The sequence below is a fragment of the Sceloporus occidentalis genome, unplaced genomic scaffold (genome assembly GCF_023333645.1).
Source record: "Sceloporus occidentalis isolate IW3139 unplaced genomic scaffold, rSceOcc1.0.p SCAF_4, whole genome shotgun sequence".
In the NCBI taxonomy this organism is placed as follows: domain Eukaryota; kingdom Metazoa; phylum Chordata; class Lepidosauria; order Squamata; family Phrynosomatidae; genus Sceloporus; species Sceloporus occidentalis.
Window position 1 is genome coordinate 33,918,524 of NW_028316984.1, and position 248,705 is coordinate 34,167,228.

Consider the following 248,705-nt stretch of genomic DNA (forward strand, 5'->3'; position numbering starts at 1 on the left):
AAGTTGAAAATTCACTGTCTGATGGCTGGGATTATAGCTTTTACCTTTGGGGCCTTGGTACTGCTTTAAAATTGAAGAGATTTTGGCTTTTTATATACTCTTTAAGTTGGGTGCTGCTCTCTGTATTTTACTGTAAAGATTAATAGTTATTAGCAGGCTAAGTACTGTCTTTCTTCCAGTACAAAAGAGCGGCTCAATGCAGGTCCTGGGAGGCAAATGCAGTGTACATATGAGAAAGATCTGAGGGTGTATTTCAACCAGCAGCTATTTTAATAGAAGAGTAACAGCTAACTAGCGTTGGACCCATTCCAGTAACATTTACTCAATCTCTCATCACAAAGAGGCTGATACTTTGGAGACCAGGTATCAGAAACACAGAGACTAACTTTAAAAATAAGTGAATTGATATTTACATGAAAACGTTGTGGGGGTTATACAGAGTTCACTGTGACTCTGAGCAGATGGGTTTGGCCCCTGGCAGCCTGCTCCTGGTTCTGACCCAGGTTAGTCAGGGGACTCTTGTGGCAACAGGTGGATGTTTATATGCTTGCCTGCCACTGCACCATGGACCCTCTGCCACCATGCGCCAATTACCTGCTGCTGCAGTTGCATCTTGCCTGAACACTCCCATGTGGACTGTAAGAACAGAAACGGGGTGCCTGGCTACACCCATGTGGACAGGTGCTTTTTTCCAATGTCAAAGGCTTCCCTTTAGGGAAGATGCAACAGTGATGGAAGGTAAGGGGCACATGGGGCTGTCGAGTCTGCTGGGTGTCATCACAGAGTTTCCAGGAAACTCCATGGGAAACAGCCAGTCTTTTGGGACCAGATTAAGGCCTTTTTGGGCTGGAATCAGGCTGAGACCGCTGGACTGGCATACAGACTGGCTGATCCTGGCCTGCGGCTAATGGTTTGCATCATCTAGACAGGACAACACACAGCTGGGGGGGGGGGGAGCATGGACCTTTGGGCCGATGCGTACAGGTCCTGCTTCTCATATATTTATATTATTTTATAAAGGAAGAAGTAGACTGGGAGATTATTATTATTATTTTATGGTGTTATCCCATACAGTTCTTTTCGAAGTAAGTCCAATTGAATTCAGTAGAATTTACATCTAGGTGTTTACTTGCTATTTTACTCATTAAATAAATAAATATGTGTGTGTAGGGTTTAATCAAATTCTATAAACATATTGTTTTATTCTATGTGTGTTTAATATATTTGCCATTGGGTGTATTTCTCAACAACTGTTTTCAGTCAAGGCATGTGATGAATGCAATATTTCTGGATTTATTTTTCATTGTTAGTGAATAAAATTCTGTCTGGTTTTCTCTCAATCCATGTGACTTTTAAATTTAGTGTCTCAGATGAATGGGCCTACCTCATCCGTGTCATCCAAATGAAGGCAGCATTCATTTATTGCAAATATTTATATAATGTTCAGTGACAAAATTTAGCTGGGAAATTTATAAATAAAATATTAAAAGAGTAAAACATAAATGCTGTAGGGGTGATACAAATGCACAGTAAATACAAATAACTGCTTTGAGTCCCACTTTTGGGGGGGAAAGTGGGGTACAAATAAATATAATAACAGCAAAAACACAAAATGAAAACAAAATCTAAAACAGAGTGAAACTTACAGCTTAGAATCCATCAGCATGACGAATCTAAAGAGTGCTTAAAAAGAAGACTGAAAATAAAAAGGTCATTGCTTGATGCTGAAAATAATCATATCATAGATCCCAGGTGATGAACCTATGATTGGGTGTCCTTCAATGTCTGGGGACCAACACTGAAAAGCCCCCCCCCTCTAGTAGCCACCCTGTTCAGGTGACAGAGGTACATGGAGAAAGGCACAAGAAAATGATTTTAGCCTTTGGCAAGGTATATGTCAGAGAAGACAATATAAATAAATCAGTGCTGTTCCTCCCCCGGGATATAGTTGTCCTTTATGGTACTCTAAGAGCTCTATGGAAGCTGTAGTTCCCTACTTCCAGTCATGTGTTTGTTGGAAGTACTTTTAACATATAAACATATCTTAAACTAGAAAGGAGGCAATAAGGAAATATGGCCTGTAGCCAGGTTTGAAAGTTGCAGACAAGGTGAGTAGATTTGAAAAGCACTGGGTGCATGACTCTTATTGGAAAATTAACATCTAGTCATGTGCATCCTTTACTGTAGTTGTAGTTGTAGTTGTTCTTGTGTGCCTTCAAGTTATTCTGACTTATCAGAACAATTTGGTGTGTGTGTGTGTGTTTGATGGTTCGTTTTTTTGGCAGAATTTGCTCAGCAAGACCAGGGAATAAATCCCACCAAATTCAATAGGATGTACTTCTGAATAAAAAAATGGATAGGATCAGGCTACATATGTAAAACTGTTTAAAAAAACGATCACCTGTTGTGTTCATACGGTTTCTCCAGTGGTCATGGTGACTGGAAGGTTCTGGGAATCATAGTAAAAAGGTAACTTTCTCATGATCTTAGAAAACTTCTAAAAAGATAGCTATACAGAGATGTAATACACAGATTGGTGTAAATTTGCTTCCAACAGGCAAAGCAATCAGTTTGAAAATACGTTGGTACATGATCATCGAGACATAAAATGGTAGGTGTGTCTTCCTAATGGATTGTCTTGCCTTCAAGGAAGGAATTGATGCATTCTTGTCCCCCATGTATGTCCATTTGAACACCTGCATACAAACCTCAAGACCCCATTCAGTGCATAACCTGCCATTTTAGATGCTGCTAAGGCTCACTGTGAACCATTGTAAACCCATCAATCATATCTTTATCCCAAAGAAGAAATACTCCTTTGGCTTAAAAAAATGGTGGAGGGATAATCATTGCAAAACAGAACAAACAAAATGCAAATGACAGAATAGAGACACCAGTATTGTTTTATCTTAATGTGTGCGGAGATGGAGTGAATGGGAGAGTGATGCTTAGTAGTGGAACTGGGGCACATCTCTTCTTATATCCCATAGCATCAGAAGATGGGAGTGCACTGGGTGACACCCCAGAGGGGAGCTGCTTATATCTGTGAAAGTTTGGAATGTATGATATTATCCTTTAGTAGTCACACAGAAATGCTAACCACTTATGGTTAGTTCCTACTAAGGTTTGTTCTGCTTTCTTCAGCCAAATGGGCAACTTCTGGTGCTACTCAAGCATTCCTCTTCTGCGTTAAGCTGCAAACAGAGTTACAATTGAATTATAGTATTACCATTTTCCTACATAATGCACTTTTCTTGTATGTGGCTCCTATTATGATGTGCATGGTGCTTGGTGTGACATAGCTATGTGGGCAGCAGCAAAGGAACAATTCACCTGAGCAGCATTTAAACAAACACACATACACTTTAAAAAAAACTGATTAAAAAGCGTTGTTTGAATCTTGCTAATGTTGTTATGTAAGCACCATTCTCCAGTTACTTTCAATAAATTTAAATGCTTTGGAAAAATAAGAAAACAGGTCAGGGTCTGTTTGGAATGTTGTGGATAAACAGGTTGCCAAAATCGCAACTGAAAAGACAGCAGGGAGCAGTATGTTTGTTGTGTTGTTGTTTAAATTAGTGCTTATAAAACTGTGACATTTATGTGCTATTGCATGAATATTCCAATTTTTAAAATAGCTTCAAAGCATTTTAGTGTTAATTAAAAGATTGATTTTTTTAAAAAAAAGGAATCCAATATTAGTGATAAAATTATGCCTCCTAAAAAAGTACTAGTAAATGAATAAAACATTGTATTTCAATTCTTTCTGGACCTTTGGAAAAGGTGAAAGCATGACTATAAACTCTATCCAGCTGTAGAGACTTTTTTTACAGGCTAATGATGAGATTATTTTTATGTGGATGCACCATAAGTGTTAACAAAAGTTTGCTTATTGTACAGTAACAAAAACTCAGTACTGCTGCTGTATATGTAGTTGTACCACCAATAAATAAATAAATAAATAAGTTGATTTGTCTACAATTTAAAGCATAAGGAAAGACAGGAAACCACAGGGAAAGCTGAAATCATATAAAGGAAGAAGATTACTAGACTGCAGTGAAGGGAAGGAGAGGTGTTTGAGATAGAAATAATGGTTATATGGAGCTGACTTTGTATGCTACCTGTTTCTATAGCACTCTTGCTGATAGAAAACACACCTTTTTTAATGGTGGGAAGATGCAGAGGTATAAGTGGTGAATGTCTCTGAGGGATTTCAGAACCTTGATTAGATTAACCTTTATCTTAGCCAACTAGACTTCACACCTTTCCTGTAGTTCAGTATAGGAGTAGAAGTCCATTTTTGCCTCCAGTGATAGTTTTGTGGCTCCTCAGTCTACATGGTAAGACCGCAATTTTCACATTTCCTTAATACATGCCTTGGGTTGTTTCCTAGCATATGTCATTGGTACCCACACAGGTAGATAAGGCAAACCACAGTGAATAGAGCAAAGAAATGGCATCGAAGTGGTGTTGATTTAATTTTAAAAGTTACACCCTTGTGTTTCTTCACATCGTGGTGGTTTGGAAATCAGAAACCAGCCTCAGCTTTGCTTCCTCTCTCGTTCCACCATCCAGCTTATGCACAGATTTGCCCAATTTCTTCCATGGCTTGCTGTTAACCATAGTGAATGTCAGGCCTTTTAGGCTTTAAAGGGAGGTTCCCCCATCCAGCCCTATATGAAAGAAAAGTTTTTAGAGCCTGTTTTTTCTTTAGTAAAATCTTCTGTTGAGTATATTTGTGAACTGCTGACTTTAAATATTATTGTAAATGTACACTCTTATACAATATTGTTATGGGTGGCACTGAATCCTTTTGAAATCTTATTTTTCTTACACTCCTATTTCCTTCTCTTTTAGTGACTCTGTTTCCCGCCCTTCCTTCCATTCTGCTTTTATCTCTCACCCCTCTTCCCCATTTTAATTATACAGTAAGGTAAGAGAGGTGCAGAGAATAGAGGCTAAGTAGATACCTAATAGTTTAAACTGCAGATTTCATAGACTGAATTTAAAGTTGCTGACTGCAGTAAGCAAAACAGGCAGTCTGCCACTTCTTAATTGGAAGAGCAGAGATAGAAAGGCTGCAATAATTCAGTTGTTCAGAAAATTGTCTGCGTATACTTAGAAGCTATGAATTCAATTTTTATTGTTAAATGTGTACCCTTGAATCCGTGACTGATTTTTGTAGCTGTCCACTTGTTTCTGTCCTGGTAGAGGATCAGTGCCCTCAGACTGAAATACATAATCCCCTATTACCTTTTAACAAAAAAGACATTCGAAGAGTGAATGCAGTGTCCATTTTGGCCTGGCAGGAAAGAAAAGACAGACGTAGCTGAACATCAGACTTAGGCGAAGAAGGTATAAGATGAAATCCCATGCTGACAGGTAACAGGCATGCTAGACTCCCACCTGTACCACCCACAATTGTATTATGGTCTTTGTGGTTCATTTGGGATAAAAAAAAAATCTCTGTGATAGGATGGCAACTTTAAAAAGGCCAAAAGAGCCATTTTCAAGGATCCAATAACAAATGGTGCCTCTAGAGTCAACTGTAAGAACCTCCATACTTTTTTCTATAAATCCCATACCATGCCCAACCTAATACCTAATTAACCATTACAATAATGACAGCCCAAGTCTTTAAATGGTTTCAATTAATACTTTCCCCAGTTTCTAACACTGACTATAATATTCAAACTGAATCTTTCAAATTTTCTATGTGGACTGATAGCTTACATTTCAGTTTTAAACCACTTTAAGATGATACATAAATCCAGTAAGAAAATAATTCTTGGTTTAGTGTTTTGATTCAGATGTTAGAGCTAACAACAGTGTGGCAAACGTTTGCAAGGTGAGGGTAGTTTACACAGCGATCACAAGGATGGAGTGAGTTCATTCCTGAGTTGGGTCAGTCAGTATGTGTTTGTTGTGCAACATGTTAAAATCCTTTTTGGCGCATGTGAGGGTGGAAGTTCAGCAGCAGGGAGGTCATATATGTAATCCTAGACCGTTGGGGGAAGGGTGGAATAAGAAAATTGAGAAAGGAAGCAATATGAATGATTTTTTTCTGTCCTGTATGCCGAGTTATGTGGGTTTGTCTCATGGTGCGATACCAAATTGTCCACACCCATTGCCACATTTTAATAGATTAATTACATATTTATGTCTTAGCTTAAATTGTGTCACGATACAGCCTTTTCCTCTGTGCTCTTGATTTTTATGTATTGTAGCAATGCTGTTTTGATTAGTTGTTGTTAACTGAAAAGAGAACATGAATTACAGTGCTTCTTTTGCGTTTTGTACTTAGTTCAATCTAGATAAATTAGCTTAAATGCAGCAATAATTATGGAAACTAAAGATACAAATATTACAAAACTACATTGCAGTCTCATTACAAAAATTAGGAAATGAATAAATGGTTTTTAAAATTATTTTTCTATTTTTTCAAATGTTTAACTTTTACTTCTTATGAGTGATAAAAACTTGCTTTTCTTTTTCCTCCACACAGTTGTGTTTTATTATGATTATTTTACATAAATTTCAATCTACATATAAATGTATGCTAAGTGTATACAGTTATTCATGAATACCATTATTTATTTGCATGTAAATTTTTTTCTAGAATCACTGGGAAAGGCTTATTGGGTTTGAAAGCTTAGATACTTTTACATCAAGAAAGATAAATTCAGGAGAATGCACTTGCCTACCTAATTTTATCTCTTATATATTCAGACATTATTCATTTTGTCCTTTTCTAACTAGCATAAAAAGCACAGTGTAGTTTCAAAATAACAACAGAGGCTGAAATATTGAAGATACAGGGTTTCATCCTGAAGTACAATGAAAGAACATTGTAAAATATCTTTGTAGGCTTTGGCATTGTTTTTATAATTTAAAATGAAAGATTACATTTATGGAGTAGAAGATAAATTTTGCAGCAGTGTGAGTGGTTATACTTTCCACCTCATGTTTTATTCTGAATATCCAAAGAACTGTGAAATAAGCAGTTTGAGCAATAACATGGGGCAGGGGGAACTTTGGTGTTTAAAATAAAAAGAAGCACACAAAGCCCTTTTCTCATGATAACAAGTACCTGTCTGGATTCTGATAATAGAAATACTGATGAGGGAAGGACAATACATATTTGTTGTAGATGAGGCTGTAAAGATACACTGCAAATTTAATAGTGCAATCCTATTATTGCAGCAACAATGGAATATTACTTTACTAAATCTGTTTGGTATACTGTTTTTAAGGTTTTTTAATCTGTACAAATTTTTGATGTACAGTCCGTCCTCGCCTTACGCGGGGATCCGTTCCGGATCCCTCCGCGTAAGGCGAATTCCGCCTATGCTCAAGCCCCATTGGAAACAATGGGGCTCGTGCGCGGCAGCGCGGGTGTGCGCGGGGCACAATGGGCGTGCACGACCATTCAATTGAATGGGACGCGCCGCCCCTTTTGCCCCACGCGCGCGCCGCGGCTTGAGCGCGTATGCTCAAGGCCGCGTATGGCGCGCCCGCGTATGGCTTGGGCGCACTGTATTGTATTGTGTAGTAATATGTTATAGCTATGATATGTGAACTGCTTTGATCTGGAGGAAAAGTGGTATACAAATAAAAGTTTATTATTATTATTATTATTATTATTATTAAATCTGGATTTCTAGAATCTAGATTTCAAGGAAGTATAGCAGGATTTTGGATGTTCAGATGTAGATAGCCTGACATTTGGAAAAACTATGGGTTTTGGCTTTGTAGTCTGTGTACTCCATTGCATTCATAGCACTGAATCAGTGAAGTTCCAAACCTATGCTTACAACAAAAAAGCAGTATGCAACGGGATCTTGTATTGTAGCACCTTTGAGGCTAACTAAACAAAAGACATAGCATAAGCTTTCATAGACTTGGACTACTTCCTGCCCTGAGGCATCTGAGGAAGTAAAACAAGTCTATGAAAAGTTATGCTTTTGCTCAGTGAGTTTCAAAGGTGCTACAACATCTGTTTGCATACTGATATACCAGACTAATAGGGCTATGCCTCTGAACACAATGTTTTCAGCAGCATTTTCCTCCCTTCTTCCCCATGAAGAGATGTTCTGACCAATTGGCAGAGAAGTGACACTTGGGGCTGCATGAAGGAAGCCTCTGCTTGCAGAGATAAACAAAGTGAAAAGTGCAGTTCCTGGCATTCCTGACAGTTGGCTTTGCTGCCTAAGGCTGATGGGAATTGTCATTTGACAACACCTGGATGGCTGAATTTCCTCTCTGTTCCTCGGCTGGGAGGATTTCAGTTGGATCCACTGGTGAAGGGGCCCTTAAGTTGATGATGAAATACGACTAAATTCAACTTTTGTAAAAAGTTGAGATTGTTGGGAATCATGTATGTTCTGAATGTTTATTCACACGTTACATATGTCCAGGCCAAGTCTAATCACAACATGTAATGATAATACTGTATAAATTAATGTATAAGTCTAGAAATTTTAGTTAAAAAATTGACCCAAAAATCTGGGTTGACTTACCTATGGGTCAATGTATGTACTGTACTTCAGCTCTGGTTTTTATATATATATAAAAAAGAAACATCCCCTTCTCTGGGTCGAGTGGCAAAAGGAAATAACTTTGTCCATCCTGGGAGAACCCAAAAGAAGTACTGACCCTCTCTACTCTCTCCGATGTGGCACTGCTTCTGGCCTTTCCTTCTGACAGGGAAATGGTAGTGGTAGTTTCTTCCTTATCCATTCATCCTTTTGGGTGAACATGGACATTTATGCCAGCCAGAATTTTGCAAATTCTTTCACATTGTTTTCCTTTGCTTCATCCTTTAGATCCTTTCTTACATGCACCTAAGTTTTACCCTTGAGTTACTCATGGGTCATACCAAAATCCATACTTTGGCCTCAAAAACTGCCCTCAATTTATACATTAGATTGATTTATAGTCAAATATATATATGGTACGTTTTGATGGAGAAAGACTCTCCTTTTTAAATCTATATTTCTTGTATTAAGATAATTCATAATATACGTTTGGGTTCCTTTCTCTAAACTGTGATTTTTGACATGTCATATATTGGGATGCTTCAGCTAGACTGAGTACTTTCTCCCGTTCCCCCATTATGCTGAGTCTTTCCTGTTTCTTAATCAACTGTTTTGTCTTTTAAAAAATTATCATGAGCATCTTCCCATAAATTCCAGTTTCAGTGCCTTGGGTACTTAATATTACACAAATGCTACTCGAGCATTAAATCTTGTTATAAATGAAGCAGAACTGGAATAGATACATAAGGTCATGCTAAGGCTAACTTTTCCCTGATGATAGTCTTAAATTAAAAATATCATACAATGTAATATATTACTACTACAAGAAAAAGAATAAAGTGATAGAATTTCTATTAAGATATTGGTTTTAATCCACTTTAGAAAAATGAACCACCATTTGCTAGCAGCAGTGTTTTTGCCTTTGTAGTTGAAAGCTTACTGCACCATAACTGCTGAAATAACTGAGCAAGTTATACCTCCCCCCCCCCCAGGAGCACCCCAGGCCAACACACTGCATTTGACATTTTCTCTTTACTAGAAGGAATTGAACCATGTAAGAAAACAAAACAGTACAAATGGATTTCATGCTAAGCTAGAATCCATATTATGCTGTCCCAGAGTGTTTGAAAATTACTTTTTTAAATTACTTTTTTTTAAAAAAATCTTATTTACTGGTATTTTATTTCCAACACATCACAAAAACATACATAGACCGGCAAGCAAATAAATTGCTTTTAAGAGAGTAAAATCTTCTATTGCTTTTTATGTGTTCAAACAAGCAACTCATTCACATGAACATGTAATGGGCTTTAAGAGTGACATGTTGCACTTGCTCATTGCATTACGGTGCCTGGCTGCTGCTTGGGGTGGGGAGTAATATTGCCAGTATTTATGCCACTATTACTTATAATGTATGGAGTTGCCGATGTCCCCGTTTTTTTAAAGCTTTAAACAGAGGACCATTATTCCTCAAAACCAGCACAGGACCCAGTCCTTTGCTTGCCGCATCATTTATTTATTATCTGAACAGTTCTCAAAAATCTCCTCCTCTGGGACGGATGGGAAATGGAATAGAACGGAATGAAGACTTCCGCCATCAGCGTCGGTGTTCGTGTGTGCGGTAAAATGCATCCCTCACTCGTTCCTCACTCGTTCCTCACTCGTTCCGTTCCCTTCCTGGCTCCTTTTGTACTGTTCCATTTGCCCTGTGCGATAAACCTGTGTCTTAACCACTGAGCCACCACATCCCACATAAGACAGGTAGTAGGGTCAAAGAAGAGTCAGGAAGACTCTGAAAGTAGCAGCCCCAGTCATCTGAATGAGAGGAGGTGCAATGATGGCTGTTCCGAAAATGGTATGTAGCCATTTTATTATTACTAGTGTGACCTCTGTGAGAACAGGGCTTGTGTAGAAGATGTAAACAATGAGTCCTGGAGGCTTCTAATTCTCCCCTTTTTTTGGCTAGAAAAACATCAGTTCTGGGGGTTGGGTGGATTTAAGGGCTGCAAAAGCAGTTTTGTTGGGGGAACATATACCTCTAGGGACACTGTGCCATTTTGGAGCCTACTTGCTTTCATGATTCTTCTAGAAGTGAATTAACTTTTAAAAAAACAGTCTAGTCATTGTAGTCTGGACTTCCTTATCTGTGTTTTTCCCCAGTTACCTCATGTGTGTATTCTAATTCTTCTCTAACACTGAGCATGACTCAGTCCAGTTTTTAGTAACATGAATAAAACCAACTTTCTAGTTAATAATTCAAATACAATAAAGGAATAGCTGCAACTGATATAAAATAGTATTTGGTTTCATAATTATGGTATTTTATCTGACACCATCGTGGCACCTGTTCTGGGCTAATTGCATTGTAATCTACTTCATTACCTGGAGTAATAAGAGGAGCAATTTTGTACACCTAATTTTCCTAGGGCTGAACAGGCATCTTGTGTGTTGTGAGGCTGTGCCTGCTGGCAGAGATTGGTCTGAAAGTACTCAGCATTGTGCAGGAACCTCTCAGCATCTTCCTGAGCTAAGCCCTGGGTAGCATTATTAAAACTCATTTATCTTAGGCTTTTGTTTGTTTGTTTTTAATTGGAGCATTAAGTAAGTGAAAGGGAGCCTTGCTTGTTACGATCACAATGTAGCATCCTCTGTAGAAACAAATAATAAGTACTTTCCTGAGGCAAAAATAAAACTCAGTATATAAGAACTTGTAATATAATTATGTGCATGAAAGAGAGAGAAAGACAGAGGAGGAAGGGAAACAGTCCAGACAGTGCATTTTGAATTCAGAGACACAATTTTGAATACCATCTTGTGATTCTGGGAAGGGTGCCCAGGGGCCATTAGATGCTGAAGACCTCCTCTTCCATATAAGCAGATGGATGCCCACTCATGGTGAAGGTTTCCCCAGAACAACAAAAGGGCTTTCTGGTCCTTTGGCTGATTTACTCCACCAGCTGTGTACAGGTATCTGTATCTGTATAAAGGGAAATCTGAGGACATTTTATGGTATCTGATGCTGTGTAAAATTGTAGGTCTTTTCATTCCCTTGACATCCTGTCTGCCACACAACCAGTAACTACTAGACTAGAGCATGGGAAGGCATGACTGTGTTGTTATATTCATTCTTAAAAGTAACTTCCTAAGATAAGCTACAAAGCATCCCTTCATTTTTGAGGAGGGGCAGGGGGATTAGGGAAAATTCATTGATACTACTTGAACTCTTCTTTAGCCTGTCCTATCAGAGTGTGTCATGGCATGTGTGTTTATGGTCTGTGTGTCTTCTGTTTGTTTTTTTATCAACAACATTTTTGAGGGGGGGATTTCCTTTAGAAAGTTTTCTTTAATCTACCATGTGGGCCTAAATTCAGTGTGGCACTGGTGCTACTGTACTCCCCACACCACATCCTCTAGCTCTTGGTGCCACTTGAAAAATAACTTGGGAGGATCTCCCAGGCCCACAGAACAAGCCTTTGATGTGCATGATGAGACTTGAGTGAAGAAAAGAGATTGCTTCTGTGGATTCTACTGACAGCAAAATAGTGGGACCTCCATATCCAAGGATTCTACATCCATGGGTTCAACTATTTATGGCTTGAAAATATCCAACCCCCCTTCCACCAAAAAAAGAATTCCAAAAAGCAAACCTTGATTCTGCCATTTTCTATAAGGGATCATTTTACTAAAATAATGTATAGAATAGCACTTGAGGGTCTGCGGATTTTGGAAACCATGGAGTCCTGGAACCATAACTGAGTAATTACCAAGAGCCCACTGTATTTCCATCAGTGCATGCCACTCATTGGAATTTGGCTATGGCCTTGTATTCCAGTAATTTGAAATATGTGCCAATAAAGCACTAGAAAAGGAAATGATTTACTTCTCAGGGAAGATGAATACCCTCTGGAATAGTTTGGAGAATTCTATAAGTTATGTGTTTTCTCTGGGAAAGAGATGCACACATTATTCTTCCACTTTTATGTTGCAAGACTTTCCCCAGGATTTACATTGGACATTTATCCAGGACAATATTTTACAGACCACAATATTTTTTACACTTCCCACTCCCAATAATTTTTTTTAATAACTGGCATAATGATGGGAATGCAGCTGAAAAATCTATGCAACTGTAGCTTTGTGAGAAATACCTGTAGTTTTCTCCTGAAAAGAAAATCACTAATATATTGAGATAAAATTGATCTGTAGCTTGTGAAGTAGCTGAATCTATATGGTAACATGTAGAAGGATGTATATAATGAGACATGGAAAGATTGCTTTAGGTTTTTTTAAAAAAAATAATAATGCCTTTTTGGTGTTATTTGGTTCATTCTGAAAGGAAAATATTTGTTTTTTAAAATGGGGCTTTATAAAATCCAGAGACAAGAAAATGCTGGCAGTAATGACAAAGCAGTACTGCAGAGAGAGAGAAAATATTCTGGGAAAATATGCTAGTTAGGTGATGGAATCTTAACCAGTGGTCCTGTGGGAAATCCTTTATAACCCCAGTAAGAAAACAATTTTTGATTGGGTGATATGGCTCTATATCACGGACAATAAACCTCTTTGAAAAGTTTATTCTAAGAGAGTGGAATTCAGTTAGAGACTGCTGTAGAGATATAAATTGATCCAGCCAAGGGAGGGATGTTGAATATCTTAGATTTTACGGGTGCATAGGCTGAAGGCAAATAGCAGTCAAGTATATTGGAATATAGTTGCTTTAGAAAAAAGAGGGAGAACACTAAGATATTGATAGTGAGTTGTTGTTGTTGTTCTCAATCACCGTACAACAAATTGGATTTTTAGGTTTCAGATTTGTTTATGAAACATGTGCATTTCATTTACGTGATATTCTTTTGCATTCTTCAGCGATTTTGTTACAGAATCATACGCTAGAATTCTGTTGCGAGTAACAGAAGAAAATCAGAGCATTGTCTGTCTGTCAAGCACTTTGTTCCTACTCTGCCATATTCTGAGCAGGATAAATGCCAAGCATTGACACCATGTTGTTCTTAATAGGAATGAGAAGGGTGAGTTGTGAGGCAGACAAGTCACGCTCTTCAATAAGATGAGTCCTAAGTATCTACACCCTTCAAACAGAAAGAGCAATAACAATAGCAGTATCAAGTACATTTCTATACCACTTATCAGTGAACTAGCACTCCCTAAGCAGTTTACAATGTATAAGCTAATTGCCCTCAACAAGTTGGGTAATAATTTTACTGACCTATGAAAGGATGAAAGGCTGAGTGGACCTTGGAGCCCTCCTCCTTTAGAATTGAACTTTCAACATTGTGGCTGCAGTATCAGATGCCTGTGAGAGAGTTAAGCCTCTTACATTTCCTCCTGCAAAGTAGGGAAGAGGAACAGAACATTTGCCCTGGGCTAATGAGATTGCAATTATTCATTCAGCCCCTTCTTTTATTCTCTGCCTAATGGGGAGAAGAGAAAAGTCTGTGAAGCTCATCTTCTTCTCTTCTTCACTTATCTGATGGTAGTAGTGCTCTTATGCTGCTCATTACTAGAAGAAAAAAATGTGTCTGGTCTGCATGTACTGTTGTTTCAAAAGACTGATAAAATTACTTTTTGGACAGCAGTGTCTAGAATTCCCAACCAAATTCTGGAGATTGTAGTCCAAAAATAACTTTAAAATGCTCTGGTAGTTGCTCTACAAGAAATGAATAATCTGCTAGGCTGAGAGAACAATGCAATAGATACAGTTTTCCCCCCTGTGGTGTATAATACATGACTATCACCTTACTCCATTGTTATTGTTGTGTGCCTTCAAGTCATTTCCAACTAATGGTGACCCTAAGACCACCCTATGATGGGGTTTCCTTGGCAAGATTTGTTCACAGGAGATTTGCCATTGCGTTCCCTTCAGCCTGCGAGCATATGCCTGACCTAGGGTTACCCAGTGGGTTTCATGGCTGAGCTGGGAAATGAACCTTGATCCCCAGAGTCACGGAGACAGTTGTTTTGCCCACAGATTTAAGTCTGCAGTTGAAAATTTAGATGTACATGTGGTGTAAGGGGCTGTGTTTTAATGTTTCCAAGAGCACTAGGTTTTACTGTGCAAAAGAGCATAGCTGATGGGTTGATCGAAGGTGTCAGAGACTGAAGACAGACAATCATCTTGTAGACTTTGAGTGTAGAAGAGGAACTCAGTCTTTGTATCTACTCATCACTCTGTCTAAGTAGTAGGTTGGTGCAGTCATTGACATGCCTGATCACCTCTAAGACATGGCAATGAGAATGATTCCCTGGATTGGAACAAAAATGTACAGTGACTGTAGTTGGATTTTTGTACTGATCATGCAGATGCTACTGATATGAATGAGAGATTTATGTTGTAGGTGAAGTCTTACCACTTCATATTCCCAAGTCCTATTTTTGTTCAGCTAATGTATACTATTGGTCTAATATTTAACTAGCTCCCTACCCCAGGAAGGATGAAAACCTACCCTTAGAAACAAAAGTAAAAACAGGAGCATTTGGAAACTAAAACAACATTCATTTCAGTATAATATACATAATGTACCAAAATTGAAAATATGACCCTGACAATATGCAATTTATAAATATGCAAAATATGCTCATAGTTAATGCTTTATGATGATCAGATACAGTAGGACCTCTGTATCCACAGGGATCCATTTCAAGGTTACTATGGATAAGTGAAACTGTGTTAATAGTAAATGCTATATTCTTGCAGAGGCTGACCATAGAGTCATGCTGGAGGGCTTGCAGATGCTTAGAGAGAACTTTTTTCACATGGACGTGAGTAAGTAAAACTGTGATTACCAATCCTGTGGATATGGGATGGGTAGATGTCCTACTATATGTGCAAGTAGTCAATGCCATGACTGTGGAATTGAACTGAATAATATCTACTGGTAATTAAAAATTGCCATTTGTTGGGTAATGTGGAGTGCATGTGTATGAATGCTAATATTACCATTATTTTCTTTATGTGTTTGGGCAGGACCACCGCTTTAATGATGAGATTGACAAATTGACAGGATACAAGACAAAGTCATTGCTTTGCATGCCCATAAGAAACAGTGATGGTGAGATTATTGGAGTTGCACAAGCAATAAATAAAACTCCTGGAGGTGCTCCTTTTACTGACGATGATGAAAAAGTAAGTTCTCCCCGTTTTACTTGGTTAGATAGTTTAAATTCTCTTAGAAATGTATGTAGGAATCAATCTTCATTCCTATGATGTAACAGCATGTTATTAAAGTATATTCTTTGTGATGTTAACATGACAAAATATCTGGTAGCATGTTTTCATGGTACCTAACTGTTGTGTTTATGCAAATTTTGGTTCCTTCACCCTTCAAATGTTGGTGATGATCTTGGATATTTTGAGATAAAACTCACAATATAGTATAACTATAACAGCAGTGAACTCTTCAGCTTTCCCTTTTTATTTTATAAGAGATGACATATTGATCATTTTATAGTCTTGTCTAGAACCTCTACAGTACTTCTGTTTTGCTGTATTTGCTTCTGCTGTTGACGTTTGCTATTGTTGCAACTGCAAACATCTACAGGTGCACCATCTTCACTCTTCTTCCAGTTGGTTGAGGAAATTTCCCAAATGGTCCTGGTGTCCTGTAGTAGTGGCTATCTGGGTTTCAACAGGAAGGCACTATTTTATTTATTTCCCCCTATAAATATAGCAGATACGATTGTCATATCCAGCATTGGATGAATATAGATGCTCCATTCCCCATGCCAGCTGCTGAGCTATGTGGAAGACAGCCTATTACTGATAAATAGAACTTTATATTTTCTGCAGATTTTCTGGCTTGTATTTTGCAATGAATATGTGATAAAGTTCTTGCTGTAGCATGAGATGCTGTTCCTTAGCCTTCTGTGACTATTGGGTGAGCAGTTTTCTTCAGTAATCTACTTCCTTGCCTTTATTGTTGCTGTTGTGTCTTCAAGTCATTTCTGACTTATGGCGACCCTAAGGTGGACCTGTCATGGGGTTTTCTTGGTAAGATTTATTCATGGAAGATTTGCCATTGCCTTCCTTTGAAGCTGAGAGAGTAAGGTCACCCAGTAGGATTTATGGTTGAGCTGGGAATCAAACCCTCTCCAGAGTCATAGTCCAACACTCAAACCACAATGTCATGTTGGTTCTGTGCCTTTAGTTATGTAGTATTGCTTCCTTGTCAGCAGAATGAATTAATGGAAATTGCTACCCCATAATGCTTGTTTGTATTTTAGGGAGATGGGGGGGGGGCTGTTAGCAGCTGTCTGGATTTTTAAATCTGTGTTGAAATTTATTATTTGTTTTGTACCAGAGGCAGAAATAACATAGAAATAATAGGAATAGTTTCCTGTATCAAAAAAGAGAGAAGTAAACACAACAACAACAAAAATTATTTTTTTCCACAAAAAATAAAAGCAGTTTGACAAATCTTTTTATCCAAAACTAACAATAAACACATGTGAACTGAAAAAAACCAGGTCAAGTAAATCTTACATAAGTAATTTTTATTTTATTTTATTTTTATGATGCCTTTCTCAAAGAAAGGGACCCAAGAGGAAAATTGGGAGGTGTCTAAACAAACCAGGATGGATGTCTAAAGAACTTTCAACTGATCTAAGATTTAAAAGGGACATGTACAAGAAATGGAAAAGGGGGGAAATCACCAAAGAATAATTCAAACAAATCGTGGACATGTGTAGGGGGAAAACAGAAAAGCTAAAACACGGCATGAGCTCAGACTTGCCAGAGAGGTTAAAAACAATAAAAAGGGCTCTTTTTGTTATGTCCATAGCAAAAGAAATAACGAGGAAATGGTAGGGCCCTTGTGTGGAAAAGATGGCTAAATGCTAACAGAGAAATGCTAACTACTCAACACCTTTGTCTCAGTCTTCTCTGAAAAGAAGAACAGTGCTCAACCTGGAAAAAATGGAGCAGAGGATTAACTTCATCCAAGGGTATGAAAAGAATTGGCCGAAGTAATCTCAGAACCACTGGCAATAATCTTTGAGAATTCCTGGAGAACAGAAGAAGTTGATCAATTGACCAATTGACATCAACAATGGCTATCCTCATCCTGGAGAGAAGTGACTAGCAAGGTGCCATAGAGTTCTTTCTTGAGTCCAGTGTTATTCAACATCTTAATCAGTGACTTGGATGATGGAATAGATGGCATGCTTATCAAATTTGTAGATGACACCAAATTAGAAAAAGTAGCTAATATCTCATAGGACAGGACCAGAATTAAAAATGAATTTAACAGATTACAAAGATGGGTTAAACTAACAAAATGAATTTCAACAGGAAAAAATGTAAGATATTACACCTAGGCAGTAGAGGCACAGTTATAGGATGGGTGACACCTGTCTTGACTACAGTACAGTGTGCCCTTGCTTTACGTGGGGATCCGTTCCAGACTCCCCCGCGTAAAGCAAACTCTGTGCAAGCTGGAGCCCCATTTAAATGAATAGGGTTTGTGCGCGCAGCGGCGCAGCTGCGTGCATGCGCCACAGGCATGTGCCCCATTACTCCCTATGGGACACGCCACCCCTTCCTCTCCATGCGGCTTTCAGCATATGCTGAAAGCCGCATAAAGTACGCCCGTGTATGACGCGGGCACACTGTTCATGTAAAAGGGATATAAGAATATTAGTAGACCATAAGCTGCACAGGCACCAGCAGGGTGATGCAGCAGCTTAAAAAGCCAGTATGATTCTAGGCTGCATCAAGTGGAGTGGAGTGTCTTGGACCTTGTCTACATGGGTGATTTATACTGAATTCCAATTGCTGCATCCTGTTTACATGATGCAGGGTCTGTGGGTACAAGTCTCTCTGAGGTCAGAACAAGTAAGGTCTAGACTCACCCCATCTCTTTAGTATTTTAAAGGGACACGGGCAAATGCCATAGTCTATTTCTGTCCAAACGCAGTTGTTTGGAGAGCAGTGATGTCATACCCTTAATGTGTCACCTGGTGTGGTCTGCACCCCCCCTAGTGATGACACTCGATTCTGCTTTGGTCAGGCCTCACCTGGAATACAGTTCTGGGTACCACAATTCAAGAAGGACGTAGACAAACTAGAGGAGAGTCTAGAGGAAGGTGACCAAAATGGTGAAGAGGCTGGAGACCATGCCTTATGCGGAGCAGCTTAGGGAGCTGTGTATGTTTAGCTTGGAGAAGAGAAGGTTAAGGGGTGACATGATAGCCATGTTTAAATACTTGAAGGAATGCCATACTGAAGATGGAGCAAGCTTGCTTTCTGTTGTTACTGAGAGTAGGACATGGAGTAATGGATTCGAATTAGAGGAAAAGAGATTCCACCTCAACATTCAGAAGAGCTTCCTGACATTAAGAGCTGTTAGATAGTGGAACACACTTCCTTGGAGAGTGATGGAGTCTCCTTCTTTGGAGGTTTTTAAGCAGAGGCTGGATAGCCAGATGTTGGGAGTGCCTTGATTCTGTATTCCTGCATGGCAGGGGGTTGGACTGGATGTCCTTGCAGTCTCTTCCAGCTCCAGGATTCTATAATTCTGTGTTTTCATAATGATCAGCTTAATTAACAAGCATTTGTAAGGTTTCTAAGCATTTCTAAGGTGTGGTGTCATCTATATTCCTGTTTATTGAAACTGAACACATTTCTTAATCTCACTGCTCAGTTTCCTGGTAGCAGGAGGCTTCATTGCAGTCTTGAAATGAAGTCATAAACCAGAAAACAAACCACCAGACTTTGTACATATTGTTCTTTTGTACATGTTTCTTTCACATCTTTTATCACAGCAATTAAAAGATGCTCCTCTTCTTTCAAAATGAAAAGAAAGCTACATAGCATGAATAAATGATGTGTGTGTTTAGGGATCAATGAGCTTTGTTATACTCTGGCTTTTCTTCACGAACGAAGATTCAGGAAGGACTCATCCCACTCTTTCTACAAGCATGTCGATGACTAAAAAGGCCAATCAGAGATAAACAAGTCCAGTTGGAGAAAGCACAGCAGAAAGTCTCCTTGGGTGATTTTTCGGATTGTGGTTCTTTCTGCGTTGTCGTTTCTCTTTGAGACTCGTTTGGCGTGAGCTTTCAAAAAAGGCTGCAGCATCATGGATAGTGCGTCTCCATGCCTCCCGATGCGAGGCCAGGGCGGACTATTGTTGGTGATCAATTTGGTCGAGCCTGAGATGTTGTTTCAGGGAGTCCTTTTCTTTGGGGCGCCCCTCTTACGCTGACCCATGGCGAGCTCACCGTAGAATGCTATTTTTGGGAGGCGATGGTCCTTCATTCTAGAAACGTTTCCTGCCCAGCACAGCTGCGTCCTCAATAGCATGGCCTCAATGCTAGTGATCCCTGCTTGCTCAAGGACAGCAACATTTGTCACATAGTCAGTCCAGTGTATATTTAGAATTGTGCGTAAACAGCACTGATGAAAGCGTTCAAGGAGTTGTAGATGTTGGCGATAGGTGACCCATGTTTCAGACCCATAAAGGAGAATAGACAGTACAATGGCTCTATGCACACTGATTTTTGTGCTTCGCCTCAGGTTAGTATTCAACAGAAAATGGATTATTATTTTCATTTAGGAGCATTCAGCACTGGTATGCATATACTTAGCTTTTATAAGACATTTTTAAATAATAAATTTAGTATTCAGGAAAGTGCAGTTATTGAGGCCAATACATACTACAACGCACAGCATTTGTCATCATTGGCTATCCTGCTGGGGCTTCTGGGAGTTGCAGTCCATCAGCCTGTAAAGGAATTCATGATTCCCAGCACTAAATCTGTTAGCAGTTTATATTTATTTATTCTTTAAAGTATTTCTTTACAGACCTATGCATTTTACAGGTCAAGATTTTTGTGCCAATTTCTGCATTTTGTGTGTAATTTAGGACTGCAGTCCTGTGCATACTTACTTGAGAGAAAGTTGCACTAGCTGAACTTGCTTTATAATAAATACACATACATTTTTTGTGGGTTTTTCGGGCTATGTGGCCATGTTCTAGAAGGGTTTATTCCTGACGTTCCGCCAGCATCTGTGGCTAGCATCTTCAGAGAATGCTGCCATGAAAGAGAGTTGGGTATATATATGCCGTGTGACCCTGGGTAGGGAGGAATGATCTCTATGTTAATCTGTGTATTGTTGTTGATGGCCAGGACTCAGGGTGGGAGGATATGTAAAGAGAATTGATTCTGCTTAATTAGTGATCATTGTCTGTTGGGAAACCCCTGACCCTGGGAGATTTCTCATTTGCATTTGCTGAGTCCTGATTTTGCTATTTTTCAGCCAAACTTTGTTCACTTTAAGGGTTTCTTCTTTCCTGTTGAAGTTGCCCAGGTGTTTGTGGATTTCAATGGTTTCCCTGTGCATGATGACCTGATAGTTGTTGGCATGGTCCAGTATTTCAATTTTTTCAAACAGCATTTTATGCCCAGGATGGTTTATAACATGTTCTGCTACTGCTGATTTTTTTCAGCTGACCCAGTCTGCATTGTCTCTTGTGTTGGAGTTCTTGTGCAGGTATCTGTCTGTGTGTGTAGGTTTTCTGTACACTCTGTGGCCCAAATGTTGGCCCATCCTCAGGGTGGGATGTTATACAAAGAGGATTAGTGTCTTCTAATTGGTGATCATTGTCTGCTGGGAAAGCCCCTGAACCTAGGTGGTTTCTCATTTATATTTGCTGAGTCCTGATTTTGCTATTTTTCAGGACTGATAGCCAAACTTTGTTCACTTTAAGGGCTTTCTTCTTTCTGGTTGAAATCCATAAACCTCTGGATAATTTCAACAGGAAAGAAGAAATTAAGTGTTCTCTGTCTCAGGACTTTTTCGCACTGTTCCTCTTGGTCCGTTCTGAGAACGGAACGGAAGGAGCAGGAATGAGTACGGAATGAGTGGGGGACGGATTTTACCACACACACCAGTCCCTCATTCGTTCCGTCCCCCCTCTCTTCTGTTCTCAATCCGTTCCAGAGGGGGTAATTTTTGAGAACTGTTCTGAAGACTGGTGCAATAAACTTCTCAGAAAGGAGCAGCTAGCTTGACACTGGACAGGGACAACCTGGGTCTCAAGGGAAGTTTCTGTTCTGTTGCTAATGGAGTTGAAATGTTGTTGCCTATCTTTTATTTTCCTTTGTCCTTGGTCCCACATTGCCAAGACGGGGAGTGAGCTTTGCCTGCTTTGAGGTCCCTGCAGAATAGCTTAACTACAACAAAAACAACACCTGATACAAAATGTAGGCCAGTGACTATCATCATCTTTCTTCTTCTGTATGTTTTTAAACATCTTTTGCCTGATGAAGAAACCAATGGAACCTTGAAAGCTTGCTTGATGTATTTTTGTACATTTTGATTTGCCAATAAAGGTATTGTGGATTTTGTATTTCATTGTATTTTGCTGAATGGCTAGTATGGCTATTCCTGAACATGACTCCTGCTCCACAATACCATAAAGATATTGTGAAAGTGCACTTTGCTTCCTTCAGTGGTAGAAGCTTGAGTGAAGCTACCATAATTAATAATAGTAATAATAATAGGATTTATTTATATACCGCCCAATCACTGGGAATCCAAGCGGTTTACAACAGAAGGGATAATAGACTGTTCCCTGCCCTCAGGCTTACACTGGATCCAGTATTGAGAATATATATCATGGTCTCATCTCAGGCTTTCCTTTATCTTATAGTGATAGATTTGACCCATATTTTTTACAATGGTGAAGGGCAAAACAGGATTGCTCTCTATATGCTGTGAATAGTGTCATACCTCAAGGAGCCCTTAGAAATAAATCTGCTTATTGCTGCTACTGTTCTAATAACCGCTCATGGGTCATCAAGGAACAGTCTCCAAGATCTGTTTCTCGCAATCCTTATTATGGACCCACTGAGCCTCTCCCTTGGGTGTATTCTACAATTTCAGTGCTGCCAATTCTATCTGCTGGTTTCAAATTGATTGTGTAATCATTGCAATTCCTTCTGTACCCACCCCAGCTGTGATTTCTCTTATCACTGCTGCATCAGTCTAATCTGTATAACCTGCAGACATGGTACCAACCATACAGAGTATTGCTGTGGTGCATTCACTGGCTGCTGTGCCAACAACTGTTGTTATTTACTACAAGCATTTTAAAGTGAGTGGTCCTCAACCTCCTTGGTAGTGCCCTTGGTTCATCAGTCCCAATGCAAGAGGATCTTGATTTCCAGTGTTCTTTGTAGCAGTACCAGCAGCCACGACATTGATCAGAAGGCGATTCTGGCAGTGGCTCAAGCCCTTCACCATCATTTCATATCTTTTCATCCTGATGTCTGCCTCGAAGACCAGATACAAACATCTCATCCTGGTGACTACAGGAGTTATTCAGACTTACATTTTAGGATGGTCAGATGCCTTCACCTTAATTACAATGAAAGCCCTTGTTAATGGCCCAGTTGCCAATTCCACTGCCCCAGTTGCCCTTCTGTTGCTGTTACCTCTGTTAAAATCTGTTAAAACATCTTTGAAAAAACTGGCTTCTGTTAAAATGCATTCTTGCCAATTGGATAATTTTATTATAGAGGTAGAGATCCATGAATATAAGCCAAGAATGCATGTAACCCCTCCCCACAAAAAAACCCCACAGTTCTATAAATATGTATACAGTCGGCCCTTCTTATACATGGATTTTTTTATACACGGATTTAAGCATACACGGTTTGAAAATGTTCCAAAAAAGTATAAATTTACCTTGATTTTCCATTTTTTATAAGGAACACCATTTTGCTATGTCATTATATGTAATGGGACTTGAGCATCCACAGATTTTGTTATACACGGGGGATCTTGGAACCAAACCCCAGCGTATAACAAGGGTCCACTGTATGCGCCTTCAAAGCACCTGTTGACTTATGCCAACTCCATGAATGTCATAGGGCTTTTCTTAGGCAAGGAATATTCAGAAGCGGTTTTGCCAGTTCTTCCTCTGAAATAGAGCCTACAGCACCTTTTGTGGTCTCCCATCCAAGTACTAACCAGGGCTGATCTTGCTTAGCTTCCAAGATCAGATGAGATCTGGCGTCCTTAGGATATTTAGGTTAATAGTTGCAAAGTATGATATGTTTATTTAATTATTATGGTTTCAGATGAACGCAGACATTTTGTACCATTTTTTAAAAAAATCTCATCACTTGTTCATTCTTCTTTGGGAGAGAACATAACAATCACCCCAGATTATCAATATTCTGTATAGATTAATGTTGACAACAGCCAGCACTGGTTCTTCCATCTGGCAGAATGAAATATTTGACTCAGTGTCCTGGACATGAGTGAGGAAGCAGGTGGTTGGTGTCTAGGAGCATTCAGGTAGTCAGTCCAGTTCAGGTCAGTCATGGATTATCTGATAGGATGAATGGAGAAGTGTAAGGGTGGTTGTCAGTCCACTGAGAAGGTTAGAAGTCCAAATACATAAGCCAGCAAGGAGTAAACAAAGTAGTCTAAAATGTAGCCTGTCCAAAGTCATAAAAACAGGAATGTGACAGTACTGCCAATCCACCAGATAAAGAGTTGTCAGCACTAAGGCTGAGAGAGAACTTCAGGGATATTTATGGGCAGCTCCTTAAAGCCACAGATATCCAAGGGCTCATTCCCACTTACTGTACATTTAAGTCGGAGTGCAATTCACATTTGCTCCGTGTTGGTAAATTGATTTGAAAAGGTCCCTTGTTTCCACTATGAAAGCAGGTCTTTTCATTACCCCCTGTAATCACTTCTTTTTTGGTGCGATTGTCATCTCCACTAGTTTGCATCACTTCAAAATGCATGTCAGTCATCTGTGCATCATCAGTGACATAAGCGGGTCCCTCCAAGACCCCTGCCATGCCTGGATCGCTCGATCCAAGGGTGGCAGGGGAGAGGGAGAAACCCGGGGGTCCCTCCCAGGCTGATCCAAGGGTGGCAGGGGAGAGTGAAACCCTCTCTCAGGCCCCTGCCACCCTTGGATCACCCAAAGTGTTGGTTTTTTTAATTGATCACATATTCAACTGATTCCTTTTGCAACTATTTGCCATAGCAAATAATTGCAAAATCAATCAATCAAATTTAATTTTTAAAAAAAGTACAAAGGCAGTTCTGAGAGGAAGGAAATGGTGGATCTGCTAAAAACTGAGAAGGGATAGTAAACACCTCCCTGCCATAGTCCCTCCTTTACACTCATGGAACTCACTTCAGAATCAATTCTTCTGAAAAGAACCACTTTGAAACTACTCTCTGGAAAATCTGGGGTTTTTGCCTTTCTCTTGTTTCATCATGACAGGATTCGATCACATTGCAACAAGAACCGGTTTCAAATGGGAACGAGGGTCATTTACACTGATCAGCAATTTGCTGTATTTCACAGTGGGAACAAGCCCTTAATTAGTGCCTAATCAGGTCAGCGTCTTGTTACTCACCAGGTGCTGGGATCACCGTTTTCCTCTCCATTACTCAACAAAGAATAGGGGTTTGTTGTCTTCAGCGACTACAGCCTCTGCCAATTTCTGCTGGGAAGCAGGGTCTTCCACTGCCCCAACCCCATCTCTTCAGACTCAGAGAGAGCTCCACTGTCAGGAGCTGCAGCGTTCTAGCAATCTGCCTCCTGCTTCTCATACAAGTTGTCCAGACAGCATAATCTGGGATGTCCCAGGGCAAAAAGGAGCGGCATTTTGCTGCTTCTTTTTATGTCATCAGATATATTTCTTGGTAATTTGTAAAAGGTCAGCAAGAAGTTCATATTGTTTTAATAAATTTAGGCTATTGAAATGATTTTTTTTTAAATTTTAGTCTTCCCCAACCTGAAGCTTTCCAGATGTTTTAAGCTGTAACACAGTGGCCATGGTGGCTAGGGATGGTGGAAATTGTAGTCCAACATGTGGGGAGGGCACTGGAGAAGGCTGTTTGAGAAGAAAACAAGAATATCTTTCTGGATTAAAGGGCTCCAGGCTCCAGTTTTAGCGCTTAAACAACATCCTCAGCTTTCTCTGTGTTTAAAACATTTTTGTTCCTTCTTTTAGCTCCCCTACCACTGCTCTTTTTCCATTTAGTGGACCTTGGGATTCTAGTTTTTTAAAATTGAAAACACAAATACTCTTCTCTTCTAAAATTAAAGGTCTGTGCAGGATGACTGTGCACCCATTGGAATGTACACAAGGTTTTGGTTACCTGAAGGCAACATTTAAGGACTTTAGACTTATAAGAGTGTGGTTTCCTGTATGCAGTCACTAGGAATTGTAAACTAAGCACACTTTTGAACAGGTCTTATGGAATTTTACTTGATCAAGGACAATGTTAAGAGCGATCATAGTTGAACTGCTAAATTGAGTAAAATGAACAAAACTGAATTGCTAAGGAATAAACAATAAAGCAGAGTTGCTTCTCTGCAGGAGTTCCCATGGGTACTAGCAAGCATAATTACTTAATGCTATTAGGTTGAGAACTAGCCCTCTCAAAAAGAAGGTATTGATTTCCCATTTTCAGCATATCACAGTAATTTGCAGTGCATTTACCATAATTCTTACAACTTACTAACCATGACAGTAAACAGCCCCACACTACAGTGTTAGAATCAGGATTCTTCAATTCATTAGTTTCTTATCATACCTTGGTCCTAGTAGTGCTCAGTGACTTGTACATTAAATCTTCAAGTATTAGTATTTTTTCTTAAATTGCTTCATCATTTTCAATTGCACTTAGTAACAGGGATGTATAGTAAGAAACTATGGCTATTGCTTTTTTTTGTTATTAAATTTATTTTAGAAGTACAAGCCAAGTAATATAAAGAGTTGCTAAACAAATGCAAATAATTCAATTAGCTGTCTTATAGTCAGTCTAGGTATTGATTTATTATTTAGTGGTTCTAGCCTGTAGATTACGAAAAAGTATTATTTGTTGTTGTTAACCATTCTTGAATTGATCTCGATCCATGGTGACCCTGTGGATGGAAAGTCTTCAAAATTCCCTGTCCTCCACTACCTTGCTCAGGCCGGTTACAGACTGGCACTTTAGTGTGTGACGAGCACGCACTAGGGTTACAAAAGGGCGGTGCTTCCGCACCGCCCTAACCCTAGTGCGTGCTCGTCACGCACTAAACGGTGGCGGCCCTTCCATATGGCTGCCGCCGTGAGGATGTCACAGCCGCCTCTAGACGGGGCGGCGCGGACGTGACGTCCTTGCTCCGCGCCAGGGCGCTTAGTGCGCCCTGAACACGGAGCAGGAAGGAGCTCCGTTTCGGAGCTCCTTCCTGGTTTAGTCCGCTGGGCGCAGCCTTCAGACGGCTGCGCCCAGCGGACTAAAAGAGAAAGGGGCCAAGTGGCCCCTTTCTCTTCTCCCCACCGCCGCGGGGTGTCCTTGGGGCTTGAAGCCCCAGGGACACCCCTTTTCAGGCTGCAGGGAAGCAGCGTTTTGCTGCTTCCCCGCAGCCTGAAAAGCGGCGGATCGGGGCCTCAGCGGCTGCCGTTCTACATGCTGAGGCCCCGATACACCGGGGAAAGGGGCGGGTGCAGACCGCCCCAAATGGGCGGTCTATAACCCGCCACAGTTCCTGCAGTCATACTTGTGACCTCCTTAATAGAGTCCATCCATCTAGCATGTGGCTGTCCTCTCTAACTACTTCCCTCTACCTTTCCTAGTATTATTGTTTTTTTCCAATGCCGCATCATGATGTGTCTGAAGTATGACAGTTTTGACATCTTGGCTTCCAGGGAGATCTCTGGCTTGAGCTGCTCTAGGACCCATTTGTTTGTCTTTTTGGCTGTCCATGGGATCCTTAGCTCTCTTCTCCAGCACCACATCTCAAATGAGTTTCTGTTCTTCCTACCTTCTTTCTTAACTGTCCAGTTGTCACATCCATACATGGTAATAGGGAATACAAGGCTTGTATGACCTAGTTTTCCTAATGAGTGCAATCTTAAAGTTTCTTGCTATGGAATACCACTTCCTGGAGCAAGGATAGGCAATTTCAGAAAAACCAAAGGCTCCTGTAGGCTCCTGTAGGCTCCTAAAAGTTTTAAAAATTAAATCAATAAACTAGAAGTGGATACGATTCCATATCAGATTTTGTTTTCAGTCTTTTGGGGAAGGAGTCGGGATTTGGATGGCTTTGCACATTTCTGTGTAAATTATTAAGACACTGCACAGAGGCCTATTAGGCCTCTCAGACTACTTTACGGTGGTACTAAGGTCTTATAAGGGAATTTGAGGAGGCAGATCTAGAGAATATGTGATCTCAGAAGTGGAAGTAAAAGTGATCATTAGCCAAATAGAAAAAGAACTGCAAGAAGATTGGTATCCTGGCTCTGGTGCTCACCCAGGTCAGTCCCTGGGTCGATGTGAGGATGGACAGGTGTTCACACACTGACTCTGGACTCAGGACTGATGTGACCTCCTTACCTTGTTGTACCATTGCTTTCACCATGTTTGATACAGAAACAGGGCACCTGGTATCTGGGTCTGGCAGGATCAAGTCCAATTGTGCCCTGGGGTTTTTAGTTTGTTTTGCCTGAACTAGAATCTGTGACACCAGAGGGATCCCCTTTTCGCCCGAGCAGGCAACCCCTTGAAGACTCTGGTTCCTCAACTTTTTGATATAATTCTACTGCAAGAAATGCAGCAGCATACCAAAGTTACAAATGTTTAGTATAGTTAGTATGTAGTGAGATCTTGAAACTAACTAAAGAAAGTGGTTGGTGGCATAACCTTTTGCCAAGAATTTACAAAATGCACTAGAATTCTTTTTTCCCTCTCAGAAAATGAAACACCTGATATATTTTTAGTCACAGTATGGGATATCATGAAGGCAGTAACTAGAGGGTTATGCATACAAGAATAGTCAGAGATAAATAGGATTAAAACTAAAAAAGACAAACAATTTCTCAAATAAACAAACTAACATTAGATCATGTTGTTATCTACAAACAATAAGCTGTTTTTGGAAGAGCTAAAAAAGGAAAAAAGCTGAGTTGGCTGCTTTGGATTTAGAAGAAATTCAGACTGCCCTGATTTTAACTAAAAGGATATATTTTAAATGAGAATACAAAACTCCCACTTACTTTCAAGACTGACTAAAAATATAATCTTGTTAGTTACATCTAACATAGGCAAGCTTTTGACACATTCAATGAAATATGCCAAGAATTTAGAGCCTTCTATAAAGAGTTAGTATCTACACAAATTCAACCCAGACAATGAAGAAATAGAAATTGTAAAAGAGTTCTCATATTTGGGATCAAACATTGATAACAATGGGGATTGCAGCCAGGAAATTAGAACAAGATTAAGAATGGGGAGAACAGCTATGAAAGGACTAGAAAAGTTCCTAAAATGCAAAGATATACAATTGAGCACAAAAGTTAGAATCATACAAGCCATTGCATTCTCTATTACCATATATGAATGTGAGAGATGGACAACTAAGCTACAAGATATAAGAAAATAAATTAATTCTAGATGTGGTGCTGGAGGATCCCATGGACAGCCAAAAAGACAAAGAAATGGGTCCTTGGATGCATGATCTGAAGGCATGACTAATTGGACAAAACAGTAATGCTAGTAAAGGTGGAGAGATGTAGAAAGAGAGGAAGGCTGCATGCTAGATGGATGAACTCTATTAGGAACGTCATGGGTATGAGTTTGCAGAAACTAAGCAGAACAGTGGAGGACAGAGAGTCTTGGAGATGTCTCATCCACAGGTTTACCATGGTTCAAGATTGACTCATGGGCAATTAACAACAACAACAAATAAAGAGTTATATAGTTCAGAACATTGCACAGATTTACCCCTGAATGAATTTCTTAACAATGTAAAAAATGAAGCCTATCTATAATTTCCACAACTCTGAACTGAATAAACCTATCACAGAAGAGGAAATAAAAAATATTATAGCTCATTTAAAATCAAGCAAATTGCCAGGCACAGATGGTTCACTGCAGAGTTTTATAAACATATTCCACAATATTAATCCCCAAATTATCCAAATTGTTCAACAATATTTTGCAAGAGGGCAAAATCCCAGAGTTAGAAAGACGGCTGAATCATAGCTATACCAAAACCACATTGTGACCTAAATCTGGTTTCTGTTTATCACCCAGTAACACTTTTAAAACAGGATCTAAAGATTCTCATGTGAGTATTTGCTAAATGTATCAATACCCTTGTTTAAAAATATGTATACCAATCACGTTTTATACTGAATAGGTAGTTGCCTAATGCAGTACACCAAGTGCTTAATATTATTCAGAATTCTGTTAGGCTGGGCAAGAGGTCCACTGTTCTGTTATTGGACTCATTAAAAGCATTTGACAGGATACAGTAGCCTTATTTTTTTGGTTTATATAGAAAAAAATGAATTTTGGAACTTCTTTTGTTAATTTTAGAAATGTTTACACCAGCTGAAAGGCCTAAGTGTTTGTCAGTTACATGAATTCCAAGGCATTTTGATTGGGAAAGGGCACCAGGCAGCAATGTCCCCTATCACCCCTGTTATTGGCCTTGTACTAAACAGATGAACTAAAAAGATTTTAGTTTTTTTACCCTATCACAGAATTTAAAATTAGTTATACAAAATTTTGTTTATTTTGTATAAATACTTCCCCCCTTGAGCAACTAGTTCTTCAAAGGAAGATGAATATGATTCTTTGTCATTTGCAGTTTTAGATAATTAGAGGTCCAAATTACTACAAGGTCCAGCTCAACTTCTCTACACACACAGAATCCTGGGATTTGTAATTTGTTGTGGCGCCTGAGCTTTCTGACAGAGAAGGTTAAATGTCTCCTAATACTACAACCTCAGAATTTCATAGCACTGAGCCATGGCAGTTAGTGGTGTCAAACTGAATTGTTTTTGCAGTATGGATGCAGCCATAGATTCCCCTTCAGTGTCAAGTATTTCTTGAGCACTATAGGTGGTCTCTCTATCCCTAATTTAGAAAAATATTTTTTTGGCTTTTCAGATTAAATAAACCATACAATTAATTTGAAATGATGGCTCAGTATTCTGGATGAATGTAGAAAGGGGGACACAATTCTTGAATCACAAAATGATTTTGATGGAAAAATACCCTACCTGCAGATTTTTAATCTTGGTAATGAACCAGTACATGAAAGAGACCATTTTATGCTGGCGAAAATGGCTGAGCTATTTTTTTTCCTCTGCCCTCATCTATTAGATGTCTCTTCCCATGGGATGTAACCAAACATATTAAGAAGGCTCTTTCCCTTGTTCCCGCCAAACGAACCTCAGAAGGTAGTAAGTAGTAGCTGGGTGGAATTGTTCCAACCATGAGAGGTAATTAAGACAATGGTTTCTAGTTTGAACATGCACAGAATACATTTCATTCCCATGCGATCATTGAGATAAACACTGTATCACTCCAAATGTCTGAGTTGGACGGGTGAGGGGGAGGTTGGAAGGTTTATCCTCAATAGCAATAGGGAGAAATAAAATAGATTAAGGCCCCGGTACACACCGCCAGGAAGCGGTGTCCTGGCAGTGATAGTAGGGCTCGGGAGCGTGCACCAACCACATGCTCCTGAGCCCTACTATGTGTGAGCGGCACCACTATTGCGTGGCCCCGCCCACATGTAGGCCGTGTTCATGACATGTAGGCATCTTAGCATCCACACATCTATTCCAGGAAGTGGCATCGTAAGGGCTGTGACACAGCTCTTGTGATGTCGCAAAAAGGAGCTGCTATAGGTGGCTCCTTTTTTGCTGCGCAGCGGTGCCTTGCCATTTGGTTGCGCAGCAAAAAGGGGCAGCATTTCCCCGTCTGTCTGTACTTCCGCTAAGATTAAGATTCATACTAAATAACATTTAACATAGCTCCCGCCTTACCATTTATGTCAGATCACACTTACATTTTCACGGACTGGTTAAAGAAGAATAGTACTTTGGGAGAATCTTTAAAAATGTGTAAAAAGTAGTCACAAAATACTGCATCAATTATAGGAACATAGCATTAATTTCCCATTCAAGCAAAATTATGCTCAAAATTTTACAACATATACTCCAACCATACTTGGAGAGAGAACTCCCAGAGGTCCAAGCAGGGTTCAGGAAAGGAAGAGGCACCAAGGACTACAATACAAACATATGCTGGCAAATGGAGTGCACCAAGGAATTCCAAAACAAAAGCAGCATGTGATTTATAGACTATAGCAAAGCCTTTGACTGCACAGATCATGAAAAGCTGTGGAATGCTCTTGAACTCATGGGAACTCATAAAAGTCCTGATAAGAATTCCGTACTTATACAATAGGCTACTGTTAGAACAGAATATGGAGAAACAGAATGGTTCCCAATTGGCAAAGTGATCAGGCAGGGCTGCATCCTTTCATCCTATCTGTCCACCTTGTGTGCAGAAAATAACATACAAAGAGCAGGCTTGGACACAGAAGGAGGAGTATAGATAGGAGGAAGGAATGTCAGCAGTCTAAGATATGTGGATGACACCAATGGAAAACATCACAGACTCACAACAACTACTAAGGAAGATCAAGCAAGAAAGTGTAAAGGTAGCTTTGTCTCTGAACAGAAAGAAAACAAAAATAATGGCAGTGGAGGAAACTGAAATAGTTAAAGAGTTCCCATACCTTGGATCAAACATTGATCCGAATGGAGACTGCAGTCAAGAAATCAGAAGAAGACTAGGAATGGGGAGAGTGGCTATGAAAGAACCAGAAAAGATCCTAAAGAGTAAAGATATACAATTGATCACTAAATTTACGTGGATCCCTCCGCGTAAGGCGAATTCCGCCTATGCTCGAGCCCCAATGGAAACAATGGGGCTCGGGCGCGGGTGCGCGGGGTGCGCAGCGGGTGCACGTGCCCATTCAATTGAATGGGACATGTCGCCCCTTCTGCCCCGCGCGCGCCCCGCGGCTTGAGCGCGTATGCTCAAGGCCGCGTATGGCGCGGGCGCACTGTAGAATCAAAGAAGCCATTGTATTCTCTATTACTATGTTTGGACAGTGAAGAAAGTGGATAGGAAGAAAATCAATTTATTTGAGATGTGATGCTAGAGAAAAGTGCTGAGGATAACATGGATGGCCAAAAAGACAAACAAATGGGTCCTACAATAAATAGAGCCTGAACTCTCCCTGGAAGCCAAGATGATTAAACTGAGAGTCTCATATTTTGGCCACATCATGAGAAGGCACAACTCACTGGAAAAGACTATCATGCTAGGTAGAGGGATGTAGAACGAAAGGAAGACTGCATGCTAGATGGATGAACTCTATTAGGAAGGTCATGGGTGTGAATTTACAGGACCAAAGCAGATCAGTGGATAAGAAGTATTGGAAATGTCTCATCTATTGGGTTGCCATGAATCAGGATAAACTCAAAGGAGGTTAACAAAAACAATAAACACAACATGTATGCATCGACTACTTACCTTGTTAATCTACAAGCTGTCATCATTGAAGCTTGTTCTGAGATGTTTACAATAAAGCATTAAAGTTTTAAAGAAATGCGTTCTTGGTAGATAACCTTGTTCTTCAGTTAGAGAACAGTTAGTCCAATGAGATAAGTACAGTAATTTGTTTTCCAAGTAAATAAAAACAAATAGGAAATCCCACTCTTGGGTATCACTGATGTTAATTACATGGGTGAATACAACATGCTCTAAATATTAAACGCCGTTTACAGGAGCTAATATCACTGTCAATAAGAGATAGGACAAACGTTAGTAGTCAGCAACATGCTCCTTGACTGAGATGACACATGTACATTACAGCTGGTTTTCACGTCTGGCAAGATTCTACCTACCTGGGTTATGTTGTTATGTGATGCAGTTTAATTAATATGTTTCAGCAGGGAAGCAACTAGTGAAGATGCCTTCTTCTCTGAAATTAATCCCAATGTATCTCTCCCAGGAACGGTTTAGAGACTGAATAATGTCTGCACAGCTTTCTAAAAGCATCACCAGATCATTTAATGGTTGGGCTCATTTTAGTGCCTGCTCTTGTCTTTTATTTTGAAACAATTTCAGAATAGACCTGGTAAAGATGCTATATGTGTGTCTTGTAGGCAGTGCTGCTTCAGCCTTTCTGGGTTGGCACTGTTAGACAGAATGAGGTGGCTACCATCAACCAGTTTTTTGGGGGTGTCATGAAAAGGCAACAAATTTATTAATTATTTAATTTTTGAAACATTGTTATATCAGGGTTTGTGGGCACTATGCATCTTGACTTGGAGAAGGGTACAGTTTGCTATTCTGTCTCATGCAATGTGTCTTGAAACTACCCTACTGTACCATATTCTAATGAAGCCTTTTGCTGCAGACTGACAATCTACCCTAAAGCAGGTTTGATGGGTGATAGATTAGGACTTTGAAGAGTATGCATTCATTTTGATAGGTTTATGACACCTTTCAGTGAAAAAAAACCCCATAACCATAAAACAGTTTAAAAGAGTGTGGGTGTGTTTGTAGAGTTTTAAATATATAAAATGGTTAAAACTAAAATGGCAGCATAAAAATATCCCTTTGTGGACCAGAAGTACACATAAAGCATATTAAAATACATTAAAATATATTTAAAATACATTTAAATTTTAAATAAAATACTTTTAAAATTTTAAATATAAAATACAACGCAACAATAAGTTTACTTTTCTGTACCATTCACATTCTGAAGACAAAGGTGCCTTTAATAGAACAAAAGAGGGTTTTCCATAGTTATGCTTATCCTAAACCATAGTTTAGGATAAGCAAGTTTGTAAATATTCAGAAATATTGCCTTGGCTGCTATTATAGAGTATAGAAGCTATGTGGTGAACAGCTGAACTGACTTGTAGTCATTAGCATGTTTTACACATGTTTTACTGTAAAGGAATTTTAAAGATCACAGTCATACTTGGATTGACCATTGGAATTTGGCACTATAGTACTAGTAGCACAATATTTGACCTAAATTTGCTTCAGCGTCTTGACAAGAACTTCAGCTACAGTTGCCTTTTGAACGTAATATCAGTGAAAAGAGTTTTGAGGAGGCAGGGAGAGTGAACTATTAGAAAATTATGAGTCTACTTGCCATTCATTTGAGTGAAACTGGACATGATGATGGTTTACTGAAAACAGTAATAGGCCTGTGTTATTTCCTCCTCTCTGCTAACATCTTGTAACACAAAATGTAAGGCATGATGTCACTCTGCTGTTTCTCTTGTTCCCCACAGGACAGCGAGAATAGGGCATAGTAGCACAATGATGCCATGTTTTGCTTTAGTAGGTGTCTGCAGAGAGACTGTTGAGAAAGAGGAGGAGGAGGAGAAGATGCAGGACTCCCCTCTTTAGTGACAGCCATGCATCACTTGTAACATCTAGCCTTAATCTGTATGAAATTCCCATCAAAATACAATTTGCAGTACTAACACAGTCATATTAATTGGATAATTCTTACTCTATTTGTCCTGGTTAAGAGCGCTCTCTGCTTCTTTGAATATGAAGAAAGGATGTGGGCAGCATCCTAGAAGGCTGCAATTAAGAAAGTGTTACAGTCAGACAGGTTTTTAGGCTCTAATTTCCCATTAACATTTGGATGCAACTTCATTTCCACACACAACTCAAACCTCTGCTTATTGACCAATGAACATAATTGGTCTGTTTTGCTGATTCTTTAAGTTTAGCAAAATTTTGTCATTGGTCATATTCACAATTGTAGGTCTCTCTAATTGCCTGCAGATGTGGCAAAGTGTTGTGTTACTAATGAATAAATAAAAAACACAAGAAGCAGTGTGTCAGCTTCACAATGACAATTAGTCAACTGGGGACAAAAAAGCTGGTTGTCCAGCGGCTTTGCCAATTCAGGAAGTCTGCTGTTGATTCAAAGGCTACTTTGTAGAACAATGAAAGCCAATTAAGTGAGCTCTGATATTTCTTTCTGTGCGGCCACTTTTTTGCTTTTTCTTTTTAAACCATCATTACAATTTTAACATTTGTTGGGACTGTCAGAATTAAAGTGTGTCTTGCTTATAATCACACAGGCTAGCCAACAGTTTTAACTGTATTATTGCAGTTTCTCTACTGTAAAATGTGTAAGCTGCAGAAAAAAGACCTTTTCCCTTGCTTAGCTTATTGATAAATTCAGAAGCACCACTAAAGTACATCTGGAAGCCAGTCTGTCTCGCCAGAGAAGTTTCTTAGTACATTAGCAGATCCCTGTATCAGTCTTATTGAAAATCTTATTCCCATATGTTCATTATCCTGGCAAACATGTTCACCCCAGTGGCTATGAAAGAATAAAAATCATTTTGAAATCTGTTGCTTAATCCAAGTTTTCACTGTTTGAAAGATAATTAAAAAGCTGATCCCTAACCTCTTACCCAATAATTATACCATTTATCTCATTTATAAACATGGGATTCAAGATGCCTCACAACACATTAAAACAAAGTACAACTAAAAACAATTATTATAATCAAACATTTTCAAAAACCAATAAACGTACATTAAAAAAACCCAGCACTAATACAAAACAGTTTAAAAGTTTTTAAGTGCCAGTTGGACCCTGAAAAAACCAGATCCGAGAAAGCTCTTTTCTGATTTTGTTTAGGATCTGTTTATGGTTGCTGGCTGCAGCTCTTTTTGCATTCAAAAGAAAAAAGTTCAGGAATATTTCCTAAATGCAGAATCTTTATCAATGCCCACTCTTGCCAATCACAACAGAAGGTGTAGGGAAAAGGAAAGCAATGAGTGAAGGAATTCAAAGGGAACATAGAATCATAGAACTGGAAGACACTATAAGGGCCAACAGTCCAGTTCCTCTATATGCTGTTGATCTGCAACTGTGTCTTCTTTATTTAGGGGGTGGATGGTTGTAGGGTACTCCAGAAATGATTGGAGCAGTGGTACTGGGACATAGGTGCATGCAACACTTTCCCTTGACATGTTTTCCAGATCTCACTCTGCTACTCAATCTGGTATTGGAGCTGCTTTTAGCTTTGCAGGACTAAAATGATTATTGCTGTGTCCTGTTCCCAGAGACGGTGCTGCTCTGTGGTTCTGGAAGGCTGCAAAGGAAGGTAATGTCATCCAATCTAAAACAGTGGAGAGTGCATAGAAAACATACTGATCCACATAAATTATCAAATTTCAGTCAGCTTGGGCTATATAGTGCTGCTCCCTTGGTATAGTTGATGCCAAACATAATTACAGTCAGCCCTTCTTATACACTGATTTTTATACACGGATTTAAGCATACACGGTTTGAAAATGTTCAAAGAAAGTATAAATTTCAAATATCAAACCTTGATTTTCCATTTTTATAAGAGACACCATTTTGTTATGTCATTATATTTAATGGGACTTGAGCATCCACGGATTTTGTTATCCATGGGGGAACTTGGAATCAAACCCCAGCGTATAACAAGGGTCCACTGTACCCAACTATAAGTTGATCTCATGTATAAGTCGAGGGCAATTTTTGGAGCCAAAGTTATGGATTTTGGTATGACCCATGAATAAGTCGAGGGCAAAACTTTTGAGGCTCCTTGACTTATAGACGAGTATATATGGTATTTATTTTAAAAAATCCTAATGTTTAAATATTTAAACCAGGGAGGATCTCACTTACCCTTTCCTTAAACTAATATTCTGTTTAGTCATTATATGCAGATTTGCTTTACTATCCCCAATTTATTAACATAATTATCTTCCAAGTTTAATAAACAGGTTCTCAGTCATGAATACTGAACTTTGAACTCCGTATTAGAGATTCAAACTGTGCTAAAAGCTGTGTTTAAATCTAAACACAGCTTTTTCTTGTCTTGGGTTTTTAAAAGGAGTTGCAGAATTAACAGTTTTTCTAACAAATTTTACCTGTCTTTTCTAAGTCCAGGGGAGCACTTCTAAAACTACAATTACATTTATCTCATCCAGTTTATACATGATGTTTTCAGAATTTTGTGATACTGAAGGGGGGGGGGGAGATCATTAAACATATTTAAACAGATTATCCCAGGACTGTTTAGCCCAGATTACTATGTGTTTTCCCAAATTAAAAAAATAAATCAATCTCAGTTTTACTTTCGAAAAAGTGCACCTGAGAAGGCCAATAACTTAGAAATATCGAGACTTATAAGTCATCACCATCTTGAGTAGAATGAGTCAGAGAGGAATTTGGATTTCATTTTAATTTTTCTGAGAGAACCAGTTGCTAGAGGCAATAATAAAAAAGATGCAGAATTTGTGTACATTGTTGATTTGTGCTCACTATGTACTTAGCCACAAAGGTGGCAAAGGGATAGAAGGGGAGTTACGGCTGATCAAAAACAGCTCTTGAGTATTTTCAAGTAACACTGGGTTTAAAAGATAGAAATGGGAGAATATAGCCATATTCAGGCATTAGGAATGTTCTTGAAAGATAAACCATATGGTAGTTCCATTGGGGGTTGTTGTTGTTGTTACTCTGTATGTGAAGAGAGTGACATTCTCTGCCAAGATAGAGACTCTTCATGAAATCAGACAAATTGATATCTCTAAGTTCCTAATAATATGGGTGACCTCCACACACACTTGAGACTTTCCTGTTCAGATGCTTAAAGTCTCTGCAAGGTAAGAGACTTTGTGCTTTTCTTTTACACCGTTTGTCCCTGCTACTTCTTTGCCTCTCTTGAGGTGGGGCTGATACTTTCTGCCTATATGAACACCCCCCTCAGACAATAAAATGCAAACATGCACACATTTAACTGCAGCAGTGTCATTTTTGTTCACCTGTATGTTTTTTCCATCTTTCCTGAGGAAGACACCAGTGAGCTTTAAAAGCTAGTGTAATGTTTGGTCTAATAAAAGTATTACCAATTTGTGTTTTCTTTTATGGTCAGCGTGGCTATCCCTTCACTCTTCAAGACCAGTCAGTCTCCATGTCAGGAGAAGGAAGAGGAGAGTGAGGAAGAAAAGGGCTGGGCTAGCAAATGTTCACACGTTTCCTTTTACCCACACTACTTCCATGGTAGTTCAGCATAATGATTTGGTCCAAGTTGTTGTATCAATTTATGGAATATGATTCAGCCAAAGTAAACAGCATAGTAATTATCTGCACAGCAGAAACCATAAACAACAATTTAAAAGGGCTGTCATTTTTAGATTGGTTAGGATAGGAATGGATTTCTAAACTAGGTTTGCATAGATTAAGTGAAGTGCTTGTACTAAATTATCTTAGTGTACAATAATGAAAAGCACATTATTGATGTATGTTTGTACAAACCTATCACATTTAAAAATAATTCTAGCTTGTCTTAGCAGCAAATGCCACCAATCACTTTCTCGTAAATGGCTCAGAGACTACTTAGTGTTTGAACTCATCCTGTCATTCTGAAACACATATTGATATGTTTCTGTAAAGGGACTGATTGACGTATGTATATGTGTAACTTTACAAAAAGTTGTTACTAACCTTGGAGTTCAAATTCCAAGGTCTGAAATGAATGCTTCTGTGACACAAAAGCAGTTAACGTAGCAGGGGCCATATTTTTCCTGACAACATTTACGGTATTTATACCCCACCCTTCAGCCCTAAAGCTGTCAGAGCAGCTTACAATTATTATTTTAATTTAATTATTTAATTATTTTTAAATTGAAGCTGATTATTGTTTTAGCAGTTTCACATGGTATAAATCTGGCCCCCTCTCTTGATGTTGTTGGGCTTCAACTCCCATCAGGCCTAGCCAGCATAGACAATGGGTGGGCAGGGATGCTAAGAGTTTTCCTTTAGCAAAATCAGGAGGGTCACAGGTTCCCTATTCCTGGAATAAATTAAACAAACACTTCATGGGCATAGGTAGGGAAATCGCCAAGTTTACAAACAAAAACAAACACACACCTGAAAATGGCTTTGATGTTGGACACAGCGAATTGCAGTGCTGAAACTCAAAGGCAAACTTGTGTGGACTGGATTTCAAGGGTACATTCCTCACATAAGGACTGTATAACTTTGGTTTCATATGAGGCAGTATTTGCTGTCATTTTTTCATTAAGTTGTAGCACATAGCATGCTATTGCAGACAGAAACTAAAGTGCTTTTTAACAGTATTCAGCGCTATTACTTTCACATAGAGAATAATTCAGGAACCTCCCCATGTAAATCCATGTAAGTCCAAGAACTCCATTCAACCCAGATGTCCACTTTTAACTTAGTGCATTTGGGATGCATCTGATCAGCTGGGTGGCTTCTGGGCATCTTGGGGATGTGTGCCATCAAAACGCCACACCCCCAAGCCGCCTGGAAGACAGCTTTTCTGGCCAGTCTGTTCAGGCCCTTAGTTTATGTACAAAGAAGAAAGGAAATGTTGCTTTTTCTTCTTGAATGTCCATTTGTATATCTTAGAAACATTCAGTTCTCTGGGTCCCCTCTCCCCATTTCTCTAATTCTGATGTGTAGTTTTAAACACAGTAGGGTAATTTTATGTGAAATACTCAGAGAACTGAATACTAAAGCAATGAAAAACTGGAAGCCCAATAAATGTCAGAAACAAATTTCTATCTATTGGTTAAGCATGTATGTCCTTTTGGAAAAATTAAAATGTTATTAAATGAAAGGCAAATTGCAGAAATTGTGCCCCTTTTTGTAGAAAAATAAAGTATTTAGTGTTTGCTTCTCTTGTCTCCAAGTCAGCTATGTTTTCAACTTGGTTTTTAGACTACAGAGATCTGTGCTTTTATTGGGTTATTATTGTTATCTGTTACACTGAGAATGGAAGTAGTGAATATCAGCTGCCAAGCCTAGTTGGCTGTAACAATCAGATTACACACTCCATGGCTCAGACGCAGGAGCATATCTCTGCTGGAGCTGCAGCAACTGAGTTAACATTACAGCCAGAGGGGAGAATGCCCCTCTGACCATCATCAGCACTGATTTGATCAGAGCTTTGTGCTGGTGTCTGGTTTTACTTCCAGTTTCTACAGCTACTGCAAAGCAACAGCAATTATTAAACAGGATCAGTGAGCCCAGAAGAACCCATTTCCATACACGTTTCTTTTCTCCCCACCCAGCCATCTCATGTTCTTTTCTCTTTGTTTTCTCCCTGCAAAAGCTGGGAGTGATATTAGCAACTTAGTTGGACCTTTTAGGCTTGTGCCTGCGTTACAGGCAACATAGAGTTGCATTCATTGCTCAGTGAGCTTTTGGGATATACAGTATTGCCTGGGGGATGGGGGTTGGGGGATGAGTAAAGCTGCTTCCCCATAAGTGAGATCGCTTAGTTACTCCCTGTCCTGACACATCAGCCATAATTCTGTAAAAATTCTGTCGTCAAGCTCAAGTCAGTACTAGAAGGAGTACTTCACATGGTAGTAACTTAGTAGACTAGTAAAAATGCAGATATATAGTTTAATATTGATGCCAATGCAGGTGTGTTTGGGAGGAGGGACAGAAAAGGGCATCTCAGATCAATACAGTGTATGACAATAATTCTATTCTTATTAAGAACTGTGAAACTTAATTATTTAGGTATTGAATCGCTGGTAAGTATTCCTTTCTTTTTTTTTTTAAAGGATCTTTAAAAATAGTCTTTTATTTATAAAAAGAGTAATGGTTAAAGGGAAGATACAGCATTTGAAATAGACATAATAATCTCCTGCTTATCCATGGTTCTTGAAAGCTGTCACACAAAAAGGTGCTAGAAAGACATTAATGCAGGACCACTGTAACCTCCTGTTAAGGTGGGTCACTGGTCAGACTTGGCTCAGTACTATGAATCCTACATTATATTGGTGGTTGGCAGCTCCCATATCTATAGAGTGGTAGTATCTTGTTAGCGTGAATCTTAAAGGAGATATCCAAAGTGCTAAACGTGAGCATAGCAGGCCGCCTATGAAGTTCAGGCTGAAACCCAGGGTGGATTTATCACTCTACTGATATGGAAGGCACTCAGTAAGATCGAGAAGGAAGATGGCCATAAGGGAAAGGTGCAATTGCCAGTCAATATATGTGGATTGATTTTTGAGTAGCCCAATGTTGCCTTTGTGGAATGGAGATCTGCTGGACCTTTGTTGCTGTTAACTGCTATCAAGTGGACTTTGACTTAGGTGACCTCATGAATGACAGACTTCCAAGTCATTCTGTCATCAACGGCCCTGCTCAGATCTTGCAGACTCAGGGCTGTGGCTTCCCTGATTGAGTCTATCCATATGGAATGCAGTACTCCTCTTTTCCTACTGCCTGTTTTTGCATGATGTGGGCAAAGTATGACAGCAGTGGTATCCCTAGGGTTGGTGTCACCTGGTATGGTCACTCACGGGGGGGGGGGGGGGAGAACCTATGGGGGGACTTCCGGTATGCAACTTCTAGTGTGCACAGGAGCGTGAGCGTGCGGCTGGAGATGCCGCTTGCATTCCCAGGGAGCATCTTCAGGGAGGGTGGGAGAAGCCCCATGTGCCCCGGGAAAGGGCTGAGCAGCAGCCTCAGGGCCCTGGTGTGCATGGGAGAAGCCCAGGGCATCTCCAGGGAGCAGGTCTGTGGCTGCAGGGAGCCTTATAAAGTAGGCTTGCAGCCGCAGGCATTCACCACAGGGGGTGTGGGGACTGGCTGGATGTCACTCCTTCTTCTGGGGTGTAGCCCCCGCTTCTAGGGTGCCAGATAGTGCCCCCCCATGACGCTACTGTATGGCAGGCTCAGTTTACATGCAGGGTAGCTGTGTTGACCATTTAGTAAATTCAAACACACACACACCAAACAGTGATACCTTTATTGGCCAACCAAAGTGGCTTCTTCATCAGGCAAGATGTTACATACCAAACGGGAGAAAAATTAGAGATGTTAGTAAGATGCATGCATTTTGTTGTTTCTGTCCTTAGTTAAGATGGTATGGGGAGAGTATCCTTAGCAGGCTATGGCAATTGGGCAAAGTCCAGGAAATATAAATTCATTTGCATATCAACAAGGACTCCTCTTTTGCAAGCCAGTCTGTCTCCATTCCTGATGCCTGTGGCATCACAGGCCTCTTTGTAGGCAGAGGACAATGGATTGCTCAAGAAGTCTCAAGAAGTCTCCATGTTTTTGCATCAGGAACATTTTGGTAGGTGTAGAGGTAAAACATCCTAATTTGGTCTCAGTTTAGTCATCTTGGCTTCTAGGGAGAGTTCAGGCTTGATTTGTTTTAGGACCCATTTATTTGTATTTTGAGCAGTCTGTGTTGTTCACAGAACTCTTCTCCAGCACCATATCAGAAATAAATTTATTTTCTTCCTGCCAGCTTTCTTCACTGTCCACCTTTCATAATCACAACCATGCACAGAAATAAGAAATCTGATGGTGATAGCAAGGGGGAAGAACTGAGATTTCAGCCCTACTGCATCATCCCTGAGATATAATGCAGATGTGTTGAATCCTGAATCTATATGAAAAACTAACTTTCTTTGGCCAAAGTGTTTCTCTTCCCTTTCCTCTAGAACATAACAGCATTGCAGTCTGTACCAGGAGTGCACAAGAACAACTTTATGAGCACTAATCGAAGATTTATAAACTCACATGATGACAATACAGAAAGCTGCATGCTCATATGGCTGAGAAGTTTCCATGAATTCACTAGGTGAAAGTATCCACATTTTAATTTATCAAGCTCTGTTTTATTGTTTTCAAGGTAATTTTAATTTCTGTGCTGGCAGTTAGTCATATGTGTTAGAACTTTGTGAATTCTGGAACTGTTATCATAATTTTCAAGTTACATAGATTTCTTGCAGGTTATTAACAGCTGAGAAGTCATTATTTCCATTAACCCAAACAATAAGCTAGTGATTTCTCTTTCTCTGTTCATGACTGAAAATCTTGCTACCTCTGTCTGCACAGAAATAGTCTGTCCACAGTGCCATCAAGTGGGGTAAGCTGTTACAGCATCAGTATTTTCAGTGCTTGAAACACCTGCAACATTTTACTTATTTTTTTCTTTAGTAAGTTGAGACTAATCAGTTCATGTTCTCAACCTGTACTCACAGTAAATTGGGGAGAGAATCATGAATGAATGAATGAATGAATGAATGAGTCTTTATTTATATACCGCCGTTCCTTTGATCACGGCGGTTTACAGAATAATAAAATACAAGTTACATTAGCAAAAGTCCCCCATATTAAACAGTACAATACATCAATTAAAATGCATCATTCAATCATTAAAACCAGTTAAAAAACAATCAGACAATTCAATCAATACAATACACACAATACACAGGAGAAAAATAGTGATTAGGACATGTGGGGGAAAGCTTGGCAGAAGAGGTAAGTCTTGAGATTTTTCTTAAAAGACTCGAGGGAGGGGGCCGAGCGGAGCTCGTCAGGGAGAGTTCCAAGTCTGCAGGGCCGAAACAGAAAAAGCCCTATGCGCAGACGCTGTATATTTCACCTTAGGAACTCTCAAAAGTTGTCTCCCACCCGACCTGAGAGTGCGGGGCGGATTATATGGGAAGAGGCGGTCCTCCAAGTACTCTGGGCCCAAGCCATTTAGGGCTTTATAGGTAACAACCAACACCTTGTATTGTGCCCGGAAGCGGATTGGCAGCCAATGCAGATCTTTCAATATAGGTGTTATGTGGCTGGCCCTGGAGCTGCCAGTGACTAGTCTTGCTGCCATATTCTGAACCAACTGTAGCTTCCGAGTTTGGTACAAGGGTTGCCCCATGTAGAGCGCATTACAGAAATCAAGTTGAGAGGTTACCAGTGCATGTACCACTGTTTCAAGGTCTCCCCGACCCAGGAAGGGTCGCAGCTGGCGTATCAGCCGAAGCTGATAACAGGCACTTCTAACTGTCGCATCCACCTGAGGAGTCAGGTGAAGCAACGAGTCCAGAAGCACCCCTAGACTGCGAACTGTGTCCTTCACGGGGAGCGTGACCCTGTTCAGGACGGGTGGACAAATTTCCTTCCCGGGACCAGGGGAGCCTATCACAAGTACTTCCGTTTTCTCTGGATTCAGGCTGAGTCTATTTTCCCTCATCCAGCCCATTACCGACTCCAGACAGGCATTAAGAGGAGAGATGCCATCCCTAGTTACTGCATCAGTTGGAGACACAGAGAAAACTATTTGGGTGTCATCAGCGTACTGATAACACCGCACCCCGTGTCTCCGGATGATCTCTCCCAGTGGCTTCATGTAAATGTTGAATAGCATAGGGGACAAAATCGCTCCCTGAGGGACCCCAGATGTAAGGGCCCTCTTATCGGAGTGACAGTCCCCCAGCTGCACCATCTGGAATCTGCCTGAGAGGTAGGAATGGAACTACTGCAGAGCAGTGCCCCTGATACCCAACTCCCCCAGGCGATCCAGAAGGATACCATGGTCGATGGTATTGAAGGCCGCAGAGATGTCCAAGAGCACTAACAGGGACACGCTGCCCCTGTCCATGCCCAGACGGAGATCATCGACTAAGGCGACCATGGCAGTCTCAACCCCATAGCCCGCCCGGAAGCCGGTTTGAAATGGGTCCAGATAATCCGTATCCTTCAAGACCCCCTGTAGCTGGGAGGCAACCGCTCTCTCGATCACCTTCCCTAGAAATGGCAGCAGCGAAACAGGCCGATAATTATTTCAAATTAGGGGGTCAAGGGAGGGCTTTTTTAATAAGGGTTTCACAATGGCCGTTTTTAAACTAGATGGCAATCGGTCCTCCCTGAGAGATGAATTGACAATTCGGCGCAACATCTCAGTTATCGCCGTTCCCCCTTGAACTGCCAGCCATGAAGGACAGGGACAGGGATCGAGAGAGCACGTCGTCTTCCTAACATACTGAGGATCCTGTCCACATCCTCGGTACTTACAGATTCAAAATGATCCAGTATATGATCCAGAATATGTTTCAGTGCTTGCAGAATGTTAACTGAATCTTGGATTTAATGCAGTTTCTTCAGTAGGGCAGAGTTTGGTGGTGCCAATTTTTCCTTACTGCTGGCTTTATGAAATGGCTTTATACTCAGTGAGAAAAGCCGACCTCAGGGAATCAGTACACATAGGTATATCAGGTTGTCCTTGGCTGTGGGGAATTTCACTCTCCTTCTCACACACTCCCCCAGTATGAGAACACTGCAACGTCAGCCTGTGAGTCACAGCTACTTCTCAAAAGGTTCAGAGGAATTGAGCTGTTTGGCTTAGACGTGCAGTGTGAGTGAGAAATGTTCTCCTGCAAAAGTCAGTCTGGTGAAGACTCCTCTGTGCCCCCTCCTCTCCCTGCACTCACAAGGGATAGAAGTACGTATGTTTTACTACTGATGTCAGGCTCCTAAACTGGTATAGCCAGGCCCCTGCCAAGGCCGAGTCCTTAGTCATGGTCCCCTGGCAGTCCCTGGAGCCTCCTAGCCCTTCCTCTTTCCATCTCACTAATCCTGCCTGGTCTCCTGCTTTAATCAGTGAACTAAAGAGCACCAGCAGCATTGCCCTGTCTCTGTGGGAGTTGCTCCCATTCAGATTCAGAAACTGTGGCAAATGAATAGTGGCAACAGTGGGGGAGAGGAAGAGGAGATTGGGACACACAACAAGGGGGGCAAGAAGGTGTCAGTTAGATTCTCTTGCCCAAGTCATCCCCCACTTATGGATCTATGATGGTCCTTCCTCTGTGTTAATTCCTGTCTTACTTTCAAGACTGTAAACAGCAACAACTGTCCCTATAGTAATAAATATAGAAATCATTTTTTAAGAATCTCTTTGGTCTACAAACCCTGCAAACATCCAAAAGGATTTTATAATCCTGATACTCTTTACTCTGACACTGAATGAATTCATTGCCTAGGTGACCTAACATGTTCAGTGAAATAAAAACCATTTGCTTCAGTCAGATACTAACTGTTTTGGCATTCACTTTTTTTTAAAAAAAATCAACCAGTCTATAGTAACATAACATGGATGCATTAGATTTACAGTAAATGGCATATAATTTCATTTTATTTTTTTGGAGGGGAGGGCAACTCATTTTGCTTCACAGTTGCATTTCTTTTTGTTTCCAGTTCTTGAAAGTTTTTTTTAAAACTGTTGACAGCATTTAGCAGTGACAGTTGGGACCCAGACTAAACAGGTTTGTCCAGAAGTAGAGCTAATACAGGATTAAATCAGGAGATTTCAGTTTTATTGGACCTTTTCTGTGCTAGCTATCATTTATTTGGAATATAAATAGCTCTTCTTGTTGGTTTTGGAAGAGGTTTTGTAGTATAGTGGCTAAGAGCTGTAGTCAAGATGTCCCTGATCTGGATTTGATCTCTGCCTGGTAATTTGTTAGTTGGTGACGTTATGCAATCTGACCACTTTTAACCTCAAACCCCTATATCTGCTGAATGGAGTGTGGGTAATAGCAGCACCACACAGAACCTACTGTCAGGGCCGGCTCTAGGTATTTTGCCACCCTAGGGGAGAAATATTTTGGCATCCCTGTCACCCCTCATAATTATTTTCACCCCTTGATTTCTGCTGTTTCATTTGTTAAAGCTAAACATGACATAAAACTTAGGTTCCATTCTCTCGTCACAGTATTGAGAATTAGTCAAAAAGCCAATTAGGTTTTTACAGGTTAAAGACTTTTTTTATTGCTGTGATATTTGGAATGGAGACTAATGCATACATACTCCTTTTGCAAGCTGGAAGCATTATTCATTCTAATGATGTGGAAAAATCTGGATCCCATCCCATGAATTTGTGGGGTAGTGGTGGTCCATCTATGACCCCTAAAAACTAAAAATCTTCACCCAAGGGGCAGAAAAGGATGTCACAAGAAAGAGAAGAAAACCAGTAGAGTCACCAGGTGAAAGTACCAGGGCTGCAGTTTGACACCACTTTAGCTGCCCTTGGCTCCCATGGTGACCAGCTGTCCTAACTGCAAAGGAGGACAAGGCACCACAATATGTAGGACTTTCAAGTAAAATGGAAGACATGACCAAGTAAAAGCTGAAACCCCTCATATAAATATAAATTCATGCTTTTTAGTGATGCTCAAAAAGGAGGACATTTTTGGAATTCCTCCTGGACAGAAAACTGAAATGTAAGATATACCCCAGAAAAAGAGGACATCTGGTCATCTTGCTGGTTCCATGCTATGGAGCCCTGGGATTTGTAGTTTGTTGTGGCTCCACTGACTGAGAAGGCGAATTCTCCTCCAAAAATCCAAATCCCAGGATTCCATAGCATGGAGCCAGGGCAGTTAAAGCGGTGTCAAATTGCATTATTTCTGCAGTGCAGATGCAGCCCATGAAAAAAGGATGGGAATGGCTCCAGGGTGAGAAAGAAAATACAGAGTGGGCAAGCCACACTCTCTCAGCCTCAGAGAAAGACCATGGCAAAGCTTCTCTGAACTCATATTGCCAAGAAACCCCCATGGTAGGTTCACCTCAGGGCAGGGCAGACCTCCTCCTCTTCCAGGAGATGTCTTCCATTCCAACCTTCTGTCCAGGAGGTATTCTAAAGCATCCTCCATTTTGAGCATGACTATGAAGCATGCATTTACATTTCTAGGAGTGTTTGGAGCTTTTCTTGAGTCCTGTCTCCTTTTTTCTTGAATGTCTTCCATTTTGTGGTGCCTTCCTTTGCGATGAAGACATCTGGGAAGAAGACCAAGCTTTTAAAGTGGATTGTTGGAGCCAGTGTTTTGAGTTGTGGACTAGTTGTTTGAGCATTGGACTATGACTCTGGGTTCAAATCTCAGCTTGGCCATGGAAATCCACTGGGTGGGGGCATCACACTCTCTCAGCCTCAGAGGAAGGCAATGGCAAGCCTTTCCTCAACAAGTCTCTCTCTTGGCAAGAAAGAGAGAGAGGGGGGTAGGAAGGAAGGCAGGAAGGAGGGAGGCAAGGAAGGGGGAAGGAAAGAAGATAAAGGGAAGAAAGGGGGAAGGTAGGAAAGAAGGAAGAATGAGAGAGGGAGAAAGGAAGGAGGGAGCGAGGAAAGAAAGAGGGAGGGATCCCACAACAAACTCCCAACTCCCAGAATTCCATAGTCTTGAGCCAGAAAGAGTTAAAGAGGTGCCAAACAAGGTTAATTCTCCAGTGTAGATGCAGCCCAGGAGTTGCAGAGCACAGCAAACTTCTTCCCCCCTTTCCTTTTGCAAACAGACCCTGATAAAAATGCCAGGGTTGGGGTCTGCCGGCCATGCGCACTCACCAGCAGCACCACAGCAAGTAGCTCTCTCTCCCTGCTACTCACTCACAGGCTTCTGGCTGCTCCTCTCGCTTCATCCTCCGAACTCCGGCCTCTCTCTCTCTCTCTCTCTCTCTCTCTCTCTCTCTCTCTCTCTCTCTGGCCTCCTGGGTCCCTTGCTGCCCCTCTGGAGCCCCCTACAGGTTGCGCCCCTAGGCAGTGGCCTACCTGGCCTATATGGATGGGCTGGCCCTGCCTACTGTATATACCTATGTATAACTCTAGAAATTTTAGTCAAAACATTGACCCAAAAAACTTGAGTTGATTTATCCACAGATTAATGTAAGTACTGTACTTTTAACTCTTATTTTAAAAAGGCAGCATCCCCTGGTGAAAGGTAAGTGTAATCTGTTCTAGAAACACTGATCCCACTCTATTATCTCATCCATCCAGCCTTTAGTGTGAGCACAGTTATGCCTGCTGGAATTTTGTAAGTTCTTTGGCATAATTTTCCTTTGCTTTATCCTTTAGACCCTTTGTTTCATGCCCCTAGATTTTACCCTGGATTTATCCGCAGGCCATATCAAAATCCATAATTTTGGCCCCCAAATCTACCCTCGACTTATACATGAGGTCGACTTGTAGTTGAGAATATGTGGTGACCTCACTGGCTGCATCCTCCTCCCACATTCCACCTTCCAGTTAAATGCAGAATCTGTGGCTGAGCTTGAAAAGGTTACTTTTTTGGATCAAAATTCCTGGAACCAGCATGGGCAGTAGGGGCTGTGATCCAAAAACCTAACTTTCCAGAGCTCTGCTCTGTGGCTTCAACATTGGCTGTTTGTTAGCTTCAATACTGACTCCCTGTTGAGCTTGCATCACAGTGGGCCTCCGTTTTTATATTTTGTAGGATGTGTAAGCTCATAACATTGCTCATCGTGCTGTTTTCACAGAATGTTCAACCAGCCGCTTGTTCTGTGATGATGTTTTTCTCTGTACATTTCACAGAATTACTCAAAAAAAGGCAAGGAAGACAAAAAGACATGTTTAAAACTGTTGTAAATACACTTTCATGCTTGGGTGGTGAAGAAGGAGCAAGGGAGAGAAATGGAAGCAAGACCCACTAATGCTCCACTGCTCCTAAACTCTGTTACTAATTTCATTTGGAAGATAAATGTAAAAAAGAACAGAACTAGGTGTTACTAGCAGCTCATGACTTTCATTAAAAGCAGTGTCCTAGTACCTTACCCTCCTTCTGTTCATTCACTATGTCAATAAAATGTGATTTGTGATGTGATAGCTTCCTTGCCTCTATGTAGTACATTCACTATGGAGGTGGTGAATCTGCTACAGATTTTAGTCTAAATCTTTAAGGAATTATCAAAGGTGCTGAATCATATCATCAGCACCTTGCAGACTAAAACCCAGAGCAGATTTACCATCCAACCAGCATTAGACAAGATTTTACATTGCTTCAGTGTGTAATGTAAATATCCACCAGAGATGTTACATTACACAACTTCTATACTAAATATCAGCATTACAGAACATATCTGGATCAAAGATCAGTGCACTTAGCTGATAATCCATTGTGCAACTTCAGTGCACAAAAATATCACTCCATATATGTAGTGCAACTTATCTGCATATGTCACTGAAAAGAGGCTAGATAAAGGAAGCCCCTAGATGCCTGTTTCTATTCAATTTTGGTGGCTGCTTGTTACCAGAAATTGAAGAGGAAGAATAGATTGCTGAACGATTATATTCTTGCATCTGTCATATTCAAAGGCTTATCAGATAACAGTAAAGGAATACTGATTAAACTCAGGAAAACTGGAAACAAACTATTTTTAAGAAACGTATCATTCATAGAAGAAAATGGAATGATTCATTGTTCTGCTGAGCTCTTATCTGGTCCTGTAGCTGTTTAAAAATGGGCCTAAAGAAGGCCTAAATACACTAAAAGAACCAGATCCTGTCTGCTCTTGGAAATTAAGCAAGGTCAGCCCTAGTTAGTACTTGAATGGGAGGCAGCAAATACCAGGTGCTGTAGGCTACATTTCAGTGGAAGGAACTGGAAAAAACACCTCTGAGTATTCCTTGACTAAGAACATCTGATGAAACTCAAAGGGATGGGAGACTTGCAGGCACATACAGGGGTGAAGATCCAGCATTTGGCACTCTGTATTGTCCAGTTCTACCTCAACTGTAATGTAACTTTTGCTATAAATTTTCCAGGTTATTCAAATGTCTTATTCTGGTGAGCTCAAATTGGTGCTTTGGAACGTGGAAGTGGTTTTGTTTGTTTTTTGTCCCTTAAAATAAAATGTGCCATTGAATATAGAGACATGTGTGACATGCTCTTTGTGTACAATCAGACATCAAACAGATGAACATTTTGTGCCATGGTTCTGTGGGTGGAATCTGTACTGCTGGAAACTAGATTGATACACAAAAAAAATCTACGTCATGAATCAGGTTTTTCCCTTCCATTTCCCACCCTGACATAAACAATGGGTCCATGTTGTACTGGTTTTCAGAGTTAGCTGTAGACGTAGACTTCAGTTGATTGGCTCGAACTCATGTTGCTTCAATGACTCGAAATGGACTAAACTTGGCAATAAATGATGCACTAACTTGACTCGACTTGCGACTTGTATATTTTTAGTGACTGACTTGCTGGTCTAACTCCATCCAGAAATGTTACAGAATGGAAAACAGTTTTTTCTTCTTTGAATAATGCTTCCATCTCACTGCTTTTCCTCTACTGCTCACATTGCAGAAATGATACTTTACATTTACCATACAGGAGTAACCCAGTTCATGTACACTCTCACCTCAAGCCCATTGCTTAACATGTTTGGTGTGTCACTCCAAAAAAACATGTTCTGTGCTATGGGGACAAGTCTTGCCTGCTGCTCCTAGGAAAAGCTTTAGATGGCTCATCCAATGTGCAGTGGGGAGACATTGCTGAGTAGATCTCAACCCTTGCCTCAGGCCTAGAGTGCAGAGCATATTTCTCAGAAGAAAAGAGGAAACATGTAAGGCAATGGTAAGGATCTTTCTAAACTTTTCAAAAGCTTTCGAAGGCTCCTCCGATGGGCAGTGGGGAAAAGCTACTGTGTAGACCTCAATTCCTGCCTCAAGACCATTGCCTAACCCCTCTGAGAAATGTGCCTCGTTCTCTGGGCTTGAGCAGTCGTTGAGGTCTACTCAGCAGCCTGTGTCCACTGCACATTGGAGGAGCCTTCTAATGCTTTTGAAAAGTTTAGAGGGATTGTTCCAACTCAAGCCAATTGCCTAATGGGTTCGCCATTTCTCTCCAAGAAACACACCGCAACCTTCTGGGGGCAAGTCTGGCCTGCTTCTACTGGGAAAAGCTTTAGAATGTTCCCTTGATGTACAACAAGGGCAGGTTGCTGAATAGACATCATTTTTCTGAAATGCACTCTTTATAAATTGTCTATGATAATTTAGGTTTTTTTACCTAGCTTTGTGCACATCTTCTTGATTTTCTAGTTATTGAAACTCCACCAACCCCCACACCATAATTGAACATCCGGAAGGGCGTGACCAACTGACATAAAATGCTCCTGTAAGCCACTAGGACTTCAACACTTCTGTCATTTTTTTTCTGTTAAAGTTGGCTCCGTGACTTGATTTGAAAGTATCTTGAGACTCGATTTGAGACTTAAAAGAAGAGACTTGATATCTGACATGAGACTTGGAGTAAAAGATTACCTGAATCGTGCCCCTGCATTTGATTTGAAGATATATTTGAGGATATATGAGAATGCCTTTCTCCTAGAACATTGACTTCTACAACTGCAGGCTTTACTTACAAGTCCAGTAAGGAATGATGGCTTGTGTTGAATAATTATAGATGATTTTTGAAGTAGTTTGCAAATTGCTTCCTTTGAAGTGCAGGTGGTGTAGATTCAGATTGATGAATCTGCTGAGCAGAGTCAAGCAGTACTAGCTTAATCTCAAAGAGAATTTATGGAGACTTCCCCTCCTGGAATGCAGAATAAAATATCTGCTGGGCTATCAAGGCATGTTCTAGGGTTCAAAGGGATTCTTGTAGCACCTTTGAGAGTAACTGAAAGAAAAAAGTCAGTAACATGAGCTTTCATAGACTTGAATCCATTTTCTCTAGTTTGTGTTCTTTCTCTCTAATCGATTGTAGTGCTGTGGAACTCTTGCTGATGCAGGCATAATACAATGAAAATTTAAAAATATATTATTATTATTATTATTATTATTATTATTATTATTATTATTATTATTTCTGATCTCAGTTATGATTACCTGAGGTCTTAAATGTGTTACACACTAAAAACATAGAACAAAAACTGGAGGTGACTCCCTGCAAGCTTACAGTCCAAATAAGCAGGCATAAGGAAATGGCAGGAGGGGATTCTATGATGCCTCATTACGATTCATTCTGTGATGTGGATGAGCATTGGAATGAGGACTATCTGAGTAAACAAAGCCCTAATGCTTATTCCACCAAGTTTTTTGTTCTGGGACTCAGGAGGTGTTATACCAGTATTGCTATGACACTTATGTATCCATGCCCTGGACTGTATGCCCTCTTTGTGGTACAATGTATACCAATACAGGGAGAGGTGGGATATATAAATAAATAAATTAAATCCTTCTGGGTCGCCTGAGGGAGTTGGGTATCGGGGGCTCTGCTTTGCAGTGGTTCCGTTCCTACCTCTCGGGCAGATTCCAGATGGTGGAGCTGGGGGACTGTCGCTCCGATAGGAAGGCCCTGACATCTGGGGTCCCTGAGGGAGCGATTTTGTCCCCTATGCTTTTTAACATTTACATGAAGCCGCTGGGAGAGATCATCCGGAGACATGGGGCATGGTGTTATCAGTACGCTGATGACACCCAAATAGTTTTCTCTATGTCTCCGTCTGATGCAGTAACTAAGGATGTCATCTCTCCTCTTAATGCTTGCTTGGAGTCGGTGATGGGCTGGATGAGGGAAAACAGACTCAGCCTGAATCCAGAGAAAACGGAAGTACTGGTGATTGGCTCTCCTGGTCTGGGTAAGGAAATTTTTCCACCTGTCCTAAATGGGGTCACGCTTCCTGTGAAGGACTCTGTTCGCAGTTTGGGGGTGCTTCTGGACTCATCGCTTCACCTTACTGCTCAGGTGGATGCGGTAGTCAGGAGCACCTGTTATCAGCTTCGGCTGATACGCCAACTGCGACCCTTCCTTGGCCGGGGGGACCTTGAAACCGTTATACATGCTGTGGTAACCTCTCGATTAGATTTCTGTAATGTGCTTTACATGGGGCAACCTTTGTACCAAACCCGGAAGCTTCAATTAGTGCAGAATATGGCTGCTCGGCTGGTTACTGGATGTTCCAGGGCCAACCATATAACACCAGTCCTAAAAGATCTCCATTGGCTGCCTATTCGCTTCCGGGCCGAATACAAGGTGTTGGTTATCACCTATAAAGCCCTAAATGGCTTGGGCCCAGGGTACTTGGAGGACCGCCTCTCCCCATACAATCCGCCCCACACTCTCAGGTCGGGTGAAAGACATCTTTTAAGAGTTCCAGACGCTCGATATGTATCAGCTCAGAGGGCTTTCTCTATTTCAGCCCCTCAGCTCTGGAACTCCCTCCCCAATGAGCTCCATACTTCTACCTCCCTCGATGCTTTCAAGAAGAACTTGAAGACTTTTTTGTTCCGCCAGGCTTTCCCCCCGTGAGCCTTGTGGTCATTCTTTTCCCCGTAGCAATGTTTTTGTGTATTCCATTCTACACAGCCACTTGTATAGGGTGTTGTTAGGTTTTTTTTTTTTTTGGTTTTTTTTTTTACTGTTCTTAATTATTAACTTTGTATTATTTCATGCTAATGTTTCAATTGTCTTACTCTTTGATGTACACTGCTGTGATCGCTGGGATAGCGGTATAGAAATAAAATTTTATTATATTATTATTATATTATTATTATTATTATATTAATGTCTCTTTAAAGTAAATCTGCTTTTGCTGCAGCTATATAGTATTTAATGGGCTGAGACTCCTGTGTTTCTCAGGACTGATTCCCAATGCTTGGCTGGAGTTTGTGAAGAAATACAGCTGACCCTCAGTATTCATGGAGGATTTTGGATCCCCCTGTGGATATCATAAACCGTGGATGCTCAAGTTCCGTTGTCCTCAATGGCGGCACGTGCATGTGGCCGCACCGCCATTAGGGACAATGGAACTTCAATAGCGGTGCATGCACATGGCTATGCTGCCACTAGGGACAGCTTCCGTTGTCCCCAATGGTGGTGGGACCACTTTAGGGACAGCGGGAGTTAATGGCAACACAGCTGCATGCACACACCACCATGGGACAATGAGGGCTGTCCTTAATGGCATTGTGGCCATGTGCATGCACCACCATTGGGGACAATACGGGTTTGCCATTCACAGATGAATCTGCAGATGGCAAGTCCACAGATATCGAGGGCCCACTATAAATCTTACCTTTGCTCCTTTGGAGTCATCTCAGCTTGTGAGTTTATTTTATCACATAAGGAGACTTACATGGTGTAAGAGGTTGATATAGAATCTTATTTATTGCAGTTGGGAGTCTGTTTATTCTAACTGAAGATATGGACTCATTTTGGCCTCCTCTTGTTTTGTAAGGTAATGTGGTAGAGAACCTGAGGAATTGGGAACAAATATTTCAGTTATATCTTATTGCAGCTGGACTAGAAAATGTTGCAAAGAGAGGGCAAGTATCTATCTTGTTACCTTATTTGGGGGAGAAGGTATTTCTTTATATATGCTTTCATTTTCCCCGAGAAAGATCCAAGAGATGTCCCAGAGGTTTTACAAAAGAAGTTATTTTTTACTCTGTAAGAACGTTGTTTTTGAAAGATTTTGCTTCTGGAACTATGTGCAGAGTCCAAGAGTTACCACTGAGGAATTTGTTCCTGAGCTCAAATTGAAAGCTTCTAATTGTGGATTTGGTATGGCAAACAATATAGAAACAGATAAAATTGTGTTCAGTATTAAGGAGGAAAGATGGAGGGGGAGAGACTTTTGAAGAATATGATGACAATACTCTTGAGAAGGCTGTTAAAATATGTTTGGTTGACAAGATAATGAGTTTAGCTGCTGATCATGGTGAATAGTGCAAATGCAAGAAAAAGTGATGGGCAGTATGCTAATATTATTATACAAGGTGTTCACTAATCTTTAAGTTAGATATGGGAGCTGAAGTAAATTTCTTGCTATTTAGTAAATATTGTAAGATACCAGGTGAAAAAGTGATGACTAAGAGTTCTTGTGGCTTCTGGTGGGGCAAGAATACAACCCTTGGGAACTATTGTGTTTGAATGTTGTACATCAAAAGGAATGGGTAAATTATGTTGGATTTAGTTTGTCAGATTGATTGCATACACATGGAGACACATAAACCACATGAGATTCCTGACGTACTGTGGAAGAAGCTGGGTGTAACAGGACTATTCCCATTTTCTTGTAGTCTTTGGGGCCTGTACAGACAGGCCAATATAAAGCTGCTTTGGGTCACTTTGGGGGTATGCTGTTTAATAATAATAATAATAAAGTTTATTTATATTTCCTACCTCTCCCAAGGATCGAGGCGGGATTACATCAGTAAAAATGATACAATAATACAAAATATGATCAATAAGACACTAATACTGAATTAACCGACATTCCTATTAGTTCTCTAAAATAACAATTCATCAACAGCCACACACATCTTAAGAAACCAGAAGCTGCACCAAAGCTGCACTCTAGTCCTTAGGACTGGAGTTTGGCTTTGGTGCAGCTTCTGGCCTCTTAGGACGCATGCAGCATTTAAACAGTATACCTCCCAAGTGACCCGAAGCAGCTTTATTTTGGCCTGTCTGTTCAGGCCCTTTGGTTACTTTTCAAAGTATTCTGAAGTATTAAGTTTACCTGATAAAGACTGCAAGAACTGCGATTGGTAGACTTAAATCTGTGTTTTCTTGCTGTGACATACCAAGAACAGTTGTGATGCCCTTTGCTGGTCAAGAATTTCAAATGTTTGCCCAAGAGGGGCCATTTGCTTTAGCAGTCTAGGGTATGCACAACCCAATGGGATGGTAGTACTAGCAATCCAATCTATAAAGCTGCTATAGGGGTGAAACGGGGCAAAACGGATAGGCAGCTGCGGTCCCCAGGGTGCCTCCTGCCACGGTCCCAAATGGATCCTGGAAAGGAGTGGAAAATATTGTTGAAATATAGAAATACACTCACTTGCAGAAATACTAATAGACAGGATGCTAAGAAGTAAATTTCCAGTAACAACTAATTTAACTACATCACACAAGATTCCTACTGATCCACATCAGGGGATTCAGAGAAATCAGAATAGGTAAAAATATTTCCATAATCAAACAGTCTTCAATTGTTACAGAAGGGAGATTTAGTATGGATAGAAACAAAGGATCATGAGGAAGGATGGCTCCCTGCTGTTGTTACAGCAAAATGTAAGCAAAGGTGTCAGACTCTAGAGACCAGGGTTTGAATTCCCTGTTGGCCCTGGATATCACTGGGTGATCTTGGACAGGTTGCACACTCTCAGTGTCAGAGGGAGGCAAGGGCAACCCCCCTCTGAACAAATCTTGTCAAGAAAACCCTGTGATAGAGTCACCATAAGTCAGAAACAACTTGCAGGCAGACAGCAACAACAATGTTTTTGATATTTCAGTGACTGTTAGAAAAATAGTAGCACATCTAAAAAGTGAATGGTTTGTGAGACATCTTATAGGTAAATACCATAGAAAGCAGATAGTCTTAGCTCAATGCTGACTATAAAACAAATTAATAGAGCTGTTTTTCCCATTTAGAAGAGTTTCTTTCAGAAAAGTTTACCACTTCTCCATGAAAGGCATTCATTTATTTCGGTTGTTGCTGCTGGAACTGACTGTACTGGAGATACTGAAAATGTCCCTTAGGCACCAATTAGCTTCTCAGACTAAAAATAAAACTTCACTTAGATTGGATTATGGCACATCTTTGTTGGTGAGACACTACTGACATGCTCATTGTTTCTTACCATGTCTTGCATCTAGTTGCAGTCTTTAATTATGCGGAATCATATATCTAGAAAAGCTCAGCACATAATAAGTGCACTTGTAAAATGTAGTATATGTGGGAAAATTGAGGCATACCAACATTGCTTAGTTCTGAAAGAGACAGAATTATTTCTGATTCCCAGTAGGTGGGGCTTCAAATGTACAGGTCCTAGTAGTACTAATCTTAATATGTCTGTGACTTGTCCACCCCTTTCACATTAATAATGTGTATTGGTATTAAGAAAATGATAGAAGCAGTGGGGAAAAATGGGAGTTACAAATTCAAGGTTCTTTGTTGTTGTTATGTGCCTTCAATCCGTTTCTTACTTATGGCAACCCTAAGGCAACTCTGTCAAGAGGTTTTCTTGGCAAGATTTGTTTAGAGGAGGTCTGCCATTGCCTTCCCCTGAGAACCTATGACTTGTCAAAGGTCACCCAAAGGGTTTTCATGGCCAACCTGACAACCAAACCGTGGTCTCCAGAGTCCTAGTCCAACATTTAAACCACTATGCTACATGGTTGCCTCCTTATCAAAGAGTCAGTGTAATTGTACCATAAAAGCCTCAGTTAGAATCTCCCAGCTGTTTATTCTTGACGTGAACAGAATTATAGAGTTTGTACTACAGTGCCAAAAACTCCCCTGCCCCAAGCCAGGCTGGCAGGGGAATTCTGGGAATCTAAAATGGGACTTCCTTTATAGCATTACTAACTGCATTAGTTTCAACCTACTAATCACTTGCCACTGCACAAACCAGGGTGTATGTCATGGAAAAAGATACATTAGCACAAGGCACTAGGAAAAAGCCTTTTCAAATTCAGAGTCCCCCCGTCCCAAAGCAACTGAAAAACAAATAGGTATTCTTACATCCTAATGAGCAAGGTTGATCAGCTCAGCCTCATGAGGGAAATGGTGTTTAGCAGTTGGCCCTTGATGTAGTCGAAATAGAATTTCCTAATGCCTGTCCATAAATACTATCAAACACATATGAGATAGTTTTTTGTGGGTTTTTCAGGCTCTGTGGCCATGTTCTATAAGAGTTTATTCCTGACGTTTCGCCAGCATTGGATAATTGGTGATCATTGTTTGCTGGGAAAGCCTCTGGCCCTAAGTGGTTTCTCATTTGCATTTGCTGAGTCCTGGTTTTGGTGTCCTTCGGGACTGGTAGCCAAACTTTATTTACTTTGAGGGTTTCTTCTTTCCTGTTGAAGTTGTCCAAGTGTTTGTGGATTTCAGTGGTTTCCTTGTGCATTCTGACCTGATAGTTGTTGGCATGGTCCGGAATTTCAGTGTTTTCAAACAGCATTTTGTGCCCAGGATGGTTTGTGGCATGTTCTGCTACTGCTGATTTTTCTGGCTGACCCAGTCTGCAGTGTCTCTCATGTTCCTTGATTCGTGTTTGGACACTGCGTTTGGTGGCCCCGATGTAGACTTGTCTGCAGCTGCATGGTCGGTTTATAAACTATTTGGAGATAGTGCTTCTTCACCACTTTGCCTATTCTGTCTAGGACTACTTTGATGTATGATAGGAATTCCTTCCCTTCGGGGTGGTTGCTTGTCTTCACTCCTCTGGGTTTTTCTGGGTCTGGCAGCCCTTCTGATGCCTGAGCTGGAATAACCATTTGCTTGTAGAGCCTGGCCCAGGTGCTTCAATTCTACCAGTGTTTTAATTGTGCTTCTTTTTTGTTGTGATGGTTTGGAATTACTGTGTGAGATATGAGATATTTTCAAGGGAAGGGTCATATTGGATGGGTGGATTAATATTTTCTCCACTGAAACCACTGAAATCTCTCCCAAGCCAAAACTGCAGTTAGGCTTGGAAAAGCCTACTGTTAGTTCTCAGGGAAGCCAGGGGCTGATTTTCAGAGGAGAGGGAAATATTTCACAACCCATGGAGAAGAAGGGGCCATGTAGCCTGCATCTTGTCTTCCGGGTGCCAGTTCCCCACCTCTGTTATTATAGTAAAGCTATATTCTTTCTTTCTCATGCTCACTATCTTTTTCTTTCAATTCTTCTTGCTCTCAGGATTGTTTATGGAACTGAAACAGATTAGTTAAAAAAGTTATGAACCCAGTCAAGATCTCCCAGGAAACAATTCTAAATTTAGTTGTCCCACATGAGATTTAGGTAAAGTTATTTTGTTCTATTTCCACTAATATAAGGGAAAGTGCTTATAAAGTACTTATAAAATTATATATATGTGTCATTACAGTCTCTGAAAACCTACCCTGTTATGGAAGGATGTTTAACTGATTTGCCAGCGGCGTTATGGGAATGAGGCATGGTAAATCACATGTGGCTAGACTGCCCAAACATAAAAACATTTTGAGATACTATACTTAACGTTATTGAAGACATTACATGAGAAAAATCATAAAAGGGGATGAATTACTTTTCTTTTCTTTTCCCCCCTGGATAATAATGCATTACTACTTAACAAATATTTAATTTGACATCTTTTGTTTTGTACGTGTAAACAAATCATCTAAAAATGGAAATATCCAGATGATTTGAACATTCAAACATAATTCTAGGGAGTTTTGGATTTGGCATTGTATGAAAAATTAACCATGAACATAAGCTATATCAAATCAGAAAGAACAAATTTGTTGAAAAATGGTTCTAATTTATTCATTATTTGAAGAGCAAGGTTGGACTTTGGACAATCCTGTTACATTGCCAGAAATGTTATACCTGCTGATGTCCTTTTGTTGGAACTTTTAATGATACTTCTAAAAGACTAGACTTTGTCAGAATCTTGAAAGTGCATTTATGATATTCCTGTGTTATTCATTTTCTTTATTTGTTCACAGCCTGTCATTCTTGATATTTTGTTTTAAGTTGTTTTCAATAAAAATGCTTAATAAAAATATACCTGAAACATTCAGTCTCTCTCACCACACATTCATAACTACAAACACCCACATAGAGTTGCTGAAGAAGTTACAACCTGAAAATATATTAAAAGAACCCAGGAAAGAGACATATTTTCAAACTCCAAATAAGTTAGCGGGAGTTAAATATATAGACTGGAAAATAGTCATTTCAAGGAGTTTTTAAAAATACTTATTTAATTACTGTTATTCAGTGTAACTGGGAATAAAGTGTATGTAACAAGAGGTGTTTGAATGAGGAGCACCACCCACCAATTTAGAATATGATTAATTAGTATTACCTATATTTTATGAGTTTGGTCAGTGAAAGTTACTTTTAGTAATACAGTGAGACAATAGCCTGTTATGAATATTTTTACTGAATAGCTATATTCTGTAGTATGCATATAATATGCATACACAGGAATTCCATGTTAATTATTTGTTGCTGAAGCATTCTTGTTTATTCTCAGGATAAGTCCTCTCTAATTGCAGCGTCGTGTGAAAATCTTAGCCACAATCACGTGACTGTCGCTGTAAAATGCCTTTTTAAACCCCTGATTTTCTCCGTGTGATAAAGTCCCTTGACTTATGTTCATGTAACAAATCATTCCTATCTTATCCTCTTTAATTTATGCTGTGAATACTCAAAACTTCTTCTAGAGGTTCTTCCAGTCTGTCAGAGCAGATTAGAGCAGAGAGTGCAGTGGCTGTAGTGAAGGAGAGATAGTCCAAAACAACTGGCAGATGTTCCAACAGTGGACAAATAGAATTATATTTCAGAATAATTAAATTTAAAGGAGGCATCCAAAGTGTAAAATCTATTCAGGAAAAAACAATAATAACTGGTGTCTTCCATGCTAGTGGGCTGATGAATCCAGGTTTTCGATTCCTTTAGCAGAGCTAGTTTGCTGAATTTCTTTTGGAGGTGTAGGATACAGATAACTCTTTTTAAGATCAGCCTGAAATCTCAAAAAGAGAGGTAATGGTTCAGGCTAAAAAGTCTCACTGCCTTACTTACACAGGAGTCAGTTGTCACCATTGCTCCCAGCATTTTTGTGGGCAGCTTTTCTGCTTTTCCACCATTACTTGCTGTGGTTGCTGTTTCAGTTGGGGTTACAGCCATCCTGGTAATAGAATCACTGTTTTCTTTCACCTCACACTTTACTTCTGTCTTGGCAATTCTGACTGATCATTGCCCTTGTGCTCCTAATAGCACTGCCAGAACAGTGGAATTTTTTTCCTCCACCATCCTGGACAAGAATGAAAAATGCCTTGGTCCACACCCAGGGCAGCTAAGTCATGCCCATGGGTTGCACATCCCTGGCTGAAGTTTTTATATGATCTCTGCAGGTTGCTGCTAAGAAGCATGAAGTGGCTGTTGGAGATTGAGTTTCTTGCCTTATATGGTCAATCATCATTAAAATACTGTAATAATCATCACCAAACTGATAGTAGTAACACTTTCAGCATTATGAAAGCAATAGCAAAACAACAATAATTTTGTATACTTTTGTTCAGTCATTCCTGAGGAGATTCAGACATGCATGAAGCTTGGTGTCCCAATTTTGCCTGATCGTTTTGGGAGAGCTCAGCCTTCCAGACTAATCTAGGGAGGGGACTGAGTCTTCCCCAACTCCCCCCATCAATATTCAATATAGCATTGTTCAGATGTTTCTTTAGGCAGAAATGGATGTTTGTGTCTTTGGGGGCAGGATCCAGAGCTGGGCATCTTGGCACAATCCCAGGACCCCAGTTTGTCCAAGCATCCCATTTCCAAAGACCCTTCACAGATACTTAGACTCCACATATATGATATGTACCCTCTGTTTTTCCAGCATATGGACCACCATCTGTACAGAGGTTTTTCATGTGTTGGTGTTGTAAGCTAGTACACTTTGTGCAAGATGTATGTTTGAATGCTTGGAGGCCTGGGAGGCCTGGGTCCGGAATTGCAACCCAACACTCCATCCCAGATTTGTTTACTGGAGTTTGGAAGTAACTTGTTATGGATAATAATGTTACAGGAAATAATGTGTTACAGATAATAGGGTTACAGGAACACATTGTTTTGGGGAGAAACAAGGTCGTAGTGAGATTATTCTCATAGGAACATTGAAAGCTGCCTTATGAGACCCTTGCACCATCTAATCCTGTGTTTTCTACTCTAACTGCAACTTTCCAGGATTGTTTCCTAGACCTGTCTGAAGATTCCTGGTGGTAAGAGGGTTCAAGCTCTGATTTCTATCTTCTTGCCACTACATTTTCTGCTACAGTCATTGGTGCTGTGAATGCTGCTGCTGGCCAAATGTCACTATTTCCCAATAGCTGCTTGTTTCTTTCATAGTCCTCCCTAAGTAGAAGCATAAAAATGCACCTTTTTGCTGTGTTTCCCTTAACTATCCCCATCAGAATTTGTAGAGAGTAAAAAGTGGCAAGTTTAGAAAGTGCCCCCATTTCTAAAACTGCCACTTTCCCCCTTCTAACATTCTTCATATTCCATCCCACTTTTGCATTAATGTGAACTAGTGACTGTGAGCTACTCTTTCAGGGAGTTCTGTGGCACAATAATTTTGCCATCATCCTGTACCATAAAGTGGCAGGTTCTGGAGTCACTACTCTTACTGCTTTGGGCCCTTCAGGTATTTGGGATTTAGGTGAAAATTTCACCACCAGCAGCAACACTTTGGCAACACCAGAAAGGCGCAGCCCCAGAGGGTTCCTTGGGCGTCAGTCAAGCCCCCAGCCCACGCCATCCCAAGAAATAGAATGAACAAAGAAACATAAATGGACGAATATACTGTACATAATGTAAATAAATGCAAAAGTATGAAAGATTGAATGGTTATGTGTTGTTTGTGTGAGAGTGGATGCATGTTTTTATTATTTAGGAGTGGGTGAAGGTGTGTGTTTCAGGTGGGGAGCAGGGTGTCTTTATTTATTTATTTATTTATTTATTTATTTATTTATTTATTTTTGTTTTAGCCCTGCCCATTAAACCCATGAAGTTTATGATATCAAGGATTACAGTTATATATATATATATATTGGGGGAGCAGGATGAAGTAAGATAGATCAGTGTCCCAACAGCTACGCGATAAACTCTTAGCTGAGCCTAGGTTTGAATGAGGAGCACAGACTTGCATAGTACTGTAGCTAAGGGACTATGAATCAGGAAATCCGATGAGACAAAATACATAAGAAATAGAGCCATATGCTCTTCTTGATCTGAGATCAATGAGATTCCAGTCCAATAGAAAATAGTTTAAGCCTGTGGATGGTTTTGTAATCAAAACAGTGGTGTCCCCTGGGAAGTATGTTGGTGAATATGACAAACTTCTGTTAAGCTTTGATTTGATCAGAGGCCTGGAGTAGAAGCAATGCCAGACACACGCTGCACAGATGCCAGAGCATAATGCGATTTGGTTGAGTGTTCACACCTAACCCTATTGCAATCGATTTTGGTCTGTGGATTCGTGATCTCAGCAAAGCAAATTGTATCAATTTTTAGGAAAACAGCAAATAATTGTGAAAGGGGAAGAATGCACAAGTTTGTGGAGGTTAAAAACATGGGATGGATTAATTACAGAAATCATTTGCTTATCAACAAAAATAAGTTGTTTTCTGTTTGCACTCCCTCCCCAAAAAAAGCTTTATGCTCCATGAATAAATTGGCTGTGCAGGCATATTTTTATTTTTATTTTGAAAGACATCTTTGAAAAACATCTTCAGAGGTGTTTTAAAAAATGATATAAAAATAGATTTTTCTAATTTTCTTTTTGCTTCCAATTGTTTTGGTTTGCCAGAAGTTTCTTATTTGAGAGCATGTCCCCAAATTTAAAGTTCTTTGATTATATTATCTCTATTGATAGTCATATGTGTAGAATATTCCATAGGATGAAACAAAGCCTTCCTTCCTTCCTTCCTTCCTGAATTAATGTGAAATAGCAAGTTTAGTGACTGTTCCAAGCCGACTAGAAAGCCACTCACAGCACATTCTTACTGTTGATTTGGTACACTCCAAGGTTGGAATGCCCCAATGCTTTCAATGCCATTAGGTTCCTAACAACAGGGAAAGAATGGTATTCATAAGCAATGGGAAAAATTTAGACCATATAAACCATTTCATCCACCTAACAATCTGTGCTGTCAACAACTGCAGTAAAAGCCAGTGGTTAAGTGCTATCTGGGAAATATTTAATATCATCTACCTGTAAGGCTCATATTTAAAGGCCACTATCCAGTGCTTTCATTCCATCCCTTCTATGAGAGGACATTCTCCCTCTCTCTTGGCCACGTGGTGTGCGCTAAAAACATTTAAAAACTTGCTCTGTACATCTGGGAAACCCTCAGGAGCAGGATTTCAGCACCAGCCATAACAGTAGGTGGGACAGGATCGTTCTAGAAATCATGATGTTGCAACTGGTGGTTGTCTTAGCCTCCCAAAAGGGGCCGTGGTGAGAACAGGATGGGGCTAAGAACGGATCTTACCGCACAGAGGAACACCACCACTGCTGCTGGACGTTCCCATCATGTTCTACATCCGTCCCAGAGGGGGGCAATTTTTGAGAGCACTTTTGAACAGTTCTCAAAAATCGCCCCCTCTGGGACAGATGTTGAACACGATGGGAACGTCAGTTGGCAGCAGCGGTGTTCCCCTGTGTGGTAAGATCCATTCTTAGCCCCATCCTGTTCTCATCATTCCCCCTTTTTGGAACACGACGGGCCTGTTCTAGGGCCCATGTGATAAAGTTCTTATATTTTGGCTTCTGGGTGTGTGAAGTTTTGTAATGGGACTAAAGTTTTTGAACAACTCTGAATGGCAGTAGGCCCTCCCTTTTCTTCAAAGAGCTCTTGGTTTTCCATGTCCACATGATTGTATAGCCCTCTGAAGTGACACCCACTGGATTTATGGCACAGTTTGACAGAAGAATATGCTCCAGTTATCAGTAAATTATTAATTTGCAGTAAATTATTAATTCTATATTTAGATATTCATGTATGTGCCCTCCTCTTTAAGTAATGCTGGTGAGCATTAATACAGTTGCTTTTCAGCTGTTTTATTCCACCCTGGATTTCATGTTGAATTATTTTAAATAAATAATTAAGGGGCAGAGCTACTCTTATCCAAATCTAATTAACAATGTCTGCATTGCACTCCTGTTTCCTTTGTCTTTTACAAAGTAATAAACTGGTTCCATTTGTTTGTACTTATGATTACATTTCTTTACTGTTACATGGCATTAATTTAAACCATTGCCGTTCTTTGATTAAAAACCGATCTTCTTGACATAGTAGTAATATCAGTTTGTTGTTCGTCATGAAAGCTTGCAAAGCTTACATAATAATAATAAAATGCAAAAAAATTATAAGGTGTGTGAATTTCTCTGTGTGTGTTTTATGTATACAATGCAGAATTAGTTACAACTACAGGCTTCCACAGGCTTAAAACATGGAGCTGCTTGAGGTGAAATGAAAATATACAGTCCTCTGACATTCTGTGTGCCCAAGATGCAGTTGTCAGGCTGATTTGAGGGTCTTGACTTTTAAAGATGAATGCACACGTCTTTTCCATTTTGTAGTCATTAGTGTATATGTTCAGAAATAACAGAAGCAAGGTATAAATAGCTTTGCTTTGTGAATGCATAGTGTCATCATAATCATCAACAACAGAGAACACACAATTACCTAGCACCATTGTTTTTTGACTAAAAGGAAACATATCAGCTGAACTCTTTTCTCTAAGATAAAAATGAAGTAGTTGATCCAAGTGAAATAATCCTTAGAGTAGACTCACTGAAATAAATGGATCTCCTCTACATTTAAATCTGTACGCCCTCTTTAGATTGTTTTAATGCGTTTCCTTTCTCCTTGTTGACACTGTGAAACAGTCTATATCTGCAACTATTTTTTTGGCATCAGCAGGTCAATCTAACTAAATTTTAAAATACTTTAGTGCATTGGGTTGTTTTTACAAGTGCTTCCAAAGAGTGCTTTCAGAGGAAGAGAGGAGGAAAATACTGCAGATAAAGTAAGACGTGTCCTGCTCCATCAGAGATTCATCTGCTCTAAGCAACAGCTTAGATGCGATGGCACAAAGCAAGCCAGCCTATAGGAGCAGGTCCAACACAGAATACATTTAGCATTGTAGCCAGTATGACAGGCAGAGCCTGGAAGCTTATCTCGAAACATTGGATTAGTTGTTTTATTTTATGTGACTTGATGGTTTGGCTTGTTATTTGAATTGTGCCACATTACTGGCATGTTACTGTTTCCTTTCTTTTAAAATTAAACGTTAGAAATACAAAAAATAGACAACAATCCCCCCACATGATTCCCCCAAAATAATGAGTTTTATGAGTTAATTGCTCATTGTTCATTATACTTTTTTTTAACAAAAAGGAACTCTATTATCAGTCATTTTGTTACTTTTTTAAAAAACACACACACACACTCAAACATAATGCATTGCAGGCAGTGTCATTACTTCTAGTTTATTATTTCCAAACTTGACCATGGATACAAGCTGGGACTTGAGGTTCCACTAAGTACAATCCTTCAGCTCCCCTAACTGAACTGATTGATTGACAAGGATTTATATCCAAGCCATGATATAAATCTCCACTTGCTCAAGAGTAAATTGTACTATTCCCTGTAATCTTCTGTAGACTCTAGCTTCTTGAGTTGAGGACTGAAAGAATAAGAAATAAAATGTGGGATGTTCCTCATGGCCTCGGTGCTCATTAAAGCAGTCTGAGGTCTGAGTTAGAGGGCTATGAACAGGGATTCATAGGGATTTGAGAGAGAAGCCCCCAGTTCAAGACAACCCAGGATTGATCAGATCTCTGCTCAGAGTCACTATACCTGGAGATCTTAAATTGCTGTTGATCCTGGGCCATAACAAAATAAAATAGCATGCACATAGCCTTCCTTTCATGACATCACCTCAAATTTGGATTTGAATCTAGATAGAATAGTACCACTTTTTACTTACGCATTTACTTCAGTGCTCATTTTATTACAATAACTGACCACTATAATAGATGAAGACAATTTTGAGGTGAAAAGGCTCAAGTGCTTGGCTATTGTGCAAGTTTTAATTTTTCAATTGAAATTCTTTCTTCTGATAAAATGTTGAAAGGTATGTAAGGTAGTATTGTTACTATTATTTGTCAGGACAGAATAAGAACAAACGTTGCTGAAAGACATTTTAGTTTGCACCTCCATTTGACCTTTGTAGTAACTAGGGTTAAATGGAGGGCATAGACTGATAAACTAAAATTTAACTTGTAAACATTCACTGTAAGCTGAAAGCCATCTTCTTCTACAGCAAAGAATGACACAAAGTAATGCAAATGTTTTATTTATCATGGGTATGCCAGCAAAATAATTTTGGAGTAGAGAAATGGGGTGATAATCTCTATGTGAAATAATGTCTGTCTCTTAAATTGTACATTTTGGCATCTTTCTGGATCCTATTACATTATATCCCACTCCTACAACTGTATAAATATGTTAAATAACTTGAGGCTTTACTATCCCTCTGTATTGTATCTGAAGAAGTGGAGTTAAATTCACAAAAACTCATGCTAAAGAACAAGAACAACAATATTCGAGAAATGGGTGTCTTCTGAAGATCTCAGAGCCTGGGCTGATTCAAACAGGGAGATATGATCACCCAATTAATTTTTTTAAAAAATCAGTTAGTCTTAAAGGTACTGCTAACTTTTTTTCCCTCCTCCCTTTCTCCTTTTTGTGTCAATGTTGAATTATTATCACTTTCTGTGAAATTGTGGCTGCGCTAGATAGATCTTTCACCTGATCGAGCATGGCTCTTCTTATGAAGAGCAGCAACATCTTATGTATGTCTGCTCAGAAATTATCACTAGCAGATACCAGTGAGGGTGGTGAATATGTCTGAGGTATTAGTGTAAACTATAAGTTTGAATAGCTCCTTTATAATATTCAAAGTGTTGAACCTGTTTTGGGGATGGGGTTACTCCACCACTGGAAGTAAGTCCCACAGAGTTCCCTATGGATTCCATCTGGCCAAATGGGTATAGATTTGCAGATGAACACATAGTCCTGAGACTATATATAGTCCATCTAAGATATGGAACTAGCTTTCAGGCTCAGAAAAACTCCTGATTCTCTATTGTTCTACTGCTCTCCTTCTCGGTGGTTTTAGATGCTACTCCTTTTTTGTAGAATACATTTTCCTTAGAATACAACTGAATTTCCTACTGAGAAATTGTTTTTGCTTGGTTTTGTTCATGTTAAAATCTACCATTTTTCTACAGAAATTCTACATGTTCCTAGGGGAACCATGACGAAAATAAGCCAAAATGCAATAGGATTCTTCCCTTTGATGTGGAGAATTCAAAGGCTGCTGAAGATATTAAAATCTTCTTTTTGAACTATTTCTGTTTTGTCTTCTAATTTAAGTTTATTTTATCCTTACTTTAGAGAACCAAAGATTGTAGCCTCAGGCTGGGTTTAAACTCCTGCTTGGAAATACAATATATCAGCAATCTTCATTGAAGTTCAAAAAAACTGAAATTGAAGTTGTGTAGGTTTTTTTTAAAGTTTCCTTTTTATAAACATATCTGCTGATATATATTGCTAGGTGGGCGCAGCAGTTTTTGAGTCTGGATTTAAGGAAACTGACATTGATACCAAGCTTCAACCATTGGGGTTTGGGTTTGTTTGTTTTTGCTAGTTCCAGGATAAGTTTCCATAACCAGAAAAAAAGTGTTCACCACCTAATTGCAGTATGCTGAAGAAATGCTAAAGTAAATCTTGAATTAGACAAATCTGAAACATCTGAAGTTCATGCGGAGATGTTAAAACTGTGTGTCAGTAGTGCCACTTCAGATACCTCGTAGAAACTCAAGTGATTGAATGCTCAGAGGTTAGATATAAGTAAGTAATTACCTTCTTAAGTTATTAACCTAGTTGGTTTTTCTAGTGAGGTGGTCCAACTCACTGGGTAGCCTGATTAATGCAGAAGTTATTATTATGCATTAATTAGTTAATTGATACTATAGAATTCATAATGGTGGGTAGTTCCGCTGGCAAAATTTATTCATTTCATTTCATTTCTGTGCTTCCTTTCTCCCAGAAAAGGACCCAAGGCAGTTCACAGATTTTAAAAAAGTGCTTTTTTAAACATTTTACATTAGTGCTTTTATTTACTTTTGGTGGGTTTTGTATTTTAAAAAACCCAACATTCTGGTGACAAAAAACATACTTTATGTGGAAAACTACAGTGTTTTCTACCCCAAAAGATTATTCTTCTTCACATAAGCAATATTTTGCTGCTAACAAATATTTTGCAGAATATTTATGCAGAAAAATATGAAAAGTTATTGAAAAATGAGTAAAAACTCTCAGTCTCACCCAGTGAGTAGAAAACTTTTGAAACTTTTAATTCTTGCAAGCAAGAATGAAATAAGCAAAGAATGCATATTAACATCCTACTCTGATGGCCTAAAGAGAATGAAAGTGGACATATTACAAAGTAATTTATGGCATCCATTTCATGTCAGTGTCTTAATTCACCCTCTTTTTTTAACAGTAAAAGCTGCTAGCAGATCAGTAAAATTAAATACCATCAGCAGAAGAGAAAGGGGGAAGCTCTAACTGTTCTTATCTTTCTTTTTTTCAGAGTGTCTTTATGAATCAAGCCTGCTGGGGCACACAAATGAAGGATGATAACAGTGGCCAGAATTCAATTTCTTCTGTTATGCCACCAAAGCTGACATTATGTAGACTGTAAATAGATAGATAGATAGATAGATAGATAGATAGATAGATAGATAGGGAAAGGAAGACTTAACTGCTACCAGGGTACCATCCATCCTTGAAACCTTTTGGAGGGTCGAATTGTAGCCCATGAAACAAGGCACAAATGCAGCTGCTTAATGGAAGCTGTCATGTTGGTTTTTGAATTCGCTATCATATCCTTGACCTCTGATTTTCTGTTCAGAGGGGAATGGTGGTGGTTTCAAAAATCCCTTCCTTCCTTCCTTCCTTCCTTCCTTCCTTCCTTCCTTCCTTCCTTCCTCCCTTTGAGCACAGATACAGACCATTGGAGTCAGCTCAGAAACATATATACTACTTCTGTAAGAACTAGGTGAAAGATTTTAATTGCAACAACTTTTAATGAGTTGATTTTTCTGTTTGCTCTAGGTAATGGAAATGTATCTTCCATTTTGTGGGATTGCTATTTCTAATGCTCAGCTGTTTGCTGCTTCCAGGAAGGAGTATGATAGAAGCAGGGTAAGTGAAAGTTGCAGCTTGGGACAGTGCAACTTATTTTTTTTTTTTTTACATAATATACCATCTCACACAACCACATGGTAAATGGCCAAGTGGTCATTTACAAATAAGTAACACTTCAACACTTCAAAATCTTGATTAGTGAACACACTTCATACGATATCACCTATCCATGTTTTTGTTTTCGTATTAGTGCCATCAGATACCTGGAGCAAATTAACAATGAACTTCTGTACATATCTACTCAGAAACCAGTTTCATGACACTCCACTGACTTTATTTTCAGATAAAGTCTGTACTCAGACTTAGCCAGGAATAAGGTCTAGTGAACACAGTTCAGCCAATTCTAACTAAAGATGCAAACAGTTGCATTACTGTATATTTTATATTCCCATTCTTCATATTTTTGTATCACATTCAAGAGCTGCTTGTAACTTGCAGTTCTCTTTCTACTTTAGCTTGCTGATATTTTTGCTCATTGCTTCCAGTAGTCATTCCTTTCCACTAATTTTATTATGCCAAGAGTTTTTGATTTAAATGGCAAGGCTTTACAGCATGTAACTTATGAGAACACATTGCACAGCCACTACAAAGTGCTTTCCTGTGTTCTGTGGGGCCTGACTAGTAGAAATAAATTTTCTGGCTTTCATTTATTGACATTTCAGCTGTTTTGATCTCCCCTCCATATGGGTGACATTTGCCAGCACAGTGGGAGATAGGGGAAATAAAGGAGCTGACACACATTTTTAGTGAGCAACAGGAGACTGTATCACAACTTCATAAATCCATGATTTGGCATGAGAGAGGACAAAACATTAGGAAAAAACTTGGGAGGACTCGGTGGGAAAACCTGTGAAGAGAAATGGCTTAGTTGAAGTTGCAGATAGGATTGTTCCATGGTGTCCATCTGAACTCTGTTTTAGCTGATGACATTCTTGAGGAGCCCAAATTTGTGAGATACAAGGAGTAAATGTGCGGGATCTCTATTTATAAAGTAGGAGCTTTAAATCCCCAAATCAATGATTGTACAAAACAAAGCATCAGTTGTAACAGAAAAAAACAAACAGCATATACTGTAAAGGAGTCACTGGAGCAAATAAACAGGCTCCAAACTTTGGTGAGCCACAGAGATGTATTTTCTTCATAAGGCTGGCCCAACATGCTTACCTCCCCCTACTCCCAATCCTTGAAGTAGATTTTGCTACAGTGTGGCCACACCAATCACATCTGAAGGAAGCAGATTGCCTACAAGGGGATAAGGCCTGAGTGGGCTGTGTGATACGCAAACAATTCTCCAATACCTAACCACTACTAAATATACATGTCGCTCAGTTTCTCCTAAACTCAGTTTCAAAGTTTCAAATTGTTCTATTTTTGCCTGATATTTATTCACTGATATTCTAAACTGTAATGCCACTGTGGTTTGCAGAGGCATATAACAGCAGATCACATTAATGTTTGGTCAACCTCCAAAGACTTAGTTGACTGCTACTGAGAATTAATTTGACACGTTATATTAAAACATATGGGATGTGTAAGAACTGAGAAGAAAAGAATTTGCATTGTGAAACACATAAATTAGATAGTGAAATCTGGAGGAGTGTAGCTGTGACCTTATGAAAATAAATTTGTTTTGCGTCTCTAGTTTTAGAGCAACTGCAAATGGTTTCCATCCTGCACTCAATAATACAGGTTTTACTGTATTACACCAGGTTTATGTAACTACAGGCTACAGTGCAACTGTAATTCTTTTCGGTGTCATTAGGGCAGCCTTCCTCAAGATGATAGCTTAAGACACTTTGTACTATAACTCCCATCAACCCCAGTCAGTATAATCAGTAGTCAAAGATGATGAGAGTTATAGATCAAATCAGCAGCAGGGTGCCATATTGGGAAAACCACACTGAGGATGAAGTGTCTGTGACTGAAAATTAACATGGAGCAGCCCCCGCCAGAATCAGTACCATTATGGTCCAAAACACACTGCAGAAATAATTCAGTTTGAGATTGCTTTAACTGATTTGGTCCAGTGCAAGGGGATCCTGGGAATTGTAGTTTATTGTGGTACCAGAGCTCTCTAACAGAGATGGCTAAATGTCTCACAAAACTAAAGTTCCCAGAGTTCCCTAGCATTGAGCCAGGGTAGTTAAAGCGATCCCAAACTGGATTATTTCTGCAGTATGTTTTGGACCTATGTTTCATAGCTGGGCATGATTCATCTAGGGCCAAATGAAAAGCGCAGAAATAACTCTCCCTTCAAGAATATTCCAAGTATTATTCTTTGGTGTTATAAGAGGTAGTTGTCCTTGGCTATTTATGCACCTAAATTTACATACAAGAAGGCTAACAAGTGTAACAGAATCAGTAACTGGTGTCTTTTATAACCTTTGTTGCAGAAGTCACACAGTAATGTATTTATTACCTTTTGCAATAGATGGTGATAGCTTTCAATTCCATGTATACAGGCCTTGCTGGAGGTGGTTAATGACCTCTTTGAAGAACAGACAGACTTAGAGAAAATTGTGAAGAAAATTATGCATCGAGCCCAGACTCTCCTAAAGTGTGAGCGCTGCTCAGTATTGCTTCTTGAAGACATTGAATCACCAGTAAGTAGTAGTTTTGGAAAAGATAGTATATTTACCAATGGCATGGTATCTTTTTTCCTTGAGGAAATATTTTGTGCTCTGTCATAGATACTACTCTGTGAATGCCCTTGAAAAGCCCAAAATTAAGTTAAGAAATGCATATGTTTATACATGGTGAATAAATTTTCAATGACTTTGCTTGGTCAAAAATTGTAATTGTGAGTCCTGTTCCAATCATTACCACCACTGCCTCTATTTCCTGAGGATTAGGCCAGGTATATGATATTGGGCATCAATTTGCCTAGGCCACTTTTGGACAGCAGTCAGTCCTGAATGAGAAAGGCAAGGCAAGACTGATGCTCAAAGATGTACGCAGAACACTTTCAGGCAATGATCAGGAGGGAGGTGTGAATGTGAAGAAGGAAATGATCATTTCTCCCTGTGTGGCAAAGTCATTTCGGGCACCTTTGCCATAGAACTGCCTTCCTCCCATTTGTATTTTTGTTAACATTTTGCATAACAAACATATTTAACCCTATGGAAAATTCTTGTTTACATCTGTGAGTGCTTCTTGAAGGCATTCTACCCTGTCCTAGTCTTAGTCTTAGTCTTCTGATTTCTTAACTGAAGTCTTTCTGATTAATGACTGAGCCAAGGTATGGACACAGTCTTGAAGTATTTCAAGATCTTCATTGTCTGCTTTAAAGTTATGCAAATCATCTGTGGTCATTATTTTATTTTTCTTAATGTTCAGTTGTAAAGCTGCTTTTGCACTTTCTTCTTTGATTTTCTTCAGTAATCATTCCAAATCTTTGCTTTTTTCTGCTGATAGTAAGGTGTCATCTGCATATCTTAGACTTAAATTGTTGATGTTCCTTCCTCACTTTCTTCCTCTGAGTCTAATCCTGCTTTATGTATGAAAAGTTTAGCATTCATTTTAAACAGATTAGATGATAAAATGAAGCCTGACCTTACTCATTTTTATAATATGATTCTAATAAAGTCTGTATAATCAGAAAGGACAGTAGTACAACAGAAGGGACAGTATGCATTGCTTGGATGTATGGTATAAAAGTAAGGACTCAGAAAGAGCAAGACAGCTCTTTGCTTTTATTTATAATTTTATATCACCAGAAGGAAAGAATGACCTAATGTCATAGATATGAAGACCCATTTCACACTGTTATTTTGATGTGATGATAAAGTCACTATAAGTTAACACTTTTTACCTTGCAGTAGCAGCAAGACTTTTCAAACTCCAGGAACCAATTGTAAATGATTGAAAATGAGTGTGTCATTCATGAGCTTGTATTGCACAGGGATCATCCATACCTGATGCCTAGTGAGGTGAATTCTCCAACAAGCCTCAAAACTGCACACCTCCACTTTTGGGGGGTTGTCACCTGCTGCCCTGTTCTCCAGTGGCTGCTTTAGATAACCAGGAAAGAGGCGTGTACTGAACTCTCTTTTTACAGATACTTTCCAGCCTAGGATTGGAATGTGCCTTTAAATCAGTTAATCTTTAGATGGAGCTCCTGCTTCCATCGGCTGCCCCATGAACTTCAGTGTAAGTGACAATGTCTCATGCACTGGGGGAGCTGTGAACAGAGCCATCTCTTCTGGAGGACTAGTTGCACACCTTCAGCAATTTAAAAAATACATTGTATTAAACTGACAGTTTTGTAGTGCTGACCATTGTTGTGCCTGTGGCAGAAATCTGTATGTTCAAAGTCATGCTCAGGCAAAGATAAGTCACACTTTTCTCTAATGCTGGCAGGCAACACTGGATGCCACCGTTTGTCTTTTCAGCTCCTTCTGGATCCTTTCCATATTTGCCTGTAGCAAATGTACAAAGGCAAGGCTTGACATTTGAGGACCTTGCTCTTCTTTTATCTGCTTAGCCTGCTCATTCTTACTGTTTCATCAGATACATGGTTTAAATTAATGGTTACAATTCAAAATGTTGACAGGCCAATCTTAGAGAAAGAAATGTCTGATACTGATAATGAAGACTTAAAGGGAGCTCTTATCATAGACTCTAATTGAGTATCAAGGATTTTTCTCAAATGAGGCTATGTTTGCACAATTGTCCTGCCTCTTTCACAAAACTTCATAGAAGGTACAGTTGATGTAATCTTCCCTTTGTAATCTTCCCCTTGTAAACCTCCTACATTTTCTGGATGCTTTCTCTTGTCTTATCTTTCTACCAAAAAAAAAAAAAAAAAAAAGATCATGGAGGAAAAAATGGAGTAGCTGTCCTTTTGAAAACCTCAGTCTAGAGGCAGGCATTCTTGATTTATCATCTATCAAGGATTTGTTGTAATTTGGGTGTTGTTCTTCTTCTTAATCAACAGAGTTACAATGATTAAATGTAAACATTTTTAAAATCATTGAGTAATTATGATGTTTGCTGTGATCGTTCATCAGTTACTTAGGCGGGTTCCACACCGCCAAAAAGTACGTGCTTGGCACATACTAGGGTTAGGAAGGGGCGTCCTTTCCTTAGCGTCCGCACATCTCGGCGCCATTATGACGCCGCAAGTGCGCCAATGGCACCGCAAACACTGGTGTCGGCAGACTGCCCTTTTGGGCGGTTTGTAAAGTGCCTTAGTTACATATGCATAAAGATTGTCTGACCCCTGTCCAAGCCTACTTTAACAGACAGCAGCTACATTGGGAGAAAGACGTCTGTTCAGCTGCCAATCAGGACAAAAAGAGGACGACTTTGCCAGCCTCTTCCTACTGTATTATGACGTTTGTCATAGTTTTACCTGATGTGAACCGCTTTGATCTTGAGGAAAAGCAGTATATAAATAAACAGTTTATTTGTTATTATTATTATTTATTAAATTGGCCTAAATCTATGTACTCTTTTTGACATGCAGTCTGAAGGCAACATGTAGGGTGCAGCTGCCCTGAAGAAATAATGCAGTTTGACACCACTTTAAGTGTGTAGCTTCATCTTATGGAATACTTGGATTTGTAATTTTACAAGGTCTTTGGCCTTCTCTGCCAGAGTGCTGGTGCCTTACAAAACTTCAAATCCTAAGATTCTATAGGATGGCAGTTAAAATGGTGTCAAATTGTATTATTTCTACAATGTAGATGCACCTGTAAACTGCTGAGTCTTATGTTGTCATTCTCTCTTGCCTGTCTGCCTTTTTGAAAAAGCTTTTGTTTGAAGATGAACCTTTGCTCCTAAAAGGTACCACCAACATTTTCTGCCATTTTTGTTTCAATCAATAGAGATGGTGCCACAGTATGGCCTAATGCTTTGAAGTTTGTTGGAAGGTTTACTTGTGTGACAACTAGCAGATGGATAGACATGTCATTATGTTGCAGCAAAAACAGTAAAATGTCTTGTAGCACCTTAAAGTCTAACAATTTTTATGGCATAAGCCAGCCTTCTCCAACCTTCACCCCTCCAGTCATTTTGTACTCTCATCATCCTGAATATGGCTGCAAGATTTACAGTGTGCTCTGCATGGCATTGGTTGGTTCATGTGACTCTTGTGGTCCCTTCCAACCTAGGATTCTGTTATTGTAGCTCAGGGCCTTGTTCTGAGTCTTCAGTTGCCATGGGTCATCTGCAGGTGGGAGAAAAGAGCGCAAAAGCTCCAGTTTTGCTGGGATCTGCTCCTGGCAAGTGGAAGGGGCTATGTGCAAATCTGTTTCAGCTGGGTTTTAGCCCAGAAGCCTCAACTATAATCCTGACTATTAACTAGCCTGGCAGATGGTGATGGAAGCTTTGGTCCAAAATTTCTAGAAGAGCTCAGGTTGGAGAAAGCTGAAATAAGCTTTTGTGCACCTGATGCAGGATGAATATATGTATTAGTGTGACAGAATGAGATTGTCTGTGCAAGAAAGCACTTTAAAAATGGTTGTTCTATTAGATTTGTGGTAGTGAACATAAAATTTCCATGTTATATACATTCTTGGCTTATTTAGCTGAGACAGAGCTTAGAGAGTTATTTCTGAAAAGTGATTAGTTACACTTAGTTCCATGACACCAATAGTAGTTATGGTTATAGTGTACTTCTCTGCTTTTCTGTTTCTCAAAAATAACAAAAGCAATTACTTTTAGATACTTAAAAACACATATCTGAATGCTACAAGTTTCTAGCCTTGGTACAAAACACACTTTTCACCGATCTATTTCATTCTGATCTCAACACCCACAACAGAGCATGAAGCAAAGCATGAGACAGAACTTTGAACCATGTAATATTTTTCCTCCACTGCTTCTGGAAACCACATTCCCCCTAAAAATCCCTAAACATTATGAGAACACCAAAAAAGAAGAAGTGAAGATATATTCATAATGTAATTTAGTTATGCCTCAATTACTGAGGGAAATAATTAATTACATGTTACAAATTATTTCTAAGTAGCTGTGCATCCTTTCTTGATTTTTCTCCTCCTCCCTTCTTTTTGCACTGTAATTGAAGCTTCCTTAGGTTATTATTCTTCTCTCATTGTGCTCAAAGAAAGGAGGAAGGAAGGAACAGTGCAAGAAAGGAGCAGAAAGGCAGTTTTTAAGACAAAACAGAAAATGCCTTATTATTTACTTCCTTGTTTTTTTGACTAGGCTATAGCCTATATTTTTTTGGTTATAGGTTTTTTGTTTATCCTTGCTGGATGTAATAGTAATTACAACAACTGCTCCCTCCCTCACCCACATAACCGTTTGCTAGACAGCCTGCACTCTTTTCTTTATATCAGTATATAATTTATGATTGATTGGTGCTGTCAATCAGCATGTCAGTCACTTCCCTCTGGTGTTAAGAAGCTTGGAGAGCACTAGCACCTACGGGTTGGAAGTGGCTGGAAGAATAGATATGGGCTATTGTTTTTTGGTACAAAACTAGGCAGCAAATCCCCTTACTTTCAGGAATGGGGAATCATGCAGCTACTCCCCTCCAAGATGTTGTTGGACTGTGGTTCCCATTAGCCCTAGCTAGGAGAGCCAATAGCAAGGAATGCTAGAGGACCAACTGTGCTGTCCAGCAATGGCTAGAGGATCATTTTGATTTCTTCATCTATTCCTTACATTGACAAGTGCTGGAATAATAAAATATAAATGTCATTTCCTCTCTCTATGTGTATATCTTTTTTAAAAAACCAACAACAAACAAACAAACCCACATACAACAGAAAAAGAACTGATCCTGTTTTTAAAGAAAGGATGTTAACTGATAAACTATTGTTCAGGTTCCTAATACCTCCCTGTAGTGTCCTCACTGCAGTTGGAATGACTGATGTCAGTTGATGTCATTTTGATTATAAAAGACAACATGTTGTTTCTTCTAGTCTGAGTGATGCCAGGAAATGATTGCAATGTTTGTCTGTGGCTAGTCTAATGCCTAATTATCTTCCTAATGCGTTAGAGGAAGCTGGCAGTGGGAAACTTATAATTTCTTGTAAAGGTTTGTGATTTCATGTGGTGTCGGTTTACATGCTTTCTTTCATTTCCTTCAGCATAAGAACTGGTAAAATCCTTGCGATGTAGTTCTTCAAAAGTTCTTCATTTTCTCTTTTGAGCAAAGGCTGGGAGCATTATATCTGTATTCGTAACACCATTACACTATAACATATGAGTCACATATAGATCACAGTTGTCTATTCCAGATTAACTCCTAAACCTTTCTAGTCTTGGAACCTATATTTAACCCAAGCATGCACCTTAAGAACCCTTTTAAAAAAAAAAAAAAAAAAAAAAACGTTTGCACCATTCTGTGTTGATAGTGCTGCTACTGAGTCCCAATTCTGAGCACTGCTACATAGCACTTAATCCTGGCTAGAGGTGCTACAGGAAAAACAGAAAAGCAGAAAAAAAATATCCTGTCCTCTTTCCTCCCTCATTTCTTTCTGCCTATTTTTCCACTTTCAAATATATTTTCTTGGACCACCAGGTGAAGATAACTATTTGACTAGTAGTAGCATTCCAAATTCTCCTGAGGAGGGCAATTGCAACCCTGCTGCTTTAAAACTTTGAAGAAGAGGTGGCAGGTATCCAAAATCCAAACTTCCCTTACATGCTTGAAACATCACTCAATACAGTCAAGGAAGATTGTAAAGAGATCGTTATATCCTTCTCTTTCTAACTTGCTGATCCTGTATAGTGTTAGAGCTTGTGAAGAAATTCTATGTTAATTATTCTGCAATTAGATTTTAAGATATCTGGAATGCTGACACATATGACATATCAGATTTTGTTGCTGCGTGTTTTGAAATCATTTCAGACCTTTGGTGACCTTCACATGACACTATCATGGGGGTTTATTGGCAAGATTTGATCAGAAAGGGTTTGTCATGGCCTTCTTCTGAGGCTGAGAGAGTATAACTTGCCCAAGGTCATCCAGTGGGTTTCATGGCTGAGCAGAGATTCAGACCCTGGTGTCCCAGAGTCCTAGTTCAAAATTCAAGCCACTACAGCATACAGGCTCTCATATCAAGCTTGCTGAAACTAGATGATGATGATGATGATAATGATGATGATGATGATGATGTAGTAATTTGGGTCAGATAAGTACGTGAATGGGAGGCTGATAAGGAAGCCTGTGTGTACTTTCTTGAAGTCCACGATGGAACGAAGGCAGAACATGAATATAACAAGCTATATACTGTATATACTCGGCTATAAATTGAGAAATTTATGCCCCAAAATTGACCCTAAAATTTTGGGTAGACTTATATAAGGGTCAATACATCAGTAGTGCTTAGAAAGGTCCTAAAGCCAGCAAGCCTGATGCTCCAGTTCCTTCCCCCTCCAGTCTGTTTTGCAAGCCTTTGCTTCCTATTGGAAAAACTTCCCATTTAAATCCATTTGCTTCTTTCTCTGGGCCATTTTGCAAGCCTTGGCTTCCCATGGAAAAACCTCTCCCTTTAAATCCACTTGATTCTTTCTCTGGTCCATTTGGCAAGCCTTGGCTTCCCATGGACAAACCTCTCCCTTTAAATCCACTTGCTTCTCTCTCTGGTCCGTTTTTCAAGCCTTTGCTTCCTATCAAAAAACTTCTCCATTTAAATCCACTTGTTTCTTTCTCTGGTCTGTTTTGCAAGCCTTGGCTTCACATGGAAAAACCTCTCCATTTAAATCCACTTGCTTGTCTCTGGTCTCTTTTGTAGGACCTGGCTTCCTATAAAAAAAACTCTCCATTTAAAACCATCTCTCCATTCCCTTTTGCAAGACCTTGCTTCCTATGGAAAAAACTCTTCATTTAAAACCACTTGCTTCTGTCTCCAGTCCATTTTGCAAGACCTTGCTTGAAACAACTCTCCATTTAAATCCACTTGCTTCCTTTCTCAGTCCGATGTTAAAACCTCTCCTCCAGCACCTGGGAATCGGTTGGGAGAGATCCAGACAAGGAGAAGGAGGGATGGAAGTGATATTTCCCCCTTTCCATCCTTCCTTATAGCCCACTAAGTTTTACCCTTGACTTATCCATGGATCATATCAACATCCAGGATTTTGACCCTGAAAACATCCCTTGACTTATACATGAGGATGACTTGTACATGAGTATATATGGTATATAGATAAGAATGTGGCTTTTAAAATATGTTGAGATGGGGAATATTTATTCTTTCATCAACCTGTTTCACCATTCAGATTTTTTATGAGAACCATTCATGTTGTTAAAGAATGCAAAGGGGAAAGTCATTAACTTTTGGATTGTACCTTCTAGATGGGCTTCTTGTCTTTATTGGTACATAGGACTGTGTCCATCTATGTTCACATTGTCATCTCTCATCAGCAGTAACTCTCCAGAGTTTTTTGGCCCTTCCTGAAAATCCCTGATATTCTTTGGTAATCTCATATCCAAGTACTAACTAGGTTCCACTCTACTTAGCTTCCAAAATCAGACAAAATTAGGTGTGTTCAGGGTTGTATGGTGGTATATTAACAATCATAACATGGTAAAGGCACTTTAAATTAATTTAGGAGTGTTCATTTAGGGTGGAAGGAGTGTACTCTATGTAGTAAGTGGAGGAAGCAGTTTTGTAGATATTGTTTATCACCAAACATGTATTTTCTATTACATGGAAACTCATTACATTTTTGAAAAATCTTGACAGGTGGTGAAATTTACCAAATCCTTTGAGCTGATGTCTCCAAAATGCAGCGCAGATACAGAGAACAGGTTAGATTTTGCATTTTATATTGCAACTCATTTTAATGTAGGATCAGTTATAGATGATCTAAATATATATTCAAAAATCTCATTTCAGACTGCTTTGTTGGTTTAAATCAGGGGTGGGGCAACCCTTGATCTGAACACAGTCCATTCTTATTTTTCAATCTGTCAGGTATCCCTAAACCACAACCCACCCTGAAATGTATTTAAAATGTAGCTGAAAATTGGCCAAAATGGACCAAAAGCATCCAAAAAATGTGGTGATTTGGAAGAATTGTCCCTACTGCACATTTGTCCACCACTGGTTTAATTACCTTTTCTGTTCCCCTGTTCATTGCTTAGTTTCTCATTGGTTGCCTCCAGTTAATAGATGTTCGTTTGAGCTTTTACAGGGTTTGTGCAGTTCTCATGTTGACTGGAGGATTCTGGGAGCTGTAATCTAAAAAAATAACTTTACCAAGCTCTGATCTTGTCGTCTTCTTTCATTTGTCCTACACTCAAATTCCACTATGTTCTACCAGCAAAAGTGCATTTCTATTCCCAAATAACCACATATTAGTTTTGTGACTTTTATTTATTTATTTAACATCCTACTCCCCCCGCCCCATACAACACAAAACAGTGTCTTACCCTGTGGAATGTAGTAGCACAATGGTGACATTATATTGTTGGATATTATTTGTGATGTAATTAATGAATATTTTTATATCCCTGCTATGACGGCTCCCAAAGGTCTCTTATCCAGGCTGGGGACAAGATCTATACTTACTTAGTTTCTGTCATCTATTTTTTTAATATTTGTTTGTTCTTTTTTTAATCAGTTCATTTTTAAAATTCTTGTGTGGGTTCCCCCCCCCCCTTTCCAAAATGTTATAATTTTCAAACTTCTGGGGCTGTGCCTTCCCTTGCTATGCTACTGTAGCATGGGAATGCTCATCCACTCAGACAGAGGGATAAAGCTGTCATGAAAAGTGCTGTCTCATCAGTTAAAAAAAATATAATACAGGTTCACAGAGGATGACTGGTTGACAACTTTTATATTTGATTTTTGCCTCTAGCATACACACATTGTATTTATTTGCACTGCGACTCAAAACAAACAAGTATTGTGTATGACACATAGGGAGGTGATATGGAGGATTTACAGAGGACTGAGTGATATGATTACACTGTTCTCAAGGGATTGTGTTATAATTTATAAGACTTAAATAACCCACACTCACATCTCAAAAATGTAGAATTAGTTGCTTCAGCAACTGAACACTTGGGTGACTTTCCTTAAGAAGTACAAATCTAGAAATAAGCCCAACAAAGTTGTGGTTCACAGGATGCAAGATTTACAAATTAATCCCTCTGCATGTTACAAAGAGGGTGGAAAAGGGTGTAGCTTGGGGAGGATGAGGTTTCCCCCAAGAAAAATTCTGCCCTCTCAGTGCACTTTTCCTTCAGTCTCCAAATTTCATTGTAGAAAATTTGACATTGAAAATTGTTCACACTTAGAACTCTAATGGGCCAGTGTGGTGTAGTGATTTGAGTGACTGGGGACGTTCGAATCCCCACTTGACCGTGGAAATGCACTGGGTGACCTTGGACAAGTAACACTCTCACAGCCTCAGAGGAAGGCAAAGGTAAATCCCCTCTGAACAAATCTCCTTAAGAAAGGTTGCTGTAACTCGGGAACAACTTCAAGGCACACAGCAACAACAGTAAGAACTTTGCTGAGTTCATGTTCACTTGGTAACTTTGCCTGCCCCGTTTCTTTGGATGCTTAGGCTGTATTTCTAAATGCTCAACTGAACTTTTGAATTAATGAAATGCTAGAAATTTGGGGACTGAAGGAAAATTTCATTTGGAGGGGGTAGAATTCTTATTTGGAGGTAAAGCCCATTTCTGTAGCTGCATCCCTTGGGAAGAACAAGCCACTGACTTTTCCTCTCTGTGAAACATGCACAAGATGATGGAATTCGCAGAGAACAGTGGTAGCAGAAAGAAGGTGCTTAATTCTTCCCCCACTCATCTATTTTCCCTGGGGCATTCATCTTCTCGTCTTCTCCATCCACTGTTCTGCTCTCCATATCTTCTTTTCCCTAACAGGGGTTCAGTTCCATATAATTCTAATACCGAGCCTTTGATTCTGAATCCCACTAATTGTATGTGGAGCACTTGGCTGTATTGGGTAGCCAATGAAATTGTTCAGCCTTGCTTGGAAGGTCTGGTGGTGATACAATCGGCATCCATGCTGCAACAACCATTACTTCTATGTTTCCCTAGTAGTATGAATTAGGTGTATGGAGCTATCAATCACCTATGTTGCTGTAAGGAGCAAAGTTAACAGCCTCTAGAAATGTCAATATGGCACCAGGGTGGGAAGCATGAAGCCTCCACAGGTTTTTGGACTTCATCTCTCAGAATCCATCTCCATTTCTTTGTGTGACTAGCATGGATTCCACCTCTGCTATACCATAACAGAACATGTCCGTGGTTGTCCTTGTCATTACTGTATCTGAAGGCAGGAGAAGAAAAGTCTATAGGGAAAGGTCTAAAACACATTTATGTGTCTTTATGTGTCATTTATACTCTTTTGGCACATTGAAAGGTTTTGATTTCACTGAAGAGAGGTTCAAGTATTGATGTCAAAGTAAATGTAGACCCCGAGGCATGAAAAACCATTAGCAAAATGGCTTTGAATCCAGTTTGGCTTTGTATCTATTAGTATCTATTGAATCTCTTTTGCCTTTATTTAAATTTAATACAATTTATTATTTTAAACTGGAAGCCAAATTCCACAAATAAAACAAGGCAAAGAATCAAAGCAAAAACAAAAAATCCCACCACAGAGGCACAGCAAACATCGGGGAGCCATTAGTGAGAGGAGTTATGGTAGCATTTGGAAATTATTCTTTAGTCTCTGTTTATTTATTTGTATTGATGTAAGATATGTCTGACATCTCCAAAATTGGAAAGAAAGCTTACTAATAATAGTATATAAAAACTATACAACTAATGTGACAATAGGATTAAAAATGACTACACCACAGATAACACATCACATCATGAATACCAAGCAAATAAAGCCATTTACCTAATGCTGAAAATTCTGAGAAATGCAAATTCACAATGTAGTTCAGACAGATTTAATCCAGTTTCAAAAAATCACCTTTTACCCTGAAGTTTTACTAAAAATCTGAATTTTCCTGTGTGTGGCAGGTGCTCCAAGGCAGCCTTAGTGTGGGGCTGGGGTGGGAGGATGTTTTGGATCCAGCAAGCCTGGTGTGTGTCACCGTATTTTTCTACTTCACTATATGTTCAGCCATGAGATCATTAGTGAGGGCCTCAGTGGTCCCCAAACTGTGACCCTTAAGAGATTTTGCATTTCAGCTCCCAGAAGCCTCAGCCATGTTGCCCAATAGTCTGAGATTCTGGGAATTGAAGTCCAAAATCCCTTAAAGAGCACAGTTTGGGGACCACTGGATCATGCTGCCTACTCCTTCTTCCTTCCCACTGCCTGAGTGTTACACTTGTTTTTTACTCTTTTTATTCTTCCCCCTACTTGTTTTTATTTCAGTGAATGGGGTGTGTACATTCCCTCTTCTCCACAAATCATTTGCTCACTTGTTTGTGTGGACATCTCACACACTCCCTAGTCTCAGTCCCTGCCATCATTCGCTTGCTTGCTCATGTGGAAATCTTCAATGTATTTATGCGGCTGATGGGGAAAGAATGTGTGAGAGCTCTGCACAAGCGAGCAAAAGAATAAGTGTGGAGGGGGAGAGAAGGGATGCACCTGCTAGGCTGCTCCACTGAATTAAAAACAAAGATGATACAACTTATTTCTGATCAGGTGGGGAGGGGATTGGTGTAGGAAGAAGCATAAAAAGGCTGAAAACAAAAGCAACACTTGGGTGCAAAGAGGATGAGGGAGAAGTTAGTCCAATTTAATCTCTCACCATTGATCTCATGGCTGGACATTTCCATAAATAAAATATATTTTCTAAGTATATTTATAAATATTTATAAATATAAAAGAATAAAAGTTTTTCTTTCTTTCCATGTCATGTGTATGTGTGCATGCATTTAAAATTCCTTCCCTCACTCACTGGAATGGCAAAAGGATAAAGGAAATTGGATGGAGAGGCATCCAGTCAGAGTGCAAGATGGGTTAAACTGACAATAATAGCTATTGGTTGATAGATTGATGCATGATGGAAAGGCAAAACACAGTCAAGCGAAGTGAGTTCACCAGAAGAAATGTGTGGCCAGTTGGGCCTGATGTCACCTCACTATGTTTGTTCTTGTGTGTTGTGTTAACGGGTCACTGTGGGGGTCATTGTGGACCAGGAAAATGTGCACTGATTTTTTCAGTCAGTGTAGACAACTTCCCTTGATTATTGGTTGAACTGGCTGAGACTTTTGTGAGATGAAATCCAAAACTTCTGAAGGACCAAAGATTGAGAACCATTGCATAAGAGTAAACAAGCAGGTGTACCAACCCTACAGAGAATATCTTTTCAATCTCATTCAGACTATGGACCCAGCACTTCTAGGTCTCAGCTCCCAGAAACCTCCAGCCAGGATGGACAGGCTGCTTTCTGAGTCACCACTTTCTTGATCTCACTGCTCAATCTCAAGGGGGTCCTTAGGATAACATTAACCTTAAGCCACTTAGAGCTGTGTCATTGCACTCTGAGTCTCAGAAACACTTGGGAAGCCAGCGAAGAACTGGCAGGATGGTCTGTATAATTAGCTCCAGACATCAGCTTAGCTGCTGCATTTTAAATTCAAACAGCTCTTCAAAGGAGTGTTCAAATACACCATATTGCCAAGTGTTATTTGAGGATTGGTAACTGTGGTCAGGCTGAAGAAGGACTGCAGTTGGTGTTCCATCCTCAGTTCCCATCAGTGCCAGTTGGGCATTCACTTCAGAGTGGAGCCCTTACTAAGTGAACCTCAGTGCTGGGATTGAATTTTGGGAGAAAGGCAAGATATAAATCCAATAAATAAATAAATTTACCTCTGCAAATTTGATGACTTTTTCCCCAGAGAGCAGCAGTAGGAAATAATATCACTGGAAGTGTTGCTAGGCTACTTTTAGAACTTCCACCTGAATGACTTCTTGTTTTGTCAACTTGAATTTATTTAGCTGCTCCTAATACTTGTCACACATAATCTAGTGCTGATTTAATCAGATTTTCATCTAATAATAATGCCTAGATCTTAATCGGGGCTGTGCAGTTTCCCCCTCCTGTACATGAAGCCTCCACAGTAAATCTTTAAACATTTAACTAGACCTTGAATTTCCACAATGCTGTATCTTTTTACATTTAGCCTTTATGTTGCTGTCAAAGCCCATACTCACAATTAATACACAATTTGCTACTTCCATTGAGAACAGCTTGAATAGTAATTTTTAGACGTCAGCTTCTTGCTGGCTTAGAAGAAGAGAGAGAGGTTTAAAATCATGTTCTGTGCAATCCTGTACATGTCTACTTAGATGTAAGCTCCATTGAGTTCAGTGGTATTTACTGCATAATAAGTTTGTATTGGATTGCAGTCTTATCTCAGTTTGTTTATAGGTGTTTTTTTTCTTTTTCTTTTAAACCAGAACTTCTGTGAATGAGTGTTTGGAGAATTATGTAGCTAACTTAAATCCATTCTGTTTTCTGTGGCTGGTGGATCCAGCTGTTTAGTTGCAGATCCCTTTCTCTTTTTCTGTGTGCTCTGTTCTGAAACTTATAGTATCTCATGAATGATTTGTTGCTGGTTATTACCTGGTTATTACCGGGATAAGTTCTCTTTAATCACAGTGTGTGTGAAAATATTCACTGCAATCTTGCAATTTTTATGGTATAATGACAATTTAAATCCCCACTTTCTCCCCGATTTTCCCCTGTGTGATAAAGTCCTGATAGGCAAGGTATTCTTTTCAAACCAATTAGACACCTTCTTTTGTTTTTTTTATTTTAAAAATTTGCTTCTGATGTACACCATTAAAATAACATTGCTGATTTTCCCTCACATTTACTGCACAGCTCATTTGCATTTCCTCCTCCTGAGCAGAGCATTCATCTTTATAGCCTTGGTCTCAGCCACAGACAGGCTAAGCTAAAATACTTGGCTTGGACCCAGGCATTGGACCAGACACTGGGGCAAATGGGGTTGGATCCATATACCATCTTAACTGGTTTAGGAATTTGGCTGTTTGTGATGTTTATTATAAGTAAAAAACCATGTTACTGTATTGTAAATTTACTGAAAGATCTTTGTTATGCATCTTCATTGTATCCCCACTTTCTGTAAAAACATGAATACTGGACACATGCCAATAAATAAAACTATGTATTATTCTGTGCCTAATGCTGTTGAGCTGCTTTGAATTTTTGTAGTAATCCTGATATAAGGCTATGCTTTCCAGATTTATGAAGATGGGCTTTCAAGCAACAGTGACTATACCCTTTTCTTCCTCTGCTCTGCCCTTCTGATAGTTTCAAAGACAGTTTGGAGAAACCATCTTCATCTTATTCAGACTGGCTAATAAATAATAGCATTGCTGAACTTGTAGCCTCCACGGGCCTCCCAGTGAACATCAGTGATGCATATCAAGATCCTCGCTTTGATGCAGAAGTAAGACCTATATCATTATAAATCCTGTATTCTTTTGAAGCCCAAACTCATAGAAGCTTGGATTAAGTTCATATAGCTTAAGTTGTGATTTTAGTCATGGTTATCCTGTTGGCTGAATGCTGATTTTATTCATGGGTAGGATGCATGGCAAAACATATGCAGGACAGAACTGTCTCCTGAATTAACTTTGCTCCATTTGGTTTAGTCATGACACAACAGTAATAAGATGCTTTCAACCAAACAATTGCCTGGTTGATACAGATAAAGGGGTCACGTTTCATTGCCACCTCACTGTTTCTTAGTGCTCATGATCTAACACTTAACATTATTCGATCACTACTGATGATGACAATATATGCCACAATTGCCAACATTCCCTTTAGTCCTAGCATTGTTATTCTGTTGGTCCCAGTACTGTAGATGTGCTGTGAATGACAGCACTGTAAACATGCTGAAAATCCCGAGTGGAAATCCTATTTTGAAAAAGCATGAGGAGTTATGACATGGGGGGAAATGAATTATTGCTTGAAATCTCCTATATACAATGCAAAGCCACTGATATATACCATATACAGAAATGTTCTAGGTTGTCAGTTGAGTTTTAATTCAGCCCAAGTGATTGCATAGTGACATTCATTCTGTCTGAGGACAACCGGCTAGCTGAAGATAGTCAGCATAGCACCACTTCAGTTCTCTCCTCCCCCCCCCCCCAAAAAAAAAAAAAAAGGAAATGGATGGGAGGCTCAAGAAGACTAGGAGGAGGCTCTGCTGCTTCTCAACATGTGCTACCTGAGGCACAGATGGTAGAGCCATCTCCAATACTTTCCTTCGTTTGTCTATCATATTTGTAGTTTCTTTCTCTTCCATAGAGCACAGGACAATATACAGGGGATTGTTCTAACTGCTACAGACTCTTTTACAGACTCTCAATTTTGTAGGAAATCATAAATGAACACTTGCCATTATAATTATTTTTTAAAGTCAAATTTGAAATAAACTCTCAGTATCAAATAGTGGAGAAACTGCAAGCATCATTTTTTTCCAGCTTTTCAAAATGTTCGTCTAATGCCTTAGAAATATTTCTTGCAAAAAGATCCGTAGAAGTAAAATACTCTATATTCTTACTGCATTTATAGCCATATTTTAAATATGCCATGTATTGATTAATATGTAATGCAGCTAATTAATTTTTGTTTCATGCTTACTTAAAATATACAGCAACAAAAATTGCTGGCCTGATTTATGAAGAGGAAAAAATGATGTAGTGACACAGAAGAGGCGATAATTAATTTTTAACCCAGTTGTCATAGACATTTAATCTCCAAAGTCAAACTTCAGGAAGAATGGCTTTTCGAGACAATGTAGTATTAATAAACAATTGCCATCATCTCTCATTAAAGTAAGACAGAGCTAAGAAATGTGCAGTAGCATGTGCTGTCACATTTTTCACTCTGCCTTTCTTCCTCCACATTCAAATTGTTGCTAAAGTTTTGATATTCTGGTTGTTTTTACTTGTTAATTTCTGGCATTTGTTGGTCTTATCTCCATCTCCTTAAGGCAACATACAACAATTGCAGCAACAACAACACCACAAAGTTTCCGTTCATAGGAAATTGTTGCTCCTTGAATGATTCAGGGACACTGGAGGCTAGCCAACGATTGCCTGATGTTTAGGAAGCGCGTCAGTCTTTCAGACACACACATTTCCTAAATGTTTGAGTGGCATTTTACCAGTGTTTACCCCATAGTAAGCACTGATCTGAAAATCTTCTATGTCATTCCTTACAAACAAGCACCCTGATTCTCCCATTTTGGAACAGAGGGCCTCCAAAGGGGAAGTTCCAAAACCCAGGTGACACAGCACAAAAGGACCCATCTTCTCAGACAGTGTATAGCTGCCATCTGGGTGGGGTGGAGGGCACAGTGAGAGTCCCTTCAAAAGATCCCAGTCCCTAGGCAGATGTATTTATGGGGAGAAAGCTTCTTCAAATATCAAAGGCCCCCTCTGTCTGTATTCACCACTACTTTGAATTTGGTCTGGAACCATATTGCATATTGCACTGCAGGAAGTTAACAAATCACTAACTGCTGTGGCAAAGCCATCCCTGCCCAAAAAAGGCTATAGCTGATGTGCCAGTTGATGTTGACCCTAAGGATTCAAAGATACAGAGCTGAACTAGGTCTCCAGTATGTTTATTCATTTATTTTTATTTTATTCATACCTGCCTTGCTCTCAGTATGTGGTCCAAGGTGACTTACGGCATAAGTTAAAATACATAAAATAATATATAATACAAAAGTTTAAAAAGTAATAAAGCTCTTCTTATTTCAATAAACCCTTATGCAACTAAAGACTAAACACAAGTCTTAGCATGCTGGTTAAAAAAAACAGAGAAGGAGCCAGTCATTCTATACAATGCATACTAATTTCTTCAAATATTTGGCAGCTGTTGGCAGCAATCCTGAGTTTCTGCACAGGCTGACTTCATTAGGACTACAAAAACACTGTACAAGGAACGGTGTCTGTAAAAATAATACAGTTTGCCTTCATATTGTGTTCCTTGATTTCAGAATTAATAGATTATTTCTAAGATATACAAAAACATCTATGTTTTTTAAAAAAAAAATTAGGGGAAAAAGCCTTTCCTATTTTCATGAAGTCTTATATGTCTTGAAATATTGCCACTTTTACCTATGTGACAGTTTCAGGCTGCTTTTAATATTTGAACTTGTATCCATCATCTACTTCTTTAAGACCCATGAGCATAACATTGCTATGCCTTATTATGCTCAGATTGACCTATAAATGTCTTACAGTGGATCTACACTGGCCAGAATACTCTGGGAGCATACCAGGGTATTCTGGCCCCTTAGCTGTCCTGAATTCCCCCCATTACCTGCACATTATGGAGCAACGTGAGATGGCTGTTCAGGCAGGACACCGCTGTGCCACCTGCCACCGCTGGCACAAGTCTCTCCTGCTGAGGCCAGAAACAAGGTGTGTAGCATCATTCATATGGCTAGGTGCCTCACTGTGACCTCAGTGGGAAGGACTCATCTATGGAAGTAGTGTTGGCAGTGGATAACACAGCAGGATGTTCAGTAAACAACCAACTGGATTTTCTGGGAAGATCCAGAACACAAGATAGGGGATTTTTATTCTGATTTAATGAAGGTTTGGCCTGGATTCATTGCGCAAGTGCCCTGACATTGTGAAGACAATCCTCAGTTGAATCAGCCCTTTGGTGCTGCATCGTAAAGACAGGGCAACACAAGGACAGGCGGAAACCAGGTCATTTGGCTAATGTAGCCATGCTTTTTAAAGTTCTTCCTTGAAAAGTAAGGGCTTCTTTATACTGTTGATATTTCTGGTTGCCAACTCATTGCAGTCCTTGATCTACAACACTGGCCTTCTATAGCCCAGCCTGTGTTATCTGGCCAGCTTCCTGAAAGTATTTAATTGTCCAGATAATCTAGGAAATCGTATTGTTGATTTGTTACATTTGTTTTGGTGTACAGTATTTTCAAGTAAGTTTGGGGTTGAACCTACTAAATATTATGTTGCTATGTAAAAGAACTGCTGAAAGTAACAGAGTGCTGTCTCCCTTCTTGTGGAAGACAAGTTAACCTGACACTTCAGAAACAAAATATTCAGAAACAAAATAGAGTGGATCCCTTCTGCTGCTAGGGATCAGATTTGGGGTGTCTCCAGAACATTCCAGGGGGAAGAAGGAAAAATCTGTTTCAGCATCAGTTTAAATTCTACAGGTGGATGGACAAGAATGGATAGAACCCAATAATTTTTACATGTTGGATGAATGCTAAGCTGTATGCTATATTGATCACTAAAGTTCTTGTTTTTATGTTTTAGGCTGATCAGATTTCTGGTTTTCATATAAGATCTGTTCTTTGTGTCCCTATATGGAATAGCAGTCACCAGATAATTGGTAAGATGTCACTCATTAAGAAATAAAAGTATTTTTGTTAATACAGAATTTCACTTTTTAAAAAACCCTCATATTACATTTATATTTTCTTACAAACTTAATAATAACATTAATAATACTATGCAACTGATCTGTGGTCCTCTTGTAGTTTTGAAAATTAAGGTTCAGTATAGTTCTTCCTAATATAAAATTACATAATTGATTAGAGGATCAACATTCGGCAGAAGTATTTATGAAAAGTAAGGTAATAGTGAGTTTATTGTCTGCTTATTATATGCATGATTTTAAAATTGTATTACTGATGGTGGTGGTAGTACTTGCAGTAAGGTACTAAAATTAATAAAAGTTCTGCAGGCAAAATTTTTTAAAAAGACAAGATGCTGCCTGAAGACTTCCAATCCATACTGCAGTGTGTGAGGGAAGAAGGGAAGAACAGAAAGGCAGATTAGGCTAGAAATCACTACATGAACATGCATTTTTTTATGTTGGTAATTAACAAATATCGTTCAAGGTATTACTGGTTTATATAAGAATGCTTGTATTTTTTTATCAGAAAGGGAGGAAAAATAGTCTTGGGGCTCCCTTAAGGCTAACCAGTTATTACAACATAAGATTTCATGGATTACATTTCTTCAGATTGATATGTTTTATTAATGATGGGATTTCTTGATTTTTAATGTGTGTGTGTGGGTATACATATCTATGTTGGATATATACATAAAACCAACCCTGTCTCCTGACTCTGTCTAAAGGTGTAGCTCAAGTGCTGAATAGGCTTGATGGGAAACCTTTCGATGATGCTGATCAGAGACTTTTTGAGGTAAAAAATGTTAACTTTGTATCAAGGACCTGTGCTTAATACAGCACACAATAAAAATAAAATACTGTATTATTAAAACTGCAATTGAAGTTGTTTACTCAAGAGTAAGTCTTTTTGAACTCAGGGCTTGCATCTGAGTAAGCATGGTTAATATTGCATGGCTCAGTTTCACTGGTTTTAGCATTTGTTTTGTTTTGAAATTCTGTGCACACTTACCTGACAATAAGCCCTGCCAAACACAATGGGGTTTATTTCTGAATAAATAGATCCAGATTTTTTGGACTACAACTTTCTCATTAGAATCAGTGAGGTTTTGCCTAGCTGTGTTGTAAGTAGAAAGACATGTAGATCCTGATTCTATTTTAAATTCATTGCTTTATGCTGTTCACCAGAAGCAACTGATGGTCTCCATGTCTCTGAGGCAATGAATCTGCTCTGGATTTTAGCAGATTGTTCAGACTTCTAAACCCATTTTGAGGATAGAGTTCAGCCCTTTCGATAAACCCATTAAAGTTCAGAGTAAATCCTGTAGTAGAGTCACTGCCTCACTGACAAGGAAGCCACCAGCTGCCACTGCTGTTTACTGAGAAATAAATGCCCATGATTTAACTGGAACTGACTTATCAGTAACTGAGCTTAAAATTGCAGTTTTACAAACTGTATTCATTATTGGCTGATTCTTGGAAGGTTTATGTGGCTTTTTGTTTATTATTAGTGGCAGCTGTTTGACAGCACCATGGTTATCGTATGCCTGGTTCATCGTCCATGGCACTGATCTCAAAGAGACAGTAGAAGTGGGATAACAAAATTTAAAAGGCAGTTCTGAGCTGTAGCTATAAAGCTGCTCTCTGTCTTCCAGACAAAGCACCTTTATCAGTTTAAAGAAGAAATCTAAATACTGTAAAATAAAAATGAAAGCATAAAACTGTTATAACTTATTAATTCCATCATTATTAATATATACTCTGCATCATGTCTTTTTCTCTCTATATTTTATCTTTTTCTCTTTATATTTTATAATCTTTATAAGACCTAGATCTAAATATCATATAAAAAATTAGCTCCAGGCAGTCATTCAGTTTTCACTCACAGATTAAGAACATTTTCTTTTGCCCTGCTCTTTTTGTTACTCTAGTCCTGACCTTTCTCCACAAAGTCTGACTAGGCTGGGGACAAAAAATCCTTTCTTGGGAATGAAATGCTCTGAAAGGGAAAAGGCCTTAACAACAGTCACCAGTAACATGGCTTGCTTCTGAGACCAGCAGGAGAGCTGAGACCTGGAATTAGGCTGGGGCAAGAAGCATGATCAAGCTTTCCTCCTTAAATTTGGTATCATCCATTACGGACACTCTGTGGTTTGCTGAGATACCAAAGTTTATTTTGTAATGCATTGTTTGTTTCATTATGCAGGCCCCAGAGATCCGAGTCCTGAGGATTTTGCCTCCCTGTTCTCTTTTCCTCAGATTCAGTGACCACAGAATTAGGAAAGGGCAATTTCTCTTTCTTCCTGCAACACTCTCCCTGTTCACCTTAAAAACTTCCACTGGAGGCTAAGGAACCCTCCAGAACAGATTTTCAGTGCTTGAAAAGGTTGAAGGCAGGGACTATGAAATAAAGTAACAACACTGTTGTGAGTGCTTCCACTGGAGTTAGCCCAGTGTTTGTCAAGCTTTCTTTCTTGACTTCACTATTCTCTAATACTCGGTTTACTTGTGCTACCCAGCATTAAGGCTTTTACAGAAAGTTTTTAAAAGCCACACAGGATTCTGTTGAATATCTTAATTGGATATCTGTCTTGGGTAGGGCTGCCATAATTGTCCACTTTTACCAGGGACAAAATGTAGGACAAATTCAAGACCAAACTGTAGGGCAACTGCAGGACAAAACTCAGCTCAAAATGTAGGACATTTAAGGTCCACCATTTTTCTTCAATGTCCTACATTTTGGGCTGAGTTTTGTCCTGCAGTTGTCCTACAGTTTGGTCTTGAATTTGTTCCACATTTTGTCCCTGGTAAAAGTGGACAATTATGGCAACCCTAGTCTTGGGTGTAACCTTGTTTGTTGTTGCTGTGTATCTTCAAGTTGTTTCTGATTTATGCCAATCTCAAGGTGAACCTATCACAGGGTTTTCTTGGCAAATTTTGTTCAGAGGGCATTTGTCATTACTTTCTTCTGAGGCTGAGAGAGTGTGATTTGCCAAAGTCATACAGTGGGGTTCCATGGCTGAGCAGGGATTAGAACCTGGTCTCCAGTTGTAGTCCTATGCTCAAACCTTATAGGAAGCAAAATATGTATCATTTAAACACAATGGCTTGGATCCACAAGTAGAACTCCTCTTGTAAGATGCTCCCTGTTGGTGGAAATGAGAAGGCAATTTTTGTCATCTGTGTATGAGTTCAACAAAGCCCGTATCCAAGTGCATGGGGACTCAAGAGATGGGATGCAAGAACTGCTGGGGGTTCCTGGGTCTGATTTATATTTTTAAAGATGGGTGAAGATGCAACAGGTCCAAGATATTTGTTGCCTGAAGTAAGCAAAAAACAATCCATCCAAATTTTTCTTTCTTTCCCCTATAATTCATCATTTATATTAGAAAGAAGGGGTTTGTTACAGATCATAGTACTTGTCTTTTCCCTTTTCTTCTTACTCTTCCTGTCCAAATTTTCTTTATCTATTTCCTTTTGATAAATTTCATGTCCCCAACTCCATCCTGTTGGGTGAGGCATACTTCTCCATTGCATGCTTTTGCTTTGAATAGTTAGAGGAAATAGCTGATAATTGTGTCATAGACAGAATTCCACAGCCGAGAGGCTATGGCTCTGTGTTATTGTCAGGATTTGGGTCTAGGCTACCTGAAGGATGCTAAGATCCTCAGGAGAAGCTCTTCTCTCAGTCCCATCCCCAACAGGGCATATCTGGTGAGGACCTGTGAGAGGGCTTTCTTGATTATTGCTCCTAGGCTCTGGAACTCCTTTCCAAGAGAGTCTAGTCTGGGACCTCCTACCTGTCCTTCCGTCACCAGGAAAAACATCTTTTTTTTTATTCTGACAGGCCTTCAAGAACTGTCAAAATTTAAAAGAACTTTTAAAAAGAATAATAGAAAGGACTTTTAATAGATAGTGTGCTGCCCTGCTTTTTAACATCTTTATTTACAGTACAACCCCTGTATCTATGGGACCAACGCTCACAATTTTACTGACTCATATCTGAAAAAATGTGTTCTCTCTAGATATTTTCTAGGTCCTTTAGCATGATTCTGTGGTATGCATCCAGTGGAAGTTGACCATAGAGTCACATTAGAGGACCTAGAAATGCCTAGAGAGGAATCTCTATGTCTTCTAGTGTGACTTCATGGTCAACATCCACTGGATTCATTTCAATAGGCTTTGCTAATACAGGTGGTTTTGCATTTCCATGGTAAGTCTGGGAACATATGCCCCATGAATACTGGGGTCATACTAAATTTTTAATTGATGTTTTAAATATTTTTTAATATTATGAACAGCTTAATTTAACTTTAATGATAATATTCTGCATGTTTCCATCTATATTGTATCTGTTTTAATTTTGTAAGCCACCTTGATTCCCCCTTCTGGGGGGAAAGGCAAGATATAAATAACGTGGATGATGATGATGGTTGTGGTGGTGATGATGATGATAATGATGAGGCTTAACATTTATGAACTGGTTCAGGTTTCCAGAGGACCGGGCTTTAAAAGAACGCATTAACAGGTAAACTATTTCTAGAGATGCCATGTTGCCTTATTAATTGTTTTGTTATATTTTAGGCTTTTGTTATATTTTGTGGCTTGGGCATCAACAATACTATAATGTATGACCAAGTGAAGAAATCCTGGGCAAAGCAATCTGTGGCTCTTGATGTGAGTATCACAGTATATTAACTATTATTTGCAAAAGAGCTCGGATGATGTAGCTAAGGAGACAATAAAGGTTCTCTGCTTTTTTCCTTCGCCCCAGAGAAGTAAAATGTTTGTATTTGCCTATCAGTTTGTTGCTGGATTTCCTGCCCTCTCCCCTTCCCTGACTGAAAAAGAGAAAGTTAGTTTTGATCTGTTTCTCATCCCTTTCTTTTCTTTTGATCTCAACAATCTTAGTGGTCAGTGTCACTGGTCCAATTCACACTGTAGAAATAATCCAGTTTGACACCACTTTAACTGCCCTGGCTCAGTGCTAGGGAATTCTGGGAATGGTAATTTATTTTGGCACCAGACTTTGGTACCACAACAAATGACAGTTCCCAGACTTCCATAGCATTGAGCCAGGGCAGTTAAACTGGTATCAAACTGAATTATTTCCATAGTATGGATCAGTTGTAATAAAAAGTTTCAAGATTCTAGTTGTATGCATGCTTCACCTCAGCTATACCATGGCTATTTTAAATGACAGCCAAAGTGTGTTTAAAACTCATGTTTGCATAAAATAAGGGATTTCTAAAAAAAAAATTGGGGGGAAAACCACACTACAAAACAAAAATTCCCCATGTTTGTAAAATATTATTATTTACATAAAGAATGCTCAGACAGTTATGTCAATGTATCACCCCAACCAAGGGCCATCTCAATTAGAATATCCCATTTTTAGAAGACAAGAGTGGGACAACCAGAAGTGCATTAAAATACTAAATACTTGAGAGGTTAATATGAACTACTTCATTGTAAACAGGAATTTGAAAGGAAAGAGACTTGAGTTTCATTTATTTCATTTCTGCCATAAAGTGGTACTCGTATATTTCATACGTGATAAAATCAATGAGTTTTAGTGGCTGGCTGGTTAGGGATCTTTGTTACTGTGATAGATTTTTCATACAGAAGGAAAGATCTGCTGCTCTATATGGTCTCATTAATCTGGATGGACATAGTATTATGATCCCTTGGGTTATTGTTTTAGGAGTATCAATATAAATTTAATTTATTTCTTAACAATATTTATATGTCACCCAAAGATAAAGTTCTCTGGGCAGCTTATAACAAAGTTATAAGAGACAAGGATAAGCACAGCAATATCAAGTAGGTAATCAAATCTACATAACTCCCAGTTTCAAGAAATAAATTAAATAGGTTTTAGATTTGAAAATTACCATTTGAAAAGGCTTGAGAAAATTTTTAAAATCTAGCATTAAAAAGACCACAAAGCAGGTGCTAAGTGAGGCTTTCTGGGGAAATCATTACTTAGAGCCTTATTGAATTATTCAACAAACTCAGCAGGCAAAGAAAAGACACCCCTTTTCTCCCTCCACATGACTTTTGTTCCCTTCAGGTTGTAAAAGCAAGGGAGAGCATTGTAAAAGCATCATTTTTGCCAAACGGATTATTTCAGCATGGCAAACGGGACACTTTCCCAGCACTTTTACAACTCTCTTCGACAACGTCCTATGGAGGGAGGAAAAAAAAGCACACATCTTTTTGTTTGCCTGCCAAGTTTGTTTAATAATGTGATAAGGCTCAGGTTCAGCGTACTCTTCATATTCACTGGGCGTTGATTCTTAGAGGTAAGCCATCATGGCTATCCCTGGCTAAAAATGGAAGCAAATAGGATGTCTAATTCTTTCAAATTACATGGAAACTTTTTAAAAAATAATAATGTGACTACATGAAAACATCCTTATTGTAGTTGTATCCTTACTCCAGTTGGAGAGGAAAGCTCATATTTTGGTGTGAGCTGAAGATGGAAAGTAGTTAACTGATTAACAGTCTTTGTATGTTTTTGTATTGTTTTAAAAATACAGCAGAACCTGTTTCACCAGAGTAATTATAAGATGAATGATGTTTGTATGCCATGGGGAAAGATGTTTTTGTTTGGTGATCTTTAACTCTTTGCATCGAAAGCTCAGTAGTTTACATTTGTCAAAAGTGAATACTTTAAAATTAAGTGATAAGAATGTGGTTTTACAAACTAGGCATTGGGTTTTCATGTGTTCTGTGTAAGGTTAGGGATCTGTTTCCCTTTTTGGAGTCCAGAGGAACTGTAAAACTGTCTTAATTTTTTGGGATGGGAAGGGTTAGATGTGTTATCTGTTGCAATAAAAACATATAATATATAACATATAATTTTGATGTCTAATGTCACTTTGATAATATTTTTGGTATGTTTGGTTTCTGAGGGATCATATTTGATGGAGAATACTTACAGGTAGTAAAAGATAGAAAAATAAATTTACTATCTGTAATACACCTGGAAACTATATTTAAGAAAAGCGAAGTGTCATTCTCTTTAAGGAATCACCTTAGAACAACAAAACTGTCTGCAACATTATATTATCAACTTCATACATTTCCTATAACATTACACCATCTAGAATGGGAGAATGTTCAGGTTGCCTTAGTGCTCAAAAGTCATCCTTTTAAATTGGAGAGGGGATATTAAAAAGTGTTTTTTAAAACATAAAGATGTATCAGAATAGTCACATGTTGAACTGATTAGAATTGGCTGGATTTAATTAGGATTAATTGTTTATTAAAGGTTATTAAAGTAATTAACAAATAAACTCTCGACTCATACTTGATTAATTATTATTAAATGTATATGTATAAGTGAAATTTAATGAAATATTGGCTTTGATATTCTTGACTAATCTGGCTATGATTTGACTGTCTTATTGACTATAGGGGATTAAGTTGCTTTTTCCACTGACTATGACACATTTAACAATTTCCCAATACAAAGTCCATCAGAGAAAATTCTGGGGGAGCACTAGGATCACAAAGGGGGGTTATATTTATGGGTGGCATTTTGCCCACCCTGACCTAAGAGGTAGGTGCTCCAAGTATAACTCATGATCTGTGATTAGCTACAATATTTCATGTGTAATATGTAATGCAGTTATTAATGAACCATTTTTAATAATTTCCTCAACAGTTCAAAGTAACTACTTTCAGCTTCTTATTTGTGACCATTTGTTCTGGAGCAGGTGCTGTCTTACCATGCAACATGTTCAAAGGCAGAAGTGGATAAATTCAAGGTAAAATAACAATGCTTTGTTTTATTCTGAAATTAATTATTAAAAGGAACTTTTGAATTCAGAAAAAATAATCAGCAGTTTGGGAAAATATTTATTGATTTGTGCCACTAAAAATCTGTTTCTTTAATAATTCTAACACTATCTATGCTAATGTGCAATCTATAAGAAAGTTCTTGAAGTCATCTTTCTGAATGATTTTTGTGATCACATGGCTTTTCTGATGAGTTCCCTATCCATGCTGACCCTGCAGTTACAACCCTTGAGCTCCTATTACTCACCTTGCCCTCTCACCATTAAAACCCTTCCAGGGTCTAGACTCCTGAACTCCAAAATGACAGTTAAAATGGACAAGCAGATGTATTGACAGCTGGATTCAGTGTGGCATCATGGACTGAATCTTCTTTATCAATTTTTCAATGAAAACAAAAATGTAGAAAATCAAACCAGTCAGGATTTATTATAAAACAAGTAAGTTAAATTTGTACTCCCAGAAATCTTTCCTCACTCTCAGCTCCCATCAAACTAAAACTGTATTCAGAACTCATCAGTCTTTTTAACTGCCCCTTTCTTTCTAACTATCTCTATTTCTACCTGGTTCTGTCTAACTGTTTAACAGACATCTCTCTATTTTATATTTCATATCCTTCCATCAACAGCTTTCCAAGGCTGTGATAGGCTAGCTCTTCCCACCCACTCACTTCACAATTTCTCATTTTCTTTATTTTTTGGAATCTATATTATACTTCCTCTAATTAAATGTTCCCTTGCTTTCAGTCATGTCTGGCTCTTGGCCCTTGCTTCCATCTTAATGATCATCACTTATTGATTATAAAATTGCCTATTAAGTCCCAAAATAATAGACACAAGTTCTTCATTGCAGATTCATAATCTAAAAGATATGTGGCTAAAGGAGAATGAAGGGAAAGGGGAAAGTTTGCACTGGTTAGGATAAGGTAAAAGAAAGAAAATTAATTAAAATATTGGAGTAGGAATGAATAAAAATATCAAATTGTAATTCAAAGAGGAAGTACAAGAGAGGAAACTAAATGTTTAGTTTTCCCCTTTGACAAGGTTGTCAAGTCATGTACGACTGTAGGGGGTGGTACCTATCCATTACTAAGCCAAAGAGCCAGTGTTGTCCGAGGACTGCTCTGGTGTTCATGTGACCAGCATGACTGCACTGAACACTATTACCTTCCCACTGAAGTGGTACCTATTTATCTACTTGCATTTGCATGCCTTTGAACTGCTAGGTTGGCAGAAGCTGTGACTAGTGATGGGAGCTCACTCATCATGCGGCACTTGGCATCTTAACCATCTACCTGTTTTTTTCAGTTTGTAGCTTTGTGCTGGCTAGCTTAGCTCACACCCTGAGCTCAGCTGCATCAGGCTGGGTTGAAGCTGGGTGAAAGAAGACATGTGGATGTTGCTTGCTATAGATTACAAGGAAGTACAAGAGAGAAAATATATTTTTTAGGAATTTCTTAAAATATATCAAAGGATGCTAGCCAAATTATATATTTGATATATGAAGTATATCAAAGGATGCTAGCCAAAATATATCTTAGATATATGAAGTATATCAAAGAAGGCCAGCCACGCCAGTATATCAAAGAAGATGGCAGGTAATCAGCTCACCTTTCTTTCTAGTCTTTCTCCAAAATTTAGGTTTTCTACAATGGTCCTGATTCAGAAACCTACCCAGACATTACTGGAAGGGGAATTCTTTCACTCCTTAATTATCTACAAACACAACAAGACTTGTGGAGGAGTGACCTAATATTCATTTTCTTTGGGTGCTTCCAGATAGAGAAAGCCTTTTATTAGTCATGCAACTAATTTACTTTAAATAGTAAATGTTCTTTAGCTGAAAGACACCTGAGTAGCCTATGTATGATCAATAAAAACTACACAGGCTTACAGTCTAAAAGTAATATGGGAAAAATACTTCTGGGGATTGTAATTCTCAGAATCCTTCAACACCCATTGCTTATAGCTGTGCAGGCTGGGGATTCTGGGAGCTGTAGTGAAAAAAAAAGGCAACATGTTCAAGCTCTTTTTTCCCCTGTTTATCATTTCTGAGAATGAAGCCCAAAGAACAAGATGAACTGTCTGTTCTGGGGGAGGCAGGGAGTAATGTCTTGCAGTGCTGTGGCTTGAGGGCTGTATTGTTCAGTTCACTGAAGGTATCCTTTTGAATGCTGGACAGGATGTACACACAACTTGCAAAACAGTGGTAGAGATGGGGGGGGAGGAGATAAAAGGAATAGTTTTCTGGTGAGTTGGTTTGTTTTACTTAATTTGTAGTGGTCTTTACAAGCATTCTGTCCAATGCAGGTTGGATTTCTGGCCTCATGACAATGATGACACATCAGGTTATTATAATTAGTATAGTTGCTTATGTTTGGCAGACGATTTGACCATGTAACTATCCTGACCCATACAAACTCAAATCAGCCCAGTTCCCCTCTGGTCCTTGAAACACATTTTGTAACATTCTGTGTGGCATGATGTCTTGTTCTAGAACTGGGTGTAGTTCAGAGCCTCCTCAAAAGTTCTTTCAATGCCAAACACTGACACGTTACTGCTATAGCCTAAGCTTTATTGGTGGTAAATGGTGCAGCAGATGATGTACAACAGAAAAGCATTCAAGACCTTTCACTGACGGAACCCATCGTCCCTTCATAGCCGGTGGTATAAATGGGCCCCAAAACAAGTTCTACCTAAACTGTCCTCTGCCTAGGTTGGAGTACACCCCCCCTCCAAGCTGAGGCCAATGGAGGATAGGCTCTCCAGAATTATATAGTTCAGAAACAAACAACAGAAACCAAATAGCACAGTGTGACCCATCTCTCCCCCCCCCTCAACTGAGAGAACTGTACAAACAGTTTGATCACATAGAAAAAAATCACTTCCCCAGTTTGTTCTCTGCCTTCATATCTTTTTCCAAACTTGAAGTGCACAGTGAATGAAGAAAATATCCAGCAAGGTCAGTAATACAATTGAACTCTTTCATGCCACTGGGCAGCTGTTAACATTTGACCATGATGTTAATAAACACTCCAAAAAGCCATCTGCTTGATGGCAGGGGCCAGCTCAATACACATGATAGGAAAGACTGCTTCTTTATCTCTCATTGATGTCCCAGGCATTTGGTACACGAAAGGACCTGTGAGAACCATTCTGGTTAAGGGCAGGAATGGCTGTGGTTGCCAGCAACCCTGTCTAGGAATATACTGGCCAGTCATTCCTTTAGGAAATCCTTCTAGAGTGATAATGGAGTCTTGCATCTTTAGCCACCATTATTCAGGGCCTAAGCAGATGGGCAGAATACCATGGGGAAAGCCCCTGCTATCCTGTTCTGGTTCAGACCTGGATTAGTTCCCAGGCCATCACAGCAACGGGGGGATATTTACATGTTTGTCCACCACAGTGTGCCCTTTACCTGCTGCCACCATCACAACTTCTCTGAAGGCCTTTATTGCAGCCTGTAAGAGCAGAAATGGGGTTCCTGTCTTATACCCACATGGCCAGGATCCCCAGCACATGCTGCAACAGGGCCCTTCAGAAAAGATGTCATGGTGGCAGTAGGTAAGGGATTGCTTGGGGCTGTCTGGACTAGCCGACCCTAGTCTGGAGCTGTTGGCCTGCATTTTCTATACAGGATTACACGAGGCCTGGAGGAACACAGGCCTTTTTTGGCTCATGCATATAGGCCCACAGTTGTCCCAGGAGAACAGTAGGACAAATCAGACATCATACAAAAACATGGCTACAGAGGCTTAGTTTTGATTTAACATGATGTCTGAACACACCAAATTCTGCAATTCACTATTATCAGCAGACCAAATTGTTAATTATAGTTTGGTGTGATATCTGAATGAACAAACAATAGTTGTGCATAATCCTGTGCCTACCAAACCAAGACACTGGATTGTCAAATCAACTTAACTGAAAACAGACAGGTTGCTTTAAACCATGGTTTCCCAGTAGTGTTTTGGATTCTAAGTTATGGCAGAAACCAGCATTTGGAGTAATAGTCAAGAAGGGCTCTAACCAGTAGCCAAAAAATTATAGGTATGCAGGACAGATTTGTAAGAGCTTTGGTGTATCAGTGATCAAAATTTACGACCAGAAGTAGACAAGTGAAAAGGCTTTTAAATTCTGGTGATAAGGAATCCAACAAGTGCCACCTTAAGTTTCAACTTTTCCCCTTTCCAAAGAGAATATGTATACAGTTCTCTGGTGCTGTGTAATTCACAATGAGCATTTTTTTAAAAAAAGGCTAACCTAATTGTTCAGCTGTGAATACTACGTACAAGATCAATATTTAATGGATGGTTTGCATTATTTATAACTTTGTGAGATACTCCTCTTTGTGGCACAAACAGCACTCAAGAGAACCCCATTATACAATAGAATGAATCATTTGTTTATGAATCTGTGGTTTAAACTGTAATATTAATCACATTTCTGTTCAGGTACTTTGCTGATCTTTGCTAGACAGTAATCCTAAACGGAGATATCATCGATAGAAATTACACAAATTAATCTTTCTTTCTTTCTTTCTTTCTTTCTTTCTTTCTTTCTTTCTTATTAAAGTCTAATTCATTTGACGGAAGTAATTAGCAGAAGCCATTAAACCATGAATGAGCAAATAGGACATTAGGAATCCATTAAACTATGGATATGAGGAATACATGCTCTCTTGTTGTGCATGTCGTTTGTCATACAAATATTGGGTTGGATCTAGTGATAGACTACTGAAAAAATTCTGCTAGTGCCCCTATTTCACAAGTGTTGCACAGAAGGTTGTGTGACACTGCGCGTTAGGAGACTTGGGATTTTGGACAACGTCTTGCAGAAATTTTAAAAACTTTTTATTTCTTTTCTTCTTGTCCTAAATTTGGATACACCAACACAAACCTGTCCTGCCTACCTACAATTTTATGGCTCCTGGTTTTGGCCTTTCTAGATACTTGCATAGTTCAGCTATCACCCCAAACCATAGTTTATGCTAATTATAGCTTAGAATTCAAACCACAGCTTTAATGCTGAAACCTACTAGGAAACCTTGGTTTAAAGTCATTTGTCTGTTTTCCTATAAGATGACTTGACAATCCAATGTCTTTCTTTGGTATGCTGAGGAACATCCACCACTACAGTTTATCCGCTTGACATCATATCAAACCATAGTTAACAATTTGGTCTGGTATCCATAGTGAATTGCAGAATTCGATGTGTTTAGGCATTACATTAAATCTCAGCTAAGCTTCCTTAATCATGTTTTTCCTGTGATGCCTGATTTGGTCCACTGTTGTTTTCCTGGGACACTGCACAACACTCTTCATGGGCAGAAGCACATCCTGTAGATTTTAATCCATTCTGTAGACTTCACACAAGAATCTTGTGGAAAGTCAGAATAAGAGATTTGCTTTTTTAAGCACACCCATTTTGTTTAAATTAAGTATTATTAATGTGACATAAATCAGGGATGGGGGACTTGTAATCCTTCAGATATTAGTGAACTTCTTAGTCCCATGATTCTCCCGACATCAAGGATGGTGATGGCTGCTTTAGTCCACCAATGTATGGAGAGCCACAGGCTGTGGTGGCAGGTGGCTTCCTTGTCATTGAGGTGGTGAATCTGCTCTCAGGTTTAATCTAAACTTTAAATGAGCCTGTTTGGGGGTAGGGAGCAGTATGTCTGATAGTTCCTTTAAAGTTCAGGCTACATTTGACATACTCTTAGTGACATATGCAGGCATAAATCTAACATATGCTGGTGTGTGTGTGAGGGGGTTGTCATTGTGGAGATTGCTATCCTTTTCCTCCCTCCTCAGTGACCAAAGCCTCTTCACCCCACTCACATGGAAGTCATCACAAGGTCCCCACCTGTGTTATGCAGTGATGGCTGGGGGCTCCCATATCAGCTGGAATCCATTCCAAGTTTGAGTCTGAACTGTAAGTGACCTATCTAGGTTGCTGAGCATTTTGGCCATGGCTCGGCACTCTTGGATCAGTGGCATCACTGTGTGAGTGCAGGGAGATGTGGCCCTCACTAGTTGACATGTCAGAGGAGTGGTGACCCCCAGTCAGGCCCTTCTGCTGCTGCAGCGGAGGAGCACATGTGCCTCTTGTGGTGAACAGGACATCCTTTTCCCATCCTTTCCCCATCCTTATAGTGTGATCGCGAAAATATTTTCATACGACAACATTGTGCTTATCCTATCAGTGTCCCATCATTAAATTCTTTCTAGGCTAGCACTAATATTTCATGGAAAACTTTGGACTTCTGAATGTCACCATTCACTGAACAAAAACACCTTCTTAGGAACTCATGTCATGCCCAGCCTGGAGGATGGCTTGGAGGACTCAGAGGATGAGCTAGAGCCCCTGGGACCTGAACCTGTAATGGAGGAGCCAGAGCCCCCTGGGGCTTGAACCTGTAACGGAGGAGCCAGAGGCTGGCCCTAGTTCTGCTGGAGCAGAGTCTATGGCCCCTCCAGAGATTCAGCAGTCAAGTTTGCCTGGTGCCGAGGCTGTGGACACGGAGGAGGATCTGGGCAGTGTGCCTACCTTCAATGAGCGTCGAGCAGAAAGAGAGGGCCTTCGAAGATCTCGGAGGCTTTATCAGAAGCGTCTTCGTAATCAGACACAGCTGAAGGCCGGCTCCTTGCCTTCTTAAGCACCTAGAGCATGTGTGGTTCTTTGCCAGTGGATATCTGACTCTTTTAGAGGAAAGACTCTGTCTCTGGCTCCTTTTGCTTCTTGTCTTGACTACCCGGAAACCTTGACCTTGGACTGCTTTATCGACCTGCCTATCTGTTGCCCTGAACCTCGGACCGTCTGACAATTCTCTTGGTAATCCCTTTTGGTAGAGCTACTGTGAATCTCCAGGACTGTGTAGCTTACACTGACTTTGCTGTGCTGGGAGGGGGTTTGTTTGTTTGGGAACTAGCTGCCTTATCAGCCCTTTGGCTGCTTTCCCGGACAACTCAGTCCTTCTTAGGAACATATCTATTATAATAGTATGCTATTGGGCAGAAGCAGCATCTTCTCATGGAACTGGCTTCGTGAGAAGTACTCTATTATTAGTATTTATTGAGTGCCTGAAGTTTTCAAAGTGCTGTAAAGTTATGAAAAAATGGGACAGTCCCTGTCTATAGTTTCACATTCTAGTAAACATTAAATAAAAGGAAAAATGAATGGTGAGGATAGAGGAAAACTAGTATTGGAGCAGCAGCTCCTTTTCTGGCTAATCAATACATCCAGAATGCTGTAACTTCTAAGATGGCTTTGCTTTCTTTCTGTATCAATCTATTACCAGTAATTGTTTTATTTTTATTGGTTTTTTAAAGTGCAAACTACCACTACTGACTTGCGGAACTGCTGTATATATATCAGAATTGGAATGAGGCCTGTGTGTGCTAGATGTATAGATCCCTAATTATGTGGGCCTAAAAGAAAAGGAAAACATTTCTTTAAATTGAAATATTTACAGATTTCCACAAAAGAGAAAAGTCATAGTAACTCACTCATTCATGATGCAGTGAAGGAATGCAGTAAGTGGAAAAATTAAAGATTTATCAGAGGTTGAGGAAAAGGAGGCTCCATAATAAATCTGAAGTAGAAACCTCATTAGTTTTAAAGTAGTCAGGAACTAAGAGACCACTGATTCTTCCAGGTAGAGCTAGGGCTGCCATAATTGTCCACTTTTACCAGGGACAAAATGTAGGACAAATTCAAGACCAAACTGTAGGGCAACTGCAGGACAAAACTCAGCTCAAAATGTAGGACATTTAAGGTCCACCATTTTTCTTCAATGTCCTACATTTTGGGCTGAGTTTTGTCCTGCAGTTGTCCTACAGTTTGGTCTTGAATTTGTTCCACATTTTGTCCCTGGTAAAAGTGGACAATTATGGCAACCCTAGGTAGAGCAAACATGGCTTGCATCCTAATTGTTTCCACTACAGTTCTTCTATTAAATGGGGGGGGGGGGGGATCAATCTTACCATGATCAAGGAAACTGCTACAATTTTTAGAAGATTTATTGAAAAATGTGGTGAGTTAGTAGCATATACCACAGTACAACAAAAATTATTTGTATTTCTGGTCTTCTTTGAAGATGTTTGAAAATCGCTTTTCACCTAAGATGTAAAACTGTCAGCTGTACTTTATCCCTAGTATTTGTGCTAAATATATTGGTCAGAAGAAAGAAAACAAGCAATTTACTCTTTCAGTATCAGCACTTTCCACTTTTATTAGCCAGTATGTTGGAATGTTAGACAGGAAGAATGAATGCTGCAAAACAACAACAGCAACAGGTTAGAGTTATTGATGTATAGATCCTTATGCTAAATGGAATACCGCAAATTGTCATGTAACTGCTATAAATGATAGCATAGGTATTTGTGATGGCACTCTCTTCACTATTTATGCATCTGTTGTGTTCAAAAGTGTAACAGTGAACAGTGACCAAATTATCAATGGGGAATTTAATTAGCTCAAGGTCACGAGAGGAGGCCTGTTACCACACCTCAGGGATCGCCCCTTCGATCTGTATACCAGGAACTAGAAATCCAGAAATGAGGCAGAGGCTCTAAGTACAATCAATGTCTCTTTTATTGGAAACAAGGATTCAAACATACAGGCACATACGCTCACACATTCATACAAGACTCAGGAAATAACGTAGTAAATGTGGGATAGATATGAGGCTTTCTAATGGAGATACTCACCTAACATAGAAGTTGGTGGGTCCAATTTGTGTGTGTGGGTTTGCAGGTCTGGTTTAGCAGACAAGTCAGAGAGAAAGACTGACTTTAAACTGACATAGCTGGGCTGCCAGCAGCAGCGAGAGGCTACCAGCAGCGAGAGGTACCAGCAGTGAATGGCTGGCCCCAGCGAGTGGCTAACTGGCCCCAGTGAATGGCTGGCCCCAGCGAGTGGCTGGCAGCAGCGAGTGGCTGGCCGCAGTGAATGGCTGGCCCCCTCCCTAAATTTAGGAGACCTTTTTAAGGGTTTAACAGGGTCTCTAGACAAAAAGTAATCAAAGGAAACTGTTTGAAGTGTATTTCACATCTTAACCAAATGTTTTGATCTAACCCAAATGTTTCTGCCAGAGTAGGGACGCAAATGGCTACACAAAATGCCATTCCTTTGATTCAAATGGTTCCCCCTCAATCACAAAGCGAGACACTTCCTTAAGACATTTGATAGCATCTTTCCTGATATCTCTTAGCAGCTCCTTGCATAATTTCATCAAAGCTGGGAAAGGAAATTCGTTTACATATCAAAAACTCATGGCTTCCCTTGTTTCAGTGGGAGATCACATGCTAGGGCCATTTGGCTACTCAGGTTAAGATGCACTTTTTGATATCAAGATGCAGGTCAGAGATTATCATTTTAGATATATTAAAAAGGTGTAGATCAATGCCTATCAAAAGCTTATTAGGTAACAGTGAAGGAATACCTATGAAACCCATTCATTGTTTTGCTCAGCTTTTGTCTTCTCTTCAGAGTAACTGGTCCTGTAGTTCCTTAGAAATTTCTAAACCTATATTATTAGTTTCAATAATAATCTTAAAACCAGATTGTTAGTCCTGAGGGTGCATCTACTCTGTAGAAATAATGCAGTTTGACACCACTTTAACTGGCTCCATCCTACAGAATCCTTGGATTTGGTCATTTTATGAGACGCCAGCACCCTTTGGCAGAGAAGGCTAAAGATCTTGTAAAACTAAAAATGCCAGGATTCCATAGGATGGATACAAATGCAGCTAGGAACTTCCATGCACAGCTAATCTCAGTGCAGGGAAGTCTGGGTATTGAAGAAATGGCACATGGCAGAACTATTTTTCTCATTCCATGTGTATATGGAAGAACTGCTTCCTGATAAAATGTCCACTTAAAGTGATGTCAAATGCATTATTTCTACAGTGTAGGTGCACTCTGAGTCCTTACTTACATGTTGACTCACAATTTCACAGTTGATTGAATGTATTTACTGTAGCTGGGACTAACCAACAGGATGCCTGCCTTAAGTACTAGAGCTACATATTGTAAATATTAGCAAGAAGTATAGCTTTATCATTGTTCTACTCCTCATACTCCTTTCTGGTGAACATCTAATGTAATGCTATGTCTGACTCACTGTGTATTTCATTGCTTCATCTCACTGGCAGGTGGTTAATGGAGGTTGGCAGACATAGAATGACTTGCTAGGAAGAGATATGGAGCTGTATGTCCCCTTTCTACCACATGGTACCTGTCCTTATTATCTGATGGAAAACTGTGGGAGATACAAGTGCTGCTAGGAACTTCCATGCTCAGCTAATCACAGTGCAGGGAAGTCTGGGTATGGAGGAGATGGCACATGGCAGAACCATTTTTCCTCTTGCCATGGATATGAGATAGAGCTGCTTCATGATAAAATGTCAACTTCATCAAATGATGAACTGTGGAATGTCAGTAAAACACAATCCAGTTTGTGTTTGGAAAGATAAGAATGAAGAAGGAGATTTTATAATTTTGTGTCAGAGAGAAATTATTTTCATTGTGGCAGAAAAAGATAATCCAAAACAACTTCTCAGGATTTATGCCTTTATTTAGAATTTCAAACACATCTATGTGATATATGTGGCGTAAAACACACATTTCAAAAACAGACTGAGACAGTGATACACTCTGCTTTGAGTGTTCACTAGACCCAAAGTGAGAAACATGTGGCCCTCTACATGTTGCTGGACTGACATGCCTATCACTACTAGCCAGAATAGCCAATGGTGAGGAGTGCTGGGAGTTTCAGTCCAACAAAATCTGTAGGGCTACACTTCCCCATGCTATATTAGGGAGAAAGACAGGAGAGAAATTTAAATAATTTAGTTAAAATATTAGAATATTTTCCTGAACTCTCCCTCTCATAATTGGCCAGAATTCACACTTTCACTGGGAAACTGTTTTTAATTCCTCACCCTACTGTCCATCCCTCTCCCTTTCACACCATTCTGAGGATTGGCATACACTGTACCCAGGAGAGAGCAGAGACCAGCTATATCAGTCACACAATCCAAATCTTCCCAAAGGTGTCTGTTGTCTGAAAAGAAAAGGAAACAGTATCAGGGAACCAAGCCCCTGTACATGTACTGGCAGGATTCTCACTTTGTCTAAAGGTTTGCATTTGTGTGCCTCTACCATCAGGGAAGAAAACTGCACATATGGTACCTGTTGATGTGCAATTCCTCACTCAGTTCAGAAGAGGTAAACAGAATCTTGTTTCCATTTCTTGTTGTGTCCCTTCAAATAATTTCTGACTTACGGTGATCTTAAAATGAACCTTGTTGCTGTTGTGTGCTTTCAAGTTGTTTGCAACTTATGGTGACTCTGGGGTGACTCTATCACAGGGTTTTCTTGGCAAGATTTGTTCAGAGGGGGTTTGCCTTTGCCTTCCTCTGTGGCTGAGAGAATGTGACTTGCCCAAGGCCACCCAGTGGGTTTCCATCACTGAGTGAGGATTCGTTCAGTGGGTTTGCCATTGCCTTTCTCTGGGACTGAGAGAGTGTGACTTGGCCAAAGTCATCCAGTGGCTTTTCATGGCAGAGTAGGGATTTAGAGATCCTAGCCCAATACTCTATACCATTCTGGCTCTTGTTTTCATACCATATGTGTATAAATCTTCGCTGGATCAAGTGAAAATTTATATTCTGGTTAAGATCAGTATGAACAAACGTGTCATCTTGCTGAATTAATCAAACTGTCTAAGTTTGTCAAAACTAACTGGCAAAGTATTATTAGTAGAAATACTGGTATACTTCAGTTACTGAAGTCACTGTGTTCCTTGGCATTACTTCTTTAACAGAAAATTTGATGCTAGAGGCAAAAATAATAAGGAAAGAGTAGGGATAGGTTCCTGTACCACAAAATAGAAAAACAATTTTAACATGTTTCAGCAAACATTTTATCCATAACAAACTATATGCACATGTGAAATGATACAGCCTTGCATAAATAAACAAAAGGATTTTGAAACTTTTGGAGACCACTTGAAGGCTTCTTCTAAAATGCATTCAGGAATGATTTCCTCACCTCAATCATCCTTCACATTTCTTATGATGTCCATTTTCATAACCTAATCATTTTATTTTTTATTTTGAATCCTGAATGGGGAAAAGGTAGGGTATAAATTAAAATTATTAACAGTAGCAGCAGCAACAACAACAACAACAGTATCCATCATGCAAAATGGTTTGCACCTTTTTAAAAATTAGGTTAAACATTCAAATGTATTCTCTCATATTGTTTAGATAAAAGTTACTTTTGCTAAGATAGCCATCCAGTTCTTAAATGATCCCTTAACCTTGAAGGGGAGAGAGGCAGGCTAGCTCCACCAGGCCTGCCTTGAAGAAGCAGAGTCCTCCCTCCGGTCCATCTGCCTTGGTCCGGGCCTCAGAGGGAGAGAAGAATGCTGGACCTAATCCCGTCCCCCCTCACCATTCCCTTCTCCTTGTGTGTCGTGTCTTTTAGATTGTAAGCCTGCGGGCAGGGAACAGTCTGGTTAAAAAATAATAAATGTAAGCCGCCCTGAGAGCCATTAGGGCTGAAGGGCGGGATATAAATACCTAAATAAATAAAAATATATAAATAAATAGAGTAGTTGGTTCTTTTTAAGCATGTTCAGTCAAATCCATGGATTGCTACAATCTCTGTAGTTATATTGCTTTGAAGAGAGAGACATTCTGGAACCTTTCAAGAATTGCACAGCTGAGATGAGGCTGTTTGGCCACTGGGTGCCATCCTTGCTCCACGTTAAGGCTCACAGTAGAGCAGAATAGCATCAGGTATATAAAATTCAGAAGAATGCAATATGAATGGAAAACTGAGATAACAATAATGTTTGCACATATACAGGTACTGGATTTTGGCAGGAAGCACTCTCCTCCTCTCTTTTCATATCTTTACTGAAACCAGCTAAACATCAAGAAAGGTAAACTAGATTTCCAGTATGGCATTCTCCCCCATCTCATCCCCTTCCCCACACCCACCCAAGTTAGTGAGCCACAGGACCTCTCATTTGGGTGGCCACAGGACATAGAATGAAGCTTCTATAAAGATCCAGGAGCCTTGTCTTCTTCATCAAACTACTCTCCACAATGCCAGTATAGATTTCCATAGCTGTATCACCACAGTGGGATATGTATATTTCTACCATTCTTCTTTCTACCTTATCTGGTTAAGGTCTGGTTAGCCCCCTCCCTGCTCTCTTTCCGCCAGCTAAGACCTTCTTATTTAGACAAGCTTTTGGTAGATTTTAAAATCATATGTAGGATAGTGCTGATAGTGATGTGTTGTGCATTTATCCTGTTAGTATTTAATTATATTGAAATATATTTTAAATTATTCTGGTTTTAATAATATTGCTATTTCATTGGGTTTTTTTAATTGTAATGTACATTTTAGCCAATTTCTATTTCAAATTAGTAAGCAGCCTTCCGTGGCAGAAAGGCAGGGTAAACATTGAATGACTAAAAATAAATGAAATAATGATGCAACATAGATGATGCTGATGACACAAGGGCCCACCACACACAGTTCCCAGGCTGACCAATGTGCAGCCAATTTTTCACAACTGTGAAAGACAGGACCATGCTTCCTTGACTACTCAGAATACAGTCCTACTGTATTAAATAGGATGTTATTCCACATAAGTTTGTATATGATCGCAGCTGGCATCAGGCTGAGAAGTCATGCTGCTCTGTCTGGCAGATAAATACACACTGCTGTGCTGAAAAGTGATAAAATTTTGTCTTCTGTTGCATGCAGCATTACCTCTGGCCTGTACTTTTGCCATTTCATAGTCAGGTCAGGTGAGCTCTGTGTGTGTGTTTTGCAGAAAGTAGATGGCATTAGGGGAAAATTAAGTCCACAATCACACTGCTTGAGGTGTGATTTAATGATGCAATTTACAACTCAGGCCCACAGGGTATGCTTAAAAACAAAATATGCCTCGCTAGAATTTGATGGAGGCGGAAAAAGAGTAAGAGAGAGATAAAACATATTTTGTAAGACAGCCTTTGTTGTTTTCCAGGGTTTGCTTGCAAATGTGTGGAGATGCTCTTAATATGATTTATATTCAATCTAACAAGGTTCAGCTGGAGTTGTCAATCAAGTCAAGGTCCTGAAATAGGATTTTCTCCCTTTGGAGGCACTACTCCTGTGGTATATTTGCATAAACTCCTCTGACTGTCATTGTTCTGCTAGCCTGGCCTGTCATGTGCACTTAAGAAAGAAAGCCAGAAAGAAAGCAAGAAAACTGCAGTGGCTACTAGGATGTCTTCATCTCACTGCCTCACCACACATCTTTCCAACAACCAAAAAGACACATTGAAATCTTTCAAACTGTTGCTTTTGCTTCTGATGTACTTTGTTTCAGATGATTATTCAAAATGTGCAAACACAGTATTTATTGCAAATAGTTTCTTTTTTAAAAAAAATCATACTTCTTCTTGTGACGAAGTTAACAGCAAAATTCCAACCTCTGGTGACCCTAAAGTCAACCTATCATTGGGTTTTCTTTGCAAGATTTGTTCAGATGAGGGTTTGCCTTCACCATCCTCTGAGGCTGAGAGAATGTGATTTGCGCAAGGTCACCCAGTGGGTTTCCATGTCCAAGCAGGAATTTAAGCCCTTGTATCTAGAGTTGTATGATGCATCCACACTGCAGAAATAATCCAGTTTGACACCACTTTAACTGCCATGGCTGAGTGCTGTGGAATCCTTGGATTTATAGTTTATTGTGGCACTAGAGCTCTCAAACAAACAAACAAGCTTCATTTATATACCGCTTCATACTGCCTAAGCAGTGTCTAAGAGATTTACAACTGTAAGCTGATTTGCCCCCAACAATCTGGGTACTCATTTTAGCGACCTCGGAAGGATGGAAGCCTGAGTCAAGCTTGAGCCCTTTTGCTGGTATTGAACTCACAACCTTATGGTTTTGAGTGAGTGGCTGCAGTACAGGCATTTAACCACTGCACCACCAGCGCTCCTAGACAGAGAAGGCTAAAATTGTCTCTCAGACAGAGAAGGCTAAATTTCTCACAAAACTACAAATCCCAGAATTCCATAACACTGAGGCATGGCAGTTAAAGTAGTGTCAAACTGGATTATTTCTGCAGTGCAGATGCAGCCATAGTCAAACATTCAAACCACTACACTCTGGCGCTAATATACTTTCCAATAGAAGTTAGAAGTTTAGTTCATCAGACACAAAATGATCTGGTTTGTTCTTGTGTCTTTAAAGCCAATTTGATTTGTGGAAGTTAGTTGGTGGTTTTTTGCCACACAGAGAAAGGAATTATCACCAACTAATGCCTGCAGATCATGCTGCTGCTGTAAAGGGCACAGAGGGTTAGGGTCTAATAAAAAAGTTAATAAACCTTACTAATCAGTTTCTTTTCCTTCCCTCCCAAGAAAGGCTCTGCAGCAAAGCAAGGGAGAATCTGAAGTAGAATTGCCTGCTTTCTTAGTAGAACAAATATTGGTCCTTTATACAGTTGTTAGTAATGATAACCTTGCTTGAAAAATGTTTGCAGATCTATCTGTTATTATAATTTGTGTGGGGTAGTGGGAAGAATTTGGGGAAGTTAGTTGTTTTTGCTCTCAGATGTTGTTCTCTGCTGATCTTTTGAGTCCCTCCTTCCTAAATGTAACACTTGTTTCAATCTGGATTTGTGTGTATAATCTGGTTCTGAACCATTAGTGTAGGATTTGAGCAGGTGTTCTCTTAAAGCTAGTTTTCCTCTTCATATACCTGAGGAAGGCTGCACTAATTTTGTGATAGCTTGAAGTAAGCAGCCTCTAGACAGCAATTAGATTAGAAGAAGGCTTGTAGCTGCCTGGAAATTCATACTGGTTAGCTACTAATATAGATTCCAAGAGATAAAATGCAATGTGTTCACAGCCCATTTTTTGCTTCTGATGATGGGTAGAGAGGCAAAAGGAAGTTTGGACTTCAATCGTTGTCTAATGAGCCTAAGCAATGTGTAGGCAGTTTAGTTATACTGACTCTTTTTTCTCATGAGGAGAACATTTTGAATTAGAACCTGCTGAAAGAAGCCTCAAGAGAATATCAGTGATAGATGCTATATTTATTTATCTATCATATTTGCATTTTTTTTCATTCCCTCAAGAAGGCTTACCTAAGGTTACGCTAGCTGCGAGGTTCCTTTTCTTCCCATTTTTAGGCTGGTTTTGAAAACTGACAGGCAGTTGAATATCTCATTCTTTTGTTTGTTTATTTTAATTAGCATTTACTGTTTTACTGTTTTTATTTTCTCCTCTTGGTCTTAAGATTGCTGTCTTGAGTGTTGTATATTTATATCCTTCATGTCTGTATTCTTCTCTGAGCAAAAACTGGAATATATGGCCTCCTCCAAGGCCCTTTGCAGTTGTGAAATTATGACATTAATGTAATCATAGGAACATAAGAAGCTGCCTTAAAATGAGTCAGATTGTTCTTCCATCTAGTCACAACACTCAGCTCTGATAAGAATCCTCTTGGGGCATCATGCCACCCTATCTCTTAAGGCTTGTCTACATGGTCCAAATAAAAAAAACACACACCCCAGCCTCACAGGAACCTGTCTTTACAACACAGGGCCAAGTCCCTGATTTCAGTTCAGATTCTCTTCATAACATAAGGCTAGTTCGACACTGAATCCACCCTATCACTTCTTTAAATTGGTTTCTAAACATTTACCTTCTGCTCTAGATTTCTCAGGAAAACATAGAGTACTCTGTAGCAATTCCAGGCACTGTCTAAATGTGCATTCCTATTGTGTTGTCTAGCGCCACAGCTGTTGGCACGAATGACTCTTTCTAGAGTCACAACAAGGTGCCCAGCATTGATCACATGGCTGGGTGCCTCATGCCCTCAGAGGGAGTGACTCATACCAGTGGTGCTACTGCTGCATGGCACAGTGAAGACCTATGTATAGACAGCCACCTGGTGTCACTATGATGTGTGCAGATAATGAGAGGAATCCAGGTCAGCTCTGGGGCCAGCCTAATCCAAAAGCAGCCCAAAGTATTCTGGCCAGTGTAGTCGAACCCCCTGTTACACCAGTGGCTGTACTTTGTATATGCTTCCATAAAGGGATATCCAGTACCTTATGCAAATGTGACATGACAGTCTAAAGACTGGTTGGTGTATAGGCAGAGATCCCTTCATCCCTTCTCATAACTTGGAATGGCCACAGTGATCACTGGAATGTTGTTGCTGCTTTTCCAGAAGAGCCCTCATTTGCACAAGTATGCTAGCTGAAGTTTGAGCTCTGCCAGCATTGAACAGGATTCCAGGCTCTGATGGTGGCAGTGGCTCTCCAGCATTTCGGGTCAGATTGTTTCTGAACCCTGTCTAGAGATCCCTGGTGTTTTCTGGTGGTCTTCCATCTGATTACTAGCCAGACCAAACTCTGCTCAGCCTCCAAAGCCAGCTAGGACTGCTTGCACTCAAAGTTGTTGTTGTTGTTTTTAACTAATCATGTTTTTAGCCTTTGTAAGCCACCTTGGGTCTCATGTTGGGAGAAATGTGGCAATAAAATAAAATAAAATATTAAATAACATAAATTACTGACCACTCTAGCATTCATTGGAAGATAATCTGGAAATACTGAGGCTTCCATGAGCAACCCAATCTTATCCATAATTATTCAACATAAACACCATTGATTTTTTTCAAATATATTTTTATTGGTTTCCAAAAACATTTAAAACAAATATACATATAAGCTTTTTGTTAAATATTCATTTTTTTCAAACAATATTAGACTTAAACGAAGTTTACAAAAATTTTAATCATCATATTACTTCCTTAAGTAATACCTCTGGCTCCTATTGTGTTCTTTTAAATCCAGCTTCTTAACAGTCATAATAAAGTTTTCTCTTACTGATCAATCCTCGTACAGCATAATATTTCCTTATAGAACAATTGATATCGTTACAATAATGTGGCCTGACCCTCCTCTCAATCAAAAAGTATTGTTGCAAAAGTCCCCTTAATTTTCTTCATATATTCTAGAAAAGGTTCCCAAGTCCGCAAGAAATCTTCAACTGTTTCTTATTATAATTGTCAACCTATCTATCACCATATAGTCATATATCTTGCCTAGCCATTCATCACATGACAAAATTTCAACATTCTTCCACTTTGAGGCATATAAGATTCTGGCAGCACAAACCATAAATTATCAGTTTACCATACTGCCTTTCAATTTGTTCATCCTTTAACATATTCAACAAGTAAAGCCTAGGATCTTGGATTAACTTTATTTTTAAAATCTCTGAAATTCTCGAGTTAATTAAAGACTAAAATTCATGTGTTTTCTTACTTCTCCACCAAAAATACCTTTGATTTTAGGGCAAATGAAAGGCAGTTTGCTTCAGACTGCAGCCTTTAACTTCAAGTTCAATTTTCACTTCAGGAATGGAAATCTCTTGAGCAAGTTTTGTAAACTGGTGCATTTCACAGGATATGTTTCCTTGGAGGAAAGCCACATGGAGGTTGCTTGAGATAGCTTCACAGGGTTTTTTGCTGAAAGTGTAAAGTGGAGGAAGGGAGGGGAAAAACAAAGAAATATGGCAACACTTTTTAGACTAGGATCCTTTGTGGATATACATCTACGTCTTCAGATGCAGTACAGAGTGATATTAAAAGCTCATGAATAAAGCATATTTATATAGTTGTAAGAGTGGGATTAAATGTAATAGGATCCAGAAAGATGCAAATCATGTCTCATGCCCTAAATTTTCAAAGGTCTGGGTGAGGTGATACAGGTCTTTCATATTTTTACAGTGGTTAGTTAGAGCTTATGTGTGAATGAAAGCAACAAAGCTGCTTCCCAAAAGTCAGTTTCCATGGGTTCAAAACTCTTTCTGAGAAGATAAATTTTGTTATATGTACAGTAGTGAGGACTCATGTATTAACAAATGCACCATGAAGCCATTGTCTTCACTCATACCTCTACTATTAAATTGGAATTTGTGAATATAATTCAGTTGCTCAGTTTCTCTTTCTAATCTTCCTTTGTAATTTCCTTGTTCAAGGACCACGACCTGTTAATCTTTTACTGTAGGACCAGAAAGGTTGAAATGTTCTGCAACTGATTTCTGAGTACTGTCATTTCTAATGTCAGATTTGTATCTATTAATCTTGCATAGAGACTTTTCTGTTTGTCCAGTGTAGAATGTGGAGGGGCATTGCTGGCATGCATTGCATTGGAGAAAGAGCAAGTATGTGATGTTGTGGGTGATGTTATTGGCTCCTGTAATACTGCTCCCAGATAGATGTGGGGACACAGCTGGCATCTGCATTTGTGGCAGGGTCTTGTCTCTATATTACGATCCATGTTATGTATCCTGTTGTGAGTAGTTGTTTAAGATTTGGAGATGGCCAATGGATACATAACATGGATAGCTAGCTCTTTGGAAAATGCTGAAAGTGCGCATCTCATTGCTTTTTGAACTGTGAGGGTGAATACATCACATTCAAAGAACTGGAGGAGATGAGAAAAGTAGTCTCATCTGAACCACTGCCCAGTAGTCAGGACTACCAATCAACCTGTTCCTCTCAGAGGTTGAGCACATGCAGTCCAGATGACAGTGTGCCACGAGCAAAGAACAAGTGAGAGAATATTGATGGAGCAATAGCCACATAACTTATGTTCTGTGATGGATCCTTCTCTCACTCTCCTCAGTCCCACACATGGATTGACAAGTAGAACTTGAGCCTTTGCTGTGGTTCAAAACAGGAATGTGTGGGTTACAAGCTGTTGTGCATGCCTAAAGAGGCTCTGTACATTGCAACTTATACCAACAAAATGTGTGACAGACTAAACAAGGACACAAGACCACCCTGTTTTCAAGGTCAGAGTCATAAAGTGACATTGTGTGTGTGTGTGTGTGTGTGTGTGTGTGTGTGTGTGTGTGTCAGGGCTAGTGATTTTGTTAAGGTTACAGCCTAGTAGCTGTTAAAGCAGAGGAGATCCAAATCTTGTCCTTAGGATCTCCCCATCTGAGGCCCAAGTTTACCTCTGAACCCATAGATTCCCCCTCCTTCTCTCTGTTTTCTCCCATAAAAGTAGAGTACAAGGCTCTTTCAGTCATGACCTATCCTAGAGTGAAAACTAGGAGTGGGAACCCTGTGGCCCACTAGCTCTTGTTGGAATACCAGCTCCCATCAACCCCAGCTAGCATTGCCCATGGTAATGCCTACTAGGAGGACCCTACAATAGAAGCTGTAATTTGTCAGCTGATTTGCCTAAACTATAAAAGGTACAAAGAAAAAAGGAAGTGTAAAGGAAGAAATATGTCAGAGCCTCTGTTTCTACTGCTGTTCCTATGGAGGGTAGCGGGTTAAAGAGTCAGACTTGTGCTTTGGAGGATGCCTGAATCCAGGGCTTAGCTTAAGACATTTCCCTTCTTAGAGCAAAGGACAAAGATGCCCCTCACAGCCCTCCTTTCACATATAGAAACTACTGTATTTGGACTGCCTGTTAAATCTTACTGCTATACTGGGATGGGATAGAGTGTCCTATATCGCAAAAGTGGAGAATCTGTGACCTTCCAAATATTGATAAACCCATCTTCCATCTTTCCTCACCATTGGCTTGGATAGCAGGGAATGATGGAAACTGGAATACTCAAGAACCTTCAGAGGGCCACATGTGAATAAGTGCTGAAAGCAGTTGGATGCATGTATGTGTGGAAAAACTCATGTTTTCCCACACATATATAAGCTCTGTTATTTAGCAGACTTGGAGATTCAGGAGGAATAAGCAGGAGGCTGCCCTCTAGCATCTGCTGCTTGAGATAGTTGCTTCAACTCTTGTGTGTGTGTGTAGAAGGGCATCCCTGTCTGAACCAGACAGGGAAGAGGAGTTTTGCTATACCCTCGGTTATTTAGTTCACATGGTGGCAGTGGTGAAATCTATAAGCTTAGTTTGTGCTGGAATAAGTCGGTGGCCAGATCCAAATGTTGGTGACCACGTTGGAGAAAGTGGCAGAGGTTCATCTGGTGTGAAACCAATGTACATACGTGTATGTATGGTTATGGAATCTGAACAGTGAAGAAAGCTGGTAGGAAGAAAATCAATGGATCTGAAAAGTGGTGCTGCAGGAAAGCTCTGTGGATACCATGGGCCTCTAAAAAGACAGATGGGTCCTAGAAAGCTCCTAGAGGGCTGAACTCTCACTAGAAGTGAAGATTACCAAACTGAGGATTTGTATTTTGGACATATCATGAGACAGTTACAACATGACTCTTGGGAATAGATGATAATGTTGGTAAAGTAAAACACAGTAGAAAAAAATGGGGATGGCACCACATGTGGATGGAGACAACACCACATGTGGGTTGATTTAATCAGTGAATCCATGGCCCTGAATTTGCAACATCTGAGCAGCAGGGCCATGGATTCGTGGATCCTGGAAGTCTCTTGTTTGTAGGATTACCATATATCAAAATTCACTTCATGGCTAATAATAATAATAATAATAATAATAATAATAATAATAATAATAATTGCAGCAGCTAACCAGGATGCTAGTATTTATCCAACACACTATTGGCAAAATGATGGCCTTTTTTACACAAAATAAGTTGTTTATTCCTTTTCCTGTCTGTCCTAACACTACAAACAGTAAGAAAACCCTAGCATTTCTATTTGTAATCTCGCTAGCAGTTTCTTGTAAAATATTATTAGATATAAGTACATGCGTGCCTAGTGTACGTGTGTGTGTGTGTGTGTGTGTGGTGGCCTCAAAGGCTCTATAACACTTCATCTGTGTGAGTGTGTGCACACATGCTCTCACAAATAGTAGCAGGAGCAGCCGAGGTCAGTAATGCCTCCTGCTGTATTTAAAATGCTTATGGCACATTTGAAGCTGCAGGAGAGCAATGTTAATTGATGTGGCCTGAATACATGTAATTTGCTTTTTCTGGCTCAGTTGTTATAGAGCTTGCTTGGGCTCTTGAGGTGGGTTTGAAACCCAAAGTGACACAGTAGGGGAAGAGGAGGTGGGGTGGGGTGAGCAAGGAAGCAGTGTTTCAGTACTGAGTTTCCATTATTAGAAGAAGCTTTCTGTCCTATCAAGGAATAAGCAGGGAATGTACTGCTTCCTGAAAAGACACTCCTCCTCCTCCTCTGTTTCCAGAATGTAGTTATTACAGAAATTGCTCAAACTAAGCAGAGCAGAAGCTAAGGTGTCTGGTGTCAAGAAGGCTACTTGTTGATTTTTTTTAAACAAGAAACATAGATTAATATAGTATATGCTTCCAGATAAAATAAAGATTTTTGTAAAAGTAAAGAGAAGAGTTTACTTTAACATGAACATGTTAGACGAACAACCTGTGCATTAAATCTGTGCAGAGTAAGGAAGGTGTGCATTTATTTTTCTTCACCTCTTTCTTGGCACACTGTGGGACAAAAACGTTAAGGCTGAAATAAATGTTTAAAATATGCTAGTGATTCCCAAACATTGATCCTTCAAATGTTTTGGATTTCTGCTGCCAGAATTCCTGACTGCTGGCCCAGCTTGGCGGAGCATCCAAAACACCTGGAGGACCAAAGTTTGGGAGCCACTGTGCTAGAAGATGGAATTCTCACTTTCCCTTTGATGTGGCATCTAAACATATCCCAGTGTAATAACACTAAAGATGAAATGAATTGTAACACTTACAACAGAGGTTGTATTTGGATGTACTCTGAATAACTTGTGAAATCAGTCCTTCAAACCAGGTTCTAATTCATTTTGTGCTTCATTCACTATTTTTTTTTAAAAAAGTATGACCATGAGGGTAACCTTATTAAACAGTTATTAACATTTTATATAGTCTTATTTTAAAGCACACAGTGCCTCTCTCCTCAGTTAGTGTCGTCTTCATTCACGTACACCATTGTTTTAAAAATAATGACCGAATAAACTTTACTACTACTAAAAATAATACTGAATAACATGTAGTATAGTAAGAAGCTCTAGTACACACATACATACCATGATGTCAGGGGAAGGGATCATGCAGTCTTCCACATCTTGTTGAGCTGCAATTCTCATCATTTCTAAGGCTGCTGGGTCTTGCAGTACAACAATGTCTGGAGGGCCATGTGATTCCCACTCCTACTGTACATCCTTGGCTACATCCAAATCCTACATAGGTGCAGTTTTTCTTCTCCTCACTTCACTGTTAGATTCCAGTCAATCTAACAGAGTAGATAATAATCAATAGTGTATACGTGGTGATGGTGTTTGAGTTTATTTTGTATTTTGTAAATTGAAGGCAGAGTGACAAGAAGAAAACACTTAACATGGGACAAGTAGGTGCATTGGGGCATCAAAGCACTGTAAGAAACAAACCATAAAAGGAAAAATGTTATACACAGATTGATGCTTGTATGGATGATCCCTTAGCAGGGAAACCAATAGCCTGATGAAGAAAAAAGACAAAAGCTTTCCTAAACTCACCAATAGACATATCTAAACATATCCTTGGATTATATTCTACTTTTCTGCCCAAATCCTATATTGTTTCCCCATTGTGTATATTAATAAACTGAATTTACATGAGCAATGTATTATTAATATACAACATACTACATTCCTTGTAACACACACCGTTTATGAAGAAGGAGTCATAGATTCAAACCTAGCCCTCTGCTGATCTGCAGTGAATGAAAGGATAATTTCTTAGCAGAAGTACAAGAAGACAAGAATGATCTGGAACAGAATAGAAGCCACATGCCAACCTTCTTTTACTCTGGTCCCCATTTGCTCATTTTACTTTTAAGTTGTCTTAGAAAGTTTCCTTTAGAGACTAACATCCTACTTGTGCCACTGCAGTTCTATCGTAAGGCAGTGCTGATTCAGCAGTGTGAAGGGCAGAGAGACACCATCAGTCAGCAGGACACAGTAACAGATGGAGTCCTTTAAAACTAAGTTTGCTCTGGGTGTTAAGATATCCCTTGGCTATGCCAATTAGATACACAGTCCCTTCAGAGAAGGAGGGAGAGATGTAAACATGTGTGTAGTTTGAATAAAATTTGCTGAGATATAGCAAGCCTGAGAAGGAAATAAGAATTATTTAGGTTCTATATACAATATTTCACAGTGGGTAAAATATCAATTAAGACTACAGGTATACCTCTGTTAACAAAACAATTGTGTTCTGTTACAGGCTGAGTCTTCCATATCTGGAATTCCAAAATCAAAATATTCCAAAATCGTCCACATGAGTGGCTGAGATAGTGGCAGCTTAGCTTTCTTTTGGTTCAGTGTACAAAAACTTTGTTCCATGCACAAACTATTAAAAACATTGTGTATAAAATTACCTCCAGGCTATAAGATGTATATGAAACATAAATAAATTTCATGCTTATACTTCGGTCCCATCTCCAAAATATCTCATTATGTATATGCAAATATTTCAAAATCTGAAAAACTCCACAACATTTCTGGTCCTAAGCATTCTAGATAAGGAAGACTCAGCTTGTACTCATTTAAAAGAGATAGGGTTCTACCCAACAAAAAAGAGCAGTTCAACATGTTTCAGTAAACATATTTTTCAAATCTAATAATGTGCCTATGTGAAATGAATCAACCAGGTCAAGAAAGTCTTGTGTAAGTAAACAGAAACATTTTAAACCTAGAAGCTGTTTAAAGGGTTCTTCCAAAATGCATCCAGGCATGACCCAGACTTTCAGATCTATACTTTTTAACATGTTGGGTGTGCTGGAGAGACAGATTATGCTTTGCTTGCTGCATGCAGACATACACATCTGCAGTAGAAATAGCTGGAATAGAATCACATCCTTTTCAACGCAATTAAGCTGAGTAAATGTTCAACCCAATTGTGACAGATACAGGTTTTTGCATTTTCAGTGTCAAAATGGCACGAAGGGAATGGGTTAGAATTGCTCCTTCCACACAGTCATCCCTGGAGCTTATTTTTGCAAACTAACCACATGGTCACTCACACCCATGCAAATCTTACACATACATGAAGTCACAGCTACTTTCAGTGGTACCTCTGAGATAGACAACAGGGTCTGGGGCATTATACCTGGAATGTGGGGCTTTCAAACAACCCCTCAGAGTTGGAAATGCTGTTTGAAATGGCAAAGGTGCCTGTGTGAGCTCCCTGGGCAGGGGGAAGGCTTTCAGTGGGCTGCAGCAATAATAAAGTGGTCAAGTTGTGTCTGACTGTAGATGGCGGTTCTCATCTTGGTTACTAAGCTGAAGAGCCACTGTTGTCTAAGACAGCTCTGTGATCATGTGGCCAGCATGACTGCACAGAATGCTGTTACCTTCCCACCCGAGTGGTACACATTTATCTACTTGCACTTTTACATGCTTTTGAATGGCTAGGTTGGCAGAAGCTGAGACTAGTGACAGGGGCTCACTCTGTCACACAGTGTTTGGGCCCTGAACTGCCAACCTGCCAATCTTGCAACTGGCAGTGTCTTAACCACTGAGCCATCACTGAAATGTGGAGTATTGTTGCAGTAATGCTACATTTTAAATTAAAGCATTTTCCAAGTTACCTGAATAGTAGAAAGTTAAACCAATACAGCACCACTGCCATGGAAGTTTGTGCCCAAAGAGAACCTTGTAGTAGTGAGAAGATTGCTTTTCACCATGAGGACTGGGAATTAGGATGTGAAATGGAACCCAGCAGATGTAGAGGAGGTCAGATTGGACACAATAGAATTGTCTTGGTGTTGTTATAGTAGACAATTATACTGTGTCAAATCTGACCTATTTTTTAATTTAATGATGGCCAAACTGGATATGAGGATATGAACTCCATTTCTTTTCTGTTTTCTTCTGATTTGCTCTTAAACCTTGACATAAGATTATTTAAGTAGGCCCTTCTTCTTTCTAGCTGGTTTCTCACAAACAGTAAGAAGAAGGGTGAGAGGAGGGGAATCAGCTTGTTCTAAAATTGGTCAGATTATAGACGTTCAAAGAAGAGTAGTTGGAGATTTGTGGAGTAAACTGTCTTTCCCTGAGGAGTGATCTGAGCCCCCTCATCTTTATCTGCTGCAGCCTTGGAGAAACATTGATTCAGAGTTCTTATGAGGAAGATATTTTCCCTTAACTCCAGTACCATTGTTTCCTAATCTGTGGGATTTCACTGTGAATAACAGTTTCTGGATTGAGTAAATGTCTTTTTTCCCTTCATGGGTCCCTGAAATGTATGGATACCCCCTCCATCCTTCTACCAGGAAGAATGACAGTCTTTTTGCTAGTTCATAATACAGCTTCTCTCTGAACACTTTATGATTAGCTGGGATTTTAAGCATACATTTTAATAACATATCTTAAGGTGTCTTTAAAAAATACTGCTGTAATTTCTGTCATTTTTTCTTTATAAGCTTAGCGTGCTTCACCTCAGATGTAGGAGATGTAGGAGAATGACACTAGATGTAGCATGCATAATAATATTTTTTCTTTTCTACATTATTCAAATTACTTTCAACCCTCATACATAATTCTGCCATTCTGCCATTTCTTTTATTACTGTTGTAAAGCAAATGGTTATTTTATACAAATGTTACCTTGTGGCTATTAATTCAGTGATTATTTTGGATTATGGCACTCCTGGTTAAATATAAGGTGGTAAAACCTCATAAATATAAAGGCAGACATGGGGAAATTGTCTTTTCACTTGTTTTGTTCATCAGTTGTTGATCAGGTTTTTAAGATATATTGTTATTTCTCCATTTCAGAAAATTCTGTAGTTTATTCAACCTGAAGCACCAAGAAAATACACTTCCAGTGTAATAATTTTATTGCCATATTTTGACCACATTTCACTCAGAGAAGCATTGGGCAATATAAGCAAGCACTAGTAGCTACTTGCACTTTGTGTTCAGCATTTACTTACCAAAATTTGTTTGGAATGTCTGAAAGGACATTTGCACAAGGTAGACTATATTTATACTTAGAGTGTGCACAATAAAGATGGTGGTATTCATGAGGGCAAAGAAGTAGTCTACCCAAGCACTACGTCTGTACTGCTTCCATTAGTCAAGCTGCAACATCATTTAAATTTGTAGGCAGCCTTCCTTTGATGGAGCATTGGGTGGTTGGAGTGCCTGTTGGATTGTGCCCTTAGGTTTCAGCACAGCAATAAAGCAAGTTTACTGCTTAGATTATCTACTCCCATTCTCTTCTTTGCCCAGATCTGCACCAGACATTTGTAATTGCCATACAGGGCTTTTATGCTGTCTAGACGATTTAGGCAATGCTCATTCCGAGAGAGAGACCAGAGAAGGAGCTGAGCTGAGCCCAACTTTTTATTGTCTTTGGGTTATTCTAGGCAGCAAGCATTCCACTTGTGACAGAGCTTGGCATAGATAACATCCATTTTGATGACTTCTCCCTCGACACGGATGCTATGATAGCTGCAGCCCTCCGGATGTTCATGGAGCTTGGAATGGTTCAGAAATTTAAAATTGACTATGAGGTAACCATCTGCTCTGTGAAGATAATCTGCTTCTTTTGTCTTGGCTGCAGTTGTGGTTCCTTTGTACACGTTAGTGTTCCTGATGCAGTTTGTACTTTTCCATTTCAGACACTGTGTAGGTGGCTTTTGACAGTGAGGAAGAATTACCGAATGGTACTCTATCACAACTGGAGGCATGCTTTCAATGTTTGCCAACTAATGTTTTCCATGTTAACTGTAAGTAACTGAATGGTGGAATGGTGGGTAGCTCCTCATTGTTTTCTGTCTCAAGATCTGTTTCCTCTTCTCCTTGCTTATGCAGTATATAATTATTGCCTGTGACACTGACACCCAAGAGAACAAAGGATTCTAACTGCAGCAGCACTTATTTGGCAACATTTGAGAGAATTTCAGCAGTAGGGAGGCTACTGATGCTTTAAAAAAACGGAACAATAGATGACAGTTGCATTGTGCAAACTTACTGTCACATGGTACACTACAAAATCCCTGCTCTGCTACATATGTACCTAATCATGTGCCTAATACACTAGTTACAGTCCAAAGACAGTTGGGTGTTTGAAGGTCCCGGTGAAAATAAATAGAACTTGAGTGCTTACAGAGTTTAAGATGGATGAGTTTAAATCAGTCTGAGGTCTTGTCCACACAGTTTCCCAAATGCCACATTAACTGCTAACCAAGAAATAGAGCTGGAGATTGGCAGTGGGATGGAAGGAAGGATAAAGAAATGTAACAGCTGAAGGATGTGGACAGACTCCTTGAAGAAGTGAGAGCCACCATGTATTAGATTGTCCTTTGCCTCTTTAGTTATTTAAAAGATTTACATCTTGTCTTTCTCCCACAATGGGAATTAGACTCTTTCTGGCTAATAATAGGTGGCACAATTCAACATTTGCTGTCCCTTTGCTGTCCGGGGTGGCCTTGCCCATATGAAAGGAAGCACCAGCATGGCATCTGCCAGCCATCTTCTTCCCAGCTCTTCTGTGCTCCCCTGTGCCTCACCTCTGCTGGGGCATCAGCCAATTAGATTGCATCTGACCTCCCCACTGATTGGCTGCTGCATCCCCCCCCCCCCCGGCCCAGTCTAAGTGCAGAACCTAGGCTTCACTCCAGTCGGGCTTGGGGTAATTTAGCTAGCTGCTCCACAGCCATCCAGTAATCCTTCCTTATATGTATACACATTGTTTGTCACAACTATGGAGTGGCTGGTATGGCAGCTGGATCCGGGACATCTTGTGATGCCTCCATGGCCCCTTCTGGGGAGTTCATGGGGTGGGCAGAAATGGTTATGCAGACATATTTCTAGTACACCCAAGGGGGCAAGGGGATAATGGGGCAGGGCATAAGCCTCAGTGGATCCCCTCCGGGCATCCATTTGATTTCAGTATGGGCCAGATGGTTCAGTGCCCAGATCCAGTCCCATGCATGTGTCAAACTATCAACAGCCATAAACAATAAACAGTTGTGGCCTTTTTTCCTCCCATTTCATTGTGGTTTTTTTTTCACACCACGGCATTCAATCCTGGACCCACAGAAGGAAAGTATTCTAAAAAGCAAACCTTGATTTTGCCATTTTATATAAGGGTGGCTATTTTACTATCTATTGTATTTAATGAGACTTGAACATCCACAGATTTTGGTATCCACAAGGGGTCCTAGAACCAAACCTAGAACCTCATCCAATCCCCCAAATTCACAATTGAAAGTGAAGACTTGGTGCATCAAGATGTCAAGACACACATGATCCAATGACATGTATACTTTTCATCCTTAGTTCCTTGTCTGATGAAAGGCAAATCAGGAGGTTGGGATTCAGCTTGTGCTGTTGGAGGATACTGTTGTTTGCCCATTTTTCTAATGGTGACCAACAGTGTATTTACACAGCTTATGCCAGGAGCGCATTTACAGGTCTGCTCTGACTAATGATACATACTTCAGCTGCATCCCATTTAGAGTTAAGCTGTCTTTGAAAAGTATCTGGAAACTTCAAGAATCTGTGGATAAAGATCCCAAATGCTGCAGCCAGCCTGTTGACAAGGGCTGGTTACACAGACCATAGGACTGTCATGACAACATCACTGGTCAGTTTTCAGGCATGCATTCGAAATGCTGATTGATTTGGAATTTGTAGGCCATAGAGTGAAGACCATTAAAAGTAATGTATATAGTGGAAATTCCCCTTGTAGGGAAACAGGTAGGCAGGCAAGACTGAATGGATGAAGAAGGGCTGCTAAAGTCAGGAGTTCAAGGATCTAATGAAGAATGGGGTAGGATGTCATTTTTAATACTTCTTTTGGGGCACTAAATTGTCATGTGCTGTGTGAAGTGTTTAACAGGTTTCTTAATGAAAAGAAGTTGATTTTGGGTCAGGCATCCAAATAAGTTCCCAGATATATAAAGAAAACAGAGTTATTATTTCCACATTATATAAATGCACATTCATTTTACACCTTCAATCCCCCTTACCCTGCTGTGGTTGCCTTTGAAAATGGAAACGTATAAGTAGTTTGCTAGCAGGGATGTTAAGGTCTAGATTCCCTGCAGGGATTTGGGATTGATGGGCCTTAAGAGTCCTTTCCAGCTGAAGTTTTTATGATGATGTGCTCTGATTGCAAAAGAGGCCAAATTTTTAAAATCTTAAACTGTTATCACCTGGGGTAATAGACTTCATGTGCCACTAAACCAGACAATATTTTTAGGGGGAAATGCATTGTATCAGAGATAAAAATTATAATAGTACATTGAAAGATAAAACTGAGCATGAGATAGCATTGATTATTTGCAAGATGAGAGCTTATTGAAGAAAACAGAAAACAGGGTTAACAATACAAATTAAAAACAATACAAAGGCATTAGTGAAAGTATAAATATAAGATTTAAAAACAGTCAAACAATTTACAAAGTTAAAATGTTAAACATTAAAAATATTAAAATGTATTAGAAGGCTATATACAAAGCTTAAAAACAGCTGCACATGGCATTAAAAGCCCAGCCGTAGTCAGTTTGTAAAAGCCTGGTGACACAAAAATGTTTTCACCTACTGACAGAAGTAGAACAAGGATGGGGCCATCCTGGCCTCTCTAGGGAGGAAGTTCCAAAGTCTGGGAGCAGCCACTGAGAAGGCCCTCTCTCTTGTTCCCACCAAATGAGCCTAAGAAGATGGTAAGACAGAGAAAAGGGCCTCCCTTGATGTTCTTGGAGCTCTACTGGGCTCATAAAGCTGCCTTGAATCCCATTTTGGAAGAAAGGCAGAGTATAAATCCAATGAATGAATGAATGGACATATAGTCCTTCAAATAGCCTGAACCCAAGCTGTATAGTGATTTATAGGTCAAAACCAGCACTTTGTATTGTGCCCCAAAACAGACCTGTAGCCTGTGGAGCTGTTGCAACAAGGGAGTTGTGTGCTCCCTGTATTTATGTAGTGTAGTTAAAGAATATGGGAGTGAAGAAAGGTGCAAGAGTTTTATTTAGGAATGGTGAATGTGGGTTGACAGGACTGAGGAGGCTTTCTAAACAAATGTTGACTCCAAAGATAGTTCCTCTAGTTTTCTGCCTGGTTCAGGATAAACTGACTATTTAAAACTATTTTTCATGTCTAGTACTTTGCATCTGTGATGTAGCAGTATGCTTCCACTGTTGGTTTCTTTAGAAATATTGCTAGTTTAATTTTTTTAATGTTACGAGTTGGTGCTAATGTAAACAGACATGTAGGTTTAAGAGTGGTAGCACAGGGAAATGTGCAATAATGGTCCTCCACTATTTTTGATTTGATAATGTTTTTGTTGTTTTTTCTTTCATAATGGTGATGGTAACACCACTTCTAAATCTGGATTCACATTACAAAGGACAAACCTCCTGAAAAGACTTCAAAATACTGTCTGTCTGTATGGTCTTTGTCCTACAAACTTCAGGCATGGCCAGCCCAAAATATGTTGCTCCTTAAAGTGAGGAAGAAGAAGCCAACTAGCTTAGCAGTTGACTAGAAATGGTTCAATAGCCTTCACCACATCTGAGGGTAGTTTCAGTAATGCAGGGTCAATAGTTTTTTGTGGGTTTTTCGGGCTATGTGGCCATGTTCTAGAAAACCCACAAAAAACTATGGATGCCGGCCATGAAAGCCTTCGACTTCACATGCTGCAGGGACGTAGCCAGGATTTTAGGAAGGGGGGGGGTCCAGACCAAGTGCCACCATTATATTGGGGCTTGGGTGCGTCGGTGCAGCAGCACGCCCCATTCATTTTTCTAACGGAAGGGGGGGTCCAGACCCTAAGAACCCCGCCCTTGGCTACATCCCTGCATGCAGGGTCACATTGCCTGAAACATATACCAAAGGTGCATGTACATTATAGAAATGGTGCTATTTGACACCACTTTAACTGCCATGGCTCCATCCTATAGAATCCTCTTTGGCTGATAAAAATTACAAATCCCAGAATTCCATAGGATGGGACCACAGCACTTAAAGTAGCTAGCTTAGTTATACATTTTTGAACAGTGACCCTAGATAATCTTTGATAACTAAGCTAAATTATTTGAATGCTAAAAGCATGATGTTTCACTTTTGGTTGCCACACAGAAATGAAAATCATTCAGTGGAACTTCTGATGACTGCTGCCAAACCTGTGCTGCACCTTTGCTTTGACAGTAGAAATTTTATTATAAAGTTTCCCCTAGATGGAGCTCAAAGGCCACTTTTGTTTCAGGGTGTTTTCTGGAAGAGCTTGGTGAGAGATGACAGCATGTTTCAGCCTCTAATGAAACATCGTCTTTTCTTCCAGATGAAATAACTACCAGGCAGCAAGATCAAAAAGAACTGCCATTGTTTAGGAAGCCTGCTTTTCACTTTTTAGGGGTTAAACATCAGTCTTTTGGTTGTGGATCTGTGTATATTTCTGCATGGCTACCTTTCAAAACATTGGTAATGTGGCTCACTTCCTGCACAGTGATTCCCTATTTATACTGCAATATTTCTACACTAACACTTGGAACAAATTCACATGACCTTACTTTTGCTACAACAAGGAAATCCCCTGGAGACAGGCAGAGATTTTGAGGGATACTGTTATTGTGAACAATTGTGCAAAATCCTGTTGCCCCTCCAGTTCCTGTCCTGTGCTTGAAACAGTCAGGTAATTACAAGTACAGACCTAAATGAGAATAGGCATGGAACTCTCTGGATGACTACAACACCAAAGGGGACTTTTACATGCTTCTTCAGAACCTGTGGCATCTAATCTTAGCCTTAGAAACAATCCTTCCATAATTCTCAGACAGCTGATAAAGTGAAGATGAGGGCATTTGTTTCAGCCTCCTGGCCATTTGTTCCCCAGATATTCCCTTCCATTGGAGGACACAACTTGATATGCCACACACACAGTGTGACCTACAGTTGCTGCTGCTACTCACAGACACAGTCAAGGATGTTGCCACTGTTGTAACATGCTAGTCCTGTTGGCTTCTGTACATGGAATGGGAGATGGCATCCCACCGTGACCTTTTATGTATTTATGTATCTATGCCTTCCACTGTCCATATTATTCATTTGATGGAGTTGGCTCTTGCCCAGGAAAGCTCATACAACCATAACAATATCATATGATTTTCTTTTATCTTTCTAGATATTCAAGGTTTATTGTATTAGAAGGTGAATTTAGGATATTATAATAATAATACTTTATTTTTTACTCCATCTCTCCATCAGGATTGATGCAGCCAACAATAAAATCCTTTTATACACAATAAACCCAATTGTTTCCTCCCTCCCCTAAAACATAAATTAAATACATTTCAACATTAAAATAATCCATTAAAATAATAGAGACAAGAGAATGGAGTTACAGGGTGTACAGTGCGATGGTTGGTTCGACAGGTGGCCAGGTTCGCTATTCAGAAAAGGCCTGTCGGAAGAGTTCGGTCTTGACAGCCTTTTTAAAGCTGCCCAGACTGGTAATATGATGGACCTACTCCAACAGGCCATTCCCTAATCTGCGAGCGGTTGAGGAAAAGGAAAAGATTAGCATTATGTTATATGTGAATTAAAGTTTAGTCTTATGTGTTGGTGCAGAAATATTGCAGTATAAACAGGAAACCATTGTGTGGGAGGCGAGGCACATGTGCCAGTGTTTTGAAAGGTAGTCATGCAGAAAACTACACAGTTATTAGTTCTAATAGCAACTTAATATTTTCTAGGTATTCAGAATAGATGATGGACCTCGAAGGGAGCAGCCCTTCAAATCTATTTCTGTGTATACAAGGACATTCATGGAGGCTGCTCACATTTGCACATATGGAGGCTTTGAGGGACAGAGTATGTAACACACCTCTGATGTGTTCATTATCCATAATTTGAAAACCTGGAAAGGGCTAGTAATCTGATTGCCTTTGAAATATCTCAAATGGAAAAATACCTTTAATTATATAGAAAACCTCCAGAATACAGGTTTCTTTCAATATATGTACATTTTAGAATATAATGCCAATTTAAATGGTCAGAGAATACATTTATATTTTACAGGTATCACATAATATTAAGTTGCTCCACAAGGATCACTTCTCCCTGTGAAATCTGTACTCATAAATGGCTATAGCATTAAATTGTTCCTAGGTGTGGTATTACTCAGATAATGATGTTGCCACTAAGTTCTAAAACTATAGATACTTATCTAAAGACACCTTGAAATATAGATAGGTATTTTGTTATTTTATCTATAGCTTTACATAACTTCTTATGGATTGTAATAATTTTACACATCTTTCTGGTAATGTGTCTTGGAAAGGGCAAAGGGGGAATAAGGATGTGATTATCTTTGATTTTATGGCTACACTATTATTGAGGCTATATTAGACAGCAGCAATTTTATGACTATTACAGTAAACATGACAATTCCTTTGGTTTCTATATCTTTCTTAGAATGTGGATATTTTACATTTATGAATCAAACTTGTGATGTTGGTGTGATTAGATTTAGAAAAACATAAGGTTCATACCGTAACAGATACTGGAGTAGGAAAGGAAGTAGGGCTCTTAAGTTTTTTAAAAAATATATTAAATTTTACAAACAAACAAAAATCAACAATCATTAGCATATTTGATCACAAACTCATTCATTTTAATTCAGTCATTAACTTCTACCCTAACAGTTTTGGATATTTTATCTATTATAAACATTATATCTCTTTTTACATTTACCATTAATTCTATCATTTGTGTAACAAAGAATTTTGCACATCATATCCAAATTTACAAAATGTGTAAAATGTATCTTCAGTCCAAGAACCTTCCTGCTGCCAATTCACCCTATATGTTATTTATGTAACCCATTACGTTGTCTCATTCATATTTAAAGTTGCCCAATCTCCCTTCATTCAGAAGATTAAGATTAAAATGGTTGCTACCCTTCCTGCTAAAGTTTATTGAAGAAACTGGACATACAAACTCGTCTTAATACTTACAGAAGGCTATGCATTAATGAAAAACTGATCTGAATGGGATATACAATGCAAATATTGGACTGTGTTGCTTAGAAGTGATCTTGGGCACCATCTGGTCCAATTCAGAGTAGAACTGTGCTATTTGACACCCAAATTTACAACCTTAGAGCATGGAAATTTACTTCCTCAAAATAATCAGTTACAGTTATTGGTTCAATACGCCCTTTAGTAGTTAGATTTCCTCTTCTTAAAGATAATTAAAATTGTCACTATTTGTTATTTTAAAAAGACCATCTGAATTCTTCAAGAAACTGGTCTGTGGAGAAACGTCATGCAAATGTCATGAAAACGTTGCAGAAATGTTGCGGAAGTGCCAGGGATGTGATCATTCGTGACACTTCTAAAGTGTAATTAAGGCTTCCTGCTATGTTCCCGTCATAGAATCGTTTACAGGGAAGCCAGGAGGAGCCATTATCTGAATAACGGGACATGAATGATTCCATGACAGGAACATAGCAGGAAGCCCCAATTACACTTTAGAAGCACCATAGATGATCACATCCCTGGCGCTTCCACAATGTTTCTGCAACGTTTCCAGTGGTGAAAGTGGGGAGCACCATGTGAGGAAGTAAATGTATATGGTTTGGAATTATGCAGTGGACATTATAAGCTAAGGTGGAATGCTTATCACATCAGGACTATCCCAAACACTGGGTGAGGACCAGTGGCAGCCCATTGATGGTACTATTTGCCTGGGGCATGAAGGGGTGGCACTCTGACTTTCCTTCCTTGTTTGCAGAGATTGAGAGGGATTGGCTGCTATGAAAGAACTGGTGGCAATGAGGCAAAATGGCTGGGGCAGGGAGGGGTGTGTGATTCTGTGGGCTAAAACAGCTATGAAAGTTTTGATCAAGCCTACAACCAGTCATGTGTGCTCCCAAGAAGCTCTGTGGAAGCACACCTACATATTACTCCATTTAAGGGGCTTCCCATATCAGATCTGCCTAAAATGTACAAGATCTACCATGATACAATATAATTACAAAGTTACACCAAAAGTCAAAAAGAGATTTATGCAGTTCAGGTTGTTCCTTTTAAGATAATAATTTGCTGTTTGTGATTTTAATTTTATGCCTATCTGCATTAAACAAATACATGGATGCATAGATACATAAATTGTTACCTAGCATGAGCTAAACATAATCACTAGCCATACATTTTTGGCACCCAAAGGAACCCTAGATTTTTTTAGATTCAGTAGCACATAATTTCCACACGCTCACTTTTAACCTAAATGGTATTCTTGGCTTTGAATGTTCTAGTGTGTGGGTCATACCATGAATGCAGCATGAAAGTTGTAAAATAACTCCACAGCCCTGCAGACCTTTTATATGTTTAATGATTTATACTGTTACCCCTCTATGGCTTGGCCTTTGAGAACTACAGACCCAGTGCTGCAACCTGCACATCCATCATTTTAACTCACGTGACTTCTTTCATTGATTATAATGAGGCTACTCTTGTGAGTAAGGAGTTTTGACTGTAGGATCAACCTCAAGATCAAACCCACATTTTTTAATCAATTGTGTTTTTTCAGATACTCCCTTCCTCTTGCTTTTTTCTCCTTTTATTTAACAACAAATACATATTATAAAAAAATCAAACTGAAATCTAGTGTGCTAATAAAAGCAGACCAAGTATGATGCAATTAATTTCCCCACATGAAAGGATGACCTCTATAACTCATTTTAGACTCTGGCTCTTGAGAGTTAAGGTCATTATTTTTGCAAAAATAAATTCTGCTCAAGTATCATCCTGTGCTATGCATTTTTCTTTACACACTGAAATTGTAAGTGCAAGGGAAGCAAATTCCTTTTTCTAGTGCCTTATTTACAAAACAGATGTCTTCCTTACTGTATTTACACACTGCTTGCTTACTTTTTACTATAGCCACACTGCAAGTGAAATTTTGTATTTGTCTTTGGTCTTTATCTGTCGTTGCAATATTAACTAATGAAATTGAAATTTATTCTTCGGGTACCATTGCTTCGACAGTGTATTTGTTTAGCTATGACAGATGTGAAAACTTGGTTGATACCCAGTTATTAAACTATGTACACACGGAATATTCCCTATCCAGAATTCTGAAATCCGAAGTACTCCAGAATCCAAAACCTTTCCAGCAAGTAGCATAGTTTGTACCTGTATTGAATTTGTGAGGCTGGAGAGAAACATGGCAGGAGAGAGAGATGAGGATCTGTGAAATGGCAGGAATCCACACCTCCAGCTACTTCACAGATCCACAGTCTCAAATCTCCAGCCACATTATGCCTCATTATAAATATGCAAATACAAGTATTCTAAAATGAAATTAAAAATCCAAAATATGTAACACGTTTGGTCCAAAGCATTTCAGATAAGGGATACTCAACCCGTAGAGTGGTCCCCCCCCAAACTCAGATACCATATCCCCTTTAATAAAAAAAATTACAAGCAGCTTTATATGCAGTAAGACTATATCTTATTCATCTCAGATTGTGGTTCTGTACCTTCAAGTAATTTCCACCATACGGTATCACAAGGTTTTCTTGGCAAGATTTGTTCAGAGGGGATTTTGCCTTGGCCTTCCTCTGAGGTTGTGAGAGGATGACTTGCCCAAGATTACACAGCAGGTTTCCATGGCCAAGTGAGGATTTGAACCCTGGTCTCCAGTTCAACTCTCAAACCATAACACCATGCTGGCTCTCTCAACTTAGATTTAATCAGTTTAATAAGCAATATTCTACATGCAGTTTTATGTTCTCTAAGGGCCTGAACAGACAGGCCAAAATAAAGCCGCTTTGGGTTACTTTGGAGTTATGCTGTTTAAATGATGCATGCATCCTAAGAGGCTGGAAGCTGCACCAAAGTCACGGTCCAGTCCTAAGGACTGGAGCACAGTTTTGGCACAGCTTCTGGCCTTTTAAGATGTGTGTGTCATTTAAACAGCATACCTCCAAAGTGAACTAAAGCAGTTTATTTTGGCCTGTCTCTTTGGACCCTAAGTATGTTCTGACTCACATGTGTGCTATCCTTGCACAGGCTGAGTATCTCTTTGTTTGGCATTCTAAAATGTATATGCAGATATGGAGATAATCCAAAATCTAAAGAAAGAAAGAAAGAAAGAAAGAAATCCCAAACACTTCTGATCCCAAGCATTTTGGATAAGGGAGACTCAACCTGTATTTAAAGTATTTCTCACAAGGCTACATAGAATATTTCTTGTTTAACTGAGAAATCATATCAGAGTCCTTGTTTAAGAATATGTAGATACTGTATGTTAGAAGCCTGATTTGCTAAATTGATTTCAAGGTACAGTTAGCCCTCAACTTTCATGGAGGGTTAGGGGTGCAAGATCCCTGTGAAAGTAGAAAAACTGCACATATTTTAAGCCCCCTCCCCAAACATGCATGTTACAGACTGCTGCTGCAAAAATCTCTGCCTCACTGCAATGCACGTCCGTTGCCTCTGCTGTTGATCTCAAGGCCTCCCCCCCCCCCTTTTCTAGGAAACTAGCACTGCTGCAGAAATCTCCTTCAGTGTTGTCCTCTTTCTCTCATGGAGAAAGAAGAGAAAGCTGGCAACACTAAAGGAGAGTTTTGCAGCAGCCACGGCATGATTAAGCTGGTGGCAGCACCAGTGGCAGGATTGTTGCATCCTCGATGCTCTTGTCCTCCTCTGCAGCTCCTTTCCTGTCAGCAACCCACTCCATCCCATGGTACACACAGTCACACACAGCTGGATAGGGGTGCTTTGATCAGTGTTCCTGTTTGGCAGGTGGTTAGATTCGATGGCCCCTGTGGTCTCTTCCAATGCTATGATTTTATGAAGTCCATGGAAGTAAAACCCAAAAAAACTGAAGGCAACTGTATTTGACTGGCAAGTGTAAATAAGACAGGGTAGGAAAAAAAATCCTGTCATTTTGTGAAGGGGTCACAAATGAAATAAAAATACCAGAGACCCAGGGTCAGCCCTGGGTCTGGTTGCCTGCATTTGTAAGAGGAGAAGGGCTCTTTTTGATCCTATTCGCTGCTATATCCACATGTTAATGTCCACCCCTCAGCAAGAAGATAGCAGTTACTGAATACTGCATATAGAGGATGTCAAATTCAGTTTCTGTCATCAAGTTCCTCCCTGTTACTACTTTGATTTTGACATCCTTAATGTGATATCTGTGTAATACATGACCATACCAGATGGAAAGTGTTCCATTGTTCAGGCACTGATGTGAGACCAAATGACTATTGCAAAACGTGGCCTATTGGCTTCCACAGCACTTCATTTTTTGAAATTGTGGTTTGGCACAATTGTGATGAGGGTCCTGATTTTAACTATGCTCCCCCGTTATGATCTAGTGTATTAGTTACATATGATCTAATACATTATTTCACATATGATCTAATATATTATTTACTAGAGTTATTGCACTTTTAATCAGAAGCTTTGATCAGTGCATCCAACTTAAGAGCTGCTGAATGTCTGCTGCTGTTTCTATTTATCATAAACTTACAATTTATCTAACAATTAACTGGATCACTGATGGCTGTGGTTATTGATGTCACTAATATTACTTGTTCTTGTTCTTTTTTCTTTTCTTTCCAGACTGCAGGATTACAGGAGATTCTGACAGAAATTGAAATTTTAGCTTTGATTGTGGGATGTTTATGCCATGACCTTGACCACAGAGGAACCAACAATGCATTTCAAGCCAAGTATGCTTTTTTTAATTCTTATTAATTTGTTTTCCTTGTATATGAAGTGATAGAAGTTACAGAGGAAACAATAATTTCAACATGCTGTACACAGTGAAGTATACTTAGGCTTGCTTGCTTTTAAGAGAGACCATCCATCTTAACAATCCTTGATTACCTCACCACCACCAAAAAAGCCCCATAAATTTAAATTCATTTTAAATCACATTTTATATCATGCTGTTGACTTGGCTTGCCCTGTATGAATAACTGTGTAGTATAAAATCAGGAAACAGAATCCGGATGTTCAGTTGGTTGGAGTTTCTCCTTCATCTACATATCTTCACATGCCAAAATGGAGAGTATTAAATATTCGCCATCTGTCATTCTTGGGCATGAATTGCAGCTGTGTGAATGTTCAGGCAGTATTAAGGATATATAACCAGTTGCGTTCAAAAGAGAAGCAGGTGTCACCACAAACAGGGTTCTCCTTGGCTAGTACAGACATATTCCTTACACAGGGCAGAATAATATGGGACTTATTTATGGTTTCACATAGCTTTCAGGTTTGTTTGGGTTTTTTTGCAGCTTTTTCTCCAGTTTATGGGTCAGAAGATTTGCTCCTTTTTCTCTACCTTCTGTTTTGCAAGGCAAGCAGTTGCCAGTCCTCATAGTTGGCTGGATTAGAATCAGTGTACCACAGCTCAGCTTGGTAGCAGGCAACTATCCCAACAAGGCAAAGTGTCCTTAGTAATTGGCCCTCAGGTTAGTAATTTCCTGGCTACCGTAGTATCATGGCCCCCAGGGAGCACCTGCAAGGGAAATCCTGCTTTTTCCCCTCCAGTTGGGGGACTGGGGGGGGGGGGAGGCAGTATCCATGTCTCACTCTCTCAGCAAGTGTTTCCACGATCTGCCTTCCATTCTGGGAATCAGCCAGCTCTTAGAAAAATGACTAGAGCAGACTAATTCTGCAACACTTCCCCCACATGGAAAGGAGCATGAGGAATCAATCCAGTTGAGAGCCCCCAGCCAAAGCTCTGCATAGCACTTGTCCAAGGTCCTGATGTTGTCAGGAAGCATGGTCATGGCTTCTGTTGTCACAGGACCTATCTAAGGCAGAGGACATTTCAAGGTTTGGAGCAGGGAATAGTATTGTATTTTGCATGGTATAGAAATCTGCAGGTTTGTGTCTATGAAATTGAATATTCTGTTCTATTCTGTGCCATTTTCTGCCATGTTATATTTTATGTTCCATTCGAACACTTACACTGCCTTTATGGCACTTTTGTGTCCACTCTTATGCAGCTCCTTGATCACATGCCATTGATTTTCTCCCTGTCTTGTGCTATGGCATTATCTTGTGCCCACATGCTTGTTAATGTGATACAAACAGCCATGCTTTATGGGAGAAATGCTATGGTGCAGTGGCAGATTTAAAACACACACACACACACAGAGAGAGAGAGAGAGAGAGAGAGAGAAGCTACAGATTTCAGTCTTGATGCATGAATTGTGGCAGTGGTGTATCTAGTGTATTTGACACATAGAGCAGAGAGAGTGGGGTACTCCTGGGCTCCTGGCTCCTAAGCCAAAATAACACCATTGGGTTCCTGTTGAGAAGTTGGAGAAAGAGAGGGGGGCAGAAGTGAGGATTGGAGGATCTGTCACTGGCACCTCTACATTTTCTGCTCTGTATCAAAGGTGGTGCTTTTCTGCTCTGTATCAAAGGTGGTGCTGTGCAAGGCTTGATCAAGCCCATGGGAAACCAAGAAAGACCTCTGCCTGCAAGAGGAACCACCACAGCACTCTGCAGGGAAGGGAGCAATAAGAGGCTCTCAAAATGGGTGTGGGGGCTGAGTGATGTCACAGCTGTGGGGAGAGCAAAAGGGAAAGAAGCTGCTCATGAAGGAGAGACTGATGAAGAGGAAAGAGCAGAGGATGAGGAGGGAAGTTTCTGGTGAGATGGAATGCCCAGCTTCAGGAATAAAAATTCAGGAAAGGAGGGGTGGATGCTTGACTCTGCCTTCTCTGTCTCCCAGGAAATGAGGCAGTGTTGCCTATCCCTTGTTGCCTTATCCTACTTCCATTTGCTTCATGGCAGTAACATTATGAATTTGCTGTGCCAGGAAGTGAGGCCAGATATAAATGGTCAAGGGCAAGCGCAGCACCTCCCCCTCCCCCACCTCCTTTCACAGACTCCCAAGAGATGAGGAAAGGGGAAACAGCCTTTGCATCCATCAGACAATGTACCCCTTTATTGCCAGCCTCCATGGCAGATAGCTTCCATTGCTTTATTCTTGGCACACCACTCAACTGTGTTATACACAGGAGTGATCAGTTATGTGGGAGTTTTCCAGTGTGAACAGATGTGAATGGACTTCCTGCACTGCGGTTCTTGAAGAGAATCCTGAGCAGCTAGTTTAGTGCCAGACAGAAAAGATGTACCAAAACCCACTAGGGTTCAGTGTAATGCTGGTTTTCTTAACTTGATAGTTATTCATCAGTGGGGGTATAGCATGATCCTCACACAGCCTTCTAATTCACTTGTGCATCAGAACAGAATTGCTGGTAAAAAAGATCAAAAATATATACTCAAATACAATAAAGCAGTGCATCCAATTCCTGCAAACAATTTCATCCATGCAAAAATCTAAAATTCTTGCCAAAGAAACTCTGGGTATTACTTTGTCACAGGGATGGGGGAATCTCAACTGTGCTTTATGACCCCCCCCCCCCCCCGCCTTGTACTCTAGGGTTACTGTTGAATTTTCCTTCAGTTATTAATTCCATCTAAATGGAGAACTGTTTCCATTATCATGTGAAGTCTAGAGCAGTAATTTTCAGCCTTTCATATCTTAAGTCCTTCACTTGTTCTGTCCTGCTATAGGAGGAACAAAAAAGTCACTTTTTCTGATGAAATTTATGTGTTTATAGCTATTCTGCTGTTATATTTATCATTTATGGTACATTTTAAGTGCATAAAATTACATTAGTATTGTTGGAAGTTAACACAAACAAGCAAAATAATAATTCCATTATTAAGGATAATTATACGAATACTGTTAATCATGAATTGGTGCAAGTATTAATACTGGTATTATTGGCTATATTATTGCTCTTCTCAACCTATATACCACAGGCTTTGAGACCCACTAACCTAGAGCTTCTACAGATTAGGCACATGAAAGCAATCCTTTCAGGAGTTGTTTAGAAAGAGGTAGTTTGGTGCTGGTACTAAAGCCTAACTTGAAGATACATCTTTTACCTAAATGGCTTTCCTTCTAATGCCAAGCGCATTGGGAAAAGAAGGAGCTGGAATTACTGAGTACCAACACTTGTAGTAGAGGGGATTAGAGGAAGATCCTAAATTTAGTATGGTCCCTGGTAGATGAAACATTAATAATGCTGTGAATTGCTATGTCAAATGCAGCTCTGCATTGCAACTGAGTTTATGTTGTCTACTCAGAAAGATGCCCTGTGCTTTTCAGTCAGTGGGACTTGCAACCACACCAGTATGCACACAGTTGTCGCTTTTAAGGACCACATAAGTTTGACATATACAGCAGCTATCTAATCTGTGTAGCCATCTTGGAATAAAATCCTCATGCCACCATTTTGCAAATGGCTGACACAAAAGAGATTACAGGAATTCTGACTGATTATAAGTTAATAAATGAAAATTCAAGGAACTGGGGTTTTTTATATATAAATTAAAAACTTGGTCAAATCTGTACTGTTTTTCTGTTCAGGTTGTCGTGGTGGTGGTGATGATTATGATAATGAAGATGATGGATGTATGGAGATAGATAGATAGATAGATAGATAGATAGATGAAATCAAACAGCTTGTGGCCTTGATACCATCTCTGCCCTTGTGTGAGAGAGATGAAAACACCGTTGTTTTTTCCTGTACTGGCATAGAAATCACAGAAGAGGCTGAACAGAAAGCACATTGTGACACAGCATGTTGATGTATTGGTAACAGATGTTATCACCTCCATGAAAGGAACTGTGATTTTTATTCTCACCAGCTGATTCCTAAAATTGAAGCTAACATTACCTTCTGCTTTCCCACTTTACTTTCCAAGTGTTAGAGGAAAACCTGATGAAAGATCAAGAGGCATGTGATTGAAAACAACATCACACCACAGCTCCCTGAAATTGCTGTGCTAAGACAACACTGCCATTTTCTCTGGGGAATGAGGTTTCCTAGTTGTTCTTTCCCTATCCCCCTCCCCTTCCTACTGCACCATGCTGGTAAAAGATTACTGCGTGGTGGCAGCTTTGTAACACAAGCTTCTAGGAAAGTTTACCTTATTCCAGCATAACCATTTTAAACCCACTCGCCACCACTACTACCAACAACAACAACAAAACCCTGTCCTTTCATTTTAGGCTGAATCCCAGAAGTGAAGTACTGGTGCACATTAATCTTTTGTGACAGTCTCATCCAATTATCCTCCACCTACCAACCATTCTTGTTTGTAATTAGATTTCAACTTTTAAGGATTCAACTTAGCATTTTAAATGATGTACAGGGTGTGTGTGTGTGTGTGTGTGTGTGTGTGTAAGTGTGGTAAATATTACATCAGAATTATTTTTAAACAATACATGTAAACATATAGCAGAAAGATGCAACCCTATTCGTACCTATCCAGGGATGTAGCCAGGATTTTAGGAATTGGGGGGGGGGGGGGGGTCCAGACTAAGTGCCACCATTATAATGGGGCTTGGGTGCGGCGGCGCAGCAGCACGCACCATTAATTTTTCTAATTGACATTGGCCTTTTGGCAGAAACGGGTTGTGATATTCACCTGCATCCCTTTAAAACTCTGGAGACAGTGTGAGGTGCAGCTCAGTGGGAGGAGAAAGGAGAGGCCTCAGGTTTAATTTTTTTAAAATAGAAATTTTAAAATTTTGATTTTATTTTAAAAAATAATTCTTTTTAAATTTTCTTTGAAAACATCACATCTAACTAAATTTTTGCTTTAACTACATGAAACTATGTACATGTAAACACATTTAGGTTGTGCATATGATATTGTAATTTAAAGGTCTAATTTTAATTTTGTTAGTTCTTTATGACACAATTATTGCCATTGCATTAAGTGATATACAGGAATTGCAACTTATGAGTAATATTAGTACAAAAAAATTTACTAAAGATTCTGTATAGTCTTCTATGGGAGGAGGTCAATGTAGCATGGCACCATGAGTTGCTGCACCAGGTGACACCAACCCTAGTGAGGTGGTTGCACACTTGGACAGCATTTCTCTGATAATCCAAAACATTTCAGGAGCATATACTAGAATTAGTGCTGACCCTTTGTCTCTATTGCATTTTTCTTTCTTTTTTCTTTTTTAAGGATTGGATCCGCTTTGGCTCAACTCTATGGGACCTCTGCTACATTGGAGCACCATCATTTTAACCATGCTGTCATGATTCTTCAGAGTGAGGTACAGAGCCAGAGGAATAGCCAATCTCTTCATTTGTAAATATAAGTATCTGAAAACGTTCCCATACAGAGGGTTCTTCATGGTAGCAGTTAAGAGACAAAGACCATAATCCTGCATCAGAGGTGTAGATACAATATTGTAGCTATGCTCCACCTCCTGCTCTGATTCCCAAAAGCCTCTTTAAAAGCCAGTTAGCTGTCATGAGTAATGGAATTTCACAGCACTGGTGAGTGGGATGCTGCAGGATGACATGAACACTTTGCTACTCACATCATCCTGCAGTGCTCTGCTCAGGTTTCAGAGGCATTTACAATCATGGCAATGGTAGTACTATTATAGATATGAATGGGGAACAGTTGCACAGTCGTAAGTCTAATTTATGACATTGTAGCTGACAAGATGCCTGACAGAGCTTGGAAAAGGTCCATTTTTAATGATACCAGCAGAGTCTGGCCATGTTGGCTGGTAGATTTTGTCAGTATGTCCAAAGCCTGACCACAAAAATGTGTGGAAAGGGGTCTTGTAGCACCTTTGAGACTAACTGAAATGAAGAAGCTGGTAGTATGAGCTTTCATGGACTTGAGCCTACTTCTTCAGATGCATGGAGGTAGAAGTAGACTCAAGTTTATGAGTCTCAAAGGTGCTACAAGTTCCCTTTCCTTACTGATTTTCTAGCCTAACATGGTTTTGTCTCTAAATTCTACCTCAGAAATGTAGTATGTCCAATGTCTAATCATGTCATTATGCAACTTTTCTGTCCTTTATGCCGTAACAAAATTTTCTGCAGTAAGGAAGACATTAAAAGAAACTGGGTGAAAACAAAGATAGGGCAGAAAGGAAGAATTATGTTATTTGAAAGTAAAATTTGGCAAATGAGGCAGGGTCATGGCATTATGAAAGCCTCATCTAAAATCACTCTGAAATAAAGCATTAAGGCACATCTGATTTGTTATATAGAAAAGCACCATGTTCACATGTAGGATAAGGATTCTGAGTTCTAGATTCCTTGGAGCGATATATTGTTGGGCTTTGTAATATGTCAAAAGCAAAACATCCTGGGATGTGGTTGAAGTGGTTCTGATTTTTTCTGTTTATACTATTAGTACTGCAATATTCTTGTATACATCTCCCTAGAATATAGGTTGGCATTTCCTTTGCCTTAATTAATGCAGTAATTGTAAACTCTATGATAAAATTATCCCACATCCATCTTGGTATTCATAGTAAATAAGACCATTAGGCCAGAAGATACAATTATCTTTATTTTATGTGGTAAACTGTTGACTGGTATTCTTTTGCTAACATCCTGCTTCCTCAGCACTAAACAACCTTTTAATGAGTATCCTGTAAAGGAAGGAAGGAAAGAAGGAAGGAAAAGGGAAAGAAACAAGAATATCTGTGAAAGAAAAGAATGAGAACAATCTATGTGAATGATTGTTCTGCTAAAACCAGCAAAGAAATACCAAGGATTATATTATCTTGTATAGATTCCAACTTTACTGTTTAATTCCTGCAATCTTCAGTCAGATTAAACCACACATTCCAGATGGCTTTACAATGACACAGTGGTAATAATTTGGTTTGTTTTAGGGTTAGGTTTAGGGTTAGTTTTTCCCCATTCTGCTCTCTGACCAAAAAGAGTAAATATCACAAAACTACAAATCCCAGGATTCCATAGCACTGAGCCATGGCAATTAAAGCAGCATCAAAAACCATTATTTCCACTGTGCAGATTAAATGCAGAGTTTCTTTCAGCTCTGTATCACTTTTCCAGAAGTAAAAGTAACTTCATCTTATGATGGCCCCAGCTTCTCCTTACTTTTAGTACTATAGTGGTACCAATTTAAACATAGTATTCTGCACGAATGTGCCTCATGAATGGGAATCAGGGGGCCTTGTTCATGAGTGTGCCCTTTTATGGGTAAGCATCTCAAAAGACTAGGCTGGGGTATATAGCCAGTAGTTGCTCCTCTATTTCGTTTTGTGCATGTTGGCTTCAAACAAATTCCATGAAAAGCACAAAGGAGGAAAGTTAATCCCTAAATAAATTGGTAAACCAATTCTTGGCATACATGCTGGGGAAATGTCATTGAAATTGAAACTTGTATCCATGTACATGTTTAGCTTTGGACCAGCAGCCTAAAAACAATCAAGTGAAGTATCTACCCAACAGACGTGACTCTGTTACGGAATAAGCCAAATCTCAAAACATCATTCCAAAGGCATTTGAGTAATGTTGTTCATCAGTTGCATGAGGCATATTTATGAGTGTAATATTTTTATTTTAGTGCCCATAATTTTAGTCTGAGAGAAAAATCCAGGAAAACATCTTAATTGCATTGGCTGATGGAAATGTTTTTGTCATGATTTCACTATGAATAAAACAAGGATTTGTTGTAATGATGACACACTTTGCAGAGTTATTGGGAAACCTTTCAAAAACCCTATATTGATTCCGAGCTATTTAGCTTTGCTATCTCTTTCATTATAGGGTCACAACATCTTTGCTAACTTGTCCTCCAAGGATTACAGTGACCTTATGCAGCTTCTGAAGAAGTCAATATTGGCAACAGACCTCACTCTCTATTTTGAGTAGGTATTGGCATTTTCTTGAATTTGACAAATGAAAATCTGAAAGAGCTCCAACCCCTGATGACCTTTTAAATACTAGTGAGGGCAGAGGGCACGTAATACTAGAAGTTAGCATTCAATTATCATTTGAGTTATTTACTCTAGCGCTTTTTGCATTGTTGGCTTTGTGGATGTTGTACGTACAGTATGTTTAGCTATTTTCTTTTCATTTAAAGAAAAGTACAGTTTGCTTAATTTGTCAATTTAAAAACTCTCTGCTAATGGAGGACTAGCATTTCAGCAGACTAGTTCATTTCTGTTTTTGATAACGGAAGGGAGGGGGAACATCTATGTGTGAAATGGCCATCACAGGCCACATATACCCTCTTCTTGTCCTGCCCTGATAACATCTCAACAATATTTTTCAACAGATAAAATTAAATGTGTTTAGACTTCCCATCACCATCATCAGTGTTCATGTATGTTTAACCATCACTGACGTATAAAAAGTAATCAAGTGGAGCAAAGCCATGGTCAAGATCTGAAGGGCACCTTTGGCCACATGCCCTTAGCAACCTGTCCTCTTTTGGGTCCCTGCTACTTCAGCGGGCCTTAGGCTACATTTGCACTGTAGAAATAATTCAGTTTGACACCAGTTTAACTGCCATGGCTCAATGTTATGGAATTCTAGGAAGGGAAGTTTGTTGTAACACCAGAACCCTCTAACAAAGGGGGCTAAATGCACACAAAACTACAAATCCGAGAATACCATAGCATTGAGCCATGACAGTTAAACTGGCATCAACTTGGATTATTTCTGCTGTGCAAACACAGCCTTGGTTATGGTGTCAGCAATGGGAAGTGGCAGAGGTTTGAATCAGCACTTGATAGTAGCAACGTAATCCTCCCAACAGTGCTGTGGAAAGATGCTACATCAGGAGCAAGTTAGTTGTTTGCAGTAGTGCTGGAGTCCCAGCAATTTTCTAAAGATTGTTCCATGCTCATTTGGTCAGGTTTTTCTTCACAGAGTGTGCTTCTTGCTTGAGCATACGCTATCTTCCTCACTGGCCTGTCAGCTGTAGTTGTTAAAGGCATAACAACACAACAGAGGGAAAAAGGGCAGCTGTCAACACTACCTGCCCACACTAGTTGGGTTGCCATAGAGAAAACTGGAGAGGGCTCTTGTACATTTAGTAGTTGTGTAGAAGAGGGAATTTCAGCAGGTGTTGCATGTTGTGTGATGAGCAACACCTGCTGAAATCCCTACCGGCAACCCTAACTGTAGTGTGTCTGCACTACAGAAATAATCCAGGTTGACTTCACTTTAACTGCCAAGGCTCAATGCTATAGAATTCATGAAACTGCAGTTTTGGGGAAAATTTATCTTTCTCTGTCAGAGAGCTATGGTGCCACAACAAATTACAATTCCCAGAATTCCATAGCATTGAGCCATGACAGTTACAATGGTGTCAACTGGGATTAGTTCTGCAGTGTGGATGCAGCCCAAGTGATGCATATGCACATGGTATTGGGCCACAAGGTGTAGAGTGACTATAAACCTAGATGACTTTCAGAAAGGATTTAGACAGATTAAGACAGGATAGGTGTGATAGTTACTAGGCTTGGTTTAAGTAAATGAGGCCTCCATAATCAGAGGTAGTATGACACCGAAACATGGTTGTTAGGAAGCAATGAGTGTGGGGAGAAGTATGACTTAGCTTTTGCAGAGGCAGATCAAGTAGTCACTGTGGAAGAAGAGGGTGTTGGAGATGATCTGAACCTCTTCTTTGCCATCACAGTGTGACAAATTGTGATGCAGCGATCCTGTCTCAACATTCATGTTAACATGTTTGTGATTTGATTAGTCTTTGACCTTCTCTGTATGTTTCTTTGAAGCTTAACACTTACACGCAGAGGTACCACACCACACAGATGTATATGGATTTTGGCAGTGAATGCATATAATTGAAAGGAGTGCTGGTGAACCTGTCTGTACTTTACGATGTAACACATTGCTCCTGGTGGGTGTGAGAAGGTCACATTTTGGTCACAGCTGAAGATTTTATTTCCTTGTTAATTGTTTTACATTGCTAAAGGAAGACTAAACAATAAGGACGGAGGATTTTGAAATGTGATGCTGTTTTCTGGAGAAGGAAAAAGGGGTAATCGGTGGCAGGTTTTTTATTATTATTATTTAAATGAAACAAGGAGCCACTCACAAAAGCACCTTGTGTAGTGCTGACGCAATGCGGAGTTGCCTGTGAACAGTTAAGAATAAGATTGATTTAAAGCCTATGTGCCAGCTAGTCTAGGCTGTTAAAATTGTCATCACTGCAGTACCTATCCCCAGAGGGGTTGTTAGGCCATCATGCCATGAGAGAAATGAATTTTCCTTTCTGCCTGTGTGACTTTGCATTGTATTAGAAACTTCGTGTAACATGCAAACATTTCAATACTCTGAAGCAAAATGTGCAAGGAAAAAATGTGTATTATCTGAGACATCCTCAGTGGATTAAGAAGCTTTATAGTAAATAATATGAAAGTTTATTAGATAGTATTATTGTTTATAAAATAATATAATAATATTATTATACTACACTATACTAATAATACTATGCTAGTATTATACTATTAATACATGTATTAATAATAATTATTAGCATGTTTATCAATAATTAATAGTTATAAAATTATTAATACATTTATTAAATCATGTCATATTGGATTATCTTAAATAATCCAAAATTAATTTAGAAAGTAATTTGCCTGTTACAGCCTACATTGATAACACCAACCTGCCATAGGATATACATGCCTAAATGGACAATCTACATAGATGGAAAGTGGTCAAAGGTATTCCAGGGGATACATCACAGATTCTGACAATCAGAAAATATGCAAAAAGAGCCTGAATCAAAGATAGACCAGTGAATAGCAAGTCTCTACAAACCTATTCTCAGGATTACCTCTTGAAAATTTGCAGAAGTCATTCCATGGAGGACAGTCACTGGTGGAAATTGCATTTTTGAGCCTCTTTTCTGATATAGTAGGAAACCTGGAGGGGGGAGACAGCTGACCGCTGTGATATAGTTCCTCAATTATGTTCTTCATAATTCACATAATCTTGCTGCACACGAGCTGTTAATATGTTTTAACATGTTATATTTACCACATGTTGTAAGTATTGTTGGCCACTCCAGGCTTTCTCTTAGCTGCTTTAGTCATATTACTCTATTGTGAATGGATTCTGAGATGTTCAGCAATGTGACATTCTCAGTGCACTTCATAGAAAATTATTTATATTTTGCTCATGGTGGGCAGCTGTTTCTCAGAATATATTTTTTGGTACAATGTGCCTTGTTTCTTCTTAGAAATACAATGACTTTCAATTAGATGCTAACTTTCCTAAGTATAAATTGGGGAATGCCTGCCACCCTTGAATTGCTAAACAATATGATATCCAAGTATTCTCATAAATATATACAGTTGTCCCTCCACAGTTGCGGCTTTGACTTTGCAGATTTGATTATTCACGGTTTTGAATAATATATTCTCTCTTGGAATCTCTAAGTCATCCAGTGCAGTTCAGCTGGGAGTTTATCATAGAGCTGTGCTGGAGAATCTAGAAGTTCCTAGAGAAAACACTTCTCTAGGCATTTCTGGGTCTTCCAGCATGATTGTATGATCAGCTTCTGGCAGGTGTTGACCACAGAGTTGCACTGGAGGACCTGGAGATTCCTAGAGAGGTGCTCTCTTAGGTAAAAATAATAGTGTTTTTTAATTTGTAGGTTTTCCATATTCATGACAGTACTTCACATCTAACCACAGCGAATGTGGAGGGACCACTGTACTTATTTACAGTCTCATATGTACCTGTCTTTCTTCGAAGGAACTCACAGTGGCATACAAAGGAGTACCCCATTCATTCTCCCATCCACCTTGATACCGTGTTGATTTACTTGGTACCTCACTGATTTTAAACAATGCAATTTTTCCTACCTCAGGTTATTTTTTATATATGGCTTAGTTTTAATTAATGCATATCAATTTAAAAAATGAAAATTTCACAAACTAAAATTGATTGTGATGAATTAGCACAAGACCAAGACCTAGGGAAGGTTGTATCATTTTAAGCAGCTGAAAGCCCTCCATATTTTAAAAATTCTAACATCTATTAAAATACATTTCATCTTTCTTTTTAAAAAAAGTAATAAGGCTCCATCATTTATTTCTTTGTTGCCAGTGTATAATCAAGGAACTATGAAATTGATGGGCTGCCATAAAACTCGTCCTGCAATTATAATTTTTTAATTTGAATAGTCTGAAGCAGAGACAGGCTGGTCCCTAGGGGTACCAACACTCTTTGGAATCTTGCTCATTGTAGAGAGATGCAAGCCGTTATAGTACTTTCTGAACTTAACAACTTGTGAGAAGAACAATATCTTTACAGAAAATATTAATGAAAAGTATTACACCCTAGTCATAAAAGTGTATTTCCTTCCTCTGGTATGTTTTGTTGTAGGAAGAGAACTGAATTTTTTGAACTTGTCAACAAGGGTGACTACAACTGGAACATTAAATCTCAGAGAGAGATATTTCGGTAAGTGACAGCTCTCTCTTGCTTGAAGTCCATGAAGTGATTCCAATAATGCTGGGAAGAGAATCTAGTGGCAGTAACAAAAGATCTTATTGTGTAGTTGAAGGCTTTCATGGCTGGCATCCATAGATTTTTGTGAGTATTTTGAGCTATGAGGCCATGTTCTAGAGGAGTTTTTTCCTGATGTTTCACCAGCAGCCATGGCTGGCATCTTCAGAGAATGCTGGCATGGAAGAGAGTAGGGTATATACACTGTTGGTGAAGAGGAAGTGATCTGCATGTTAATCTGTGTATTGTTCTGTTGTTGAATGGCATGGCCTCAGTGTGTCCATTTCATTAATGACCCATTGTTTGCTGGGAAACCCCCCTCACCATGGGTGGTTTGCATTTGCATTTGCATTTGCTGGCGATATAACCGAAAAAGAAAGAAAAGCCATCAAGGACCTCAGTTCAGACCCAGAAATCATCATTCTCCCAGCAGACAAAAGTAATGCCACAGTAATCATGGAAACATAACAATACAAACAAAAAATCAAGGAACTCCTGGATCTTGCAATATACAAAAAACTGAAACATGACCCAACCACCAAAATCACTAGGAAAATGAACACCCTGATCAAAAAATCCTCCATTCAGCCAACCACAGACCAAAGTTTATGCAAATCTGAGGCTCTCCCACCAACACTGTATGGACTTCATAAGATCCACAAGGATTCCATTCCACTCCAACCCATAGAGAGCGTCATTGGGTCCCCCACATATGACTTGGCCAAGTTTCTGGCCATACAATTACAAACCCATATAAGACAAACCCCCACCCCCAATTACACCAAGAACTCGGCTCACTTCATAGAAAAAATCAACAACTCAAACTCAAACCCAGAGACATACTAATCAGCCTTGATGTGATCTCCTTGTTCACCAAAGTCCCCATAACAGACACCATGGCACTCATCTGATAAATTTTTCTGGAAGACATCACAGCCCTGTTCGAACATTGCCTTACCACAAGCTTCTTCCAGTGGGACAATGGATTCTATGAGCAGAGAGATGGGGTAGCCATGGGAAGCCCTCTGAGCCATGTTATAGCAAACTTTTACATGGGACACTGAAAAGTAAACCCTGGAAACAGCACCAAAAAAGATCACAACATGGTTCTGATATGTGGATGACACTTTCACTATTTGGAGTCACAGAGAAGAAGATCTGGCTGTGTTTTTGGACCATCTGAACAACATCCACCCAAACATCCAATTCACGATGGAAAAAGAAAAGGAAGGAGCATTGCCATTCTTTGATGTCCTGGTCATCCGCAAACCGAACCAACGGTTGGGTCACACAGTATACAGAAAACCTACACAAGAACCATCAAGAGCTGTGCATGTGAATGGGGGATGGGCTTCAGAGGCAGTACAGTAAGTCGAAGGGTGTGTGGTTTATAGCTCAGCCTAGCATAGGTCCATGTGGAGATCTACTACACTTCACTGACCCATGCAAACAAGCAAGATCTTTATTGTAATTTAGCAATTTGCCATTATACATAGTTGAAACTCAGCAAATATATTATTACAGTAATGCACAATTTAAAACTGTTCCATCACAGCCAGATAGCCAAGCAGCTGAGCTATATAGGACTGCAGACACAAAACCATGGTAGCCAGCATTGTCGCTGCTTAAGGATGATGCCGTTTTCAGTGGAAAAGCAACAGAGTGGATGTGCAAGAATGAGTCCTTTAACCTTTCCCCACCCTTTACGTTTCATCTGCAACACTCCCCATCCACTGCCTTGCTGCTGCTTCTCTCGTAATATTTCAGACAGACAAATTTCTGGAATTCTGTGGCTGGAGACTGAGAATAGCTTAAGTGGGGAGAAAAGCAGAGGTATGGAAAGTGTAACGCCTCCCCCTCCTGCCACTTGTATCTTCACTACAAACTGCCTCCTCTCAAAGCATAAACTCTACCACCCACAATGTCTGGTTTACAAGCACACCCACACATCTCGCCAACAGATACATGGACTCCAAGATGATCCCATAATTTCTAAGGTCATCTTGGTGGACTTTACCACAACCACTTCAGCCAAAAAGAAACTCCAAACCACCCCCTCCAAAGGATGCCAGATAGACACAGAAGCATCATTAACCAAGTGCTCTCCTGTGGGTGGTGTACACATAGTTATGAAAAGAGCTATTCATGAGATGGGAAGTATTCTTAAATAAACCATGGGTCATTTCCTATTTTTCCATATTGTTTCAGTCATCCCTGACTTTAGAGCTGGAGCAGTATGTTTGCCATTTCAATATTTCTAGTGCCCTTGCTCTTTATTTGGACTTTCTCATAGTTTTATATGCTTTGTGTACTGTACATAAATGCTTTCTCCAGGTGAATACTTCCTTTCTCCTAATACTTATAAAATATAACTGTAGCCAGATATTAAACTACAGAGAAACAGTGCAGTCCTCATAGTAAATCTTGAATTTTTATTGCAGATGAACTGTAGAAACTGCTTAAACAGTGTCTAGAATGCCTCTGGTTATAGCTTTTCTTTTACCACGGTAGTCACTTATAAGTAGGCAAATAGATTAGCACAATCTGTATTTATTATATAATAACTTTTTTTTCTTACATTATGGCAAAAATCCAGCTGCCCTATATATTACAAATATGACTTTATTAGTCAAAGTGCAGCAAAATTAGTAGTTAGTCTGCAGTGATACATGTTTCTTTGGTAGCATTCAATGGATAGCATTGAAAATTCATTATTTGATTATCTATAATGCATTAGCCTTCTTATAGTTAATGACATAAAACAGTGCTGACTATTGAAATTCCAAGCTGCGCCATCGCTTCTATAAAGGAAGAAGGCACTAATTCTGACTGTTTAAAACAGATTATGTATCCAGGGTGAATTTGTTTAGAAAAGCAACAAAGGTTTGCTCAGCTTGTATTGTTCACTTCTGTTTTTCAGATCAATGCTAATGACAGCCTGTGACCTTGGAGCTGCGACCAAACCATGGGAGATTTCAAGACAGGCAAGTCATGATTAATAGCAGGGCAAGAAAGAGGAGGTACTGATGCAGCCGTTTTCCCAGGAACCTGACATGGAAAGGGCCAAATTTGCAATCGATTTACAACAGTATTGCTGCTTTTAAAAATAGCACAGATTTTCTGCTCAGTGTGGTTTATTAGCCAGGATTTTTGTTGTTCTTGTTTCCTTGATGGCACTGAGTAATATTAATGCATCCAAAGAGCATCTGATTCTGTAAGCCTAGCTTCATGATGAAGTCTTATTCTTTATATCTGAGACTTGAAAAAAGAACAGGGATATCGAATTATTTTGTGACAGCTCTTAAAATCCCCTCTGATCATGAAATATTGAAGACAAGTGTCTTGTGTGGAGATTTCTTTGGATCTTTGGAGATTTCTCAAATCTTCAGAGCTGTTGTTTAAGTCAGTTTCTGGGAACAGCCAGATGGTTGTTTTTAAACCTGGACATGTATTTAATTCACAGGAAGAAGAGATGAGAAGGTAAAATGGATGCACAACCATTTCAACCCTGACAGCTGCATCCAGTATCAACTCAATACGCAGACTGTTAAACACACACACAGAGACACACACACACACACTGTGGGAAGAAATTAGGAGGTTTACACCTCTCCTTTCTGCCTTTGGAGATCTAGAGATTGCTGGAATATAAATGAAAGGCCCTCCCCTATCCCTCAAGAACAGGAAAACAATGATATCAGAAGCCAAGGAACAGAATCCCTGTTTCCAAAATGCATGGGGTTCCTTCAGTTTCAAGAGGTGTACAGAGACTGACCAAAGGCTGCATGCAGGCTGCTGGATTGTACACTCCTTTGGTAAAACCATGCCTTGTTCTGTTGTGTTTGAGATATTTTGAGATTTCAGGTCCATATAAAAGGCTCTTCATATATGAATGGATGTCAAGGAGAGATGTCTCTGATATACTAATTTTGTATAGGCAGGATTTATTCTTTTCTCATGGTGAAGCATCCAACTATGTGCTTTTCTCACATCCATAAATCTAAGGCAACATAAAATAGAGACAGTTTTGGTACCTGTTTTGCTCCTTGGGTGAACTAGGTTCCTACATGTGCAGTAGAATAAGGTGTCAGAAACATGAAGTGTTAGAAAACATAATGATGCTGCCTATGAAGAATGCCAGTTTGAAATTTGCCTGTGAATTAAAAAAACAAACAACTCTTTGTGAGTTTTAAAACAAATGAACCCTACTCATCTGGAAGAATGATTGTAATTCAAACCTTTTCTTGCCAGATTTTTTTCTATTTGCAGGGAGATAATTCAAAAATGTTATCCCACAAACTTGCATTCCGAATCAGACAATCCAAAAGAGGCTTCTTTACCAGCCCAGGATTTGTCACTTCATTTTCCTGGGTTATAAACCCAGCTGTAAAGAAAACAATAGAGGTCACATGGGCACCATTTTAGGATTTTATCACACAGGAAAAATCCGGGGTTTAAACAGTCGTTTTCCTGGGAAAGTTGCTCAGTCACAGTGAAAATTTTGACACAATGTTGTGATTAAAGAGGACTTATCCCAGGAATAACCAGCACAGCAGCAAATAATTCACAGGGAAATATAGTGAATGATTTGTTGCTGGTTATTCCCTGGTTATTCCTAGGATAAGTCCTCTCTAATTGTGATGTGTGTGAAAATCTTCACCACAATCGCATGACTTTACCAGGAAAATGACTGTTTAAACCCTGGATTTTCCCTGATTTTCCCCACATGTGATAAATTCCTTAGTGGTGAAGAGAACATCAACTGTCAAAGTGTCTTGTACATAAGAAGAGCCCTGCTGCTGGATCAAACCCAAGACCAATCTAGTCCAGTGTCCCACTTCTCACAGTGGCCATGTGGGTGCCTGTGAGTGGTCCACAGACTAGAAAGGAGCAGAATGACACCCTCATGCATTCCCTTTAATTAGTATATTAATAGAGGCATGCTACCTTTGATACTGGTAGTGATACACAGCTATAGATACTAGTAGCTATAGCCTCCATGAATTTGTTTAATCCTTTCTAAGGTTATCCAAGTTGGTATTCATCATTATATATTATGGAAACAAATTCCAGAGTTAAACTATGCACTGTGTGAAGAAGTACTTCTTTTCTTTCTGTCCACTTTCATTTGGTACCTGAATCCAAGTCTGTTTGCAAAATAGTGCTACCACAACTATTCTCTGAAAGCATATAGAAAAAAACAACAACCCTGAAAATCAATTATTATTAACTTTGTAGAAGAGTATTGCCTATTTTGAGAAGTTACTCACATATCTTTAGCTTTATTTCATTTAGATTGATGGTCCAACCCACCTTGAAGGCCACTTAAATCAATGGAATAGATAAAACATCACAAAAGCGTTGAAACTATCTTAAAACTAGATGTTCGTGAGCAATGAGATACATGGTGATATGAAAATGTATGTAGACAGGTCTGAAGAAGGCTTCTACATATTTCCAGACAGTAGTTTTCTGGACCTTACCAGGAGATGCTGAGAACAGAGCCTGGACTTTTTGTGTGCAGATTATGTGCCCTACTGCTGAGCTATAACCCTTACTCAAAACTTACCTGTATAGTAACCCCAAATGCACAACATAGCTGACTGCATGTATTAGCTTTCACATGCCAGCATAGCAGCACTATGTTGGGGTTTATTTGCAATGAAGAAAGCTTTGGCAGCAATCTATATTTCCCCTCTCCCTCCCGAGGTTAACGGCATTTTGTAAATTGTTTTTACAAAGCTAGATTTATTTGCCCACATGGAACTAGATATAATAGTTCCTTTCCCTCTTTCACATTTCACTGAACAAGTAAGAGCCCTTGGACATCATGGTTTTTCCATTCCCATCTCAATTCCCATGAAGGCATCCCCATGAGAATATGAAGTGTGCATAGTGCTGACATAAATTTATGAAGTGAATTCAAGCATACATAGAAATTCACTTCCTGTAATCAATAGCATGCATACTTATCTCCAGTCACACAAGGCATTTTAAAGAGAGTATTGGCAGGCCTGTAAACCCTAAAGGCCAGATCCTGTCTGATCTTGGAAGCTAAGCAGGGTCAGCCCTAGTTAGTTCTTGGATGGAAGACCGCCAAGGAATACCAGATACTGTAAGATATACTTCGGAGGAAGGACCTAGCAAAACCACCTTTGAATATTCCTTGCCTAAAAAAAAAAACAACCCCTTATGAAATTCATAGGATTGCCATAAGTTGACAGATGACTTGAAGACACATACATGCACACACTGACAGAGAGATAATAAACATGTTAAGTCCATGCAAAATTCACTGGTTCAGACTTCAGGGGAACAGTAAGGCTTGTTTTACAGAAATCAAACAGAAAATGGGGGTAGGGGAGGTTTAATCCCTCCTTCATTTCAGTGTTTATTCGAGAGAGAGAAACTAGCAGGAGAACGTTTAAAATTTCTCCACTCACACATGTTGGATAACCTTGCTTGAATGTGCCTGCTTACTTGTGTATGAAAAAAGGAAGACATCTTTAACAGGACACCATGCATTTAAGATAACATGTAGTTTTACTAGAGACTCGTATATTGGCCCACTCTTGGATTTAGCCTAATCCTAACTGCACCACTGTGCTAGCTTTCTTCAAAATGTCTGCATTCCCCCCCCCCCAAGTAATTTCAAAATGATTTGAAAGCACATTCTAGTGATGTGAATTAGTTCACGATGAGTAGGCTTTAGGCTGTTTTGATATGTTGGTCAAGGACCGTAAGCAGTGGTGAATTTAATCTCCTTCCTTAACCAGGCAGTTGCATTAGGAAATCTGTTACTTTTCTCAAACAGCATAAAACCTAATAGATTATTTGATATGCATTTTAGGTAGCTGAACTGGTAACCAGTGAATTCTTTGAACAAGGAGACAGAGAGAGATCTGAGCTCAAACTCACACCTTCTGTAAGTTTGTTACCTGTTTTGGAAATTTATTTCAGAATAGGAAAACTGTGAAAGACATATATTATAAATTAACCAGTAGTTACTATTTTTATTCTTTTTCAAATTTATTTTATTTTTTATTATTATAAAAGGGAAAACACAAATGTGGGAAATTCAAAAGCAAGGAAAAAGAAAACAGTGTCCCCCAGAAAGAATGAAGAAAGCTTTGGCAGCAATCTATATTTAAGGGTCCGATGAGCGGACCCTTAAAACTGGGGTCCCTCAAGGAGCCATTCTGTCTCCCATGCTATTTAACATTTACATGAAACCGCTGGGAGAGATCATCCGGAGACATGGGGCGCGGGGTTATCAGTACGCTGATGACACCCAAATCATTTTCTCTATGTCTCCGACTGATGCAGTGACTGGGGATGGCATCTCTCCTCTCGTGGCCTGTCTAGAGTCAGTAATGGGCTGGATGAGGGAAAACCGACTCAAGCTGAATCCAGAGAAAACGGAGGTACTAGTGATAGGTTCCCCTGGTCCAGGAATGGCGGTGGTTCCACCTGTCCTGAACGGGGTCACGCTCCCTGTGAAGGACTCCGTGCGCAGTCTGGGGGTGCTTCTTGATTCGTCGCTTCACCTGACTGCTCAGGTGAATGCGACGGTCAAGAACACCTGTTATCAGCTGCGGCTTATTCGCCAGCTGCGCCCATACCTGACCCAGAGGGACCTAGAAACTGTTGTACATGCTCTGGTAACCTCGAGACTGGATTTCTGCAATGTACTCTATATGGGGCAACCCTTATACCAAACCCGGAAACTACAGATGGTGCAAAATATGGCAGCCAGGCTGGTCACTGGTGTTTCCAGGACCAGCCATATAACACCGGTGCTTAAAGATCTTCACTGGCTGCCTATTCGTTTCCGGGCCCAATATAAGGCGTTGGTGATTACCTATAAAGCCCTAAATGGCTTGGGTCCAGGATACTTGAAGGACCGCCTCTCCCCATACATTCCGTCCCGCACCCTCAGAACATCCGGGCAGCTATTACTGAAGGTGCCAGGGGCCAGGCTTACCTCCGTCGCAAGGCGGACATTTTCCATCGCCGCCCCGGCCCTTTGGAACACGCTGCCCGCCGAGCTCCGCTCGATTACCTCCCTGGCCCAATTTAAAAGGGAGTTGAAAACCTTTTTTTTCCAGCTAGCATTCCCCGCATAAAAATCCTGCGGGCCTCCCTCCTCTTCCGTGGCTATGAGGATGGGCTATTGGGGTTTTAGCTGGTTTCATTTTAATTCTATTCTTGTATATTGTATGGTGCTGTTTTTAACCATTGTATGTGCACTGTAATTTTATGTAAACCGCCCTGATCTATGGAAGGTGCGGTATATAAATAAAAGCTTTATTATTTATTATTATTTAATTAACAAGGATAGGTATTAAAATTATGCTTACTGTTTTCTTATATAATAATAAAACTTCAGTAATAATAAAATAAAAAATAGTTACCATTTCAGTTCAAAGAAAATCAATATAGTTTTCGTTAAAATGTAAATGAACAAGTAAAGAAGATCAGAGAACATAAGATTGTATTTCTAAGCTGTAAAAGTTTATTTGGTCATAAGTTTTATCATGTTGCTAAATTTGACATTTGTGAATCAAATTTTTCCAGGGCATCTTATTTGAATTGTAGATAACGAGACTTCTAGGTGCAAGTACAGTTTCAAAGTTGGTTTGACATTTTGTTTTTCTGTCAGTTTTATTCAATATATCTTTCAAGATATATATTCAATATATCTTTCCTGAAACAAACACATAGTATTGGCTAACAACAAGTTTAGTTACAGTGGAATGGAGGTTGGAAACATTACTTTTTTGGAGTACAGTTCACAGAATCCCCCAACCAAAGTGATAATTGGCAGTGCTGGCTGGGTGATGCTGGGAATTACAGCCTAAGAAGTAAGGTTTCCACATAACCTCTTCAAGCGGTTGACTGGGGATTAGACCAAAAAAGTGACTTTTCCAAGCTTTTCATGGAAAAAATTTTGAACTGGTAAGGCCAGCAAAATTAGTTCAATACATCATTCTTGCATGACATGCGGAAGTGGTTTTCAGGCTTTGCAGATGGTGACTACTATTACTACTTCACTTTTATTATTATTAGTTTTATTGATTTCCAACTTTTTTATCTATCAATTTGCTATATAAAGGGAATCCTGTTCATTAGTTCATTAAAATGATATTTGAAACCTATTTAAAAGAGGACCAGAGGGAATTAGCCATTTTCCCTTTGGCAGGGAGTTCCATAGATGCAAGGCCACTACTGAAAAAACACTGTTTCTTGTATTCGCCAATCCAAATGGTTTTAAGAACACCAGTCTTCAGGCCCAGACAGTTTTGTATGCAGGAGGGCAATCATTTAAGGTTTTATCATTCAATACCATGACTTTAAATTGAGCCCAGAATGAAATTAACCAGATCAGTTGATTCATAAAACCCACTACTAATTATCTATTTTGCTTCAAACATTTGGTTCCCTCAAGCATCCACACAATTACTCCCTGGACCATTTGCAGTTTCCAAACCATCCTAGAAGGCAGCCCCATGTAAAGAGTGTTACAGTTGTCTAGTTCAGATGTAATTACAGCATGAGTAACTGAAGCCAGGTACCCTGCCTTTAGATTGAGTTAAGGCTGCCATAAAAACCTACACTGCTAAAAGACAATCCTGGCTACCACAACCACCATTTGTACATCCACTGCTAGTCCTGAGCATAAAAGGACTCCTGGTCTGTCAGGAGAAGCGTAACTTCATTCAGAACCAGAATTAGAGGTACACCTCCATTCAGATCTAGCTACACTTTAGTCCTTGCCCACAGTACTCTCTCATTTTTAGATCAAAGTTCACAATGTTCATGGTTATCCATCTCTATACTAACCCAAAATACCTGTTCAAGTGTACCAGCACCTCCCTTGAATTTGAGGCTGACGTTTTAATACACCTAGCCTAGGAGACAGGAGCTCTGAAGAAACGTTCCGCCAAACAATAACAGCATGGAAGATAAGAACATACAAATTACTGTGTTTGTTGCTAGTATTTCCTAGTTTTCCTCGTTTGACAGATAGCTTTCAAACCAAGGGGGCCAATCACACATTTTTTTAGTCCTGAGGACATGCAGATCATCGCGCTGATGCATATAGGGATCATTGTTCCCGAATCTCTCAGAGTCATTTTACTCCTTATGTTATTCATACATGCCATCATTTAGGATAAAACTGAGCCATTTCCATTCCCCTGAATGCTACAGAACAATCTGAATCAATTCAGAAGCTTATTCACATTGCTGAAGATGTGGATGGATGTGGATTTCTCAGGAAAACTTGGGGAAACACCCAGTATTAAATATTCTGGGTTAAGAGGGGTTTTTTGTAGCCTCCCTCCCCCGCCAAAGTGCAGTGAGTGCATTTGGAGCAAGGATTTAACCTGGATTCATCCTGAATTATTTTCGTAGTACTAGTGGGGCCCCAGATTCAGATTCTGCAAACTTCAAATGTACTGCTGCTAGATAATCTTATACTCTAGATATAATTGTCTTATAGGGGAGAACTCCCTTTAGATGGTCTTCTTTATTATTTCAGTTGTGAAGCACCTGTCTGATATGTCTCTTCTCCCTCTCCCTCCACTGGATTTCTCATTTTAAACTCACTTAAATCACGGCACCATCATGACATCAAGAACAAAACAGAGTTTGCTTCTGCCCTTATGCTAAAAACATTAGCTTTGAAGATAGGTTACCTTTGATTTTATTTTTTTTAAAAATCACAATAATGAAAAAGCATCTGTAACCATGTACACATCAGTTGCCCCTCCAACTATAAAAAGTTCTAAAAATACAAATAGATGCTGCATTAAACTAAATATTAGGAAGAATATCTTGATGGTAAGAGCAGTTCGACCGTGGAACATGCTGCCTCGGAGCTGGTGGAGTCTCCTTTTTTAAACAGATGTTATATGGCCATCTGTCAAGAATGCTTTGATTGTGTGTTCTTGCATGGCAGAGGGTTGGACTGGATAGTCCTTGGAGTATTTTCCAACTCTATGATTCTAAGCAGTGTCAGTCACCAGTGGGAACCAGTATGTAGCTTCGTCACCTGCCACTCTCTAGGTGGATAGTTTGGGGCCTCTTAGGTTAGGGACAATGTACATGAGCCCCAAATTCTAGCTGAATGACACAGTTACTCCTATGCTGTACTAAAACCAGTGTTTGAAGAAATACACCCTGTTGATCATTCACTGAGCCAGCAATCTCATACATGTATACCTCAGTTAATGAAGTAGATGAGTTGCTAGGCATTGCTTCTTTAACGGAAAATTTGGTTTCCAAGGCAGAAATAATATAGAAAAAATAGAAACAGGCGCCTGCACTACAAAAAAGGAAGCGGAGTTAAAAGTTTATCAACTTTAGGAAACTTTTAATTCAAACCAAACAACATACACGTGTGAAATGAAACATCTGGTTCAGGAAAGCTTTGCCTAAGGAAACAAAAATTTTGAACTCTCTAGAGACCACCTGAAAGTGTTTTTGAAAATGCATCCATGAATTATTTTTTGCTTTCATTAGCCTCTAATTCTTATGATTTCCATTTTGATAGCCAGACATATAGATCTATACTTCTTTGACTTGCTTGGCGATGGTTTGTGAGGCAGGCTTATCTGCTTTCTCCTTTTTTCTCTGTTTTGCTCTTCACACATGCTCAGTAAGGGATTCTGGAGGCAGCTGCTGTCAACCTTGCCTTTTCTAGGAAAGCACACATAGCTGTAGTAGAATTGACTAGAGTAGAATTCTGCTTTTTTCCAGCTCAAGCTTTTATTGCATTGTTTACTGCAGACACACTATTTCAACCTGACGCTGAAAGTCTGTTTTCTCCAGCACTCCATAACCAGCTTCCCAAAAACATACAGCTAGACAAAGAACAAAGAGGAAAATAGTTGCTGGGTATGCATAAAAGGACTTTGGCTATATCTATACACTGCAGATTGAATGCAGTTTGACACCTCTTTAACTTCTAGGGCTCAATGCTTTGGAATTTTGAAATTGTGGAATTTGTAGTATCATGAGAAATGTGCCTTCTCTGTCACAACAACAAAGTACAAATCTCAGGATTATTATTATTATTATTATTATTATTATTAATCTTTATTTATAAAGCGCTGTAAATTTACACAGCGCTGTACATACAATCTTTTTAACTGGATGGTTACCTGCCCTCAGGCTTACAATCTAAAAAGACACGACACAAAGAGAGTGGTGGTGGGGAAGGGGCCTCTCTAGTAGGATAATACATATAAAATACATAGCAATACAGGAAATGATTCAATAAAACAGACAACAAAAGAACAACAAAAAGCAAGTGACAATTATGCAATGCCTGGGAACGCTTCTCTGAACAGGATTCCATAGTTTGGATCTATGGCAGTTAAAGTAGGTTCAAACTGCATTAATTCTGCAGTGTGGCAGCAATCTTTATAAAAACATTGCTTTTTTGCTAACTGAGACATGCCTTTATTCATTTGCTTAGGAGAAAGTTTCATTAAATTCAGTGGAGTTATATCGGAATAGGCATTTGTAAAACTGCACTACATTGCCTTCTACAAGAAGAAGAAAAAGTGAAGAAGGAAAATGGGGAAAGGAAGGAACAGGGAAAGAAGGAGTTTTGTGCCTTGAGTGTGTTCATAATCTCCCATCCCACCGTTCCCCGCTGAATCTGCCAGCATAACAACCAACAATATATGGTATATTTGTTCAGCATAGAGGAATTACATGTTTATAACAGTCAAATAAATTAAACATACATATGCCATAAATAGGGCCAGAGAATAAATGCTTTATTTTTCATCCTAGACAAAAGACAAGGAAGTGTGTCTAAAGATTGATTGTGGTTTTTGAAGTCTTTGGTTTGTAACAACTTGCTGTTAGATCCAACGCGTTAGATGAAGCAACATCTGTAAAATACTCCAGAGCCATAAAGTATGACATATTCTTCTTCACTTTCCTTTCTCATCCTCCTAAAAACAACAACACCATTTCAATTCAGGCTATTTTTGATCGGAACAGGAAAGATGAACTGCCTCGATTGCAGCTGGAATGGATTGATAGCATCTGCATGCCTCTCTATCAGGTAAGTTTACATATTGCTGCTACAGCACTGGAAGATTGGCTAGCCTTGCCTCCCCGCACAAGGGAAAGGACAGAGATGATGTAACAGTTTTGTGGGAGATTTCAGCCTTTGAATCTGTGCAATTTGCCACAAACTTCATTTGTGTCACTCTTCTCTCAAGGGGCAGAAAAGGAAGCCAAATACTTATAATCAGGTGAGATAAGTGAATGCTGTTAGGGCCCAATTAGTATCATTTGTCAATATGCTTCTTTCTGAACTGGAACAAAATTGTTTTGTGCTTTATTCAAGCCCTTGTTACCTGTCACCAACAGCAACACCTCTGTGTTTGTTTATTTGAGCCAAAAGGAGGAGGTGTGATGGTAAGCAGGCATGTTTGTGTGTATGTGCTTTCAAGTAGCCTGTCAGTTTATGGCAATCCGATGGATTTCCTAGGCAAGGTTGTCAGAGGAATTCCTTCCTCTGAAATAGTTTCGAGGACCTGGTATTTGTTGGTGGTCTCCCCTACAAGTACTAACTAGAGCTGACCCTGTTTAACTTCCAAGATCAAATGGAAACTAGTACCTTTAGGATATTTAGACCCCATAATATGTAAAAAAAATGCTGTCCAGTGATTCCATGGCCATAGAACTGTGTCATATGCTTCAGTTCAGTATAACCATATAACCATCTAGACTACTGAGTAGAATTCTGAATTTTATAAAGAAGCTATCAGTTTGCTAAAGATGAAATGAAGGAAGCTGGAGTTATAAATATGCAATTGTTACTGTTTGTAATTATACCTTAAATTAAAAATGTACAGAGCATTTGTACATTTGTACAAAACTTACATGACTCTTATCTCCCAACAACAATTAACAAAACAGCACTTGAGGACTGTGTTGCTGAAAAAAATCACAACAAAAGAAAAATACATTAGAAACCTAGGACTTAACATTGGCATTACTGTAAGTGACCCTTCCTGAAGAGATAATCCCATAACCAGGACCATCACCAAATTGGTCTCTTACCAAGAATGGGGGCCAACTCACATCAGACCATTTGAAGCTGGAACTCATAGTAAATGCTTGGATGCGTAAATCAGCAAGTGGCTTGATGTAGGAAAGTGTCCCAAGTATCCCATGTCTTAATAATCTTAGTATCTTAATATAATCTTAATAATAATAATAATAATAATATCTCAGTCTTAATAATAAACTACAGTAATTATTGCTTTGCAATTTCTTAATTACTCATTATTATAGAATTGTTTTAACTGGACTGAGGGTCTTACATGCACATTAACTTTACAGAGCAAATCACAATGAAGTATAGTCATCTAGCAAACATTATGGTTGACAGCTTTACATCAGTCGTTAGCCATTAAATGATTCTGCTCTTATTATTTCAAATTACATTCACATGCTGGATGAAGTAGGAAAAGAGAAAATGCAGATGGAGGAAAGACTTAGGAACTGGTCAGTTAAGACACATATCATCTATTAAACCATAATTTTGGGTCTGTATGACCTAGAATTTTTAATCAGGGAGGGCAAGAGAAACATCTAAGGGAGGGTTTGGTATCTGCTTTCTGTACAAAGGCTGAATAAGAACACTAAAGAGCATCTCTCTGCTCTATATCAGTCAGAGAGCTCTGAGGAAAAGAAGCACATGAGGATGTTTCATCTCCTCTCCACCTCTGCCCACTTCATTCATGCTGTGCAACTATAGTCCTGCTGCTCAGCATCTTTTTGCTTTTTTGAAAAAGCCATTGTCAAAACTTCAAGTTAATGCCATGTCAGCCTAAGGGGTAAACAGAAGACTTGATGTCACAAAGTCTCACAGAGAGAGAGAGAGAGAGAGAGAGAGAGAGAGAGAGAGAGAGATGCTTCCTGGAATATAAAGCTGAGTTTTAATTTCCAGTACAGCCATTGCTTCAACCATGCGTGGAGACACTATAAATCGCGTTTACACATGGCTAAGAAACCAACACTGGGTCCTCATGCTCCACAAATATCTCAGGTTCCAGCTTTCTTCTCCCCACCCACCCCATTCCTTTTTGAAGGAAATAAATTGTCCAGATCTCACAAGATAAAATATAATGGCTGTGGCAGCAGAGCATGTGGTATTTGTGAAGAATTTGGTTTCTTTCCCACCCTCCATCCACCAATGGCTTCAGGGAATTACTTGCATATCTATGTGCCTGTTGACCGCCTGGAAATCATCAGCGGCATCTGCAGATCTCATTCTCCTTTTTCTGCTCATCTACATTTTGATACCTGTCCGTTTTTATTATCAGTTTTTACCACTTAAGTCTTATCTGGGTGTTACCTCATGTTCCAGATGGCCACCAAAAATGGCATTTCTCTTGTTATTTCTAGATTTCTACCCTGCAGTGTAAATCGTGGGCCAATGTCTAGATGTGACATTAAAATCATGAATGTCATTAACACATATGGTTTAATACAGCCTTTCAGATTTTGTTGTTTCTCACCCCTAGCTCTGCCAGCTAGAGCTGGTGCGAGTGGCAATCCAACAGCATTTAGAGGACTGCATTTTGCCCTAGTTTAATGAAAATAGCTCCAGGTGAGCAAAGCAACACTGGAGCCACAGAGGAATAGGAAGGTACGGTTTAATACACACACCCTCCCACATATACATATAGACCATGGTCTTGGTGAAAATCAGGCTTAAATCCAAGGTCACACTGGTGTCACACCACTAGCACACTTCTCTCTCCTCTGTGGTTGTTTGTGCCACTGGAAAACAGGCTTTAGAGGATTACTTTGCAGGCTGCATCTGCACTGCCGAAATAACCTCGTTTTACACCGCTTTAACTGCCATGGCTCAATATTATGGTGTTCTAGGAATTGCAGTTTGCTGTGGCACCAGAGTGGAGCAACTACCATTCCTAGAATTCTATGGTATTGAGCCATGGCAGTTAAAGCAGTGTTAATTATTTTGGCAGTCCGGATGCAGCCTCAGAGAGCCAGTTATAGGATATACAGAACATTTGGAGGTGGGTGGGAACTGGTCCCTTGTGTTTCTACCCAATTCTACTGTTATGCCAATGGAAGTCCAGTGCTGGATTGTGTTCCTACAGAGTAATTACATGCATGTTTATTCAAAAATATGTTTCCATTAATTCAATAATACTTCATCGTAAGTTACACATATATGTGTAAAATGTACAGTAATTGTTTATGGTTCTGCTCAGCTACAATGAACATATATTGAACTACAGCGATGGGGTTGAAAATTATTCTTCTGGAAATATTTTAGAGTCGAAGGTTAATCAAATAGATTCATTACTTGCTTGCTGTCTCTCTCTCTCTCTCTCTGTGTGTGTGTGTGTTTGTGTGTGTATGATTTTCCATCAAATATTTTTTTTTATTTATCCACATTGAAGGATACTATATTTCTAAAAATGTAGACATGGAAAGCGATAGTCTCACTATTTTCTGTGCTGGTCATCTGGAGTACTGCCTCATTTTAAGGATATAGACAAGTTGGAACAGGCTCAGAGAAAGACAGTGAGGATGATAAGAGGTAATGGAGTACAGAATATATCAGGAAAGGTTGAAGGAGCTAAGTGTGTTCACTCTGATGAAGAGAAGACTATGGAGTGACATGATTCACTTCTTAAATACCTCAAGAACTTCAAGTAATGTTTGTTTGTACAGAGTCAAGGCTTATCAAGCCTGAACCCTCACTAGAAGTAGTAGAAGGTAACTAACCTGAGGTTGTTGTACTTTGGAGATATCATGAGATGACATGACTCATTAGAAAAGATTATAATGCTTGGTAAAGTGGAAGGCAGTAGAAAAAGAGAGAAAATGTAATACATGTGGATTGATGCAATCAATGGTGCCATCATTGATTCCCAATGCGAAAAGGTGAAATATAAATAAATCTCCTCCTCCTCCTCCTCCTCCTCATCCTCATCCTCATCATCCTGAATATGCAAGATCAGAGCAGGACAGTTGGTGACTGGAGATTTTGGAGGTCTCTCATTCATAGGGTCATCATAAGTCGAAGTTGACTCGACGGCGCATAACTACAACGATGCTCATCGGGCATCTTTACCGCTTTTATTCAAGCAGAAAAAATGAAGTGATTGCCACACAAGGGATGGGAAGGTTCCTGTGAGGAAAACAGAGAACTATATGAGAGCTGGAAAATTCCAGTTAAACAAAGGGGGCTAGGAAGAGAATTTCAACCTATTCTCACAACATTGTTAAGCTGAGATGGCAACCTCAAGACATGGAAGAATACCCAGGTCATAGGTCAAGCACTCTGCTCCTGTCTGCATAAGAATATAAGCAGTCAGTCCATGACAGCTGACAGCAGTTGCTTTAAATGGAAGGGACTGTGCATTTGTGTGTGTGTGCCTGTGTGTTTGTGTGCGTTTCCCATGGGAGATAAACCCAGAGCACCTTTGATCCTGTAAGTGGTCTACTCCCTTTTGGGAAGACATCTGAAAGAGCCCTCTGGAATCTGTGTCAATGCAATACAAAGAATAAAGGAGATGGCACTGTTTCATCTCAGTCCCCCAGAGGCAGGTGGCATTTTTCACAATATGTTTGCTCAGTGCTTCATACCTAATAACACAGGAGGGAAAATAAAGATGTTTTTCATCAAAATACCATACTTTCAGAACTCAAACGGAAGAGCATAGACAGTGCTCTCCGCCACTAGCAAAAATGTTTGATGTCCTGTCTAGTTTGTCATCATTAAGTGATAGATAATGTGTGACTATGTAATTGAACAACTCAGTGGGGCAATGTGTACCAAACCCTGTAGCTGTAACAAGACCTCTGATTAATTCAGTACACGCTTAGTGGAAAGCAAAAAGCTCTGGGCAGTGACTGTATCACTGTGAACCAAGCAGGCAAAAGGCTAAACACAACAGCAAACCCTTCTCATTTTTACTTTTTTGCTTTCAGTTTTGCCTTCAATTATTTACCTTGGATTTTGAACTCTAATTATATACTATTTTCCCTTACACCATCAACATCGGGAAAAGTTGAAAGAAGTAAGTGACCTAGAAACTGTAGTACATTCACTGGTAACTTCACAATTTGATTTCTGTAATGTGCTCTACATGAGGCTACCCTTGTGCCTAGTCCGGAAACTTCAACTAGTGCAAAATGTGGCAGCCAGATGGTCGCCGGAAAAAGTAGGAGTGCCTGAATAACACCTGTCCTAAAATCTCTTCACTGGCTGCCTATTAGTTTCCAGGCACAGTACAAGGTGTTGGTTATAACCTTTAAAGCCCTACATGGCTTAGGTCTAACCTATTTGTGGGATCACCTACTCCCACATAATCCCTCCTGCGCCCTCAGGTCCTCTGGGAGGAATCTATTGCAGCCTTTAAAATCCAGACTAACTGCTACCTCCCAGAGGGCCTTCTTTGCAATTGATCCCAAACGATGGAACGGCCTGCTGGATGAGAGCCGTCAAATTGCCAGCTTAGACAGCTTTTAAAAAGCTGTCAATACAGATCTCTTCCGGCAAGCCTTTCCTGAATAAAAGTGTCCGGCCACAGAATGATCACCCCTCACATCATGCATTAGCCCACTACTCTGTCCTCATTATATTTTTATTGTGTTATTAATACAGTGGACCCTCTCCTTATGCGAGGGATCCATTCCGGATCCCCCTGTGTAAGGGAAAATCCACCTATGCTTGAGCTCCATAGGAAATAATGGGGCTCGTTCATGTGGCGAGGTGGCGCGTGTGCATTGCAGGCACGCAATCCATTGTTTCCCTCCCCAAGTGGCTTCCACGTAAGCTGAAAGCCACGTAAAATGCATCCACGCTAGGTGTGGGTACACTGTAGATATTTTAATCTCCAATTTTAATTGTATCATGTTTAATCCTGTTTTAAGGGGAGGAATTTGGGACATAATGTTGAATGTGGATATTTTAATGTGTTGTGAGCTACTTTTGATTGTCTCGTCACAGAAAAGCAGGATAAAAATAAAAGTTTTATTTATTTATTTATTTATGTTGACCTTGGCTCACAGAAACAGAATAACATCTGTGCCAAAAGATATAATGTTTTAGCATTAAAGATACAACTCTTGATCGTCAGTTTTTAATATACAAACTTAAACTTAACATTGGTCAAAATGGTTTCAGGGTTTGCCTGTCTCCTTGCAAAATGTCCTGATTCAAATGACCAAATTCCTGTGTGGTTCTAGCTACCATCTTGAAAATATTAAACTTTGGCGGGTTACAGACCGCCCGTTTGGGGCAGCCTGCACCCACCCCTTTCCCCAGCGTATTGGGGGCTCAGCTGCCAGAACGGCAGCCTCCGAGGCCCCGGTCTGCCACTTTTCAGGCCGCTGGGAAGCGGCAAAAGGCCACTTTCCCGCGGCCTGGAAAGGGGTATCCTTGGGGCTTCAAGCCCCAAGGTCACCCGTTGATGGCGGGGAGGAGGAAAAAGGGGCCGCTTGGCCCCTTTCTCCTCTGCGTTGCTGGCGCAGCCATGTAAAGGCTGTGCCCAGCAATGTAAAGCTGGAAGGAGCTCCGAAACGGAGCTCCTTCCAGGGCCGTGGAAAGGGCGCACTAGGTGCCCTCACGCAGCCCCACCACTTCACAACTGCGCCGTCTCGTTTGGAGGTGGCACGGTCGTGACGTAGTCATGGCGGCGGCCGTGTGGAACGGCCGCCGCCATTTTGTACGTGCTGAGCACGTACTAGGGTTGGGTGTGTGTGGAAGCACCGCCGCTTCCTAACCCTAGTACGTGCTCAGCACATACTTAGAGGCCCGTCTGTAACGGGCCTATATCATCTTCAAAAAGCAGTGATGCAATTCCACCAGATGTTTCACCAGGAATCAGTGCTCCTCTATTATAAATAGATCAGAAGTGAGCAAAGCAGCCAGGAGGATGTTTAAGGGACCCAATGTGGAGGATGTTTACGGGGCAAAAAATATGAAATGCATTGCCAAGAGTTTCCAAGATGGCAATTCATCTTTTAAATACATCTCAACCCCCTTCATTTGTGGGGGTGCTAGCTCACTTCTGTCCCAATTGTACTGGGGTTCAATTCACACTGCAGAAACAATCTGATTTGACACCACTTTAACTGTCATGGCTCAATGCTATGGAATTCTGGGAATTGTAGTTGTTGTGGCACCAGAGCTCTCTGACAGAGAATGCTAAATGTCTCACAAAACTACAGTTTCCAGAATTTGTAGCATTGAGCCATGGCAGTTAAAGTGATGTCAGACCAGATTATTTCTGCAGCGTGGATGCAGCCTAGGTCTTAGTTCTTAGTAGCAAACTAGATGAGATGCTAGAGACCTATGGTAGGATTTTCCATATTTTTCATGTTCTAGTTCAAAGCATCTTTTGGGACGGAGGGAAATGGATCAGGGGAACATTACCAGGCTTATCTAACCCTTTCTTCAGTTCAATTTTCCTAACCTGAATCCCACCTTGTCATGCTAGTTGCTCCATGGTGGAAATACTACAAGCATGATGCTTGTTTAGTTTCTGTTTCAGGGGTGGTGGGAAAACCTGAACTGTCAAGATTGTTCTCTTTGATACAGCAATAAAAGGCACACAAGTTCTGTTCTGTACTAATTTATTTGTTTAATGGTTAGTTATATATTGTACTGTATTTCAATTTATGTTGTACCCTGTTTTGAACTTTGGGGAGAGGTGGCCAAGTAAGAAATATTTATTTTATTTATTTTGTTGTTGTTACTGCTTTTAGTACTACTACCATCTCCTCTTTAAATCAGAGGTCAGCAAAGTGTGGTCTGTGGCTTTATGCAGCTCCCAGGACCATTTTTGTGGACCCCAGAGCGCCTCCTAGGTCAGAAACATTTTTGTGTAATAAATGTTTTTCTCCAGAATACCTCCAAATGCACTCTAGGGATGTGTAGAAGGCATTTCCACCATGGAAATGCGCCTCTGGGCCCACAGGGGTTAAAAACATTTTTAACCCCTCCCCAAATAATTTTGTTTTGCCCCAAAATGTCCACTGGAGGCATGGGGTACATTTCCATTTCATTTTGCAGGCCCCATGGGCCAATGTAGACCCAAAAGAGACCTCTTTTGAAACCTCAAGCTAGTGAAAATGCCTCCGCATTCCCTAGACACATTTTAAGGCAATGTTTGTTTGTGTTTGTTTGCGGGGTGGGGTGGTGGGGTGGTAGGATCAGGTGTAGCTTCACCAAGGTCTCCTAGAAGGTTAATGCACCAGAGTTCCACAGCTGGCATCTCTTACTTTAGACACTTTCAGAGAATCTGAAGGCTTCCCAGTCTTGTTGGCTGAGGAGTGAAATTAGTCAAAGGAGGCAGACCATTTTGGTGAAAAAATGCCATGGTCAACGAGACTAGTAGTCACACAACAAAATAACTAGGGCTGAGGAGAGACAGGCCACCTGCTAGCTAGGAAGTTGGATGCTCACCCCAATCTGCCATCCCTGCACACTTTCACTATTGCTTCAGGAGATCCACGTGAAGATGCTCAAAGCTTCCCCAGTGCAGTGAGGAGGAAGGTGTGACTGAAGAAATTTTGAGTGCTTTATCTTCCTATCTTCTAGTGTTATTCTACAGGTTGCGTAAAATGTTAAGAGAAAGAGAAAGCCAGGATGTTGCCTACACCATGTAGTGACACTTCCCTGTCTTTCCATCCAGTGCTGGAAGTTGGAAAGGGTCTCAAAGGCAATGCAGTTCAGTTCCAGAAGACAGGGAAGCACTCCAGTGTCTATACTCTCTCTATCGCCATGCCTTGCAAGCAACAGCTCAGGGATTAAAACCAAATTTGTTGTTTATCAACGAGAGAGTTAGATTTTTATGACTGTGAAGTTTAAAATAGTTATTTTTTAAAAAAATAAATGTAGATGATACTGGGGAGGGGCAGGGCATATAATGTCATAGAAGTATCATGCTTTCACTCAAGATTTCTTCACTATTGATACTTGTAGGTTTTGGTTAGCCTTAATATTGATAGTTTAGGAAGGAACTGTCAAACAGTTGTCAGGGCTGAGATGACACAGTTAGATAATTAATATATTTATATTTATATTTAGACCATTTGTGGAAAAGAATAGGTGGAAGTCCAAAGGTTTTTTTTTTCTTCTTCACTATCTGGAAAAAGAAAATGTAAGCTTCTTGATGAGCAATTCAATAACAGAATTAGCTGAGTAGTACAGTGAAAAGGATGGACCGAGCAGCTGGAAAGTGTGTTGGAAAAGACAGGGTTTTTTTTCCCCCTTAAACTTTTTGTCCACTCACTTGCGTGTTTCAGTTTAGGGTATCACCTCCCAGTTTTTCCCTGTTGGAAAAGATAACCAATAAAGTAAAACCTTAGATGTAAAAAAATGGGGGAAAACAAAATTTACAGCAAATCTGAAAGAAGATTAATGGTTATTTAACAGCTATTCGGTTTTCAAGAAAGACAAAGAACAAAGAGTATTACATCAGAAAAGGGCTAGAAATGATGATGGATGAAATGCTTCCAGTAAGCATTGAACAAACCAGAGTAACAACCTACAACTGGCTGGAGAGTTCCCCAGTGAGCCTAAATCTGAAAAGCTAACTAAGGATAAGAGACTGATACAGACCCAAGAGATTTTCAAAATCTATTTAATAGCAAGGCAGCAAGTATTGATTGTTGTGCAGAAGAAATGTTGAAAGTAAATGGCTAAAGTCAAGTTGTGTTTTACACAACTCTCTTTGGCTGTCTCACTTGGGGCAACTAAACGAAGCAAACTGAAGTCTTCGGTTGCAAAGTTCTCAAACCAGAACAAAAGATACTCTGAAGTAAGTATAGCCTATATTTAGGTATGCAACATCTATTCCTTTTTGCAGAGACTTTCAGTTAGTTTTAACACATTTTTTAACCCATTCTTCAGCCAAAACATCTTCCAGAGCTGCTTATAATGAGTGGTAATGAGCTGTACCTGCCTGTTCTTCTTCCCTTCCAAGGGCAGAGGAGAGTCAGCTGGGATGTAGGGAGAGCCTTTCCTCAGCTGATTGGCCAAGGCAAGGAGCTGTGCTTGCCTTTCTTTTTTCTTTCCAGGAGAATTCTACACATGGTTTTTTAACTAACTCAAACAGGTCAAATAAGTAAATACGCTGGATACTGGACAACAACTCTGGACACACTCCAGCTTGTCATCATCATTTTTGAATTGTAGTGCCCAGAACTGAGACATAGTATTCTAGGTGAGGCCTGACCAAAGCAGAATAGAGTGGCACTGTTACTTCCCTTGATCTAGATACTATACCTCTGTAGATGCAGCCTAGAATTGCATTGGCTTTTTTAGCTGCTGCATCACACTGCTGACTCATGTTCAACTTGTGTTCTACAAGACTCCTAGATCCCTTTCACATGTAGTCTTGTTAAGCCAGGTGTCCCCCATCCTATACCTGTGCATTTTGGTTTTTTTGCCCTAAGTGTAGTACCTTACATTTCTCTGTGTTGAAGTTCATCTTGTTAGTGTTCTAATCTGTTAAGGCCATTTTTAATTTTGATCCTCTTCCCTGGGATATTAGCTATTCCTCCTAATTTGGTATCATCTGCAAATTTGATAAGCATGTCCACTATTCTTTCATCCAAGTCATCGATAAAGATGTTGAGTAGCACTGGGCCCAGGAGAAAACCCTGTGGCATTCCACTGGTCACATCTTTCTGAGATGAAAAAGAACCATTGCTGAGCACCCTTTGGATCTGGCCAGTCTTCCATCTTAATTTAGAATAGGCAAGCCATAATTTGCATTGGCCCAGCTGATGATATTTCAAATTTGCAATATTTGTCCAGAGATAAATAAATAAATTAAAATCTCACCCACAATATCTAACTCTCCCAACTTACCTGTAGAGTTGAGTGAGACAGGAGAGTGAGGAAGGAGAGTTAAGAGAGTGAGGGTGACTGGAATTGTGACATGGAGTTTTGAGTATTAAGAAAAGCTAGTTGTAATGTTTCTCTCTGTCTAGATTGGGGAAAGGTGGACTAGGAGAAAACAGGAACATTAGGAGGAGGAAGAAACTTTAATTTTGTAGTTGTTTGGAAGAAGGCCTGCTTAAATGGGTGTGTGTGAATGGAATGAAGAAACTAGAATCTTGGAGTTCTGGTGATAATGGAATGGGTTACTTTGGTTTGCTTAGGTGAGAAGTGAGCAAGGGAAGAAAAGGATTTCTCTAGCCTGGGAAAGGTAAATTCTAATGTTTCATGCTTTAAACATTAAAGTTGGTAATGGGCTTATTTATTTAGTGTAGTTAGTTATTTGACCTGTTTGAGTTAAACAAACTCAAACTTTTGTGGCTACTTCATCTCTATCAGAACATTGATTCCCCATGGAATTGGCTCCCTCCATTTACATCAGTCTCAGTTTACATCACAAGTCCAAAAACACAATCACAGCATAAATAAAGGCTTGCTTAGACTCCAACACATGTCTGGATCTCATTCAAATAATCATTAATTGGAATCGGCATTTCCATTAGGGAGAATGAGGTACCTGACTCAGATGGCTCTGCAGAAGAGGTAGTGAATCACATTCACATATACACACATACACCTGGAAGGTCCCCGCTAACCTCTCCAGAGAGCTGTGCTGGCCTCTCTTTAACTGCAACAAATGCAGGTATAGTTGGACAGGTGGTCTTCAATGACACCCCATCCCATGTGGTTTCCACAGAATAACCTCAGTCAGCACAAAACAAGTTGCTATACAGCTTTGACTTCTATTAACTTATACTGTACAGGAGATTTCATGTGCTTACACCTTTTGTCCCCTTTGAGCTCCCTAGTCACTAGGTTATCTCCTAAATGCCTATTCTGTAAAAATGATTAACTAGAACTCAGTGTGTTAGAGAACAGTCTGGCTCATAGCTTTCTGATATGCTGCTTAATAATAAAACAGAATTGATGTGGCTCATACAAGTGTTAGATTTCCAGAAAGTTGACCATGTGCTGATATCTTGTCAAAGCTCATGAATTCAACATCCAAGTCAGAACTGGTCAATACTTGGATAGGAGCCCTAAAGAAATATCTACATTGCAGTAGAAACTTCTTTGCAATTCACCAGTGGAAATAGGGCCTTCTGAAAGTTTGAAACTGGTTTGGGAGGACATGGGAAGTAAGTTTGATTTATAAAGCTCTAGATCATAGGTATACAACATAGTTACTGAAATATCTTCTAAGTCACAAGAAGTAGTGTTTCTACTTGAATCTGTACTAATCTGTCCTTATCCAAAAAGTTCTGCATTTTAAGGAAGATACAGACAAATGAGAATGGGTTCAGAGGTAGGATTGCCTGGACAAGAGCCTCTCAGGCTATGAAATTTTGGGGCCAAAACCCAAGATCTGGGATCATTCCCTGCTGATGCCCTAAGGGCTAGGGCCAGGGCATATCATTAAGCATGATAAGGAAGCATTAAACACAGTCTGAGCCTGTCATTCACCAAGCGTAATACATATAACACAAGTAAGAAAGCATTTCTCTTGTGAGAAGCTCAGTTTTCTAAGCTCTTCACTGAGCAGAAAAGGGGAGGAACAATTTCCCCAGCTCTATTTTTAATACATTTACAAGTATGACTTCTAAAGACACATGGGAGTTGTAGTCCAACTAAAGAATGTTTCCCAAGCTCTGCTTTGAACAAACAAAAAATCTGCAGTATTGTATAGGCTGGATCCTATTGCTTAGTCCCAGTTAGATAGACACATTGAATCAATTGTTGAATGGTGTGTTAAGAAACAGATAAATTCTACTGATTCATAGGTTTAATTAGTTGAGACTGAAAACAGGATTCCTGGCAAAATTTATAAACTGTACATAATCATGTATGAGTCTAGAAATTTTAGTCCAAAATTGTCCTAAAAAACCTGTGTCGACTTAACCATGGGTCAATGTAAATACTGTACTTTACCTCTTATCAAAAAAGGAGCAATCCCCTGGTGAAAGGCAAAAGCGTAATCTGTGCTGGAAGCACTGGCACTAATCTCTATTCTCTCATCCATCCTGCCTTTAGTATAAGCATAAACAGTTAGGCCTGCTGAAAATTTTTTAAGTTCTTTGGCATTATTTTCCTTTCCTTTTCTCCTGAAAACTTTGCTTTGTTACTTGTTCCAACGGTTTCTCCCCCAATTTATCCACGGGTTGTATCAAAATCTAGAATTTTTGCTCCAAAACTTGTCCTCAACTTATACACGAGGTTGACTTATAGTTGAGTATATACGGTTTGTATCTTTCAAGACAGTGCTCTTGCCCTGAGACTCTCCCCCCTTCACCTTTGAGAGTAAAGAAAAGGATTCACTCCCTGAGACCTAGTAAACCTATTCAGAAGAAGGCAGCAAAGAGGGGTAGGGATATGTATTGAAGACCTATGAAGAACAAATGGATGAAGCAGGAATGTTTAGCTTGGAGAAGAAAAGACAACTGGGGATGAGGATGCAAGATAGGAAGCTAACACAGATAGGTCTGTGGAGGGAAAAGAAAAGTGGGGAAATGCAATGGCATAGCACCCTGAATACTTAAAAGATCATTAGTGTGATTTTATTTCTTCAGTACTAACCAGTGTCAGTAAGATTTTGGAGACCAAGCCAGACCAAACTTGCTGCTTTCTATTACATTAAGAGTTGGTATCAACTTTGAAATATTTCTTAAAGGGAAAACTGGGAGATAAAAAGGTTATACAGCAGAACACTAAGCAACTGACATTCAGCAAAATGGCACATGATGTAGAACAAAGTGCTAAAGGTATTTCTCAGATGTACTAAAGCCAAAAGATGTAAGTGGCTCAGAAATAAATTGGTGGATTGATTCAGATATGGACACGTGCTAAGAAAGTAATTCAGTAAATGTTCAAGGAATCAGCTGGGAGGAGAGAAATGTGTTGCTTTTGAGATAATTTCCCAGAAGCTTCATAAAAGAAAATTGATTACAGGGATTTAATAAGTAAAAGACAGCCAAAATATATAGTAATCAAATGAGTTTTTAATTACATCTCAGACAGATATAAAATCTAAATACACTTACTTTGTATCCAGAAAGTCTGAGAGTAATGCTTTAGGAGTGGAATTATTTTTAAAAGGCTAATTTCTGTAGGAATTATAGTAGTACCTTTAATTAAAAGAGTGAATCTGTGTCCCAAAGCCAAAGTGTACTAAATATACAAATAGGGCTTAAATATCAAAGGAACCTCTGAAGAAAGACATTTTATACTCTGTACATAAAATCTACCCTTTGGAATATTTCTAGTCAAATGTCACCTGATTAATGTGCATAACAAATGACAGTGTTTTTAAATTATGCTATATATTTTACCACTGTTCTATAGAATTAATTGCCGATACTTTACTTATGACTGAAAATCAAAGATCATGGAAATATTCCCCCTCATATTTTTAAAAACTGAGCTTTAATAAACAGGCAATAGTGAAGAGTACTTTTTAAAGTTAATTTGTAAGCACCACAGTCACTAGACTCTTTAATGTATATTAAAATGGAGGTAGGCAACTGCAGTCAATTCTGTAACCCTAGTACTGTGGTGGAGAGGGGGCATGGCTTGCCAACAAGACCAAAACACTGAAACAACTTTGAAAAATGGAAGTGGCCAGGAGTTCATTTCTGGCTTTGAAAAATTAGTATTCTTTGATATTAAACAGTGCAAGAGCTTCCCCCCACACTTATTTGAAAGGTAACTGCAGCTTGTAGGGGCCTCCAGAAGACAAAATTCATTCCTCTTTGTGCCAGAAAAGGGGCAATCCGAGGGCTGCATGCACCCCCAGGCACATGTTTACCCAACCTGTACATTAACAAGTGGAAGCAAGGTGTATGTGTGTGTTTCCTCCCCAGGATGAAAATTATGCTGGCGGGGCTTGGCCAGGTAATAAACCCACTGGGTGACCTTGGGCAAGTCACATTCTCTCACCCTCAGAGGATGGCAATGGCAAACCCCCTCTGAAGAAACTTGCCAAGGAAACCCCATGATAGGGGATCGTCCTAGGGTTGCTGTCAGTTGGAAATGACATGCACAAGGAGAGACACGCAACAACAATCAGTCTTGTAAAGATAGAACAGGTTTGGTTTGGAATTCATTATTTATTTACCAAAGAGTTATTGTAAAGTTGGACTTAAATAGCCCTCAAAAACTCCGATCCCATCTGATCTTGAAAGCAAAGCATGGCCAGGCCTGGTTGGTACTTGGATGGGAGACTACTAAGGAATACCAGGTGCTGTGGGCTAAATTCAGAGGAAGTCAAGGGCAAACCACCTCTGGGTATTCCTTGCTATGGATTTTATGAGATTGTCATAAGTTGGTGGGTAACTTGAAGGCACACACTGTAAATCATGTCTTGCAGGAGTATCCATCTGGGTGAAATCCAAATTTCAGCTTGGTGAATGGGACATTCCTTTATTTTTCTCTCCTCTCTACTCCACCTCCAAAAAAAGAAAGAAAGAAAATCTCTGCTACTGACTGCAAAGAATTCCATTCCATCACCATTCCACTGTTGGAAACTGTTCTGCCAGTGGGTTAGATCCTTATCAGCCACTATTAGCCCAGAGAATAATGTGCCCAGGGTAATAGAGCTCTGACGAAATCAATTATCCCAGGTTAAGTAAGCTTTTTGGCAGCCCACTCCTTTGTTGCATGTGAACAACAAAGACTCAATCCACATTGTACTGGGATTATTTTCACCATCTGAAGAACCCCTTAGACTCTTTGCTATTCTGTCAGCCGCTGTAACTTCCTGATACAATCCATATTTGTAGCTGCCGGAGATGGCTTTTCTACATGTCCTGTCTCTCGATTTGCCATGCATTCATTCTCATTCTGTACTCCAAAGCCAGCCTTAAGCTGCATCGTCAGTTATGCAAGGTTGTTAAGGCTGCAGTGCTTCTTGGGTGAATGATTGCTCATTCTGAAAAGTGCACAGTGCATGAATTTCCTCAGCAGAAAGCCCAACTAGGCCAAAGTAATTGGGCAATGACCTGTATGTGGCACTGATATGAACTTGAACCGTGTATGAGCTTTCCCTGAGAAGATGCAGCGGATTTATATTCACTACAATATAGAGATTAAGAGCTCGAACAATATTTTTCACTGTATCCTCACCTCCAAATTAGAGTGTTGTTGTTGTTGTTGTTGTTGGGATGATGATGATGATAATGATGATGACATTCATATTCTGCCTTTTCCCCAGTCTGGGTCTCTAGGTAGTTTACAGAGCTGAAACAGATGGGCAGGAAAAAATGTCTCAATGATGGTTTTTCTAAAAGTGAATTGAAACCCGTTGTCCGCACAGCCCATTCCCAAGGCAGGCCAAATAAGCACAGGCCAACTACATGGCGCTGCATCAAGCTGTGCTGGTAGATTTTTGTTGTTGTTGTTATCTCCCCACCATACATGCGCACAGTCTCACAAACACACCACCTGCGGCCTCCAAGCACCTCCCCTATCCACCCAGATGCCATCCCATTGCATGGCCACCCCTTTGATTGGCCACACAGTCACACATGCAATGCTGTGTTATTACAGTGCATAGGTGCATCAGTGTGCGAGTGATACATTGGCAAAGCGCAGTCATGAAGGCATCACTCACACTTCACCCCCTTCACCCATGTCTATTTGACTGTCTGGTTTGAGTAGGTTGGAATTGCATCCATTGGAGTTGTTGCACTTTCAGTGCTTTGCCACAACCCCGCACTTGCATTGGGGCATTTATATGCAGAACACGAAGATGCACATTTCCCACTCTGAGTTGGACTATCCTGGCTTCTTTTTGCTCCCGTTTTTAGACCTGGAGCATGGCTTTGCTCCAGATTCCAGCCACTTTGGAGGTGTATGCCGTCTAAACACACTGCCTTCAAAGTGTCTGGAAACTGATTTATTTTGCCCGTCTGTTTCATCCCACAAAGGTTAAAATGGGTACAGTAAAATTTACACTGTACAAAAGTTAAAATATAATTAAACTATCAATAAAATTATCAGCAGTTTAAAACTGACCATTAAGAAACACTAGGCAGGCTGCCTGTGCCCAGTCTCATTCTCAAGGAAACTGGAACCACCCTGTTATTTTCTATTGTGTTATAAAGAGCAAAGGTTTTTGCCTCGGAGGTGAGCAAACAGATAAATGTTGGAACTGTCAAAAAGAAAAAGGATCAATGGTACATATGTGGTGGAAGTGTGAAAAGGTGAAAGAATATTGGGATGAGATACATGGTATAATACAACAAATATTTGGAATAAGTTATAAGAAGAAGCCAGAAATATATTTACTAAATATGACTTTTTTTTAAAAGAAAGAGGATGAGAGGAGATTGTGGAGAATCTTCCTATATATGATAACATTAGCGAGATTGATTATAGCTAAATATTGGAAATCAAGGGAGAAACTGAGGGTAGATGAATGGCTATGGAAATTAAATGAAATAAGGAAACTTGATATACTCTCATGTGTTATAGAGGATAAGAAAAGAGATAGGATTGAAAATGAATGGACACAAATAACGACATTCCTAGAGAAAAGATGGTGTTTAGACAAAGGCTGGTTTGCGGTAAATGCATAAAGTAAATAGAGGAGATATGTGAAGACCAGAATTGTGAAAATATATGTAGAAGGAGATCAAGGTTAAGAGATGTTTATGAAAATAGATTGTGGAGAATACAGGTAGGAGTACAATTAGAAAGGGAAAGAGATTGATGGATGCTAATTTTGGTATTTACTTTTCATTCTTTCTATTATTGTATTGGAAACTGGGCAAGAAACAGTTGGATTCAAGAAGAACCCAAAGAAATTCTGTTGAAGACAGGAAGTGAAACAAGATAAAAATGAAGAATCAAGCATATATATATATATGGAAAATTTATTTGTATATAGTGATTATGTAAAACTTAATAAAGATTATTATTCCAGATAAAGAGCAAAATAAAATCTCAACCATCTCCAGGGTTGACCAAGACCTGGGCAAAGTGTCTTCATCCTCCCAGGTGGACTAGCTTCAGTGGCCTTCACTGTTCCATACAAATACCAGCATGTGTTGCTTACAGAGAGGCCTTAGGCCAGTCTGTGGCTGCATTTGCACTGAAGAAATAATGCAGTTTGACACCACTTTAACTACCATGTGTCAGTGCTATGAAATTCTGGACTTTGTAGTTTGGTGGGGCACCATAGCTCTCTGACAGAGAAAGCTAAATATCTCACAAAACTACAAATCCAAGAATTGCATTGCATTGAGCCATGTCAGTTAAAGTGGTATAAAACTGCATAATTTCTGCAGTGCAGATGCAATCTGTATCTCTCATCTAACCTACCTTGTAGAGTTGTTGTGTGAAGAAAATTGAGAAATATTCTGTGTGTATTTCTTTGAGCTGTTAGAAGAAAAGATCAGAGGTAAGTAAGTTTTTTAAAATTAATTCACTGTTGAGGTGAAAGGCTATTAATTTTGGAGGGTCAAACGAATGAAAACCATTTTTCTTCTTTGCTTTGGAGATGCCTTGTTTTCAGTCTTTTTCCAGCCCAGCCCTGGGATTCCCATATTCTAGAATGGCAGTGGCAGGTGGACAAAATGTTAACTCTGTAAAATAAGCTCCTGGAGAGCTGTAGTCATCATCAGGGAGCCTGCAGGCACAGTGAACTCAGCAAACAGTCTGTGTTTTGTCTGGAATGGAATTAACACTTTAAGGAGTGATTCCTTAACCTGTTCCTTTGTTTCCCACAGGCTTTAGTAAAGGTAAATGGAAAACTGAAGCCCATGCTGGATTCAGTGGTGGCCAATAGAAGGAAGTGGGAGGAAATGCACCAAGCCAGACTGCTTTCCAAGTCAGCAGCAACATCCTCATCCTCTTCTTCATCCCACTTTGCCAAGTCTCAGGAGGACATAAATTAAGTTGGCACCTGTTTCCTGATGTTAGGATAAAACTTACCAGAAAGGCTGGTGAAAGCTTAGTCTCATACATTTAACTGAACAAAAACAAACGTTCTTATGGAAATAATCTGGCCAGCCTTGTTTTTCACTAGAAGCTTGTTTGGTCTTGACGTTCTGCAGTGAGACTGCATAGGTTTCTGCAGTAACGTGGAAGACTTGGTGCAGTCTGCATTTGGTCAGCTTGTTTCAGCTGCTGTTGTGGACACTGACAGACATCGTCACAAAGGATTGACGTAACTGTAGCTTACAGCTATTGAAATTAACAACAAAAGCATGGTTGAAATCCCCCTCATCCAGGAATCTGTAAGGGGAAATAGAAGGGTAAACAGAAGATAGTGTGTGATAATAACCTAGGTTTCCATCTTTCCAGTATTTGCTAATATGAACCAGCTATACTTGCTTTTGTAATGTTTAGCCTTTCAATCCTTTTTCTTATTTTATGGTTTAGTGTTCAGGGAAGCCTGCTTTGCATTCTACAGGTACACTTTTTAAACAACAATGCTTCATATGATTGATTGGGGCTTTTAGAATTGCCTATCTTTAGTGTAAGTAAGGGGGGATTAACTTTATTACATTTAAAACCATCAACTTGTTCTGGCTTCCTTATGAATTTCATATTAGCAATGCAGCTTGAATTGCTCTGCAGGCAGAAGCTTATGTAAAGGTAAAATTTCTGCATAGTAATTTGAGTTCTTTTAGGATTTGGTTTTAAACATTCATTTTGAAAGCTGCTTTGCACACCTAAGAAAAGAACCAGTGGTATTTCATGAAAATTACATAATAAAAATGAAATCTGTTGCCTTCTGGTAGAGAATTTGCACTATAGGATATGAACTTGGATTTCTAGTACATTTTCTGAATTACATTAACTTTGACTATTACTGTTAAGGTTTGGTGTGGCACTGGAATATGTCACAAGAAGAGCAATGACTACCTCTGCTTTTTCTGGGCAGTTAACATTTTTTTAAACAACAACATGTTAGTCTAATATGTTGCATCTAACAGAAATCAAGTCAAAATTGCATGTGCTGTGATATGGTGAAAGTTTTTGCATGTAAAATGTGAATTGCATTTGATAGACACCCAAGTGAGATATACCCCATAGACATGTCTATGTTGCAAATTAAGTCACTTCTAGTTAGCATGACATCAGTTTCCCCAAATCTATTGCCATGTTGACATGAGGAGAAACTGGACCGCTGTTCCCTAATTGGTTTTGGCATGAAACCAATATGTGTGCTGAAAATGTGGGCACCTGTTTCAGTAGCTCTTGATGCTCTGTGGAATTAAGGATTGTCTCCCTGGGAGTAAAGCTGAATGGATGCCTGACAAAGGCATTCACTGAAGTGCCATGCCTCAACTGGGCAGCCAGCATGAAGACAGAAGAAGAGGAATGAAGTGCACTCAGTGGGAGCTTTAGGAGTCAACTGGGCTTTGACCTGAACTGCTAGCTGAATGCACCAGGCTTTCGTTTCTTCCCTACCCTTGCTGCCAAGGAAAGCAGAGGAGAAGTATGGTACACACAGCTGGTGTTACAGCAAGCAGCTGAGACTACCAGGCCTTATCTTTCTTATGTTGGCAACAGTCAATAGTCACAACCTACGCTGCTAATGATTTAAGCAAGCCAATTTCCTTTTCTTTCTTTACTCCCAATTTCTCCCCTGTCCCATGCTCCTCAGTTGACACCTCTACATGTCATCTTACCTCTGGGCATATGCTTGTCAGGCCACATCTGAGATTTTAAAAACATTCCCTTTTTTTGGATTTGCAAATGTATATTTCTTCATACACCTGCGGGGTCCATCAAATACATAGAATCCACTACATTATCTTTCAGTAGTCCACTTTCCTTCCCCACCGATAGGCACTTTAACCAGCCATCTTCAAACCTGGAGAGAAATTATGTTGACAGCCAGGGAATGATTTTGGGCAATTGTGCAGTACTGGATTTGTTATATGGCAGAATTATGCAGCTACCTCTGGTGGTAGAGAGTGGGGGAAGAGAGTAAAGGTGAGTTGGAATTAAAGAACTGTGTATTAGGTGCCCTGTCCTGCATCCCCTAAGCTAGCCTGCTTCCCTCAGTGAGTGGAAGTATGATATGTCATTGCCAGTGTTGGAGTAGATGCCATTGCCAGATGGTATACCTGTGATGGAAGGGGTATGCCATCTTCTCCTTGAACTCAGGTAGCCTGCAAAGATTGTTGGCTCCAGTGTCAGTGGGAAGTGAATCCACTGAGGGTTTTGGTCTTAATTTTAAGAGGTACACATAGAAACACCTAGTATTGAACCCTATCCCTCAAAATGAGGTCACCATCTTGGAATGGTCCTTTAGACTCCATGCTAAAACCTGAAATAGATTTGCCGCCCCAACACTGACATTGGAGCCATCAGCCTCTGCAGCAGGGAGCAAATGTTTTGGACAGTCCCTGAAACTATACAATCACAATAAGGACATGTTCCCCTCTCCCCACGTCATTGTTGCAAACTCATCTGTTTCATTTGCAGAGGGAACATAAGTACAAGGGAAATAGCCTTAATGTCAGCTTTGTAGGAACAGCATCTAAAGACAGTAGGTGGAGTGAAGCTCTTCTATGTAGTGCTTATTGTGACAAGAGACATGCCAAACTACATTGCAGATGCAAAATGGAGGTTTTTTTGCACAGATAATATAGCAGACTCAATGCATTGCTTAGAGCCTTAATCTGAAATGATCAATAAACACCTAAACACAAATATGCACTATTTCTTAATTGTCTGAGAGCTCTACAGCCACAAAAAATGCTTGCTTTCTGAGTCTTGGTAATCTAAGTGCTAAACAATGCAACATGAAGCTGCTGCTTGTTACTTGTCCATCTCTAAAGGGATGTCAATTTCTGTTTCCTTCTTATACTGGAGATTTTGGCATCTTAGCAATTTCCGATTTAAGCTTAAATTCAAGATGCTATGGTCATCTGATGTTGAAGATCCTACAGACAGACTGTAGATGCATTTTAGGCAAACCACCATTGGGAATTTACCCAGAATTTGACTCTTGTGGACACGGATTAAAGATGAGAGGTGACTGCAGAGAGTTACTATTTGTTAGATAAACACAGAAACACAAGGATTCACAAAGCGTTTTCAAACATTTGTTTATCTCTATGATTTTTGAAAGATAATTTTATGGAGATTATCAGATGGGAAAAGAACGTTTCTGTCCCATCTTTATCACCATCTTTCCCACACAATCCTGGGAAGACCTTTCACACGATGTCGTGCTTATCCAGACATTGTCCCATCCAAGAAGCACGAGTGATAGTGCATGAAAGCGTTTCATATGATGTCACACTGATCATGTCATTATCTCATCATTGAAGTAGAGTTGTCCTGGCATTTTGTATTAACAGGGGTTCGCATTAATACATTTCCAGTCCAATGACAGGTTAATGTCAGGATCAGCGCTATGTTATGAAAGGCTTTTGTATGGTTGCTGTCATGGATGGGATAAGGACAGGAGAATGATCCTGACCTTGTCCTGTTTGATAATCTCCAAAGTCTCCAGCAACATTCAAAGAACTGTCAGAATCCTAGGTGTAATCCCATACCTGCAATACATAGCAATAATTAATTTTTTCCTGTCTGATTTTTAGTTTCCATCTTAAAATTGAGTCTAAACTGCCTTCAGCTTCTGGTCCATTTTTTAAAAAATAGTTCATCCACTCAGCTCTCTCTCTTTGTACCATCTCTACCTTGCAAAGAGTTTTGGAGACCTACTGGGATGAATGCATGCATTGTTTGGACTTGCTTCTGTTCTCTCACCAATAGCTCCTTGCCCCCACTTCTTCCTTAGTAATAAATACAGGAGCTGGAGTGGCATGCTTTAAGCTCATATAAGGCTTAGTTATATAATATGTGCTTTATGGGTAAACCAGATACTGTGATTGACTCGGTCCTGTTGGCAGCCACATAAAGCTTTCCTGAATTTTGATCTGACATATTGCTAAGTGTGACATAATTTATAGCACGTAACCTATAGCTTCCTCCCAAGGTTGAGTGTTCCCTCATTTCCTCTCCTTTTTATGGGATTCAGCACATGGTTGCTCCTGGCAACAGCAGTGGCAGTGACGGGAATGCAAAACCACGGCAAGCTGACAGGCTCTGGAGGCCCTCACAACATCAACCATCCATCACACCACTATTTGTAATTGCCTCCATCTATTTCTCATGTCTGGTGGTATCTTTTCTTATGGTGGATCCAAAAGGCTGGAAACTGCTGACTAATCCTGTGGTTCCGATGCTCCTTTGCTCCCGGATGATTTCACGCAAGCAGCTCCTTGGAGATTCGAAGTCAAGAATCGCTCACTATTGCTTTTCTAATGCATTGCAAGATTGCAAGTATTGGGAGTTTGGAAATGGTTATACTGTACCTTCCTGCTGCTAAGAGTTGCCAAACCTATCAAGAGCATAGTCATGTTTTGAAAGGTCCAAGCACTTTTTAAATTTCATAGAAATAATTGCTACTTCTAAATATTCTTCAAGTTATTATTTTTCTAGTTTTTCTGGTATTGAAACGTAACCCTAGCAATTCCCATCTTTTAATGAAGAGTGTTTGCACAGTTTGGGGGTTAATGCAGCATTAATGCAGTTTGACACCACTTCCATCTGTCATGGCCCCATCATATGGAATCCTGGGATTTGTAGTTTGTTGTGGCACCAGAACTCTCTGACAGAGAAGCCTAAATATCTTACAATACTACAAATTCCAGAATCCAATAGCATAGAATCATGGCAGTTAAAGCTGTGTCAAACTGCATTAATTCTGCAGTGCAGATGCCACCCCAGCCAACAAATTAATATTGTTTAGGGCCATCAAATAATAAATAGGAATGATACTGTCTCTTTTGTTAGACTCTGGCCCCCAATATAACCACCACAATATTTTCTGTACCTTTTAAATATATGTAATTGTTCAAAACAGGGAATGACACAGTTTTCAATAGTGTCCATTTCCCATACTCGTAGAGTAGAAGGGAAATGTCATGTGAAACACAACATTTTAATTGCTACTTTGTGTCTATTTTAATTCTGACATCATGCTAATAACACAATCAGGGCAAAGTATGCAAAATGGAAACTGGCCATATGAAAAGAAGGAAGTGGACATCATTGGTTTAGATGCATTTCCTGACAGAGATGCATAGTTGTCAAAAAAGTAAAGGAGACGCAGTCCAAAAAGTGGGTTGTACAATATATCCACTGCCATTATTCATATTTAAAAACAAAACTGTGGCTGAGAAGGTCTACCATCACTTTGAATGGTGTCAAGATCAATAAAACTAGACAAATATCAGCTTTGTGATTTGCCACCTGATCGCGTGAAAGGCACCCTCCGTAAATATTTTATGTAATGTTCAGAGGGAAAAACAGTAAGATTTCATGAATCGACAAATTCTGCATTATTTTATTTAGCAGTCATATCTGTATTTTGTCTGTTTTCCAAGGAGAGTAAAGCAGAATATGTTTGTTCCTTTCAGTTCTGTGAGACCACTTAGGCTGAAAGTTAGCTATAGACCCTACGTTATCCATTGATGTTCATCAACTTGGTCCATATGGGACTTCAGGGTCCCCCAGTCCAATCTGTGATGCCCTTAGCTACATCACACTGGCTCAGGTATATACACAAGGAGAGGGGAAATGGGACTGCCAGAGGATGGTGGAAACAAACTACAGAGTTGGTCCTCTTCCCATTGTGTTCCCTGCTCCAATCTTGGTGGAAAAGCAAGTTTATGCTATGTGACAGTGAAGGAAATATATAAATCCATTATAATAAAGAGGTCTCTCCAGTTATTTGGTGGTATTGTGTTCTTCAAGTCATTTCCCATTTATGATGACCCTAAGGTCATCCTATCATGGGATTTCCTTGGCAAGATTTGTTTAAGGGGAATTGTCTGCCTTCCACTGAGGCTGAGAGAGTGTAGCTTGCCTAAGGTCACACAGTGAGCTTTCCTGGACAAGCAGCAATTTAAGCTATGGTTTCCCAGTGTCCTAGTCCAATGCTCAAGCCACTACACCATGCTCTTCAATTATTAGAATATCCTCTATCATACATTTGAGATGTCTTGCATATTTTTGTGATTATCTCATTCTGAGCATTTTTATTCACACTCTTCTGATTTGATGTTTATAGGCATGTTAGATTTATCCCAATCAGCTGTGAGAGAAATTGACAGACTGCTAGAAAAATATACATTATGCATAGCTAAATTGAGGAGATTTTTTCTGCACTGGATCCTGCGTGTTCAACAAAATTTATTATTTGTTGGCATTTGGATTTGTGTAACTGCATATGTCTCTTCATCTCTGTACCTTCATCCTGATTATTGGTTTGCCTTAGCTCATTCAATGATTCCATCTCAACTTTTTTTAACAGCATGATTTTGCAACGGCTAATGTGGGTTTGTTTACCATTTATCAAATAAATGAATAAATCATAAAACCAATATTGTACATATTGCATTGGGGTTCCTTTACAATGTGCTTTAATTGTTATTGGGCAACACATATGGAGAAGCAGTAAAATCTGTTTAATATTCAGATTTTTCCAAATAAAAATACTTGAAATGTTTATCTCTGAGTGAATGTCTCAGAGGTATACCTTGATCCTTTTATGAGCTCAAGAGTTCCCTGACATAAAAATCCCACTTTGTTCAAAGTAAGATTCCATGTTAAGACTGAGGATTCGTAGCCATCTTGTTACATATTTTATATTGCAATTCATGTTTCTGGATTGTACAACATTATACTACATGGAAGTGGGCAACGGGCCTCCATTCGCCCCCAAATCTGAGGCAGGGTTTTCTCTGCAATGGCTCATATTGCCCATTTGCCACATTTCCAGCCTTTTTTTGGCTGTCATCTCTTTGGGATCCACACAGGCCTTTGATTGGTCATTTACTGTGTAGACTGCAATTTTAAATTGTCCTCTCCAGACCAAGAAATGGGGCGTGAATATAACCTCATGGATAGATGATATTCTGAATGAAGTCAGGATCAATTTGTAATATTTGGTGGAGATGATATGGGAACAGAGGAAAAATCTTTAGTCACTAGAAAGCAGAGCTGCCCTGCATGCCCTTAGGAAGAGTATGGTAATTTTGAGACAGGATTACTATATAGGTAGTATAACTGTGATCATCCTGATAGGATCATCACACTGACGTGTCCAAACACACACACACCCTCAATTGTAGAATTTTGCATGTGTTTACGTTAGCTTCTTTTCCTTCTGAATTTAATTGAAACATGAGTTCTCCATAAAATGTCTCCCCTACTGATGGTGACCCTCGTCTGTTCTATAGTGAAGAAGTGCCATTTGTATACATTCTTGAGTACAAAACTGTAGGAAAGTGTACACTTTACTAACACTGTTTTATAAGGAGTGTAATTTTTGCCACCTTCTGAAGCATAAAACTGAAACCTTATCAAGGCAATGCATGTCTTTAGCTTTACATTCTTTTCTAGGCGCTTTACAAATGTACTTGAACAGTGGTCTCATGGAGGCTTAATTCAGTGGCTTTTACTGCCTTGCCCTCTGTTTATTGCTTAACCAAATTACAGTATTAATTAAAAGACCCTACTAAAAGTGCTATCAGCCTCTGTTCCCCAAGGTCCTATCAAAAGTGAATGAAGTTGGATAGGAAGGGCATGAGGAAAAGGCCATGCCAATTCTGGTTTGTGATTTGTATTTGATCTGAAATTGAACCTTTCATCTGCCTATGCAGAATGCTTTTTTCGCCCTAAAGATTTGGAAGAGTCTTGCATGAAAACAAACTCCTAACTTGTTGGTCTCAACATCCCCATTTGCAACGGAAAGTGAACTCATAAACTAAAAGATTCTGAGAGTTGTGGTCCAACAAGTAACTTCTCCAAGCTCTGCTCTTGCATAACATCTGCACCCCTGAGTTAAATAGCTGTCTCTTGGCTGAGAAAATTGAATTTCCTAAAATGAGACTGTCTGCCAAGGAAAAGAATAATTGAATAATGGCTTTTGGAAAGGAGCATGTGTAGCTGCGTCTCAGTCTCAGCAATGGAACTGGAAAGCTTCTCTCACCAATCAGGAGGCATAGAGCCATCGGGCCCATTCCCAGCATTATGATCCCACTTTAACTGTCATGGCAACATCTTATGGACTCCTGGGCTTGGCATTTTAAGAAGTGGCCTTTAGCTTTCTCAGCCAAAGAACTCTGTTCTTGTTGTGTGCGTTCAAGTCATTTCTTATGGCAAGACTTATGGCAACCCTATCATGGGGTTTTCTTGACAAGATTTGTTCAGTCAGAGGAGGTTTGCCATTGCCATCCTTTGAAGCTGAGAGAGTGTGACTTGCCCAAGGTCACCCTTTAGGTTTAATGGCTGAGCAGGGAATCGAATCCTGGTCTCTAGATTTCAACACTCAAGCCACTATGCCATGCTGACTCTCAAAGAACTCTAGCGCATTATAAACTAGAAACCCTAGAATGATTTTTATTTGGCGTATTCATACTCCACTCTTCAGCCACCAAGGCTCTTAGAGCGGCTTACAGATTAGTTAATTAGACATTTTCCTGCCCTCAGGCTTACAATCTAAAAGGATATGACACAAAAGGAGAAGGGAATGGCAGTGGAGAAGGGGATCCATGGAAGTTGAAGTGGAATATGGCATGATATCTGTATCGTGTGATATACAGATTCTAATCAAGGCAGCCTTTGCTCCCTTTCCTTTCTTTTCCTTTCCTCCTAGAAGGCATGCAAAGTGCAAGAGGAAGAGCAGTATGTCAAGCATACAAAATTTTGAAAGTCAACTTTACATTTGGGATATAGCAATGATTTTCAAGTATGAGGGAAAATCTGGGACATAGGGACAAAATAATTTTGAGCAAAATATTCAATTTATTTGGTTTCTTGGTTTCTAGTTACAAACACATTTCAAATGTGTAAGTAGCTAAGGAGCGGTCTGGTTCCCTTGGCCAAAGCAGCAGAAGACTGCATTCCATTTTCCTTTCAGTTCTCTTCCCATGTGACTTGAATGGTGACCAGACGTCCTCCTTTTCCAGGACAGGTCCTCCATTTCAACCTTCTGTCCAGGAGGTCATCTATTTTGAGCATGACTCAAAATTGAGTAACATCACGTTTGCTGTTCCCTTTTGAGAAACTGGTTGCTTGACAGCCTGTCCTCCCTGCAAATAGAGGGATAGGATGGATCCTTCTAAAGTTACTTTTTTCCTAGGAGGAGCAGCAGCAGACAAGACTTGCACCCAGAACTCAGGGAATATATTTGTGTCTCAGAGGGGAAAGCACAGCAAACATGTTGTGCAAAGGGCTGCTTCGGGACACAATGCGAATGTCGAAAGGGGTTTCCCCCTTTTAATTTCTGCACAGTCAACAAATGAAAGGAATAATTTAAATGTAGATTCAGCCAAGGGTTTATTAAAGTACAATTTTTAAACATTTGTCTCGCTCAGAGTCCTGTGAGTTAAGCCAACTAAGTATTTTACCAAAGGTTAAGTTCCTCAGAAAAATACAGGCAAGGGCCTAATAAAATACATGTAATGTATATTTAATATTAATGTAGCCGTAAAAAACATGTGAATTTGAATTTGTATGTTGTTTCTATCTTTTATTTCGTAACGCCCCCCATTTTCCTTCAAGGCCCTGCATTTTCCGACGCCTTGTCCTCCATTGCGACGAGGACCCACCCGGCCACCTTCTGTATTTCAAAGTCTGTGTGGCAGAGCCTGCCTCTCTCCCTTTTGGATTGACGGGAGCCATTTTGGGAAGCAAAAATTACCTGAAAAGTGGGGTAAAAGACACAGCGGACAGGTAAATAAATAACCACAGAGAGACTTAATAGTTTTTATAGACTCATATTTTATTGTGTGCAAAACTGTGACTGAGATGGCTGTGACTGGTACTATTCCTTCCCGAGAGGGGCAAGCCCCTTCCCCTCAGGCCTGTCTGAGAAACAAAGCCAACGGCCACCGCGCGAGGACGGCCTCACGTGATCAGAATCGCCTTCGATTCCCTGCCTTGATGTTGTTAGCCATCAAGGAACTACGTCTCCCAGAATGCTCCGCGGCCAAGGGGTCGCTTACGTCACGTTTCTCAAAAAGGGAGGGGGGCAAACGTGCCTCGTTCTAAAATAAAACGTAAGCAAGCTAAGTTTAATTGGCGGGTGAAGGCGGGATGGTTCTAGCGGGCGCCGTTGCCGTGGAAACCGGCGCCGGTGGGCGAGGACTGCTTCTACAGTGGAGTAGCGTCGCCTAGGCAACGCTTGCGGCGGAGGAAAATGGCGGCGGGGCTGTTTCCGCTTCCGGCAGCGTTGTCGCCTAGGTAACGGTTGTTTGGCGGCGGCCCCCAGGGAGAAAATGGCGGCGTGCGCGGCGGCGCGGATCGCGGACGGGGAGTACACGGCGTCCATCTACGGCCTGATCCGGGCGGGGCAGCACGCGGAGGCGGTGGGCATCCTGAGCACGGAGCTCCAGCGCAGCTGCCGCTCCCGGGCGGGCCTCTCCCTGCTGGGCTACTGCTACTACCAGCTGCAGGACTTCGCGGCGGCGGCCGAGTGCTACGAGCAGCTGGTGGCGCTGCACCCGGAGCTGCCCGAGTACCGCCTCTACCAGGCGCAGGCCCTGCACAAGGCCGGCCTCTACCCCGAGGCCCTCCGCGCCACCCTCCCGCTCCTCGAGCCCGCCCCCGGCACCAAGGCCGCCAGCAATGCCACCCTCCAGAGCAGGGCCCTGCGCCTCCAGGCGGCCATCCACTACGCCCAGGGAGACCTGGCCGGCGCCAAGGCCCTGGTGGAGCTCCAGGTGGCCGCCGCCACCCCCTCCGCCTCCGAGAGCGGGGCCACCGCCGCCCTGGAGGACCCCTCGGAGCTCCCCGAGGCGGAGGTGAACCAGGGCTGCCTGCTGTACCGCGAGGGGCAGCACGAGGAGGCCTGCGGGAAGTTTGCCTCGGCCATGCAGGTGCTGGGCTACTCCCCGGAGCTCTCCTACAACATGGCCCTCTGCTGCTACGCCGCCAAGCAGTACGACCCGGCCCTCAAGCACCTCTCCGACGTCATCGAGCGGGGCATGCGCCAGCACCCCGAGCTCAGCGTGGGCACCAACACCGAGGGCCTGGACGTCCGCAGCGTCGGAAACACCCTGCTCCTCCACCGCACCGCCCTGGTGGAGGCCTTCAACCTCAAGGCCGCCATCGAGTACCGGCTCTGCAACCTCCAGGCCGCCCAGGAGGCCCTCACCGACATGCCTCCCCGGGCGGAGGAGGAGCTCGACCCCGTCACCCTGCACAACCAGGCCCTGATGAACATGGACCAGAGGCCCACCGAAGGCTTCGAGAAGCTGCAGTTCCTCCTGCGGCAGAACCCCTGCCCACCGGAGACCTTTGGGAACCTGCTGCTCCTCTACTGCAAGTACCAGTACTACGACCTGGCGGCTGACGTCCTGGCGGAGAACGCGCACCTCACCTACAAGCTCCTCACGCCTTACCTGTACAACTTCTTGGATGCCATCATCACCTGCCAAACCGCCCCCGATGAGGCCTTCCACAAACTGGATGAGTTGGCCGGGGCCTTGACGGAGCAGATGAGAAAGCTGACTAAAGATGTGCAGGAGACCAGGAAAAACCAAGACAATGAGGCTCTAAGGAAGGCTATTAATGACTATGATGAGACGCTAGAGAAATATATCCCAGTCTTTATGGCCCAAGCCAAGATATACTGGGACATGGAAAACTATCCCATGCTGGAAAAAATGTTCCACAAGTCTCTTGAGTTCTGCAAGGATCAAGAAGTGTGGAAGCTGAATGTGGCTCACGTATTGTTCATGCAAGAGAACAAATACAAGGAGGCCATTGGTTTCTATGAGCCGATTGTGAAAAAACACTATGATAACATCCTGCAGGTCAGTGCCATTGTGCTGGCTAACTTGTGTGTGTCCTACATCATGACAAGCCAAAACGAAGAAGCAGAGGAGTTGATGAGGAAGATTGAAAAGGAAGAGGAGCAGCTGTCTTACCATGAGCCTGACAAAAAGCTTTATCACCACTGCATTGTCAACCTGGTTATTGGGACACTTTACTGTTCAAAAGGGAACTTTGACTTCGGCATCTCTAGGGTGATTAAGAGTTTGGAGCCATACAACAAAAAGCTGGGTACAGACACTTGGTATTATGCCAAAAGGTGCTTCCTGTCATTGCTGGAAAATATGTGCAAGCACATGATCATGGTGCGCGACAGTGTCATCCAAGATTGCCTGCAGTTTTTTGAGCACTGTGAAACATATGGCCGAAACATCCCAGCTGTTATAGAACAGCCTCTCGAGGAAGAGAAGATGCATAGTGGGAAGAACACAGTTACCTATGAAGCCAGGCAGCTGAGGGCACTGATGTATGAAGTTATTGGGTGGAATAAGTAATTGCTCTGGCATTTCTCTTCAAAATGACTGGGGACCAGAAGGGTAGTGGACGACTTTGGCTTTTCAAAATATTCCATACGTAAATATATTTATTTATTAGTTAGTTAAAAGTTAATTGATTAGTCGATTGACCATATCAAACAGTTTACACAAACATGGTAGAATGTGAGGAAATGCAATACATAAAAATGTATAAAAATACAGTGCATAAAATATAATGGAATAAGATAAATTAGACAAAATGAGATAGCATATATATTAATTTAAATTAATAGTAGTAAATTGTTGTTTTATAATAAACGAAAGGGTAATAAAATACAAAAACCAAAATATGTTTAAATAAGTTTACCACCTTTACATGCAACTCCAGTGTGATCAATAAAACATATTCTCAGTTGAATAGCCCTACCTATAAATTTAGCAGTTCTAATTACCACATGTGCATTTGTACCTTGGAGAAAATGGGCTAGCTGTTTGTTACATTCGCAGTATGGAGTTCTATCAAGTATTGATAGTATTATGTAAGTTTATGCGTATTATGTAAGGTTATTTGTATGTTGTTGTTTTGGCAATCTGTTCTTTTGGTTCTGGAATTAAAATTGGCTTTTTGTACCAAAATAATACAATGTTGTATTAATCACATGTAATTTTAGATATAAACATGAAATGCTGGCCTAAATCCAGTTCCTAGTTCCAGATGGTGTAGAACTATCCAGTCAATATTGGATGGTACACCAACACTTAAAATGCTGTTTCGAGGAGTCTGCTCTAATTAAGACTAGATGTTGGGTTGAAGCCATTGCATTAGCTTTCTGCAGTTCATAAATATATGTGTGGTGTGTGTGTGTTTTTGGGGGAGTGTCTTTGACAAAATAGCCTTTTAAAATTTGTACTCAAATACAATTATATTTTAAAAATATGACAAAAATAAACTGTTTCCAAAAAAAGCTAGAAAGCTGTGTGCCCAGTTGTTGTTGTTTTTTTTCTGCAGCAATAAAATAGGAAGATACCAACAAGTGATAAGCTGTGTCCTTTCCTCCCCTTCTTTTTCTACAGGACAGGCTACATATTTGAGAAGGAATTTGCATGGAGGAAATAATACATGCATAAAGAGTTAACCTTTATTGTGCAGAGTCTCATGTGTCATAGTCTTAGCCTGATTTATCTCTTTATGGCTGCTGTTTGCAAAAACTTAAACAGAGATTCAGTTGTGCATCTTTGACATATGCTACTCTCCCATTGGTAACTCAGAAAGTAACATTATCACCACATAGATAAATTAGAAGTTGAGTATTTTCCAGTTAAGAGATACTGGGATAACCAAAAAGGTAAATTGGGCTGGATCCAGACTTGTATACTTCCTGTGAAACATTAAATGGTAATGAAGTTACTGAAACTTACTAATTTTGTTTGTTTCACATGAGGTGACTGCAGTTTTTCTACAAGGGTATGATGAAATAATCCATTGTTAGAAAGAAAAATTATATGAACTGCCCTGGATGACACAGTTATTTGCACGTTTGCTCGTGGCAGTGACATCCCCGCTCCTGGTGTTATGCCGGGGGGGGGGGGGCTTCTGGGGGCAGCAGTGGCACTTCTGGGGAGCCAGTGGCCAAAAGTGTGCACTCACCCTTCTTTGCTGCTGCCACAGCACCATTCTCATGAGTAGAGCAGCAGTGCAGCAGCAAGGTTGGGAGGGGTGTAGAGGAGGCTGCAGCTGCTGTGGCAAAGCCAGGAAGGGCACATGCACCCTTCCTCACCCTCTTCTCAAATGTCACCTAGTGTGGGCTGCACACCCACACACACGCCAAGTGATGCCACTGACTCAACTCCATTGAGATCCAGAGAGTTCATTCCCAAGTAAGCTTATGGGACTGCATCCTTGAGTCTAGTTCCTTTGTTTACACAGTGAAAATAGTATAGACTTCTAGACTTCCCCATGTAGATATTATCTTGAAGAAGGTAAATTTTGTACTTGCAGGTTGGTGTGGAGGTCTTGATCATGCAAAAAGTTATCTGTCTGGAGGCTCATGTATCTCCTCCATGAGGGTTTTGTGGCACTCACCTCAATAAGTACTTGGCTCACAGGAGAACAAGAAGCTCTGCTGGCACCCGTGTTTGCTGCGTGAGGGAGCTGCAGCGGACAACCCGCATGGCTCCCCCATGCAGCAAAAAGAACCCGCAAAAAGTGGGTTCTTGCAGCGCTATTTTGACTTCCCCAGTACGTACTAGGGGTGAAGCCTGATTGGACGCTGCGTCCTCGGCCAACCCCTAGGGGCAGAGCAAAGGCCCGTCTGGAACGGGCCAGTGTTAATAAGTCAAAGACTGTAGAGCTGCAAAAGTCAGGGACTGAATACCAAAAGGAAAAGCAACTTTAAGAAAGAAGCTTTTAATCCTAAACATGTAGCTATCATCTAGCTTTATGAAAAGTTGTGGAACATTTGAAAACTTTCTCCTTTTTAATATAACAACTTTTAATGTAATGATACAACTCATGGGATTAAGAGCCACTTACATGGTACTTCTTAACATTCCATTAGGAAACTTTTTTCCACAAATGCTTCTGCATTAGGATCAGGTCTTATGATTTCAAACTTTGTTCCCCTTCATGGTGCAGCACAGCAAGAAATAAAGTATGTTTTTAATTTACAGGGGAATTGTACTATATATTGTTCAGCATAAACAGTGTGACCTTTACAAAAAAGTTTTTAAAAGTCACTCCGCAATATAGAGAACGAAGTACAGGCCATGGGCGATGACACAAGGACTAGGAGGCCTTTGTTTAGTATTCATTTTGCATTTTCTGTAAAAGTCAATGGACAATTTAAAAAAAAATGCCTGTGCATATTTGTGTAAGTTCGAATGTTGCATGCCCTCTAAGCAGTAATGCAAGGCAGGATGAGGTTTCATTTTATCCATGGTTGACTGTGCTATGATATTTATGAGCTCTGGACATTTTCACATCAAAATCAGCCTCCACAGCTCCATGGCTAGCATCACCTACTGGAATGTCATGCTCCTGTCCTTTCCTGAAACACAAGGAGCCAAAGTGAACTCTATTCTGTTGGATGTAAAATAATTGTGGGGAATAATTTTTAATTACTCTGATTTGTGGGGGAGGGGGGGAGCATGCAATGAAACTGATTGGTAATAAATTGTGGATAAATAAAAGCACTTAATATAATTACTTACAACAGGAGTGAGGAATCTGTTGCCTTCCAGATGTTATTGAACTCTTTAATTCCTAACCATCAGGGCTAGTGGTGACTGGAGCGATGTATTCTGACACCTGGAGAGTGACAGATTTCACATCCAGTTGGTTTTGCCTCTGAGTAAATTCTCTAGGGTTGGGATAGACTATACTACACTAGAACTTCAAATGCAGAACTTGGAAAAAATGCTTCTGGACACAAACTCACAGAATCCCCCAGGTAGCACTGGGAATTGTTGCCTCCCCAAAAGTAACCTTTCCAAGCTCTCCTTTTGCCATGGCTATTAGGCAAATTTATTAAGCGTGCATATTGTTTAGGGACAGCAAAGTGTTTAATCCCAAGAGCAGTAAACAAACTACAGGGCCATGCTGGTGTTTCCCTTCCAGCTAGCCTCTAAACCTCCCAGAGCCAGTGTGAAGTTGCAGTTTGAGTGTTGGACTAGGACTCTGGGAGATGAGGATTTGAATTGCCACTCAGCTGTGGGAACCCCATGTGGAAGACCTTGGACAAGTTGTATTCTCTCAGCCTCAGAGGAAGGCAAGGGCATACCTTTGAATAAATCTTGCCAAGGAAACTGTATGAGATGTTTGCCATAAGTCTGGGTTGCCTTGAAGTGATGTCTCCTCAACAAGACGTCCCAGAGGCTGCTTTTAGAAAGAGGGTGGTAGATTACTTGCCCAACGCCACAAACTGAGTGCAAGGCACAGGTGCTTCCCCCTTGGTTAATCCATCCATCCACGTTAATTAGCTTTCTAGATCCAGTCCCCTATATTGCCACCATCACCCTTCTTCCATCAGTTGGAAGCAACAGACATTAGCCTGAATTCCATTTAGTCAATCAGATTTGCCTTTGTGTTGAATTTCCATGCAACAGCTGATGCAATGGATTAACTCCAGTTGTGACTAATCAACAGGATTCTGTCTATAGGTTCCTCATGGGACACTTGCTGTTGTGAGAAAGGGAGGAACCAAATATGTAAAGCCTTTGGTGCCTATGTATTGGTTTACTGATAGCACCACCACAATGTGTACTCAGACAAAGAAGGTAAACAAGAGGACCTAAAATATTAAAAGCTGCCCCAGTTTACACATGTGTATCATTGGTTGTGGGCCTAAATATCCTAAAAGCACCAGATTCCATCTGAGCATGGTTAGTACTTGGATGGTTGAGTGCCAATTTATACCAGGTACTGTATTTCAGAGGAAGGAACTGGAAAAATCACCTGCCTATTCCTTGCCTAAAATGGCGTATGAAATCCATGGAGTGGCCTTAAGTCAACAGATGATTTGAAGACACTTATATACACACCCTATTGGCTGCTAATGGTGTGTCGGAGAGGGAGAGGCTTCTTCAAAACTCTTCCTCGGACTGTAGTGGAGTCTCCTTCCTTGGAGGTGTTTAAGCAGAGGCTGGATGGCCATCTGTTGGGGATGCTTTGACTGAGAATTCCTGCATGGCAGGAGGTTGGACTGGATGGCCCTTGCAGTCTCTTCCAACTCTATGATTCTATGATTTTATGATTTGATGAGTTTAATGTACTTTGGCTCACTCAGTGGGGAGCCACCAGCGTGTACAAGACAAGAGAGGTCCGATCTTCAAAAACAAGCAGAAGATTAATACAGATTTATTATACATTGTTTATATGTGCCTTCAAGTCATTTCTGACTTAGGGTGCCCCATACCCTAAAGGTGCCATGAAGCTAAGCAGTGTTAGCCTTGGTTAGAACTTGGATGGGAGACCGCCATCCACTATATGAAATATAGCTGTAAGTTATATTTCAGAAGAATTGCCTAAGAAAAATGTATAAAATTAACAAAACTCATGCTACCCAGTAGCTGTTTGGCATGTTTAATCTGGTTCCATGGCAAAAGCCTGTCTGACATGGGTTACCCTGCCTGTAGCAATGCTACTATCAGCATAGCCTCATACTTTGCAGGAGCACACAGTTCCACCACCATGAAGAAGTTGTGTCAACGAGAGAAATGGATTACAGATCACTAGCAAATTATTAGACACCTCATTCTGACACAGACAAAAGGAACGTTATAACAAATGTCTAGGCATGCTCTTAAAATGAATTAAACATTTCAGTGATAATGCTGTGCTAGGATAATAATGTGCAACTCAGGTAGGGCCCAGCTGTCATTTTCATCCTTTCTTTTTCATTTTGGGTGTGGCTTTAACTCTTGGGTGTTTGTAAGTTAGTTTTGCAGGAAGATAGGACATCAGTCTATTTTTCCTTCTGTCCCTCCCTCTTTTGTTCTTTACCATTACTATCCTTTCTCCCTTCAGTCATTTACAACTGTCAAGAAATAGCTGCAGCAGAATACAAAGATCAGGTATGAGTGAGCTTATTGACTGCTTAATTCTTCCACCTGCCCCCTCCCACTTCTGATTTCCCCTTGAGAGTTCTGGAGCTGGAGGAAGACATTGGTCATACTTGTGGGTCATACCTATTTGTATGAACTATTGAGGTCAACCCTGTCATTGGGTAGAGAGAGGCAATTGCCTCCGGCAATAGATCAGTGATTCCCAAAGGGGAGGTGGAAAGATCCAGGGAGCAGTGAGAGAAAAGGGGGAGCAGAAGGGTGTTCAGTTCAAGTATTGATGCACAAGAAAGACAAGGAGAATCATCAGCTTTTAGGACCATGGTGTGGAAGAAGTGGCGACAAAAAGGAACTTTCACATTTGGGGCACTGCTAAAACTTTGTGGTTTTTGCCAGGACTTGGCTGGCAGGTTGCCGCTGCTCTGCTGCATCTGCTTTCTTATCTTGGACAAGCTGAGAGATGAGGTAGCAGAAGAACCAATGTCTGTGTGGGGTGGGGACATGGCAGATCTCTGGGGAAAGCAGGATGGATTATCTAGGATCGATTCTTTGAAAGAGTCCTTTGCCTCTCTCACCTCTCCCAGATTAAGAGTCCTTCCTCACTGGGGAAAAAACTTCTCCCTTTGCACCTTATCATCTTGGGAACGGCAACAGAGCAGCCAGTTGAGCAGCAACCAAGAAGCCTCTCACCCACAACAGTCTTTGTCAGAAGACTAGTACAGACAATAGGCTTCTCAGTCACAGCTTAGCTAGCCGCTTGGTCACTACTCCCAGGCTGACCAGGTACAAAAGGTGTAATGGCTGAGCAGCTGGATGCACAGGAACTAAGAAACTTTTCAACCATGCCAGCTTTCTGGCAATGGCTGGCATGGGCTAGAGGCTTCTCAGTCACTTTTCAACCAGCTGTTCAGTCACTGCTCCCTTTGCAACTGATCATCTTGGGAGTACCAACTAACTATCCAGCCAGCTGGCCTTTTTGCTGTAAGGCCAGCATGAATGAGAAGGAGGAGCAGGCCCACATCATTACTATGGGCACAGCTGAGGTAGATACCACTGGCCAGCTGGCTGCTACACAGACCTACTACCATGAAATAGGCATTGGAAGGTCCTAGGGTTGTCACTCAAAAGGAAAGGGGGCAGTAGCCCCCAAAAGTTTGGGGACCACTGTGCAAGATGTTGAGTGATGTGGATGGGGGTTCAAGTAGCAACCTTCTAGCTGATCTCCCATGAGAATTTCCTAGTAATGTGTTCCAAGCAATTTGGACTGTATGCCCAACATTATCCTTCTGCCCTCAGGTGATGTAGAGGATGATGTCCCATCACTGGAGTAAGACTCACTTGCCCATCCAGACCAGCTTTTGTACATTTGGCTGGGGATGGGGTTGCAGCTGGATTGTCATCTTCTTTATTTGTTTCACGCAGAAAGTATCATTGTCCAGCCCTAGGAAATATTGAAATCAAAGAAGGGAAGCAGCTTATAGTAAGAGGAATTCAGTGTTCCCAGCCAAAGTGGTAGCCTCACACAGGACAAGACAACCCTGATCTTAAAGGAGGCTTCTTTTTCTTCTGGTAATGGAGTTTAAATTTTGTTTCCTGGAATTTATGACTCTTTGGAGATTTTCACACAGGCAGAAGTGGCAGGATCATAGCTCCCCTCACTCTTGCACAATTGCACTAAGATTATCTGATAATGGTGCACGATATTGCGATAATCATGCCGTTATCCCATGAATAAATAGGAATTCTCCCATTGCTTTTTATTCACAGGATTTTCCCGTGAATGAAAGTAACACTAGAACTCTTCTTTATTCACAGGATAATGATGTGATTATTACAACATCATGTGATATCATCTGATAATCTTCACACAATTGCGCGATAGTGTCAAGAGCATCCCACTATTCTCCTATCCCTTTTGCCCATGTGAAAATCTCCTTTATCTCCCAGAGCCCACATGGCGAAAAGGGAGGAATGGCCTCTCCCTACATGGATATATCTCTGGACCATCTTAACTGAGAACAATAACAACGTTTTGGCACAGTATAAGCCTGTGACTCCAACATCATATTTTCCCCCCTTAGGATTTTTAACACCTTTGCTCGACGAAGAAGCCAGTGGAGTTTCAAGAGCCTGCATAATGTATTTTGGTTGGTCCAATAAAGGTATCACTGTTTTGTGGATTTTGGATGTTATTGTACTTTGCTATATGGTCAACAAGGCAACTCCAGATATGTTTTCCTGTGTCAATGTTTCAGATGATAACAGATTTCCAGTTTGTTTCAAAAGGCTAATGGAAGTCTTTGAGATCTTGCTTGAAGCTCACAGAGTATGAAGTTCTACTGACATATTTCGGTAGAGATCCAGGTCCTGGAGAAGGCAGTGAAGGAAGGCAGCCAAGCAGCAGCATGAGAGAGCCTTCCCTGCAGCCAGCCAGTGGCCATTTGGGGTGTTGTGGTGTGGATGTGGGCCCAAGCACCACTGACAGGCAATATGTGAAAGCCTATAAACCCACCAGAAGATTCCAGATGGAGTCCCCACTCATATCAGACCATGTCAAGTTAATTCTAAAAAGTAAAAAAAGATGCCACGATGGTTCCAAAGCCCTAGTTATAGTTACTGGTATGGTTACATTTTTATTTAAAGCATTGCTTTGATGTTAATCCAAAGCAACTAAATTAATGGCTTTTTTTAACATTGCTTTTTACTTTATACTACTACAAATTATGCAGCCGAGTTTCCCGCATTTGGGGAAATCACAGGGGTCAGCACATCCCGCGTGCAATGGATGAGCCTCACCCTGGGAAAACCACCTTCATGATCATGATGTCTCCTCTGCCAGGTAAATAATATTTATGAATTCTATATGCCTGTGGCACAAGTTCCTCTTCTTCCAACCACTTCATTGTCACCACAATACCTGCAACAGAATGCAAGGAAGCAGAACGAACCATAGCAATTGAACCATGGGATGTTCACCCTGCAGCATTTAGTGAAAATACGATCTGTAACTATAATAGTAAGTTTCAGACTTACAATTTACTCTAAAAAGTCATAACAAAGGCAGCTGCCACACTGCAGAATTAATGCAGTTTGACCCTGCTTTAACTGTCATGGCACCATCCTATGGAATCTTGGGATTTGTAGTTTGTTGTAGCACCAGACCACTCTGACAGAGAAGGCAGAACGTCTTACAAAACTACAATTTACACAATTCCATAGCATTGAAATATGGAAATTAAAAGTAGCGTCAGAGTGCATTAATTCTGCAGTGTAGATGCAGCCATAATTTACTTTTGTTACTGGTCAGGCAGTCAAAAACTGGGAGTAGGTAAGTGTCAGCTACCTCTTGGTTGTTTCTCTTAAATCCTTTGCTTGTTCTTTTTTCTTGGTGAGTAGAGGTATGTGAGCCACTAAAATAGGCTAGACCTCTTCTCTTAAACTGTCCTGCTGCCCAAAGGCAGGGACGTAGCCAAGGGGGGGGTTCTTGGGGTCCGGACCCCCCCCCCCTTCCATTAGAAAAATGAATGGTGTGTGCTGCTGCGCCGCCGCACCCAAGCCCCATTATAATGGTGGCACTTAGTCTGGACCCCCCCCCCCCTTCCTAAAATTCTGGCTACATCCCTCCCAAAGGTGTGGTGGCAGATGCTATTCAAATGCCAGCATTGACCTAGACATAGTTAGAACAGGAGTGTGCTTTGTTTCTGTCCATATATGCACAGGCTTTGCTGCAGTCAGTGTGCCATGCTCATACATTGCTACAGAGTGTGCTGGTGAGCTACACACTGAGCTCCTAAACCATTAACTTGTTCTCCCACAGGATGTCAGCATTCTCATAATCTTGAAGGGAATGATCACAGCTGCTTTCCCTGCAAAGACAGGCAATACAAACTGATCGAAACAAAACCTGCACATAACCCTCTTTCACTCTCACAAGACACAGCAATTGTATCCTGCTAGATTAGGAGAGAAATTGGCTCCTGCCTAGAAGCATTTAGTCTACTTAACAGAATTGCTGAGCTCAGAGCTCTGGGACAGTGACAGCTGAAGGCACTTGGAGGTCAAGCTTCAGTCGCTCACAGTTCTAGACCCTTTCAAGGCTTTCTTGGGAATTAAAACATATTGCCATACTAAAAGGTGGAGATCAATGCACTGAATTAAAAGGACTGGCTTTCTAGATTGTTCAAGCAGTTTTCAAGTTGTAACCTCTTGGCGGCTGTTGCTGCTACAACAACAGTAACTGTTGTGTGGTTGTTATTGTTATTTTATACTCGTCTCAGTACTTGAAACATTAGCATTGGTTGTGGCCACATAGAATATATATTTTATAGCATGCTTGTGATCCATCTTGACCATACAGCAAAATATAACAAAACTCAAAATACCATGCCCTCTAGCTGTCCGATTTATCCTCTGTCATCCCACTTCATGAACTGCTTTTAAACTGTCCTTATTTCTCTCTCCTCCTCCCACTTTCCTTCTTAGCCCTCAGCTTTCTTATTTGCTGAAAAGAGAGTTCAGCGTACAAAAATAGTTTAACTCAATAGGGGAGAAAAGAGGAAGGACAGAATCTTGCCCTTCCCAGTTTGTTGTTGTGTGCCTCCCAAGTCATTTGTGATTTATGGTGGCCCTAAGGTGACCCTACCATAGGGTTTTCTTGGCAGGTTTCTTCAGAGGAGGTTTGGCATGGCCTTGCTCTGAGGCTGAGAGGGTGTGACTTGCCCAAGGTCACCCAGTGTTTTTTCCCCCATGCCTGGGCGGGGAATTGAACCCTGATTGCCAGAGTCTTAATCCAGCTCTCAAACCACTACACCACACTAGCTCTCTGTTTATTGTGGATAATTTCTCTCTTTTGCCCTTCCCAGTAGGCTCAGACAAAAGCAAGCCTCTGCAACCTCTCCTGACTTGCATTGCATATTCTTCCTCATTAGTAACCTTTGCCATCTTGACTATGCTCCAGTGATGTCCTTCAAAATAATTAGCAACCAGTTCCCTTCCCTGGCTCTCCTCCATGGCTTCGTAGCATCCAGTCCTTCCCTCGCTCTGATCTACATGCCTCTCTTTCCACTCCAGTCTCTATCTCCTCCTCCTCTTCACCACATCTGGCTCCCTTTTAAATGTATTTAGCCTCTGCATCTTTTAACAATTTTAACAACCAGTTCAGAGAACCAGTGTGAACTAACTGAATGACACCACTGCATGTGAAATATTGGAGGGTATGAAATACACATTATGGAGATTTGACTAAACAACAGGCACAAAAGACATCAGGGCTCCATCTGCACTGAAGAAATAATCCAGGTTGATACCACTTTAACTGCCATGGCTCAACGCTATGGAAGTCTGTCTCTGGACATTCTGTTTGCTCCCTTCCCCAATCCCCAGTGGATATCAGATTGATTAGCTTAACCTCAGGAAGACCTGGGGGATGAGTCCCAACCTTCCATTCACTTAAAATATGTTGTTGTTGTTGTTGTGTGCCTCCAAGCCATTTATGACTTTTGGTAGCCCTAGGCCAACCTATCACAGGGTTTTCTTGGCTGAGTAAATCTGCATAACTAGTTCATATTCACAATCGCTACTTAGTCATGATTGTGACACTATTGCCACAATTGAAAAAACCACCACTACCCCTACTTTACCAGGGACCAGCTGCAAGGGGATCAAAGCATGGATAAATGACAATTTTGCTAGGTTTGGTGGGGAGGTCGGCCAGGAGAGTGATACTTTAACGCATCCCTTTGGTGTGCTTTTAAATGTACTGTTTTTAATATTGTAAGCGTCTCTGAGTCCCAGCTTTGGGGAAAGGGTGGGATACAAATAAATTAATAATAATAATAATAATAATAAGGCTGTATATGCACTGCAGAATTAATACAGTTTGACACCACTTTAATTGCCATGTCTCAATGTTATGAAATTGTCAGATTTGTAGTTTTGTAAGATAATTAGTCTTCTATGCTCAATATCTTTGGTGCCACAACAAACTACAAATCCCAGGATTCCGTAGGATAGAATCATGACAGTTAATGCAGTGTCAAACTATATTATTTCTGCACGTGGCAGCAGCCTTAGTTAACTAGAATTAACATATATATTTATTATTATATAATAATATTATTATATTAACTATAATTAACTAGTATATTTAACGAAGTAGCTGATATAGGATTCTGGCCTTTATTTCTTACTATGCACATGAAATGTTGAGGATCAGAGCCACAGGAATATGAAAATTTAAATTGCTATTCATATTTAAGTATTTTTTATTTTACGATGCAATCATCACTCTTGTTGGAGAAGACATTCAGGAAAACATACCCTCTGAAATGAAAAACTGGGGGAGAGACAATGAAAGCTTTTTCATATTTTTCAATTTTCAAAATGGTTTTGAGGCTACATACTAGCCATAGAAAATAGTGAATATATCTGTGATATTTGTGTGTGTCTGTGTGGGAATTCCAATCCTGGCAATATCACAAGAAATAGATATCTTTAACATTTGCATTTGTATTGCCAGGAGAGGAAGATAATATTTCAAGCAACAAACATTTGTAGATATTTGCTGAGCAAATACCATGCTGCCAGCAATGGAAGTGCTAACTGAGAAGAAAAGTGCTAGAATGCAGTTCCCAAAACCAGCTGTCATAGAGAAAGAGCACAATAGTGGAAAGTGAAATAAATTAATCCCAAGTTTACTGTAACCTGATTGTAAATGTGCCATTAATAGATTTCTTTTCCTCTCATTTCATGATCTTGGACCTCACTGTTACTTTTGCAGATTCTTGCATAGTTCACACTGCCATGAAACTGTCCACTCCAGTGTGGTTCATGTCCTTGGGCATGAGCAGAGTCTGTTTGTGCTTTATTTCTTTGTCTGTTTTAGTAAGGATAGCTTTCCAGACCAGGGGTCAGTTGCTAGCCTGATTTATACCATAAGTGCAATGGGGGTTACATGATCTTGTCAGTGTGGTATGTGGAGCAGGAATGTGGAGGCAATCAATCATAGGTTTGGAAGAGGCCTTAAGGGTCACCACAGCTCACCTTCTCACACGATGCTTCTCAACCTCTCAGGAGAGGCTGGATGCTGATATTCCTCAAACTAGTACAGATGATAATCTCTTTCTCATTTGCCACAACTATTCATGAAAGCACTGCACATAGGCCTTTGGGTAGGTAGACTATCTCTAAGACAGGAGGCAGGCTTTGCCAGATCAATGGTGTGGATCACAGGTCCCTGTTTCTGCAAATTTATATGACCCGATCATTTGAACATGAAAGTGCACACAAATGTATTTACCAACATCCATTTATTAAAATCTTCTGGAACTACCAGAACTCCTTGACCAGGGAGGCTTAACCTTCTCACTTCTCCTGGGCTCATCCTTCTCACTCCTCCAGATTGTGGGTCCTGGGAACACAAAGCAACACCTAGCATTAAGTAACACAAAACCAAACTGGCTAGCCGAAAATTGTCCTGGGGTGTATTCATATGGCACAGTTATACAGCTTGATACCACTTCGTAGCCAAACTGCAGAAATAAAGCAGTTCAACACCACTTTAAGTGTCGTGACTCTACCCTGTGGAATCCCGAGATTTGTAGTTTGACCAAAGCTCTCTGACAGACCAGGCTGAATACTTCACCAAACTACAAATCCTAGGATTCCACAGGATAGAGTCACAACAGTTAAAATAGTGTCAAACAGCATTATTTCTGCAGTGCAGAAACCACATTTAACAGCCATGGAACCATCCTGTGAAATCCTAGGATTTGTAGCCCGGTAAGGTACTATTACTATCTTGCTGTGAATTCTAGGTACCGCATGATACTATAAATCCTGGGATTCCATAAAATGGAACCATAGTATTTAAAGTGGTATTAAAGTGTTATACAGTAATCATATAATGTGGATACACTCATAGTAATCCAAGCTCCAAGTACTTTGAGTCTCTGCACCAGAACTGAAAAAGATCCTTTCTCTGCCTCCAGCTAGCACTGCTGACACTGAGGCTTTTTGGAGTTGCCTCTTAAATGAGTATTACACAATGGGGGTGACATGCTCAATTGTCGGTGTGTAAGATTTCAGTTCTTTCAACTCTCTGCTACACAGTCTTTAAGGTTTTCCTAGCAATATGACTGAGAGATGGGAGGGAAAGAAATTTCTGATTTTCAGAACAGACCAAGGGGAGTTTGCCTTATCAGCAGGAATTTAATTCCTTGCTCCAGCTGTTGCCTCCATCTTGGCCCTTCTCCTTACACAAGGCAAAAAACCTAGCCGAGGTTGTAACACATGCTGCTTATTTTAATCAAATCTCAGACACTGCTCATTCTTCTTGCTCAGTTTTACATATTTGCTTCCCCAAGGCCTGCCAACTTTCATGCTTAGCAAATAAAGATGCCCTCCACTGAACTCTTCCCTTTTTTGTTTTGTTTTATTGCATTACTTTTCTTAACAACTGGAAGTGCCAAACCTAGGTTTGGGAGCAAACTCTTCTCCAAATTAGGAAGTGATGGTCTTGACTTGACAGATAATGCTGTTAAAGAAAACAATAACATCCGTATATTCCTTCAAGCCATGGCTCTCAGACTGCTCACCCATTCAGTCTTTGGTTCATATTTCTTCTTTTGGTTTATGCGTTGGTGATCCACTGGCACTATCGTAAATGTCCTAAACTTTGGCAAGGGCTTTGTGCAGTGTGTGTGTGTGTGGGGGGTGTGTGTGAAACAGAGAGACAGAAATAGCTCTGCAGTAACCTGCATTGAGCCTCTTCGACACAGCAGACAATGTGGTTCACTGATCTATTAAACACCCCAATGACCATGGACTGTGTAAAAGAGTCAGAGATGCTTGTAAATGTCAGGAGGAGTTACTGGTATTTATCGAAAAGTAACTGTTTTACTACTGTTTCCAATTTCACAGGGCATGCATGTTTTTTGTTGTGCCTCCAAGTTCAGCAGATTCCATGCAGTTGAGATGGTCGAGGTCATAAACAGGCCGAGAAGGGCTTATCATCCTCTTAGAGATGTTAACATCTCAAGATTTGGAAAAGGCCAAATGGTTTTCAGAAAAGCACAGAGGAAGAGAGATATGGGGGCCAAATTACATGTGACATTAATCTTACAGTGCTTTTTCTTTTATAAAAATCCAGTGCAGTCCTCCCTACTGCCATTTCCAATCAAGAGTTCTTTCACATTACAGAATTATAGCACTATGAGTCCAGTTTATCTGCCATGGTTCGGTTGTATGGAATCCTGGGATTGGTAGTTGCGGGAGGGGAATTTACAGTCCTCCACCATGGAAGTTGTCTGGTGCCTCCAACAACTACAGGCTTCAAGATCCCATAGGATGGAATCGTGGCTGCATCCACACTGCAAAAATAATCTAATTTCACACCAATTTAACTGCCATAGCTCAATGCTATGAAATTCTGGGAACTTTAGTTTGATGGGGCACCAGAGCTCTCTGACAGAGAAGGCTAAATGTCTTGCAAACCTACAGCTCCCAGAATTCCATAGCATTGAGCAATGGCAGTTAAAGTGGTATCATCTTGGATTATTTCTGAGGTGCAGATGCAATCCATGGCAGTTAAACTAGTGTGGTGAGAACATGCCCTAGGACTCTGTCTCTCAACTAATCCCCTTTTAAAGAGCCAAGAAGAGCAAGGATCTAATACACACATGTCAGCTCTCTCCTCTCAGGGATCCTCAGGCTGCACAAATGGAAAGGCATACAATAACACTGGACAAGCCAGGGCAAAGATCATATCCACTGGGCTGATATCAACTACACTATTCAAGCCAGAGCGGATCCAAGTGATTTTATCTTCAAAATATGTTATACATTTCTCACAACAGGCTGTTGAGAGGTCTGAATTTTGTTTTGGAGCAGAACGCAAAAAGCCTTTCACCACGGAAGGCAATTCTGCTGGCCGACTCATTGCAGATGCATTGATGGCAGAGAAATATGATTCTTTGAAGACACCATTGCCATGGAGTAGGTCTTCCAATGGGCTCTAACCCATGTTTGGTGGATCTGCTCCAGGTTTTCCACTACTGACACTCGAGCCTCCTGTTCCATTCATCACTGCTAGCTGCCTAGTAAACCAAGGAACTTGCACAGCTCCAGTCTGTGGGACACGTAGGGACAATCGTGCCCACCACCTTAGTCATTTCCCCATTCCAGAGATTAACCAAGGCTTCAACTGGATCACCTGCCACTGCAATGAGACACTACCCAAGAACCATCAAGGATCCATCTGGGATCCATAAACTTCCCCACTCCTGCAGAGGCTCTTAGTCCGGGTGAGTCTAAACCCCATCCGGTTGTGATCTGCCATGACAATAGGACTATAGAAAGTTCCTCCACACCACAATCACCATCATCCTGCCTAGCATAGAAAACCAAGTCCAGAATGCATCCTGTAGGATGGGTGTCACGGTACTACTTGAAACAGACCCATGGTTACAACAGAGAATATGATAGTTGTATGAGGCTTGAGCTAGTCCTATAGGACTGGTCTCAGCTTGGATATTACTTCCACCTGGCCAATTGGCAGGCAACTCTCTCTTTCTGCTCATTGCATTAATTAGCTCATTGGGGTTTCCCCCCTTTGTTTTTACCTTTGTAATTAAGACTATATGTGTTGCAGATGATAGTTATACACCAGCTTAGTGGCCACATCACTCCGTATTAAAGACTGGCAACTTATTTCTCATCTGAAAAATCTATGCTGCTCATTTTTCTTAAAAGAGCAGAGCCAATATATGACAAAATTTTTGTCTTAAGGAGCAGTGCCATAGGTCTGTATAGAGAGGGCCCCTCATTCATGGGACACTGCTTAGACTTTATGTCAGCTTCATTAATACTCACTTTGAAGTGGCATTACAGTAGCAGACACCAAGAGTAGAACTTTGGAGCAAGGGAATGAAAGTGTTAAGAAGTCTGTACTCTCACCTAACAAAGATGGAACAGTTACTAAAGAAAGTCAAAGAAGAAAGTGCAAAGGCAAAGTTACTGTTGAACACTGAGAAGAAACTTTGGATCATGCAATCAGCGCCTTACCCACTATAAGCAGATGTATATTATTTTAAATTCTCATTGTTATTTCTAAAGTTCATCTATACACACATTTAGCATATTGTATGCAACATTTGTACAAATCTTTGGCCTGAATCCTGGGCAGTCCCAAGCAAAGTAAACCCAATGAATCAATGTGACTAATGATTCAATGGGTTTACTCGAGTTAGGATTACAACTAGGATTCCTGCCTGTGTTCATTCTCCTTTTTCATCCTCATTTCTCTGGAGAGGGGACAATGCAGAAGTAATTACTCTACTTAAGACAGAGGTATAGATCAACCTCTTAACCTTCCTTCTCTCCAACCCCCTAAAATCCTACCTTCCTGGTAATAATGAACAATAATACAATAATAAAACTTGCAACACAAAGAGAAACAATACTAATAACATGAAAATGTTCCCCTAAGAAAGACAAAACATTAAAAATAAGAAAATACCACTCCTGCCAGTCAGGATGACATAAAAAATAAAACTTCTTGACACCCATAAAGGGCAGCCAGCAAAAGGCTGAAGTAACATTTGGAATGTTATTTTTATGTAGGACTCAAATGCCATGCTGAAGCCATCCCTAACAGAGCAACAGTAGGATGATGATCTGTACCTCAAAGCATCATGTTGTCACTAGCGAGTTATGGATGCTTCAGCTTGTCTGTGGGACTCATGTTTCTTGTGGAGCCATTTCATCCAGATTCCTGATTTTTCCTGGAGTGTGACCAGTGGCACCATATTACTTTCAGGAGAAAGATTAAATAGCTCATTTTCCCACAAGTCATGTTTTGAAGAACCTAGGACAGAATGAGTCAACCCTCCCTATCCACAGATTCTTTATCCACAGATTCAACCATCCACGGCTTGAAAATATTCAAAGAATATATACATTCCCAAAAGCAAACCTTGATCTTGCCATTTTATAGAAGGGTCACCATTTTACTATCCATTGTATTTAATGGGACTTGAGCATCCATGGATTTTGGAACCAAAATACCAAGGGCCCACTGTATTTTGAAGATGCTTCTAGGAGCTTTGTCTTTCCTGCTTACAACAGTATAGAGTAAACACAGGGACCCACAAGTTTGAATCTTAGAAGAGAGAGTTTTAACCCTTTGCTGACCACTGTGATTCAGATCTGGAGTAGGAGACCCCACACTTGCAAGTTTTACTGCCCCCAGAATGGCCTATTTGTTTTAAATAGGTTGTGTTTTGACAAAAAATACTGCTGCTCTGTCTCCCTACTGAACTCAAGGCTACATCACGAGAGGTTAAAACCCCCATGCTAGAATCCAAATATGGATGGTGTCCTCAGAACTTTCTCTAGAGCAACATATAAATAAAAAAACATACTATATCTTAAAGTATCATCTACTTTGGCCCATAATGAGACAAATTAGCTGCATATTCCACAGATGGGATTTTAAAGTATTCCAGGCTCCCAGTCTTGTTGATTAACTTAGTGCTGACATGCTTAAGCTGTTAAATCCTCTTTTCCCCAAATCTTAGTGCCAGCCCAAGTAAATAATATTACTGGTTTTACAGAATTTAAATACACAATGTAAAGATATATAATCGAATAGCAGTGCCAGAATCATCCGTGCCGTCATATTTCTATTTCTATGTATGGTTTTGAAAACTGGGCAGTGAATAAAACTGATAGGAGAAGAACCAACTCATTTGAAATGTGGTGCGGGAAGAGCGTTCTGGGATACAAATAAATGGTTCCTAGAGCAAATCAAGGTTGAATTCTCCCTAGATGACAATATGACTAAACTGGAGCTTGGGACATATAATGAGATGATGGGGTTGTTCTCACTTAAGATTTGAAACGATTTAAAATACAACGTTTTTAATAAAATTGATTCAAAATAACACTGTTCTTATCCCGCTATCCGAATCGCTTTGTTCATCGTTCCCATCTGGTTATTTAAATCGAAGTTTTTACCTGCAAGCATTCCTACTTGGCATGAAATCGGTGTTTAAATAAAGCGATTCTTCTCCTCCATACCTTATTTGGAGCTGTCAATCAATAGTACGTCAGAATGACGTAACGTTAATCCGGAATATTTGGAAGCGATTTATCTTTTGGCATCGTTTCCATTTCATTGACTGTTTGTGAATTTAGCGAATTTAGGAAAGCGAATTTAGGAAACCCAAGCTCTTTCCAGAGGAACTATGGGATAGATTTTGCATGACAGCATCCCCTCTTCATGTCTCCCAAAAGACAGCCAGGGAGAATCCCTTCAGAGAGCCCAGAGATCAATGAAGGAGGCTGCTGGAAAAGCAGGGAGGGAGCACTCTTCCCAAAGATTCTCTTTCCAGGGTTGGAGGAGAAGGCAGATTCCATTTGAGAAAGGGAGGGAGAAAGGCTCTATCCCCCCCCCCCCCCAATTGATCAGAGCCCTTCCTTGCCTGGGCGAGATCAGATGCCTCCTCGCGAGGAGCCTTCCCTTCCCTGCCTGGGTGAGATCAGATGCCTCCTCGCGAGGAGCCTTCCCTTCCCTGCCTGGGTGAGATCAGATGCCTCCTCGCGAGGAGCCTTCCCTTCCTTGCCTGGGCGAGATCAGATGCCTCCTCGCGAGGAGCCTTCCCTTCCCTGCCTGGGTGAGATCAGATGCCTCCTCGCGAGGAGCCTTCCCTTCCCTGCCTGGGCGAGATCAGATGCCTCCTCGCGAGGAGCCTTCCCTTCCTTGCCTGGGCGAGATCAGATGCCTCCTCGCGAGGAGCCTTCCCTTCCCTGCCTGGGCGAGATCAGATGCCTCCTCGCGAGGAGCCTTTCCTTCCCTGCCTGGGCGAGATCAGATGCCTCCTCGCGAGGAGCCTTCCCTTCCCTGCCTGGGCGAGATCAGATGCCTCCTCGCGAGGAGCCTTCCCTTCCCTGCCTGGGCGAGATCAGATGCCTCCTCGCGAGGAGCCTTCCCTTCCCTGCCTGGGCGAGATCAGAGCCCAAGCGGGCAGGGAATGCTTCTTCGAGAGGAGCCTTCCCTTCCTGCCTCTCCTCCGTTAGAAATGGGCTCTCCCCACACAGAGGGGAGGTTGCAAAAATAAAAATAATCCTTATCTCTTATTGAAAGACCACAGCGGACAAAGGGGTGAGGGTAGCAAAAATGGCACAGAGATCAATGCGAGCACAGAGATCAATGGGAGAGGCTTCTGGCAAAGCGAAGCTCTTTCCAGAGGAACTATGGGATAGGTTTTGGAGGGCAGCATCCTGTCTCCCAAGACAGCCAGGGAGAATCCCTTCAGAGAGCACAGAGATCAATGGGAGAGGCTTCTGGCAAAGCGAAGCTCTTTCCAGAGGAACTATGGGATAGGTTTTGGAGGGCAGCATCCTGTCTCCCAAGACAGCCAGGGAGAATCCCTTCAGAGAGCACAGAGATCAATGGGAGAGGCTTCTGGCAAAGCGAAGCTCTTTCCAGAGGAACTATGGGAGAATCCCTTCAGAGAGCCCAGAGATCAATGAAGGAGGCTGCTGGAAAAGCAGGGAGGGAGCACTCTTCCCAAAGATTCTCTTTCCAGGGTTGGAGGAGAAGGCAGATTCCATTTGAGAAAGGGAGAGAGAAAGGCTCTATCCCCCCCCCCCCCATTGATCAGAGCCCTTCCTTGCCTGGGCGAGATCAGATGTCTCCTCGCGAGGAGCCATCCCTTCCCTACCTCTCCTCCGTTAGAAATGGGCTCTCCCCACACAGAGGGGAGGTTGCAATCCACCGGGGGAAGCCTTGAGCAGCCGGGACTTCAGGTGTTTAAAGCGCTGAAGAGATTAAGCGCCTGTAAACCATTAAAATAAAAAATAAAAATAATCCTTATCTCTTATTGAAAGACCACAGCGGACAAAGGGGTGAGGGAAGCAAAAATGGCGACAGCCAGACGGATGGGGACAGAAAGGGCAACTCCCCCAAGGCCAGCCCCATCGCACTCCGCTCCTCCCATTCATCTAACGCAATTTCAAAGGCTGTCGTTCCTATTTAAATACTCCGGTTCCTAAATCGAATCAATGGAAAAACGTAGGTCGGACCCTAGTGTTTTTTAACACGCGTTAAATGAGGAAAACTCGATTCAAAATTTTATTCCGCTCTACAATTCGATTTGTAGTGGGGACGATTGCGGGTTGCTCTAGAACCGTTCTAGGTTTAAATCGGATCCTAATAGGAACGCCACTCCTTGGATTCGATTCAGAACGCGGGGTTTCACCTAGTGAGAACAACCCCGATATGATTCATTTAAAAAAAGCTACAGCAAAGTGGAACACAGTGAGAAAAGAGGAAACCTGAGGATATACTCAGTCAAAGAAGGCACAGCTCTGAATTTGCAAGACCTGGGCAGAGCTGTTAATAACCGAGTGCCTTGGAGGTCTCTCATTCATAGGATAACCATAAATGGAAGCCAGCTTGATGGCAATTAACAACAACAACAACACAAATGTTAACAATGTTGTTAGTTTTATTCCTTTTACAAGATATTCTTAATTATATGTAACTATGGTTTTCATGTACTTTGCAGTTGATGTATTATATATTTCTATTGTATAAATTGTATCTGATGGTGTTGTGAACTGCCTTGATCATTGCAGAAAGGCGGTATACAAATAAAGTTTTATTATTATTATTATTATTATTATTTTGTCTGTTGTTGGAATAAGGGATTATTGCAGTGACACACACTTTTTCTTATTTACAGAAAAAGAACAAAAAACTTTATTATTACAAATGAAGTTGCCTAACGGATTGCAGGCCATCTATGAAGCCGAGCTTGTTTTCAACAGGGCTGTGAATAATAATGCAACAAGTGATGCTTTACCGATCTAATTCCATTTCTCAGTGGAAAGCTTCTAGCAACAGCTAATAATTTAAGTCAGGCCAATCAGTTCCATGACAAAATCTCTAAAGTATGCAATGCAGCATACTTTCAGATTCCCAACTCACCCCTGAAAAAAAATTCTTTAATGGAATCTACATGCTGCAATCTCCTCACTTCATGGTTGTAAAATTTTATGACCTGCTGTGTCTATTGAGAATTTAGGTGTTTAACCATTGCATTTTTCCTCTGCTGAAATCTAACACAAACAGCTAATGCTATCCATGTGCTAAAATATATGAATATTCCAATCAGGCCAGCAGTAACTTTTAAGAAATGCACGCGCTCAACATATTGCCTTCGTGCTGCTGTCAATAATGTCATGGTACAATTTCAGCAACTGGGTTCCCTCACTTTGCATCAGTGCTTCAGGTCCATCTGGATGAATGGATAGAGATGGAGATATATATTGGAAACAAGGTGGGAAGGGCTCTGCTCTTTATGTTGTGTGTAAAAAATCTAAAAGGGGGAGAAAAACAGTGTTAGTGAGGAAAAGCATACAAGCAATCTTGCAAGCTGACAGGGGGCTGCTACAGTGTACTATATTCATATGTCTTTAAAAGGGCTCTGGTGGTTTGTACCCTGCCTGGTAAGTATTGGGACATTTTATAGCATTTTACATATAAATTACTTTTCACTCCAGTTGAAACACACACACACACACACACACACACACACACACTTCTGTAAGGGCAGAGGCAGAAAGAAAAGATATACATTTCAAGTATTTATTACAGAACATATTTTTCAATGTATTAGACTGTATTTTTCTGTAAAGTAGAACTGGTAATGAAAGTAAGGAAAGCATTGTTTTCTGACAATCTAATCTTCACTACTGTTAAATTGTTCATGTGTTCTGTGGCTTTGAGTCATTTCCAACTTATGGTAAGCCAAAAGCAATCCTATTATAGGGTTTTCTTGGCAAGGTTTGTTCAGAGCATGTTTGCCATTGCCCTCCTGTGAGGCTGAGACAGTGTGACTTTCCTAAGATCACTCCAATAGGTTTCTGTGGCTGAATAAGGATTTGAACCCTGGTCTCCCAGAATTCTAAACAAACACTGAAACCACTATGTAATGCTGGGTCTAAAAAAAAAACCCTCTGGAAAAAACCCATTCATTCAGTTTTTCTGAATTTATGAACATTTCAGTTTCCTCTTGAACAATAGAAATCAAGAGAGAAAAATAACTGGAACTAGGAGTGGCTAGTTGGGAGAAGTGTTGTTTTTTGAAGTGTAGTCATTGTATGGTTTAGTACCCACATGCCATATTCACCATGAAATCCTACACATAGCTACTCAGAAGTGGGTCTGACAGGATTTGATGGGACTTATTTCCAGCATGCCTAGAATTGCAGCTTTCAGGTGACAATGCCATCATGCAGACTGAGAAGATGAGTGAAGTGCAAATGGAGTTCTGAATTCATGCTTTCACCCTCTGCTTCAAAAACATTCAACTCTTTTGTAGTTCCACAGATTGCATAATATTTTCTGAAATTTGTTTCAAAAAATGGCAGAGTCTGGAAAGTACATGATCAGCTATCTCTCCTTCATTGTATGAAATGCCTGCTTCCCTGGCTGGTTAGTCCAAGCTGCAAGTCTGGAAAGTATTCATTTCATGAGGCTGCTAGACTAAATAGGGGACCACATAAGCTTACTCTTAAACCTGCCCTGGCCTACTCTGTTGTGATGGCTGAGGGTCATTGCAATTGTGATGAGTTTCATTTGCCATCCTGTAACTCAAGCTGTGTCTGCTCTGCAAGGTATCTTCCCGCTAATATATGCCTGTGAGGTCACATTCCATTGACAAGGCCAAACCTCCAACAGCCCAACCTATTTATCTGAATGGCCTGACACATGTACAAAAGATATAAAGAATCAGACTCATTTGGTGAATGGAGGTGTTTGTATCACAACAAGACCTGATAACCATTTTAGCCCCTCAAAGTACTTCAAAGGAAACATGAGCTGTGAACTGGCTTGAAGACAGGCATCACTTTTTATTTTATTTTAATATCACTGAGTTCTTGCTCTTCTAGTATGCGCTAAAGCACAAACTAAAACTGGAAATTAAGCCTCAAGCATCATGCCTTCATGCATGAATGGCTCCATAGGATGACAGTGGTATAGAAGATACCATTGGGTTGTATGCATCAGAAAACAGGCATGACACATCAAAGCCACATAAAAATAATTTAGATATAAGAACACAGTTAAATTATAATTTAAATTATAAATTATAATTACTTCAGCCACATTCAGGTATGCCTGAGTTTCTTTGGATTTCTCCCACTAAAAATCTGGTCATCAAAGGGATTCAGATTACTTTGAGTTGGTTCACATCTATAGACAATGGCCTAAATCCTGTTGTTCATCCTGACTGGAGTAGACCAATGGACTCAATGGGATTTATGTGTTGACTCAACAGGTCTACTCTAGGTGAGATTCACCAGCAGGATTCCAGCTGCTTTTTTTATACAATGGGTCCACCATATTGGCAGGCAAGCCATCAGTAGATTGGCGTTCCCACAGATTGCCCCAACCCACATTGGTCAATGCTGGCATGCGCCCATGGTCTCACTGATGCGGGCATTTGCACATCACCACCCATTGACTAATATGGGCTTGAGCTCTTCTGTTTTTTCCCACCCTTGGTGTGTGTATACGTGGAACTGAACCCACATGGATGGGACAGACCAACTTTTCTTTTTCTTTGTATTCTTTTTCTGTTTCCAGTTAATCTTTGCTTGGTGACTCACATGACCGAAGGAAGGAAGGAAGAAAGGAAAGGAAAGAAAAAGAAAAGAAAAGAAAGAAAAGAAAAGAAAATCATGTTGATCCATTAGAAACTCTAAAGCAGGCTAGTGAGGTGTGTGGGCAAGTTGCAGGCCAGTAACTTTTTTCAGTTTATTTACAATTCTGGGATAGCAGGAGTCCCATTTTCCTTCATATCTCACACATCACAAAGTTACTTATTGATCGTTCCTCATTCTCCTTAACTCAAACCATGAGTTTCCAATGCGAAAAGGCCAGGGGGTAGGGATGGGAGAGAAGTAATTTTCCAGTTGTCTTACATGGCTGTTTCATTTAGTTATCTGCATTAGATCTGGCAGCATTGGGTTTTCTCTATGAATTTTGCAGCGTGCCTTTTGTCCAGCCACGTGACCAGGCTGAGGTGGAGGTGGCATTGTGTATGCTTTAATGTGTCTCTTGCCTCCATTAAAGAGCCCTAGAAATAAAGTGATCAGTTATCAACTATATTAAAAAAAAACCAATATGAATTCATAGATGAACGAAATATCATCAGGCACATGAAGATAGGCATGTTTTATATCAGTTGTCATGCTGCTTTAAAACATAATGAAATGAAACAAGTGGAGGGGAGGGAGGTGAAACAGACAGAGAACATTTGGCCCGTGTATTCAGAGCCAATAAGGATTTCTGCATAATAACTTACTTTGCCTCATTCTTGTTGCTGCGTTCCGAGTGAGCTGTGGTGGCCAGAAGGTGTGATTCAATTTGTTTTTAAATTCAGTTTTGCCACACTGTAAATGCTGTCATTACTCTATGTGCCATAAAATCTAAGCAACGAGTAGGCAAACATACGGGGGAGAATTTCCCCCTGGGATCTGCAATTTTATGGGATTGGCTCCCCACACCCTACTCTAAAAAATTACATAAGAAAAGAGCTATTCCCTTCCGCCCTGCGTACTTCCTCATCAAACTGTATGTAATATTTAAAAAGGGGTAGCTGTGTGATCTAGATGCATAAACTGCTAAAATATGAAAATCCAAGAATGCTCATTTGGGCAGTGGGTGTTGGGAGGCAGCCAGGATTGTGCTGTATGATACAGATGTTTCCTTATGAGTGGTCAGCTGCTATGCATTTTATATTTTTAATTTTTTTCTTATTTTTGCTGGAGTTGTTTTACAATAAATTTAGAAATGTTGCATTTGTTATTCACGTGCCTGTCCTGTGTCAACAGTAGGAAAAAGAGATGTAGGCTGACCAAAAGAAAAATATATTTGCCAATTCCAAATAATGCCATTTTGTTAGCACCAGTTATTATGCTTTATGGCAATTGAGGGGTTTATTGTCAAGCATTCCCCCAAAACTATCCAGAAAGAGAAATGTAAACTGGCCATTTTTTTTAAAAAAAAAGATGTACTGTATATACTCACGTATAAGTCTAGAAATTTTAGTCAAAAAATTGACCCCAAAAACCTGAGTTGACTTACCCATGGGTCAATGTGAGTATTGTACTCTAACTCTTGTTTGAAAAAGGAACCATTTCTTGGTGAAAGGCAAGAAAATAATCTGTCCTGGAAGCACTGCCCCTCCCTCTATTCCCTCATCCTTCCAGCCTTTAGGGTGAGCACAAAGAGTTATTGTATGCCTGCTGGGATTTTGCAAGTTCTTTGGCATTGTTTTCCTTTGCTTCATCCTTTAGATTCCTTGTTACATTATCCCTAAATTTTACCCTTGACTTATTCACGGATCATATCAAAATCCATAATTTTGACTCCAAAACCTTCTCTGGACTTATACATGAGATCGACTTATAGTCAAGTATATACAGTAACTATGAAAACCCAAAAACATTTCACCTGCCTGCATCAGAGGGAGAGGTGAGACAATGGTGCCCCTACAACAACCTGGATGACAAAGGAACCCAGACCTCTAAACATGTTAGGACCACATGCCATTAGGTTCTTTCTCCTCCTAGAACAGCCTTCAGCATCATCTGTAATAGCAGAGGTACCTCTATCCACTCAACTGTAACTTCCTGCCATTTTCCAGTCCCTAACTCACCCCTGCTGTCTCTAAGTCCCTGGATTTGCTTATGTTTCTTCCCTTTCCCTTTCCCTTTCCCTTTCCCTTTCCCTTTCCCCTTCCCCTTCCCCTTCCCTCCTTCCTTCCTCCCTCTTTTCCTTTTCTTGCATTCGCTAAACTGTAAGACATTTGTTTAAAATAATGGCTAGAATCTTCTGGGTGAATTACCCTAAAGGCATCAGATCCTATTTGATCTTGGAAACTAAGCAGGGTCAGTCCTGGTTAGTGCTTGTACAGGAGATCATCAATGAATAACAGGGGCTGTAGGCTGTATTTCAGAACTGGCAAGCCCACCTCTGAGTATTACTTACATAAGAAAATCATAGGGGTTGCCATTAATTAACAGGGGATCTGAAGGCACATACACACAAGGTGGACTTCATGTCAGATGTATGCCATCTCAATTCACCTTTTTCATTCTTTGCAGAGGTTAAAATACCATTCTTATTGTGCAATGACTAAAATCTCTCCCAAACACACGTTATAAGCAGAGTAGGTAGCCTCACCCCTGTAGCACAGACATTTCTGTGTTGTTAGAGAGCAGGCCGATCAGCAGGGATGCACCCAGCTGTTTTCCTGTAGTTGGACATACCACAAGGACATCTGCTGGGGCCTCCTGGGGACCTCTGGAGGTCTCTGCAAATGTCTGTTGCATTGTGTCCAGCCACAGGAAAAGAGCTGGATATGTCCCCACTCACCCCTGTTCTCCAACAATACGGAAAAGCTCATGGGGGGATGCTACTTGCAGGGTGAGGGTAGCATTGCAATACACATACTATTTACTTATTTGATAGGCCACTCAGCATGATGTCGTGGTTTGAGTATTGGACCACAACTCTGGAGACCAGGGCTCTATTCCCTGCTCAGTCGTGAAACCCACTGGATGACATGCTCCCAGCCTCTGGCCCCTCTTCTCCAGTTTGCAGTGTGAGGATGAGGCATCTCAGAGCAAGAGCACTTCCTTGAAAAGGTCCCATGTCCTGATCTGGCAACCCTGCCTCACACATATCTAGAAGGACTCTGCTTCAGACTGTTGCTTTCCCTGTGAGGAAAACAACCTCAGAGGAGATTGAGGCTAAATAACACCCTTTCATTATCTGTTTACTAAAGATGAGTTAGAATGCCTGAATAGAGCTTGTATCTCTGTTTAACTCTAGCTACAGTACATGTGGTAAATGAAATTAATTTAGCTTAAATTTACTGATTTACTGGCTAAAGATTTAGTGACTAAATCTCGAATTACACATTACCTTTAAATAACACATAATGCACAGCATAATGGTTGGACTTCACCAGCAGTTACAGATGCATAACCTAGAAGTAAACATCTGTAACTGATTTGCCTTCATGATCCCTACATTCACAATCATGGCATGATTGTAAAAGCCACCCAATCCTGTTTTACTGGGCTGCAGCTACTGTGAACAACTGAGGTCTGTTTTCTTGTCAGTTGAGTCACAGTATATGGATTGTTTCACCTCCCTCTGCAAGGGTTTTAATCTTTCCCTGCTCAACCTCTGGAACTGAATAGCCTCATCCTCTATTTTAGTACAAATGAGAGTTCTTTGTTTTCCTATCATACTCTGCTAGCCTGAGCAAGAGGCAATTTGGGAAAATCAGGGCTAGAATGGGAAGCACTGAAAGTGCCCTTCTCTTGGGATCTTATTCCAGATTGGCTTCCCCATGTTCAAGGTAGGGAAAAGATATAAACTCTATGGCCTAAATCCTGTGGTCCCAACTACACTAGAGCTGTTGAAGTAAGGAGTCAACGTATCAGTTGACTCACCATACAACAGTTGATGTGATGGGTCAGCTCCACTTGGAAATACTGATAAGATTTAGGCCCAAGTAATTTTACATGTAATTTAGCTCTAGCGCATTTTCAACTGATACTTTTGTTTACTGGTTATCACACCTGCATCCTTCAATTCTTACAAGGATTTCACAGTTAGATAGGGGTTTTGAAGAAACAGTGGGCCCTTGGTATCCAATGGGGTTTGGTTCCAGGCCCCACAATAGATACCAAAATCTGTGAGTGCAAATCCAATTTTATATAATGGCTTGGTAACATTGTGTGACTTATATAAAATAGCAATGTCAAGGTTTGCTTTTCGGAATATATATATATATATATATATATATATATATATTTTCAAAGCATGGATGTTTCAATCTGTGGATAAAGACTGGCTGTACAGTGGTTTGAGTGTAGGACTAGGATTCTTGGACACCAGAGTCCAAAGGTCTGCTCAGTGATGGAAATGCACTGGGTGATCTTGATATATATATATATATATATATATATATATATATATATATATAATGATCATAGGCTGATTATTACTTAGAATTCAGATGAAGGAAAACAGCACTGAATTAAAATAATCAGTTCTACTTCCCCTGTAACTTTTTTTTGCCTTTGTTCCAACTCCTCTGTATAGGCAAATATCACGATCCCAACTTTGCTTCTGTGAACACAGACACTTCCAAACCAGGGCTTTCCCTTTTTTTTCTTCCCCTTTCCTTCCCTGCATGCTCAAAAAATTGCTTTCTCAAAGCTTGGAGAACTGGTAGGAACAATGTGGGATATGGTGGAGAAATCCACTTCCCTGAGGAGAGCAGAGAAGCAGCCTTTCTATCAATCAGTTGCCCCACACCTTCCTGGCATGTCCAGGTTCATGTGAGAGGAAAATGGTAAGCAGAGTCAAGTAGAGTTAAAACTTGTACTGACACCCCACCTCCCTCATGTTGAATGTGCAACAATGCCTAGCCCTGAAAGAGTTTAGAAAGTTTGAGTAACCCACAGTGTCCTCCCTACTTATCCTGCTCCCTCTGTGATGTGAACTGATACTCTTGGGGTTTTTTCCCCCCACCTCTTTTCCTATTCAAAACTCTCTCAGCTCTTCTCTAGAATGTAGCTAGGTTAGAATAGCTCCCTGAGTAATTTTCCTGTCTAAGCATGGAGTTCCTATAATAAAGACTTTAGATTGTTCTCTGAGCCACTGGTGTCTTTCCTCCTTGTATCAGACTCTTGAACTGCTGCAAGCACAAAGTTAATACGTCAGCTCTTCCTTTCTTCTTTCCCTTTAGTGTTTCTGTTTGGATAAAGTGTTCCCCTTTACATAGTAACATTCCAGTGTTAAGAACAGTGCACTGGGTTTACTGGTGTGTGTGCGTGGGGGGGGGGGGGGGACTCTTCCAGACTCCTACAAGACCAAACAAGCTGAAGGTTTTTAAAAATGGACAATTAATCAGAGTGACTCCACATGAGAATGGGGTAGAAGGGGGAAAACCAGGTTGCAGACAAGCTGATTTTGCAGCAAAAACAATTGTTAGATAGAAAAAGATAGCAGTAAAGTCCAACAGAATAGACCATATTCAATGCAAGCTGTTTCTCAAAGTAAAAAGAGGGGGAAAATGGCATGGGAGCTATAACCCTACTCCTAACCAATCTTAACGGTGTGTAGCTAAACCTAAGGGAGTGCAAAGCACACATGGCTTCTTCCAATGTGAAGAGGAGTCTGGATGATAACATCAGAGCAGCAGAAGGCAGGGAAATAAATCTCAGAGAGGCCAGAGAGACTCTCTCTGTATTTAACCTCTTCCTAACTTAGGGGCTGTCTCACACAAAGAGAACACCTCTGGGTGGGGCAAAACATTACCTCAGTGTTGTTCTATAGAGGGCTAAAAACCAAAAATATTTGCTTGCAAAGGGCAGAGGTGAACTCTTCAGGCACGTCTTATGACTCTTAGATGGTCTGGGTGGTAGAGAACAATGGAACTCAGTATGTGAGACAAAGCCAATTAAGTATAGACAGTTACACGCTTTCACATCCAGATAGGGTTGCCCAACATTTCCGGAAACTGCACAATACTTCACAATAAGTGTGTATGTGTATCTGTCTGAGCCATTTTGGCAGGTCTCCATTTAGTGGAGGTAAACAAAACAGTTAAGACCTGATTGTATTCATCAATGAAACCATTTCCTTCTCAACAAGTTGGGAGAGGGCATGGAAATTCCAGTTTTCAAGATAGACAAGTGTCCAGGCCACCAGCCCTATCTGTCTAGCACATCTTCTTAACAGTTTGTGCAGACTCAGGCAACAAGACAGTTTCTTGCCTTATAGATCAGAGTCTAATATTCATATTTATAGAGGATAACTCTGCTCCCTTCTTCTGTGCCCACCCTGAGTTTGGGTGGTCAATGACTTTGTTTTTGATCAACAAGTCCTTCCAGGAGACAATTATAAAGCTCTGAAAGTATGTGTGTAGGCACACATGTGCATGACAATACATGTGAAGCAGGTGATGTGCAATTGTCACAGAGCTCGTCTAGTGTGTATGTAAACTGTCAGCCAGAAGCAGCCAAATACAGGTGGTGCTCTGCTCTATCTTGTGTTGGACTCGCCTATCAGCCCCAACAAGCATGCCCAGTGAGTAGGAATTGAGGGATTTGTAATTCACCAACACCTGGAAGATTGAAGGTTAGAGACCAGCTGTTGCATTTGTTCTTCCTTCTGTTTTTACAGTCATGAGATAACTCAAGGATGGAACAGAAATCCATCAACCCTATTGTTGTGGAAGAAATGCCATATACTAAGGAAGAAGGGATTCTCTAGGAAGTGCTTTCTAGGAGGCAAACAAGCCCTTTCTCTGGACAGATGTGTCTTTTAGTACAGAACGGAGACCACTTTTATGAGGAACACGGTGGGAGGACATAATTTGTGTGGTAGGAGGATATCAAAGAACTGTGTTACCATAGGCTAGTTTTATAGTCGCATAATAATAAAACTGCTTGATCCACTTTAAAGAGAAAAAAAAACATTAGCAATTGTTAATTTTTTAAATAAAAAAGTTGGAACTGCATTGTCTAGATTAGCAGCTTCCCATTCAGCTTACATCCAGTCACCAACGTGTTTACAGCTGAAGAAAGGGTTGTTTCTTCTGGCACCTCTGGATTAGCAGGTCTGCCTTCTTCTAGACAAACAGGGCTCTTATAACTTTAATACCTCCTTGGCAGGAATATATTCAGCAAGTACAGTATCTCTCCTTCAAGGGCACGGAGTGACAGCCAAAATGAAACATGCTGCTAGGTCTTCCCACACAGCTATTAGGACAGAGACCCCTTTTAAGGCCAAATATTTGCAGAGCACTCACCTGGTTTATGTTCAGGATTAGTGGGTTTACTAAAAATAGTTTAAAATCTGGTGATATCTGAAGAGTGCTCTACTAGGCTATAGCCTCCCACTGAAAGAGTTAACGTCTACCAGCCATACAGCTGGAATATTAAGTCAAAATGAAGATAAAGCAATGTGCATGTTTCTTAAAAGAATAAATACGATAAATCTTTCATAAAATACAGCCTTCTGACAAACACTGAGGAGCCTGCTCCCTGAAATACGACAAGCCCAGTAGATTGCTATTCCAGATGAAGTGCTTCTCTCACCCCACCTCCATTGTTTCTCCGGGGAATTTAGTAACTGATTTCAGCAGGAAGGGTTAGCAAAAGCTATTACAGTGAAAGAAGCGAGAAGTATACTGGATGATGTTCACACATCTTTAGGTGAACTTAGAACTTTAAACACTTTTATCTTTTTAAACTGTATTTTATTCTTTTAACGAGTTAGCAGTTTCAATATTGTAATGATTTAATTCTATTTTAATGCATCACTTCTTGTTTGTTTTAAATTGTACTGTTGTTTTAAGTTGTACGGTGTTCTGAGTCCCAGCTTTGGGGGGAAATCGGGATAATAATAATAACTGTACCATAAAAGATACAGGAGGCTAATTTTTAAATCACACAGAACTACTCTTGGATCCTTGAATCCAAACATAAAAACCCAGTATTAGGCTGTTTTAAAAAGTGCAAATACTGTTTTGGTTTTTTGGTTTTAAAAAAGTGACTTAACGGGGTTACAGAAAGGATTAAGGGGATTTGACTGAAAACAGGACTTTTGCCCTAGAGAAATAAGTGAAAACTATATTTTAGGAAGAGAATCCCTACCAAACAAGGCATCCCTTTTATGTCTGTATATCAGAGGAATTAGTGGGAGAAATAACCTAGCTGTCATTGGCCACATGTGTTCTCCATCAGATGGACCATGTAGAACTACTTCATTGAATTGTAACAGCCCAAAACAGCGCAGATACGCAGTTTGAGGTTATGGCTGTCATGTCTAGGAGAATTTTCCTTTCACCCATGTGAGTCCAAAGGCTAGGCCTATTGGAGGTTTGGTGCAATCCAATGTGTGACTTTTTCCAGATGTTAGGGCCAATGAAATGATATTAATTATAAACATATACACACGTTATTGTTGCTGTGTGCTTTCAAGTTGTTCCCAATATATGGTAACCATAAGGTGAACCTATGATGGGGTTTTCTGGGGCTGAGAGTGTGTGACTCACCCAGGGTCACCCAGTGGGTTTCAAATCAAACCCTGATCTCCAGAGTCGTAATCCAATGCTCAAACCACTACATCACATTGTGTTCTTTTGTGTGTGTGTATGCGTGTGTGTGTTACCCTAACTCAGAATGTAAAGTACCTTTCCCCCCATGAAATTGAATGTAGTTTTGACAGCACTTTCCAGGAAGGATATGGTGTCTGAAGATCAGCAGCTCCTTTCTTGCAAAAGGATGCCTGGAGGCAATTCAGCAAGGAACAAAATGGTTGTTAATCTAGATATGTATCTGCATCATTAGTGCATGAAGAATTTGCTGGATTGGCATAAGGAACTGCAGTGAGCAAACAAGCACATTTCTGGACAGTTTCCCCATTTCATTTGGGTGCACACATTGTATATTATACAGTGCTGATCAGTGTGCTGCATGTTTCACAGGAAGTTTCAAAGACCTGCTCAACCGAATATAGTCCTTAAACGAGATTTTAAAGAGCATATTGGATTGCGTTTTTATACCTCACAATAACTCAATATAAGGGGTAACCAGACAATGTTTTGGGGTTTTCTTTTGTGTGTGGTGTTGGTGTTATCTACAGTTACCTGGCCTTACAATTTATCTTTTTCTGGTTCTTTCACAATTGCAATCCAAACAGGAGGGCTGCAGTCCCACTATTTACAATCCACATGGCTGCCACCAATAAATATTCACTGCCTTTTCCCTATCATGGTTGCCATCATCTTGCTCAACACAAAGACATCCCTCCATCTTCTTCCCAACTCTGCTCCCTGCACAAGTGGTCTTCATAGAATCATAGAATCGTAGAGTTGGATGAGACCACTAGGGCCATCCAGTCCAACCCCCTGCCATGCAGGAAATCCAAATCAAAGCATCCCTGAGAGATGGCCATCCAGCCTCTGTTTAAAGACCTCCAAGGAAGGAGACTCTATCACCTTCCGAGGAAGTGCATTCCACTGTCGAACAGCCCTTATTGTCAGGAAGTTCCTCCTAATGTTCAGGTGGAATCTCTTTTCCTGTAGCTTGCATCCATTGTTCCGTGTCCTGTTCTCTGGAGCAGCAGAAAACAAGCTTGCTCCCTCCTCAATATGACATCCTTTCAAATATTTAAACAGGGCTAACATATCACCTCTTAACCTTCTTTTCTCCAGGCTAAACATCCCCAGCTCCCTAAGTCGTTCCTCATAGGGCAAGGTTTCCAGACCTTTCACCATTTTTGTCGCCCTCCTTTGGACACGCTCCAGTTTCTCAATGTCCTTTTTGAATTGTGGCACCCAGAACTGGACACAATATTCTAGGTGGGGCCTGACCAAAGCAGAATACAGTGGCACTATTACTTCTCTTGATCTAGACACTATACTTCTATTGATGCAGCCTAAAATAGCATTGGCCTTTTTAGCTGCCGCATCACACTGTTCACTCATGTTCAACTTGTGGTCTACTTGGGCTCCTAGATCCCTTTCACACGTAGTTTCATTCAGCCAGGTGTCACCCATCCTATATCTGTGCATTTTATTTTTCCGCCCTAAGTGCAATACCTTACATTTCTCCGTGTTGAATTTCATTTTGTTAGCTGTGGCCCAGCTTTCTAGTCTATTCAGGTCATTTTGAATCTTGGTCCTGTCCTCTGGGGTATTAGCTATTCCTCCTAATTTGGTGTCATCTGCAAATTGCTCCCAATTCTGTCATCCAGGTCATTGATAAAGATGTTGAATAACACTGGGCCTAGGACAGAGCCCTGTGGGACCCCACTGGTCACTTCTCTCCAAGATGAAAAGTAGCCATTGTTGAAAAATAAAATGCACAGATATAGGATGGGTGACACCTGGCTGAATCATCCCTTGGATGGAGTTCATCTGGTCCCGGAGACTTAAATTCATTTAGATTAACAAGGTGTTCCTCTACTATCTCTTTACTTATTCTGTGCTGAAATTCCCCTATTCTGTCCTCTGCTCCATTATCCTCAGGTTGAGCACCCTTTGCCTTTTCTGAGAAGACTGAGGCAAAGAAGGTGTTGAGTAATTCTGCCTTTTCTCTGTCTTCTGTTAGCATTTTGCCATCTTCTCCACGCAGTGGCCCTACCGTTTCCTTCTTCTTCCTTTTGCTGCAGACATATCCAAAAAAGCCCTTTTTATTGTTCTTAACCTCTCTAGCAAGCCTGAGTTCATTCTGCGCTTTAGCTTTTCTGACTTTACCCCTACACATGCCTGCTATTTCTTTGAATTCCTTTTTCGTGATTTCCCCCTTTTTCCATTTCTTATACATGTTCCGTTTCAAACTTAGCTCAGTTGAAAGTTCCTTAGTCATCCATCCTGGTTTCTTGAGACACCTCCCGTTTTTCTTTCTCACTGGAACTGTTTGAAATTGTGCCTTCAGTATCTCCCTTTTGAGAAAGTCCCATCCGTCCTGAACTCCTTTATCTTTTAGTATTTCTGACCATGGAATCGCCCTCAATACTTCTCTAAGTTTACTGAAATCCGCTCTCCTAAAGTCTAGGATGAGTGTCCGACTCTGCCTGGCTTCTCCTTTCCACTGTATCACAAACTCCAGGAGAACATGGTCACTTCCACCTAATGATCCCATCACTTGCACCCCATTAACCAAGTCATCCTTGTTGGTTAGGATCAGATCTAAAATAGCTGACCCCCTTATTGCCTCTTCCACCTTTTGGACCATGAAATTGTCTTCCAGGCAAGTGAGGAATTTGCTAGACCTTGAGGATTTTGCTGAGTTTGCCTTCCAGCAAATATCAGGATAGTTGAAGTCGCCCATCACTACTACATCTCTCTTTTCTGACTGTGTGGTCATCTGTTCTAGAAAGATATCATCCAATTCCTCAGTCTGACTTGGGGGTCTGTAGTAGACTCCCACCGTAACACCCTTGTTTTCCATCCCCTTTGATTCTTATCCAGATGCTCTCCACCTGGCTTCCATGATTGATATCCAGGATCTCTTCACTGGTGTAAATATCTCTGACATATAGTGCTATTCCTCCTCCTTTTCTGTTTGGCCTATTTCTCTTAATAAGGTTATACCCCTCTATTTCCACATTCCAATCATGAAACTCATCCCACCAGGTTTCAGTGATGCCTATTATATCATATTTGCTTTGTTGTACTAGGAGTTCAAGTTCATCTTGCTTATTTCCCATGCTCTGTGCATTAGTGTAGAGACATCGCAGACCATGGTTCCCTTTTACTTGCTGCCTGTGCAAGTTTTTTTGCCCCCCACTGTTGGGTCCTTGCACTGTTTGCCTTGTTTCCTCTATGTCAGTTTGACTATTTTCGCCATCCCTTTCACCTTCCTTAATATTGTCTCCCTTCCCCTCGGAACTCAGTTTAAAGCTCTCCTGATCAAGTTCTTGAGACTGTTGGCAAAAACATTTCTTCCAACTGGCGTGAGATGCAACCCGTCTGTTGCAAGAAGTCCCTCCTCATGGAACCGCAGCCCATGATCGAAGAATCCAAATCCTTCTCGGCGGCACCATCTGCGAAGCCAGTTGTTCACATCTGCTATTTTCCTCTCCCTTCCTGGACCATGCCCTTCAACTGGCAGAAGAGACGAGATGACAACCTGTACATCCATTCCTTTCAGCTTCCTACCAAGCGCCTCATAATCCCTTTTGATGTTCTGAATGCTGTGTCTTGCAGTATCATTAGTTCCCACATGGACCAAAAGGAAGGGGTATTGGTCAGTAGGCTTGACCAGTCTTGTCAGCCTCTCTGTCACATCACGGATCTTTGCACCTGGAAGACAACACACCTCTCGAGACATCTTGTCAGGCCTACAAATCACTGCTTCTGTACCCCTCAGCAAGGAGTCCCCCACTACGACCACACACCTCCTCCGAGGCTTAGCAGCGACTGTTCCCTCGGGTGGGACTCTCAGGCTCCCCTGCTCTGTCCCTGAAGTCTGTCCATGCTGCTCTTCTTCATCCTCCTTGATAAGGGAAAGAGCTTCGAATCGATTCTCTAGCTGCAAGCTCCCCGAACAATTCCTTCTTGGCTTACTTCTCTTTGTGACATTCCTCCAGCTGTCTGCCTCCTCTGTTTGGCAAGTGACCTCTTCCACCCTAGCATCTTCCTCTGCGTGGTACTCATCCAAGATGGTTAGTTCTATTGTGTCCAGGAAATCCTCTTGTTCCCTAATATGCTGAAGTGTAGCTACTCTGGACTCCAGCTGCTGCACTTTCTCCTCCAAGAGTGCTACCAACTTGCACTTGGTGCATGTGAAGTTCTCCACTTCTGTAGGCAAGAAGAGAAACATCCCACAAGAGTTGCAGGTGACTGCGGCAGATCCCTCGTTGTCCATACTGCAAAGTCTTTAGTAGTAAATATAACAGTCAATCTACTGGGAATACTTCTTTAAAGGTAAGTACTGGCTGCTATCTTACACTTAAAGGGAAGGTTCCGTTTCAATATCTGATTCTAACCTGATGCCACTTGAGCAGAGTTGTTGAGTTAAAGAAAATGAAAATTCTCAAAAGTCTCAAAATGGCTGCCAAGCAGCTCCTCTCCTTCTCCTCTCTCTTGCCGGACTGTTCTGGAAGGCTCTGGAAGGTGGTATATAAAGCTAGTCTGCTAGCTCCGCCCCCTTGTGACTCACAGATGTGACTCACAGAAGCTCCGCCCCTTCAGCAACGAGCACACAGTCTCAAGCACATGGTCTCAAAATGGCTGCCAAGCAGCTCCTCTCCTTCTCCTCTCTCTTGCCGGACTGTTCTGGAAGGCTCTGGAAGGTGGTATATAAAGCTAGTCTGCTAGCTCCGCCCCCTTGTGACTCACAGATGTGACTCACAGAAGCTCCGCCCCTTCAGCAACGAGCACACAGTCTCAAGCACACGGTCTCAAAATGGCTGCCAAGCAGCTCCTCTCCTTCTCCTCTCTCTTGCCGGACTGTCTTGGGAGAAAGAAAGGGGAAGCTACCAATCAAAAGAGAGGGGAATAAACAATGATGTGGAAAAATAATCATTTGTGTGTGTGTAGGGGGGGGGGACATTGAGTACCATAATGTGAAAAACATTAGTGCCACGATCACACTCATGTTTGCTGTTTTACTAGATCAATTTGGCATATAGGTCTATTTTCTGCTAGTAATATGGTGTCTTCTGTATATGATAAATTGTTGGTGTTCCTTCTGTCAATTTTCACACCTCCTTCCTCTGAGTCTAATCCTGCTTTATGTACAATATTTTCAACACACAAGTTGAAGAGATATGGTGATAGAATGCAGCCTTGCCTGATCCCCTTTCCAATTGGAAACCATTCAGCTTCTCCATATTTTGTTCTACTGGTAACCTCTTGTTCTGAGTACTGGCTGTGCATCAGGACAATCAAATGTGGCATAGCCATTTCTTTAAGAGCAGACTACAGATTTTCATGATCTATATAATCAAAGGCTTTAATTAATTAATCCATCAATTGGCACCCTGGAAATCTGGGGGGGGGGATGTGTCAGAAATGTGTTAACTGAAATGATTCCTTCTGTTCTTTGAAGCACCCTTGTGCATGAAAGAGAAAACAGGGACAGGTTATTAAAAAGGGAAAGATTTCATTGCTTAGTAGTGTATATCTGTGCCTGTATGTGGGAAAGCGTCTGTATGTACTGGATCAAATGAGAGGGGAAAAGCCACACACAAGTTGTGAGACACACTTTCAGCCCTGCTTTGATGAATCAGAGTAAATATGTCTGAAGTCAATACTGTGGCTCCTCAATGGCACCCAGAGCATGTAAAGCAAGCATACTACTTGGGAAGCCTGGCAACATGCTCTCCTGGGGTGTTTTAACAACAAACCATGTATTTTCCTATGACCTAAATAGCAGGTTTGTGCCTGTCAAGGGACTGGTGTGTTCCTAAAACCACTTTGGCAAGCTCTGACAGAGACACACATTTACTACCTTTACTGAGAGTTCTTGGAAAGTGGCTCTGTGCCAGCTCTGGTGATTTCATGGCATGCCGCCTCCCAAGAGGACTGGTCATATTGGCAAGAGAAGCACCTTCAGCCCCACTAGTGCAGCTCTCCTCTGTCCTTGCTGTCAGTGCACAGAGCCTGCACTCAGGGGCCTTGACTTGCATGGTCACGGAGACTCAACTAGGATACAGTGTTTTATGTAGTTTTCTTTATAACAAAAGGCAAACAATGTCTCTGAAAGTGGCTTCCACCAATACAAAACAGTCCCTGTCCTGAGGCTTAAAAACTGAATACCAGACACACCAAAGAAATGGGTGGAGGGAGAATAATTTGACAATGTTAGAATAAAATGGTGAATGGTAAACAGGCACTGATATGCCCAGACAGGCAGCAATAACTGCTCACCAATCACTTCCCTCTTTCAGCAGCATGAGAAATTAGCATTCTCTTGTAATGTATTAATAAAAGAGGCTATCAGAATAAACATATTTTTCTAGTTAACTTTGTGCTTTCTCAGGGTCCCACTTAAAAGTGGGGGCAGCATGGCACTGTTCAGAGGGAACATATGTGGTGCCAACCAACCAACTTGTCTTTGTCTCAATTTAGAGCAGATGGCAATGGTAAGGAATCCCTGTTCCGTGTAAATGGGCTGCATATTCATGTGTTTAAAAGTCCTTCAATTTTATAAGAAGTAGAAATGTTCTCCCAAATTCATTCCTTTTCCAAAAGGCACGGCACTTATAAATAAAAGGCTCCTATCTTAACTTGCATGCCGTATGTGCAGATTCTACAGGCAGTGTCACACCCTTCACCATTTCACAGAGGAAGGCTTGGAGGAGTGTGGTCAAAACAGAACCTCAGTTACCTGGAAGTAAGTCCCACTGAACTCATTGGGGCTTTCTTCTGAATAGAGATATACATAGTTAGGGAGCTAGGTATGCTTAGCCTGGAGAAGAAATGGTTAAGAGGTGACATAATAGTCATGTTTAACTACTGTATTCGAAAGGCTGTCATACTGAAAAAGGAGCAAGTTTGTTTTCTGCTGTAGGGGCTTCATCACATGAGCCCTCTCACCACAATTACACAAACACAAATATATCGGTTTTGTGAGCAGCTATTACCACAAGTCTCCAGAATCATGTGATTGAGGCTGCTGCCAACACTGCACTATCTTCTGTACTCCCTAATTCCACCTTACTGCCCTATGCCCTACCCAGTGTGCCTTATATGTTATTTTATTTTGTTATTTTTAACACGATTCGGTAGTTGTGGTAGTGCAATTTAAGTTTAAAAAGAAAAGAAATGCACACACACACACAGAGCAAATCAGACTGCTTGGGAACAGTGACAGGGAGTGGGGACAAGGGGAGAAGCAGATACTGTGACTATCAATCTTGCAACTGCCGCAGTAGTGACATTTTGCACTTGAGGAGTGCTTGGAATTGCCACATGATTGGGAGGAATTGACAAGTTCCCTTGTTAATTAAAAAGGACGCCTTAACCACACAGCTAAAAAGTAAATAAATTCAAATTTCAAAATTGATTTTGTTTAAAAATTTTTTTAAACATTTAAAAATATTTTCAAATTTTCTTTAAAACATTACATTTTAACTAAATCTTCACTATGTATATATAAATACATTTAGGTGGTGTGTATGATAATATAATTTGAAGGTATAACGTTAATTTTACTTGTTGTATGTCACAACTATTAGCATTACATTCAGTGGTATATGGGAATTATGATTTACAAGTAACATTAGTGCAAAACAGTATTACTAAGGATTCTGTATGGTGTGAAATGGAAGGTCAGTGGGGTGTGTGTGTGTAACACTATGAGTTACCACAACGGGTGACATCAACCCTAGGGACGCCACTGAACCCCCTTGCTCATTCATTGCATTCTCTCCAACTGATGTGATTTGGCAGGGACAGTCCCAATTAATCCTCTGCCATCCCACTTTTTCAGTTGCTTTTAAAATGTCCAGTTTCTCTCTCCTCCATCCACTTTCCCCCTTAGGTTTCACTTCAATTGTTGTATCTTGCCTTTCTCGGTAGGCACAAACAAAAGCAATGTGTTGCAGCCTCTTCTAGCTTTTCTTCCTCGTTAACAACTTTGCTATCTTGAGCCCACTCTGATATAACTTGGCCACATGTGTCCCAGATTTTATCTACAAAATGCATGCAAGCAAACACACAGATACAACACACTACATGATACTCCACGTCTGTGTCCTGTCCATCTCTAGCTGGTCTCTCATGGCTCCTGCACTAGGTTAGAGAGCCACCATGCATATTCTCAGCCTCTCAAACTAATCCAGCTCTCTTTCAAATTAGCCATTTTTTTTCAGCTAGCAAGATTTTATAGCGTCTCCCTTCCTGAAAAGGCCTTAGTACTACCACCTATTGATGAATAAGGTGAGGATTGTGAGAGCTGGACAGTGAAGAAAGCCAATAGAAAGAAAATCAACTCATTTAAGATGTGGTGCTGGAGAAGAGTGCTGAGGATACCGTGGGTAGCCAAAAACACAAACAAAAATGGGTCCTAGAACAGATCAAGGCCAAACTGCCCCCAGAAACCAAGATTAATAAATTGAGGCTGTCGTACTTTGACCACAGCATGAGACGGCATGGACAATTGGAAAAAGATGATGATGCTATGAAAAGTAGGATAGTAGAAAGAGAGGAAGACCACACACCAGATGGATAGACTCAATCAGAGAGGCCACAGGACTGAGCCTGGAGGACCTGACCAGAGCAGTGGATTAGGGGTCTTGGAGATGTCTCATCCACAGGTTTGCCATGCGTCGAGGTCAACTTGAGGTAACAAGAACAAACTGATGACTAAAAGACCAGATAAACAGGTCACCACTAGTTCCTGGCCTTTTACAGGGCCCAAAGTACAACCCACCCACCCAAAAAACACAAAACCTTTTTCATAGAATAGAATATTCATAGAATATTTTAAAATACAAAACAGTGTTTTGCCTGTTTAATTTCTGATTTTTCCAGGAAGGCAATTAAAATCAGCAAAAATGGGATTCTCTCTCTCTTCTCCCTCCCTTCTTTAAATGAAATCTCATGAAAGTTCCAGGCTTTTCAGATACCTGAAGCTCTTCAATATCATCGGCAATGAAACATCTGCAGAACTCTTCAGATGTAAACCTGCACATTTGCAATTACCCTATTTTTAGGAAGATGGAAGGTGCTTTCCAGTCTTGAACCAAGAAGGAAATGACTACAATAGGGGCTTCTGACAAGAGATGAGTTGCACCTCACAGTGGGTCTAGTGTTTATTTTTTGTAATATCCATGTTGTTGACTGTACTGTATCTGGTTCCAAAGTTTTCATGTCATACTACACTGGAACATCTATTGCCTGCTTAAGAGAAACATATAGTCCAGAGTTAGAGTTGCATCAAGTTGTGACACATCCTATATATTGTCAACATTCCTGTTCACACATCAAGCCTTGTGTTTACTGTGTTTCTGTAATGTGTGTACTCCTCCTTAATGTATTTCAACAACTATGTTAACATTTCATTCCTTAGCACACAGTCATGTCATGTCAGTAATGGCAGAGCCCAGTGCTGTTGAAATGTGGAGCAAACTGTTTTCTAAAGTGGAATTAATGAGAAAACAAAGAGAAAAATGTAGGTCTGCTGTGAATACTTGCAGCTGCACTAGCTATCCTTCCATCAAGAGACATCCTGCACTAGGAGCAGAGTACACTGCATGTACAGTTGGCCTTCTGTATCCATGGATTCTGTCTGCACCCACAGATTCAAACATCCATGGCTTGGAAATGTTGTTTTAAAGAAATAAATTGCAAGAAGCAAGCCTTAATTTTCCCATTCTAACTAAGGGCCTCCATTTTACTATGCCATTGTATTTAATGGGACTTGAACATCCACAGATTTTGGTATCCACAAGGGTTCTGGAACTAATCCCCAGTGGATAGCAAGGGTCCACTGTAAAAGCAATGAGGAGGTAGGTTTTCAGACTCTTTAAAGTGAATGTTTCAGTGACAATCACTCAGAATTACATGGAGTGTTGTATCCAGATTTGGCCTGTATATTGGTAGAGATTGAAATGTGCTTCTCTCATCCTTTTAGTTATAGCAGAATCCCTGCCTGCCTCCTCGCACTACGTAGAGGGTGAAGGAGTCCTCATGGAGTAGGCTGAGGTGCAATGGCTAAAGAGGGACAGTGGGGAAGGCTGAAGACTGAGGTGACTCACTCTTTGTGAACAATTTCTCCCACACATTCCCATGCCTCAATGGGGTCCCCCAGTCCTCTCTGTACCATGTTTAGAGATCTGAAGGGTTTGCCATAGAATCATAGAATCATGGAATCGTAGAGTTGGAAGAGACCACAAGGGCCATCCAGTCCAACCCCATTCTGCCATGCAGGAAATCACAATCAAAGCATCTCTGGCAGATGGCCATCCAGCCTCTGTTTGAAGACCTCTAAGGAAGGAGACTAGAGGAGAACAGAGGGATAAGCAAAACCTGATCCTTCCAGTCTTATGTTGAATACCTACATTTAGCTCCACACCAGAGTGTCTGAGGAACAAAGACAACAAATTCAGTAAAGCAGTTAGAACTGGTAATCTCCTTTAAAAAGTTTACTTAACTAATCCCCTCTATTCATCCTCTTCCAACTGTCAATTGATAAAACTGTTCACCCATAGCTGTCCTTCCGTGTTCCCTTCAGGATCTGCTCTTACCTGCACATCCCTTGATCTCCTCCCTGTTCACTTCCAGACACAAAGTCCTAACATTGTTTATTACACCTCTCTTAGAGAATATATGTGAAAAATCATATTTAGGCAATGCAAAAGATAACACATACACTGTTCATGGAATAAATGTTTTGAACAGCAGGTCTGCAAGCCCCACTTGGCTAGACGTGGAAATTGTGCAACCCTCCAGATGTTGTTGGACTGCAGCTCCGCGTATTCTATATGCTCGGCTATGTTGAGTTAAGACTACTGGGACTTGCAGTCCAAGAACACCTGTAGGAGTTCATGATTTCTACTCTTGGACTACACCAAAGCCTGGTTGCTCCAAGACATTTTGCTGTCTGAATCAAAACATAAAATTATAACCCCTCCCCCCAAGCCACTCACAGAAGTAATTTAGTCCATAAAACCTCAATGATACTAAACACCACTAAATTAAACAACCAACAGTTTGTTGCCTTTTCATGACATTTCCCATCTGTTGCCTGAGTTGGTCACCTCTTTCTGCCTGATGATAGGACCAGTCCTGGTAGAGAAAAGACTGACGTCAGAGCAAACCCCAGAAAAGCCCAGTCAGACTGAACTGAACTGTTCACAAGACTCTGCGTACTTCCAGACTACAGCTCTTTACTGCTGCTGAGATGTTGCTTTGGCAGGATAATCTAGAAGTGCATTCATGAACCATCAAATAGTGTTTTACCTTGACTGAAATTTTACAACAGTGTGGCTCCTATTCTAGTAGTAACATAGGCAGGTGTAAACTTCATGAACAACACACAGCGGTTGTATCCAGCTAATGAGTTCCACATTGGCTATTGATCCACATGTATTATGTTCTATTGGTATTCAGTATAGGGATTGTGTAACGCATACTTAACATGACTTCGCCAGCAGATATTTATGCGACACTGAGGTGATGTAATATCTCAGCCTGCCATCCCAAGGTGAGGCAAAAGTGAGCAGGTGTTACTCAGCCAGGACTACAAGCAAAGGTTCATCCCTTTCAACTATAAACAAGGGATGGACAATTTGCAGCCCTTCAGGTGCTGCTGCATTGTAACTCCCATCATCCCCCACCATGGGAAAGTGCAGCCTAACAACATCTGAAGGAACCCAACATCTTCTCCTGGTGTAAATCCTCAAAACTTGTCCCAAAAGGATGCTGTAAAGATACCCTTTTAAAAGTCAGCTCCAAACCACTCCTTGCATAGTGAGCCAGCAAGTAAAGCCATGCTACATGTTTCAGAAGAAACACATCCATGCAGTCATACTCCTCACCCTAGCATGTTTCATAAATAACTGAAAACAAACTGGCAGACAAGAATCCTCTTCATTCTCAACCAAACAACTAATCCATGTAGCTTTTACTGTAATGTTTCTGTTGAGTATATAGACTGAATTTAAAAATGCTCGAGTTCTCCATGCTGGCATATGCTTTTTCCAGTCTACCTCAAAGATGTGGCATTCACAATCAGGAAGCCTCTGCTCCCTGTTTCAAGCTGATGTTCCTCATAGTTGCCTTCAGCCAGCTCTTCCCTCTAAAGCAATGATTCCCAAACTCTGGTCTTCTAGGAGTTTTGGACTTCAGCTCCCAGAAGCTTAAGCCATCTTGGTAAAGGATTCTAGGAGCTGAAGTTCAAAACACCTGGAAAACCAGAGTTTGGGAATTGCTGCTCTAAAGCAAGAATGGGGGCCTTCCAAATGTTCTTGAACTGCAACTATCATCAGCCCTAGCTAGCATAGCTAATGGTAATGAATGATGGGCCATGTACTCTAAGATTGGCTGAAAGGCCATGGTTGCCTATCAGTGCCTTAAAGCCGTACTGCCAGGAAAAGTGACTTCCGTACTGTGATTGCAATAGACATTTGTGGGTATATCAAGCAGATACAATGTGCTAAACAAAAAACAGAATGTACATTTTAAAAATTACAGTTTTTTTGTGTATTGCAGTAATATTTTTTTTAAAAAATGAAAAGCTGTTTAGAAATATTATTACAAATAAATAAATTTGACATTTGTATTATCAGCAAATGACAATAGAAAAGCCCAGATAACAAGACAGCTGAACCCAATTTCAATTTTATTTCATAAATGCTTAGGCGTGTTTGCTCCTCTGAATTAAATCTTGAAACCTAAAGAAGGAAAATGAACCCCTTACTTGCTGCAGCTGGAGATGTCTGCTGCCATGTCTACTACTGTGATACAGTAATCTAAAAGTCAATCCCATCCTTACCTGCCCCCCAGGGAAACATAGTAAAAGAGAAGGAAAACAAAAAAGAATGACTGCTTCTAGAAAAGCAGGTGAAGGTGGAATACAGATCAGACTAGCCTGGCCCCCATCTTTGGACTACAAACTCTGCAATAGTTACAGGAATCAACATGAGTTGCTAAAGCTCCAGAGACACAAGAGGCTGAATAAATGGAAAATCCAGCCTGGATGAAAGGCTTTTGGAAAACCAGCAGCTATTAGAAACTTGAGCTTTCACACAGCTTTCAGCCATCAAGCTCTTAAAATGTCTAACAAGCTAACAGCCATGATTCCCCCACTGACACAGACTATCCTTTACAGATTTCACAGGGGGAGCTACGGGGCTTTCTTGGAGATTCGATCAAAAGGGGCACAAGGAGAATCATCTGCTGTGACATAGCAGCAGCTTCTTCTTGGTGTTTGCTTTAACTTCTGCATGTAATTTTTGCTAGGGCTAGCGTCTTATAAAGAAATGTTGTTAATTGATTGTATGACTTTTAGCTGTCATGGGTAAATAAATCCTCAATACATATTTGGGGGGCAGTAGTTCTAAGGAGGGGGGGAAACACTTGTTTGCAGAATGCACACCTTTATTAAGATATACATCAAGTTAGGATGGGATCCTAAGGGCCTGTCTACTGAGGCCCATTTAAATGTCAGTGGAGATTTCCAACACTTGAAGCACTGCTTCATCAGCAATAATGACAGAAAACGGGGGGATTTGGGGTACACTTTGTCCCCTTGTTCTCCATTTCTGGTGCTGGCATATGTTGCTTCCACAGAAACTATGAACTGACAACATCTAGAGGACCGCATTTTTATCTTGTGGCCATGAAGACAATACTTTGTTGATGGACTGCAGAGGAAGAACATCCAGTCTCTAGCTTGGTTAACCTTTAATTATTTGAAACAGGATTATCACTTAGGATAATTAGGTTAACAAAGGGTTGATCTTAATTACTTCTTTGTTACTTGTGAGGGTTGATTTGTACATACTTTATTTGATAAAAATGCTGAAATGCCTTCTGCTTTTAATCTCTTTATGGAATCTTACAAATTCAGATGCCCAGCCTTCAAATGAAAGCCAACACAGAACTTGGAAATAATACATTGTAAATAATGATATGACCTGTAACACATAATGAGGATAGAATGTTACATTTGCACAATGATGGAATGATTGGTAATGCCCCTCTTTGCATAATAAGCAGTGTTTATATGTAGAGAGATCTTCCAGCACCTTTGAGACTAACTGAAATCAAGAAGTTGGCAGCATGAGCTTTTGTAGACTTCAGTCTACTTCCTCAGATGCATACAGTGTTTATTATCTCAGTTTTGGGGCAAAGGGATCTTGTAGCACCCTTGAAATTAACTGAAAGAAGCTGGTAGCATGAGCTTTTGTAGACTTGAGCCTCCTTCCTCAGATGCATGCTTGGAAGGTCCAGAGGCAGAGCTATATAAGCCAGTTGTGTGTGAGAATGTCAATTGAAATGCAAAACCTTGTGGATATTGAGATGTGGCAAGTTCCATTAACAGTGGTTGTTGGGACACCAAGGGAGGAGGATGGATGTTGCCAAAAGCAAAGGAGAGTATGAATGAGTATTGGAATATAGTGTGGAAATCAGAGTGGAGGTCATTGTTTTGGGGGTCATGCCCACGAAAATGGAGGGACAACTGTAGTTGACTCCATTGCTCCAGGTCCTACTCTCTGGAGCTGCAGAATACATGCTTGCTCCAGCCTCAATATGACACCCATTCAAATACTTAAACAGGGATATCCTATCACCTCTTAACCGTCTCTTCCCCATGCTAAACATACCCAGCTCCTTAAGTCTATCCTCATAGGGCATGGTTTCCAGACCCTTCACCATTTTAGTCGCCCTCCTTTGGACATGCTCCAGGTTCTCAATGTCCTTTTTGAATTGTGGTGCCCAGAACTGGACACAATATTCCAGGTGGGGCCTGACCAAAGCAGAATATAGTGGCACTATTACTTCTCTCAATCACTGTACTTCTATTGATGCAGCCTAAAACTGCATTGGCCTTTTTAGCTGTGGCATCACACTGTTGACTCATGTTTAACTTGTGGTCTACTAGGACTCCTATATCCCTTTCACATGTAGTCTTGTTAAGCCCATATTTGAGCCTTAGGAGGCAGAGCATATAGCACGTATTTGACTCTCTATGAGTTGTCTATGTGGAAGCTTTCCCTTTCCCATGTGTATAGTCTACAGCACCTGGTATTCGTTGTCAGTCTCCTATCCAAGTACTAACCAAGGCTGGCCCTGCTTAGTTTCCAAGATCAGATGGAATCTAGTACCTTTAGGTTATTTAGGTAGCATTATCTTTTTTAAAAAACCATCTAAGCTATGGATCTAGATACGTCTAGCCACCAGATTGATTTCACAAATATTGGTGGGAAGCTATTATGAAATGGTAAAAGCTATGGCAGGAGATGGAAATAACTGGGATGCAGAAGAAAATGGAACTGCATCCTGTGAATTTTACCCAGGAAATACCAGTTGTTTTGTGGCCATGATGAGTGAATGGTTACCAGGAATTTAGTGAAAAGGAACAATTTAGCGAAAAAGGAATTATGGTTACCAGGAATTATTACAATGAAAAGCTGCACATTTTCTGTAATTCTTTTGACTGATGTTTAACAGATCAAAAGGTGGGAGGGATCACAGAAGAAAAACAGCCTCAGTAAAAACAAATTATTTCCAGATGTAGCAGGGATTTCAGTCTGCCTCTGTATCTAAAGCCGACTACTTGTGCTGGCCAAATGGCTGTAATAAAGTTATTATTATTATTATAAAGCCGACTACTTTGGGCTTCTTTTTTGTTTAAAGAAAGCACCTGGTTATTTTTTTAAATTATTCAAATCTTACAACAACCCCATCTTTAAATGTATTTGCAGAAAATCTGCCTTCCAAGCGTTTCCCAGTTGAGGTGTCTTTAATGGCACATCCTGAAAAATAATATTTAAACACCTTCAGAAAATCCTAACTGAAATTCATTTCCACACATACATTACCTACAAAAAAATCTAGGGATTTACTTCTAGCAATATAATTCCCCTGGCTGTTTATACAAAGTCAGTGGTACTTGTGGTGCTCAGTGTTTTAGTTGCTTCACCATGTTGGATAAAAAATTTAGTGCCAGGATAGTCAACAGTATTCCTCCAGAGGTTTTTAGCCTATGGCAGAGCTAAGGTGAGGAATTCTGGGACCTTCAGTCTGCAAACATTTAGAGGAACACATACCCAGCCCATTGTAGAATACAGACCATATATCAGAGGCCTATCCTGCTCTTTCTAGCTCTCCTCTTACTCTTATATGCTTCTAAAGGTGTCTCAAATTTTCAACGTTAGTTTTGTTAGAATTATCAAAAAGGTACCACTTAAGTTGGCATGTTTTGATGTTTTCTGTATCAAAACTCAACAATATTTCAAGGGGTTGGAGACTGTAACTTATCTCCATGCTCAAATACATTGCTGCTCAGCAATGAGGGCTCCCCGTGCCTTACTTTTCAAAGATCTTTGCATCCCCAAATCCTCATTGTTGCTGCCTGTTGGCGAAAAGATGAAGGTCAATTGCTGCCTTTGGCCCATGTCATTCCCTCTGGCTTCCCCAGGGCTCCATCTATTCAGGATTGATAAAATGCACCTGCATTGTCTTCTGTGTCATACATCAAGCATCTGTTTTAGTTCGCCAATGGCTGTGCTTCCCTTCAAATATATTTAAACCTGTATCATTTTTTCAGTGGTTCTTCTGTATATCTGGCAGTATTCTGCAAGATTTAAACACGCTGAGCACACTATTTTATGCAGAGAAGCCACTTGTGCCTGAGCAGGGTGGCACATGTATTTGTTGCACTGAAACATGTCACAACGTCAGCTTTAGAAACACTACTGGGGAGCCCAATTCCCAAGGCAGAGACAAAGGCAACCACTGTCCCCTCCCGACAAGCTATTTTTCCCTGTTCAGGCCCTGGATTGTCTGACCAGCGGAATATCTGAATGAGAGGGTGACACAGGTCAGATTCTTCTTCCCTTTGGCACCCTTGAAGGACATGGCTTTTGTCTAACCCAGCTCCCCTTCAGAGCCAATGTTGGGGTTGCTATGGGAAAGGCATCCTGCCCCCCTGCCCATCAGCCTGCAATTGCTCCATAAGCCAACCAAGGGATACGGACATTCAAAATATTTTTTTATTTATGGAAGTCCTCAAAGTGTGGCAAGGAGGTAGAAAATGTGTGTCAAACTCAAGTCCTGGTACCTGCACAGATGCTTAATATCTTTTTGTCAGTCCCAGAGTTAGTTCTAAGCTTTGCCCTGAATGTCAAAAATACACAACAGGGGAAGGAGTGCTGGTTGCAGGTACAGATAACACTTTTCATTATTCGGTTGCCCAGTAGCACAATGCTCATTGTTGCAACAAGATGCAAATATTATCAGTATTAAATGTTATAAAATATAAAATTAATCATCATTATCATCATCATCACTAGCAACAAAATCCGTACAGCATATGCACCTGGGATGGTAAGAGTGATCATGCTTCAACAATCACTGCAAACTATGAAAAAATCTCAGGGACGCTGGTGTTTAGCGAGATAAGTATGGATAAATGGACATTTCCAAACGCTCAAGAAGTACACAAAAGTAGCATGATAGGTATAGCAGCCACATCTCACTTTCTCATGCGAAACATTTTCGAAAATACGTAGGGTAGGGATAAAACTGGGGTAACATCTTCCCTTGTCATAATTCAGTTGAACTTTTCCCTTCTTCCCCATTTTGCACAAACCTCTTCAGTAACCTAGTATTTTATCTATAGGAAGATGGAATCCCTTACAAGCAGTATGCTGAAGGCCCTTTTGAGCTAGATTAAAATCAGGCAAGGAAACGTTAAGCTGCCTCAGTTCAGACATCATAGTTGTTTTCAAACTAAATTGTAATGCATTAAGCACAATCTTTTTTTTTTGGGGTGGGAGGGATTAATCAAGCTTAAAGAGAAAATGTAGGACCACTTCTATTAGTGAAGCATTTATAGTGTCAACATTGCAACTAAAGCTGTACAAATTACTTTTCAGTATGTGATAAAAAAACATCTTCTGAAATAATTAATTGTATTCTTCAGTTGTTTAGAATTTGGAATGGAAGAACAATTTAATTTGGCCTGGACCCAAAAATGATATGTGAAATATGTCTTTGGAAATGTGGTTGATTTAAGGGCAGCTGTGGCTCTAATTCAGATTGGGACTGTGTTGCTGATATTCCACTGCTGCATTTTCACAACCAACACTGGAAGTACAAAGACACAATTCACACAGCCGGCTTTGACCCCTTGAATGAGAGGCACCTTTACTGTAAAATGACTTCTAAGAAATCAACTTTCTCCTGTTTTCTGAACTATCAATCACAAAATGATAATTATGTTTAGAACACTGTTCTGAAGCTACCTCTGAACATGGACAGAAGCACACAAATATATGCCCCTTTGCAAAAAAGAAAAAAAAATCAGTATGTCCCAGTTTTGGCTTCCCGCTCCAGAGGCCTACTGTAATTATAAAGAGCTTGTAATGGAACTGTTGATTCCTCATTTTACTACACTATAGTTAGTTATTCTGGAACTCCTCTCAGTTTCAAAAAGCAGAATCCTGCGCAATACAGTTCCATTCTAGAATTTGATTGTGCTCAGTTCTCTGTGTGCAACAAGTTGTCCACATTTTGGATCCTGTCCCCTTACTGTGAAGAAGAAGATACAATAGTAAAATATATATTCATCTACAAAGCTTCAGTTTAAAAAAAAAACTAAATAAATGCTAGGGTCAGTATCTTGAGTTGTTCTATGCATGCCAAATGGGATTCAAGTCTTTCCTTCTTTAATGTGAAGAAACCTCAAACTTTGGACTTTCCTTTAAAATGCATTTATTTGCAGGTGTGTTCGCTGGGGGTTAAGTGCCAGAACTACAAAAGACATGCTTGCAAAATTCCATTTTAGGATCACACCCAACTCTTAGTTTCACACTCAAGTCTATGCAACACTGGTTTTCACTTTAGTAGCCTTTGTGTTCTGGAGGATATTGCTCTGGAAGGGCTCCCTATCTGCATCTAAAAGCCAATCTTGAAGGTTAGAAGAGGCCCAGCATGTGCATGGGTGTGTATATACAGAACTTTGGAAGCCCAAAGCAATACGAGTGCTTTTGAATATTGCCAACTTCAGTAAAATAATACCCAGGGCATTCCAATTTAGCATTACAGGAAATTAAAAATGAATAATTCATTCATTCATATACCTGCATATTTTTGTTATTATTTTTCCCTGTTTGTATGCCATGAAAACACAGTCAAGTAGCTTTCCATTTGATAAATTTGTATTTTTTTTAATGAGCATCTCTTTTTTGAACTGGCATTCAGCATGTGAATGTTTTACAGGTGTTCTTGC

General features: G+C 40.3%; 2 protein-coding genes and 1 pseudogene across 2 annotated transcripts; 2 read left to right on the plus strand and 1 right to left on the minus strand.

The window, feature by feature from the left end:
* The first annotated feature begins 15,552 nt into the window (after positions 1-15,552).
* On the plus strand, positions 15,553-184,959 carry LOC149313712 (dual 3',5'-cyclic-AMP and -GMP phosphodiesterase 11A). The gene is made up of 20 exons (XM_089523024.1): positions 15,553-15,678; positions 70,717-70,806; positions 73,272-73,412; positions 81,471-81,535; positions 88,012-88,150; positions 92,022-92,097; positions 92,850-92,917; positions 96,706-96,798; positions 99,846-99,896; positions 127,273-127,419; positions 127,528-127,635; positions 139,492-139,601; positions 144,946-145,036; positions 147,528-147,628; positions 152,130-152,207; positions 155,173-155,236; positions 159,103-159,177; positions 164,930-164,950; positions 165,253-165,336; positions 184,005-184,959. Exons 1-20 carry the CDS (start codon positions 15,583-15,585, stop codon positions 184,170-184,172), a joined length of 1,866 nt encoding a protein of 621 aa, XP_089379150.1. The 5' UTR covers positions 15,553-15,582; the 3' UTR covers positions 184,173-184,959.
* Positions 184,960-194,353: 9,394 nt separating this feature from the next.
* On the plus strand, positions 194,354-197,658 carry LOC149313713 (intraflagellar transport protein 70A-like). The gene has a single exon (XM_089519690.1). It carries the CDS (start codon positions 194,592-194,594, stop codon positions 196,641-196,643), a length of 2,052 nt encoding a protein of 683 aa, XP_089375816.1. The 5' UTR covers positions 194,354-194,591; the 3' UTR covers positions 196,644-197,658.
* A 7,195-nt stretch (positions 197,659-204,853) lies between these two features.
* LOC149313714 (U1 spliceosomal RNA) lies at positions 204,854-205,031 on the minus strand (annotated as a pseudogene).
* Positions 205,032-248,705: the final 43,674 nt, after the last annotated feature.

Bases quoted from the DNA above. Each gene is read 5' to 3' on its own strand.
- LOC149313712 (XM_089523024.1), top strand. From the start codon at position 15,583: ATGCCCATAAGAAACAGTGATGGTGAGATTATTGGAGTTGCACAAGCA. The intron at 155,237-159,102 runs GCAAGTCATGAT...TATGCATTTTAG, and splicing joins CATGGGAGATTTCAAGACAG to GTAGCTGAACTGGTAACCAG. The intron at 164,951-165,252 runs GTATATTTGTTC...ATTTCAATTCAG, and splicing joins ATAACAACCAACAATATATG to GCTATTTTTGATCGGAACAG.
- LOC149313713 (XM_089519690.1), top strand. From the start codon at position 194,592: ATGGCGGCGTGCGCGGCGGCGCGGATCGCGGACGGGGAGTACACGGCG.